Genomic DNA, 274265 nt, shown 5'->3' on the forward strand with positions numbered 1-274265 from the left:
TGAGGCTGGGGAGACAGACGGAGACCAAGTTTAGGTGGTCGCTGTCTTTGCCCTTTGGCTGGTTGTAGATAGAGCAGCCTGCCCCCCCCTCTGCCCGCTCTGACAGAATTAGATCGGCCGCGGGGACTGACGGACGATGGAAGGCAAAGAGAGGAGAGAGTTTCACGGTAACTTTATCCCACCGGCCAATGTTGCTGCTGGAGTCACGTGCTCACAGTGTGGACGGTGATTTCACACTAGAAATAAGTTAAATCTTAATCTATTATCTATTAATCTATTGATCAGTCTTATTTGTTCAAACTGTCTTTGGATTAGCGTGAATAAAACTCTGAAACTAATTAGGCACTGTTACATTCATGCCATGTTTCTGAGCCTCAGGCCCTGAGTTATTCTTAGACCGGCTCGCTGCTGCTGGTATTCTGCTTCGCCTTTTTAGGCTAGAGGCGTGACCTTAACACCCCATCCCCCCCAGCCCATGTTAACTAATCCCCCTCCTGCAGACCTCCACTGCTCAGTGCAGAGCTGTCATCAAGTAAAGAGAGAGAGGGAACATCAGAATGGTGTCAGCAATTTGCTCTGATAACCGTTCACACTGGACAAGAAGCCAAACATCTGGCTTTTGTCTTGTCCAATCAGCATTCACACCTGAGTCACATGACCCTGCAGCAGTCAATCTGCCCATCCGCAGCGACGACAACGTGACTCCCACATGGACATGCTACATGTCCGGCGGGATGGCGACGTTGGCGCGTAAAAAGCCACTAACATTATTTAATGTTCTTCGTGTCATGAAAGATGGAACGCAGGGAAGATAATGAGGCGAGAGCGCTTCTTCTGATTGGAGGGGAATTGTTCAGTTGGCGACGATTTCGAAAGAGAGACTGAAGTTAAAGACGTGAAAAGTCACCACCGTGATGTTGTCACTGGCCTCCGCGCTGCTTCCTACTGCTTCCCTGTTTTCCAGCAGTAAAAGTTAAAGTTGTCATGGCTACAAGTAAACAGCGGGACTCCAGATCTGTTTGTCTAAAGATGCAAAGTCCGATCAGAACACAGAGTTAAGATCTGGAACAAGCTCGGCCGTGTAATATTTCATCGAACCACGTCTGAAGGTAAACGTGTTTCTGCTTGTTCCAGAAGGTCCAAGAAATCCGCCCTCTCTGTTCGTCCACACAGTGGACGGTTCAGAGGGGGACGGCAGCACACTCCTGTGAACAGCATGTTTTTTCCTGAATCTGAATCTTCATATGAATCACTCTGGAGCATCTTTGTTTGAGTCATTCAGCATCCCTGATCAATCCTGGCTGGACTCCCAGCCTCATGCCGTCATTGTACCACCACTGCCGTGTAACCCCCCAGCTCTGGATCATAAAATTCAACTTTTTTACATTCAAATCAAAAAGTTGAGCCAAAATGGCAACTGAAGCTTTGATCTTCCTTTGTTATCAGACCTTAACCTCATTTTTGACAGAAATCCTTCACATTTGTTTATCTGTGATGCGACAAATTTACAGACAAACTATGATAGAATCACTTCAACTGATTCATTTTTGTTTATTCTTTATGAAGGACAACGAGCACAAAGCAGAAACTCTCATCATTTAGCACATACATTTTTGATAGATGGGATCACACATTTTGACATGTACAGCAGTTTCATGCCACAAAACATGTATAACAAAAGCACAATTGCTGTGGTTGTGAAGTAACTTTGCTAACGCCGGCTTTGAATTCTCATTTAATGACCACAATCCACATTTTTTCAAGTCTATCTTAGAACAGCGCTGACATGCCCATTTGCACACTGAAGACATTAATGGTTTCTGTCCATAGAGAACCAAGAGATGCCTTTTAAAGCAATTTCAGTCTTACTTTCTGTGTCAAGTCATGGGGACAAATTACAGCCCCGGCTCTGTGTAAAAGTTTAGCTGAAGATAATTTGAGCGTCGGTGTGGGTGAGCTAAATCATGTGGATTTGCTGCAGAGTTTTTGGAGCCAGTTTCCCTCCAAATGTGTTGCTGCAACACTGTAAGGTTGGAATATGTGCACATTATTTGTCTAAATCTGACAAACAGAAGGATCAACTACAGCAACCAAAACCCTTTTCAGTGCTCATTCATTCCTGTGTCCTTTACAGTAGCTTGTGTTTCAATCTGGCTTGTATCTGCAGATCTGTTTTTCTTCCATCACTTCATTGTGTTTCAGATAAAATATTAATAATCATAAGCTCCATGAACATCTATATCAGCCTTCACAACTACCACAGTAACAACAATAATATTCCTCCTGTTATTACTTTTGTGCAAATGAGAGAACATTTAGTTTTCAGTCACTTCAAGCAGCATTTATTGTGAAAACGCTGTCAACTGCTGCTATATTCCTTTGTGTTTCATCCTTCTGTTGTGTTAGTGACAGCCCTCTCAGATCTGCTTATCAAGACGATCACCATGACAGCGACACCGACGCCAACCAGCCTCCGATAGTCGCACAGCCCTAAAAGAAGGGAAAACAGATTTTGTTGATTGGTTGCTATCTGCTGCAGCTCATCAAGAAAATATTAATTATTGTGTCGACCTCTAAGTCTTTTATTGCACACATGGTCATGTGAGTGACAAGACTGACTTAAAAAGCTAATCTGAAGGTGACGCACTTACAGTTCCACAAATTCTTCCAGGTTTGCCAAAAATAGAACTGAAAGAAAGAAAGAAAGAAACCGCATGTGCATCATTTCACAGGTGGATCACAGCAATGATCCTTGATCCATTAAAATCACAATATGAGTGCACTCCACACTGACTGTGTGATCGTAGTAGATCAGTAAATCTAGTCATTACCTGGGAAGCAGAAACTCCAAGAAACTTCTTGATGTCAAACAACACAATATCATTGCGTTTGCACGCCAGGAGTTTGCCCTCGTGGAACAGACAGTCCACAGTGAGGCGGACGTTCTGGTTGTTCACCTGTCTTCGGCTTTCGGCTACAATGTGCTCAGGATTAAAGGTGTGATGCATCACCACCAGGATTATTGGTTTTGCACCTGCAAGCAAAGACAAGATGAAACCACAGAGCGGAGATGGCACATGGTGGACCAAGCTGTGGCTCTTTTCTGTATATATTTTTCCAGCTGCATCTGGAAGCAAGGCTTCTTCCTGGTAATGAATGAAATTAAATTTGTGGCGCTCTCACTGCAGAAAAATCACCCTTTCATGTGATTGGTCAAATTTCTTTGCATACTCAGTATGAAATTGGCCAAACAAAGGTCGAAGGTGTTTCCCACCTGGAACGCTCTCCAGCGCCTCGCTGATGTCCGTTCCAACTCGTGAAGCGATGGGACAGAAAACCAGAAGGTAGTCACTTTCTTCGGGGGTATTTACCATAGTTTGCCCAGCCGACTGAAGCTTTGTAACAATGGCGAGATGAGCCCCGTTTGTTTTTCCCGCCAAGATGACGAAGAACCTTTTCCATGACGCTAAAGACAGAGAAGAGTGTTGGGGTCACTGGTGACAGGAGCACTAACGAACCAGGTGGTTTCCATGACCTTTATAACGACCCCACAGAGTTTAGATTCCCCCCTTTAGATGCCCCTTGGATGACTTTCTACAACCAAGTCCAGCTGCCCTTGATTCAACCTTCCTCGTATGACATGACCTGGTTTCAGTTCTTTTTAGTGTTTTTTGTAATGTTATATCCTGTTTTAATTTTCTGGTTTTTCTTCAGTGTTTGAATGGCACAGCATTTTTTAACTCTGCTTTATAAATGACTTTTACTTAATTACTTATCTGGATGACAGAGAATCATCACAGTCAGGTTTTTAAAGGTTAAAAGCTAACATTTACGACGAAAAGCTACAGAAACAATCGTGAGGCACTGACTCTGCTCACATGTTCACCGGCTCCTGGATTCAGCATAAAGTGGACGAAGTTACATCCAGACTTTCTACTTTTATAAATAAATTTAACTCAAAATCAGTACGTGTTGAAATTTCAGATGATTATAGTTCATTAAAAATGACTGATGGTGTAATTAATGACACATAGTTCCAGTCACAGTCACAACAGGCGCCCAATATTAATTATTACTTCATGAGCTAATTGTGGCACCAGACAGGATTTAATAAAGAAACTACTTAACGTCACTCACCTAAATTTAATTTCCTGTACGTGGTGCCACGCAGCGCTGATACTGCAAAACTGTCCAGTGTCAATTTTTTTCTTTCCCCCCTCGTGGGCCAGTTTTTGAAAAATGCTTGCTAAAGTGCCCTCCTGGACTCCAAAACGAGTGCTAAAGTGCCCCCTTGGAGCCAAAACGCGCACTAAAGTGCCCTCTTGGACTCCAAAACGTGTGGTAAAGTGCCCTCTTGGGAGCCAAAACACGCGCTAAAGTGCCCCCTGGGAGCCAAACACGCTCTAAAGTGCCCTCTTGGACTCCAAAACGCGTGCTAAAGTGCCCTCTTGGAAGCCAAAACGCGTGCTAAAGTGCCCCCTGGGAGCCAAAACACGCGCTAAAGTGCCCTCTTGGATGCCAAAACGCGTGCTTAAGTGCCCCATGAGAGCCAAAACGCGTGGTAAAGTGCCCTCTTGGGAGCCGAAGCGTGTGTTAAAGTGCCCTCTTGGGAGCCGAAACGTGTGCTAAAGTGCCCTCTTGGAAGCCAAAACGCGTGTTAAAGTGCCCTCTTGGGAGCTGAAACGTGTGTTAAAGTGCCCTCTAGGATGCCAAAACGCACTCTAAAGTGCCCCCTGGGAGCCAAAACGCGTGCTAAAGTGCCCTCTTCAGTGGCGAGGATGCGCTATATGTGCCCTTTTTTTCCTTTTCGCCCCTGCCCTTCAAAAAGTCTGTGCACGCCACTGCTGAGGAGTGAACTGAAGATGCTCAGAAGCAGCGTCCTAAAGTCGCAGTGTAATGAATGATGCACGTCCTGGTGTTCGAGCAGCCAGCTGATTATGCCACAGATCTAGTCTTTAGTTATTTTGTTCTCATAACATTGTGGTAGTTACAATTATATCCACATTAGCAGCTTTAAATGTTGCCCGTTGTGATGACTTAATGTAATTTATTGTCTTGTCATGACAGAGCAACACGTCTTAAACTTATGAAATAAGTAGATTTGTTTTCTCACCCGCTGACACCTGGTCCAGATCTCTGCAGAGGAGATAAAGAAACACAGATGAACCTTTGCTCTTTTACTTTCAGCATCGCTTCACAAAAGCAAATAAGCCAAACCAGGAAATGCTGCTTTGTCTCAGCTGCTCTGACACAGTTAAAGATACCTCAGAGGCCTGTAGTCCCCAGTACCCCGATGCATGGTGGCGAGGCAGCAGCTCACAGCCTCACAGGGATTATTCCAGACGGCTGAATGCACAGATCGAAACGGATCAGTAGATTCTTTGTATTGTCTCTGGTGTTTCTGTCCCCCATTCGACTGGAAACTAACTGTAGCTCCTCCCTGTGAGGTTTGCTTAAAGCAAAAGTGAAAGTGTGGAGGAGCTGCAGAGCACAGTGGTGCAGAACTCTGGCACTGGCAGTTACTGCAAAAATAGCCTCCAATTAGAAACCCCTCTCATGAAGGATGGGGGGAGTCTGAGCACCAGGTGAGAACAGGTTCAGCAGACCTGGACCGGCCGTCAGGAGCGCCGGGAGAATGGCCGGTGTGCTGGCGGCTGATTGGCTGGAGTGTCAGGCCACAAGTTAAAATCAGAGGAAACAACACAGGACACAGGACTGACTGAAGATTATTTCATACTTAACTGATTTATACATGACTCCCAACATATTTGTGATGTGTTAACATGCCACTTATTAATCATTGACAAGCAACCTTTGTTGATGAGTTCTTTATTAACTCAAGGCTTATATGACTGATCATTATCGTAACGTGTTGCACATTTTCTTGGTTGCAGGCTTCATCGTTGTCTTCTCTTGAATGTGAATCCTCATCCGAGTCACTCTGCAGCAGTTCTTTAAAGCATATTTCTTGATTTGATTCCGTTCACCGTCCCTTCAGTCCTTCACATTTGTTTAGCAGCAATGTAACAGAGACAAGCCACAAATATGATATAATCAACTTTGATTCATTCATTTTTGTTTATTCTTCATTCATTAAAACACAAATAAAAGCCAAAGCAGCAGCAATCGTTACCTCAGACACATGTTTTGTCTTCGCTTAAAACTCAACAGGATTGAACTATACGCACTTTATATTTAAACATGTGAACATGCCACAAAAAGCGCAATCACTGGGGTTGTGAAGATAAAATAAAGGTTGAATAAATGAATGAATATAATTACACATGTCCTCTAAAGTGGTCCACTTTTTAACTCATGTAGTTTTCAGTCTCATTGTTGACTTTGAAGAATGGACGAACTGTTCACAGTCAATATCGAATATTATTTTTCTTGAAATACCCATTAATCAAACGCTCCACAAACATCTGTATCATCCTTCACAATGATGCTACAACAACAATGATCCTTCAGTTATTACATGTTTGCAGGATTGTTACACATGCGTTACATCACATAATTATTCTGCCCCTTCAGGAACCATTTATTGTGTTAATACTGTAAATCATGACTTCGGGGTTTGTGACAGTCCTCACTCATCTTTTTTCTTTGACTTTAAAGAAGCAACGACGGCCACAATGATCACCAACCCCACCACTATGCAAACTACAACAGCAACCAAACGCTTCCTCGAACCTGAGCCAAAGACAAACACAGAAATCAGTCATCAGGTATCATTTACAACTCAAACCACTAACATTAGCATGAGTTTGCACAAACACGAAATAAGACAACATTTTCTATAAATGTAAAAGTTTGCAATGTCCACTTGTATTTTCAAAGTAAAGTGTCTTATGACCATGAAACCACAGGTACACTCCATCTGCTGCTCAGCTTCAACCTTCAAGTCTCATGATTTGTGTTAGAATCCAATCAAAAAGACACAAATTGGGGGTTTTATTCTAGAAAGAGTGTAACTTTGTGCAGTATCCTCTTGATTTGGCTAAATCAGACCATTGAAGCCTCAAACTAACTTCAGCTGAACTCATCAGTGGATTTTTCACAGATTGATCGATCTGGTAGGAATCGCTTCACAGCCAGTACGAACAGAGCAGCAACTCTGATAAGGAACATGTGGTAATGTGAGTGTAGTTTAAAGATAGACCTGAAAAATCTGATCTGAATTTTACTGTCACACTTACAATTGCAGATGTCATTGCCGATAATGTCCTGAAAGAAAGAAACAACAGTTTATAATAATGTAACTGACATCATTTCAATGATCCTTGATCCATTAAAATCACAATATGAGTGCACTCCACACTGACTGTGTGATCGTAGTAGATCAGTAAATCTAGTCATTACCTGGGAAGCAGAAACTCCAAGAAACTTCTTGATGTCAAACAACACAATATCATTGCGTTTGCATGCCAGGAACTTGCCCTCGTGGAACAGACAGTCCACAGTGAGGCGGACGTTCTGGTTGTTCACCTGTCTTCGGCTTTCGGCTACAATGTGCTCAGGGTTAAAGGTGTGATGCATCACCACCAGGATTATTGGTTTTGCACCTGCAAGCAAAGACAAGATGAAACCACAGAGCGGAGATGGTTTTGGTTTTTAGGATTAGAGGAGGCAGCCAGGAGACCCGGCTTTTATTTGAGTACCGGTTTTCATTTGAAGAAACACTGTACAGGGAATATTTCCTGGTTAGAAAGTTTGTTCGAGCCAGTCACCAAACATCAATGCTAATTCCTGCCTTCAGAGCAGTATTCATCCTCATTGGGGCTTGGCCACACCAGCATTCATAACATCTTAATTTTAGACAAATTTAAACAACGGCTGAAGGTGTTTCCCACCTGGAACGCTCTCCAGCGCCTCGCTGATGTCCGTTCCAACTCGTGAAGCGATGGGACAGAAAACCAGAAGGTAGTCACTTTCTTCGGGGGTATTTACCATAGTTTGCCCAGCCGACTGAAGCTTTGTAACAATGGCGAGATGAGCCCCGTTTGTTTTTCCCGCCAAGATGACGAAGAACTTTTTCAATGACGCTAAAGACAGAGAAGAGTGTTTGAGCCTGTAACCCACAGAACTGTGGTGTAGCCACAGCAAGAGATCCAGGTGAAGGAAAATAATGAAAAAAAGGTTGAGCTGGATAACAATCGTTAACAAGGTGATTAATACCACTGACTGTTCGTGTTCCTGCCAGTCATCAGTCAAAACTGTCACCTGAGTGCCTCCAACAACTGCTGTTCCAACAGTCGGGAGCACTAACGAACCAGGTGGTTTCAATGACCTTCATAACGACCCCACAGAGTTTAGATACCCCCCTTTAGATGCCCCTTGGATGAGTTTCTACAACCAAGTCCAGCTGCCCTTGATTCAACCTTCCTTGTATGACATGACCTAGTTTCAGTTGTTTTTAGTGGTTTTTCTAATGTTATTTCCCGTTTTAATTTTCTAGTTACAGAAACAATCGTGAAGCGCTGACTCTGCTCACATGTTGACTCGAGTCACATTAGTGCGTCTGTCTAGCGTGTTAAGGCGTTATGGTGTGAAAGCTGTTGGTCAAACTCTGATGTGATTTTAGCATGAAATCAAAGAAAAAAAAGTCCGACATTCGTCTGCTGATCCTGGACTTGAGCAATTTATATTTTAATATATATACTGTATTTTATAATATATATAATTACACAAGAACATTTAAATCTTGTTGTGTTCACCAGCTGTGTGTCTGTTGTTTGGTGGACATGCAGTACAGAGAGCAAAGCGTCAGCTGATAAGCCTCTGTAGCTTCACGACCAAGAGAAACCCCTCCCACATTACATGCCGTCAGGCGATCTCATTAAGGCACAAAACATGTTTTGACAGTCATCTAATGTAATTACTGAACGTAGTTAACTTGTATTGCACGCTTGGTAGAGTAACACGTGTTGTCAATTTATGAAACATTTGTTTTCTCACCAGTTTCCACTTCCTGATTCATGTCTCTGAGGAGGAGAAAAAGAAACAGAGATGATCCGTTAGTCTCCATCAAAAAGAAATCAAGCTAAACAAGAAGCAGCTCTACAGAACTCACAAACTGCTTTGTCACAGCTGGTACTCGACCCACAAAACACAGTTAGAAATACCTCAGAGGTCTATAACCTACAACACTCTGATGCATGGCAGACAGGCAGCAGTTCACAGCCTCACAGGGATCATTTCAAACTGTTTTCACATGCATACTCACGGAACAGATTGGTAGTTTGTTTGTAGAGTCTCTGACATAGCTGTTCCTCGGTCTACAAAATAACTGCAGCTCCTCCCTGGTAGTGACACACTTTCACTTTTGCTTTGACAAGCCGCATGTTCTCGAGTCCACCACTAGAGAGAGAATGCCGAGCTGAGACACATGAGTGTGTCAGTGTGACGATGTGAACACGGCTGGAGGAAGCAGGGACTGTTTGTGCTGGGGGGGCAGATTCAGAACTGCCAGGTTAGCTGTTAACCTGTTGCATATTATTCAAATACATGTCGTTTTAGCAGAAAGCTGCAGAGAACAACATCTGCTCACGGTGCCAGAAATTCTACCGCTATGAAGTTTAAAGTTGTAAATAACTGAACATGTGTAAACTCACCTGTTTGTGTCACTGTTCTGCAGGAGTGCATTATACTGAGAGGTGTGTCTCGTTTTTTCATCTTTCCTAATGTTGTCCAGTGTCACTCTCTCAGTAACTATAACCTCAGTGCTAATACATATAGTTGTATTAACAAATCTTTGACAGTGTCGAATATAAAAGTCAGAATAAAAGCAGACTGTAGCAGAACAAGTGTATTGGATTGCATTGTATCACACGTGTGTACCTAATAAAGTGGCCAATGAGTATATATACTACATACTGTGAATAAATATTGCATTTCTGTCACATTTTCACTCAGGAGACTAGAGTCCAAAACTACATAGACTACATGCATAAAGATAATGATGGAAACAATTCATCTCATCAGTGACCCTTTTGACAAATGGCCATCAATCAGCATTAAATACTGTGAACCTGCTGCATATACAGACGCTGCTCATGATGAGGCAATACTATATTTATGTTTCTCAGCTTGTTGTGAAGCTCTTCTGCTCCCAAGTGACCAAAATAATTCAATGAATGCAACTTGAAAATAAGCCGTCTTACGTACTGCACGTGGATTCAGCTGCAAACTTGGATGTTTTTGAAAAAAACGTTAATATCACCAAATATTCTGCCTGCCTACTCCCATCCCACTCACCTCCTCACACAGGCAGGCTGCTGGCAGGAGGACCCACCCCCCTGCTGACTGCTGCTGCCTTCACTGACCGCTCGTAAGCTGCTACGACTGAGTGACGACTGAAATACATCCTGTTGATGCATTCCCTTTCCTGCTATGATAGAAATCCAGCAGCCAAAAACAAATGCACATCACACATGAAATGGATGTGTTAAAGTATTATGTGACAGCTGGAAGTAAAAAAAAAAATATGTGGAATGAACGCATACAAGAATCCTTGTTATGTTTAGCAAATTACATAAATAAATGAATGTCATTTGCGGTCACAGCTGCGACTGGTCCCTAAACGCTACACCGAGCACTGTACGAGCGGTCTAGGTTTCTGGAATGGTCAATAGCTGTCTTCTTATTCCAAACAAACACCACAGCAGCTCTTTTCTCCTCCCCCTCCTGTGTATCTGAGTGTTTGTGTTACTCAGTCGGATCCTGCTGTGTTCAGTGTGTTGGAACTAAATGCTGTGCACTCAGAGTTCATGATGACTCATAACCAAGAAGCAGTGAGAGAAAATTCATATTTTCCATGCGGCAATTAGCACATTGTGAGGTCTAATTTGTCTGAGCTGCAGCCTTCTCTGCTGGGTATTATTCAGTAACTATAGCTTGTTAAAGCATGAAGGACATTTCCTGATGGTTAGGAAAAGGTTCCTTGTGTCCAAATCTAGGTGACACTGAAACTGCAAATTCCTGAATTAATTTCTATTTAAATTGAATTAATATAAATTCAACCCACATAGTCAATTCTAATCTAGTCATGTTTTCTCTGTTTGTTTGCAATAAATCAGCTCATAAACTGTAAATTTTAACTTCACATGAAGTATTAAAGTATTAAATTCTTTCCCATGTTAAAATGATGAATTAATAACAAGTGACAGCTCCGACAGAACAACAGCACACAATGCACAGTCTCTCCTTTTCGCCCAGGGCCCATCCAGCAGTGGATCTGACCATGCAAAAGGGTCTCATGAAGGCAGGAAATTTACCTGCGATCACATTTAGTTCATAAATTAAGATTTTTTTTTTGTCAAAATGAAGATAAAAAAAGCTGCATATGCATTTGTTGAGTATACAATTGTATACGTTTACACACATGTTGTGTCAAGTGAGTGGCAATAACCTGATTTTGATTGCACATGAATGCATCAGTACTAATAATACATCTGTATAATTGTAAAATGTTTCAGCATTAGCACTTAATATCTTTAGTTATATCTTTAATGCAGGATTTTTAAATGTAATGGAGTATTTTCACAGTTTGGTATTGCCAAGTTTACTTCAGTAAAGTATCTGAATACTTCTTCACCACTGTTTATATACTGTTGTAGTACCTGTAAAAACCCTTCATATTTTAGAAGAAGTTTTGTTTGTAACATCTTAATCTGCTTTGTAATGTAATGACTGTCAGATAAATGCGGATGAGTAAAAAGCATATTTTTCACTCTAATATGTAGAAGTATGAAGTATCTTAAAAAGTTAAGTACAAATACCTCAAAACTGAACTTAAGCACAGTACGAGGGTGCAGTGATGGACAAAGAATTCAGATCTTTGACTTCAGTATAAGTAGAAATACCACAATTTAATATACTGAATAATACTGTAAAAAGTAAAAGTCTTGCAATCAAAATTTCAATTAAGTAAAAGTAGAGGAGCATTATCAAGGACATCTACAAAAGCAAAAGTACTCGTTACATTCATACTATTAGATTATTATTATTGATGCAGTAACATGTAAGATGCATTTTAGTATTGAAGCTGAACGTAGAAGAGCTAATTTATTATTTTCATCCTGTTGTGTTGTTTAATTTATCAGACTGTTTAACAATGGATTGTGTTAAATGTTCATCATAGATTTTTAAAATCTTCATCAGCGGAGGAACAAGTAACTACAGGTACTTAATAACTGCAGTTAAGTAGAAAGTACAATAACCCCCTCTGAAATGTTGTTTTCACATTACTGGATTATAATTAGTGTTGTTGTTTAAATGGGGAGGACCTGATTTTTATCGTTTTATTTACTGCTGGGGCTGCATAACTCAACTTTTCTTAATATATCATAATTCATCAGCTGATTTCTGTTTTGCAATAATAATCTAAATCTGGAAATCAACCAATGCCTCCTAAATGTGGCGCAGTAGAAGTATAAACTATCATAACATTAAAACACTCTCAGAATTGTAGTGAGTACAGTATTTTAGTACATGTACTTAATTACTTTACTGCTGAGGCATTAGTGAATGAACTTCTTATTACAAAGTGGTACCCAGATGTGTGCACTTTTCCTAAATGGCGGTGTTCCCGACAGGCCGTGAAGGCAGCAGCAGATGCGGGTCTTATTTGTTCTCTCCAGCAGGAGGGCGTTCCGCCGGAGAAGACCCCCATCCACTGCGCTCAAATATGCCGGTGTTCGTGCGTACGGGTCCCTATTAACAGGCCGCCACAGTTTGGCTTGTGTCTCAGAGTTTTTTTTTTAAACCCGGATCGGGCCTTCCTTGATGTTAGCCCTCCTGGTGGTATCACGGCCGGGGGAAAGGCGACAGAGGAGGCCGGGCTCGCAGACATGGAGGCTCGCCGTCCTTGCGGAGGGAGTGAGCTGTAGGACGGTAGGCTCGCTGTGTCTCTCTCCGTCTCTCGCATTTCTTCCTCCGTAGAGAAACAATGAAAGGTAGCCCGGACAGGTTAGCTAGCTAACACCGGTTCTGCTGTAGCCGCAGTTTTCACGCGTTTTCTCGCCCGTCGTCGTCAAAAGGAAAATTTAATGTTTTTTTTATGCACACAGACAATGATGGTGGAGGTTTGAAGTCTGTGCTTCAGTCCTGGAATGGCTGAATTTACCGACTAAACGCAAACAAACGTCAAACACTTTAACTGCATTTTTCACTGCTGGCGTTATTTGGTGGCTCGGTTCAGTTTTTTTGGACCGTTAAACGAGCGGGCAGTGGCCTTGAACGTGACATGCGAGGAACACATCTAACACACACACACACGCACGCACACACACACACCGTCCAAATGTCAAGCATGATGGAAACACACAGTGTAAACATGACAGCCGAGGCTCGCAGCTCTGCAGGATGCTTCACAGAAGTCTTCCTCAGCTGCCGGAAGGTTTTACTCAGATGACAGCAGCGGTACCACAGTGTAAAAATACTCTGTTACAAGCAAAAGTCCTGCTGTGAAACTCCTACTTCAGTAAAACTATAAAAGTAGTAGATCAAAAAGTGTTTACTTCAAAAAAAAAAGTACGCATGGCTGTGTTATAATTATTGATGCGTTCACGTGTACGTCCCTTTAATGCTGCAGAAGTGGAGCTAATTCTCATTATTTTCTACACTGGTGGATAAACTGAGCTTGTAACACATCACCACTTATTAGCTCATTCATATTTTCTATTAGTTATCTAGATCTGCAAAGCAGCTAATAATTAAAGGTTACTGGCTGAATTCATCTCTTATTGAATTAAGTATATAAACAAACGATGAGGAGGTTAATTATTTTCTCAGACGTGTTGTTTTGGATCAAAATGAACACCCAAGACAAACACAGCATAATTTAAAACTGGATCTGATACTGTTTCATTATCTTGGTCAAATATTATGGATATTTTAACTTCAAAGGAACCTTAATATACATTTAAATCCAGTTTACAATGACAAAACAAGGGAAGACATTTTTTTAAACTATGTAAGTAAGACACAGGAGTTATGGAGAGATTAAAAATCTTAAAGGGAAATTAGTAAAAATGAGTAACTGTAAGTAAACAAACTTTGTCTTAAGGAATAGTTAGTTAGAAGTTACAGACGAAGCAAAACTTCTCTCTGTTGTATAGAATCAACCAAATGTGTAAATTCAGAATTATTGTCAGTGACTAGAAGAAACATACTAATACTGATGATACTTTTCAGTATTTCAAGAAACATAAATAATTGAGAAAAATGTATCACAAACACAGACGTGCAGATAATTATGAATTATGTACCCGAGTGGAAGCATTACATAACATTTATGATACATTTATGACATTTTAAATCAGGGCCCAGAATGGATCTTTGATGTTTTCCCGCCACCAGCGCTCAGTTTGACCCTGTCTCCTCTCTCCTCTCTGCTTCCAGCGCTGATTTCTGCAGAGTGTCGGCACTCCTAGCATGGACCCTGCACACAGTGGAGGGGATATGTCACCTTTGTATGTGCCAAGAAAGAGAAGGTCCGTCCAGTCACAACCTCGAAGCGGCGTGCCATGTCCAGGTGACGAAAAGCCCTTCATTCAGTCGTTATGAGCCGGTGCAGCTGACTTAAGAAAATCATTTCACCTCTCTGATTCTCAAAGTTTATTTCCTCCAACAGTCGTGCAGCGAATGCCAGAAAGAACCTGTGAATCAAACTCAGCCGGATACCCGAAGGTGAGAACGAACCGACGCTAAGCACACAACATCCTGATGCTGCTCTGTGCTGTTTGAAGCTAATTATCCAGATGTTATGGGACAAAAGCTGCTGTTGGTCCATTTCTGCCGTCTAATTATCACGATTTCTTAACTTTCTGCACAGCTCTCACGGTTCTGCACTTGAATGTTTCAGAATGAAGAGTCTCAAGCCCAGGATGCTGTAAAGATGAAGAGAACTTATGGCAGAAAAAGGTGAGAAACACCTGTTGATTTGTGGATGTGCGTGACACTGCAGCTGCTGCCTTAACTGTGTGAAAATATACTCATCACTGTTAGTGGAAGCTGAAGCAGTTATTACACACCAGCACATTCAGCATGATGGAGACAGTGTGTCTGTGAAGCACTTAGAATAAAAGTGACATGATGTCCAGGATTTTACATTTTCGGATTAACAGTGTCTAATCCAGCAAGCTGACACTGCAGCGATGACGATATGATGACGACGAAAAGTCAGTTATTTGGCTCAGATATGAAGAGGAGGCAAACAGAAAGAGGTCAAAGTGCCAAAAAGCCGAGCTGTGTACTCTGGTTCATGTGTGAATCTTCTGCTGCACACATATTGACAACTCATTCAAGATTCAAGATTGCTTTATTGTCATTGAGCATGACATGTCAATGAAATTTTCATTGCAACCCCCATGTTAGAAACAAGATAATAAAAAAAGCATTAAAATAAACCAACGTGCAATAAAAATATTCATAAATGCAATTAAAAATATACCAGAATGAAAATATACACAGTGAAATGTGCCAACAGAATAAAATATACCAGTGGAGTGTGCAAACAGCAGCTGAAATATACTAAAATGTGTATATTAAAGGAGCACAGTCTAATACTGGCTACTGAGGGGGTTTGAACCCAAGTTAGACTTGGCTGACGCGCTCTTTACCTGTTGTGCCTCCTGTCAACACTTCCGTCGTCTTGTAAAGTTAAAAATGTCCATATACCCGTTCCTCTTATTGCAAAAAGTACTTTATTAATTCTACAGTGAAAAATACAGCGGCTTGATTTACCCGAGTCCAAAACACACATTCAAATTTCGTGGCACAGCGGCAAAGAAAGCGGTCAAAAACCTGTTTGCCCTTCCGGGTCGAACCCTTTCTGTCGATGACAGGAAATGTCCCCTTAAATAGCCATAGCGCCACCCCGTGGTCAAATAAGCAATCTCACCATACCCCATTTGGCTCCTACAGTGTATAAACAGTAAACAATAAAATATACCAATGAAAATGAAATGTGCCAATATACTAAAATGCATATAATTTAGTTAAGTATGTGTGTGTACTTAAAAGTTAAGTACACAGAAGGTGCAGGTGGAGGTGGAGGTGTAAATGTGCAGTGGTTCACAGTTCTCACAGTCTCCAGTGAGGGGCTGCTCATAGAGCATCATATGTGACTGTTGCATTAGTTTGTGATTAAACAGCATAAATAGACATTTGAGAACATCATCTAAACAAGTAATCGATTAAACAAGAAGATAATCAACATATTAATTGACCATAAAGTAATCGCCAGGTGCAACCCCTAGTAAAAAAAAAACCTGTGGTACCTCACGTTTAGATCCTGTTGCTTCATTCACACGATTAACAAACCGGAGTGAAATCAGTTCAGTCGGAACGAGACGAATCGCTGCTTGATGAGACATGAGATCAAACAGGATCAAACCAGACGCAGTCTGTCAGCTGTTCATCTTCCTGCCTTTGATTCAGCCGCGGCGCAGTCCAGCTCCTACGCGTTGTCTTTGCTTTGTGCCGAGCAGGGAGATCTGCTGCAGACTTTATTTGCCATGTGGTTTTTCAGATGCTGGTAATAAACATGTCTCTCAGGAAACACCCCCCCTCAGTGTTGTTACAGCTGACTTCTATCATTCATACAGTAAATATGTATCAGGCGGCATCTGATCTGTGACGTCAGAGGCACACAGACAATAAGACGGACAATAACTTTCATTTCTCAAATATTTAGTGTGGAATGTTGTTTTTTTATCAGGTACGAGGACCTTCAGAGTGTTTCCATAGGAACAGTAGATTACCCAACCACCAGCTGCTCAGTGATGTCATCAGGCGGGCTGGCCAATGGGGCGGATCCAGGGGGCATGGCTCCGCCCACTGCAAGGCTGCCTCCGAGACTGGTTGCGAAGGACGTGTGGCCTCAGGGCCCAGAGACCAGCAGGGAGCAGTCCCAGCCTCAGGACCAGAGCTGGACCTCTGGCAGGGACAGAGACCCCGACGTCTGGGCCCCGGGTAGAGACCGACCGCAGGAGCAGGTCTGGAGCTCTGGCAGAGACCGAGCGGGACACTCCAGTCAAGACCAGACGTGGATTCCAGGCCGGGACAGGACCCATGCCGGACCGGACCAGGGCTGGATGACGGGTCGGGACCGAGGTCCGGAGCAGGGCTGGGCGGCCGGCAGAGACCGAGGCCAGGATCAGGCCTGGAACGCAGGCAGGGATCCAGGAAGAGACCGAGCCCCCTCGGGGCCGGAGCAGGCGTGGGGAACCGGCCGAAGCCAAGACCAAACCTGGAGCAACGCGAGCAGAGACAGAGGCCACGTCTGGAGACCTGGTGGGTGCTCGTACTCGTGGGTCAAGGACTGAGTTTCCATCAGCTTCTTAAAGATTCCTCTCTCACACTTTTGATGTAAAGTATTTTGCAGTTTGTGGTGGAAACAATAGTTTTTCATGGTGATTTGTAAGTAAACACCAAATTATAAAATCAAATGCATTTAAAGAACAGAGTCCTGATAAAACTGGATCCTGGCTGGCTCAATGTAACCTCCACTTTTCCTACTTTACTTTACGATACCATATGTTTGCAGTAAGTAACTGCATTTAAATCCCTAAATATATGCGTGTGAGTGTTCTGGTGTGTGTCAGACTCTTGGATGTTTTCTGGTTTTGGATACTGAATTTGTTCTGCTTGTGTTTCTCTGAAGACCTGAACATGAAGAAAGTCCAGAGAGTTGAGATGGAGCGAAGCCCGGCTGTTAACAGCTTCCCTCAGCCACCAGAGGGCAGAGACTCGTGTAAGCTACCATCCAGTCTGAGCCACCGGGGTTCCTTAAAACAGGCTTTTTCCCCACACACACACACATACTTCAAAACGTCTATGAAATATGAAAATGCTAAAACACAACTGAAGGACGGTCAAGACCAAAATGGATCTGGATGAAAATAAAATCTAGTTATTTGATGTTAATATTTCAGGTTCAGATGGAGCCAGTGTTGGTGAGGCGTCTACAGTCCAACCCAGCGAGGAGCAGAAACCCCCCGTCCCCTCCACCAAGAAGGAGCCTCCCACCTACCCTCCAGGTGAGACAGGCTTTTATATGAGTAGGAAGACCTGTTCACTTTCTGTCCTCCACCCCCGCTGTCTCACTGAAATGGTTCCTCCCAGGTTAAAAAAAAAAGGGAATAAAGGCGCTTTTGGTTTTGTGTTTAATTGATTAAAACTTTTTGCACCAGCATAGAAACTCTAATTGACTGAAATAGTTGTCAGCGGGTGAGAAAATATATAAAAAATAATTTTAATTCTAAAAATAAAGAAAATAAATAATCACAGTCAATTCAACATCAAATTAAATGGAACTAGACATAATCTCAGCAGGCTGGTTAAAATTCTGCAGTAATGTGAGGACTTTATGTGTTTCTGTGCGCTGGAACACGACGTCAGATGGGCTTCTCCTCCGTCTGAAACATTTCTGGTGTTGTGAAATAAAATAACATCTTCATCTTCGTCGGTTGACATCCACCAGGAAGTCAAGAGGAGCGTTGGCAGCTGCAGATTGTGGCCAAAGGCAGAGTCACCTGTCCGAAGTGTAAAAGTGTGAGCAGGAAGACTGTGGAGGGGCTGAAGAAACACATGGAGAACTGCAGACTGGTGAGCACTTAGTGTTCAAACCATGGTGTCCGTTATCCGGGAAAGCTGTTAAAGTCCGACATATTTAAATCTCTCCGCTCGTGATATGATGGTGAAAATAATTCCAGAGTTAAATGTGCAGCTGTATTGCCTCGACATGTTGTTTCACTAGCTCCTCTCTGATATTTTCACATCTAACTCTGTGAATTACGTGTTTTAGTGAGTTTTATTTAGTTTCTGACGAGTTTGAATAAAGCGTGTCTTACTATGATAAAATTACTGGTTTTGTAAATGGAGTCTGGTGGCTTTGACAAGAGCGATGCAGCTGCTGTTTCTGGTTGAACAAAAAGGATCTGACTCAAAAAGGTAAATCTCTGTCGGGATCCTTTCCATAATGTTGTCAAGACACTTAGAGTAACAATCTGAGCATTTCAGTGGCAAAATCAAACACTTCTGGGGACGAACATCGACGACAGCAGGGATTACACTGCAGCCCGTTCATTGCAGGACAGTCACTCAAACCTGGACCAATCTCAAAAACTGTTGTTTCCATCAGTCATAGATAATAAACAAGAATATATATAGTCTGATACTTGAATCTGTTGTGTGCAGCAACCCTTTACCTGTCAGCACTGTGGGAAGCAGCTGAAGTCTTCCACAGGGATGAAGTATCACATCATGGCCGACCACAGCTATCTGGTAAGACTGTGCATACCTTCCTCCATTTTTAAACTTTGAATTATTTCCTCTGCACAGTTGGCAGCAATTTCAGATTTTTCATCGAAGCGTTTCATTACTGCGTGTCTCACGTGACGTGTGTTTTTAGCCCTCAGCCGACGATGCCAAGGACCTGGACGATCGCGTCATCAAAGACAAGCTGCGTAAAATCCTGAAGAGGCTGGGCAAATTAAAATGCTCTAAAGAGGTCGGTCATATTAATCTGAGAGCTGAGATTTGTTCAAATAAGATGAAAAAGGATGAAAGTGATGATCCTGTGGTGAAATGTTTCCGTCTTTGCCTCTCAGGGCTGTAGTGCTGCCTTCACCAGCATCATGGGCTACGTGTACCACATGAAGAAGTGTGGGAAGGAGGAGTCTGAGCTGGAGAAGATGCTGCTCAATTGTTCCCACTGTGGGAAAACCTACAAGTCCAAGGCCGGTCTGGAGTACCACCTGAAATCAGAGCATGCTCCTGTGAGTCAGGCCAAAGAGACTCTTTAGTTTGCAAATGACTAAACTACACAGACACACTCAAAAATTTAACTATGTTGACTGAGTTTCTCTGGATTGAATCGCCCTGTCGCCCAGATGCCCCAGAAAAACGAGGAAGACGAGGCACTGAAGGCCCAGAGGGAGGCCAACCCGGAGAGGACGGCCAGCGGCAGGGTGCAGCGAGCGTCGGCCCAGGTGGCAAACTTCCACCTGGCTGAGATTGCCAACAACGAGCTGCCCAAAGACTGGCCCAAGAGGAAGTTTCAGTCAGACCTGGTGCCTGATGACAAAAAGGCAAGAGGAGGTGCAGTCAGTCCTTAATGTTGATGTTGAGATGCTGAACGTTCATTGACCTCGTCTCCTTCGTGCTGTTCTCCCCAGCTGAAATACGCCCGACCGGGTCTGCCGGCCTTCAGCCAAGAGGTGCTGAGGAAGTGGAAGAATGAGGTGAAGCTGCAGAGGAAAGTCCAGTGTCCCAACCAGGTAGGAACCAACACGACACTCACAGTACCAGCTGTACTTCCCGCCTGGTGACAGGACTGCATGTAGAGTAAGGTATAAAATATGAGTGAAGCCATGAGTTCCTGTAGTAATAAGTGGAGTTTGTCTCGTCAAAATGCATCTTTGTATCACAGGTTGAGTTCTTCGTAGCAGAGTTTTGTCTGTGACGTGCAGAACCTGTGCTGTAGCGTGATTTGTGTCCTCAGGGTTGTGGCTGCACCTACACCAGCGTGTCCGGACTGAAAGCTCACCTGGGACTCTGCACAAGAGTACGTCAGCTTCTGTCTTTGTCCATTGAGCATACAGGATTGTCCTTATTGGAATTAGTGGCAGAATAAAAGTATTTATACTAAAATAGAAATTGATAAATTCTGAAATGTACTAGATTAGATCAAAAAATGAACTAGATATACACACTCACAAGTTTTTATACATTTTTTTTTTTGTGAATGAATCCTTCATTAATCCTTCAGTCACATTGTCTGCAGATGCAGTGAATATTTTTTTCCAGACTGGATAATCATTTCATGTCTCTTTTGTTTCCTCTGAACTCATTTCAGGGCGACTTTGAGGCTGGAAAATACAGATGTCTGATCTGCAATAAAGAGTTTAACTCTGAAAGTGGAGTGAAATACCACATCAACTCGGTCCATTCACAGGTAACAAGTATCTTTAACCCTGCTTCCTGATTACCTGTGTCTGTTACACCCCATTTACAGCTGGCATTAATGTGGGATCTGTATTCAGATACATTATCCAGATAATAAAAGATCTGATCTCGCCTTTGTGTTTACAGCTGGTATTTTTGTTGTGTTCTCATCATCCTCATTGAGATCAGATTTCTTTCCTTCAAACCTGCATGTGAGGTGGCAGCAAATCAGCCCCAGACTCCCTTAAAAAATCAGAGTTTTGTGAGTTTTTGAGTCACGAGAAACTTAATAAACTTTGTTTAAAACGCTGTCTACGACAAATTCTTAACTATTTGTCCCTTCTTATAAATTCTGCAAACATAATACATCCAGTTTTTCCTTCCTTTGTGTAAAAATGTGTCAGATTGTCCCAGCCTGTAGGCTGCTCTGTGACTTTATCAAATCCAGCTTGTATTAGCATGCGTTAATGCGTCTTTGTCCAGATAACGTGTCAGGTTAGAGCTTGCATTTTAATAGCAGGTGTAAATGGGGTCTTAATGTTACTGTATGCAGACAACATTTTATTATTGAACCACAACTGAAGAGTTCCTCTCCTAACTCCTCCTCCTCTTCCTCCTCCTCCTCCAACAGGACTGGTTTGTGACAAACAAAAAGGCCTCCAAGAAGTTTGAGAAGTTCCTCAAGAACCAGCCTAAGGAGTTTGTCCATAATGTGGACAAACAGATCGTGGATCAGTACCACCATAATCACCTCCAGCAGCATCACCACCACCACCACCACCACCACCATCACCATCAGCAGCAGCAGCAGCAGCACCATCAGCTCCAGCACCAACCCCTGCAGCACCCTCTGCAACCACTGCATCACCTCCAGCACCAAGTCCAGTTCCTCCACCCAGAGCACCAGAGCCTCCCTCCACAGGCGGACGCCCAGCTCCAGCAGCCGATGCTCCACTACACCCCGTTAGAGCCTCCCCCGGGGCCGTTGTGGGTGGATATGGACCGGAGGGGAGCTGTGCCGGGGCCAGAGCAGACCCCCATCGAGATGGAGATGGCTGATGTGGACAGACCTGGAGAGGACAACAGCGGGATGGTGGAGGATAAAAGGAGAGAGAAGGGGGAGAGAGGAGCGGAGAGGGGGAAGGCTGATGGGAAGCGGAAGGATTGCTTTGCTTTCGGTGGCGGCGGCGGCGGGGGCAGCAGCAGCAGCAGCAGTAGCAGTAGCAGCAGCAATACTGGCAGCTCGTCCAGCGAATCAGAGGTGGAGCAGCAGGACAGGCAGAGACACATCGACCAGTGGAATCTGAAGCGTCCGGGCGTCATGGAGCCCCACGCCGATGCTGGAAAGCGACAGAGGAACGCTTAAAAAGACGAAAAATTACACTTTGCTCAGCACTCGTCACGCACCGGAGCTGATTTTAACAGGCAGAAAAAGACGACATCGGCCGTCCGTCCCTACTTTGTTAGCTGTGACAGTGTGACCTAGAGGACGAGCCTGTGTCTGGTGAGAGGGCAGCTGACGATGACGATGGATTCACTGTGAGACCACACTCACTCCTGGGTCAGAGGCTGCTCTCTGTCTTGAGATGGTTGTCATTGTATAGCCTTGAGAAATGTAGTATACCGTTTATCTGTGTGATTATCTGTAACAGATTCTTTTCACCAACTTCAAACGTGTCTTATTCCTTTACGCCGTTTGATAAACCTTCTGTCTGTCATGTTTACCTTAAAGGGAAATGTTACGTTGAGAGCGGATGCTGCAGTGTCGTATTTTGTTAGACTTGTGTAGTCTCCCTCTCTCTCTGAAAAGACTTTGTGCCTCTTAAGTATGATCTGTATAACTTCATACTACTTATCATCACTTTTCCTTTCAGCTGAGGGGCCTTTTCTGGACTAAATAACGTTGGAAGTGTCACTTTTCTGGTAAAATGCGATAGAAAAGAGGATCAGTTCTCTCTGGCTTGGACTCCCCTCACCCTGTCCCGTCCTGCACCGCATTTACATCAGTGAGTTTTTTGCTAAATTTTAGTTTTTCCACCTTTCGTCACAGTGACTACAGCTTGGTTCAAATCCCATTTGAAGAGCAGAAGCATATTACATATTGAAGTAATAGTTGTTATTTTGGGAAGACTCGCTGATGCTTTCTTTCTGAAAGCAAAGTGAGAAGATTAATATCACTCTTGTGGAGTACAGAGCAGTTTGTCCATCCACCCAGAGCATCAGCGCAGAGCGTCTCCAGCTGTGGCGCAGCTGCCTGCCAGCAGCATAAAGTCTGAACTGGTCAAGATGTGGGAATCTTTTTATTATTGTTCAGCAAACTTTCACTAACTTTTTCCGAGACATGTATCATCTCCCAGTCTTCCTCAGCGGATGGAGGCTGATCAGTTGATGTCCAATGAGTGTTCTCCATCTGCTGAGGAATCCTGCGAGATACATTTGAGAGCTCTGCGTGTCAGTGGACCTTTAACACGTTAACGTTAAACTTTAATGCTTCATTTTTTTAAACATTCCACGCAGGACTTCTGTTCATGAAACAAAGTAAGCACAGACACGTGATCGGCTCTTCGTGGCTGATCGCAGATCAGCAGCCTGTAAATGTGACCTTCAGCACGCTGCAGAGGAAGTGAATCACGATGGAGTGGATGAGCTTTGATGGCTAAGACACAGGTGAAGTTAACCGATGGAGGAAAGCTAACATACCAGGCATTGAAGGTGGAGGGTGGGTGACCTGTTTCCGCCTCTCTCACAGAATATTTAACCGATAGCATGTAGCCTAACGTTTATGTATCTGCATTTTGTATCTACTGTAGTGGTGTGTGGTCATGGATGGTCGTCAGTCATTTGTTTGTGATGTTTTAACACTATTTTGTATTTTTTTTTTTTAACTCTTTTGCATTTATGAATGTATTTGGTTATCGGTCCCCCCTCTGTCGTGCACTTCTGTTAAGCCAGTTTTCCTCTAAGAAAGGAAAATGAATTTATCTTTGGTCTTGATTTGACACTTTCAAAGAGGAGTTCCCTTTAATCTGTTAATCTGTCTTTAACAAACTATATAAAAATATTCTGTCAACAAATATTTCCTGTATCTGACTCAGTTTGAAGTGCTTTACCCTTCACGGCCCTCCATCAGATGCCTTTTGGAAGAGCAGCCTGTGTTGTTTCAGCGTGAAATAGAAAACCTCCCCGTACATGGGAAGTATTTCAGAGAGCCTGGCGTGATGCGACGAGTGATGGAGAACATGCAATGACCTCTTTTTTATGTTCACTTCAACCTTTTGTTGAACGCAGGTGGACTCGAAATGATTGAGATTTCGATGAAGTTTAAATGCGTCTGTTCTTTTTTCTCTGTTCAACAACTGTGGATATTTCTGCTCGTGCTAAATATCCAGGATGTCTCAATAATCATTGCAATAAGATCATTCTTATAATTAGCATTCATCACCTTGGTCACTCATTTTAAATCTGTATTGGTTTATGATCCCTTGACGTGAAATAATACCTCGCTGTGACTCATTGTCAGTGTGTCTGTGGGTTATTACCAGTTCAACCAGAGGTATTCATGTATCCTGTAATGCACAAGAAGCAAAGCAAATGTCTCAAAAGTGAATCTGAATGTGTAGCAAATGTTTATTTTGTTTGTTTTCCTGTTGATTCAGTTTTTGTTTCCTTGCTGTTGAAATACTTCCCATGTCCTCTAATGCTTGTGACCAAATCTTAATCGCCATGCATGCACTTTGAACTGTTTGATGGCACAAAAGAAAGCATCGCTCAGTGTTTTCACAGTGTTTTATAAAGCAGTCTGCTCCCTGACTACCTGCTTTTTATCCCCTGCAGACCGCCTTTAGGTGAAACTTTGTTCAGAATCGTACCATTACTTCAAGAACTTTGTGTTTCATAGGATCATTTGCACCTCTTCTCCCTGCAGTAGCATCTGTTTGTCTTAATGCTGGCTTTTACTTTAGTGCCAACAAACACGTTTTCACCGACTGTACCCAACAGAACCACAACAGCTACATTATGTGACTGAAGTTTAGTAATGGTGACCAGCAGGAAGTCCAGCTTCATATCAGAGAGGAGGAGTGAGCGGCTTCTGAACGTTTAAAAGACACAAATCTAAGTTATCTTTGACTGATTGGTTTTGATGGACAAACCCATCGCCCCCTGCAGATCTATATCAAAACCTTTGCTTTGGTCCTGAAGTTAAGGGATTTCTTTTGGAACAGGTTTCCTGCAGCGGCCGTAGAGTCATGAACCGCACAGTAAAGAAGCTCTAGAATGAAAATGACGAAACACTGTTCTTGTGTCTAACCATAACCCTCACCGTCACCATCCATACAGGAAATATACAGTAATATAATCTAGGCCGGATTTGAATGAAGGTTCAGTTAGTAGTCTTGTATCATTTGTAAACATGAAGAAAGCACTTAAATTTTCCATTTTGTGGGACCTCATTTCTATTCTACGTGAAAATAATCAGCCAGTCCTTCATTAAAAATCTGTGCATTTAATATGTTATTACTTGTTTTTTAGACGTTTTGTGCTGCTATTTCATAGTACCAGCAGTGTAATAACTACAGATAATTAAAAGTTTAATTCATGGTCATCTTGGTCTCTGTGTCTTCATGATGTGTGGACTGACAGCTTTATGGTGTCCATCCACAGGTTCATCAGAGGGGTCAGACCTGCTTCTGATATAGTCGTCCTCACCTGTCCTGCCTGCTCAATACAAGAGCTCCAGATGTGCTGGTGCAGGCCTGTTAGCCTGGTCCCACAGTGGTGGACTCAGGCTGTCTGGGGGTGTGAGCTGCATGCTGCAGAGGAAAGTAGTGATGCATTAATCATGAAAAATCCACGCCCAGGTTAGGATTAATATGGTTTTATTTCGTGACTGAGATTTAAAGTATTACTACAAACATCAGTAATAAAAACATAATGAACTATTAGAGGGATGTGGAGTCCAATTTATTTCTCGGGCAACTTAGAAAACTGGTTGCCCTCACGTTGGGCAGCCTGTATAGTACTTAATAACATTGTCTCCACTGGAGAGGGCACTTTATCAGGTTTCACTACAACAGAATGTAAATCTTGTGTGTTTGACCTGCTATTAAAATTTTAGAAAAGGGCTGTACAAACAGAAAATAAAAGCCTAGTAATTCTATTCCAACACATCTAAATTGAATGAATGAAACAAATCACTCAGCATTTTGTGCATTTTTTCTCAGGCCTTAGCTTTAAAAACTGCCATATTGACTGAAAAACTAAGATAAGATAAGATAAGATGGACTTTATTGATCCCCAGCCAGGGAAATGTGGGTATTGCATCAGCAGGTAATAGCAGTTGGAAAAGAAAATAGCAACAGAAATAGAGAAATTCAAAAAACAAAATAAAAATAAAAGCTGACTATATATATGTACATATTATACAAGGGACTATATAAAAGAAAAATATATAGGACAAATATATATAAAAAAAAATCCATATTGCCGCAAGAACTACGGAAAAATTGCCATAAAAACATGTGTTGTATATGTTATACAACATAGAAACTTTATCCAAATTGTCCAAAAGGTTTTTGAGTAATGACATCAAAGCTATAAATAGTTCTAATTGTTCCTGGTCTCGCCTACAAACACAGCACACAAAACAGCACAAAAACATAAACATACAGTAGTATATAGCATACATTATACAATAGTGCAAATGGGCAGGTAGCAGCAAATAAATCATACAAATAACAGAAGAGAGCAAATCTTTATAACAAGAGTTATTTTTGTTCTCCAGGTTTTAAAGTGCTGTTAAATGAACTTGATGACTTCACCTGACGTTTGCTGATGCTGAGGCTTGAACTCATGCCTGCTGCAGGACTTAATCGGTGTCGTTCCGCGTTCTGCTGATAGGGGGCGGTGTGACCACTGAGCCTGTACAGTAACATGGCGGTCCGGTGTAAGAAGAATGTGGTTTCAGCAACCTGAGTCAGTGGAAACACCGCGGGTCATGTTTAGATTTTACCACCCGAGAAAGAATAACGGCGGGTTATATATGTCGGGTTTGTCTGGTGATCTTTGACAGCGTCCTTCCCGGTAGCACAGATTGGGATTCGATCCCGAGTGGCGAGACTTTAGCTTCCCGGGTTCGGTGCGAGGCGTTTCAGCCGTCGCCACTGAGGAAGAAGCCACAGTTCCGTGCAGGGTGAGTTTTTAACGGTGTTGGTAGGATTCCTGATAACGTGTGTCGGTTACAGGCCGATTTAAAAAGTACTCCAGTTACCTAACGTCAGTGTAAGAAGCGCTACGTTCACGGCCACTTCAGCCAGTTAGCGTTAGCTTTGTGGTGTTAGCTCAATAGCGTGGCTAGAAGACGTGAGTCACTGGGAAAACAAACGAGTAAGCAAAGTTTATAACTTAAATAACTTGTTACTTGGGATGTTTGGTATTTCAAAGGTGTGCCGAATGGATGAGTGGCTCAAAACTATTAGGAATATTAAGTCATCATTTGTCTTTTACCCATATATACTTGCCAGCACCCAAGAGAATGTTAAACTGTCAGTTTACTGGACGAGGTTTGGCTTGTCAGTCTCAGACAACGAGATATCGAGGTTATATCGGTATTATACTTGGCTCTCTGACACTGCATTTCTACAGTAAGTAACTATCCAACACAACGCGTCGAGCTATGTGAAACACAGTAAACACGTTTCCAGTCATGTTACTCACTGTCACTGCAGGCTGTTGAATCACTGAGCTATTATGATGAAATATTACACTGTGTGTGCTGTCAGTGTATATGTCTTCAGAAATTGTTTGTTTGTACCATATTTTCAGAAGTAATATTGTATAAATATTGTGATGTGGTTCATAAAGATCTTAATTTCTCTGTATTGTCTGAGGAGCAGCAGGACCACAGTGGGAAGCAACCTGCTCCACACATGAGGAGGCTCCTGACCGGACAACCACAGCACGAGAATGCCAGGGCCGATGGATCCCATTGACTCCGGACAAGGTTTCCAGCACCAGCTTGTTTGACTAGCTGTTACATTTAAATGCATTAGGTTGCTATCTGTCATAAAGAGAAAAAAATAATGGGACTACTGTTTAACATTATGTTGATTTCTTTACTCACAGTGTGTGATTTAAGACCATGAATTAATTTATGCACATGAATAATTAATTTGAGTGTATTCATTTGCACCAACTACAAATTCAAGAGCATAAATTTCTCATTTCATTTGAGTTTCCTTCATTCTCAGTGAATTGCCATATGAAATATTACTGTTTTTCAAATCAAAGGGCTTCTATTTGTTAGGATGTAGCCTGAAAGAGTTACTGAGACCTCAGGATAGATGGGAAAAATATTTGCACACATCTGTTAATTGCTTTTCAATACATTGTTTTCTAATTTAATTCTGTTTATACTATGTAAAGTGTATACTGTACACCTGTGGAGTAATGCCGTCACTCTCCTCGTAGGGCAGGAGAAGCCGTCAGAGCAGTTTTGCGATTTGTCACCGAACTCCAAAGGGCGACAGCGGAAGAAAAATCCCAAATATTTTGATTATGAAACTGAGGGCTCGTTCAGTGTGCAAAGTGCACAGCAAGAACCACGTAGACGGCGCTCGCGAGGTGGAGCAGCTTCTAAAAAGTCTCCCGCAGAGCGTGGAAAGGCTAAGAATGACACACAGCAGGCTGCAGGTGAGGACATAGAAGCACCTGATGAAATCCCTCAAGAGTCTGATGGAAAAATCTCAAAGGAAACCCCGAAAAAAGCAGTTAGAGGCAAGAAGACTCCCACCAAAAAGACTCCTGCCCAAAAAACTCCTGCCAAAAAAACTCCTGCCAAAAAAACTCCCGCCAAAAAAACTCCCGCCAAAAAAACTGATGGGCCCCTCCCGTCTGTGGAGGGTGGAGTTGTTGATACTGTGCAGCAGGAAAATGGGACGCCAAAGAGGAAGTATGTGAAGAAGAGGCCTGCACAGGAAGTGGAACCAGTTGCAGAACCAGCATGTAAGGAGGCTGAAGGAGAACCTGAGGAGGAGACCCAACCAGGTGGTCGCCGCAGGAGAGGTGCAGCTAAAGCGTAAGTAACGAGCAGTCTGTCATCATATTTATGTGCTCTCCATGCAAACAGCTGTTGTATAATGTTGTCAAATTGCCTCCAGGGCGTTGAAGTACCTCCACATTTTGGCAAAAGAAATTTTCAGTCATCCAGGCAATGAGTCCGTCTCCCAGCCGGAGGCCAGAGGTGATATCGCAGAACCAGTGACAAAGAGCAGAAATCTCAAAGGACGCAAAGGTACAGTGGACGCCTTTCACCGCTCACCACCACCATGCACCGCCTCTTCGTCTCAATGCACCAATAACAGCTCAGCGCAACATTTAGCTGCACTACATTTATAATATATGTCACACAGGCGTTTTGAAAATGAGGGGTAGTACAGTAATGATGGAGAGGGACAGGCTAGCTGTTTGCCCCTGCTTCCAGTCTTTATGCTAAGCTAAGCTAATCACCTCCTGGCTGTAGTTCAACACTCCACTCACAGACATTAAAACGGTACCAATTTTCTCATCAAACTCTCAGAAAAAGAGCAAGTAAGCACACTTGAAATGCTGAACAGTTCCCATGTTTCTGTGTCATCATGTGCCATTCAGGAGAATTTTTGTTCCCGCAGAGGAATTAATGGAGTTTTTTCACAGCTTCCTCAAACTTTTCTCTTTTAAATCCTGATTCCTGACTGAAGGTGCAGTGTCAGCATGCTCATGACAGTTGGTAAGATAAGAAGCTAGCATGCACATGCTTGACTCAGCATTTACCATCACGGTGGTTGTGGGTCAGGGGTCAGGGGTCAGGGGTCAGGGGCAGACTGGAGGCAGAGATCACATACATAAAGCAGCACAGTAGGCTCTGGAGTTTAGTGTCCCAGTCTGGCTTTCTACTGGTTTGGGTCTTTGGGAAATTCTTACTAGAGAGGGTTTGCCAATTAGACCATCATTAGAGATTTTCCTCTCCCATTTAAACCAAAGTGATCATTTCTTTAATATCTGTCATTATTTTGGGCCAATTTTGAGCATTATTGCAACTCAATGAGTAGAATCAATGTGATGCATCACTTTTTTCTTTTTTTTCCGCAGGGTGTAAAGGCCAAAAGAGGAAACGTGGTAGCTATGACAGCGATCCTGAAGAAGATAAGGACTTTGTTCCAGATGTTGAAGAAGAGGAGGTTGAGGAGATGGAAGATGAGGAGGAAGCAGAGGACTCAGACTTTGACTCAGACTTGGGGACAGGTGGAAGAAGTCCAGCAGCTTTTCGCGCCAACAGGACAAGTGTTAGTAGTTTTCTTACCTCTGCTGAGTCTCTTTTGAAATTGCTCTTTAAGACAAAATTTAGATCTGAATCTTGATTGATAAGTGAGCAAGAAAAACACGCCCAGTGAAACTCATCCAGTCCCCTTCTCTCCTGCAGACAGGCTCGAATTTCAAAACCCCCAACGGCCTCGGCGTCAACATCATGAGAACTGTTTGTGAAGCGACTGAGGCCACCAAGAAATTGTAAGCAGTCGTCGATGTTTCACCCACAGAGAATATTACTGGAGGCTTTTTAGGATTGAAAACACCGATAGAAAACATTTATTTTAATTTTGAGGAGCCAGTGCAGATGGAAGTATGAGCGATGTCATTTTTGTTGCTAGGCAACCTCAAAAAGATACAATACAATAAAAACACCGCATTAAAGAGAAAAACTAGCTCACCCCTGACATTAAAACAAACTATGTGTGTGTGCGCGTGCGTGCGTGCATGCGTGCGTGTGTGTGTGTGTGTGTGTGTTCCAGCCGGGAGGAGCACTACAGCAGCTGGGTGTTCCCAGAGTGGGTCCCCTCCACCAGCGACTGGCAGCCTGTGCCACAAAGGTAGTTGACCTTTAACTTCTGTTTGTAATTAGCAAGAAAAATCAGTTTTTTTATTTGTCAGGAGCTGGGAGCCATATTTTTAAGCTTATTTTTTTATTGTGAAACACTTGACTTTCAGCACTTGAAAGGTGTTATGAATATGTATAAATATGAGCTTAATTAGATTCAAGATTGCCTTTATTGTCATTGAGCATGGACATGTCAATGAAGTTTGCATTGCAACCCCCGTGTTAGAAACAAGATAATAAGAAAGATAATAAAATAAACTAATTACTACTTACTAATATTACTAATTACTTTCTGTGTTGACAAGCTTCCATCACTTTGACTGCTTTTTGTGGTTTTACGCACTGAGGTATCCAACCTCAGGAAGAAAGGCTGGACGCTATCAGCTCCTAGACAACAACAGCTGTCAACAGCTGCTAATGTTTCAAAGCTGACACTGGAGCATCACTGAAATGTGACATCTTCAGCAGTGTAACCTGCACAGCACAGTGTGTTTAACACATCTAATACACACACCTGGTGGTAGAGTTTTCATGTAACAGCCCTGCCAGGGGTTGTGGAGTATCTGCTGTATGTGCTGGCTGTGGTGGGAATTCTGATACAGCATCTTCTCTTATGTAAGTTAATTAAATCAAAGCTTTGTGTGCTTTATGCAGTGATGTGGAGAAATACCTGCCTCAGGAGCTTCAGTCGGCTGCTTTCAGAGTGTCCAGAGAGGGACTCAGTAAGGAGGAGACGCCTCTGCAGAGACTCAGCAGGTTCGACTGAGCATCATCCAATCATCATCCTTCACTAGACTAATGTGTGACTCCAGCTGAAGATGCCTTGAAGATTTTGTTTCACACTTAATGACTCCGTAATGTCACATGTGTTTAAATTTCCTCTCCAGGTGTTAATGAAACCCTTAAAAACTCACCAGAATTACTTATTTAGAAGTTTTCCGTGTAACTACACCCTTGCCTTCAAGCAGTGTGCACAGATCTAAGCAGCCCTCCCCTCCATCTCCACCTGTGGCATCACTTATTTCACTCATGATATGTTTAGTAGCATATAAAAATCCACCCACCATCCAGATCCACCATACGGAAATGTTTCCTAGGTTAAAAACGTGATTTTCATTGCACTTTAAGTGTTATTTCATCATTTATCACTTGAAATACGAGTGTTTTAGTTGCCTGTCATTGTGGATGTTCTTTTGATGTTACTTCAGTGATGTTTTAAAACTCACATCTGGTCTTTTTGAAGTAAAATCCTCCCTGTGTGCACCTGACCAGGTTCGCCGCGGTGCCCGCGCACCAGGATCGCTGGGACATGTTGCTGTTCGCAGGTGGGCCAGTCTGGGCCATGGAGTGGTGTCCTACACCTGATGGTGCTCCGGCGTCCCAGTACATAGCTCTGGCCTGCCATGGAGGGATGGACGACCAGCACTATGTCAACAAGACGTACGCTGGACCTGGACTCGTCCAGCTGTGGGACGTGGGCAGGCTGGAGTACAACAGCAGGTGCAGCTGAAGGGGGCGTGCTGGGATTGATTGAGGGTCGATGGTGATATTTTCCAGATTTGACTCTCAGTTACACACTCGACTGCAGAGCTATTAATTAACTCACCATTTTTGTATTTGTCACCATTATTGTTTATCTGTGTGTTGCTTTTTTAAACATTTTGTTTCCCCCTCCTTTGTTTTTATGACACATCTCATGCTGGCCCCTTCATCCACGTGTCTCTGCAGACCGGAGTCCCAGCCAGCCTTGGTCTGTGGCTTGGCCCAGGACAAGGGCTTCATCTGGAGTCTGAAGTGGTGTCCTGCAGGAGGCTGGGAGCCCCCCAGCTGTGGCAGAAAGGTGAGGTGTTTTCAAAGCAGGCTTTTGAAAGCCACTGCTAGCATATTTGGTCTGAAATAACCTTTTGCTAATACTTTTGGACAGTATTAAAAAATGTAAATTCTCTACCCCCAAAGCCTCCTTTCCTGCCCAGACTGGGTCTTCTGGCAGTTGCCACCTCCACCAGTGTGGTCACCATTTACAGCCTGCCCCACCCTGATGCTCTGCACTCCAACAAGATGCAAGCTAACTCTGGTAAGAATAAACACACAGGCTGCAACTTTCCCTGCTGTTTTTATAACCACTGTATTACAAGTATTGCAGTAATGAGAGCAGTTTTACACTTTGTATTAACCGCACACAGACCTGATACGATCTGAATATCTGAAGGCACATAGAAAATGAAGTGTGGCCGGTGTCCAGCAGAGGGCAGTGTTGCCTTTCTGAAGCCTGAAGTCGGTGCTGTATGTTTGCTGGTTCCTGCTGAAGCCTGAGAGGACGAGACTGCAGTAAACAGCCACACTGTGGGTTTGGTCACATTTCGCTAAAACCCAGCCTCACTGCTGATTTTGACATTAGCTTTGCTGCAGTTTGTAATAAACAAATAAAGACGTGTTCTCACAACCTTCTGTCCCGTCTTAGAAGAGGCTCACTCGTAGCTCCTGTCCATATTCTGAGCACTGGAAGGTGAGAATAGAGATCAGGTGCTTTTATCTGACACCACGGTCACTTTGAAGCACCATGAACCCCTGTGAGTGATTCAGTGTAATGTGGATCCACTTGGTGACTCAGACATTTGGAGCTGCCCTGAAACACATTGAATATTCAGTCAAATTTGACCAGTTAGAGGTGAAGGCGAAATAAGAGCCAATACCAGCAGGAAATAATGGCTTAGTTTGGTCTTTAAAATGTCTGAAAATAGTGAAAAATGGCAAAAACCTTTATCAATTAACCTGATCAATTAATATTTCCCATTATTGATTAACAAAAAAAAACTTTTTTTGATTTCCAAAATAGTTTCTGATTGACCAATCGCGTAATTGTTGTAGCTCTAATCTCTTTAGGCTGATTTCAGGTTACGGGTGTTAAAGCACAACCTGATTGACTCAGCAGCAAAGAAGAATGTAATCAATCAGACGGCACCTTATCAATCATATCAGACATCATTAACTGGACCAGATCTCTGGACAGTCTCCATTCAGCCCCTCAGTGTGAATGTGTAGCGCCTGCGGGTCAATCAGACTGTTAATGCAGCTTTAACAGCAGCAGTATTTAACTGTTCCTCTGATAGACTGAAAACACACACACACACACACACACACACAATGTTGTCCAGGAGTGTGAGTGTATGCTAACATTATAAATGCTGGAGCCTGTGGTCCGGTCTGTTCAGATCACTGCGTCAGCTGCCTCTGGGCCTCTGCTGATAGAAGACTGTATGAAGGAGATTAATGGCAAGCTAATCTGCCACATCCATCATACACAGAAACCTGGTTATGTGTGTTTGTGTGTGTTTGTGTGTGTTTGTGTGTGTTTGTGTGTGTGTGTGTGTGTGTGTGTGTGTGTGTGTGTGTGTGTGTGTGTGTGTTTATCTGTCTGGGTCGGCCCAGTAGGCGTTACTCTGATTGAACACCACACGGTCTAAGATCGTAGCATCTCAGCGCAGCACCCACCTCGAAAACGAACGCTCACACTCTTTGCATTACATCACAGTCGACTCAACCTTTCTGACATCCCATTAAGCCTTGTGTGAAGGAGCGTATCTTCTCTGTAGCACAATGCATCATGCGGTCTGGCTGATATTCGTGTTTGTAGGGTGATAATGAGGTGTTTTCAGCAGAGAATGCTGATATTCAGCGTTTTGCGTGGATACGTAGCAGCTTAAAATAACTCGGGCGTCTTGCTGAATGTTATTCTCCTCACAGCCTTAAACCACAGCTTATCTCCTCTGAATAGTTTCGATTCTTCTGCATGAACTTGCCCAAATTAGCATTTAATTTTGATCAAGCAGGAACATCAGCTCCATTATTCGCATGTATCACGCTAGCAAGAGCTGGAATAGGCAAACGCACAGCTGCCTTTACCGATTTAAGGGCGTCATTACAGAGGGACTCATGCATCGTCATTCATGTGTTAATATTTAAATGGAAGACAGTATATTACAACAGACTGTATTCCACTTGGCTTGGTTTTACAATTAAGAAAAATTTGCAGAGCAGTTTGGACATAAAAAGCCATATAAAACCTGACATTTCCATTCTTTTTTTCCCCTTTTCCCCACTGCTTCATGGCCCCTGGTTTCCATTTTATTTTGCTGCTTCGGGTCATTGGGTCCCATTTCCAAAGAGCTGCTCCATCAGCCCCCTGCTTCAACCAGGGGTTGCAGTTATTGGATGGAAAGGTTGCAGAGCACTCACATTTGAAGATGCCGTCTCCTAAACATGCACACAAATGACTGCAGAGAGAAAGTCTGACTAATACTGAGCATTCGAACGGGGGGAAGCCATGATTGTAGAAAAACTGAGGGCTCAAAAAGCCTCTAGAATATTTCTAATTATTATTTTTGTTATATTATATTGTTCAGTTAACTGTCAAATTAAGTTTTTTTGTGTTTTTCTCCAAACATTTAGGTCTGCTTCAGAGCCAGGGTATATAGTGTTTGTTGGGAAATCCTACTTTTTAGTTGTAATGTTGAGCCTAAAATCACTGAAATTAGCCTTTAATATATGCAAGAAACAGAACAGTTGAGGACCTCTCAGTGTCCTCTGTAGTGGCCACTGTTTTCTAGAACAACACCCCTTGACAAGGAGTGACAGTGGCTACATTACAGTCCCATAAGACTCTAATGGTTTTGAGGACCCCTGACCTTTCCTTAAGCAACCTTTCCTTAACTGAAATCAGTTATACGGAGAAATATCTTTACATGTACGAGCTGGACCAACACGAACTTTGTACCTGACATTGATGTTCCTCAGAGGATGAATCTTACCAACTTCATGATCCCCTGATTTTTCATCTAGCGCCACCAGCATGTCAAAATTTTAATTTTCCAAGAGTTTTAAGACCACGTGCCGTTAAAACTAATGACATCCCCAACAACTGTAACTTGTGTTTAATGCTAATTAGCATGTCAGCAAATGCTGCCATGAAGTGAAATGCTGAATTTAATAATTCAGCAATTCAAACCAAACACTTTATTTTAAGGTTTAAAAAAAAATGCTGTAAGTTTGAAGCTTTATTCAACAGTAGAAGGACAGGATGTGAACATTTCCAGCAAAGTGTTATTGTGCCATTATTGGTGTTTGATTATTACATTTACTCAACTTTCCCCCTCTGTTGGGTTTCTTTACAATGACCTTTGCAGCCTCAGACAGCTGCTGACGTGCCTGTAGACTCTTCGTCTTCTACCCTCACATTCACTTCGATCCACCAACGTAAAGCAACTAAAATATTCACATAAACTAATTATTCAGTGATTTCAGGTAGGGATTGGACATTTCTGTTGACTGTTTTAAGGAGGGAAAATGTATTTTGAGGTGGTCCTGGAGTGGCGGGGGTGGGGTGGAGATGATGAAGGTTAATTTTTTTGTAGCTTCTCACGTCTTTTAGCCAGGCAGGATGAGCATTAATTGAATGTAGATCAGCTACCTTACGTGAGCGCGGGTGGAAGTGATTTCCATGAGATTCAGCATCAGCTGAAGGGGTCAGAGGTGAAATTGGCTTGGGCAGGGTTACGTGCTGTTTGCCACAGATAATTTTAAATGGCTTTTGTCCGTCCCGTCGGCAGAATGAATGAGCAATGAACGAGAGGAGGAGGCTGGTCGAGCTGCAGGCTCGGAGGGCAGGGGGGGCGTCGGAGGTGTAGAGGCGACGCGTGGAGAGGGAAAAAAGACAAAAGGGAAAGTCGTGAACAGACATAATTTACAGCGCCGTTCTCCATCAGACAAGGATCTGTAATTGAAATGACAAAGAAGATGCATCACTGAGCCAGTTGTTAGTGTTGGAAGCTATGAATTTTAGCCGGAGCAGCTGACACTTCTTGTATCCCGACTCTGTCAGTCATCAAGGACTCACTTGGGATTGGGCGGGGAAGGAGGCGGCGTGGTCACAGGACGCCAGAGTTAATGTGCTTCAGTGTGTTGTTCTTTTCTCACAAAAACCCTGTGTACAGGCTAATTACCACCATCAGTTATACCAGCAAGTACTGTTTATTACACCTCATACGGCCCAGTTCTGCAGCTTTAGTAAGGCACGTGTCTTTGCTAAACTGCAGAATTATAGTAGTTGTCTAAATCTAATGGGGTTGTCAGGTTTCAGGTCATAAAATGTGACTGCTGTAATGATAGAATAATGGAAAACTGTGTTGTCAGAATAGTTTTATTTGGCAGAGTTGCAAAATTAAAAAAATAAATGCATGTGTCTTTGTATAAAAGAAGAGTTTATCATGTCTTTGATGGAAAGAGCTTGTCAACTATATATCACTAGAATAAAGCTGTAATAAAATCTCAATTCTGCAGTCAGTATAGTGACTCGTATCAAAGACTCAGCTCAGGGTTGTGAAGCCATGTTGGAAAATGTTAGCTTGACCGCGGGTCTGGGTTCACCCTGGGTCTGAACGTTGGTCTGGACTTGATTTCAGACCTAAGAGGCTCATATAAGAGTGTGAGTGTGCGTTTTTCTGAGGCCGAGCTGAGTTGATGGAAGGTGTGGAGGAGTGAGTAGGACACTGTATTGATCTGAACTCTCAGTAATCTAAACCGAAGGAGGAGAGGAAGCCAATGATGGGGAACAGTCTGACACCTTTTTTGGTTGTTATTGGATTTAACATCTATTAAACACAACAGTGATGGTGAAGGCAGGCGCAGCAGAATTACTTCTAAAGTGGTGCTTAACATCCAGTCAGGGAGGGGGTCTAGAGACGACGGTATCAGCATCATCATCATCATCATCATCATAAAGCATCCCTGCTTCATTGTGCTATAGTGCGATGCTACACCACAGCTGGTTTATGTAGTTAGCACTGCAGACAACCTAAACCTTTCAGCCCACAGACATCAGAGCAGCTGAGGTTCTCGTTCATGTGAGATTACGTGTTGAGTTGTTCTGTCTTATGCTAAATACTGCATGCGGAACATAGGCAAGTTAAGGCGGCAACAAAAGCGTGCTAACATGCTAAACTTTTCATAGCCTGTTGTGATAAAACGGATGATTCAGACTAGATTCTAGCTTTTTGTCCTCTGAAAATGCTCATTTGTATGCTATTTGTATTGATTCCAGTGCTAATGTTGGAATTATTACCAATAAACACTTACCAAGTGTGATTTATGTTTCTCTCTGCAGGAAAACCCAGCAAACAGTTGCCAATATACCAGGTAGGTTCCTATTAAAATTTCTATCCTGGGTAAATTCTGCACACCTACACATGAAAGCATCTGTTGGATGAATGACAGCGAACAGCAGGGACATCTCGTGTCCATCCCTGCTCTGCTTGCATGCCATGACTTTGTTTTCTGCAGGCTAAAGGAGTGTTGACGCTGAAGCTGGGCTCCTTCAAAGCTCCTCGTCTGGAAAGAAGTGGACAGGTCCTGTCCATGGATTGGCTGCCTGGAAAACCACACAACATAATGGCTATTGGATTCTATGATGGTATGAATTGATTTCTCTGGATTTCTCGGTTCAGTGTTTTGAAGAACAAACAAATTAAATCGCCGCAGGTTCATCTGTATGCGTATCGTGACACTGAGGAAAAAATGTTCTTATTCTTAGAAATATCACTTGACCTGATGTCTTTTGGAGTTTGAGCCAGTATTTTGTGTTTTTGTGTGATCGTGTGTGTTTCGCTCGCGCTCTCCGCAGGTGTAGTCGGTCTGTGGGATCTGTCCACCAAGTCTGCGCTGTTGCGAGTGCGAGAGCCCGACAAGTCACTCAGCCTGCTGCCCTATCGATGCCTCCTGGCTCACGACCACGCTGTCCGAGCTCTGGCCTTCTGTCCCGCCTCCAGGTAGACACTTTCACTGTGATCTCACCTGTAGGCTGACGCTGCCTCTACATTATGTCACATTTGTCATCATTAGTCATCTGTGAAGGGGAAACTTTTCAGATTTTCACCTTGATCTCTATGTATTTTATCATGGTTTAGGTCCCCTGTATAGACAAATGTATTTTCTATTTCTATCTGTCGTGGGAAAGCTTTCATCATTCTTACAAACTACCAGCAGCAACACAGACTCTTTTATCCACTGCTCGCTCTGATGAGTCTGCGGATGAAATATTGTGACTGCAGAATCAGGAAATCAGAATAATTTATCTTGCAGCTTCTCAGTTTGTCACTGTATGATACAGAAGTTGGATTGATGAGCAGGTCATGCTTATGAGAGTAATAACAAGTGTAAATGTTGTATGACCGTGTCTGTCTATTACAAACGCACCGGGATAATGTTGTAAATCAGTGGAGTGAAAAGGTGCATCAAGAGCCTCCACTGCAAGCAGCTTACAACAGCTTCAAATGCATTCAGGGCAAATCAGGTTTGTTTGTATAAGCTCTGATCATACAAACATTTTAAAACAGACATCCCCATGCAGGCAGAGAGAAACTCTGTTATGGCAAAGATTGTGGACGAGCTTGGGAAGCATCACAGAAGAGGCAATGAATTGCATTGAATCTGGATGCTGGTTGCTCCACCGTATTCAAAATGTAGGGTACAAGGCCGGGCGTGCAGCCACATCCTCTCTGAGCTGTCACCATTCAGATGAGGTGACTGCACTTATCTCCCTGCAAGCCAGCTGACCTTCAGGCTGCAGCCTTTCACATGACCTCGAGTAAGATCTTCCTGAAGTTACTAAAGTCCAGAGCTATCAGGTTTAAGACCTTCAGAGAATACAACCCAGGAATATTAACAGAGGAAAAAAACACAGAAGTTTATTTATACGGCAGCTTTCAGTCTCTGTAGGTGATATTAATTTCTGTACTTGGTCAGGAATAAAGATGCGCGATTGCTTTTTGTGGGAGAAACCTGTAAAGACACATTTGAGCCCAGGTTAGTTTAACAAATGCACACACAAGAGGCCATCGGCTTACTCACAGAATTAGCACTGATTAGCATTTGTGTAAGTGACGGTCTGCAGCAAGAAGCTGCTTCTCGAATGTTTTAGCACTTAGCTTTCCTAATAAAGAACAGGGAGAAGAGAAAATATTTCTGTTACCATCAGAGCTTAGCGAACTTTTCTATCCCCAAGTGACACAGTTAGATCAGAAACTTTACAGTTACAGTCTCCATGCAGTTTTTTGGAGAGTGCATCCCGAATTCTAACGCATACTGTGCACATGTATGATATGTGATGAAAGGCTGCAGCTCATCGCTTGACTTTAATCCTCGTAGAGACGGTTTCGTCCCTCTCAAACGTCTCTCTGCTCCATTACTCAGCTGATGTATGTAGATGAAAAGACGGAGGGCTCATTCACGTCACGGATGTCTGCTGTGAGGATTCACGGCACAAGGACTAAAGCGATGTCCTGGTTTTTATAAAAAAATCTGATACTGGCCCGTCACAGTGTTATCCACCTCTCATTATAGAGAGTTTCCCTGTTTTTGCCCCTAAACAGTGATGGAAGTCTGTAACAGCCACAGTAAGAAAAAAATCATTTTTAAGGTGCCGACAACCCACCTACGAAATGTCTAATCTGGTTTTTAAAGTCGCTTGATGCAAACGTTGTCGCAGAGGCTTTTCTTTGGAGAAATGCTGAGTTTACAGTTCTGGGAGAAATGCCGAAGAACATTTTTTTGAGAACTTTTTTAAAATGCGTATTGACCATCAGGTAAAAGATATCAGCATCGGCTGGAAAAGTCCACCGATGCCCTCCAGCTTCAGTTTGATCTCAGTCACACGCTAACTGGGGTTTGAGCACCATGTGTGCAACAATGAACCATTTTAAAATGGGAGCGTCTCTGCACCCAGGCGTCCCCCATAAAATCAAGGGCAGGATCAAAGCTGTTAGCAGGCTTACATTTTTACATTTCATCAGCTCCACCGCCATTTATTGTACCATATATTTATCATATATTGTGAGTCAGCAGACAGCAGACTGACCCTGCTGGCTGGGACCTTCTGCATTGGAAAGTGAGGATTACATATAATAACCCTCAGTTATACGTTGAGTACATGTCAGTAATATTTAATCATCTCTGGACGTGCAGAGCTGAGCAGCTCATTCACAAGTCAGTGAAACTAAAACGTTGGCTAACATTAGCTTAGCTTCTGATAAAAATATTTGTCATGTTAAAATCCTGATGAAACCTGTTTTTCATCCAGATGATTTTAGATTTATTTTATTCATGCAGATTCTGTTTAGGACTTTCTCTCAGTAATTAATGCCATTAACATCACTGCAGCATCATTCGTCTCTGGGCAGATCTGACACTAATCTGAACACGCTCTTCTCTTCTCGCCATAATTCATCATTTACTGTGTTCGTGCTTCACACGTTTGAGTTGCTTCTCTATAAGGGAAGGAATAAAAGGTACGAAGCTGAACTTAAACCGGATGTGAATAATCCTCCAGAGAGAGTCGCCGTCCTGGAAGCAGAGAGGACACGTGTCCTCTCTGGATCACTGCTTTTTAATTACGGCCATGTTGAAAGAGATAAAACTACACTTCTCTCTGTTCTACGTCAACCTTTCTGATCTTTTTTCACTCCTGAACAGTTTGTCATCTTTTCTCTCCACATTCACACACACCACTGTTTTTGTCACAGTGAAATCTGCTAGTATTGATTTCTGCCTCTTCATTTGTTTCATGGCAGACACAACTGTCAGAGCTGATCAATGTGAGTTCGTGTCAAAAATGGCAATTTTTCGATAGTTTACTGAATATTTGAAGCACTTTTAATGATACCAGCTTCGCTTTCTCGCTCTCTTTTTGCCATCACTGTGCTCTGGTTAGCTCACAGTGCTAGCTCACAGTGCTAGCTCACAGTGTTAGCTCACAGGGCTAGCTCACAGTGCTAGCTCAAAGTGTTAGCTCACAGTGTTAGCTCACAGGGCTAGCTCACAGTGTTAGCTCAAAGTGTTAGATCACAGTGCTAGCTCACAGCGTTAGCTCACAGTGCAAGCTCACAGCGTTAGCTCACAGCGTTAGCTCACAGTGCTAGCTCACAGTGCTAGCACATTAAAGATATAAAGCGGCTCAATGGGTTCAGGCTGACAAACAGAACAGCAGAGTGCTGTTTGGAAAAGCTTCACATTTAAAGCAAACGGACGAGGAAAGTCAAAGCTAGCGAGCCAACGAAAGGTGCTAACACAACACATTCAGCAAAGCACCTGAAGATCTGAATCTGTAAAGAATGAGGTTGATGACAGCTCAGCATCACCGCAGCGTTAAACCTGAGGCTCCAGTGAGCTGCTGCTGATAAGTGTGTAGTCTAAAACTTTATGCCTTCAATGTGTTGCATCAGTTTTTCCCCGCGGTATCAAAAATGGGATTGAATATTGATGTTTTTCAAGGTATTACAAGTAAATCTCATCACAATTATATTGGTGTCAGTGTATATGTCGGCAGATAATTAACAAGAAATTGAAGCCCAAAGACACTAAAGATATGTTTTGAAACAGCATGTATCATCAGCATCATCAGCATGTCTTAAATCAATTTTATCTGTTGAGTTAAATCTCTCTCTCTCTCTCTCTTTCTGTCAGACACCTGTTGGTGACGGCAGGAGAAGACCGCTATGTGAAGACCTGGGACCTGAGGAGGCTCTACGATCCCGTCAACGTCTTCAAACGCAATCTGACCAATGAAATCTACTGGCCGTTGAATGCGCCTGGCGTCCTGTTGGCCCAGGAGAACGCCTATGCAGCGTGAGACAGCCTCTCTGTTTTTTACCCGTCGTAACGTCCAGAAATGTCCGTAAAGTAGCTGCGACGACAGGACGTCTGTAATGTGAAGCTACAGTTCACACAGGATGAGGCGTCTCTGTTACTTGTCTCTGAGGGTGCAGAGAGATAGATAGATAGATAGACAGATAGATAGATAGACTTTATTTATCCCAAGCTGGGAAATTGCAGTGCAGCTGCAGCATTACACACAGTGAAATAAGTGAAAATAAGACTAGAAAGAACAAACTATACATAAGAAAATAGAAAAATAGCGAGCAGTAAAAAGATTATATACATAATAATAAAATAGCCAAATAGTAAACAGTAGTAAAAGTATTGCACAAAAAAGAATATCAAATGCAAAATGAATATCAAAATAAGAATATCAGAGCAAATGGCAGTGAAAATAAAGTGTACCGTGACTCTAAGGACTATATATAATAAAATATCGAAATAGCAAGCAGTAAAAAATTCTATACATAATAGTAAAATATCAAAATGTATATGGTTGGATTTATTTGCAAGGCTGTTGCAATGGATTTCACCTACGTATTAACAGGTGACTGAGTGTGCGTGACATGGGTCCAGATTTTGGATCGCACTTCCATGAAGGAAGAAAACTTTCAAAATAAAAAGGAAATGAACCAAATCGAATATTTTTGGCTTCATGATTCGGCTGGATTGTGTCTTTCTACAGACGTTTGTAGCACAGACTGTCTGTAATAAATCTGCAGTCTTCACCTCAGAAATCAGCCACCTGAGACTTGATAAATGTTGTCCACAGCCACAGAAGACATTAAACACGTCTTCACAGCACTTCTCTCCATGAACAGAAAATTTACTTTGACATTGAAAGTTTGGGTTTCCCCTTGAAGTGCTCTGAAAGAGTACACGAGGCTCATTCAACATGTTTATTATTCTTTTTTCCTACCGCTCACCTTTATTTCTGTCTGTTTTTATTTAGGACTGGTTCACATGGAGTCCATTACTTTGACCATACCGTGGCCCCCTTCTTCGCAATTCCTCGGACGGGCACTGTGTGGGTGAGTGCGGCTTTGTTTTAATCCTCCATCCTTCAGACATCCTCTAAATCAGCCAGGAGGCACAAAGTAGACGAGCTTTGCTCTTTAGGACGCCCTTGAACCGGCGGCTGACGCTCATGTTGGCGAGGACGAAGAAACAGGAGTGGATGCCTGATCTAAACTGGAGCATAATCATAATGAACACTTTCCTGTATCATTTATAAATATAAGTGGTAGCAGAACAAATTAGCCAGTTGCTAAGTTTGACACAGACGACAAAAGCATAAGAAAGGCTTATTTTATAGTTTTGTTATTGTCAGAAAATCCCATAAAAAGACCAAAACCAGCGGTGCATTAGTTCTCTCAGCACTTCCTGACTTCCCTCCTTATCTGTGGCAGCTTGAAGCCCACTGACTCCTCCTGAAGACATAAATCTCAAAAAAATCTTACAAAGTTATGATTTAATTTTTAACAAAGGCTAAAAAAATGTCCTAAAACAGCTGGGAACTGTAGTTTTTAGCAAACATTACTCAAACAGGAGTAAATTGCATTTTAAGGGGACTATTTTCAGCGGCGGATTAACCCTCTGGACCCCGAGCAGTTTCTGGGTGTTTTTATTTGCTCCTGGAACATTTTTACTCACTGTGGCCTCATTTTCACTGTAATATCAGAGTCCTGCACCTTTATGGAAACAGCACAATCATAGCTGGAAGTAGGAAGAACTTTTGTGCAGTATAACACAATTATAATGCAATTAATCATAACAAAGAGAAAAAAATGCTGTATTTAATAAAATTGGTATAAAACGTGGCCTCCATATGCTGAAGTATTTAAATTTGTCACATGGCTGCGTCTCAGTGTTGTCATTTAAGGCTTCCCAGCTGCACTGAGGAGTGCAGAATTTTCTGTTTTTCTCAGGATCTGGTTGGTGCAAATGGTTCATATTTGGTAAAATTTTAAACAAGACATGAAGAATAGAGTGATCTTTATTTAAGGTTAGATTTGGTTGTTTTTCCTGACGAAAGAGTTCGTAGCACGTGATTCGTTCACAGCCCGTCGGAAATTTATTAATTCAATTGTAATTTCTGTTTTTACATTTTCTGGCTATGATAAATGCTGTCATTTTAGCATTTGGGGGGTTTTGTTTGTTTGTTTTTAAGTGTCTTTCAAACCAGGCAGCAGGTTTTGGGGTCCAGAGGGTTGATCCACATTTGGTGCTTTAGTGCGTATTTACAGGCAGCAGGACGGTGTATGTGTGTGTGTGTGTGTGTGTGTGTGTGTGGGGGGGGGGGGGGGGGGGGGGGGGTGTTCGTGGTAATGAAGGAACATGTCAGCCGGAGCAACAGTGAGGCTCACTGATGGGTTTTTAATGGTTTTTGGACAATGATGGATACTGAAGAAGACCCATCAGGCTTTCATACACAGGCAGCAGTTGTTCGTAGGATCGTTTCATTGTTGGTGTTGGACTTGTCCTTTATGGGCTGGAAAACCTTTCTTTTGCTGCACCTTTTGTGTTGTTTGTCGTGTGGGGAGAAAACTGCAGCTGCTGTTATCGAGCAGCAAATTAAGCTGAAATTAGTCTCATAACTCAAACTTCCTTTAAATGTCTTAAATTCACTGTAAGTCTAGAAACCAGTTTTCTCCACTGAGAGTTTCACTCAGTCGACTGGACGTCGTTGCCACGGTAATGAAATGAGACCTGAATTTTCCCACATTACAGTTTAATTTTTAGAAAAACTATAGAATTAAACTGCATCATGAGTCAGTAAATGCTGATTTGTCTTTCTCTGTTTCATTGCAGTCCATATCCTACACTGATTGGCTGAACAGTGTGGTGACATCAGACAGCCTCGGTGAGGTGATCCTCGCCTTGTTACCTCAGATATGCTTCAGTCCTCAATACGTCAAACGCACACTGGAGAGGCGTTTTGTAAGTTTTACTGTACTCACCTTTAAGATTATCATTTGATGTTGTTTTACAGCCAAAACGCACATTTTACAGTTTAAACGCACAATATTTGGTTTCTGCCTCTCGCGGTCACAACCACCAGCAGTGAAAATGTATCTGACAGAAATGTGCACAGACGAGGTGTCGTTTTAAAGTTTTATTCCTCGTCACTCTCTGACGCATCAGCGGGTGTTTGCTTCGTCGCCTCTGGAGGCGATCGAATGAAACGCACCATTACCTAATGTAAGTACATGACTCAACAAAATATATATAACACAGGTGGAGTCATGTTTAGACATTTTAATGTTGTCACATATTCTGCGTTTAAATAGTCGAGTTTTCAGTTGCAGTAATAGAAGCAAACACAGATCTGAAGACAGTTTCTCTCACCGTGTCTTTAGCCCATCTACCTCACATCTCTGGTGCCTTATGATACAACTAAAGAAGAAAATGAAGCGATGGGAGGAGCGGAGGATGAGGAGGGAGGTGCTGTTGAAGAGCAGGAAGGAGGAGAGACAGAAGGACCGGATCCTGGATCTGAAGGAGGGAATGAGAACAGTAATGGAAACCGGCGGGATGGAGGACGGGGTAGAAAGGGTTCACGTCCTCCTCTGCGGTTCCAGACATACAGAGAGGCTGTGAAGAAATACTGCCTCCACCATACAGACAACAACATGGTGGGTGGACTCGCATACAGGGCAGTATCTTCAAAAACAGTCAAATAAATAAAACCCGCAGGTACAAAAAACTTCACTGGCTTATTAATAACTGCACCTCAAAATGTTCTGAACATGCACTGATCACACTGTCTCAACACATGAGGGACATATACACCTCCCATCCTGTGTTCACCCTTCACAGAACATCTGTTTCTCATCTGGAGCCTCTTTTCCAGCCACACACATACATGACATGAGTACAACGACAAGTAATAATGTTACCTCCACTTGTTATCCAGCTGAAAAAGCATTCAGAGTGTCCCAAGAGATCAAATCTGTACAGAGAGAACATGAAGACTTTGTGTAATCTGATCAAATGTCACATTATAATGAGTTCACAGTGAGGAGTTGCTGCAGACAGCAGTGTCGTGCTGATCAGACCGTTTGATGGACGGCACACTTATGTGAGCTCCATAAAAACAGAGAATTAATCAGCTTTCTTGTCCACGCAGGGAAATCACAGACTTAACAGAAGAGATTTAAAACATAATAAGCATGAAATATAATCCATCAGCAGTCATCAGTGAGCAGTTGATGAGTATATTAGTTGTATAATAATTGTCTAAGTAACAAATAACATGTAAACCTAATTACCAGTTTAATATCATTGTTTCAAACAATCAAATCATGAATAAATAATTTGTGTAATCCAATTTAATCCATTCAGCCAAAAACCTTTAAATCTAGACTTAAAGCATTTTCCTTTCATTGATTGATGATGATTAAAATGTTTTAATGTGACTGTTTCCTGTTAACCCAACAACTTAACAAGCGTCTCCTCTGACTTCCAGAGAACCTTTGCAGGAAGTGAGCAGCGAGCTGTGTGGAAACGCATGAAAGACACGGAGCTGAAGACGAAGATAAACACGGATGATATGCAGCTGGCTGCGCTGCACAAGGTACACACACACACACACACACACACACACACACAGGTATCATCAGACTCCCGCTGCAGCTCGACATGAAGATAAACACAACAATGGAAAGAATAGAAGCAGAGGTGAGCGATGGAAGAAGAGCCTCCTCCTCCTCCTCCTCCTCCTCTGATGGGCCGCTATAAAGACGGGCTGAATGTAATGATGTGTAAAATGAGAAAAATGTCACCCTCGGTGGACGGAGGGAGGGGGAGATGGAAAGCAGCCATTTGAGGACTTGATGTGTTTAATTTTAAGGGGGGGCAGAGTGGAGGGTGTCGCGATGCCCTCTGGGATGAGATGATGGACGGACACTTCATGGGACAATCTCAAAAACAAAGCGCCGCTGGGTCTTTGACTGGCTTTTTGTCTGAAGGGGATAAATGGATTAGAAAGAGGAAGAGACTGACTGGAGAAGAGGAGGTAAAAGAGGGAAGAGGAGGCACGGCAGGAGGATTTATAGTGATGAAGAGAGGGATTAATGAGCGTCGGTAAAGAATGGACGGAGGAGGTGATGGTATTGACTCACTGAGAGCTACAGCTGAGTCATTCAGAGGAATGAAGAGTGGACAAAAACTAACAAAAATGGAAAAAACATATATCTTTTGTTCATAATAACAATAAGTCAAGTAGACGTGAAAGTAGTCATCACGATAAACAGAGTCTAGCAAGGTTGACATGATGTGTGGAGTCCCTCAGGGATCAATACTCGATCCATTGTTATTCAGCATGTACACGTCGCCTTAGTGCGATATCTGCAGACACGTTACACTGAAGACACACGGTTCGACCTGTCCTCAAGTACTTAAGTATTTTGGGCCATAAATTTAAGATATTTAGTGTTTTCTGGGTGGAGAAGCCGTCGAAACTGTTTATTATTGTAGCCCAGGAACGTAAAGCAGTGCAGCTTAAAGACAAATTCTGGCATTTACCATCTTATCCTCATCGTTATGTCTGACTGTGGATCATGCTGACTTTGGGAAATGTGGCCCGTTGATGAGTTTGTTGGGGCAAGCAGAGCGAGCTTCCTACAGCTACTTACTGAGCAACTAGCTGGCTAACAGAGCAGCTGTTTATTCATTATCTGTTCATGTAGAATGATTCTCTTTCACCAGATGTAAACAGGTGTTTCCACTGTCCTGAAGTGTGTTGATTGATGAGCTCTGTGGTATCTTTTTGTACCGTAGGGAGAGCTTTTGTTCATTTGTTGTAGACGCAGCTCGGACTTCCTCTCCTCTCAGGAACTGCAGGTTTTTGAGCCACAAAGCTGCAAAGATTGTTGCTTGATATTTTGAGCAGAGACATGAAACCTTTTCCGTCGTCTTCCTCCTCCCCTCAGGTGCGTTTCAACCCAAACATGTGCTGCCATACCTGGGTGGTGTCGGGGGGCCAGGCTGGCCTGGTCAGACTGAACTGTTTAAGGAGCATGATCAGCTCCCAGGCCAAGGACATGATCCTTGAGAACCAGGCCCAGTTCAACACACTGTACCCACCAAAAGACCCGGAGGAGGCCGTCCAAACTGTGCCAGAAGACCTATAGCAGGAGATCAACTGACTGCAGAACCAGGAGGTGGATCACGCCGGGTGTATGACTGCAAATAACACAAACCTGCAAAAAATGTATTTTTAATAATGAGAAGAATATATATTAATATTGCATTAGCACATACAGGACAGTGCATACAGCTGCTGTTTATCAACTTGGTTTAATGTAGTTTAACGACCAACAGTGACATAAATCAACTGACCGAACGATCCGACTTTAAATTTAAACACGATGGAGGTTTTCAGCAGCACCTCATTGGAAAACCTGTTCCTGTGGTTTGAGGTCTGTCTGAAAGTGTTGCAGGTTAGTGGAGAAGCATTAGTAAGAGTTCCCTCCTGTAACCTCACCTGGGCAGGTGGCAGTTAAGTGCCTTGCTTGAAATGTATGACTCACTCAGAATCAAAAGCCATTACAGAAGTTATGAGCAGAAATAGAATTTAATATTAATAATTATGTTTTCATTAGTGTGTATTGCAGTAAGAATCGCTGTGTTTCTGTTAGAGTCCACTATGTTGCACCGCCATGTGTGTAGTTTTGCAGCCACCGTAGGTTTTCCTCCACACTTGGAAAGGAAGGGTGGGCTGAGAGATGTTCAGTTGGTTGTGGTTATTGATTCTAAGTGAGTCAGGGAGGGTTTTCAGTTACTCCAGCGTCTCTTATTTGGAAAACATATTGCAGATGGCAAACACAGCAGTGACACCATCGTTGACAGCAGTCCAGGGAAATAAAAATGTGAGTTATCAGCTTCTTCCACTCTTATAAAATCACATATGCTCAGGAAGAGTAATTCACATTTGATGATGAAAACAACTGAAGTTGTCTACAGTGATGTAGAATGTACTTCAGGGTGTCGGTGCACCACGACGTCGCTGCTGGGTGCGGTTACATTCAAAATGCATCTTGTTTTTTTCACGTCTGTCGATATAATGCGAAGCAGATGTTTGTCATTATTTTTCTACGTGTCACAAGTCTAAGAAAGGTGTTTCTGGACAAACGCTGGAAGATTTGACGGACTGCAACATGAAAGAAACCTTCAGGCTTTTCCTACATCACTTTGACTGACCTTTTGATTTTGACATTCCCCTGCAGGTGTAATCCCCCCAAAATCTCACGTCACTGTTGATGAACAGCAGGCTGGTTTATCTTTAAGGTCATTTTTGCTGCTGTATTTTTATAATTGACATTTTTTCTCTTTTACCATGTTGAGAATAACTCAGGCTGCATCTGAGAGGAAATACTTGAATTTTTTTTATTGTAACACTGCTGGATGTACCGTTTATAGATAACAACTTTTAGCTCTGTTTTTCATTGTTCCTTTCTTTAGATGTTGAACCTGCTGTTATTCTGATGATTGAAAGGTTTTGATTCATTTTTTAAATTTAAACAGCGGCAGCATTGTGACATGACCGAGCTTATTTTTTAGTATCTGCAGAGATGTCTCTTTTTTAAAATGGGGGTTTGATCTGTTTTGTTTTTCAGATTAGTTTAAAATCTCATCGACAGTTTCAGAATGATGTTCAGTGAACACCATGATAATGTTGTCGTTCACTGGTCATATTATTAACTTGGAAATCATGAAGATGACGATAAAAACATCAAAGTGTTTTGCTTTTTTGTTGTTCTGCTCTGTCGTTGTTTTGTTCTGCTATTTTTTAATGTCACATAGAATAAATGTTTTGTAATAAAAAATATTTGAGGAAATATCAAAGTTGTGATTGAACGTTCATCAGTAGCTGTCCATTAGTAGCTGTTCTGGAGCTTTCGATCATTGTGTTGCATGTTCTTCATCAGCAGATGGAGGCTGACCACGTGAAATATTAGATGTTGAGAATTGTAGATGTTTTGTAAACTGCTGTTCCCCTAAAGCACTGAGAAAAATGCAATTCTGAATATGTGATTGACAACTGGGCAAACTGAAACTCCATCTGCTGATGAAGATCAGGCAATACGATCAAAAGCCCCACAAGAGCCACTGTTGGACCTCGTGGTGTCTGATGGCCGGTTGGAACTGGATTAGTGACATAAACAGTGACTCGGCCGCAGATCTGCAGTCTTTTATTTCACTTTACAAAAAACTTGCCACACATAAAAATGAAATATCAAACATCACAGATGTGACATGTGGATTTATGCAACATCACCAGAACACTCAGACAAATAGGACCGATTGTACAAGGGAGATAAATGTATGTACACATGTTTACACAAAGTCATACACAGAAAATACACAATATTTGACATATTTACAACAGTCACACAAAGACGGCTACAGCACAATACAGAGCATTCTCAACATTAGACTTCCATAGTGAACAAACAGGAACAGTAATGAACTTTATCAGACTGTAAAGACTCAACACCACAGCCTGCAGAGGAAAACTTCAGTATGCATGTATATCAAAACTAATGCAGTGAAATGCATTAGTCTTTCTTACATTCACTTTGTTTAAGCTTAGTCTTCATAGCTGTTAGGTCCATATAGTGTATATTCTCATTTTGCAATATTTCAAAGGGAAAGATGTATTTAAATATACAGGATCTCCTTAAAAATTGGTGAAAATATAGAATTTTAAAGAAGATATTTTTTTCTTTGATTTATCCTTCGCATGGTATATCAACATGTTCTGATTGGCAGTTGGGCGAGAAACTTCTTACTGTACATGATATCGAATAACAGCTAACAACCATGCAAGTATGTGGGTCGGAATGGATGTCAACTAGGCGTTTACAATGTACAGTTGTCCTCTCTCTGAGAGCAACTAACGACATCAACACTTTATAGTAGCTGTGAAACATTACAGGCGTGTCAGCTGGCTTGTTGGCTTTTCACTTGGTGCAAAATAATCTCAAAAATATTGTCTGAAGTCCAAAGCATGAAGCAAAACTCGGTGAAGCACCACGAAACATGCTGTGGATATCTGCGGCCCCCAGCAATGACGTTAATGAAACCACAGTCGCCCCTGGAGTGTCTCCATCTAAAAACAAAGCACGTTCCAGCTCCCCAGAGGACGAACTCCTTCCCATTTTGTTCCTAATACAACCTTTCCTCCAGAGCAATTCTCTAGAATCTGAAGAAAACGCGGCGGGCTGCAGAAAGGCTGACGCTGAGCTGCACTGCTTCATTTTAGCCAGGGGCTGAATAACAGTGAATATAGTTGGAATAATAGAAGGGGGATGAATGAGGCAAAATATGGTGTTGAGCAATGACAGGTGTTGAAATGACAGCTGTAGTGTGACTGGTGTGATCTTAAGTGTACAGAGGAGTTGAGGTGCCATTCAAGCGTAGCATACTGTTTGGAGCTGAGGTGTCTCTGGGTGTGTGTGTGTGTTTCTGACTCTGCCTACTTTTGCACCTTCAGACTAAAGACCAGTTAATTTTGGATGGCAAGTCCTCATTTGGGGAAAAGCTGATTTTTGGGTCAGTGGTTCAGGTGAGTCTCCAGGAATGTGTAATGAGCCCAAAAGAGACCCAAGTCAACGTGTTCTTGTACTTGCTACATGGTTAAGATTCATGATTCAAGATTGCCTTTATTGTCATTGAGCATGAAATGTCAACGAAATTTGCATTGCAACCCCCGTGTTAGAAACAAGATAATAAGAAAGATAATAAAATAGAGATAATAGAATAAAATAAACTAACATGCAGTAAAAATATGCATAAATGCAATAAAAATAAGACAAGACTAAGACAATAAAATATACCAAGAACACACTTTAACACACTTTGACCTACAAAGTGAGGACATTTTGGCAAATTCTCACAACTTCAAAGGGCTGTTTGAAGGTTAAGACATAGAATTAGATTAAGGACTGGGGTTTGGCATTTAGTTGTGATGGTTAAGGTTAGGGTAAGGGGCCAGGGAATGCATTAGCTTAATGAGGGGCTTCATGAGGAAAATACAATGGATGGATAAATGGGTGGATGATGGATGGATGGATGGATGGATGGATGGATAAATGAATGGATGGATAAATGAATGGATAAATGGATGGATGGATGGATGGATGGATAAATGGATAAATGGATGGATGGATAAATGGATGGATAGGCAGACGGACAGATGAAAGCTCAGGGAACAGAGAGCCATATAGTAGCTGGAGAACACTGAAGCTACAGGAGGAACGACAGATGAATGAGACGGATGACGGCGTGAAGCTGAAACTAATCGTCCGGCTGCAGGACTAAACCATTTCTGCCCTCAGACCTGAACGTCTGCTCAGAGCCGACACTGGAAGCAGCCGAATGCTTTTTCAGTCGGACACTCATTCATTTAGCATCTGCTCGATCAATACTGTGCTCACTGTTCAGTAAACTCCTCTAGCTCTTTGTGTGAGAAGCTGTCAGGAACTACCATCAGAAATAGCCCTTAATGAGTCCACTTTGAATGACATGTCAGCAATCCTCATTGTTCCAGTTTAAACTTCACTCCACTCCAGATGTCTGATAATCAAAAGGATCTTCCAAGCACCTCTGGAAAGAAGACTAGAGATGACTCCTCATCTTTGGCTTGATGTGATAACAATGAAACAAAGTACAGTACAGTAGAGAGTTTGGTCAAGTCCAGATTTAGCCGAATTATTACATATAAGACAGACAGTCGAGCCAGCATGGTGTGCACGATGAGGTACAGTACAGACTCATGTTTAAAGGGAGCACTAGAACAGTTTAGACCAGGATTTAGACCAGGATACTGTCAGCTTTAAGACCAGCACCGACGAGGTCTTCCCCAAACCAAACAGTCTGTGCCTCCATAAGATTGGAAATATCTTCTGTGACATATTCTGTGAGGATTGCCTGAAAAGCTCCAAGACACCTTCAGATAGTTAATCATCGCCATATGTTCTCATTTGTTTGTCACAGCTCTAACCAGTTAGCAGGTTTAGAGTCTTCTCAGCTTTTGTCAGTGTGGTAGATATGATTATATATGTCAAGAAAGACCTTTCCAGCAAATAAAACTCTGAAAACATGTCACTGGTGACGAGCTGGCATTGCAGGTTCATGTCTGACCTTTCGTGGAAAGCAAGTAAACGGCTGCGAGCTGTGAAGTGAGCGTCTGGCAGATGAGCCGTTTGGTAAAGCTAGTGCTGAAACAACAGACGTCAAAGTCATCCATGTGTGCTGTTGGACATTACGTCAGGTGCTCCATGCTAACAGCTCAGCACACACACTCTGCTAACAGCCATGTGCGGGATGCATGATCCGGGAAGTCATTGTAGAAAATAAGTAGTAGACCCAAAGTTGTAGAGTAATTGTGAACAATATGTGGTCGCGTATCTGGCAGTTTTCCTTCACTGACATGAAACAGTAGAAGTAAGGCAGTGTTTTCAACCAGCAGCAGCTGCTCTCGTACAGCGTCACCAGCTGGAAGAGACTGAACAACTCAAACCAGTTTTCTCCTGAAATATTTGCATAAATAGAATCTGTTGCATTGCTTGAATTTACTCTCGATATCTATTTTAAAAGTTTAGTGATGTAGAAATCAAACAGAAATTCAGAAACATTCGGTTCTGTGGTGCTTCTATCATCCGACACACAGCACACAATGCACTCGTGACCTCGTCCTGTTTCTACTTTTATGCTGACGATGCTGCTGCTGTTCGTCAAGATCATATTAATACAAACTTTATGGCAGCTTATTTCCCAGGACGTCTTGCACGTAACAACCCTGAAGGACACATACGCAGGTAAAATGCTTCTTGTCAATCAGCTTTGATTTGAGCTAGCTGCTAGCCGGCTAACAAGTCTAGTGAGCACATCTCGCTTTTATAGATATTTTTTACATTTATCAGTGAGTGTCATTTCATGTGGAGTCCTGCAATGTGGTCTTTGTGTTTAGTGGTTTTGGTGACGGGGGCTCAGAATTTCAGATGACAAGAAAGAAATAAGTTGGAAGAGGTTTCGTGGCTCTGTTGCACATTTTTAGGACGGGACCTACATTTTAGTCTTGACAGATTTCTTTACAGTCCAGCACCTCATCAAGCCTCGAGAAATTGTCCCAGTATTTCTTAAAAACTGTGCAACCTTGAGGACTGGAGTCCCCTTTTAAAGAGCGACTAGGGTTTAGTTGGTCTGTTCCATGTTAGCATGGAGCTTCAGCACACATGGGTGATTTCGTTGTCTAATTTCTTGTGACTCAATGGCAAACACAACCAAAAACTCTTTCTACTCCGTCAACAGGAGGCTGGTCCAGCTCACCCAGAGGGGATGGAAATGAGCCCCGGTCCGTGTCCTGTAGGGTCCAGTCTTGTCCGGTCCAGTGTCAGTGTCAGTCACTGGGGTCCTGGCAGTGGGAGCAGTGGCTCATGTCTTCAGAGTAGAGCTCCACCTGGATGGTGATGCTGTGGAAACCGAACTTGGTGTGGAGCAGATCGGTGGCTTCCTGCAGCACAGACTGAGCGTCGGCTCCCTCGTCTGCCGCGACAGGAGAAAGTGGAAAACAGTTTAGGAGATGTTGTTCTGCCACTTTAATCTCTCTATTCTTCTTTTTGGTTTCACACATGTTTAAAGGACGAGATGAACCTTGTGCTGATAGAGATCAGGTTTGAAATCTGCATGAAATGAGCGATCAGACTGGAGAACATGTAGTTCTTCTCCACAGTCACATTAATTTCACCCAGATGCACGTTTAGATTAAAGGATAACTTACGATTTTTACAACCTGGACCTTATTTGTAGCATTAAATACGACCATTCACCCAGACAACTTTGGTGGCATTTGGAGTCGTTTTGAAGAAATTAGCCCCAGAGGAGCGGCGCGTATATCTGTATAATGCGAGTACTCGGGGCATCCATGCGCAGCCTCTATATAACGCATAATCTGCAGCGAAACTCGTTCATATTCCAATATTTTGTTCTGATATGCTGGTGCTATTCCCCTCTGAGCCCGTGGTGGCATGTTATCAACATCCGGCGTCTCTAGGCAACTACCTCTGACGTGGATGATGTCATTACCGAACGCCGCGCGCTGCGAGCATCCAGCCACAACACGGCTGACTCTGCGGTGGTCGGCTACGAATACGCAATAACGAACCACAGCTGTGCCAAACTACAGCTAAACTAGCCGACCGCCGGCTCAGAGGGGAATAGCACCAGCATATCATAACTAAATATTGGAATATGAACGAGTTTCAGCAGATTATGCGTTATATAGAGGCTGCGCATGGATGCCCCGAGTACTCGCATTATACGGATATACGCGCCGCTCCTCTGGGGCTAATTTCTTCAAAATAACTCCAAATGCCACCAAAGTTGTCTGGGTGAGTAAATGGTCGTATTTAATGCTACAAATAAGGTCCAGGTTGTAAAAAACGAAAGTTATCCTTTAATGATGTTTTTATACAATACAGGTCAGCTGAAGGTGAAATCTGTTTTTCCACCACTGGACTGAATGTGGTGAAGTCATTGACCAGTAAAAACAAGGCAAAATAACATCATTTCAGTGCTGACTTTACCATCAAGTCAACTTTATTAAAAAGCACAAATTTCTATTGCACAAAATCACAAACTTCTATTCTACTCTCAGTCCTCAGTATTGGTGTAGGTCATAGATGTAGGTGTGTTACGTTACCTATGGCCAGGTGAACAGAGACCAGTGCCTGGCCCAGAGTCAGAGCCCAGAGGTGCAGACAGTGCATAGACTTCACAGCCTTCACAGACAGCAGGACCTCCTTCACTGAGTTGAACTCAATTCCTTTAGGAGACCCTGAAAAACAGCAGGCCACAAATTAAAGCACAGCAGCTCCAATCACACGTCTGCTAACGTGCTCGTGTGCATGGCTGCAGACACCGACCTCACATTTCTGAGGATAATTGAAGCCTGTTTGTCTTGTTTTTATTCGTGTTCATGTTCACCAAACGTTTCATTAGCTACGTAGGTTTGTAGAGCCGTACAGCACAGTTCACTGCTTTCCAAGTGGCCTGTAGTTATTTTATAGAGACACTGATTGTAGACACCAGAGGCCTGTTTCTGGCTCTGCCCTCTTGGGAGGGTCGACTTCAGGAAGTTCAGTGATGTGAAAAGAGAATTTCAAAATGTCCCAAACAGTGTTGAGTCATCCCCAGGATGTGGCCATCTGTGATGCTGCTCTTTGTTCGACAGAAACCAAAAAGCTGAAACGGCCAACTGAGGTTTTTGTACTTACTCATCAAAATCCTGGTGCTAATCACTGCAGAACATGTGTGTGTGATCTGACATCAGTCCAGCCATCTACAGACATCTACAGAGACCTAGTCAACCTGGACATGACAGCCCACAGCATCACGTGACGCTGACCTCAGATGAGGTCAAACTTTAGCAGCTTAATCTCTGCTGCAGGGGGGGTGAAACATCTGTGTGTTAGTCATAAATGCCTCTTCATCCTGAGCCTCCTGGAGGAATACTTCTACATTTTGGTTAATGTGTGTATTTGCTTTCCTGCCAAGAGTTAATGGGAAGATCGATGCCACCCTTAGCTTAGCATAAAGACTGGAAGCAGGGGTAAAGAGCTAGCCTGGCTCTTTTCAAAGGCTAAGAAAATTACCTACCAGCACCTCAAATGCTAACAATTAAAATCAACATGTTTGATTACTGAGGTTTCAGCCATCTCCATTAACGAGTCATGTTTCTACACCAGATTTCTACAGGTGTGGTGGAGTATCCCCTTGAGCAAGGCACTTAACCCCCCATATATGCTCCCTGGGCGCCTGATGCGGCAGCCCACTGCTCCTGTGTGTTCCACTGCATGTTGCATGTGCATGTGTGTGTTTCAAAAACAGTGATGGGTGAAATGCAGATAATAATTTCCCAGTTTGGGATCAATAAAGTGAATAAAATAAAAAAATAATAAATAATATTAAAAAAAACATATATCGTGGCAATTAGTGAGCTTTTGTTGGAGGGATTTGTTACCTTTGGACGGGGTTGGGCAAGCTGTTTTCCCCTGTTTCCAGTATTTATGCTAAGCTAAGCTAACCTGCAGCAGGCTAGTTTCATATGTAGCAGACAAGTATGAGAGTGGTATCGATCTTCTCATCTAACTCTCAGAAAGAAAGTGAATAAGTCTGTTTCCCAAATGTCAAACTTCACTAACTACTACACTGTGTGTTTTTGTTATAACAGATTCATTTTTAAGTATCAGAGAAAAATCAGTTCATTGATCTCCAAGTGAGGCACCTTCCATGAGTATCCTGAAGACGTCTCTGAGGATGGTGACGGTGGTGCAGAGGACAAAGACGGAGAACAGGAACGTACAGATGGGATCTGCAACTTTATACTCAGGCTGAAAGAGAGAAAGTAGGTTATGGAGACTTGAAGGAGATTAAAGGGACATCAGATGGTGTTTTTTCCACAGTCACAAACCGCTAAAGTGCTCGGGGGCAAAACACAAAAAGGGGAACATCTTGCACGATGATGGAAATATTTAACCCTTTCATCCATAATAAACAGGATGCAGAGTGAACGAAAGCATTCATGCTTTTTTCCCCCACTTCATTAAAATATGTCTTTAAATTACATTTGAGATTACTGTGATGCTTTTACAGTAAAATAACCCTTTAAAGTGAGTTTTTTGGAATTATGTATTTTAGAAAATACTTAATAAAATGTAGTAAATTGACTATTTTGATCCTGAAAAATGAAAAATCAATTCAGTGCACATGAATGTTATAGAAAAGCTCCTGAAACAGGATTGAGACCATTAACTAGTTGAAACCAGAATAATAACAGGAGCTCATACTTGTAATTCCAGTCAAACTGCATTAAACAGGGCGGAAGGATCGTATTTGACTTTTATTAAAGCGCCAACATCAGCGAACTGACATTTCAGTCTCACCCTAACATGAACGTGATCTATATCTGACCCGAAAGTAGATGATGGTCGCCGCCACCATGACACCGACACTCTGCAGCAGGTCCCCGACCACGTGGATGAAGGCGGCGCGGACGCTCGTGTTGCCGTGGCCACTGAGGAGCGAGTGGGAGTGGCCGACGGGACTCCGCCCGTCCTCGTCGATCTGGTGATAACCGCTGCCGTGGGCGTGGAAGGTGGTGGAATGATGGAGGATGTAGGCCATGCTGCAGAAACAAAGAGGTACTTTAACGTAGTATCTTATTAGCATTTAGCCATATAGTTTTTGTGATCTTCTGCACATCTTGAATGCAGCTCTGGAATTAGCATTCACATTAACACACCTGCCATTCTGACACGCATGCATGGATGCATTAATGACGTTTAAAGAAGCGTCTTTGTTGCACACAACAAAAAATCACAGAAGTGTGCAGCTTTAAATTGAATTTTTGCCTTGTCGTAGTGATGTCATGTACCACATTAACATCCATTCTGCTGAGAACCACTCACATTATGTTGACGATGACAGCACACCCGGAGGTGACTAACATGACGTGGCCATCTATCTCATAGTCGTTGCGTACAATCCTCTCGATGGCTAAATAGACCAGAGCCCCCGTGACGATCCAGATGGAAATGACTGAGATGAACGCTCCGAGGATCTCTGCGGAGAGAGGAGAGGCCTGAGTCCTGATCACTTCAACGCAGTGAAACAGTTCATCACGCTCAGTGCAGGAGAATCACAGGTCTGTCTGAACACCACAGTAACACATGAAGTCCCTCAAAGGGGGAGCGTCACTGTCAAACCACTGACAGACACAAAACATACGCTCACAACAGAGACCCAGGCACAGGTAGCACAGGTGTAACGTCGTATTCATCCTCACACTCAGCAACTTAGAAATATAATTGAAGTGTAGAAAAGTCAATACAAATGCACTTTCACTGTTTGTACTTAATCCAGAGTATGCTTCACATATACTTTTAAAAAGTTTACTTCTAAACAGATGTCATTAAGTTATTTAATTGTATTGAAATAAATATGCTAATTCTGCAATACTTAAAGTGGTATTTCAAATAGTGCTTAGGTGTACTTTTAAAAAGTGTACTAAATTACAAAGTATACTTATTTTAGGTCCTTTGTAGTACTGTAGTTAAGTGTTCTTTAGTTTCACTCCATTATATTTCCAACACATTTCACTGGTGGACTTCAGGACACTGACAGTTTGTAAAATGTGCCAATTTAGCATTTATTTACACTTCAAGTATATTCAAGTATTACTCAAGTGGTACTCAGGGACTACTTGAATACACTGAAGGCAACAAAAATAGCACAAAGTGTACTTGGCACATTCTGCAGAAAGTATACTTTAAGTATAATATGATTTCACCTGGGCAACAACATACAGAAACACTGCAAGTAGCACAGACAAGAAGAAACTGTTTCCAGGGGACAGTAAAAAGTGCCGAACGCAGCTGAGACTAGTTTAGGTCTATGACTGATGCTACTGAAGTCGGCTCTCTGTGGTGTTGGGAAATGAGCTAAAATGTAGGTTTTTTGGTTTTGTCTTTGTGTTTTCTCAGTTTTGTTGTCCAGTTGGTGAAGAGGTTTTCTTAATTTGCTCATGTTTGGTTTATTTGCATGTGTTTTCTTAAGGTAAAGTGTGTTTAGCTCTCATAGCCACATTTGGGAGTCAGGTACGATGCAGTTTTTGTGCTCAGATGTTACGAACTTAAGAATTAAATGATTACTCTGAAATATTAGACGGGCAGAAAATCTGAATGGAAAAAACTGAAAATGAACTGAATGCAGCTTCTCCACAAAGAGCAGTTCTAAACCTGCCAACAGGCACCACCTGAAGGAAGGGAAAGGGACTGGACTGGACTAAAACGGCAAGATTTTAACCAAGAACTGTTTCCTGTTAGTCAGTGATTCTTTAATATATATATCAATCAATAAATACTAATCTTCCATCCGTCCAAACATCCGTCTTTCCTCACTCCATCCATCCGCTCAGAGGTATCCGATCCCTCGTCCTCACCTGATCTGTGCCAGCCAAAGTTCATGGTTTTGGTGGGCGGTCTGGAGGAGATCCACAGGGAGAACAGGCTCACCATCATACTGCCAAAATCTGTCAGGAGGTGGGCCGCATCCGTCATGATGGCCAGGCTGTGGGCCAGGTAGCCCCCTGTGGGAAACCGCGACAGGTTGGCTTCACGTCTCTGAGCTAATGCTTTACAGCTGTTGCACTTCTAGCCGAGTCTTTGCATTAAAGGTTTTAACATCGCTGTTGTTTTATCAAGAATGTGACTTTAAAAACTTGCTGATAAGGACTCTGTCCTCTGACCAATAACACCTTCAACCTCTAATAACACCTATCTCAGCCATTTAAAGGTTTGTTAAACCTGTAATTTAATGCAGCTACAAACTGTGATATATATTAATACTCAGATGCAGAGTAATGCCTCAGGTAAAAGAGACGCGATATTATTTTATGTCATCATAAACATCTGGGCAATCAGCCAGTGAATTTAAAACACCATTTTATACTGTTGGCCATAAAAAGTTTGAAGCTTTGTTCTTTGCAGTTTCTTTGTTTGAGAGAGAAACATGAGCAGTATTTCCATTATCATGACATCACATCAGTGTGAGAGGGTTTTGTTTCCCTTCAGAAGCAGTGACTTTGTGATATGAACACTGTTACCTATGACTTCGCCAATCATGAAGACGAGGCAGACGGCTGAAGCGATGTACAGTTTCTTCTTGGCCAGCAGCTTGTCCACGCTGTCCTCGCACGCCAAGGCTTTGGTCCCGTGGCAGTGGGCGCCGACGGGCCGCTTCAGCTCGATGGCGCCGGCCATGCCTCCATTCTTAAAAGGGAAGTCGGGATATTGCTCTTTGGAGTCTGGAAAGGAGCTGCGGGGATACAGAAGGTGTGTGTTCATGAAGAGCCTCTGTGAGTAGCACACTTCTGGGGACTTATATTGGCATTGGGATTTGTTCAGTATACTGAGCATCGAGTGAACTGATTTTTTGAGTAACTGTTGCTGCAGAGCACAGTATTGTTTAGAAGAGCCACAATAAGTGGAAACAGATCTTATCCTGATTAAGTGTGTTACAATCAATGTTCGCTATAGTGGAAGAGTGGCGAGACTGGTCAACCACTGAAGAGCGAGGTGGAATCGATGAGTGAGGTGGGCTGAAAACAGACTCCTCCTTTTAAGCTGAGTTGGCTTTTTATCTGGTAAGCACAGATCTGGTGATCTGCAGGTCCAAAACGATTCAGACATTTAGGTTATTTCTGGGATAAATCTTTTAGAAATGTAATTTTTTGATGACAAGGCTGCAATTAAAGTTTTTAAATTCATATCATGACTGGGTGGGTCAACGACTCACATGTGACCTCAACAACACCTGAGGTGTGAACGATCCTGCAAGAGGATAGAGGCCTGGGACTGAGAACTGAAGGAGCCTCTGGAATCAGAGGTCTTCTAGAACCTCAAACAAGTCCAGTCGGCTTTATACAGCACTTAGATGCACCAGGACCTGGATGAAGGAGAATCTTCACAGATAGGTTGAGGCCAGTTGGACCTTAGATGCCTTTTGACCTAAAACTCATCAATTTAATGCTTGTCTGACATTTTGATGTCACAGCCATAAAATGAAAATCTCTTCGGTTGACAAAGAGCATCAAAGAAGACTAATAGTCTACAGCAGGCATGTCAAACTTATTCCATAAAGGGCCGTGTGGCTGCAGGTTTTCATTCCAACCAAGAAGGAGCACACCAGGCTGGAATCAATTAATCAGCTGATCTCAGTGTTCAGCTGCTAACTAATTGATTTCTTGATGTTGATTGGTTGGCCTGCTATGCTCCTCCTTGGTTCGAACTAAAACCTGCAGCCACACGGCCCTTTATGGAATCAGTTTGACATATGTGGTCTACAGCCACGCTAGTTGCTCTGTGAGGCTGCACTTAGGCACAGTGGTGCTTTGTGCTAAATGCTAACATCAGCATGCTAGCATGCTCACCCCCACGTCACATGATGGTGGTCAGATCGCCAAAGTCTGCAGGATTCGTTGTCTGGGCACCATGAATGTCTCCTGGCGATCCATCCAAAGGTTGTTAACATATTTCAGTCTGGACTGGAGCGACTGACGGATGGACATCCATCCATTGAGCTGTTTAGATCAAGGCCTTCCCAATTACAGTTACAGTATTATTGATCTGTATGGTTTCAATCAAACAGCATCACATCTGTCTATGGAGCTTTTTTAACGTTGGTTACAGTGATTTCCAAAGCATTTACAGTTCGGCCTGGGAATGACGCATGTTTGCTTCACCTCTGGCAACAAAGTAACCTGGATTTCATCATGAGAACAAAACAAAACGCTGACTTCTCCATTTTCCTCACACACACACACACACACACACACACACACACACACACTCAGGTTGCAGTTCTTGCCATGTGCAGTGAGGGAGAGCTGTGATGATGCGGGTAATGAGGTGGAAAAAAACTAATTTGGGCTCACTTGAGATAACCACACACACACTTAATGTCACACACTTCACATGGGAGATTGCCAGTGTTTCATGATTAGCCTTTATCTCACACACACACACACACACACACGTCTTAGGGGATGTCCGAGCTGAAAAGAAGCAGCCAAGTGGAAAACAGATTCTGTTCAATTATACCACTGGGACATGAGAGCAAACGCCCCCCAAACACATGTACATTAGCACAGCACACACGTAGCCTCCGCACATATACACAGTGGAGCTCTGAAACCTGAGGGCGGCATTGTGTTCAAACATGAGCATGTTGTTATTACGATAAAACAGACTCACTGTCTTTAAAACATTTATCCACGGCTGAATATGGATAATACAAACCACAGAACACCCACAAAAACAGTGACAAAACATGGAGGCTTTGCACATTATCAAGGCAGGAGAAGTGGATGCTAGCTTAGACAGAACTCTCCTAGCTAGCATCTGTAGGTTTTCTCATAAAGGGTTTTTTTCACTAGTTTGTCTTTTTTTTCTGTTCATTTTCTGAAATAAATGAACATTTATACAGAACTGGAAAGTGGATTTAATCACTTCCATTATTATTTTAACAAGATGATTGTTTTGTTAGCATTTAGCTGCAAGGTTCGCGCTGTGTGAGTTGGCTTTGTGCTTTTTGAGCTAAAACTCATCAGCTGACCCTTCAAAGTCCTCTTGAAGTCTAGTAAACAAAAGCAGGCTTCTCATTTCTGCTGGCAATTGTGATTATTTTTAATTTTTTTATTTTTTTGCTAAAATGATGACTCACGCTAACAGATTTTATAAGTGTAGTCAGCTAATGTAAGATAATGCTAATGCTTAGCCTCATATACTCTTCAGATGAGTCAGATTTCAGCCGATGGAGCTCACTGATGTTTTCTTGTATGCAGTCGGTACTCTTTGGAAAACAAATCTGTTATAATGCCGGTGGACAAAATGTTTTATATCTGATATTTACTTTCCAACCAAAATATCACAACATGAGGTGAACATTTAGCTGTTTTTGACCGCCGTCTTTTCCCCGACTTGTTCTGGGAAATAAAGACGGACTGTTTGAACACATTAACTTGTTTTCACATGTGGTGCTGCTCTTTGTTTCTCACAGCTCTTAAGCTTCATATTATTTCGCTCAGATGGAAGAACAGGTGTGTTAGCTCATCGCCATCTCCTCGTGTCCAAATGTCAAAGTGTTTTTTAGCGAGACCGAACCCTGAGTTACTCCCCTTCCTTCACATTTGGCACCTGTCTTCACGGGTTAGCTCTTGTTTAAGCGTTAGCGTGAACTGCTGAATGAACCACTCCAAAGGCAATAAAGAGCTTTACAGTTATTGCCGTTGCCTTACGGCTCATATTTAATCTCACATGTCTGACGAAGTGGTTTGAGCCTTCCTGCAGCGATCATCCTGCCCACAGCAGCGTGTTAGCATGTAGCTGTATATGAGGCACTGAATCAAGCTCGTTGTAGATGCTGCGTTAAGTTCTTGTTTGGCAGCAATAAGCGCGTGTTGTGTCGTCTAAATATTAGAGATCATCTGTTAGTGAATATCCTGCAGGGCAGGTGTGTTGTGTCTGTTGGCTCACCAACAGTCAGTGTCAGCAGTGCAGGGACCTGAGGGAATATTCAGTCATCTGTGAAATGATATGAGCCCTCAGACGAGCTGTCCACTGAAAAAAATAACCATCAAGCATTTAAATATCGCTGCAGTCTGCCATATCAACAATATTTTATATATTGATCACTATGGGTCTCTAGCAACCTGTTCAGCTGCCTTCATATCAGCTATTTTTCTGACTCTGGCACAGGAGCATGTCGTCCACTTCTTAGTCTCTCCAACACAACCTTGTAACCAAGGCAACAGCCATCAGCGATATAGCGACCAGAGCAGATGTTTTTGAAATGCTGAAAAGATCTGAGATTCAGAGGTCTGGAACCAGCCTCATGGTTGTGGTCGGTCCACCACTTTGATCCAGACTGAAATATCTCAGCAGCTATCAGACGGACTGGCATCAGGTTTTGTGCAGACATTCAGGTTCCCAGAGGGTGCATCCTAATGACTTTGGTGATCCCCTTTCATCTAGCGCCATCATCTGGTCAGTATTTCAGGTTGACTAACACTTTGTCGTACGTCGAAATACCTGAAAAACGAATGGCACTCCCATCAACCTGCGCTACTTTATGTTCCTAATCAGTAAATGTTAGCATGACAGCATGCTAAGCTATAATGGCAAACATTATATGTGCTTTTATCAGAAGTTAGTAAGTCTTTAAGTAAGTCTTTTATTTAGTTAGTAAGTCTTTGAGTCAAACCAGTGGTTTGTTTGTCTTGTCAAAGTCAACACTTTCCAATAAATGTTTTCTGTGATAACTTATAGAGTATCAATAACTTGTGACTCTTGAAATTGACAGTATTTTAACAATGATTTAACTGTTTATTCAATTTAATGATTTGTTTTAGGCAGACCATCTTTATAGCTGCATCTGTTTGAACAGTTCGTTGCACTCATCTTTGGTACATTAGGGTGCAAGTTATGAGGCTGGGGACCAAAGCCATGAAAAGTCTGCTGGCCTCACTGGTCATTACGGGGAGGGGGGGCAGACCCAGCATCTCCTGCCAGACACCCATTAGCCCTTAGCCCATTATGCTGCCAGAAAAATCACAATTATCAGTGAGGAAACGATCCAACAAATAGGCTTTGGTAAATACAGCTGGGTAACATCATGAGGACGCAGTAATACGACAGTAAGTGATGTAATGAGGGGAGGGTCTGTGATCTGAGTCAGCTGAATGATGGGCTTTACACACTCTGTCCAGTCTAAATGTTTTCTCTGGTTTTCTATGTTTTTGGAGTTTTCTGCTTGTTTGTACCATAAGTTGTCATGACTTCAGATTTTTTCTGACTTCAGATTTGTATTTTTTATGTAACTGGTACAAAAATCTGTCCACATCTGTTATCTCAGCTTTAACTGTTTCTAAACTGATCATACTGAGTTTGTTGACTGTTGGTCAGTCAGGGAGAACGTGTGAGGTTTTGGAAAGTTGGTGAAACAAAGGTGCAGGCCCAGAACCGGGATCAGAACCAGAACCAGGACTGCGACCGAGACTAGGGACGTTACGCTTGCAGTATGTGATGTACGTCTCAACCTCTACTTCACCAGTCGTCAAATTATCATCATTTTCTGTATATATTGTGTATACTGTTGGGTAGTTTGATACATATCATGTACAAAAGGTGATGAACTTAAAAAACAAGATAATAATGCATCATATTTATCGGTTATTCATATGTTTAGTAAATCAAATCATCTGAAAAGTGACCAGTAGCTAATGCTGTCAGATAAATGTCGTAAATGTCTGAATTGTACTGCAGCAGAAGTATAAAGTAGCATAAAATGGGAATACTCAAGAAAAGTATCAGTTATTGGCCATTAATAAGAGATTTTGGGTTGACTGAATATCTTTATTTTTTTGGACGACACTTTGGTCTCTGAGGACTTGTGATTGGTGTTTTGGGGATTTTTTTGATCAAAAGATTAATCATTTAATCAAGAGAAAAATTATAGATAAATGATAAATGAAAAATAATCATTGATTCCAGCTCTGGTCGTTTTTGCTCTTTAGATCATCATGAAGCATCTGGACCAACTCATCAACGAGAACAGAAGCTGGTCTGATCAATTAATAACAGCCTGTTATTGATGACTTACAAACTGTTACTGATGGCCTGACAGAAACTCCTGAAATTCTTTTATTAATTATTAATTATGTGAGTCTGACTGCAACTAACACTAAAGACTATTTTCATTATCAATTAATCCACCAATTATTTACTTGATTAATCAATTCATCATTTCCCCTGTAAGATGTGAAAAAGTGAAATGTAATAAAGACCAACATGGCGTCTTGTCTGCTGTCTGAATCCTCACAGTAACGAAGCTCAAACCAAAGAATCTTTTGATTTTTGCTTGGAAAATAAACAGCGATTGACAATTAATTTTCTGTGGATTATTTGGTTAATTGGTTAATAATTGTTATTAACTGCTTATAACTGAATGATTTATTAACCATTTATAAACATACATGTTAGAAACCAAAGGGGGTCTCATCAGAAATGGTACCAAAAGTTAAATTGTTTTTTAATTCTGCAGATTATATTATTTAGATTATTCTGTGGAATGTAAAGAAGTACATTTACTCAAGTACTGTACTTAAGTACAGTTTTGATGCAGGCTTACTTGTACTTTTTTAAGCATTTGTAGTTTATACTACTTCATACTTCTATATTTTGAAAACACATCATACATTTTACTCCATTATGTTTAATTTATAAAACAGCTAGTCATTACTTTGCAGAATCACGTTGTTGATATAAAGTATAAATCAATAAATTAAGATTTCAGTTAGTAGTTGAAATTAGCTCCACTGCAACATCAAATGAATGCATCAGTAATGAGAATCCACTGAGATGTATTATTCAGATATTAGTGCTTTTAATTTTTAAACTTGTGCACTTTGATTATAATACTTTTACTTCAGTAATATTTCTGTGTAATATTGTAATGTTTCCACACTGGCATCAGTATTTCTACTGAAGTTAAAGGCCTGAGTTCTTCCTCCGGCTCTGACAATAACCCGCTCTGCTGCCAGCTGGGAAAAAAGCGCTAAAGATGAGTAAATAAACACACGCACGCGCGCACACACACACATGCAATCACGCACACACACGGTGCAAATGGTGCATGAAATCTGCCATATGTACACCCCTCTCTCATTCTCTCTTTCTGTCACGCGCGCGCGCGCACGCACGCGCTGGAGTAAACACGCTCCACCTCTCTGAACTTTAATCATTTCTCTCATTCCGGAAGATATTTTGTTATTTTTCAGAGGCCTAAATGTCCGCAGCTGCACGAGCACGCGCTGTCAGATGAATCACCTCACATGTTTTAAACGTGGTGGATTGATGGACTCTGGAAGGTGAGAAGCAGCTGAGGTGGGGGCATTAAAGAGTTTATCAGAGGGATCAGTTCACTTCCTGCCACCTTCAGTGTGCAGCCTGGACCAGGTGTCGATCAGGTGGGTAAAACCAGGCGCGTCGGGAGGCCTGCGGACGACCCGGTTTCATGCTGTGAGACATGACGACGGGAAATACTTGACCTGGATTAGACTTCACTCGTCCGCATGTCGGCCCATATTTCTGGGGTTAAAGCGGCTGTTGAGAAGGACGCAGAGAGCCAGCAGGTGTTTGTGCAGCAGCTGGCCTGATGTTGAACAGCTGCAGAGGATCTGGTGCAGCAGCTAAAACAGGCCGACAGACGAGCCCGAGCTCATAGAATTTAAATCTTCATTTTTTATCTCATATGTTTTTATGATTTTATAATCATAGCTCGAAAAAGAAGAGGCATCATTTATTTCATATTAAAAACCTTTAAGATTTATGTGTATCAGATGAATGAGACTGATTCAGTGGCTTTGCTGTCAAATCTTCCTCCTTTTTTATTATTTTATAATTTTGACTCCATCTCTTAGATATTTTTTTTTCTAAATGCCTTTAAATATGTATATTTATATACATTAAAGATAATAACCCTCTCTGGATTTATTTGTCTGCCTCCACCTGCAGGTGTATTTTGCTGTTATTCATCGGTGATTTCCGTTCCTTTCCGTCCCATGCAGACTGGACGTGCAGGGAGCTGCTTCATGCCTCCCTAATGACAGATGATGAGTTTTTAGCATTGCTCAGTGAACTGGCCCCGGGGCCATTTGTCACAGGCTGTCCAGAAACAAGCCAAGCATGGAAATGAATTTGTTCATTCACATAAAACAGCCCGCAAGAGCGGCAGCCTGCTTAACATGCACCACAGTAACAACTGCTCCCATCACAGGTTACACACGAGCTTCACAGCAGCGACCTGCGCTCATCCTGCAGAGATCAGGATGTGCTGCTGCAAAATATCCACTTTTCTAACTCAAGCTGCTCAATTTCCTCCAAAATAAAGAAAATCAAATCAATGAAATAAAATAAACTAAATGACAATAATGTTTTTTTTTATTTCCGTTTCTTTAAACTTGACATATTTTCATACTTTTTTCTTCTCTATCCTGCACATTTAAAAAAAATCATATGTCATATTTAACACGCACAGGTAACTTGGCAGGCTCGCCTGTTCCCACATGCATTATTCTCCATGCAGCTGCAATATGAAACATGACATGTTCCCACCTTTGGAGTTTTAAAGAATACGTTTTCGCATTCTTCTCGTGAATCAGCTGAGATTTCTCCGAATTCGCAGCGTTATTATCCATTTATTCCGCCTGGCGCCGGCCGGTGTCCCGTCTGAGAAAAGGAAGAGGTAAAGGTCATTTGTTGTCTTCTGTGGAGGATGCTGCAGGAGTTGCCGGTGAGAGTCGACAGGTCCGGTTCCCTGATCTTCACTCGACGCGGGGAAAAGTCAGCCGAGACCTCATTTCTGTGAGCAGTGACACCTCAGAACAAACCGAGGAATTCCTTCATTGCGGCTCCGAGAGGCAGGAGGAGGAAACCACATGCGGGCTTTTCTGAGGGAGGTTTTAATTAGGCTGGAGTTGTAGCCTCGAACATGGAGAGCAGCGACAGTAATAAGGCACACTGCAGCTGTTATTAATGGACAGGACCGACAGGCTGCCCACAGCGAAGCGTGACTGATCCTCCGGTGTGAGCGGGACCTGCGGTGGGTCAATCCTCCTGGACCAAACATTCACCCACAGAAACACATCAGCTTACGTGTCTTTAAGCTTTGAAGGATTTTTTTTCTCACATAAACTATAAGTGAAATAATTTATTAAAATGTCGCCACTGTAAATGAACATATTTTACATTCATTTTCCTGTACGATTTTAGGCTCACGTGTTTTTCAGGTGTGTCAGTTGCACTTCAGGAAGTGTGAGGGTGTGTTGCAGATATTCACCTCCATCAGTGCAGATCCCGAATTATGTCTTAAAATCAATCTTCTTCACACACGGTAATGTAAAAGCAGATTTATGCCATGTTGAAAATAAATGAAAAATGTATCAGAGCAAAACGTTGTTGATTGTCACAGGTTCAGTCTTAAAAGAAAAAATATACCTGATATTGAAAAATACACATTTCTCTGCGTCTAAAAAGATTTTTGTTTAATTCTGCCAGTCTAAAATATATAGGCCTAATCTTCAAACTGAAATCATGAACTAAACCAGGGCTGTTAAAGTGTTATTGTTTATGTGCAAACACGTCAGGTTAAAGGATGTGGCTGAAGAGATTCATGATCTTCTCAAAAGATTTAAAAATTAATCAGATTTTTACAGGACACAGTACAAAACATATAAAGCAAAATTCATGCAATCGAAATAACACAAATCCATTGTGTCTTATAAGATATAAGAGATACATTTATATTTACATCAATTTATTGCTGTCAAGAAGAGACCTGCTTAAAAATGAAGCTCTTTTAGTTTCACTGAGAACAAAAAAATGATGGCTGGCTGTAACTTGAATTATGGCTGTAAACGACCAAAGACGGAGATGCAAACCCTTTAACTATTCGCCGTGTAAAGTCCAGGTCCCTGTGGACTAAATCTTTAACATGTTGTAGCTATTACAGGATACAAAATGCAACATGGTGCTGGTGTGCATTTGCGTCGCTGGTCCGCATGACTACAGCGCCAATGCTGCGTTCAGCGGTCGATGGGACAAATGTCAATTTGATCAATCTCAACCAGCTGTCGTTTGTTACGCTGGTCTGTGAAATAAAGGTGTTTGTCATTGTTTTAACTCAGGCATGTCCAAACTATTCCATAAAGGGCCGTGTGGCTGCAGGTTTTCGTTCCAACCAAGGAGGAGCACACCAGCTTAATTAGCTGAGCTCAGTCTTCAGCTGATAACTCAGTGATCCCTTGATGTTGATTGGCTGGCCTGGTGTGCTCCTCCTTGGTTGGAACGAAAACCTGCAGCCACACGGCCCTTTATGGAATAGTTTGGACATGCCTGTTTTAACTGAATAGGTATCATGTTAAAACTGACACCAACAGTGTTTTTGATGGAGTTTCTTTCGGCTAATAACACGCAAAAGGGTGATCTGAAGTTATTTAAATCTCATTTTAATGCAACACATCCTTTATTATCCTCTATACTCTTGTCAAAATTGTGAATTATGAACAAGAAAATGGTTATTGATTTAGCGCCATTTTTTTCCGATTACAATAAATAGAGCATCGGTTTACGTCTCCTGACGTCATGACGCTTCCAGTGTTTGGTTTCCGCGCCGCGCAGAGAATCGACATGGAAACAGCAAGCATCGATAGTCAACCGGACGAACAGCAGACAGATGAAAGTATGGAAGCGGACAGGTCTATGTCCAGGTCCGACAGGTAAAAAATATCAGAATAATCTCTGTGGCACGAGACGGAACGCTGTAGTGGAGCAACGCAGTGAAACCGGCTCTTGTTAGCTAGCTAACGCAGCTAGCTGGCTAGCTTCCACAGTCACACTCACGCATTATGTTCGCGTGGCTGTAGTGCACAAAAGCGGAGGACAAAGAGACGAGCAAATTTCAGATAACACTATAACATCAGGGTCGTTGTGGCCAAATCATGAACTATTTGCCAGAGCGTCGGGTGCAATGTTAAATTTAGCTCCAGTTAATGTTAACACTAGCTACCTTCCTCTGCCTTCACTGACGCTTATAACGGTCTGTTTTGTGGAGGGCGTCACGCCAGACTTCTGAGAAAATTTCACGAATTATACACGTTATCTTGTTTGCCAACGCTTATGATTGACATAACGCTATTTTACAGCGTTTTAGTGTGGCCTGGTAAATTCGGGATAATCAACCACTAACTATAAATTAAAACTACCTTCAATCTGCTTTGTACGAATACAGTTCTAATGAAAAGGGACTAATGATAGCAAGTGAACCATGTCAGTTGTTTCTGTTGAAAACTGAATGTATTGTTGGCCTTCTTATCTCAACGCAAGCTAATGCTACTTCATGGCTAACACTCGCTTATTCGTAACACGTAGCACTGAGGATGTGCAGGTGTCTGGCAGCCATGCAAACCTGGTTGTGTGAATCAGGATATCCTGTAGCTACGTGTACAAACACAAGTCCAGTCAGCTCATCTATGATTATTACTGTATTACACTTCCCCCAAGGATTACTGTGAAATGGGAGGAAAATAAGTGGAATCCAGGTGGTTATATGAGTGAGACTACATCTAACCTTAACTCATTTTCTCTCATCACCAAATCTTATTATAGATATATCAGGTTTAATATTTGCTTGACTGATCATACATACATACTCATACAAATATCTGTTCCTTTGCAGCTTTTCATTACCATTATCATTATTAGCTAATAAAGGCACACCTTTTTTCTAGGGGAGACCCTCTGCTCCATTCATAGACATACATGTAATATTTAGAGGTTCAAAAGTAGCAGTTTATTTTTAATACAATCAAGAAGCGGAAGCATTATTGCAGGGACTTTTTTTTAGCATCAGACACATAATTTAAGTTTAAGAAGGTAGAAACGTTGATAATCATTGCTTTAGGAACTCATACAAATCAGCCAGAGACAAGCTTATATTGCATTACATTCATCCAGAGCCACCTTCACACAACAGGAGAAATTTTGTTGGGGTTCAGGCCAGGGTGGGGTTGTTCGAGGACACTTTGACACGAAGACAGGATGACCGGGGATTGAACCATCAGCCATATATAACGGCTTCTCCGCTCTATGACCTGAGCTACTGCAGCTGCACACACGACCACCATGCAGCACTTTTAGAATTAAAATAGTTTTATTACAAGACAACAAAACTACACACTGCTGGGAAGAAGGATGTGTTTCAAACTGTTCATGAAAGCTTAAATCTTGACTAGCAGACATTTATGGTTTGTGTATGCAAGATGTTTTTGTGTATTGATGAGCAAGGCAAGACTAAGCTGCCATATTTAAAGATACCGCTCAACCTGTTTTCCTCACAGTGAACAGGAGTATGAGACACAGACAGTCAGGATGGTGAGATAGTTGGATTCCGGCCAAGTGATGACAGCCTTACTCATGTGAATGCTGGCCCCATCCTGTGCCATGCTGTGTCCAGGGCAGCGATGTGATTTCCTGGGGAGCGTTGGCAAGTTCCCCCTTCCTCCCCCTCAACCACACCGACAGCAGAGACCTCACAGTGGAGAGAAGAGCTCAGAGAGAGAAGTTAGAGTACAGCGATTCCCTCTCATCTCACTGAGGCACAGACCATCTGCAGGGCCACATATGTCTAAAAATGAACGCCTAAAATGATCACATTTTTTGGCAAGTTTTTAAAACGTTAGAAGTGTTGCTGAAGTCATTTTTGAGGTCTTACAGTAAAAAGTAGCCGTTTGATTGTAAAAACAGTCTAACTTTGTGGAACCTGCAGATAATACAGAATTAAATGCCTTTATTGGAGCAGCAGCATGGGGCCAGCTATGAGCTTACAAGGCATCTCTGATGGCAACCAGCATGTGCAGTGAATATAATAAACTGGCAAACATGCCAGTCACAGGTACTCAGTCACATCCATTCTGCAGTAAAGCCACAAAATGAGTTTCTCTTATTGAAGCTGATATTTGTTCCGTATCATCTTTGCAGTTTAGCTTTTCATTTAAAAGCTTGTGTGTGAGTCGAGGTAGATGGTGGCGGCTGCGTATTTATAGAATTTCCAAACTGTATATTTCAATTAGGGCTCCATTTGTTTGGTGTATTTCAGTCACTGTTTTGGCTTCTACAGTTAAATTTGATCAGGCACGATGCTCACTCATTTTGTTCACAGCGCCCACTCTGGTTCCTCAGATCAAGCCCTGCCTGTTATAAACGTCCTGACCAATCAAAGCTGTTCTGTCTTAGAACATCGGACTCAGTTTATACGTTTTATAATGCGAGAAAAGAGACCAGTGAGCTGAACCTGTAGAAAGGGTCAGTGTGCTGCTTCCTGATCTTAACATGTGTCGTCTTCCCGTCTTTAACTCCAGCGGGAGTGGAGATGATTCTTTGGATGGCCTCCGAAACCGGATCCCCCGATGCCCTTTGACCCCGTCTTTATCGCCACAAAAGCGGACCACAAGCCAGTCTAAGACCGAGCCCCCTCTGCTGAGGACCAACAAACGGACCATCTACACCGCCGGCAGACCACCTTGGTACAACGTCACAGGGACCACCTTCAAAGAGGCTTTTGTTATCGGTGAGCGATCAGGCTGCCGCCATCTACGTCTGTCCTGCTGTATCACTTATTGATTATCAGTGTATCAGCTAATCCTAGTCGTCCATGAAAGAATAAGAATTTTCACCTGTGATTATAGAGGTCTACTCCCACTACTCCAGAGCCAGGACTTTTCAGATTCTACATATAGTGACTTTGACAAACAGCCGAGTCTTAAATCATAAACACAATGAGGCAGTTCCTCAGAAATTTAAGGCTTTAGAAAAAAAATTAATCGACTTATCGGTTTTTGGCAGCTGACATTTTTGAGTAAAACACCTCCAGCTGTGTGTGTCTGCCCAGTCAGCTGTCTTGAGTGTTCATGATGCTCTGGCCACCATCTTGCTGATCAGCACTGTAAAATATCTGCCTCAGGACGAGTCCCATGAGCTGTAAAATGAACCGTGACAGACTGTGCGTGTGTGTGTGCACACGTGAGTGTGTGTGTGCGTGTGCGTGTGTGTGTGTGACATCCGCGGAGCCGATGTTCCGTGGTTAAACACATCAGATTGGCATGAGTGGGAATACGTGCAGGGAGAGCTGGACATTATCTTTAGTAGGCAATCGGTTATTGTCAATGTGCCACAGTGACTGGTTACAATTTCACACTCGGCTCTACTGTAGCTGATGTGGCCCCCGGTTAAAAAGGACCAGACTGTGTAACTGCAGGAAACTGGACCGAGCATGGCCTGAGAGGAACCCCCAACCTGCGCTAAAGGTCAATTAGAGACTGAGAAAAGGAAAACGATTAGGGATGCAATGCGTAAAGGAGAAGCTTGGAGGGGATATAAGATGAAGGGATGGCGAGAAAAGATGGATGAATGAACAAAAACAGGAGGGACAAAGAGTTGAGGACAGAAAGACACTGAAGCGTCACAGATAGCAGAGGCTCTCTTCAGCCTGCTTTTACTGCTAATAGAAAAGGGAGTTTTATCTGCTGCAACAAGCCGTTTCAGTGGCCGGGCTTCACTGCAAATCCGTCATAGATGCTGAATCTGTAGGAACGCAATAAATGGATTTAATTTCTTTGTAACACATCGTTTTGCAAGTCAGAGCCAGTATTTCTCACCTCTCTGAAGCTGTAATCATACACAGAAATGAGGAGCGCTGCAGTGTGTTTGCCGGAGTCAGCAGTTTTGACCTTGATGGGTCTCACTTGAGCAAAAAACAGTCCAACACTTCATTGAGAGTTGTTTATACCGCAGAAGTAGCTCTGTAGGCTATTTCAGCTCCTGCACACACACACACACGTGCACACACCAGCAAACACACAGCTGTTTGCATCCTGTTTTTCACCTCCCTGCCTGTCAGCCAGCACCGAGCTCTGGCCGACTTCCCAGGGTTGTTGCGCTGAAGGATTACTGTTATGGTCTTTAACCCAGGGGGGAAAACTTTTTTTACCCAAACTTTTTTACGTTGGTGGTACCGATGCCAGTATTTTTATTTAGAAGTCAGTGACTCCACAACCAGAAACATCTGCAGTACCAAGCAAAGGAGTTCTACGCCTCCATTGTTTTTGTGCTATTTAGTTACAGAGAGAAATTTTATCTGTAATATAACATACATTTGATTTGTCTCATTGTGTTTTATCTTATTTTTATTTTCTATTTATTTTAATTTAATTATTTTTATTCACTGCTGAAAGGATTTGTCAATTAGTAGATCAACAACAAAATACATGTCTAACAAATGTGAGAAATACTGTACCATCCATTCTCTGGTTCCAGCTTCTTCAGTGTGTGAGGATTAACTGTTTTATAATGAAGTAAGCTGAGTATCTTTGGAGTTTGGACTTTTTAAGACATTATTTTGGGTTTTGAGGAATGATGTCACTATTTTTGACATCCTATATTGACCAAAAGATCAATGACTTAATCAAAAATGCAATTAGTCGATTAATAGCTTGTTTTTGTTTCTGTGCGTGTGTGTTAAGGTGGCAGGACTTAATGAATGAGTGATTGCAGTGCTGCTGCAGATATGATGAGACTGGCAGCTGCAGGTATACGGTGCTATATGCACTGTGTATATACGTGGATGCACTGTCATCTAACAGAGCAGTCAGTCACCTGAGCGTCGCACAGGGTCAGTCACCATCAGCCTGCAGCAGTAATCTGGACTGTCTCTATGTCAGCCTTTGTGAATGCTGGCAGTGTGATGCAGGAAACTCTGCAGCTTGAATCCAGTCACACTGTGATCGACTTAAATATTTAGGAGGTTTTGTTCGCACTCTGTGTCCTATAAAGGACACAATTAATCAACTAACCGTCTGGTCGAGACACTGAGGTGTTTTCAGGTAACACCCTTGGTCTAAAAAAACACTCCACACCCCCTTTATTTTCAGTTTACTGTCATATTAGACAATGGAAAGCAGCAAATCCTCACATTTGAGAAGCTGCAACAAGGTAAAGTTTGGCATCTTTGTGCTTTAAAAATGTTTTTTGCTCTCAGTGTTCGACAGATATATGGGGATAATATCATCATTTTGATTTAAAAAGAAGTGTTGAACCTGCAGATTTCCCGTTATTGCTAATGATGTTAAGGTTCTTCCTGTTTTCCTCCTGAAGGTCTGTGTGGTGGAAGTGCTTCTGGTAAAACCACAGTAGCCAATAAGATCATTGAAGCGCTGGACGTTCCCTGGGTGGTCCTGCTCTCCATGGACTCTTTCTACAAGGTACAAGTGTGTCATTTAGTGTCATTTAAAATATAAACAGGGTCTTGATTAAAGGTACAGTGTGTAAAACATGACCACCTGTCAGAGGTCATCCAAACAAATAGGGGGCAGCATATCACCGTAGCTGTGTTTGAGATACCATCAGATCTTCTTCACATTCTGTTGATAATGTTAATTCATTTTTCAACGTTTTAAACTGAAACTCTGGCTACATTTTACTTATTGTACCTTTTTATAATATTCAACAGTAGTGATTATTGTACATAAGCAGCTACCTACTACAGTTGTAAGTTGTGTTTATCGAATCAGCTCAGTAATATTTCGGATGACCTGTTTAGCATTTTAAGCCCAGTGCTCCATAATAATTCAGCAGTTTTTATTCTAAAACAATACCCAGTCAGTGGAAATTAATCATTAAACTGATTGAAAATCAAACCTCCTCATTGGTCATTAGTGTTGAGATCAGCACAATAAGTAAAAGCTGATGATTGATAAGCGATCGAGCACAATAGTTCATATCAGTTATACCGTTCTCTCCTCTGAGAGCTGAGGTCGATTGTTTTTCACTCTGCTTTACTCACAGAATCCTACAGAAGCCGTTAATGTCTGCATGTCTCTATGGATTGAACCAAGCTGTTGTTGTTGTTATCAGTTGAACACTAATGAGTGAAATAAATGGAGACGCTTCGTTCTTAAAGGAAAACTCAACTCTGATTCTTTACAGTGTTGGATTAAGCATTTCTAATATTATTTACTTTAAAATAACCAGTTTTCACCACTAACAGAGGATTTAATCAAAGATGCATGTACTGAGTGTACGTGTAGTCCTGCAGGACAAGAAGCAGATATTTAGTGATGTGGTGAAGGTGAATGGAAAAGGACATTTTTGGTAGCAGCACTTTCATTCAGAATGAAGTACTTTTCATTCTGGTCTGTTGAGCCACCTTTGAATTCAATTTAACACATGAGGAGCTGCATGTTTTTTTTCTTATGAAGATTAAGGAAACTTTTTGGGAAATGGATGTTAAAAAGAAAAAGTTAAAACATCTGCACACTCCTCTCGATAGGAAACACTTTGTTGTCTCAGCTTTCGGTGACATAGACCTTCGACAAAACATGAGACATGACAGCTTTTCTAATTGCCCATTGAACTTTTAAAGATATTTTCTTTTCATTGTGTCCAAACAAGCCTTTTTCTTTTCGTTTTTTTCTTCTAAGCATCAGAGCTCGCTTTCAGAATTCATGTTGATTGATCATTGATCCTCAAACAGCATCTGTCCGCCATCAAACAAATTATTAGTACCAGCACCCTTATATTTATTATTATATAACTAAAAATTTGTTTGATTCAATGAAAAGATGAATGACTTCAGTCCTGAACCTCCCGATCGTACCTTGTGTTTGTGCGTCAGGTGTTGAATAAAGAAGAGCAGGAGCTCGCCGCCAAGAATGAGTATAACTTTGACCACCCCGATGCCTTCGACTTCGAGCTGCTGGTCACCGTCCTCAGGAAGCTGAAGAAAGGAAAAAGCATCAAAGTCCCGGTTTACGACTTCACATCTCACTGCAGACGCAAAGAATGGGTGAGACCTTCTCTCCGGCTCTGTGCTCACTTACTGTATTACTCCACTAAAGACGGGATTTGTCTCTCCAGAACTGTTTTACCTGATACTGTGTAAGCTGTGAGTACACCTGGACGAATGTGGCACGACAGTTTCTGGCTGATTGTAACTGCAGTTTGGGCGTCGCGTCTGATCAGACAGAAGCTGCGTTTCCATTGCCCCTAGAAATGCGCAAATCCTAAATATCTCAATAAAAAAACGGTAATGGAAACACCTACATTTTGAAAATCCTCTCAAATATCGCAAAAACATTTTTACGCTCTCATGAGGTGGTTCTTCAGACGTGTCGATATTCAGGTGTATCGCAAAAGTGTAATGGAAACACTTTTTTCGCATTTACACGTCTCCGAGGTCAGCGGACTCCCCGTTTCGGGCCGCATGCAGTCAGATATAACAGACAAAAACACTCCAGCTGTTCCAGCTGTCACGCTGGCTGATCTGTTAAAGACAATCTGACAGCTGTGATCTCGTCCTGTGTCACTTTGTTAAATCTAATCATTCCGTTTTCATTAATCGTGAGATGAACTTGTGATGAGTGTGTGCACCTCAGCTGTGTGGGAGACACGCGTGCACGCCATTAACTTTAATATTTACACATAATTGCTGATAGAAAATATGTTCAAAGGACACTTCAGTAATTCACAGTCCTGTATCTGCTGCTGCTCCGCCGGCACGAGCTGACGCTGTCGGAGCGAGCCGACGCTGTCAGAGCGAGCCGACGCTGTCAGAGCGAGCCGACGCTGTCAGAGCGAGCCGACGCTGTCAGAGGAGCCTCGCGTATAACAAAGTGATCAATAATAGGCCATTAAAATCAGTGATCACTCTAAGTCAACAGATCATTTCTTTATTTCACCTTCAGCATGTGCTTTTTAATTATAAGGCTTTGTGTTAAGTTTTAGCGACGCTCAGCACGCACACACATCTCGCGAGAATTTCGGCTGGTTCGCAAAACACTGTTGGAAACACCTGCAAGTCGCATTCGAACTTTGCCGAAATTTCAGAAATATCGCTTTTAATTTGCGAACAACTGTAATGGAAACACAGCTAGACAGAGTCTCTGCTGCTGTTCACCGTCAGGAGATTAACATCACATATTGTGGTGAAGTATTAATAACATCAAAGACGATTGTAAACATGCTGTGACCAGGAGGAACATTATAGAGCGATAAAAGCAATACGACCAACAAGCAGGCAAAGTGCTGCGAATGAGACATTATTATTTTATAAACCTGTTCATCCAGAGTTCGACTCACCCTCATGAGTTTCACTCACCTTCAGCTCTTTCAGCACAGTTGACAGTATGTGTTTGCTTAAGTTTCACTGCAAACGTCTGCATGAGCTTATTGATAGAGTTGCTTTTCTGATTTGGTCACACATGAGATTTTTTGTTCATACAGGATTTGAAGGTTTCGAAGGTACAAATATTCAGCTTTCTAACTGTGAAGACAAAAAAAATCTAAATGAACATATAAATGAAGTCTTCCTGCACTCAAATGTGTTTTCCTTTTTGTTAAATCACAGGGATGTTTGAGCTTCACCGTGCAGAATAATCTCTTGACTCTAGCTCTCAGATTCATCGTTTCTCTGGGCTCACGTTAATTCTCGCTGGAAGACGCGTGTGTACGAGCAGGGTATCGTGACATCACAACCAGTTCTCAGCCAATCACGGTCAAAGATGCAGCTTAGACAGCTGTGATGTGGAGAGGAGTCGAGGTGAAAAAAGTTTAAAAAACATAGACACAAATTATTATTGTATGTATTTTAAAACATGTCTGGAGGGGATCTTTATGAAAAATAACAGCATTGTTGCAGATTCTTTATCAGTTGGGGCATCTGATCATCTGTATTGATGAAATATTTCTACTGCAGTTAAAGCTCTGGGACCAAACTCTTCACTAAAATAAAAGCACTTAACTACATTTTCTCTCCTTTTTTTTGCCATTTACAGGATAAAGTTATAATTGCGGCTGCAAATCACTGAACCCCTCCAGGGATGTGTTCCTCATTCGAGCCGATGCCAATTGAGACGCAGCTAATTTGCTAATTATTAAGGATTAAGTGTGTACAGGACATTAACCGAAGCAAAGAGCACAAATCCCCCCCAAAAAAGCATTGTGAGGAATCAATCCGGCTGTGCAACACTCTGACAACCCCTCTCTCTTTCTTTGCGATGTAATTTCATGGCTGAAAGGCGCAACACCACGCGGGAAATCGCCTATCACGACTTCTGACTCTGAAATCATTTTATGGGCTTTTGTACGGGGGTGAATGTAATTAAGCCTCAGGCCCCGAGGGTGCCGAGGACTGCGAGGGCCAAGCAGCTGCAGGCTGTGCACGGTGTGTGTGTGTTTATGTGTGTGTTTCTCCATCAGTCCTATGGATGAAGGAGAGGCCACAGTTGAGTTTTCCTCTTCTTGTAGAGGTCACCTTCTCTCTATCTTGCAGGCAGCCGCTCTTAAACATGTTAAAGACCCACTAAATCATCTCTTAGCGAAGAAGAGGGAAATGAACAAATCGATAAACACTCATCTGTTTCCTCAGAATTCAGTTTCTGCTGTTCACACACAACCTCGCGTGGACACTCTCTGTCTCTGTGTCTTCACGCTCGTTCTCTCTCTCTCTCTTTCTCCAAATCAATACCAAAGTGTCCAGCCCATTGGCTTCAGCATGAAGCTGGTCAGAGGAAGGTCATGGGATTGTGATGTACTCAGCAGTATTTTGTCTTTGATTGTGACAGTGATTAATCTCTGTGTCAGACACACACACACACACACACACACACACACACACACACACACACTCTCACTCTCCCCGGTTGTAAAGTGGGCTCACAATCATGTGTATCAGATAAAAGTGAGGAACCTGAACGTGTGCTGAGGTTGTGTGTGCGCGCCCTGATGTTTAACTGATATATCTGTAATGTATTTGTGTGCTGATTTAGAAAAGCTACACGTCAGCCTGATTTGATTTAAAGCAATTTTATAGGAAATCTGAACATCATCACTTCAGCAGGTGTAATGTGCTTTTCATTGTTTAGCTTTAGCAGCTTTAACATGTAGGTTTTTATTGTGTTTAATGTGATTTTCTTCTTATTATTGTATTAGAATATTTTATCCTTTATTGCCACTTAGACGCTTTATTACCTCTCATGACAGAGTTTACCTAAAGAAAGAATTTCACACTAAAAACCTGCTTGACGTGTATTTGCATGGAAGTTGACCCCCATCTTTTATATTGGAGTTGCATCAGGAAGCAACCTCTTCTTGGACAGGAGGAATAATTACAGCAGTCATCAACACCTTCAGCACACATCAGGGCCTCTGAGCTTTAAGATGGACTTGAAGAAATGTGAGTCAATCCTTTTTAATTTGTTCCTCTTAACAGAAAACGGTGTACGGGGCAAATGTTGTCATTTTTGAAGGCATCCTGGCCTTTGCCAACAAGGAGCTGCTGAAGGTAAGAAGGTCTTATTGTTTTTAACTCCTACATGTCTGAACTTTTTCACACACCAAGTGCTCCATTAAAACGAACAGTAGGCAGTGAATGCAGCACTGACTGGCAGCTGGCTGACACTAAAGCCTGGGATTTTTTTTTTTTTAATACTTTTAAACCTTTATTGCACAGACTCCTCAAATCTGTGCTATAGAAAGTTTTTTTTATACTCTTATGTATAATGTACACATCCTTCTACCATCTATTTGTTCTACTTTGTTTTCCTACCTTCCCTTTTTATTCTTTGTTCTCTGTGCCACACCTGAGTATAAACTTATGTTTATCCATTTAGTTTTTTATTCAGTATTATTATAAAACACAATCTCTGTTTAATACTAATACTGTTGCCCTTAGATGATTACATTATATGCGTATTTATATGGGTTTATGGGTAATTACATTTTTGGAGATCCACTGAATAGTTATATGCTTTTTAAATATTTTTGCACGTAAAAGATGCCAAAGCTAAAAACTAGGTTTAAAGAAATATATTCAGCTGGTATTTACACTACTCATGTTTGTGTGCATGTGAGGAGGAGAACTGGTTTACGAGGGGAAATTAATGCAGAGCGGTCGTACTGCTGCTACACATCGTCTCTTCAACCTGTGTGTGTGTGTGTGTGTGTGTGTGTGAGCTGGACCATGGCGATAAGGCCTGCAGCCTCCCCTGAGACCCGCCTGTGTAGTTGATTACCCTCTGATTCAGTTAATAACAGCCATTGTCCGCAGTGATTAATTGTGTTTTGTGTCCGTTCTTGTAATTGAAATCAATTATAGCTGCAGATCTGATATGCTAATGGAGACGTTGGGTTTGAGAAACCGAGATGCTGCACATAGACGTGATGCTAGAGCTCTGTGATACGACCATATACATGTACTGTGAGAAGATTATTGTGACCCATTGCAGATTTTATTATACTTTCCCTTTAATATTGACCGTTATGGACAGTCTTGCGTGTAAGTAGCGCTGCTTCGTGGCAGAATTGGATTTCAGTGTAATGAAGTAGCTTGATTCATTTCAGGTATCTGAAGGGGCACTCGGGGGGGATTTAGTATTGTACTTCCATAAATCTGGGGGACTCACCAGAGACAGGTTTAAAAACAATAAAAGAAAAGAAATAGATTCAAAAAAAGTCTAAATTTAAGCAACAGAGGCCCAGATATCCTCACTTTTGTACCTTTGTGCTAGTCAAGAACCAAAACCATTGGATCCTACGTTTCCCATAATGCAACTAAATAGCATCTTTTTTTTTAAATTGACCCTTCCTGCCTGCAAAACAGCCACATCTTCCACACTCATCTTTTTCACATCCTCAGTTTATAACGCGGGCCTCTGTTCATTATTTGGTCTGTCTCCAAGACCAAGCCGACGTAAATGATGACCTTCTGGGTTATTTTCTCAAAGAAAGCTCGCTCCAGAGCCACAGAAGATGTTGTGAGACTGTTTTCTGCTGTGTAATACTCTCTGATGTTTTGACTAACCTTTAATGTTAAAAATCTGCAGCATTACCCTTTAAATTCTCTGGACAAGCCAAAAAGAAGGCATTCCCATCTGTTCATGATGCAGACATGAATAACATTGGTTTGATGAAAAAAACTCCATTAAAATGACTCTATTCATGCACATTGATTCTTCCCAATGCTGCATCCTCCAAGACCTGCATTTCAAATATCATGTATTCACCCTCAGTTTGTGTGTCGGTGGATCTGTCTGAAGTAAATACATTACTTGAACTGGACCAATGGAAAAAAAACATTTCAGCACATTGTAGTTTCTGGAAAGAAATGTATAATGTGATGTTAAAATAAACAGTAATTTCCCAGAAAGAAAAGCTCAATTTAAGCTCAATTTAATATTATTTCTTGCATTGAACATTTGTCCATTTACAAATATCACATTTCATGTTTATCTGACCTTTTCAAGAAATTACTTTGGCAGACACTCACTGGTATATATCACATATTGTATTTTATGGTTGCCAGAGGCTCGCACAGGTTTGTAGAGGCTGATAAGGGATTTTATATATATATATAATTTCTATAGGAGGGATCAGTTTTGTCTTCCTATGATATGATATAAGGTTTGTTTATCTGCATATGACTTGGTAAATACAGCCTGAGCAAATAACCCCTGTGTTTCTATTTTATTCCTGTTATTTCCCATAAATTCATGTTAATTTCCATGGATTTCCTGTGTTAAACAGAGCTTCAACTAGAACTGTCAAAGGCTTAATTTTAGTTTTTTGGTCAAAAGAAAGCGAGCTCTGCAGCCCCAGCCTTGCTCTCTGACCTTTGGGGACAATCTGCTCCTCGTTCAGGACCTGCAGGCTGACAGCCGTGCTTATCCAGCCGCATGTCGTCTTTGGGTTGGTCAGATTTACAGCAGACACAATCCACTGGCTGGTTGTCCATCTGAGTTATACCTGCAGCCCCCCCGTCATCCTCGTCTAAATCACTCACAAACTTCTTCTTCTTTCAGTAGTCATCAATAGTTCTTCTGTTGAGCCTCTTTGTTGTTCCTGCTCTGTTGTGAAGCTGCCACATTGATTTTTCCTGGTTTTGCTGAGTTGAGGTTCAGTTTAATGGAGCTTACTGGACAGATCATGGCAGAATTACTCACAGCCACGATAACTGGTGTGTCCTCGACATGTCCTGACCCCGGCGTCACAATTCAGCTGTCGAAATGACGAATCATAGAAGCAGCCCAAAAGGACTTTTTCCACTGTCTGTTAACGTGCAGCAAAGCGACACCGTCCATCTTTGTCTCGTTTGACAATACGGAGACGTGAAGCCTGCAGTTTGTCTTTGTTTCTGTCTGCCATTTGTTCCAGTTTTTATTGTTGCCGTTTTTTACCGTACACATAATTCATGTTCCGGGGTTCAGAGCTCAAACAGTCAATCAGCAGAAAATTAATCACCAAAAGTTGTTTTGATTAGATTGCAGCTTCTGCAATAATAATTAAAAAAAAAAGCTTTTTCCCCTGAAAGCTAAATATCTGGAATTTGGACAGTTGGTAGCACAAAACAGTTTGAATAATTAATCTCCAACTGTGGGAAATTATGAATATCATTAATAGACATGGGACTTTTTATTGGCTGAACAATCATAAACTCATTGGCAGATAGTTTGATAATAATCATGAAACAATCACTTCCTGCAGCCGTAGTAGAATTAAACCAACGTGTTTAAATCAGTGATCACAGCTGCTTCATGGCGTTCTGGATTTTTAGATGTTTTTTGCTTCGTGTGTACACTTCGTGTGTAAAGAGAAGAAAATCACAGATTAATTATTCTCACCTTCCTGGCTGCCAGCTGCTGGACATGAAGGTGTTCGTGGACACAGATTCTGACATCCGCCTGATACGGAGGCTGAAGAGGGACATCTCGCAGCGAGGACGGGACATCAGCGGTATCATCAAACAGTACAATAAGTTCGTGAAGCCGGCGTTTGAGCAGTACATCGAGCCCACGGTGCAGTCTGCTGACATCGTGGTGCCCAGAGGTCAGTGGAGATGCGCTTTATTAAAGTAACTATACCAGTATGGCTACGCTTTCCATGCTGCTTCATACTGGTGCTACTGGGCTTCTACCAGTGTGCTGTAGTTGGAGCTTCTTTGCATCCTTAATTCTGCTGTTCAGGCCAAGATGTGTGAAAAAATGTTTAGATTTAAAAGTAAAGGTGGCAGCTTCAGTTAAAGATCAGCAGTAAATTCTTCTCGTTTGGGTCTTAAACTTTTTTTACAGGTGGAGAAAACTTTGTAGCTCTGGATCTGATCGTGCAGCACGTTCACAGTCAGCTGGAGAAGGTGAGGATTCCTCCGCTTCTTACTGCTTGTGAACAGATTTGACTGCTTCAGCTTCACGTTTAGCTTCGTTATGTACCCGAGTATTTATCTGTAGTTATTACCTTTGCAGCTTGTCACCTCCTCTCTCTTTCCTGTCTCTCTCCAGCTGTCATTGTCATAAAACAGCAGAAAAGTGCTTCCTCAGCTGCATGTTCTGAAAATAACTGTATATTTTCTAGACCAGTATGACCTCCATAACAGCCAGTGGGCTTCATAGCAGTCAAAATAATCACCACTGCTACACGCTTGGCTGCTAAATCTGCTGATGTCATAATAACCTGTTGCACCATTACAACTTGGAACATGTGCTCTTCTAAGAGTTTCCAAAAGTTCAAAAGTCTTCCTGGCAGCTCTCCTCTATTAACTTCAAGCTAGAAAAGGCACCGGCTGTTTGGAGGTGTGAGAAAGTGTGAATACGACCTGTGGTGCTTTGTAGACGAACCTCTTCCGAGGGTCAGTCTGTTGGTTTGCATGTGTTGCCTGTAGATGTAAAGCTCATATAGGAATATGTAATACAAACACAAGACTGAGCTCTAACATGCACCAGAAAACCGGTCGGTGTTTCACCTCAGTATTTGATTTTCTAACTGAAAACCATTCTCATCACATCATGAGTCGTTTGCATCCCTCTATCAGTCCTATTAGGAAAATGTGTAGTTTTATTTCAGTGTTTGACTGGCAGTGTATCAATTAAATCCACTTAAATGTCTGTGATGACACTTACCGCTGCTGTTAGTCTCTGCAGAGCTGGTGGAGAGAGCAGGTCCAACATTAAAGCAACCAGTTACTTCTTCTGTCATTACAAAGTAGTTACATTAACCAGGGTTTTGGATAAGGCTTCGAAACGTCGGTGATCCTGTGCTCTCGGCTAGTTTTTACCTTTAAAGCTGGGCTAACTGGTATTTTCTAGTATTAGACAGAGTCTTAAACACTGCACGAGATGAATGCAGCCTCCGTTGAGCACTTTGTTAAACCTCATGTTTTCTCTTCCCCCCTCTGCTGGTTCAACAAGCTAATTGAAGCTCAGCCTTTCCTGCTGTTTTCTGCAGGTGAAAAACTGGATGAAACCATTTGTCTTTTACTGTCTGCTGAACTTCCTGTCCTATTAGGTTCACGATTCAGGAGGAAGTCGAGCACAGTGAGCTATAGTTATCCTTCAAAATGATAAAATGACACTGAAAACCAACTAAAGATTTAATTCTCAGTCAATCAAAAAGACTTCCCTGGTACCGGCATCCCCTTATTTCCCCTCTATACCCCGCTGAACCTGAGGCAGAGGTTTAGGTACCTGAGGTTAATGACCCCCTGAAGCCAGCAGAGGCGTCCATCTTTCCTCACCTCACTGTACCGTCAGCCGCTTTATGACCTGCACCAAACTATGATCTGTTCCGCCCTCAACATTTCCATTCATGACCACCAGAAGAACACACAGAACATAGAGATCAGTGGACACACACACACAGGTTAGCATGATCCTGTCCTGTTTTGGCCGTATTTTCATCCACACGGTGATGAGGAAGTGGTAATAATCTCCTCTCACTCACCAGCAGGTCAAAGTTTTCACCTGTCCAGTACACATCAACATCTGCTTCATAGATGAGCGAGTACAGTCTCACAGAGCACAGCAGCAAACTGTTGGTCCAAACCATAAACAAGGCACAGATATTTAAACAGAAGATCAGTTCAAGCTAACATTGCTCAGCTCTACATTCATATTTCAAAGGTGTGATGTCCTTAATCCTACATTTTAGCAAACATTTATTTTGCTTTAAATGTTTGTCTTTGTGTCAGAGGTTTTATGTTGCAGGTTGGCTTATCTCATGTTTTCTCCTTATGTGTCTCACTGTCTGCACACACACACATACACGTGTGTGTGCGTGCACGGCTCTCCTTGCCTGGCTGAATTCTGTGTAACCATTCCAGCGTGAGATCACTGTGAGGTATGACTGTTGCTTTTTTTTTATTATTATTATTACATCCTCTCTCTCCTCCTCTTCCTCCCCCTTCCTGCTTTCACACTGTTTTCAACCAAACTTCATTTGAAAACAAGGACAAAATGAATATTTGTCTTGTTTGTTTTACAGATGAACAAATCAGTCATTCAGTCTCTCTGGCTGGATGGGCTCTGCAGGCACTTTGCTTTTTGCTCAGGATGTCTTTCATTCTGATGTGATTTCATTCTGTCTCTTCTGCAGTGGAAATGCTGGATGTCACTGTGAAAACACAGTTCACCTTCAGACTTTTACTCATTAAAAAAAAGCCTCATCATCCTTACTGAGAGCAGCTTGCAGCAGTTTTCTGATAAACTGACGTACACCTCCTGCCCAGCACCAAACTGCTAACAGTTAGCAACTAGCAGCTAAAGAGCTAGATACCTCCCTCAGGCCATGATCATTTGATCACACCAGCCTACAGCCAGAACAAAAGCTAATGCTAATTCACTCGTGTTTTGTCCTCAGGTCAAGAAGAGATACTTTTAAGCACATTTAGACATCATTTACTTTTTAAAAATGACCTCTTGAAGCAAAGGTCAGCTGCTGCGGCAGTGTGTCATTCTCCTGCAGAGCAGTAACAGCGCGCTCAGCAAAGCTACAAACACCTGAGGTAAACACTCACATGTGCTGACAGGTGAAACGTGCAGCGTGGGACTTGGGAAAAAAGCTGCTGATGCCTACCGGACACGCACCTCAGCACGAGCAGTTTAGAAATACCTGAGTCCACATGAAGAAATCAATACTCTGGTGGGCTTGTTAAATGTACAGTAATAGCGGCCGCTCTCAGTTCGCTCTCTGTTCGCCTCTGCAGTGAACCCACCTGGGCTGTAACGACTGATGGAAACAGGCCTGCTTGGAGCGTGAATGAATTGAGTCACAGAACAGGAACCCACTTTAAGTCAAACTGAATCGATCTCGCTGCTCTTCGGCTCTAACTAAGAAGTATTTGTTCAGTGTTGCACAGCAGTGATGTCGTGTTTTCCACTGCACTAATACTCTTCTTTCTCTTCTTTCCTCCTTTCTATTTCTTTCTCCTCTTGTCCTTTGTGTCTTTTTCTTCCTGTATTTTTGTTCCTTCCTCGTCACGTTTTATCGCTTAATCTCAACAAATGAAAACCCGTCACCTTCTTCAGAGGAAGCTCCGCTGGGATATGTGAGCTCACGTGTGCATCCTCGTTCAGTGTTTTTGTAAAACGACTTGTTTTAACTTGTTTAAAACAGGCTGTGCTTATTTAACTGAGTGACTAGTTTGGTCTCACTGATGCTTTTCATGGCCAGAATTTGATTAGTTTCGGCAGAAAAGCATCAAACTCATCAGTTCAAAGCAAGCAAAGCATGCTGTATTTGTGTTAGGTGGGGGGGCAGAGCATGGAGCAAACGCTTTCATCGCTCATTATATGCAGGTGTATTCGCTACATGTGCTAATTTTCTGAATTGCATTTCTTGTTTGGCATTTTATTGGCTTAAGCCTGGCAACAACAGCACAGAACGCCCAGTAATGCCCCCCCCATAAGGAGTGACAGTGACAGAAAAGTAACCTCGCAGGTGAAGCCTTGCTTGTGTTGGACGTTACCTCAAAAATCAAACAGTTCATTCCGTCGTTCATCTTGCTTTTAGATCGCAGCAGCTTGTCTAACCTACAGTCTGGGGGCAGTTGCACAAAGATGCTGACTTAATTGTAACGCAGTGAGCGCCACCTGCTGGTAAATAAGAAAACAATTCAAATCAATTTATAGTTTAACTACAACGTTGTCCGATGTTGTCTATCTTTGTGAAACCAGCCCCTTTGTAAACACCTGCTTCATGTAGCAAGCAGCCAGCATGTCTGTCAGGAGAAACGTGCTGGACGCAGTGAGCACCAGCCATTTAAATATCTGCAGTTTGATGAATGGTGGCTGGTGGCTGGTTGCTTCCTGCGTCGTAGCTCCCTGGTGCTTTCCATGCAGGTCCCCAGAAGTGGGACACCAGCCGTCTTCCTGCTCTCGTGTATTTATAAGCTTTGTGAAAAAATGAATGGACACATCAGAACAGAGCAGCTGAATCAGGAGGAAGAGGTGGTTTATTTAGTGATGAAGGCTCTCTGTACACTGCAGGCCAGTTCAGCTCACCTGTCAGCTGATTGGGTCACGTTTTAGGATGATTATCATTTGATTAATATACACGCGACAGATGTCAGCTTTCATTTGATTACTCGGTAGCATTTCGAAGAATTGAAACTTGAATGGCGGCAGGCTGTACCTGCTCCTGCACAGGTGTGGTTGGACTTTATGTCTTAAAAAGTTGCTGAATCTAAACTAAACCTAAATCTAAACATTTTTTATTAGCTGTAGCTTCAGGGATGCACGATGATATGAGCACGTCATCGTATTGGCTGGTAAAGGCTTTAAAATGAAATAATACCCATAATGAACATTACTATGTTATGTTTTATTTCTATGTTATGTGCGGCGGGGAGGTTTTCTGAAGTGTCCAGAATGGAGAACAAAGCTGCTTTTTGCTTTGATTGGTCAGTGTCGGTCATGTGAGGAGGAGTACAAATTTAACTGAGCATCTAAACAGCCGTCGTCTCGATCATTACGACAGAGCTACGAAGAACAAAGAGAAACAGGCAGCAGCGAAACGAACCCGTCAGCTGCAGTTTTCTTATTCTGCCCAGTGAATGAAACACATCGTCTTTTATTTTCCAGTCGGCCGTCACTATAAGAGGAGCATAATAATGTGTTCATTCCACCACAGGAGAGACTTTATGTTCTCTGCAACTGCATGAAACAACATACGAGCATGTATCTGCATCAGCCTTCAGCCAGAATGACAAAGATCCAGGATCGTGCATCCCTGCTGTCAGTAGGTCGCTTGATCACCTAAATGCTTTTTCAGCAGCTTTACCACCCTGATGAATATAAAATTGGATTTCACCCCCCAAAAATCCTAAAAGGTCTAATTTAAAGAAGCATATAGGCAGCTTTATCGATCAAACTATAACACTGATCTTCAGAAACTCAAGATGAGGCGATTATTTAACCCACAGAACGAGGATAACATTCACTCATAGGAACGTGCTGCAGCAGTCTGTTACTTCATCGTTCCAGATCCTGCATGTCACTCCGCTGACTCCGCGTGTTTGTGTATGTTTGACTTTCACAGATCGGCTCTGGCCTCGGCCCACCAGGGGCAACCTTTACCCAAAACCCTCAGCGTGATGGAGAGCACGCCGCAGGTCCGCGGCATGCACACCATCATCAGGTCAGAACATTGGCGCTCAAAGGTCCGGGGACGTCCAGGGGTGGACAGACATTAAATATCAAAGGGATCCTGCCTCTGTGGGTCAAACCAGGATTTTCTGTCTGTTTCACCCTCTTTGCTTCTGACCTCTGTGTGTTCGTGTAGGAACAAGGAGACCAACAGAGATGAGTTTATCTTCTACTCCAAGAGATTAATGAGGCTTCTGATCGAGCACGCTCTCTCCTTCCTGCCTCTCAAGGTGAGTTTTGTGTTGGCGTTGGTGTGATTATTATTAACTGACCCGCTGCTTCATCTTTTAAAGTTGAATCTCATTGGAGTGACCGGTGTGTTATACAGAATATTCTCCATGATTTAGTGTTCCGCTGTATGATTGTTGAAGGGGCGAGCTGACGATTCTTTGTTTCCTCTTCGTCCTCTGCAGCCGGTGTCCGTGGAAACACCTCAGGGTGGCGTCTACGACGGCAAGAGGCTGAGCGGGAAAAGAGTAAGTCTGCCTTCGTGCTTCTGTTCCGTTAAATTGTCTTTGTGGTCACCGAGCTCAAGTCCATGTTTAGTATTTATTAATGTACACTCACTGGCCACTTTATTAGGCACACCTTGCTAGTACCGGGTTGGACCCCCTTTTGCCTTCAGAACTGCCTTAATCCTTTGTGGCAACAAGGTACTGGAAACATTCCTCAGAGAGTTCGGTCCATATTGACATGATAGCATCACGCAGTTGCTGGCGATTTGTCGGCTGCACGTCCATGATGCGAATCTCCCGTCCCACCACATCCCAAAGGTGCTCTGTTGGATTGATATCTGGTTAATGTGGAGGCCGTTTGAGTACAGTTTCAAGAAACCAGTCTGAGATGATTCCAGCTTTATGACATGGTGCATTATCCTGCTGGAAGCAGCCATCAGAAGATGGGTACACTGTGGTCATAAAGGGATGGACACAGTCAGCAACAACACTCAGGTAGGCTGTGGCATTGAAACGATGCTCAATTGGTACTAAGGGGCCCAAAGTGTGCCAAGAAAATATCCCCCACACCATTACACCACCACCACCAGTCTGAACCGTTGATACAAGGCAGGATGGATCCATGCTTTCATGTTGTTGACGCCAAATTCTGACCCTACCATCTGAATGTCGCAGCAGAAATCGAGACTCATCAGACCAGGCAACGTTTTTCCAATCTTTTATTGTCCAATTTTGGTGAGCCTGTGAGAATTGTAGCCTCAGTTTCCTGTTCTTAGCTGACAGGAGGGGCACGCGGTGTGGTAAATAATGTGCTAATAAAGTGGCCGGTGAGTGTATGTTGTATGTAGGATGTTCATCAGTTCTCTCAGATCCGGGTAAGTGAAACCACGGTGTGTGTTTCTGCAGATCACAGGTGTTTCCATCCTGAGAGCCGGAGAGACCATGGAGCAGGCTCTGATGGCCGTGTGCAAAGACATCAGACTGGGAAAGATCCTCATCCAGACCAACCACGACACAGGTGAACCAGAGGTACGAGGGTGTCGAACATCACAGCTTTTTCTTCTTCCAGCATAAAATAGCTTTGACACAACTGACAGAACGTAGCTTTGTCAGTATAATCTTTTGTATGTTATAGTATCGTTTGATCTTTCTTGCAGCGTTTTAATGATTGAGGCTCATAATATCGTGAAAATATAATGTTGTGCGCTGTTTCGTCTCTTTCCTTTAGCTCCACTACCTCCGTCTGCCCAAAGACATCAGTGAGGACTACGTCATCCTGATGGACAGCACCGTGTCCACCGGCGCTGCTGCTCTCATGGCTGTCAGAGTGCTGCTGGTAGGTCTGCTCCCTGTGAAGATGATTGGAGGGAGACCGGCGCATGACGTCGTTAAAGAGCGTTTTGTCCCCTTTCTCCTCTGAAGGACCACGACGTAGCAGAGGATAAGATCTTCCTGTTGTCGCTGCTCATGGCGGAGATGGGCGTGCACTCAGTGGCGTACGCCTTCCCTAAAGTCCGCATCATCACCACGGCCGTGGACAAGGAGGTCAACGACCAGTTCCACATCATACCAGGCATCGGTGAGGAGCTTTCTTCCCCTCCTCACCTGCATTTGTAGTGTTGCAGTGTGCAAGAACAGTAAACGCACCATCACCTCAGAGTCCTTAATAAGAGGACCTAACTGACCTCGCAATGCTGTTAGAGCTCAGGGGCTCGATTTCATATGCGAGAGCCAAAACTTTATGAATCCTAAACTTTTATTGGCAGGCAGTGGAAGACAAGGAGATGTGATTTATGGATCCGGCAGTAGACGTATTAAATAAGGCAACACTGAATCACAGGAAAGAAGGATGAAGGAAATAGAAACCGCTGCTGCGCTTCCAGAAATGTGATGACGTCGCAGCTGAGCGGAAACGCCTGCTTCGACCTCAGTGGTGGAAAATGTGGCCGCAGGTGCAGCTTCTGATGTAGTTTAATTCGGTGACAATAAGCCGTTAACACAGAGACGTTTCGACAGCTCAGCGGAGGAAAAGCACAGATGAGATTAATCATGGCTGAGTTCCATTCAGCTGCTTCAGTTTCAGGGTCCTGTGCGTCGGTTCTGCACATGCTGGGACACTCGAACGTCACACAGTAACGGATGTTTCCTTACTATGAAAACTCACAAAGAAACAAACACTATTTTTGTACTAGAGCTGCACCGATTCATTGATTAGTTGCTATTAATCACCAACTATTTTGATAATCGATTAATCAGGGTTTGTTTTGCTTTGTTTTTTGAGAACAAAATGTCAAAAATGTAAATATTTTCTACTTTTCTCTGTGACAGTAAACTGAATAGCTTTGACTTGTGGACAAAACAAGACACTGATCAACATTTTTCACCATGTTATGATATTTTACAGACCAAACAACTGATCGATCAATCAAGAAAATAATGAACGGATGAATCGACAGTGAAAATAATCATTAATTGCACTCAGCGGGTTTCATCTTCAAAGGCGTTGTCATGATCTCACAGATGTTTGCATTCTGTCCAGAATGATTAATAGCGTGTCTGATGTGAAACAAAAGTCCAGATATAATATTTCCACACTCTCTGAGTATTCCAGTAGCATAATTACACACACACTGACGTTTCCTCGTCAATAAATGATGCATCAGCTGCTCTGGCCTGATATTAACGAGGGCAGCACCCTGAACAGAAAGCCGTCGGCGAGCTGGTGCAGCGGTTCGTTCCTGATCCTTGTGGGTTTAAAGTCGCAGCACAGGTGTGATCCAGGTGTGGAACGAGCCACATCTGGTTTCAAATCTTACCAATTAATTAGAATTAAAGTCACGTTAGAACACTGATGACTTCCTCCTGTCTTATTCTCATTCGTCTTTTTGTTTGTTTCTAAAGGTAATTTTGGGGATCGTTACTTCGGCACCGACGCTCCGTCAGACTGGTGTGAAAGTGATGAAGGGATGGACTTCTGAGGAGAGAATCGGGGATGTGGGGGGTCGTTACAGAAGCACTTAGAGCCACCGTGGGAAGAGCCTCTATCATCCTCCGCTGCTCTGACCTGCTGGTCGACGTCCTCCTGACGTGAGGCGATGCTGTACAAACTGCTTCCTGTTCAGACGAGTAGAGCAGAGTTCACTGTTCGGTTGGTGTGATCACTGATCTGAGGCCGGATTCGGTCCATTCTCCATTCACGTTTACAGCACAGTTAATGAAAGGGGCCAAAGTGTCGCCTCTCCTGCAGGATGTGGGACGTTCGTTGGAGCTGACATCTTTTCACCCAGCTGAAATTATTCCGCTGCAGCCTCTAAAGGACGTGTTGCAGTTGCTGCCAGCTTAAGCTACTTATAGAAAAAAGCTTGAAAATGATGTAAATACTGTTGCCAGTGATGTGTTTTTGTTGCTGCAGCTGCAGGCTGTGAAGCTTCATGCTGCAAATGTTTAAATTCACGTTCTGTCCGTTGACTGGAAGAGCCTCAAATCTGTGAGTTTCATACAGGATTTGCACAGTGAGTCTTTTTGCCTTCATGAAGCAGACAGTGTGAATAAGTTCACGGTGTTGAATCGATCTCCTGCTCTCTGTCTAATCAGTAATAATCTCATTTGTTTTGCACAAAGACATGACATACACAGAAAAGACCAGATGGTCTTTGAACACAGATCAGAAGTGTTGGACGTTTATGAGCTGAAATCTCTCAGTTTGAGATCATTCATCTTGTCTCGTTAGCAGTGTGCTGTCGTTTAGTTTTCTGTTTTAAGCCTTCAGCTTTTCGTAAGAATTCTGAGTGTATTAGCTTTGTTCTGCTGACGAAGCTGCAGCTGTCTGTCCTGTCAAATAATATTATCTCAGGCTACTTTCACTGAGGAGAACAACAAGGATTCATACTTGAACAAGAAGACTGATGATGGAAACGGTCAAATGTCGTTGGTTATATTAGTTTTATCTCTTTAATTGATCTTGTTGCTTAGTTTTACCAATTTAAACCTGAAGTGTGGAACCTTTGTCTCCCCCTTCTGGCAGTGGGAGTAATTACACAAACACTGTCAACATGCTTTGTGCCATAGCTCTAGTTGTTGTAGTCTATTCTGTCACTGTGGTTGGTCTCCTGCGCCCCTGGTAAACCAATCAGTGGTGGTTGATGTAAAACATCACTACCGATGCCACGGCGTGGGAACGTCACCACAGACACCAGATTTAAAACCTCAGGTGTGCTGTGAAACACAGATTTACCTGGTGGTCCCACACTCCCGGTTTAACACAGCAATAACACAGAGCCAAGTGCTCCACTCCTTAAACGTTCCGCTCAGAAAAACTGTTGTTCTTTTAAGTTAAACACATCTTTCATAAGTTAAAAAAAATCAACATTTCACTTAGCTTTAGCTGCTAATTAAGTGAACGTATCGTTAACAAATGCTTTGTATTGCATTGCTTGTAGAAACATGAGGCCTTTAATCACTCGTTACCATCACTGTTCACATCTGAGCTTTGTGAGCGGCCAAAAGTAAAAGTATGATAATCTTTTAGACCAGGTGACCAAATGACACCAGGTGTTCGTGTTCCGGTCAGAAATCACCATTTCAATCAAACTACAGCACTTGTGTTAGCATAAGACCGGTGTATTCATACACTTTGTCACAGGCTTAGAGTTGAGTAGCGTTTCATGTGGAGCTGCTCATTGTTTTCCTGGATGTGATTCAGAAACTGATCCGTATGAAGCGCTAACGTGTTGTTGTTGCGCCGTTTTCTGCTGCTTGTGGCCATTTTTTAATGTTTTTATTTATTTATTGTTTGCAGGGATTCTGCATCTTCATATATTTGTTTTACATCACATTACAGGTATTTATCCAAGTTACACAACCAATATATGATTGTTTTAATGTTGTTACACTGAAGTGCAGCAGACTCATTCACTGTCCAGATCATGCCAGTCAGTCAGCAGGTTCGTCTTAAAACACAGGTTTAACCATCATTAACAATGGCCGAGTCCTTTCAGGTGCTATTATGTGATGGATATTAGTTACACCTGTGCTCTGGTCAAATGTCCAAAATGAGGAAGCACTCCTGCATTACGTCCAGCCATTTAGCCAACTTTATGCAAGTTAGTTACACATGCAATTTAAAAAAAAAAACATTACGACAACAACTTGAACACAAAGTGAACTGCTGTCACTTTCCATCAGTACTGTATGACACAAATTCCCTTTTTTTAAGTGGAAGCTGATTACCTCCATTGATTTACAGGAAACTGTTTTGTGAACGTGTTGCTAATGCATTCATTTTCAGAAGTAAACTGCAGCGTGAGCTGTGTCACAGTGAGTAAAACACAGGTGTAACGAATAACACTAATAATGGCTCGGTTCTGTTCAGGTGCTTTTGTTGAGTCCGCATGCCCCGGTGCACCTGAATGGAATGCAGCCATGATAAATGTTATGGGTTACACCTGCGTTTGGAAGTCAACGTGTCCTTTGTGAGGAAGATCTGTTGCTTTCGCTTCATCTGGTTTTTGTAAGTCCCACTTCACTTGAACAGAATAAAAATATTAACTTTAAATACCTAAAGTAGCTTGATTCTGTCACTGTGTTTCTGGAGTTGGCCGCAGGGGGCAGCACACCTTAGTGTCTTGTTTACAACGGATGTGACGCACATAGCTTTAATTATGCTGCCTTCCAAGGCTATAGGAAATAATTGTTTTTGCCTTGTGCTGTACATTTAGCGGCCAGAAAAGAGACAAGGTAAGAAGAATGTTTTCGGTGTTTTACAAGACACACGACAGCATACAGTCAGCACGAAATAATTATGACGGTATCATTGGAGGACAATTTATTTTTTTTCGCACTGATTGTGTCAAAGTGTTATTGATGGCCGACAAAGAAACTTGTGTTTTTGTTCTTTTCTTTCTTACTGCATCAATTGTTTTTAACTAATTCAAATATATTACTGACACTACCTGACCGAGCAGTAACACTTGATGCAACATCTTTAATTTCTTGCCATTTAATATAAAGGGAAATTGACAAGTTATAGGTCTTCAGTTATTTTATGATTATTAGTATTATTGTTGTAGTTGTTGCTTGGACTAATAGGTTTTGAAAATTTCACCAGAAGGTTTTATATTTTGCTTCACGACAAAGGTCTCTTGACTTCTTAACTTGCATAACAGCACCCCAAAACTTCGTGTTATTTACATGACCTGAACGCCCCTTAATGAAATGTGAGACCTTTTACTACTGTGGAGGGCAAATGTCGGAGCTGATGCGGATCCGTGAAGGCATCAGCACTCTGTAGCCGGGCTCAGGTAGGCACACATGTAAGTTACATTGATTTGCAATATAACGAGTATTATTAGACGTTACAGTTTCATACGGTGATGTTCGCGTCTGTGAGTAACATCTCAGTCGTCTTCCGGTTACAGCACTCAGGATAATAACATTAGAGGTTGTTTTGATGCTGTTACAGACTTCAGCTGTTAGCTCGAAACGAGGAGCTTTAAAACGCAATTAACCTTAGTTCAAATTCAATACTGGAAACTTAATCCAAGATTTACTTTTAACGTTAGCGTAGCCACAATGATGCCGAACTGCATTCAAAAATTTGGCAGTTTAAGGTTTCCTCGGCTGTTTATAAATGTACATATCTGTCAAAACCTGATTTTTGTGTTTCGCCAAATACTTTGAAGCCACTCTCAAATTCGGTGTTGACAGATTTCACTCAGAAAGACATACTAAAGTATAAAACTAACTTTATTTTATAACCATTCTGCCGTGTCTTCAGTCGGCGGTGTTAGCTAGCATGTAATGTCGATGAAAAATGTTTGAAAATAGACTCGACGTGTTGCTGAATGATCAACTATTTCCTGCCAAATTGATCAGAAAACGTGATGTTTAAAATGTGTTTGTTAACCCGGGTTTTGTAGGTTGAACTGACATAAAATATGTTTTTAACAAAGTGCTAACTTCGCTACCTCCTGGTTAAACTAACCGACAAGCCGAAATTGACACTATAACGGCATTCATTAGCGGGGTCGCTTGATTTGGGTCACGTTGCCTTCCGGTGGGCGGGGTGGGTGAATGGGAATATCCTGGTCCCTATGTGATTTGTGGGTTTTTTTCTTCCCAGGCGGGAGAATGGCAGGCCTGTGGAAATCCTACCAAGTCCTGATGACCAGATACCCGCTGACTGTGCAGATAGTGACTGCTGGTAGGAACGACTCTGTCTCACACTCCTCATGTATATCCAACAGCTATTTCCTGAAGACAGCTGACCGACCTCTTCCTCCAAACTAGCCATTGTGAATGTGCAGTAAATGGTGCAGAAACACACTTCAACTCACTTTTCTGCAAGATAAAGTTTGAGTTACGACAAAAAAAGGCTCTGAAAATGTTGAACTGCTGGTCACATTTCATGACCTCTGCTCCAGTTTACCTTCGGTGTGCACCTCAGTTTCAGAATCAACAAAGAGGAAAGACCTTTGACCAGAGGGACCGAGATTCTTCTCCCATCTGTTCCTAATAATCGCTGCCAGCCTGGCCACAGAAACACGAAACCCTCTCTGATTACTGTTTATCAAATTCCAGAACATCGTAGCTTTCCTCCTCTTCGTCGTGTAAATGGGCATTACTATAAAACCTTTTGAATCTTTAGACAGCAGCTATGAGACGCTTGTTTCAGCCTCTGGTAACTTGTGAGCTTTTGTCAATAAAGTCACCACATGTTGGATTTGTTTCCTGCAGGTAAAAGACATGATTTGAAAAGATGCTCTCTCAGTCCTACAAAGTGACTTTTAAGTTTTCACGTCTGAAGAGTAAAAGAACATAATCAATAGATTCATCAGCAATAAAAATGTTTGTTGCACCATTAATGATCAATAGATGCTCTTGCAGCACAGAACACGTCGGGACACTTTCAGAAATAAGAACCTTTGACCCTTTAAATCCACAAAATCCCTAAAGCTTCTCCCTCCTGAGAGTCAGCGGCATGCTGGGAAATATTTTCAGGTGTGGAAGCATGTTAGAGCTGTAACCACGGATACATCTGAACATGCTGTTACTGCAGAGTCTAACTCTCCATATGTCCAAATATCTGAGCAGTTCCCTCATGTTCATGCTTCTACAACACATGTGCAGCACTTCTGGGTCCGCCAGTGTAGTAACGTTTAGCCACCACCAGGTGGAGCCAGCTGTTTGAAGCAGCATCATCAGCTGCAGTGGAGCAGAACAAAGTGCTTTTACTCATATCGTTACGTACATGAGTATTTCCATTTATGCAACTTTATAATTGTACTCCATTACCAGAGGAAGATACTGTACTTTTTACTCCACTACATTTATTTGACACATATAGCTACTTTTCATATAAAATAACATGATATGATTATGATCATGATGTGATGCTGTGCTCTATTGCTAATCTATCCAGAAGTGTACAAAACATCTAAAACTGGCTCCACATTCATAAACTACAGCAGTAAAATGCTCCTACATGTATTTGTTAACATTGAAAACAGAATGAAAGTAGAACTATGAAAATGGGCAGAATTAATACTTTTACTTTTGATACTTTAAGTACATTTTGCTGATAATACTTCTGTGCTTTTAATAAGATTTATCATTCATGACCTTGTAGTGGAGTATTTTTAGACTGTAGTATTTCTACTTTTACTCGAGTGAAGGACCTGAGTACTTCTTCCACCACAGCTTATTAGACCTTACATGTTATATTTAAATTCATTTCAGAACCAAATGTTTGAATATAGTTTCATTTAAATGGGCAGCGTTCAAATATGGCTTCAGTTTTCTGACCAGTTGGACAATTTTCTTGCTGTTCAATACAATCAGCAAAACCAAATCACATTACATATTGACATGTTATGATTATTATTGTTATTATTGTTGTTATTATTATTATATTTATTATTATTGTTGTGAATGTGCACTTACGTTAAAAACTGGAGCGATTGTGTGATGCTGCTTGAGCTTTGACCGGGTCACTCGTCACTGATTTGGGATCAGATTTGAGGCGTCTGATGTGAGGATGCTTCTTCGTCCTCTGCTTCCTCTCTCCACCAGCCCTCGGTGACCTCGCCGTGTGTTTGTAACAGAAGTCATAAAGTGAAGCGCTGAGCGCCTGAAGCTCCTGAGCTTTATCGAGGCGTCTGAGTCGAAGTGACGGGAAATGCTCGTATTTATTGCTGTCAAGGTGAACAGCTGACATTTTCTGTGGGGCGAGTGTGTGAGTCTGCTGCGTCCACCTTGTCACTCTAACTACCTTTATTAGTTCCCTCTTGACATTTTAAGGAAAGGTTCTAACACTGCTGTTGATTTTAACTGGGGGGCAGAATGTGGGCTGCAGTGACATTATGTCAGTGCAGTTTGGAGCTTTTTCCACCTGCTGAACAGGTGTTTTATGTCTTCATGAGTCACGACGGAAAGAGTCTATGATAATATCATCCTGAGAGGAGTTAACTGGCAGCTGTGCTTTTGTTTCGTGCCCCATGTAGCTTTGAGTCTGGCTTTCAGAAAACAAGCAAAACATGACTGCAAACTGCAGGCAGACACAGTTAGCATAGCAGCTAGCTGGCGAACACAGATATTTCCCTCCGGAGCTGGTGGAGACCAAACCAGAGCTAAAAGGAGACAGATGCTAATGCTGCTGCATGTCTGCTGGATTCATACACAGATGCCTGCTAACACGTTCAGTGACATTATGTAAGCGTTGTGTGGCCGTCAGGTTTAAAAGTGTAGTCGGTGAAATGCCAGCTGATTGGCCGGTCTTCTTTAAGTCGCAGATTATGTGCTGGAATGCCACTAAATGTGAATGAGCTGAACGGAGATCGTCTAAATTCCACAATTTTTCGATGGAATGAAGCTTTTATCACAGCGGATGTTTTGACTTGTCAAAGCAGGTGAAGCACAGGTGAAACACGTCATTAATGGTGGCTCAGTTCCATCAAGTATCCCAGTAAGACGTGACAGCAGGTGCAGGACCAGGTCGCTGGAACGAGCTCCCCTAAATGAAGGCAGTCGTTTGTAATGGGATCACCTCCACCTGTGCTGTTACCGCTCCGAGCTGCCAGAACGTCTGCACACTGTTTCTAATCCTCTGCCTCTTCTTATCGCTGCAGTGAAAGTGTCATATCTGTGAACACCTGTACCGCCATGCCCACTGGTCTGAGACACTGCACCTGTCTCCTGTTTGTCCTCCAGGGTCTTTAGTGGGCGTCGGCGATGTCATCTCCCAACAGGTGATTGAGAGAAGAGGACTGGCTCATCACAACATGTGGCGGACGGCCAGGATGATGAGCATCGGCTTCTTCTTCGTGGTAAGTTGTGTCCCCTTCACTCTTGTCGTTCAACTCTCGATCTGCTGGTTTGCCTTATAAATAAAGTTTATTTTTATTGTATTGTGGGTGCATGCATGCGTGCATGATGTACTTTCATCTGCGTGTTCTGTGTGCATGCTGGTGTGTTGCTTCATGCCTTTGTATGTTTGTGAATTCTCTCGTTTCACCCGTCGAGCTTCAACTCAAGTTTATTTAAGCTTCCGTAAACTCCTCCAATCGGCCGCCTCGTCATTATGAATTATAGAGGGACGATGTGTGGACACGCAGGAGTCGTGTTGCACTGAGACGTGTTTGCTCGCTCATCTAGAAAGACAGGACATCGTCCTTGCATCAATAAAATATGAACTGTGGTAGTTTAACAGAGTGAATCTGCAGTCGGAGTGCACAGACTAATGTTGCTGAAAACCACTGAAGAAGAATTAATTGTGATTTTTGCTTTGTTCTGCCACAAAGGGTCCAGTAATCAGCAGCTGGTACAAAGTGTTGGACAAGCTGGTGGTTGGAGGAACTAAAAGTGCTGCCATGAAGAAAATGCTGGTTGACCAGGTGAGAGAAGCACCTGTGATAGTTTTCCTCTCTTCCTCTTCCTCGTCTTCTTCTTCTGCTGCTGCTGCAGTACCTGTTGTTTGTCAGAGACGAGGAAGCGGAGACGAGCTCAGTGATGCACTCGTTCTGTCGTGAGTGTTTCAAGCTCGCTCGCTAATTGTGGCTAACAGGGTGCACGGAGAAACAATTCCCTCAGATCAGGCTGACAGGCGCCTCGGTGTCGGGCTGACGGGACAAAACTGTCAAATTTTGTCAGGAGTTTGGAACAAAGAGGCCTGAACAGTCTTCTGTGACCCCCCCCTCTCTCCCTGACCCTCCTGTCCTAAATTCATTCATTGCATCTGATCGACTGTGATCTTTTTTAAGCATAAATGATGTAAATGAAGTGCAGAAAATCTTAATTATGACGAATTAAAGGAATGAGAGTGTCGGGCTGCACAAATTCACAAATTGTCCTTTACAACAACCAAACCTCGAGAAGCTGGAAGTTTAGTTTGAGGTTCTGGTTCTAGTTCCACACGTGATCGTGTTTTCTTACTTTTAGACTAGTCGGCTGTTCTGAGTTGACAGACAGACAGACAGACAGATTCCCTAATATTGAGAGAACACAATCAGTTAAAAGTTTTCTCATTAAATGCATGAACAGTAAAATGCAGCTTATTTTAGCCAAATTCTTCATCAGAGCACATAAAAAGCAAAGAAGAAGAGTTTTCTGGTCAGACCTGAATCACAGATTCTCCTCTGTACCATGAATGTCTGGAAACATGTCAGTCGCTCCGAGCCTCGACGTTCAGGCAGGTTTCTGTTATATTCGATCAGATATTCGTCAGTTTTCAGGACCTGTCACACGTCAGGTCGCAGATATTTCAGGGATTAAACAAAGTCTATTAAAAATGTATTTCCTTTTACCAGGCAGTTCTTAATGTATAATAAAATTAACTTAAAATGCACTTACGTGGACAAGAGTAGCTTTGTTTATTTTCTTAATTCTGAAGATAAAAATCACTTCAATTTCACTTCATCAAAATCAATTTAGTGTTATAATATATAATTAACATGTACAAAAATCATCTTCCCATCAAACTTCAAGTGGAAGACGCTTTAGTGAAACTGTACCATCGTCTTTATGTTGAAAACTGAGGTTTCACATTTTAACATGAAAGCTGAGTTTCTGCAGAACGAGCAGTTAGCAGAGAAAACCTCTTTAATTCACTTTGTTTTCTCTGTCGGCCTGAAATCACTCCTTCCCTCTGTGTGCGTTCGTAGTTGTGCTTCGCTCCGGGTTTCCTGGGAGCGTTTCTCGGCATCTCCGGCGCTCTGAACGGACTGACGGTGGAGGAGAACGTCAGCAAGCTCAAGAGGGTGAGTTGGCTTTGTTTCACCGCCGCATCACGGCGGCGCAGCGAGAGCAGCAGGAGAGGAAGGTTATCATCCCCCTCTCTTCTTCAGGGAGTTTGTATTTTCTCCCCATGACTGGACACTCTTAATTAGTTCCACCAGTGCATGCTGGGAAAGCTTCCAGTCCCCCTACACCCTGAAAAATAGTCTGACTCCATTCGATTGTCATAAAGTTGGTAATTAACTCTTCGTTAGTGATGTGACTCGCCTGGTCTTCTATACTTATACTTGAGAGTTGACACCGACTGGCTGGAGATCAGTGTTTTGTCTGTATGAAGCCGGTCCAGGTAAGTGAGCACACAGAGGAAGTTTGGTTTTCATCGTAGGTGCAGCATCTGACCTCCAACACTCACCTCTCATTATTATTATTAGAAGCTATTTCCTGAGATGGAGGAAGAGACGAGGGGGGCGGGGGGGCTGTGGAAATAGCTGGAGTGACTCATACCTTCATATATACGTGTGTGTGTGTGTGTGTGTGTGTGTCATCTTGTGCCAGCTGCTCAAACGCCACCTTGCTTACCCAACGTGCGGCTGGTCACTATCAATTATTTACCAAAGGAGGCGCGTGGAGCTGAAAGGCCAACCTGGTAAATGCCAGAAAGGACAGAAAATAAATGACAAATGGGCTCATTACAGCCGAGTGTGGTGCTGAGGAAATGCGACACGAAAATTAATGGAGCCGTCGAACAAACCGTGTTGAAGCCTGACACAGGTGCAGGCAGACTGTTATTGTTATTATTGTTGTTAACCTGTTGCTTACCTGTTCTTTGTCTTAAGTTTTTACCTGGGACAGCAAAAAAACCTGAACTCCACCTACTGATTGTTGCTTACTGATCAGTCTCAGTGTGTTTGTTGAGTTCAGTGTTGTGCAATTAACTAAAAATAAGAAATTAATTGCACTTAGTAGCTACTTCTCTCAAAAGTAATAGCAGTACTTTACCAATCACTGTATCTCTTATTGTACCAGGTATCACTGTAATGATAGGAGTTACTAACACTCCCGACCACCAGAGGGCAGCACTGACTAGCATTCCCACCTGTAAGCTATCTTGTCTTGGTTAGACAGCAGGATTTGGTAGAAGGTGATGTAGTTATTAATTATATTTAATGATTTCAACAGTTTATGTGAGAAACATCACAATCACTACGATGAAATGCAAGCTAACACTGCCTGAGCTGTCCTGCGCCACCGTGAGGTCGGGTGACGATACGTCATAAAATGTTAAATCTGGGGCTGCGTTTGTCTGATATCGTATTCATTTGAAAAAGTATTTAGTTACATTTCCGGCCACCCCTAGCAGTCGTGGATTAACAAGATTATATTCCAACACTGGTTGAGATATTTTACCATGAACCACAAATGTCAACCTCATGGTGGCGCCAGAGGAAAAGTCATCAGGATGCATCATCTGGGGACCATGAGCATCGACTAAATGTGATGACAAGCCACCCAGTCGTTGTTGAGATATTTCTGGACTGTTTTTATTTATTTTATTTTTTGTAGGCCCTACTGAACATACGAATGTGGTGATGTTGAACAGCACCAAGAAATAGTCAGTTAATTAAGACGACAAACAGCTGATTAAGTGACTGAAATGAACTGTTTGTGAGCTCTAGAACAGGAAGTCTGATTAGAGTTAGGATGTAGAATCATAACAGGAAACAGCAAAACAGAATAAATCATTAAAACTGTGGAAAAACATTCGACTTCCTCTTCATGTTGTCTGTCTGGTGTCACATGACTTGCATCACTTCCTGTTACTGCAGTAAAGACGCTGAAGTGCTTTCAGTTTAGCAGAGCCGAGAAAGGTCCCGTCTTCTCCCGAGTGCGTGAGGAAACATGTCAGACGTGTCTCTGACGCAGTCATCGGGTCATTTCACCTCAGGTGCTGAAACACCTTGTTCGGCCTTAATTAGAAAACAAAAAACGAGAAACAGACTGTAACTGGAACATTGCCTTGTTGTTTTTATACATCGAGACACGTTGAGGTGACCTTTCAGGAGATGACATAGGGGTGTGTGTGTGTGTGTGTGTGTGTGTGTGTGTGTGTGTGTGTGTGTGTGTGTGAGAGAGATATTTACTGTGAAGTGAAAGTCTGCATCTTCCACCTGCTGTTTCATCATTTAGCAAAAACTAGCACACGTTTTTAAGTTAAAGGCACAGAATGAAGCAGTTTACATGAATTAAACTCTGTGACGTTTATGCTAATTTTAAAGTGCCTCTCTTCTGCTGTCCTGCAGTGCCAACGATGTGCAACACTAGCTAACATTAGCTTCAAAACTAGAGTCCGCCAACGTCAACAAATGACGGCCTAATGTTAGCTAACTTTAGCTGAGAAATTCAGTTCGCTAATGTCAAGAAATGACCAGCTAATGTTAGCTAACGTTAGTTTAGAAATTGAGCCTTCCGACACAAAGTCAAAAGTCAACATTACTGCAAACTGTGTGAAATACATTGTCATATCGTGGTTGTAGCTAACTAATGCTAGCTAGCGTTAGCTTGCTTGCTAACGCAGATGAATTGCCAGCCAGTGTAGCAAAATACTGTCTTAACATCAGCTAATTCACCCAGATGACTGCGGCTAATCTGGCTGGTAGATGATTAGTTGCTGTTTGGAATTTACTATCAGTTACAAAAAAACCAACACCACATCCATGCAGCGTAGCTGAGTTAAAGCTAACTGGCTAACATTTGCTGGTTTGCTTGCTAGCATTATCGCCAGCAAAAATACGACTGTGTGGATAGGTTATAGTTGGCTAGCTCACAAGCTAACGTGGTCCGTGATTCTAACTCATGTATTAATGGTGTCACAGTGCTGATTTTAGCCAACAATAATGATGTAACGCTTTACAAAATTATTGCTCATCTATTTATTGATTAAAGATAAAAAGCCCAGTGAACAGAGACTGAAGCTTACATCAGTATCCTTTCGGAAATGCAGCAGGTAGTCATTGTTTCACAGCTAGCCTCCGTTACATAAAGTTTCTTAATTAAATCCTGCTTTTAAATGCAGTCACATATCTTTGGCCTGAATAGTCAACATTAAAGGAAAACAGATTTTTGCTGTGTCAGACTACAAGCTGATTAGAATATAGTGGATCTGTCGGGGGTTGATAGAGATGTCCATCATTAGCAGTTACTCAACAGTTACTTGGCCTGCTGCTGATGTTTCTGGCTATAAAACGTCCATCCTGCATTGTTTTGGAATGAAACCCCGCATCACCTGCAGCTTCATCGCATCACCATTCCTCACATCGTCCCCCACTGGCACTTTCACCTGTTCGCTGATGGAAAATGTTGGAGGGCTGAACCTGATGCCTGCGTTTGGAGGCCAGAAGGTTTCAGGTGTCTTTACGGATGTTCAACATCCAAACAAACTCAACCATCAGCAACTTCTTCAAAAACTCATTTCAGTGCAGAGACAGTTTGAGCCGTTTGATTCTTGAATTAATGCTAAACTGAGACTTTTTCTAAATAAATTCACTGACTACGCCTTTGTTACTCTTAGATTAAACACTTTTCTTAGCTAGTTAAAAGCTACTTTTAGCCCCCGTGATTAAAAGTGACTCGTTATGATGTCGATTTAATTAATAAGTGTTTTTTAACTTGTTCTCAGGACTACACAGATGCTCTGATCTCCAATTATTACGTAAGTCTATCCTGTATAATTCACCGCTTTATTGACATCTGCTTGTGAAGTAAAATATCTGGTTGATTAAAATCTGTTGATTGAAATAAATTTTCACTTGAGCTCATAAATCGTCTGAATGTTGACTGTTTGTGTTTCAGCTGTGGCCCCCAGTCCAGATTGCCAACTTCTACTTCATTCCACTACACCACAGGTAAGAGTTATGGCTTCATTAACATACAATCAGCTCACCTGACCACACGTAAAGTTCAAAGAATCTAAATATTCAGTGTCTGTTTCGCCTGAAGAAGTTTTAAAAAGTCTAATTTTGGCTTTTCTTGCTCCCTGTTTGTTGCAAAGCTGAAAGTCATTCATAGTTTTCATGAACTCGTAATCATCAATGATGAAAACCTCTGAAATGTCACAATCTCTCTCGATGAAACTCATCCGACGCTGCTCGCAGGTTGGCCGTCGTCCAGATTGTTGCTGTTGGTTGGAACTCCTACCTGACCTGGAAGGCCAATAAGATGTGAACGCTGATCGCAAGTCCGGCCTGTGTTGCTGTTGATGATGATGAGGATGATGATTTACACTCATTTGTAGTGTGTGTGACATGGGCCGTTCTGGTCTAACTTACTTCATGCTACTTAGTCTTCTGATATTTCCAATGTGTAAAACTGTGACTGAGTCAGTGATGAAGGTCGGGAGAAAGTGCTCGTCTACTCTGAATGACACATTCACACTTGAAAGTCAAACTTGCATTTGCAGAAATGTCTGTGAAAGTTTGTTATTTATGGAAATGGGATTTGGCAGTGGTGCTGCAGTGTAGCCACACATACGCACACATACACACACACTCATACATTTACACCTACTGGCTGCAGAGGAAACTTTTGTAATGCGGTTAATGTATTGTTAATCACTTGAAATCACTGTGGTACAGAATAGTTTTTTTACACATTAATATTACCATGTTCTGTCTTATAATGAAGGAACTTGAACCTCAGAATTGTAATTTGTTCCACATTTTATAATGATGTCATTTCCATATTTGGTTTAATCACTTTGTCTTTTCCTGCCTCGTCTCTGTCCTTCAGCAAAATGCCTTTTTAACAGCCCTCAACCTGTTTTTACATTTCTGTTATAAATGTACACGTCTCGTCAGATGCAGGATGCAAAGCATTCTGGTCTATTGAGGCTTCTGTGGGTGAAGTAACTTGCGTCATTTGTCTGGTTAAAAAAAAAAAACCTCACGGCTCTGGGAAGCAGCTGTTCTCTGACGCTGAACGACTGACAACAACACCTGGTGGACAAAGAATAGTCTGACTGGAAATACGCTTATTTGCTAGTTATTAGTTAATGTAGGGCTACAGCTCTGCAGCCAATTAGCCTAGCTTAGCAAAGTCTGGAAACAGCTAGCTCTGTCTGAAGGAGGCAAAATCACTGACCTGCACCTGTATCGGGTGGCGTGTCCACACTGCAAGAAGTACACACACACACACACACACGTCAGGATAGCATTAATTTATCATTTCTCACAACTAATTACAAATTATCTTAGAATTTCTTAAATTCCTGTGTTTGTTTTTTAATTGAAAAGATAAATAGTTAATTAGGTTCAACGCCACACAAACATTATGTTTAGCCTCTATACTCATACTAAGTCCTCAAAAAGAAATTGAACTTCCAAAAGTAAACTGATAACAAAAAGAAACAAAAACACACATTTAAAAGTACTCAAAATCAAACAGGTGCTTTAAACTGAGGCCCCGCCTCCTGCTGGGCAGACAGCCAATCAAACTTTGGGATAATGGCACTGGCTTAATTTATGCCACTGATTAGCATGTCTGTTTGTTTAAGATGTACTCCAGGCTGTTTCCTGATGACTGTCAGCGTCCTTGTGTGTTTGCTGGTTGCCTGGCAACTGTCCAAATAGACGGTAACACCTGTAATTCTGCAACTTGTCATTTTAACACTTTGTTTTTATGTACAGATTTTAATCATCGTACTGTTTGGTGGACTTGTTACCTTTGCACTGCAGCTACACTAGCAGTTTCTAGTCTTTATGCTAAGCTAAGCTAACTGGCTGTTGTGTCTATTCTGTCAAGCTGCATCACATAGCTGCTGAAAATTCACCACTAAACAACAAAAAAGACCCAGAAATCCATCAGTGCACCGACAATCACTGCTGACGTCTGGGTGTCATCTTTATTTTTCAAAGTAAATGCAATCTTTATACTCACAATGTGCACATTTGTAAAAACAGGCCGTCTCTGGCAGATGAGTGAATAAAGTTTTGTCAATGGTGCGTTTGACCTCGCTAACTTTTGTGGCCGACTCCGCTTTGGTTTGTTTGGAGGCAGCCGTGGAGGCTGCTGAGCTGGGCTGTCAACCAAATTAACTGCACACTTTTTTTTTCCCTCCACACAAACACTCGGGCTAAATCAGGGAAAAGCAAGCGGAAAACGTCTGACGAATCCATTGAAAATCCGCCAAATAGCCTCTTTCCCCGACGCGTATGAGCCTCTCCCCAGAAATCTGGAATCCTTTTTTGATTCAGCACCAAGGCCTGCTGTGTTATTCCATTTAAATCAAGGTAATTAAATTAAGATACCGTGCGTAGTCTTATTAGCGCTCTAACGTGTACATGATGGAGCTGACATCTGTATCGAAAACGTTCAGCCTGAAGCCGTCACAGGCAGAGACTGAATGTAGGCTGTAAAAGGCTTTTTGAGCACCACTAATGATGCTCGTTTTTTTTTTCAGAGGAACTACCGATGCCAGTTATTTGTGTTGATCTACACATTTGATGATTTGTGACAGTCTTTCAATTTCAGAGTCATAAATTAAATGTGTATTTGCATTAAAAAAAACACTTATTGACTCTGTCTGATACAAACAAATGACAGAATCATTTTCACCAACTGCATCTGGTCTTAAATATGTAAATGCACCTGAAGGGCTTTAAGCTTCTCCTTTAAAGACCCCGAAAAACTCGTTCGTGACTCAATATGCAGCAGTTTCAGTTCCTTTAACACCTCTCATGGCTTCAATGTGGCCTTGAAAAATAAGTAAGTGAGCCCACAACTGTCACCCAGTTTAGATTTAAACACCAACTTCAAGCTATCAGAAGGAAAACAGAGAAAAGCAGAAATACAGAAAACCAAAGAGGATCTAAACTTGGCAGAAAATGTTAATAAACAGCTAATTTAAATAACAGGTTTCAGGAGCATTTAACTAAAATAGTAAGTTTGCCAAGTGGCTGAGTTAAGGTTTAAGGCACCAACCATTTCCCAGTTAGAGACTTGAATAATTGTATTATATTAGCAACGTGCTGCCTTCGAGGCCTCCTGGGACGTTTGTAAACTGCAGTTACCTGGCCCTCAGCTGTATGTAAACACCTCAGAAACTCTGGTTTCATTTCCATGTAATTCTGGATGTGACTTCTCATCATGTGAGTGAGGAGCGGAGCTTCAGCACCGCGGACAGATCCCACATTCACTCCCCTTTTTCTTCTTTTAGCTCACAGCAAACAGTCCAGTGTCTAAAACAAGTCATCTGGCTGGACGGAAGGAAGTGACAACGTTTCTTTATAAGGCAGCTGGTCAAAAACGAAGAGTTGAATTAACTCACTGATGTGAGAAGAATATTAACAGTGTTTGATTGTGTTTTTTCTCTTGTTGCATCACTCTGGCTTTTGATCCACAGGCGCTCACCTCCATCCTTCATGTAAAACCTGCATTAGGTTGACTGTGATAACAGGTGTTATTAAATCTCCAAACTCAGAATTCAGTTCAGATTCAGAATGACTTTAAGTCCTTGAAGGGAAATTTGGTGCAAGTTTCCAAACACAAATTGCACCAATTCATTCACATTTCTAAAAACAATCAGGGAATATGATCAAGGAGAGAAGAGTTGATCATTTTATTCATGATCCCTTCGAACCTGAAGGGAACTTTCTGAATGACTCACCAACCTCAGAGACCCCCTGGAGCCCCCTCTGGGACGACCCTCACCTCAACCCGCATAGCAAATAAAGCCGAATGATTATTTTCTGTCGATGGCAGCATCCCCAGCTGTCCCTCGGGACTGCACTGCCTTGTGGTCTCGATACTTGTCCACTTTCCAAGCCGCTCTCTGTGCTCGCATTGACGTCAAAGCGGCAGGCTGGATGTATAAAACCCTCCGTCCTCACAGGGGCTCTTCAGACTCGGCTCCGACCTGAGATCCCAGCGGCCGACCGCAAAGTTCAGCTGAAGCATCTGGACGGAATAACGTGAGTACCTGCCTCCTTTACTTCCATTTGCAGTGTGAAGGTGATGAGTTGGATATTTGTGGTGGCCAGAACACGACAGGTGGAAAGAGACGGTGCAGGCAGATCAGCATCATCTCGACACGTTTAGAAATCCGAGTTTTTATTCTGTTTTCTGTTAAATTCAGCTGATGTCGATGAGAACTTCTCATTTTTGAACTTTTTAATCAAGTTGAATCTGCTTAAAAGTTCAAAAATCTTCTTATCTGCTTTTCTTGCAGGAGATGGATGTAAATTTTAAGATGATTCACACAAACAGGCAGCTCTTCGTTACAAAGGCCTGTTTTAAGTTTACTGGAATTAGAGACAGATTGCATGGTGAAGATCTGCAGAAATTAAATGAACTTTGACTCTCAGCATAAAGCTGATTGACTTCATTAACGATCATTAATGTCTGACTGAAAAAAAAAACTGCAAATGGCGCAACAAACAGTGTTTAACGTGACTGACTGTTCACATTTTCCTGATGATTTTGTGATGAACTGTCTGCATCTCCTCTCACTAAATACTTGTGCTTGCAGGACATGAAGCCAGTCCCCCTGCTCCTGCTCCTCTGCTCGGTCCTCCTCTCATCGCACCTCCGCCCCGCCGCCGGCAGACCGCGCATCCCTCCCGGCTGGCTGGATGGCAGCGGCCGCCTCCAGACGCAGCAACTGAACGAGGTGCTTCTGAGAGCGGCCGCCGCCGGGGACAGCACCGCCTCGGATCTGCTGGGCGACAACATCCTGAGGTTCCTCCAAAGCAGGAACCCGGACCCCCTGCGGCTGCTCCCACCTGAGGAGGAGAGCCAGGAGGAGGAGGAGGAGGCGGTGAGGACGGCGGCGCAGCTGCTGAAGCGGAGCGAAGAGCCGCCGCTGTCCATCGACCTGACCTTCCACCTGCTGAGGAATATGATCCAGATGGCCAAGATGGAGAGCCAGAGGGAGCAGGCTCAGCTCAACCGCAAAGTCCTCGACGAGGTCGGGAAGTAAAGCTCCATTTTTTAAAATGCCTCATTAATATTCCAGACCTCTGACGTTAGTTGTTGTTTGCGCGCCTGCCTTCTTCTCCACAGCATTTTACGCACAAATGGTGCCAATTTACGCGTCACAGCATCCACGAGTAAAATGTAAACTAAGTGTTGTTTAAAGACTTTGTTGGAAAATATGGAACCGGACTTCTCAGACCCCCTGTCCCCCCGGCTTCACCCCACCCTCACCTCCACCCTCACCCTGCTCGCACACACTCCCCCCGCTCTGGACTTTTGGAAACTGTCGGGTCTGACTGGATTTCACTTTGACATTTGGACAGATTTAATCTGGATACGAGCAGCGCTGTAAATGTTTTGATGCTTGAAGTGAAAATGACACGTTACTAAACTAAAAACACGACCTGCACTAAATATTTAATTTGTTAAATTACAGTTTGGCCAAATGATTAATTCTCAAGCTGCGTCTTGATATTTGATGATGCTTTGTCTCTATAGGCTCCTTGTTCGCTCCCACATTGTCGGTGGGTCAGTTAAAGTGATGACTTGTGCCACAATTCATGAGGAACATTAAAAAGGTTATTATGACTCTGCAGGATGTATAATCAACTCTGATCAAACTTGATGGAGCTGGTGGGATTTGTGTGAAAACGGATCTGAGGTGGAGGGAAAGTTCTGTTTTCCATCTGAGGCGTCAGCTCTCATCTCTTTTTCATCCCTTTAGTTTCAGGGGGAGCACTAACACCTGTACTGTATCACCTGTAGCATGCTAATCTACAAAAAAAAAGAAAAAAAGCTTTATTTTACTGTAAACATTAATGTCTGACACCGATCACATGTCTTTGTTTTAGCTAAAGAATAAAAAAGCTTTTTTTGCCATTTATATTTTGTAATAAAAAAGTTTGAAGTAAAAATCACTGCTTTTGATTCTGTTACTGTGCTGATTATTGTATGATGATGATGAAGATGAACAACTTTTTCTCTTTCGCTGAGTAATAAAAAGACCTCGTGGGTGCAAATTTGGACGATTTTGGAGTCAAGTTCTGGCCTCAAACACACACAGGCAGCAGTGTGTATTGGTCATTTCTGAGAGCTTAAAGATGAGGGTAATCACACGTCTTCATCGTTCTGTGTTATTGATGCTGGACGTTGACGCTGTGCCTCTCTCAGGCTCACTGATCATCGCTCCCAGTTTGATATCCTTCCAGCTTTTCTTGCTACATTATTTGCTGCCTCGGTGTGAGGCACTGCACTTCTTCAGGCTTATTGATTATCATTGCAGATTTTGGTCTCCTGTAGCCGTTGACCGTTCCTGTCTGGACCCGCGTCACCGCAACCAGACCGAGTGTCATCGACCTGTGAGTTGCCCAATCGTTTGTTTGTTGATGACCTGCTGTTGTGATTGAATCTTTCTAATCAGGTATTATTAAGGGCAATGTTAGGGAATCCTGTTCTGAGCTGATGTTTCTGGTCACTGCATCCATTGACTTCCTGTAACAATCCTCACTTCATGTGGCCTTTTGGTTACTGTGAGATACAGAATAGAAATTAAATAAAACCCACCTGCTCAAGCAGACCCACTGCCGGGCTGCAGAACTTTGATAAAACACAGTAACTGCAGCCACATCTGAGTTGTCGTCACTCTCGTCTGTCGGCTGAAACTTATCATCGCAACAGAGAAAGAAAGAAAGAAAGTCTGAAGAGAGAAAACAAGCAGCAGTCAAAATGGCCACCTTCGTTTCTGACTCAGTCCAAACTGTGGGTGTGTTGGTGATTCTTCTGCCAGATCACCGTGTGTGTGTGTGTGTGTGTGTGTGTGTGTGTGTGTGTGTGTGTGTGTGTGTGTGTGTGTGTGTGTGTGTGTGTGTGTGTGTGTGTGTGTGTGTGTGTGTGTCCTTGGAGCAACAGTGGAAGTTTTTAACCAACAGACTGGGGACATTTTTGGAGTGTGAGGACATTTTGTCAGAAGGTTCAGACCTGGTTTTAAGGGTTATCTTAGAATGAGGGTGTAGCTCTGATTGTTGGAGTTATGGTACGGGGGGGTTGGAGAATGCATTGTGTCAGATGTCAGGGTCCTCACTTGTATAGCAGAACAGGAGCATGTGTTGGCATGTGCTCTGTCTCATTGTGCTTCACCGGCACTGCTACACATCACTCTGCAGATCAAAGAAATGACAAACCTGCGTGTCACCGTGCTTTTAACTCTGTTAATCTGCAGAACTCAGAAACAGGAGGGGGGGGGTTAGGGTTAGGCGCAGACATTCTCAGTGCAGCGATTTACTTCAAAAGATTTCCAACGTAACATGACGCAAACTCGGCGACTGAAACGGCTCGTGGCTGAGATTACTGAGGTTACGCTGCTGTTGAAAACCTTTAAAGTTGCAATTTTTCATGCATAAAGGAAAAACACATAATTTATAGATTGACATTCCCGTCATTTCTCTACATCCTAGACTTCGTTTTGAATCCCACTTTTCCAAAATCCCAGAATGCAAAAGAAGAAGACCGTGTTGTATCTCAGCATTACAATGTTTCCATTGTGAAATAATGAAGATAACATTTAAAATTAATATATTTGAATTTAGTCAACAAAAATGTAACAGTGGCTTTAACACACAGTATAATTGATTTATTTTTTTTTTTAAATATACAATCTGAAAAGTCTCCTGGAACATAAAGTTTCAGACTTCACAAGCCAATCAGACGTGGCTGCTCACATTTTTCACCAAAATACGCCGACAGGTGACGCGCTGGTGTATTCACAAAACCCACAAACTGTAAGAAACTATCAAATTACACAATGAAACAAAGACATAATAATTATATTCTAATCACAACTGCGATTTCAGAAAGTAAAAAAAAGTTATTTCACAGGAAGGAAAACATGCAATCAGAAGGAATAAAAGCACAATTATGAAGAATAAAAAAATAGACATATGTGTAATACCTCTAATACAACTTTTCTTACCTGTCCACCACACCCCAAGCCCTGATGTCCTCCACCCTCCTCTTCACACGGTTCAGACAGGATATTTTATTATTGATAACAAACGTCACGAAAAGACCAAAAGCTCGTCTCTGAGCTCCAAACCCACCGGTTCATCGGCCCGTCGTGCTAACACCAACATCAACATGCTAGCAGGTATAATGTTCGCCATCTTGGCTTAGCATGTTAGCATGCTAACATTTGGTACTCAGCAGCAAGGTAAATTTCACTCAGAACCAGGACAGATTTATCATCTGGGCTCCATGAACGTCTGAGCCGAAGCTCAGGGCGATCCGTCGAATAGTTGTTAAGATATTTCATTCTGGAGCAAAGTGGTGGACGGAGCAACATCCAAACATGACTCACGTGGGAGGAAGCATTTTGCGTTTTTTTGGGACTATTTTCAGCCGCGGATTAACACACATTTGGTGCTGTAGTGGGTATTTACAGGATCGTTGCTCATTGGTGTGTTTTTAGTAGTTTTTGCAGAACAGTGGAGGTCTGTGACACGCAGGAATCAGATGTATCAGGCTTTGGATGCACAGACGATGCTTGTTCGAATGTTTTTTTGATGGGATTGTTGAAGTAGTGTCAGGAAGCCAAACCGTAACGAGTAACTGTCCATATGGATCCGTTTATTTCCTGGTCATGCATGCACAACATCACAAAATCCACCTAGTGGTGTTTGGGAAGCCCCACTCTTTCAGTTTGACTTACTGCTCACTTCTCCTGCATTAAAAACACGATTCACTCGTTCACGACACAGTTTGAGCATGAATTGACAAAATAACGTACGTCCAGTTAAAAATGAGTCGACTCTCAAAGCTTCTATTTTATGGACTTTAATCCTCACATTGTTTTTTTTTTTAATTCATGTGAAAAGATTTATAAAACTGTCAAAATGCAGAAACTGTAGTCTCCTTCAGAAGCTGTATGAGGGCTTTAAATCCTGAAGAAAGAGGCACACATGAACAAAATCTTCTACTTTCCTCCCACAACACACAACACGGAGCTAAATCCACTGCATACGTTTCCTGTGAGCTTTACATGGAGAGATATATTTACACACAATACGGCGGCTTTTTCACTGAACAATGGCAACAATGTGGGAGGCAAAAATCCAGCCAAGTCAGTGTTCCTGCATCGGGCTGCTGCTGCTGATGGATAACGTATATGAAGGTACGATTTCGATCATTTCTGCTGTTATTTTCCTCATGTTGTCTTTGTCGTTTCACTCTGTGTGGATTTCTTCCAGAGGATTATGGTAAACCTCTATTTCCGTCCCCGTGTTGGATTTCCTCCGGACTGCAGCAGGGACCTGGAGTAAAGAACAAAAGATGAAATATCATGAGATCGGTGTCATCATCCCACGTCTAAACAACCACCAGCGACTCGCGGGCCGCTCGGCCTGATGTACCCACGCCGCGCAAACGCAGCACGGAGGAGGAGGATGCTGCTGTTGCCTTTGAGTCAGCGTGGATGCACCGATGCTGTCCCCCTCCTGAGAGGATGAGGGGAATCCTTCGCTCTCTGCAGCTCTCTTTACGTAAGTGCTCTCGTTAGGGATGATTTCACACGTCTCTGTACGATACACAGTGAGCTGCTGCTGCTGCTGCTGACTTCAGACTCTGCACATTTCCAAATATTACAATTAATCAGCAGAGCAACAAGAACATCTATGAACAGGCTCTGACACGTTGGCACTGCTTCACTTTGACAGCTTTAGAACTGAGTGTCTGCACTGAGCCGAGCGTCACTTTTTTGACCACTTGGGGGCATCAGAAACAAGTTATGAACACAACGCTGACAGGTCAGCTTTCACGTTGATGTGACGAACTTGTTGGAGCTGGAGTTGTGTTTCTGGCAACACGATGAATAGACATCCAGTGTTCTCTCTCTTTTAGCTCTGTTTTTGGTCTCCACCAAGTCCTGAGGGAAATATCTGGCTCTTTAGCTTCAGAGGCTGCACCATGTTCAGCAGCTAGCGGCTAACATGCAGCATGCAGAGACGTTTATAAAGACATTACAGAGCAGTGAGGGTGAATCAGTGCAGGTCAGACAGCAGAACACCTGGATGAGTCAGTTTCAGGCACTATTTCTATTATTGATTCATCCGCTGATTATTTTCATGATTAATATTCATCATTTTGTGAAAAAAATGTCAAAAAATTGTGAGAAAATGTTAATCACAACTGACCAGAACCCAAACTGAGCTTTCTCATGTTCAACCAACAGTCCAGAACCCAAAGACTCTTCAGGTACTCTCGTTAACGACAAAGACGAGCAGCCAGTTCTTTTTAATGTCAGCAGCTGGAACCAGCAGCATCTGATAAAACAACTGGAACAATGAATCCACTAATGTTTGCAGCTCAGACTGGAAAACCTTTTAACATCAGGACATTTCAGCATGTCAGAATGTCATTTTGTGAATTCTGTAAAACAGTTCTGAGATGTTAGAAATCTGTTTTCTGTTTTCACACGTAAAATTTGCATGTTAATTTATTTTAATAGTGACAGATATCAGTACTCGTTTTCCATGAGTAAAAATAACAATTACAGATATTTACAGTTGAATTTCTACGTTTCCACATTTCAGATATGTGGGCATCCCATCATTAAAGTAGCACAGTGTTTGACTTTTGAAAGGCCACCTCATGAATATTCCTCAAATTACTACATTAATTTAAGTTTTGTCATTGAAAACATCTATAATGACATTTGGACTAGTGGAAATTCATGTTTTGATAATTCTGAGTAGCTTTAAACAGAACTGAAGATATCTCAAAAATAATTTTCCATTAGTTTTAGTCGTATTTCAGTTATCTGCGGTTCTTCATATCTGAAATTACATTCTTAATACTTTACAGTTTAAAGTTCCAAGATGACATATTAATAATTTAATTGGATGACAGATGTGTCCACTTGGGAATAATAGCGTGTCAAAATTGAATATAATATATTATTATACAATTATATAACCCTAACCCTAGATATTTGAAATTGAGTTTGAATAGAAGTCAATGGTAAACACTGACTAGTTGAAATGAAGTTACAGAAGTCTATGATGAAGATTTGTTTGAGTTGTTGACCTGATACTGATGAGATGTTAAAATGATTCACAGCAATCAGGCTATTAGGAAATAAGTGAATTATAATTATTATATAAAGAACTGCTATATGTTTACAGCCAATGTTAAAATATATTTTTATTTATGTTCTGTTGGACACATGTTTAGCTATTATTATTATTATTATTATTTTATGACACAAAGTGCTCAAAATAAGTTTGCAGGTTTGAGAATGTCCAAAATAATTTACCCAGTTTGATTTGAACTGTTTGAAACCTGTCTGTGGTCACAGGTGCTCTGTGTGATGTGGACGGCCTCCATTAAACTCCACCTGCTGATGAAGACCATGGGGTGCACTCGAAATCTCCAGGAAAAAAGCCAGTAAGTGAGATTTAAACCTTTTCTGTTTGGTCTGAGTTGTAGTGGAGGGGAGACATTTCTCTGATTCAGGACTAAACGATCAAATTAAATCTAATGTCATTAATATTTATTCGTCCCTCAAACTAAACATCATGAGGAGGAGACGAGGCCGCAGGGACGGCCCTCCTAACCTCGAGCCCCGGAAGCTGAATAACTAATGTGAGGCGTCTGACACGTCCTAAACCAAAATCAAACACGCCGCAAAGCCTCGGAGAAGCGAAAGCCGATCGATTCGTCAATAAAGGTCGACGGGGGGGTTCAGAGCACAAACAAACGTCTTCTGTCGAATCAGTGCTGAAAACAACAGGTACCTCTGGTTTAGACTCAGAATCTGGAGCAGAAGTCTGACTCTTCACCTTCCTCAGGATCTTCTTCTCCATCATCTCCCTCACCTGAAGACACACAGACACACACAGCAAACAGAGCTATTTAAACGTGCGTGTGATGGGGGAGTGGAGGCCTCAGCTGTGGGCTGTTCACTGACACATTCAGGGTTTGTTCGTAGATTCAACACCTCAGATTTAAACATGTTTTTTACTTTTAGGAGTCAGTTTTACTTCTACATTTTAGTTTTTGTTTAATTCAAATTCAATTAATTCAAAAAAGAGGGGAAAAAAAAAGACAAAATCGATCCAGAGAGGAAACATCAGCATGAGCATGTATGTTACTCTAAAAATGGCTTCAAATAATAATCAATTATGATCAACAGATCCGTCCATCACCTTTAGATCTGATCGATTAATCAAGAGCAGCCATCAGAGGCCGTGAAAACACCCCACTTACGTTTTTTGACGCTAAATGTCTGAAAAGCAGTCAATGATCTTATTGATTGATCGACTGATTTCAACCAGTCCAGTGTCCGTGTGACACGTGAGGAACTGTTGATCGGCGCGTTGCCGACGAGCTGAAATAAAACTCGTCACGTCGTCACGAAAGCAGTCGTACCGCAGCAGAAGTCCATGTTCATCAGCATGACGGCGAGCTCGTCCGTGTCGAGGACCAAGTGACTCATCCTCTCATAAGCGAGCTGTGGACGCTGCGTGTTCGAGGCCCTGGCTGCGGCCGCCATTCTGTGACACACACACACACACACACACACACAGATTAGTTTTGGAATTTTGGAAATTTGTGTTTGCTTATTCAAATTTTTAAAAAGCCTGCTCAAAGTGCAGTTTTTGAAAACCTGCATTTCAAATAGGCAGCTCGGTTTAACTGTATTTTCCTGAATGCAACATGTTTTCTGGCTCTGCAGCGTTTGAATAAAATCAGACACAAACGCCATCAGGCATCGTTTGATTCGGTCTGACTGACAGCTGAAGGTTTGCTCTCAAAGTTTGTAATACAACACACACTCACACACCTTACAGCCTTTCTAGTATTGATAACTTCTACAGTAAATGTTTAATGAGGCAAAGTTGCTTTTCAGAGCTTATTGATCTTAAATCAAAGGCCATATTGGCTCCATCCCTCCACGAAGCGAACACACACTCAGAGATCTGCGTCTCATGTGGCCGATGGGTTTTGCTGTTTGCATCTCCGGGCAGCAGGTTGATCATCTGCTGCAAAATGTAAACGAAATGACTAAACGTCTGAGTCAGAGCTCAGGACTGTTCAGAGGAGGCGGCGCCGATCCATAAACCGCACTCCCCTCGACACAGATGCCGGTCTGAAGATCAGGACTCGACGCGTTTTCAGTTTTCTGTTTGGAACACAAAACCAGTTCAGCTGATCTCATTAACGTCAGTCAGCTTCCACTCGTTTCTAAAACATTTTAATTGACATATTTGCATAAGCGATGCATAACTGATCAGTTTGCAGAATGTCTCCTGTGCACATCTTTAACAGAAAGCAAGCTGGGTGCATGAGGTCTGAAGAGACATATTGCATTATGGGAAATGCAGGATGGGAGTTTAACTCATGATCATCGCTAGCTCTGGTTCTTTACTTTCTACCCCCTACCCCAGGCATGTCCAAACTATTCCATAAAGGGCCGTGTGGCTGCAGGTTTTTGTTCCAACCAAGGAGGAGCACACCAGGCCAACCAATCAACATCAAGGGATCATTAGTTATCAGCTGAAGACTGAGATCAGCTGATTAATTGATTCCAGCCTGGTGTGCTCCTCCTTGGTTGGAACGAAAACCTGCAGCCACACGGCCCTTTATGGAATAGTTTGGACATGGCTGCCCTACCCGAACCAGGGTTTGTATTCCCACCCCGCTTTTATTGGTGCAGTTGGTGAGAGGCAGGTGCAGATGATGGTAGTGTGGCAATCGGCAGTTACATGTGGCATCTAGGCCTGTGGTAGCATTGTAGCAGCTAACAATAGCTAAAGCGGTGGTAGTATGATAGTATCTTAGCAGTTAGCATTGGCATCTAGCAGTTAACATTAACAGTATAGGTGAATCTAGCTGTATTGTCTTCTTCTGTTCCTCTTAGCAGGTAGCGGTTAGCATTTAGCAGTAGCATTAGCTAAATGGTAGCATCGGAACTGTATTGTCTTCTTCTGTTCTTCTTAGCGGTTAGCATTAGCAATAGCTAAATGGTAGCATCGGTACTGGCCACTACCTGGAGCATCTCTGGGTCAGTTGAACGTGGCGGTGCTGTTTGGATTGTGTAGGAGCAGTGTGAACTGGCACTAGGGGGGGTGACTCTGGGACGCCGGAGTTCACCGCCTAACCTCCCGGAGGTGTAGTGGGACTAAGTAGGCGAAACACTGTTGAAGGGAGGTTTCCACCTGATGACCCCCAGAGACGTGTTAGGAATCACTGCTCTTTGGCAGGTATAGAGGCAGATTAGAGCTCCAAGGTTCTTCACTGAGAATGAATCCTCTTTTTGAGCACAAGTATCTTGTGTTTAAATTAACAGATGATTAAGACTGAAAAATCTGTGATGTGAAATTGTGAAAAATGTACTAACTCACAGGAGAACTCTCGTCACGATGCTGCATCACTGGATTATTATCACTTCATGTTTAAGCAGCATTTTAATGTTGACGAGGAGCTAATTTCAACGACTTTATTCACTCTTCTGTAGTTTAACTTGCTGTATGAAAACGCTTTGTATTTTAGATTGTAGTTACAATTTAAAGGGTTGTACTTTGCAGGTTAGAAGTAAATAAAGTCAGTAATCGGTCGGTTAGTGGAGACAGTCAGCAGCTTCAGCACAAACACTCCACTTACTTCTCCAGTAAGACGTTGGCGCTCTGTGAGAGTGAAGAGGACAGACAGGAAGGAGGAAACAGACAGAATTAATCACATTGTGCTTCGATTCTCTGAGCCAACGACATCTGTCAGAAGTGTTTGTCACAAACGGTGGCGTGCAGAATAAAAACATGATTTGAAGGAACGCTGCCAGCTGCCAGGTCGACCTCGCGGTGTTTACTACCTGCTTCCACTCGCTCTATCTTCTCCAGCAGCTGCTTTGGCAGAGGATGAACATAAAACAGCAACACCTGAGGCGCGCGCGCACACACACACACACACACACACACACACACACACACACACACACACACACACACACACACACACACACCTTCCTGTGACGCAGAGTCGTTGCATCAGCGGTAACGATGCTGAACTTACTAACAACCTGTTTGTGTCTTCAGGGCTGAGAGGGACTGATCTGAGGTCAGACCATCCAGCTGTCTGCCGCCTCGTTTAACTTTTATCACGCCTCACTAAACCCCAGAAAAGGTAAGAATGTAGTTTTTAATAAACTGGTACCTGTTAGTGTGCTGCTAGCGCTGCTTCCTGAAAATGCAAATTAGGGCTGTGATTAATGATTATTTTTCCATTAATTGTTTGGTCGATTAAACGTCACAAATCAGCTGGAATCAGGACGTGGAGCTTGAACCAAAGGTTGATAAATCACTTAAATTACAAATCAAATATCACAGTTGTTGAGATTTAGTAATTAATTGACTATTTAACCAATAATATAAGCACAACACCAACATGTGACATGCCTGACTGACACTTTTATCAAAATGTCATGAACGAAGTTAAACAGCAGCCAAAAGGCTTAAAGTCACATATAAACGGTTTGTTGAGCCCTTTTTTTTTATCCCTAATTCTGTCGTTTCCTGTTTTACTTTGAACAAATTCTTCAAAGTTAATGAATCCCCTCTAAGCGAGTGCTGCAACCCTCCGGTTTGTTCCATCATCACACCATGAATTTTGTGGGAATGAATCCAGTGCAGTGAAAAGTACAACATGCTGCTTTCCAGGCAGCATTACTCTTAATAACTGCGTAGCAACGTGGAAATGGGAGAAATTTTGTGCATTTTTTTTTGTGCAGGTGTTGAAATTAAAGTTTATCTCACTGTGGTTTCAGATATGCTTCTATTTGTGGCACATAAACACATAAAGTTCAGTGTTTCATGCAAAGATTTCCTGTTTTACTGGAAGTAAACGTCTAAAACAACATTTCTGTGTGGAAACTGCTGGTGTACACTGCAGAGACCGACCAGCTCTGCATTAATGCTGCAGGTGTGTGTGTGTGTGTGTGTGTGTGTGTGTGTGTGTGTGTGTGTGTGTGTGTGTGTGTTCAGGTGTGCGGCAGCAGAGATCCAGCTGTTCTCAGGGGGTTTGTGGACGCAGATCTTTCATGGTGGATCATGAAACCTGCGGCTCAGGAAATCTCCACGGACAGAGAAAAGAGGTGAGTTTGATCCAATAAAAACTGCTGCTGCTCTGGTGTCACCTGCACGTTTAGCATGAATTAAACGTTTAGTGCATGAGAGCGTCAGACTGTATTGATCTTATAATGGGAAGCCTGAAATTTACAAAGCCGTGGTTCCCAAACTGAGGTTCGGGAGCCCTAAAAGGGCCTGCGAGGTAAATCTGAGCGGTCTCATGATGATTAGCTGGATAGAAAAGCAGAAAATTATATCTGCACTTTTTCCACAATTTTCTGCCTTAAATGATCATTTGACCTCATTGTGATCAGAAAAATACATATTTTATAAGCCTGATCATGAAATAATCAGCTGTGATTTACCTCAATGGAAGCTCAAACTGAATATCCAAACTAAAATCTAACGCACGATTAAAAGGAGGCTCGTCTGCCCGTCTGTCCAATCACATAGCTCCACCTGCGGCAGCCAGCTGATCTAACCGTCACCCACCTGTATAAACAGCGGCATGTGCTGCTCCTCCATCGTCTGAATGGCCGACTCCACCAGCGTCACGGCGGCCTCCAGGTCGTCGCCGTGCCGACGAATGAGAGCTCGGACGCGTTTGAGTTTCTCGTCCTGCTGTTTGGTGATCAGCCCCACCAGCTCCCGCTTCCGCTCCTCCAAGATGGCCACCAGGGCGTCAACGTGGTTGGCCAGCTGCTCTCGCTGTCGCCTCCCGTTCTCCTGAGGTCAGAGAGGGCGGAACGCGTCACGAGAAACGCCGACTCATCGACATGCAGGATGTTAGGCTGAGGTGTAGAGAAATATCACATCAGCACTCACACAACAAACGCTATGACACAGCAAGGTGTGTGTGTGCGTGTGTGTGACCTCTGTAATGCTGCAGACTTCCTCCAACTGAGAGATGACCGCCTGGATGTGGTCGTTACTGGCGACCAGGATGGCGATGCCGTCGCTCAGCTCAGCCTGCAAACGTTCACAACACGAGGTGTGTTTTCTGTCGCACTCAGTCACAACCCTCAGAGAGCAGCTACAGGTTCTCCTTGATCAGCCTTTTAGAAACGCTAAATGCTTCACACGACAATTATCACAACATTTTAAGCGATGGTCAAATAATAATGAGACGATAAGAAATCTCTGCAACACCCTAAAATAATAAAGTGCAACTAGACAATTCCGGCGCCGCCGAAATTTTGACAGTGGCACGAGGGGGCTGCTGGTGTTAACTATACCACTGTTTCTCAAGCCTGGTCCTGGAGTACCACTGCCCTGCATGTTTTAGATGTATCCCTGCTCCAGCACACCTGATTCAAATGAATGGCTCGTTATCAGGAGAGCAGAGCCCAGTAACGAGCTGAGCATTTGAATCTGGTGTGTTGGAGCAAACCTTACATGGAGCAGCAGAGCAGGGCAGCTGGTGCAAGATCCGTCTTTATTTAAATTTGGTGGGGGCTAACCCTTTAAAATTGAACTTTGACGAGAGAAGAAAGGTTTGTCTACAAAAAGATCCAAAAATTATGTGTCTCCTATTCACCGTTTGGATTTTACGGCAATTTTAGAAAAAAATTTCAGGCGATTTCTCACTGGCTCTTTCACTCTAACTGATGAGGTCATCCACTCTAGGGGGAGAAATTCTGACTCTATCGCTCTTTGAGCTATAGAGGCTGAAAACATAAAATTTAATACAGTGTTTCATACAGATTAGTGAATTGGTTACATAAAGAAAAAGTTAATTAAACCAGCGTGAAACATGAACATTAATTACTGCTACACAGCTAAATTATTCGTGAATGTATTTCACATCTGCAAGCAAATGTGCACATATCAACTCACCTATAGATGGCGCTACAGACACAAGGTGGGTTTCAACCACAGGTTAGTGGTCGTAAGTCTTCATATTACCAGGAAATGAATTCGTGTGTGTCAGTAAACGAGTGTCTCTGCAGAAGCAGATTAAACGCTGGGTTGAGGCATGCACTCTGAGCTCAGTAATTCTGTCACCACCTAAAGCTCAACAACATGAGTCACCGGCGTGCATCTGCTTCCAGTATCAGATGACATCACGCTCATTTTTAGAGGCCGTTACAGCGTCTGTGCCGTTTGAGCGCCGTTTAAAGCGTTATCAGTGTAACGAATGTTCTCACGGGCCGAATTAAGTCGGCCGCTTTTGTCTTTCAGATTAACCTTTGGGCGAAGATGGAGGATCAACAACTTTCCTGAACCTCATCTAAATTTCAGATGAGTGAATCAGAGACAGAGTGAGAGATGGAGAGGCCGGCGCTGAAATGTCAACAAAGCCAACTGCTCGATAACATGCCGGACGCCGTCGCTGCCATCTGCATGACAACACTGCTGCACTTTGTGTGACTCTGTGTGAACAAATGACTTAATAAAGTTTTTTTTTTTCCATGTGATGTGTTTGATGTCACATGTCTGCTATCACAGCGACTACAATATTTCCCTCTCTCACTCTAGTGGAGTTGAAAACACAAGTACAAATACTGCATGGCTCTACATACTTGGCTGCACAGAGAGTACTATACTTTCAGTACATACTTTGGCCTAAGTAAGATTTTCTACTTAAGTAAAAGATGTTGATCCTCCTTCCAGGTGTGTGTAGGTGTGTCCTTGCTTCTGTGGTTACATACAGCATGTATCTGTGCAGCAGGGCTGGGGTTAGGCGTTGGCACTGAGCGGTAGGTGGTTTGTGTCGGTGTTCTGCTGTGGTGCAAAAAGATACGAGAACAAAAGCTAGAAGAAGAAAGACTTAAAAATAGAGAGAGAAAAAGCGTGTAAGATAAAGGCCATCATCCCTTATGAGAAGTCCGCCCACATGCACTTTCTGGAGAAATGTTCCAGTTCAGACGATTGATTGTCAAGTGGAGGGAAGTGAGGTGGAGAGCAGCAGTGTGGAGCGGGGTGAAGTAAAGTGAGGTGGAGTCAAATGGAATGAAGCGAAGATGAGCAGAGAGTGAAGTCGACTGAGTTATGTGGTGTGAAGTGGGAATGGATGGCATGAAGTGAAGCTGAGTAAAGTGATTTGAACCAGAGTGAAGTTAATTGAAGTGACGATGAGCAGAGAGTGAAGTCAACTGAGTTATGTGGAAGAAAGTGAAGTGGGGTGGATGGTATGAAGTGAAGATGAATAGAGAGTAAAGTTGACTGAGCTATATTGAAGGAAGTGAAGTGGAGGTGGATGGCAGGAAGTGAAGCTGAGCAGACTGATTTGAACCAGAGTGAAGTTAATTGAAGTGAAGATGAGCAGAGAGTAAGGTCAACTGAGTTATGTGGAAGGAGGTGACGTGAAGTGAAGTGGGGGTGGATGGCATGAAGTGAAGCTGAGTAAAGTTAAATGAAGCCGAATAAAGTAAAGATGAAAAGAGAGTGAAGTTGACTGAGTTATATTCAAGGAAGTGAAGCTGAGTGAAGTAAATTGAACCAGAGTGAAGTTAAATGCAGTGAAGATGAGCAGAGAGTGAAGTCAACTGAGTTATGTGGAAGAAAGTGGTGTAAAGTGAAGTGGGGGTGGATGGCATGAAGTGAAGCTGAGTAAAGCTAAATGAAGTGAAAATGAATAGAGAGTGAAGTTGACTGAGCTATATTGAAGGAAGTGAAGTGGGGGTGGATGACTGGAAGCGAAGCTGAGTAAAGTGAATTGAACCAGAGTGAAGTTAAATGAAGTGAAGATGAGCAGAGAGTAAGGTCAACTGAGTTATGTGGAAGGAGGTGGCATGAAGTGAAGCTGAGTAAAGTTAAATGAAGCAGAATAAAGTAAAGATGAAAAGAGAGTGAAGTTGACTGAGTTATATTCAAGGAAGTGAAGCTGAGTAAAGTGAATTGAACCAGAGTGAAGTTAAATAAAGTGAAGATGAGCAGAGAGTGAAGTCAACTGAGTTATGTGGAAGAAAGTGGAGTGAAGTGAAGTGAAGTGGGGTGGATGGCATGAAGTGAAGCTGGGTAAAGTTAAATGAAGTGGAATAAAGTGAAGATGAATAGAGAGTAAAGTTGACTGAGCTATATTGAAGGAAGTGAAGTGGAGGTGGATGGCATGAAGTGAGGCTGAGTAGAGTGAATTAAACCAAAGTGAAGTTAGTTGAAGTGAAGATGAGCAGAGAGTAAGGTCAACTGAATTATGTGGAAGGAGGTGGCGTGAAGTGAAGCTGAGTAAAGTTAAATGAAGTGGAATAAAGTGAAGATGAAAAGAGAGTGAAGTTGACTGAGTTATATTCAAGGAAGTGAAGCTGAGTAAAGTGAATTGAACCAGAGTGAAGTTAAATAAAGTGAAGATGAGCAGAGAGTGAAGTTGACTGAGTTATCTTGAAGGAAGCGAAGTGGGGGTGGATGACTGGAAGGGAAGCTGAGTACAGTGAATTGAATCAGAGTGAAGTTAAATAAAGTGGAGTGAACTAAAATGGAATGCAGTAGAATAAAGAAAAGTTAAATGAAATAAAGGGGAGGGGAGTGATGTGGTGTGGAGAATAAAGTGAAGTGGATTAGAGTTGAGTGATATCACATGAAGAGGAGTTGAGGGAATTGAATTGGAGTAAAGTGATGTGAGGTGGTGGGGTGTGAAGCAGTGGCATGAAGTGGAGTGCAGCGATGTAAGTGGGAGTGAGTTGAACTAGAGGTGAAATGAAGTAATGTGGAGTGTTCTGAAGTGAAGTGAGGTGGGCAGTTAGAAAACATCACCTTGATATTATTACTTGATTCTTTACCTTCTGTGTCATATAGACGCTGCTGAGCGGCGCGACGTCGCACTCTTTGTGTTTTCCGAACACTTTGCACATGGAGCAGGTCGGCGTCTGACAGGACAGGCAGTAGATGTTGATCTTCTCCTCTTCGTGTTCTTCACACATCAGCCGCTGCTGCTGCTGCTCTGGCTTCACGTCCACAAGCCTGGAAGTAGTTTAAATGTATGAAGTGTAAATGGATCATCGAAGGTTCATAAACACCTTTTGGTTCAAGATTTTTTATATTCTCAACTTCTTCAGGCTCATTCCATAAATCAACACATATGGTGCTGCAGTACAGCTGGCTTTCAACTTCTCACCAATATTTTACACAGATAATGAAGTGAAATAAAGTGGAGCGGAAGGAAGTAAACTGGAATGAAGTGAGCTGGACTGAAAAGATGTAGAGTCAAGCACGAAGGAAAGCGGAGCGGCTTGAAGCAGAGTGAAGACGAGTGAACTGGAGTGAAGGCAGATTAAAGTGACAGGAAGTAAACTGGAGTGGTGTAAAGTGAAATGCAGTGGAGTGAAGCAGTGTGGAGCCATGTGACATTTGATCATTGCAATGCCAAACATTTAAGCCCTTAACGCCTATTGTCGCGAATTCACATCACACTGTTTTAATCCACATTGCAGCTGAATCGCGCTGCATTCCTCTAATGCTGGTTTGTGCATCTTCAACACACACCTAGGAACCTTTGCAAGCACTGGTTTCTCGTCGGACCGGTCAAAGTGAAAGAACCCCTGTTCTAATTGTTGTTACAATGTGATGGTTGTGAGCCCATTTTGAATACACAAAAAAGATGTTTTTACTGCATTTAAGCATTGAAAAAAGTGGACATACACTGTTTGTTTAACCCTGTTCTAGTTGGTGAACCTACCTAAATTTATATCAACTGTATGTGCTCCAGAAAAATTAACAAACTCCTCTTAATTTAGGATCAATTTGAAAGCAAAAACACAAAGTTGTTTTTTTTTTTATATCATTCTAAATAAATTCAGGCATCAAGGGGTTAATTATCATACATAAACACACCACTGTCCCACCAGCTTTTCCCTTAAGGACCTCACATGTCACAGTGATACATGGAGGCAGGCGGGACAGGTGTGGTGCTGGTGCTGGTACTGGTACTGGTACTGGTACTGGTACTGGTACTATGAAGCATCCTACAAAGAAAAGCTTATTTAACGGAAGCAAACATTTATGCAATACATGGTCCTTTGTCCTCTGACGTAGGTGTCTCTGACAGAAATGATGATTAAGTAATGATAATTTTTCCACACATCAAAAAATGATGAGACACTACAAGTTACAAAACATTTGTGAACCTCACAGTGAACAATCACATCTATTTTAGCCCACACAGATAATGAGGGGAGTCCTGTCCTTCTGCCTCTAATGAATGCCAACGTGTCTCTTCTTCACCGGTGACTCACTCAGCTTCTATTTTGGAGTGAAAGTGACAAATCGACACCGAGGACGACTTAAATATCACCGTGCAGTTGTAGTAAGTGTGTACATGAAGCGGCTTCTACTTCATTTTTATACACATTTGTGAGTCGCAGTAAACCTCACACAACACAACATATTTTAAATCATGGGCTGGCTGATATCTCATAAACAAAGTAACAAAGCTATGACCAAATTCAGGCCAATAGTGAAAGTGCTGCATATCATCAGCCTGAATTTGGTTGGTTTAGATGCATTGTTGAAGGTATTAATGATGAAAAAGTAAAACTACAACCCTCCTGAATCTCTGCAGCTCCCTGCAGTCACAACTCGGCAGAACACCACAAAGGTCACAGAAGGTAAATAATCATCCAGAGATATTCTGAGCTGAGACTGACGTTATTTTATGACACCTGTCGTGTCTTCTACCTGTTATTAAAAGTCCATTTTGTTTTTTTATTCGGCATTTTAGAAAATCTAACACCAAAAACACGACTTTTTTCATGTGTGTGTCACCTGTGACCACAGTGAAAGCATCAGTCGTTACCTGCCGTGTCATCACTGCACTTCTTCCACCTTTGAATGACATCTATAAAAACTCATTCATTATGTATTTTCATCTGCACCTGTCTAGCAGTTTTCCATACATACACACACTATGCTGAGATACATTTGCTGCAGTTTTTTTTAGGTCTTGTGTTTTACAATAAATAGAAATCTATCGTAGTGAATAAAAATGAGGGAAAACTGAGGAGAAGTTAACCAGTGTGGCATCGTTCAAAGGCAAACAACCATGAATTTGAAAAGAAAATGACCTGTTCATGCTGTTTTCTCTCTTTAAAACTACTGTACATATATATTTAGCGTCAGTTTTAAGTATTGGCTGCTGTGACTTCTTTTTTTAATCAGCCTCAAAATGTTTAACTGCTGTTTGCTCTCAGCTCTGCATAACCATCAAAGAAACGCTGCAGTCAGAAACCTGCAGACGGTAATGGAATACAATACTGCCCTCTATTGGTAGTCACTCATATTACAATAACATGCAGACAGCTCAGACTATACATAAAGGCTTGTCCTGCTAAACCTGTTAGATGCAGCATGTATTTCATGAGCACATAATGTCCTTATATCTATACCTTACAACTACATTATACTGTGTTATAAACCATGTATTGAATTTTATTATAAATCCTAAATGGGGGGATTTAAGTAACGTGCTGCTCCTTTTTCTTCATATTGATTTCTTACCTCATACCCCCCTCCCTCCTGCACACACATACGTTTGGGACTCCACTGACATGATGCACTCTCTAATCCCAACTTTAACCTTAACCTAATTTAAACCCAAACCCTAAAACCATGTCTTAACCCTCAAAAAGCAATCTGGACCCGTGGGGACCTGCCATTGTCCCCACAATGACAGGAAGTCCCCACAGGTTGGTGTGCAGTCATGTTAAAGTCCTCACAAAACCACACCCACTCACCTGGAGGACTCCTGTCGTCTGTAGAGGTCTATAATGTTCTCCACCAGCAGGTTCCTCTGCAGACCAAAGACTCCATGGCGGTCCAGGACCACCTCATGGCGGCACGACGGACAGCGAAACCGACTGCCACTGACCGCCACGCTGGAGGAGCCGCGGGACTGCCACAGGGGGTTAGCTGACTGGATGAAGACAAGAGCAAAGTTTAAAGGCGCTAACTGAGTTCAGGTTCCATAACCAATGAAGAAAAAGATGCGAAGAGTCATCATTTCTTCCTGTCACTGTTTCACCTGACAGCCTCAACGTCATTACTCGTCTCTTTGCGCCACGTTCGTAGCTGCTGATAGCTGATATCTGTAGTCTAATCCCAGCCTGAGCTGACATTTTGTGACAAGCAGTTTCTTCTCTTTGCTGAGTGTGAACGAGTTGATGCTGAAAACCAGTAAGCATCGATCATGACATGCAAATTAAAAAATACAATCACCTTAATGTCAAACTGAAGCCAAACAGATCTTAATTTGTCTTAATTTGCTCCATCGTGTTTCTCGTGGTGTGTTTTTAGCCATATTTTGACAGAAACGTCAGTCTGGAACACACTGATCACGTGGCCGGACAGCGTGGAATTGGATTATGTGGCTAAAGAGGATTGAGAAGTTTCTAAAGGCATTTTGATCCTTTGCAGTGAAATTAAGTCCATTCATCCATTATAACGTGTGTTTAGCTTGGATTACCGTATCCTGAACTATCCTGTTCATTTGAGGTAATGGAGGATGCTTGAAATGGTCAAACGAACAATCCTGTAACAGCGTCTCACCTGGAAGATGTCGTTGGCACACTTGCGGCACAGGTTGTGCTGGCAGGGCAGGATGACCACGGGTTTGGAGAACATCTCCAGGCACACCGGGCAGATCAGCTGCTTCTCCAGGTTCTCCATGGCGGCTCCTCGGCCGGCGCCGGGCCCAGAACTGCCTGCTGATGGAGGCTTGAAGCCCAGCGTGAAGCTCATCACCTCCCGGGGCGGCGAGTGAAAGGTCAGAGGAGACAGAACAGGCGGGGAAACACAAGCTGGAGGATATTCAGGCTATTTCTTCAATTCAACATCCACACATTCAGTCTGGACTTTTTCTACTCTCAAAAAAAAAGTTGCTGCAGTTTTTAGTCGTATTTTCTCTCCGTCTTCTGTTCCGGCTCTTACAAAGTCTCCTACCCCAGCTGTCCATCCCTTTACCCTCTGCCAGCTTGTCTAACCCCCATGTAAAGACCCTCCCATGCCCCTGTCTCAGTCCCACAGCAGCCCCGCTGTTGACTGTTGATATTTTTAGCTGCTCAGTTTGTTCTGGCTTGGGTTACTGTCTAAACTGCGTTCCACAGCCGGAGCATCGGAAAGTCCGGGCGCGGCGCAGGATCACGGCAGGAGTCAGTACCAGGGTTTGTACGAAGTCTGATACTTCAGAGAGGATCCCGGTGGCATAATGCAACCTCTGGCCGCCATGTTTGAGGTCATTAGCACTTCAGCATAAACAGCTCGCTCTATTTCAGACGTCTGTTTGTCACAGCAGCTTTCAGAACACGGAGCTGTTGATGAGAAACGTTTGGTTTGGTTTTGTTTAGCTAATTAGAGCTGATCTTCTCCTGGTCCAGTTAGTGCATCCTTTAGTCTTTGAGATCGGTCAAAGTCAATCACCTGCTGGTCCTTTTCGACCTAAACTCAACTAAAAACAGCACAAAGTCAACATATTTAATGTTTGAGCTCATCAGCTTCATTGATTTTTGTAAATTTCTGCTGATTCTGAATCTGATGCAGCAACATGTTTCAAACAAGTTGTGACAGGAGCAACTAAAGACTGAGAAAGATGTGGAACGCTCCAGAAACACCTGTTTGGATCATTCCACAGGTAAACAGGTTGATTGGTAACAGGTGATAGCATCATGATTGAAAGGCTCAGTGGTTCACAGCGAGGATGGAGCGAGGGTCAACACTTTGTCAACACGTGATTGGATAAAGAGATTAATACCTGGAAACTGTTGTCAGGAAACAGTTTGACTGGAAATGATTGATTCTGGTTTATTTCTGTTTTATTTACAGAGTCCAGACTGTTTTGGAGTCAGGGTTGTATTTGCTTGTCTGCTAAATTTGCTTGATTTGTTAAATTAGTTTACTGGTTTGTCTTGAAGGGCTGACAAAGTAAAAAAAAAAATCACTTGTTTAGGTAAACTGAGATTAAGCTAATGTTCAGTAAAAGACATTAAAGACACGATGTTCTTAAAGAAACTGGAAGCATCAAAACCAACAAAGAGTGATGACTCTGGATTAAATTTTATTACGAAAAATTAGTGTAAACTGGAGTTGAGTGGACTGTTTTCTACTGTCAGACTGCATTTAATGCAGAATTTCTGTGGAGTTTTTTTAAATAAAAAACTAATAAATCTGATTGTTTCGCTCGCTGTCGTAGCTCTGGTCAATTGTGATTGATGAAACTTTTAACTGTAGGCTCAGTATTTGGCTTGTCAACCAAGAGCCAATAAATAAATCATATCTCGTTTATTCATTATTGAACTTACTCCAATCATTAGAGTATTTATTCTAGAACACAATAAAGTCTAATGTGTTCTAGAATAAAAATAGAGTTTTGTTTCAAGAATGATGAAGAGACTTTGTTTAATTACTAACTTGCATTTCGAGTCATCAGCATCAAACCCACAGGTTTTTCTTCTTCTTTAGATTTTCAGATTTATTTTTGTTTTTGGGGTGTTAGTTTCAATCAGGGCTGAAGGATATGGATGAAATCAATATTATCAAGTCTAATTAACAATCAATGACTTCTTCCTATTAGACAAAACATCACCTGGCTGAAACTTCAGTGACTCTGATAGTGTTTAATTACAGTTACTCAGTTCAGACATCAAAACTGAACGAAACGATGACACGATACGATTTCACTGAGTCAGATTACTGCAAATTTACTTTTAAGGTTTAAGTACTTTGGTTACTGTTAGAATAACAACTTCGAGTTCATGCACTCAGTTTTGTATCGGCCGGATAAACATTTTAAAGACAGCAGACAAATAAACAAGTATTCAGTAGTTTAAGTAGAGTATATATTAAAAGTTATTAATGGAGATTGGGGCTCGATTCATGAAATCTATACGTCTGTTTTTAATATTTAATACCCACTGGGGTTGGCTAAATATAAAACGTGACGTGTGTTCGAGTCTCCGAGCCAGAAGAAGCAGCGTGACAATAAAACAGAGACAGGAAACATTCAGTACAGATTCATACTGAGAATATTTCTCTGAATCCAGCGTCGACTGCTGGTTTCACCTCCAGGCAGCTTCTATATTTCACGGGATTAGGAGACAGATTGAATTTACTGAATGTCTCTGTGTCAAATGTGCAGCAGGATCAAACATTTCAAAGCGCAGACCTGCAATTAAAAACCATCACCGGTCAGCTGCAGCCACCACTGAGGCCATGTGCTCTGTGCTGTTTGGGGGAAATTATAATGATCAGAGGAGGATTTTTCTGCTCTCCAATTACAGACAAAGTACAAATGTTGGGTTATTCTGTAAATGAGTGGCTGTGTCTTTGTACTAAATGTCCTTAAAATCTGTTTTTGCAGAAGAAACAAACTAATGGGACCAAATGAACCTCAATAAATGAGCTCATGAAGGAACGAACGAATGAATGGATTATTAGCTAATGCATTTTTTTCAGAGATTAAGGCCAGTCAGCAATGGAAACAATGAAATGTACTCTTACTAAAACATCTCACTGTATTAAACAGTCAGATTGAGGTCAAACTAGTAAAGCAGCAATCACACAATAACATGGATTACATCCACCCTGTAAAACTAAACCAGATCCCATGTGGAATAAAACATATGGATGCGTCTTCCACAGGGACTCTCTCTTCCTCTTCCTGCCCTCTGACCTTTGGCAGCTCTCTGATAAGCAAGATGTAGCGCTGAGGTCAGCTGCTAGCGACCGAGCACACGAGCTACATGCTAATCAACAGAATGGAGTCGGCTAAGTAGACTAAGCTATTAATGGGATTACTAGACTATTTATAGGCTGGGGAGGGGAGGGCTGCTGCACAGTAAGCTAAACATACCAGCACGCAGCTGTATTCATGCCTCTCTACGACCAGCTACTCTTCCGGGTCGTTGTGCATCAAAAGCTTCACCTGCAGCAGCTCTGAAGGACTTAAAGGCGATGTTATATTCCTCTTATGGTCCACAGTGAATAAATCCTACTAACAACACAGCCTGATATCTTATTCTTCCTCTTCCTCGGTGCCAAAGAGCTCCATTGTCCTGCTGCCACAAATACTCACTAAAGCACCAAATGTGGATTAATCCGCCGCTGAAAATAGTCCCCAATAAAAGCAGCATTTCTGACTGTTTGATTAAAAACTACAAGTACAGACTGTTTAAATAAATTACTGAGGCTTTCTGAAAGCTTGCAGCTAAGTGCCACATTCCCGGTTTTATTCTTTTCCATGGATTAGTTGACAATAAAATTATGTTTTATTAAAATGTTATTAAATATTAATATCCTTAAAATTTTGTAAAGTAAATGCAGTAAAATGTTATTGATTAATAAAGTGCAAATGCAAAACAATCTAACAGACAGGAAGTTATAAAATCCCCATTTTTTATTTGTTTTAATTTCATAATAACTCATTTACAGATCGTCCACAGGGAACCACAACAGTGAGAAAAAAAACCTTCATCTACATTAATAAAATGTCTTCGTCACGTTCCTCTATTCTTCTCGTCACCTTAACATTTCGCGTCACTCTCAAGAGAAATACAGCAGTTTTGGTAGATTGTCCCACCGGTCAACTGAGCGTAACGGGAACACAGACAAAGTCATCCACCTGTCCTTCGAAGAATGTTAGCTGCATGCTAACTGTTTTAGCATACATTAGCATTAGGCTAACAGGATAGCAGAGAGCATTCAAGCCAGTATTTTAAAGTAGACACACAAATGATTTTAGTGTCTGCATTCATCGTTTAAACCCAAACTGACCACCAGCTGTTCTAGTCTTCAAATTCAAATTATGGTATTTCTATGTGGACAAATAAAAAAAATAACAAAAATGTATGTACACTGTTAAAAGAGACATTAATTCATAAAACATGTCCATTAACAATAAGGAATTTTGTCAGTTGTTTTTCTGTTTTATGAGTTATTTACAACAATTACAAAAATAATAAATAACGTCTTCTTTCTGTGCTCCATGGCCTCACTGCGTTTACGCTGATTTGATTTGAGAAGATCTGAAGAAAGACGAAAAGAATTATTCCTGAAACGTTATGGGACGCTTTTGAGACTGCAGGTTTTGGCTGCTGACGGTTTAAAAACTCGAGATGATGCGACGACCTTGAAGCTTGCAGGAATACAAGCTGAAAGCATGAAATCCATCAAAGCCAGAGCCAAAGTGAAGCGATGGAGATGTTTGTCTGAGCTGGTTTGTAAATCACGAAACGACACAAAGAGCTGGCTTGCTGGTCCGACATGGAGGTCGACATTAGTGTATTGCAGTTCACGGGGTAATATCGAGGACTTTTAGCAGCTGAGAGGTGAGTTTAACTGTGTGTGTGTTGCTTCTCGACAGCGTATTTTAAGCCTCAGCTCCACACACAGACACTATGGCCTTTATTTATAGTGAGAGGAAGAACAAATTTCAGGCTGCCACCAGAAAGGGAGAACATTTCATTTAAATTTTAACAATTTACCAACAAGTACTCCACACTGGACGATAATTCTCCACAGCACATCGACATGACTGAAGTAAACAATCAAAAAGGTTTGTTTTACAGAGCATTTAAGCTCTGTTCTGTCCAAATAAGTCTGTTTTTAAGGAACAGGTCATCATTGTGGGAAATACTTCTCTGATCTCTTGCTGAGACTTATATGAGAAGATGTAAATTATGAAGCTAGAGCCAGCAGACGCTTAGCTTAGCACAAAGACTGGAAACAGGGGGAAACAGCTAGCCTGGCTCTGCATGAAGGTAACAAAATCCACCTACCGAAACCTCTAAAGCTGACTTTCTGACGTCTCGTTTAAATAAAAAAACAAAACAAAGCTGTGAGCTGTTGTTATTGATTATCTGCTGGAATATTTCTTAGCCAGGAACTGTGTCGCGGTAACTCTCTTATATTTCCCACAATGTCAAACTGTTCCTTTAGTAGTGTTTAATAACCCTGGGATGCACAGATTTGGCTTCATCATATCAAACTGTAGTTAACTAGACATGAGCATGTTTCAGGGTCCATCCCATCATGTCTGAGGACTCGCAGGTTGCGGATTTATGGTGCGTTTCAGGCAAGACAACAAATTAGAAATGCTGATGAAGACATTAATCAGGAATTAATAACGAAGGTGAGCTGATGTTAAAGTGGCACAAATGCTCGCCAAAATTATGTCACAAAATTAATAATCGTCATGTTAAAGAAGTAAAGTGCGTTAAACCTATCAAAGCACCTGTGTAGTAAGTCATGAAACATGAAAATGTGAGAGGAAAGTTAGCTTTGCTATTACAGCATGTACCCACTAGAGTAAACATTACGTAACACTGTTCATAGATACTGACTGCTGGTGAACAGTTTATTCCTTTGAGCTGGACCACACAAGGTCGACTTCTGACTCGAACTACAGCAGCAAACTCATTAGATTTAATTCAAACTGAGGAGAAAACACATCTCGCTGCCTCGTTTGCAGCTGTCACAATCTGAGGCAGCAACTCAGCAAGAGACGCCTGGTGTCCCAGCGTAACAGTCAACAACAAGTCATCAGTTAATGGATTAACAGAAACTTAATCGATCAATCAAATGAGTCAATTAATTTAGCAAAAATGCCAAACATTCTCCAGTTCCTGTTTCTCCACTTTGCATTTGAGGACATCGCCTTGGACTCTGGGAAACCCTGGTGGCCATTTTTCATTGTTTTCTGGCATGAAGACGAAGCGATGAATCAAGAAAATAACCGTTAGCTGCAGCCCTGACGTCGACCGTGCAGACAACACTGCTTTGATGGGCGACTGCTCCTTTGTAACAACACCAAGATCCAAATGGGAAATGTCAAATAAGAGTGGCCTTGAGTACATGCATGGAAAATTAGAGTGTTTTAGACCAAGTGTCCAAAACTTTCTGCTAAAGTTGGGATCATCTCAACAGATCTCTGGCGGCCGTGGTCAGCATGCACAACACTGCTGATCCAGATTCACTAAAGGTTTGCACAGGAAAAGCAACAATGAACGACCCAACCAGCGAATGAGAGAGCAGAACTGATGAATGAAGCCTCTTTTCACCAGCAATGGTCATGAACTTGTACGTATATCTGGTTCTTGGTTTCTATTTATAGGTGAGACCATGCTAAACAAGACACCAACAGCTACAAAATACACATGCACACGTACATGTGGCATCGAAACGCTGCGTCGAGAGTGGTTTGCTCAGTCGCTGCTGCAATCGTTGGTCAAGGCACATCACTGTCACCATCAGGTCAGGGAGCACTGAAAAGATGCAGGACTTAGCAGATTAGTCCTCCAACTGAAATAAGAGTGCAAGAAATGTGCAGTAAAGAGGGTGGACTGCCTGCTCAGTGCTCCTTTAAAGAGACACAAATTAATCAACATAACATTACGTGGCTTCGGTGCAAACTGAAAACGTAACTGAGGTGCAACAAAGTCAGCAGATTGCCCACGCGGTGCAGTCTTAGTGAATCTGGACCTGAGCTCATCAAGTAACTTTAACGTTGGTGGTTTCTGTAGTTCTGGAAGTAAGAGGTACGATTAAAGTTTTACAACCTGAACAGAGGCTTAAGGAAACAAACGAAGAACCATATGAAATGGTAACAGACCCGCTTCACAAGGTGCATAGACCCAAATGCATATTATACGAACGACTTTGACGAGCTGAACTGTGGCCTCCAGAGCAAACGGCCTCGACCGGAGTCATCGTGGGTCAGGCTACATGGAGCTGTCGCCTTTGGTCTACCAAACAGTCTGACTGCAACACAAGAGGGATCCCAATGATGCAGATCCCATAAAACACAACTAAACAATTATTTTCTGGTTTACACTTAAGCGTTGTGTTTCTTTTCCTAGTATGGCATCCATCATTGTCCATTTTAGTCAGGAGGTTATGCTGCGGGTTGTATTTTCTAGCAGAGGGTGGCGCGCGATGACATACGGGCTGGTGCGAGTGTGTGTTCGTATATACGGCAGCTTGTGTGTCTGTGGAACCAGAGTCTGTACAGGCAGGTCTGTCATGTTTTGTGGTTTGGGGTGTTTACTGTATTCCAGTGCTGTACAGTGGGGGGGTGGGGGCATGCATCTGAAAAAAAACAAACAAACAATGCATGCACGTTGGGGCGGGAAGCCTCGACTCTACTCCGGATCCATGCTCCAAATCTTCAGCTCCAGGTTTTGGCTCAGACGCCACCTCTGCTGAGTCACATCTCTTCTGTTCGCGCTCCCGCCTTCACATTTATGTCTTCATGTGAAGAGCAGGAATGTCCGGATCGAAAGCTTTGCTCTGTGAAGTGACTCTTAGTCCTCAAGACCGAAGGAGGATGAGGAGGGAGGAAGAAGGTCCTCCACACCCACATCCTCGTGCTGCTGGCATCCAAGTTATTTTACCAGAAACCCTCGTTGGGTTTCTCTCCAGAACAAGTTAACGTGGAAGAAACGTAACAAAAACAGTGCTTCCGTTGGTGACCAGCGGAGTCCAAAATGGAGGGAGACGGGGGGGTTGGGACAGAGAGAGAATAGAAAAGATCATTCCAGTCCTGCTCTGGAAAGCAGATTAATGATGACGATCACCTTCCCAGGTCGTTTTTGCCCTCATATCACTCAGTTTTTGCCATCCTCCTGCCCAGTGTCACAGTCTTACTGGTTGTGATGGTATGATGAGAACAGATTAGTAAGAAGTCCCAGCATGTTGGAGCCATTGATGACTGAACTGCTAACAAGATCACATCTAGCCCAGGCTAGGCTAAAGTGTGTGGCAAGCTGGAAGGAGAGGGGGGACCTTTATTTTCAGTGAGGTGTCTTAGTGTTTTCAGAGCTTAAGTTGAGTTCCATGGAGGGGGCCGAGAGCCTTTATGTGCCCACCTTGCAGGTGTCGTCCAGTGGGCGGATCGGGTAGGTCGAGGGGTCAGGATTGAGGTGTGGGCCCGGGCTGGCTGGTGGCTTTGGGCTGGTTGATCTCTGCGCCGCAGGTAGCAGTCGAATGTGGCTGGATCGTAACAGGGGCTGGAAAGGCTGGGGAGGGAGAAAGGTGAAGATAAACCGACAGATTCAACAGCAGCTGTATCCAGTAATCAGCACGAAACGAACAGCCCACTCAGATTAAAGTGGGACCTGTATCCAGACACGTTAATAAACGACCTGATCTCGCCTTTGTGTTCACACCTGGTGTTTCTAATGTGTTCTCTTTATCCTCATTGAGATCATCTCTGTCCTCCAGAGTAAAACATGCATGTGAGGTGGCAGCAAATCAGCCCCCGACTCCCTTAAAAAAAAGTTTTGTGTGTTGCTGAGTTGAAGGAAGTCTGTAAATGTAATTCATGAAGTTATTCCTCTGTGTAAAAACACTGTCAGATTGTCCTGGTGTGTTGCATTACAGGCCTGCAGGCTACTCTGTGACTACATAAACGGTCTTGTTAATAACAGATCAGCTGCACAGATCAGTGCAGTCATTTCTTACTGCATATAATTGATTAACCACCTGTATTGGTTTCATTTTTCACAGTTCTGTTGAATAAAGCATCTTTTGGCGCTTTCATGGCAAAGAACAGACATATAATCAGTAATTAGAGGACTGCCGCTTTCAGCCGTCTTGCCTGCTTGCTCTCAATATTTTAACAAAAACTTTATGTTAGCTAAAAACAAATATCTGTATGTTGTGTGCAGATGACTGCACGTTGTACGGATTGCATTCACCCAAGAACAAATGACAGTGTGAGCCAGACTGCCTCCAGATGTGGTCCAGCAGATTGGATCACACTCTGATCAGTTACACCTGCATTAATATGCGTTAATAGTCACGTTATCCGGATAATGTGTTCAGTGTAAATGGGGTCAAAAAGGCTGACACTGACTCCTAACATCTTTAATTAGAACTGTTCTTTATAGAGCTTCTTCTGTCTATTTGATGCTTTACCCTGCAGACAAAAAAAGTGAATAATAATAAAAACATAACATGCACAGTGTCTGTCCTACCTGCTTCTGCTAGTCGAGGCTCATCCATGCTGTCACTTTCCTGAATTGGCAGGAGAAAGAGTAACATCAGTCAATGAATTAAATCATTAAATCACATGAGGTCTTGTGTTTGGCTGTATGTTAGTGGACATGCAGTGAAAGAACTTTAAACACAAATCTGATGAATATGACAATGATCTGATCACTGATAGAACGTCAAATGTTCCATCCTTCAGTTTTCTGTCTCTACATGATGACAGGTAAGATTTCCTGTCTGTTATCAACACAAGGTTAAGTACAAGCTGACGCCTTCACATATACAGAACAGTCATACAACAGGTCGAAGCTACAGTCATCGATTCTGCCATGCTTATTTTCTGATGGTTTCAAGCACTACGGTGCAGTGACTAAATGGACCACTGACGACAGGCATATGGACAGCATGACACAACGTGCACGTGCAAGATGATGAATGGGGGCGGGAAACATGTGACGGTGGTCACTGGACAGCACGGGCGGTTTGTTATGGATGAGTGAAGAAGCGGCGATGAGCGGCGCGTACAGCCAGGCGGGCAGCTGACGAGCACGAACGAGCAACAGCCAAGGACGAAGACAACGTCCCGCACAAGACAAAACGGACGCACGCACGACGAGACACAGAAATCAGACGAGGCGGCTCTTACGAGTCATTTCGACTCTGGTAAGGTCTCTCCGGGGTTTTCTTCCCCTGCTGGACTGCTCGGCGACTGGGGCTCAGCTGGAGGCATCGGCATCGGCATCGGCAGGGGGATGGGCTGACTCTGGCCTTCTGGGCTTTCTGGACCCACATTAGATGTGGGCTGGCCTATGATAACTGTGTAACCTGTTGGGTTGGAGCATGAAAACACGAATCCTACAGCATGAGAGATGTTTAGCCCTGGGTTGATCGACTTTTACTTTCTATATATAATAATTTTCCTACAGATGCTGTTTGCACATTAATAGGCTTGAAGTTTTAGTTAAAGGTAGAATTCATAAGCAATGAAATGCAACAGCATGTGGAGCAACTGGCACAGATAAAAACTGTTTTTCTATTTCAGAATAAAGCACATGTCTGTCTTGAGGACAGGAAAATGATCGCACAGTCAGCCATCGTGTCTGCGCTTGACTGTCCTTCAATCTCATGCTGCTCACTCTACCTTAAAATAACTCAGCATGCAGCTCATTAATATTTCTTAGCATCGCTTCAACATTGTCCTCCTTGCTTTGTACTATATGACAAAGCAGGCTGGTCCTCCCTAGCTACACTTAAAAACCATACCATAAAAGTCTCCTGTACAAACTGCGTATCACTTCTCTAACTCACAGCAGGTGTCAGGACTCTTTAGTTACCTGTCAGGTAACGACTGAATTTGGGGAGACTGCCTTCCATGAGACTGTGGAAGGAATTTTGGGGGCATTATGTTATAATAAAAAATATAACTTCAGATAAGAAGTTATCACAAATGTCTGTGTGGAAATAAGAAATATTTTAGTTCCCAAGGCGGCTGAGTTACAATAACAAGCTAAACAGTGAGCCATCAGTTCATAGGAAAAGGCTCCAGAAGTTGTTCTGCTGAAGTTGTTGAGGCACAAACAGGTTATTTTAATGTCACTCCACCAAGTAGAAACACCACAAAAAAAAACTGTGACCGATGTGCAGGAATCCTGCTGTGAGTCTGAAACGCTGCTGTGGACACAGTTACTGAAATCTCCAGTAACAAACAGAAGAGTGGAAGAACAGGCCCAACAACAACAGATCTAACACTATGCACCGCTTCACTGCAGACTCCATTAGTGCCTGGAGGAGGAAGAACCAGAGTTACGAGACACTTTGGAACAGAAGCCTAACGTGTCCTTTTTAATTAGAGATAATGTGTGTAAATATCGAGGATCTCCAGGACTGAAACGCTAAACTTTCTGTGCACTGCGCTCCCTTCAAACTGCATGTTGTCACACTTCTGGTTAGTCTCTTGTAAAAAGAGGAACATTAAATGTCAAGTGTGACCCTAACTCTGTGAAACAGCCTCTCACCTCCGTCCTGCTCTGCTTTGATTTGGGCCTCCAGGTCTTCAGGGTTGACGTACTGGTAGTTTTCATCATCGTCTGGTGGTTTACATTTCCCGCAGCAGAAACAGCAGCAGCAGCAACAGCAGCAGCAGGTGAACAACGTACAGCACAGGACCAGACCCTGCAGGAAGGAGCGAGCAAACAACATGTTCAGCCGTATGACAGCAAACAGGGGGGCTCTGACTGTCTTCACCTCCTAACTGGGACAAGTTACACTGACAACCCTTCACAAAAGAAAAAACTCCACACAGACCGAAAGTAAACCAAAGCACCAACCTTAAACCACCATTTGGACATGAGGAAGTAATATTTGACGCTCTCTTCTCCGAACTGTTCGGACACGTAAAGGCCCATGGAGCCATACTCGTCATAGATCTTCCTCTTGGTCTCATCATTTAAAATGGAGTTGGCGTTGTTGATCTCCTTAAACTTCTCCGCTGCCTCCGGGTTGTCTGGGTTCTTATCTGGGTGGTACTTCAATGCTAGCTTCCTGACGGGAGACAAGAGCACACAGGAAATCCAATAATGCAAAGTGAAGAAGAGGAAAGTGTGGAGAAAGATTAAGTGAAGGAAGGAGTGGTCCGGTTGATCAAAGTCCTTCTCATCTCTATTAAAAGGAGAGTATTTGAGTAAGAGCTTGGATCGACTATCCACACTCTAATGGACACTCATAAAACTCCAGCTCCCATGACAGACTCACCTTTTTTATAATATATTGGCACATGGCCTGACAGTGCTAAACAAATGTAAACTAACCAGCAGTCCACCATTAGTTGTAGTTATAGACACATGCTCATGACATTAAACAACACCGAGAATGTGGTGATGAATGTATTGTTTACATACAGACACACAGAGCTTCACAAATCTGCACTTTAAAGGGCGTTTTAAAAGTGTCTGTGTTAGGGAGCTAAAACGCTGAGCATGTAAAAAAGACTGAAAATAATCAGTAGTTACAGCCTTAATTTATAATACTGATAAGGGATGAATGAGTTAATAACTTAAATCAAGGAAAAATGTCAAACATTTGCTCAGTGCAGCTTCTCTGTGTCATATCATTTTAATTCTCTTGCCATTAGGGTCTGGACTGTTGGCTGAAGGCATTTTTAACCACTTTTTGACACTTTATAAACTGTTTGATTAATTTCTTAAAGGCACGAGTATCTACCTTGATAGATAATCTGAAAGAATAATTCAACAATGAAAGTAATCATTAGTTGCTTATTAGCATATGCTTTCAGATCAGATCGTCTCTGCTTGCACGGACAGAAATCCGCTCTTTAGCAACACGACTGGTGGAGGAATGTCTTTGAATGGCACGAGTATAAGTCAGTAATCTGACCACTTATGAGGGCGAATTTGCCAACACAACCAGGAACAGGATTACACAAATTAAAGCTAAGGATTTAGGAAATACCTAAAGTAATAAGTACAACACGGGTAGCCTGGCTGCTCCGGAGAATCTAATCCTTTCTGCAGTGACAGTTAAAACAGCTTAATTGGAGTAATAATTCAGATTACTGCATGTTCAGACTTCTTACCTGTACGCTTTCTTGATGTCCTCAGGTGATGCTCCTTTCTCCAGGCCTAGCACCTTGTACACACTCTCCCCAGCGGTGGACATCTTCCTTTGGGGACGGGAGGGGTTCGGTTCAGCCATGGCTCACCTCTGTTACAAAGAGAAAATGTATAGAGTCAAAAATTATTCAAAGCTGATGAATGTCGTTGAGGGCTCAGCACAGGTGACCGGCCAACCTGAAAAACTCTGTTTCAAGCTCACAGCGCTTTTGTTTACCAAAGGAGCGGCCTAGCTTGTGTACAGTGTGTACAGTCACTCGTCAGAAATGTACACAGTGCTGCAGGGCTAAATGGTGCATAAGAACTCACGCTTTAAGCTTGAATATATTCAGAAGACCAAAGACATCAATCAACACCTGGTGGAAATTTAATTATCTGGAATAAGAAGCAAAGAGCCAGAGACGTCGCTGCAAAATATGAGGAAGACTTCTTCCTATTTCCTCCTCCTGCTAACAAAGACCAGGATTACGATGTTAATTCCCATATAAACCAATCACTCTGGATTTGTAGAGGGGGGCTTCTCATGAGCTTACAGTATTGAGTGAACAGCATCATGTGCAAGATTTAAATCAGCACATATATATTCTCCAACCTACCAACCCTATGAAATGATGTGCTTCATCAAAAAAAAACTACAGATGAAATCATCTCTTCATGTAGCGTAAGAGACGTTATCTCTGCAACTGAAAGATAAAATATTAAATTATTGCAATTAATTATGTTGTTGCTATTTTACAGGAACAGTCATTAAGTCTGAAACAGGGACGGTCAGCACTGATTTCTCCTGCTTCTCACACTTTAAGTCAGTTTTTAAATAAAATCCAGAGCAGGGTCTGACACTAAGCTGATTAATCAATACATTGTGTTACTAACATTGATTTATTAATAATTTAGTCTGAAGTCCTAACCCTATTAAACAGGTAAAAAGTTCAGAAAGCCATGAAAGGCAAACGTCTTGCTTCCTGACCATCAATCCAAAACTCAAACTTATTTAATTTAAATGATTCAAAAGAGAGAAAAGCTGCAAATATTTAAGTCTTAAGCAGTTAATCAATATATAATTGTTGTTGATTGATTTTCTGTCATCAACAAATGTTCTAACATACATGATGCGGCACAAAACTTCCATCATCCAAAGACGACAGCCAAAGACTTTAATTAGTGGAGGTTTAAACTGTTGTGGAGACGAAGAGAAACACGTCAGAGGAAGGATGTGAGAAAACGAATGCTTTTAGTCTGTGAGGACGTGTTGTGTTCGCTCCTGATCTGCAAGCTAATAAGAAGAGTTCATGTTTCCAAGCAGTGAGGTGCATCATCTCGACCCCCTATATTTACCAAGACCTGATTACCAGATTTGCTGGACTTCTTGGGTTTATTGGTACTTAATTATTGAAAGTGTTATTTCATCTTATCTTTAGAAGCACAAATAAAACACTTTTTAAAAAGTCAGGTGTGGGATTTAGTGGCTACAAGAGGTGAAGTTGCAGACTGCAACCAAGTGAACACCCCTTGAATCACCCTCCCCTTCCAAGCGTGTAGAAGACGGCCACTAAAAATGTGAAAGAAAGGCCCTCTCTGGAGGCAGTGTTTGGTCTGTCTATTCTGGGCTACTGTAGAAACATGACAGTGCAACATGTCGGACCTGATGGAAGAGAACCCGGAAGAACCAGAAACAAATACACAAAGACTCCTGTTTTCAGGTGTTTGTTCGCTAATGAAAACAGAACTATGAATATTATATTACATTTCTGACGATAGATCCACCTAAATCTTGCACACTGGATCTTTAATTATACCTATAACCACCACTGTTTCATAACTGAAGGCAATGATTTTAGTGCTGTTCAATAGCTTGGAATTAGTGTTTTGCAATTACAATATACAGAGGGATTTCTATTGAACTGCACGCACACATACACGGACGCGCGCACACGCACACACAAACACACACACAGTTGTGCGGGTCGTTGACTAAAGAAGATTACAGTTTGCTGATCTCACAGATTACTTGTCCGAGTCCATGTCAGAGAGGGCCAATGTCCTGGTCAGACTCTGGCTAGACAGCCAACACACACACACACACACACCATGACAAAGTAAAGTGAAAGTGTCCACAGGTCTATATTTCTGTGTCTGACGCAGCATGGGATGGACAGAGCATACACAGAGAGAGTTACAGTGTGCAGGCTGCCGATACTGTGCTGCAGCCTTAAAGCAGGCTGAGCTGCTGCCTCATTAGGAAAAAAAAAGCACAGGAAATCAAGGGAATCCAAGAAAGTGAAGAAATATTAACATAACATCAGACTTATTTTCTGGCATATGGTAGGCAGTTTGCTTTGGATTTGTTTGCTTATTGCAAAGTGAGCAGATTTGCACAGGATTAACAACTCAGACGACCTCTGCAATTATTACAAATCACACAGTGACCCCAGCTAATGCTCGAGCTGTGTGAACGGGGCTTCTGTTATCTGAGCTAACCATTATAAAGTCATCTGCTCTGTCATCCGAACAGTTAGCTCAGATATTCACAATAAGAGAGAAGAACTAGTAGAATAAGAGCGTCGATCCATGCTGTTCCCCTTATTTCATGTTGCTGTTGCTTCTATGTACCGATACCTTTTGTGCTGTTCTTAGTTCATGTTCTCGTTCTCAACACAGGAGAATGCATTTGGATCTAAAGGGGATGACATGGGTTTAGGGCTGAAGCAAACGGCTATTTTTCTGAGATGAATCAGTTGATTATCAACTAAAAGATTGATCGTCTGCAAATGCTGGAAAATTGGGAAACAACTTCACAATCGCTACGTCTACATCTTGTGGGATAAGAATAACTCATTTAGAAGAAGTTATCTATAAAACCAGATTCATTGATTCATCGACTAACTGTTCAGTTGCATGAAGCCACTAACATCACTTATGCGGGTATCATTAACTTAAAGGTCTGTCTGTGAAGATTACATTCATCCAGGTCATGGTACTTCTAAGGGCTTCCAAAGGCAACTGGACTTGCTTGTGGTTCTAGAAGAGGTTTCGCCCCTCATCCAAGAGGCTTCTTCAGTTCTAACTGTCTGGTGGGAGGTCTCAGGTATTTATCCTCATGCAGGATGGAGAGGAAAGCGTCTTCTAGAACCACAAGCAAGTCCAGCTGCCTCTGGAAGTACTTAACTTGAAGGGCTGTCAGGGTGTACAGGAAAGTCAAAAGAAAGAATATAGTTTCATTACGGTACAGACCGTCAGCCCGATAACTTATTAACTTATAAAGTGAGTTACAGCTTGTTCAATGACAGCATGCAAAGAACCACCCACAGACAATACTTCACTTTGTTCATATCTGGATTATTCCAGTTCACTATAATAGGATCGCCATCCTGAGGGCATGTTTACGAAGAAACTTTGCTGCATGCAGTGAATGTCATGCTTGGTTGCTCAGTATCTCTCTAAGATGGGCGACACGTTAGCTATGTAATCACGACAGCTGCGGCCAAGCAGCCCGACGTTCGGACAAAACAGTTTCTTAATATTCAGATATACTCTGTAGATAATATATCCAAACAAAACCGTGTCATTACAGGACAAATTGTCCAATAGGACAGGAATCACGGCAGGTCCTAAGAGAGTCGAGTAATAGTAGTGTAGTAAATATACACGTTTCCATGCGTAAAATCCTCCTTTAATGCTTCTTACAAAAGTGGGAATAGCTAAGTGAGGTAAGATCAACATGAGTCAAATTTACAAGACTGAAATAAGCCGGTCACCAGAGCGAGAATATATATGAGAATAAAGGCACGTAGAGCTTGACAGGTAATTATTACAAATATAGACATTAACAACACCAAAGCATTGCATGAAGTTCACGCAACATACCAAAAATCTGGTCAGGATATTGATTAGAATAAACCCTGCAAAGATGACATCACAAAGACCTTTATTTCTCTGGATGATGGAAACACTGCAGGCCCAGATGGCACGCATGCTGAAGCCAAGAAAGCTGATGTAAATACTCTGAATTCTCCAAACATGCTGCACAAACCATCGGGCAGTCTGGCAGGAGAAGCAGGTCCATAGAAGAGGCCTTAACACACTTGTTTTCTACATAAACCTTCAAGACCACCAGGCTCCTGCCAACAGAGGTCTGCACTGATCAAACTGCCACCCTGCAGCTCACACTGGAGCCATCGATCGAGTATCAGCTGGTCTATTGGGTTAATTAGCTAACTGCAGTCGCTGTGGTGCAGACTATAAAAACAGCCCTGCCTGTCTGCGTGCATGCAAATGGTTCTCATTTATCACGCTAACAAGGCCGGCGGTATGAAAATGAACCATAACACAACACCAGATCCAGTACAGCCACTAAAACTAGACACAGAGAGAAAGAGAGACACACTGAGTCTTTTGTCTTCCTTTCCAAACAGCTGACTGGGGCTCTTTTGTGCTCCAAGTTTTATGAAGTGCAGATATTAATCTAACTTTAGCCACCATGCAGCACGCTTTTTCAGCTGAAGGGCTGTCAGCTGACAGACAAAAGCAGAAGATGAGGGAATCAAAGCATCTGTTTGCATGTATTTAAGGTTAGATTGATAAACGGAGACAGTGCTGGTCCTTTCTAAAAAACAGAGGTACGCAGCAGTAAAGCTGATACAGAAACTGAATTGTTTTGTATATTCTTACTTAATCATTATTTCTATATAATTGTTTTGTAGTTTGATACATTGAAAATGTAAATGTATGTCACTTAAATATCTAGCTTGCTCAATCACTCATAAAGCAAATGGAAAAATATCTCAACAATCCCACTGAAAGCACATAAAAAAGCAGAAGCCATAAGGAACATTAGTCACAAACAGACCCTCAGCAATACTGACTGAAACACACTTTACAAAGATAATGTTCAGCATCTCTCTAGTCTTACGCTGAATGGCTGTGACAGCTGGAAAAACCATCTAAAAAAACTGCACAGAAGAAGAGATGTTTAGTCAGTTTATCATAATCTGTTAAAGACCCCTGTTTAAGACTGTAGACAAACACATCAGATATATTACAACAAACCTTTATGCATTGATGCAAAACGACTTAATCTACTGGTCTGGTCCATATTTAGAAACTTAAATGATCATTTTCAAAAGGCTATTATTAGAACAGACCACTAAACTCTAAAGATGCTAAAATACTGTTTTGTGCTGGTTCAAGACATTTTTATTGGTCCAGACAGGGGTGCTTGTCAAAAATACACAAATTAGAAAAATCATGCCATGACAAAGGGCGACAACTCCCGTGAAAACTCTTCCTCAGTGACGACTCTGAAGATAGACTGTAACGCTGCTAATCTTAAAATAGCTCTCTCCTTTATTGTTAAAAATAACAATGCCTTTCTAAGGTGGGCGACATGTTAACTATGTAATCACAACGACCAAGGCCAAGAAGCCCAAAGTTCCTACAAAATAGATCAGCCAGACAGCTTAACAATATAAACAATATAAATGCCTATTAAATATACAGGTTTTCATGGGCAAAGCCCTCCTTTAATGTGTCTTACAAAGGTGGGAACAGCTCTGTGAGACTAGAGCAGCACAAATTAAATTTAGAAGTGCAACTAGGCATCAAAAAATAAGTAAGAAGTAATCGCAGTACAGTAATGCAAAATGTTTGAAGTCATTTACAGTCTCATTTATATCATCATCATTTTCCCAACTCCAAAATATTAATATCAGTATATCAGCTTTAAAAAATCTGGAGAAAGTGGTCAACACCTTTTCATAATAGGATTAAGAAGTTGCACAGGTTAATCCCGCCTAATTCTTTGCTGCTTGTTTAGAAACTGTACATTAATATTGTTATGTACAGGTATGTATAACATAGTGTGAGGAAAAAATCCCAGGCAGACTTCACTCTCAGGATGTGTACAAATCCTGCCTCACCATCACCAGGACTGGCAGACTCTGACCACAACCAAGGCTCTAACTGCAATGCTGCACTTGTTTATGGTCAAAGGTGGTCAGTAAAAAGCCAGAAATGCACCATCAAATAAAATGTGAAGCTGTTGACTGTGTGGGCAAATCATGAAACTGTTATAACTTTATGGGTCAGGCAGGTTCATTTGATGTCATGTCAGAAGCTAGAGTTTGCAAAGGTTGTGACTTACAGCAGTGTAACAGTGCCATTTATAACCAAACTGTCTGACTGACAGAAATGGAGGCAGCACAGACTGAGAGGAAAGAGCGTCCTGGGAGACCTGATTCAGGGCAAAAAAAACCCGTTTCCATAATTAGGTCATTACACCCAGGGTGAATGTACACATACTACAGACACTGGTCAGACAGTCACTGCTGGACATTGCTGTGGTTTTTAATCAAGGTGAAGCCTGTGTCTCCGTGTTAAATAAACACACATTTAACAGACAGGTAATTTGATGATGTTCTGATCAAACAGACACGTTGGTCTGAAAAAAAGCGGCTGGTTTTGGAATAACGGTCCGGTATGACGGAAGAAGGAATGCCGCGTGATTGTCGTCTGTTTGTCCTTGTGGAGCCCTAATCCTTTGCTAATCTCCCTGCACATGGAGAAATACTTTCTATTTTACAGACCACCATTCATAAATACTGTTACAGGGAACAATTTATTAGTTTCACTTAACGACTCCTGTTTCATCTGGCTCTGTCAAGTTACGTCTCTCCGGCTTTCTTACTGTAATTAACCAAAGAAACAGTCATGCTGGCCCCGGTGTTGACAGGTAACGTTACCTAGCTGTTAGCTAGCCTAGCTGCTAGACGATACAGGTGGTACCTCACCACTAAACGTGTTTTATCTAAGTCACGACTTCATGTATGGATAAAAATATCACACACAGCACTCGTGGCCCGTTTCATTCAGCTACCTGCTAGCCAGTAGTAGCCCCGACGCCGCTGTAGCGTTAAGACAAAGATAAACCAAACTGCATTTGAAATTCTAGCAATTTAAGACATCCTTACCTGTATGTGCAACATACAAATTGTTAAATTTGGCTTAAAGTTTCCCGTGAATAATGCACGATTCAGCGCACACCAACCACATGCGTGCATCTTATATTCCCACAGAAGTACAAATTCTCTCAAGCAGTCGTCCATAACGGTTTGCTGCCACCGCCCTCCAATTTTGTACAGTTAAACTGGTGAAAAATACGCTTTGTGCGGTATTTCATCATATGCCCCATATTTAAATGCAGCTTCACGTTTTATAAAATGTTTGGAATAATGTTTAAGATTCGCGGTGATAAAGTTATGCTACCTTTGTTGAGAAGTAAGTCATCCTTAAACTGACAGGTTTTTGAATGGAGTTCGGCGTACGTGACCGTGACAGCTATGCCCGGTTAGCTAACGTCATGCTAGCTGATTTGGTACTGCGGAATTGTCTTACCTTGTGCAAACTGAACACTGTATATCTCGCTGTAAGGTTTGGTGGATCATAGAGGCATCCGGTTTAATGTCTTAACTCTCAACTTACGGGCTCATATTAGTCCGGTAGCAGAGAACTAAAAACCAGCCCGCCTGCTGTGGCCGCCGGGTCGCTTCTTCGTGTATAGCGCTAACTGCCAGAGGAGGACGTGCGCTGTGATTGGCTGATTCCTCCTTCCAGGAAATGAAGAAGGAGGGGATGTTGCTTTCAAGGTTTCGTCTAAAAGCCACCTTTTAAGCTCATAAGCTAATATTAAAGGCAGATGATTATTAATTAAAAAAAATAATCATCACAGAGCTGATATGCAGCAGCTGAAGAATACAGAGAAACAAAAGAACACCCAGAACGTTTTAATAACAGTTTTAAGTGAATTATTCACCAAAACCTGTATCTCTCAGTACTTTCAAGAGGAAATTAGCCTCTACAGAAATCCAAGATTAAACACAGAATAAAAACAGTTCCTCACATTATTTCCTTTGGATGTCAGACAATAACATGAAAGAACAGGGAATTAAGAGCCATGAGGCATGTCCAGTCTGGACTTCTCAGCATCTCTGGTGTCATACAGCAGCCCAACTTTATCATATATTCACCTGTTCTTGTAATTTCAGCTCATTTTGCCTCAATATTTAAAACCTTGCTGAGTCATTCACCGTTCTGAAATCATTTAAATGTGGATTTTTCTGACAGCTAGTGAATGCAGCATTTAGTGTAACCCCACTTCTTTATTTTTATTTTTTATAAATCATCACATGCTTTGGCTGACCCTTACACTATTTATTTCTGCATGATACCTGAGCAACCTGGACCTCCAATCCAGATGCAAGAATGGGAGGCTACATTTTTCATGTCGCGTTGCTTCATGTGCATTAATGAGAAATGGCATTTTTTTTATTATTATTTATTTCTCCTTATAATACAAAGTCATTCACCAACACTTAAATGACATTAATTCCCATTTGGTTAAAAAAGAAAGTTTTCTTCTAAACAGCTACAGCATAAGAAATCACAGATAGTTCCAGCAATTACCCCTAAACCATCAAAGACCATGAAAATATTCATCTGTTTTCAGTTAATGTTACATGTAACTTAACCAGTGTTATAGAAGACAGAGGGGTTTTTATACAGTAAATGTAATTGCCCCTATTATTGTGAGAATAGTGAGAATAGATCACTTAATCTGCTGGCACTCATTTTCTCCCTTTTAATATCCTAACTGGTCCCTTTAAATTCACCTCCAGTTGAGTAGATGAGGAAACAGCTGTGCAGCAGCTGCACATTCCACCCAGCTCCCAAAACATTTCTTTCATTAACATCCCACATCACAGTACCATCATTGATTTTAATGCCCACATCCCTGTTTTTTTCTTCCACAGAGTCTTGCCCAGCTCCTCCACTTCGCTCACTGATACACAAATACTGATGGTCGGTCCATCACAGTCAAACAAACACAAAATCTCATTGGTCCAAGTACAGCTAAATCTAAATCTATGTTAAGTTAAGAAGCAGCTTTATGGAAAATTGTTCATTTAAGACAAAAAGCAATCCAGTTTCTGTAATGAAACGTGGTAATTAAACAAGTAATGGTTTGTCAAACTGAACAAAAGCAGCATCGTGTTACAGCATGATAGAACTAAAACTATGAATCTTATTGTAGTAGTTAACTCGACTAACACCCCTTAAAGGACTGGAAATAAGGAATCCACAGATTTCAGGAAAGAAAACGCCGGTGGCTAACACAGCTCTAAAGGTTTGACAATCTGTGCTACAAATAGGCAGCACGTGATCTATCTGCCCAGTACGGTGGCCAGCAGGGCCATTCGGATGTACATGCCGTTCTCTGCCTGACGGAAATATGCTGCCCTTGGGTCGGTGTCCACCTCCACGCTGAGGAAAATACAAAGGAAACACAGGAGAAAGTGAAGTAAGTAAAAAAAAAAAAAAAAAAAAAAAAGACCAAAAATAATCTTAGAGGAACAAAAAACAGAGGCGCATTTGTGGTGCATTCAAGTACTCACAGCAAGGCAGGATAAACAACAAGATATGATTTGGACACTTCTGAGACGGTGACAGTTCCGGAGGTTTCAGGTAATTCTGTGTGAATGTATAATGGTGCTGATGGGATCTTACCTGATTTCATTGACTCGGGGCAGTGGATGCATCACTACCATCTTCTTTTTGGCTACGGTCATGATGTGTGGGGTGAGGATGAACTGGCCGAAACACTGAGAAAGAAAAAAAAGCAGATTCATATGCACAAGTCTCTGCTTCTACAATCAGAAAACACACAACTTTTGAGCCCATGTTGGAAAAAATAAACTCAAAGAGCAAGATAATTTGTTTCCAAAGATCACAGAATTCCTGGATTTTGTCTGAGAAAAGGAAAATAACTTGTAAAAAATAACTTGAGTTTACTCACAGCCGTGTACTCGTCCTCAGATGCAAACCTCTCCTTCTGGATCCTCGTCATGTAGAGGACGTCGGTCTCGGGCAGAGCCTCCTCGATGCTGTCAAACTCCTCCTGCAAACACAGAAAAACCTTATTTAGTCTGAGTGCACTACCTTTTAAGCCCACATCTTTTGGGTTTGTTGTCACATTGCTGAGCACCTGTTTGATGCCCTTTGAGGCCACGTAGCTGATGATCTCTGCTGGCATGTGGAGGTTCTTGGGAGCCACGTAGCGCAGCGTGATGCGGTACTGGGTCAGCAGTTTGGCGAGGGAATGCACCGTACGGCCGTGTTTCAGATCCCCAACCATGGTTATCTGACAGAAAACACGCATGAAAACATGAGACATGAGAAGTTTTAAGGAAAGGAGAGCTCGTTTTGGTCTGAAATGGTCCGACTATCCCTCACCGTCATGCCGTTGACCGTCCCCAGCTCCTCTCTGATGGTGAAGACGTCCAGCAGGGCCTGGGTAGGATGCTCCCCCACGCCGTCTCCAGCATTGATCACAGGCTTACGACAATGACGTGAAGCACTCTGAATGCCACAGAGGGAGACATGGAGTCACATGAAGACAAAAACATCAAAAATCCTCCCAACATGGTTTGAACATAAGAACGTCAGTGAAGCTATGTGATGAAAGACAACAGCATAATATTACACAGTATTCATCAGTTTGGTTAAATTACTGTAACTTACATTAAAAAAGAAAATACTTAAAAAAAAAAGTATACCAGTATTTATATTTCATAGAGCCACCAGGTCTGCAGCACATGTAGTTTTTGATACTATCACTAGGGGGCGCCAAAGATGCTTTCAAATACTACACATGGTGGCTCTGAATTAAACTACATTTTAAACGGAGCTAAAAAGGTATTTGTTGATTAAACTTTACGGTTTTCAGATTCGAATGGACAATTGTGTGTCATTGTAAGTCTTTAGAGTGTTTGGATCAGTCAGTCTGTGGATCTCTGATCTGGATTTGAGCGCTGCGCCAGGGTCAGATCTTGGGAGCATATCGGTGATAGAACCAGATCAGAGTACATGAATAGATTTGTAGAGATAGAGAACTTCCGTTTCCTGTTTCCCACCTCTACGGCTCCAGGTGTCGGGTGTCGCAGCACCAGCACGTCGGCGTAGCAGCTCATGGTCTGGACCGAGTCGGCCAGAGATTCTCCTTTTTGTGTCGACGAGGTGGATTCACTGAAGTGCACCACTGAGCCACCCAGACGCTGCATGGCCGCCGTGAAGGAGCTACTGGTGCGAGTGCTGACCTCGTAGAACATGGACGCCATCACTTTACCCTGGACGGTAGAGAACACGGGATTAGTTTCTGAGCTACATTCTAAACTACTAACAGACAGGAAACATCAACACCGTGGTGGTACGTGTTCCTTAAACCAAACCTGTGTGAACTGCCTGAACATGATTATGTTTAGGGCCACGAACACGATGACTACAGAGTTTTCACTCCGTTTGATCGTGCAGTGTGTGTGTGCAGCCTGGCATACATTCGCAGGAATACACTGACTTAAAATTACCTCTCAATAAAAGCAGATGCTGGTGGTAATAATGTGCAGTAAATACTCTGGTAATGAGATGATAACATCCGTGTCGAGGACCTACCTTCAGGATGTCCACGCTTCGTTCCTTCTGAACCATCAAACGCAAAGTGTGGGCAACGTTAAAAAGGTGTGAGATCTGAAACCAACCAGAAATATACAAACTGAGAAAAAAAGCCAAAAAAAAGCAAATGATGTGCATCAAATGACATTCGAGTGGTATTTTATTAGCTAACACAAGGTGGCAGCTCATCAGGTGTGTGTGGCGTACCTGCTCTTTGCTGAACTGCCTGACAGACAGGATGTGCTGGCCCACCAGCGGGTGCAGCAGAGGCGAGGTCTGGAAGTGGGACACCTGTCCAACAGGTATGGCTCCTGGTCCCGACTGAGGGGACAGCAGCCTGGACAGAGGAGGGGGGTGGCTGTAACCGTCACCGGCACCGGCACCAGCACCGGCTGGAGGGAGCATAACCATCTCTGCAGACATCACAGTGACACGATGCACAACTTCAGTCAGTGCATCTCAATAAACGATATGAATGAGTAGATGTCCCACAGCATGATGGGATGTCGTACCTGGCGGTAGTCCGGGATCGGAGGAGCGGTGGATGCGAGGTGGCAGCAGGTAGCGGCTGTCTCCTGCCGATCGTCGCGGGCTGGGAGCTCGGGTTCGGACCGAGCCTTCGCGGGGAGGAGTCGGACGCGGGTGCTCTGGAGTCTAAACCAAAAGGAAATAAATTACAATATATGCATAATTACATGAAACCTGTGAAACTGTGGTCATATTTTGTTATTACCTGCTGAGATTAATCAGTAAACTGGATATTTAGCTAACAAATAAATAACAAGTACAACAGATCCAAGACTATATGTCCCCCAAACTAGCAGCCATCTTTTGTTTGCTCTGAATTCTTCAGTATTAGTTGTATTAGTATCCACTTTGAATACCCTGGGACTTTCTTTAACAGGCTCAGGAGGAAGGATCGAAGCAGTGGGCCAGGACTTCACATCTTCACCATAACCTGGAGGTACCAACACCTGAGAGAGAGACAAAGAGCTACAGCTTTAAACACATCAAATCATATTTATGTGTCTCAGTTGTTATTGAGTGCAGTGCTGAATGTTCATAATAATCCATGAAGCAGGAGTTTAATGCAGCTCCTTTGGTCTGTGAACACAAGGGGGACACAGGTGTGTGTCTGCTCACCTGGCCGTCGATGTAGGCCACCTCTCCACGCAGAACCACGCGGCGGACTTTTCCTTTCACCTTCATGCCCTGGAAAGGTGTCCACTTTGACTTAGTGAACTGCATGGCCTGAGGAATAACCCACTCCTGTTCCAAGTCCACCTGGAAGGCGCAGACAGGTGATTAAGTCAGTAAAATAGCGTGTGATTCTGAGAGATGAGGCTTTAGCACAAAATGCAGCACAAAAATCAAGACGTAACCAAGCACATAAGAATCTGGCTCTATCGTCACGTGTTTGTGTGTTTACCTCCACGTAAGTGTTGTCCTGGACGGGCAGGTTGAAGATCCTGCGTGGGTTGTCGTAGAGACGCCTGATGATATCATCCAGAGTAAGAAGCCCGTCGCTGACGGCGGTCAGCAGCAGCGGCAGCATCGTTTCCAGGCCGGGGTAACCGGGAGGAGGATGATCGCCGTTCTTCTCCTCCACAGAGTGAGGAGCTAACGACACAACGCAAAACATGTCAGGGGTGAGACGCTTCAACCAACAGACGACCAATCAGAGAGTGTCTGTGCGGCTGCTGACCGTGGTCCGTGGCGAAGCAGTCAATGATGTCCAGGTTCTCCCAGAGAGCCTCCATGTCCTCGTGTGTTCCCAGCATGGGTCGGACCTGCGCCCGCCCACCGCCGATCTCCGGCACGTTGTCCTCGCACAGGAAGAGGTGATGAGGCGCCACCTCGCACGTGACCTGGATGCCCTTCTGCTTCGCCGCTCGGATGATGAGGATCTGAAACAGAAGAGGTCGGACGTTTTATAATATTGAGCCAGAGGAGCGGCAAAGTGTCATCACGAGCGTTCATGCAAACATTGCATTTGATTTCTATAACAGAGATAATATAGAATAGAAAACGTGTTCTACCTCCTCCTTCTTGGCCACGTGGCAGATGTGGACCGGCCGCTGGTAGAGCTGGGCCACCATGAGGATCGCCGCCACCGTCTGCTTCTCAGCGTGAGCGACGATGGGCATCTGCTTGGGCCACTTCTCAAAGTGCTTCACACAGAAACAGAGTTCAGTTTAGAAAGGGAGATAACTCAGAATCTGTCCCAGTCACTGCTTCATTTGACTGAAAACTAATTTCCTTTCCTCATAATCAATTTTAAGTGTCCCACTACAATGACAGCTCTAATAAAATCAGCTGGAGGAATTAAGAGTAAAAAAAAAAGCTGTGACTCAGCTCACCTCCATCCAGAGAGAGACGTTGTCCATCTTGAGGGTGGAGTACGTGTCGTTCAGGTACATCTTCAGGCCGGCAGCCTGGCTAGCGATGGACGGCAGGACGGCGGCGTTGTCTGAAGCAGCGCCCACGTACAGGGCGTAGTCGCAGCGGCAGCCCGCTTTGGCCAGCTGATGATGCAGATGTTAGAGGTTGTGATGAAGCAACTCAACAGTCACAAGCTCGACGTATCGTCATATAAGCCTGTAAACACCCTGCCGCCTGCAGCCCTGAACCAACAGTACTTACCTTCTGTACCAGGGCCAGAGTGCTGGGGTCAGTGATGGCCGGGGAGGTGTTGGGCATCGCACACACCATGGTCACACCTCCCGCCAGAGCAGCCGCTGTGCCGGAGGAGAAGTCCTCCTTATGGGTGGCTCCGGGCTCCCGCAGGTGGACGTGAACATCAATCAGACCTGAGAATCAGTCACAGAAACAACAATTTCACCACAAGTGCAATTAACAAGCACATAAATATTCTATTTCTAAGCCTCGTCCTGGTTTGGATCACATGTGGGATAAAAGCTTTACGTAGCCTGGTTATTCACATCCTTCTAACAATATCCAGGTTTGTGAAGAGTTTACAGTCACATCTGTCTCTGCCACTATTAAGAAATATAGATATTTGTTGACCTACCAGCATTTCTACTATTAATGGTATTTCTCAGCACTGTTCAAAGCACTGGAGAGAGAAACTAACAGAAATAAATCCAGTTCTGGGTTTTAAGATGAATTAATTATTGCTTTGGCACTTATATACTGTATTTAAGTGAATATTTAAAGGATAACTTTGGTTTTTTACAACCTGGACCTTATTTCTAGCATTAAATACGCCCATTTACCCACCCAGACAACTTTGGTGGCATTTGGAGTCGTTTTGAAGAAATTAGCCCCAGAGGAGCGGCGCGTATATCCGTATAATGCGAGTACTCGGGGCATCCATGCGCAGCCTCTATATAACGCATAATCTGCAGAAACTCGTTCATATTCCAATATTTAGTTATGATATGCTGGTGCTATTCCCCTCTGAGCCCGTGGTGGCATGCTATCAACATCCGGCGTCTCTAGGCAACTACCTCTGACGTGGATGATGTCATTACCGAACGCCGGGCGCCACGAGCAGCCGGCCACAACACGGCTGACTCTGCGGCGGTCGGCTACGAATACGCAATAACGAACCATAGCTGTGCCAAACTACAGCTAAACTGGCCGACCACCGGCTCAGAGGGGAATAGCACCAGCATATCATAACTAAATATTGGAATATGAACGAGTTTTGCCGCAGATTATGCGTTATATAGAGGCTGCGCATGGATGCCCCGAGTACCTGCATTATACGGATATACGCGCCGCTCCTCTGGGGCTAATTTCTTCAAAACGACTCCAAATGCCACCAAAGTTGTCTGGGTGAGTAAATGGGCGTATTTAATGCTACAAATAAGGTCCAGGTTGTAAAAAACCAAAGTTATCCTTTAGAAGAACAGAAGTTCCTTCTTAAAGTATGACTTGTAGCTGGTAAACGAAACAGGAAGTGAGAAGTGGCTAAACAAGGAAGCACCAACAACAGAAGAGAGGAGGCGACGGTAAAGGTAAAGGAAACGTACAAGACGGAGCAACTGACCTTTGTATTGATACATTTTGTAGGTATTGATCAACGTGTTTGTTACATATGAATATGGATATTACGTAGAACACTTTTTCTTGTCCCCCGCTTAACTTCATGAATGTGGTTCACCAGTATCACGACTTTACACTCTGATTTATTTGCTCTGGGTTTGCATGTGTATTTGCTAGATTAATACAGGTCAACAGTCATTTTAACCTCGTCGGAGGACTCGACGGATTTGGACTTGTGTCACTTTATGTGTTTCTTTTTTGTCCTGGGACTATTTGGGAAAGTAGCTGTGAACATGAAGCTCATGACTGGCCTTCAAAGTTTCTCGACTTTGTTCACTTTAAAAGACTTTTTTTTTAAAGGTTTTCTGTTTGCCCTCTAATTACTGTCCTCCTACAAATGAGCGGATATTATAAAAGTCAAAGCGTCCACAACGAGCCAGAACGGAGCGACACGTCAGCCAGTGACTCACCAGGCAGACGGACCAGAGTCTGGGACGTCATGCTGTCAATGTGAGTCTTCACCGGCGGAGTCCTGCCGATCTGATGAAGAGCCTGAAAACACCCATTCATGTTATTTATGCTGCCAAGTGGAGGCAAAGATTTCAAGCGCAAGAAAAAAAGCTTCGGCAGCGGAGAGAGTTAAAAACAAGTCAGACACCTGGACAAAGAGTTTGGTGCACTTGATATCGATGATGAGCGGGACCGAGTAGTCGACCGCCATGCGCCTCGTCCTGTAGCCTTTGGTGACAAAGGAGGAGAGCCTGCGACCTCCGCTGTTCCTCATGGAGAGGTTGATGACCAGATCGAAGTGGTTTTCCTCCAGGTAGTTCATGATGCTGCGCTGCTTCTCTTTAGTGGGACACTCGCTGTCGTCCTCCTCGAACGGCCAGTCCACCGCCGTCACCTGTCACACGACGCGTTAGAAGAGATCAGCTGATATTTCTGATGCTTTATGATCATTTATCTTCATGCTACTGTTTAACTTTAAGGCTGGTATGTGTATAATTACTCAGTTTATAGGTAACGTTACCAATCAATACTCTGAGTACATCCTTTGTTTTAAATGAAATAATGTTCCACCTCTGATAAGACGCCGTTTCACTTCTTCTCTGACTTCAGTGATAAATTTTAAACCTGACTGGATCAGAGGTTCAGCTGCAATCATCTATTATTTAATGTCATATTTTGGATTGTGGAGAATAAATCCTTTCAGATTCTTTAACACCAACTAGCAGCAAGTTCGCTTCTTGCTGTTTGTCACACGTGTGCAATCTTGACTTTCTGACCGACTCACACACTTGGACGCGGCTGTTGGTGTGATGAAATAAATGAACATGTAAAATGTATTTTCAGTTACCTTGACTCCATGTTCTGTGTAGAAGTCTGCAGTCCCCAGGCTGGCGTACAGGTCGTAACCCAGAGACTCCAGAGCCTGCACGGTGGGCAGCAGCTCACTCTTGTTCTGTAAAAATAGTGATCAAAAGGATGGTTTCCAATGAAAGGGCTGGATTAACATGATTGACTGACCACCGATCAGCCAACAACAATTAATTATTCAGCAGTGATCGGCAGCAGAAATGTCTTAACTGGCCTTAATTCATTATGGTTGGTCCAATTTAAGTCTCTGCTTTCTCAACTATTTATGTTTTGTGCTCGATATTATACCCGTTTCCTCTACTGCATGTAGTAAATAACACTATGACGTGTGCTGTATGAAGTAGATATGGATCCCAGGAAGTAGGTGATACCAAGGCAAAAACTAATTCATCTGGATTCAAATAAATTATTAATTAATTAAAGTTCCAAGCAGATATTTCCATAAACACTCATTTAGCTCCAGCCGACTACTTTATAATGTTCATTTTTGGTTTTTGGTGCATTTTCCACCAAGATGCCGAATTCCAACTGCCAGCTGGATCAGTGGAACACAACATTCATATCTGCCAAACTAACAACTGTTGGCTCTGAGAAATTCATCAGTAAATGTCTGATTTAATGTTGATGTGTGAGTCACGTCCTGCAGGTACCTTATAGCTGCCAATGGAGAGCAGGATGTTCTTTCTGGGGATCTTGAAGCCCGTGGAGAGCATGGCTTTGAGGTAAGCCTCGTATCTGTTCTCCCCAAAACAGGCCACCTCACCAGTGCTGGTCATCTCCACCCCGAGCACCACGTCAGCTCCGGCCAGCCGAGAGAAAGAGAACTGAGGAACCTGAGGACAGGTGAGACACGGTGAGGGAGGTGGAATGATAACTGATGGGTAACATAGAGGCTGCTGCAGCCCTAACTAGCGAAAAAAAGACTTTAGCTACCTTGACTCCCACAATCCCTTTTCCTCTCATCAGGCCCACGGGCTCCACATCCTCCCCCATGATGGCCTGCGTTGCCAGGGCAACGAGGTCCACACCGAGCGTCTTGGATATGAACGGGAAGGAGCGGGAGACTCTGACGTTGCACTCAATCACCTTCAGTTGGTCGTCCTGGCAGGAAAAAGCACAGGATTAGATCACCAGCACGGCTTGTTTCAATAATTAGCAGAATTGTGCTAATTTTTGCACAGTTAGCTGTCCTGCCTGTAGCCGCTAGCGCCGCTAACAAACACAAGACACTCACTGTTTTCACGTTTTTACAATCTAGCAAGGTTGCAAACACAAATAATGTTAAAGCTAAAATGAAAACAACTGAAATTATGTTTAATTTAGTGGTTAAAACTCCAAACATTTTCTAGCAGGCGTCTGAGCCGTTTCAACAGGGCACAGCTTCCAGTGTGATTCCCACCTTGGCGATCAGCTGCAGGTTGAAAGGTCCGGTGACCTGCAGCTCCTGGCCGATGGCGTGGACGATCATCTTGATCCTCTCCATCGTCTTCTGATTGAGATCTTGTGGCGGCGTCACCAGCGTGGCGTCACCAGAGTGAACACCGGCGTTCTCCACGTGTTCGGAGACTGCGATGGCCATCACTACGCCGTCGCAGGCTACAGCGTCCACGTCTATCTCCTGGAAAATTGAGAAACTGAACTCTGAGAACAACTCGATGGCTTGGTTTTATGGAGTTTATATTGAGCGGTGCTGATTTTTAAGTACAACAGATTCTCATTTAATTAAATTAACTTTAATGAATTAACCTTGGCCTCCTGTATGAATTTGGAGATGACAACAGGGTGTTCCTTGGACACAGCTACAGCGCTGCTCAGGTACTTCTCGAGGTCACTGTCGCTGTAGGCGACGTTCATGGCCGCCCCGCTGAGAACGTAGGAAGGACGAACCAGGCAGGGATAACCCACAGTCTCACAAAACTTCACAGCAGACTGCAGAGAGATGGGAAGAAACAGAGAAACAGATGTCAACACTTATCTTCTTAAATCTAAGTATAGAGCTCAAACAATACAAAAACCATAAACTCTATTAGAAAACAAATGTGCCACACATGCACTGATGATCCTTTCAACCCCAAACTAGACGCAGTCGGCTGTACCTCAGTGTCAGAGAGCTCCTTCCACTGTGGCTGGCTGATCCCGATGGTGTCCAGCATCCGGGAGAACTTGAACCTGTTCTCGGCACAGTCGATGAACTCGGGCGACGTTCCCAGGATGCGGCACTGTTGACGGTGGAGGGACATGGCAATGTTGTTGGGCAGCTGGCCTCCCATAGAGAGGATCACTCCCTCTGGGTTTTCCCTCTCGTAGATATCCATCACCACCTGAGAAACGTCCAGGACATTTTTTAACCTCAAAACTGTTATTGGTCCGACGTTTATAGAGCTCGTAACGGGCTCATTTCCACAAGCTGATCATTCAGCTCTATGGCTGCAGGCTATAATGTATGAAACTGTACAGATAAATTTATCCACTCTAACAACCACAAACTCTGTCCCAAACTACTTCTATCAAGTTCAAACATCAACACTGTGACAGAAAATCTCAGTTTCTGTTTCTCGTGGACTGAAGTCAAAGCTTCTGATCAGCTGCAAAAGTCAAAGATAGCTATCAGTGTTATTGATTAGCGGGAAAATCTTACCTCAAAGGAGATCTCATCAAAGTAGAGGCGGTCACACATGTCGTAGTCTGTGCTGACCGTCTCTGGGTTGTAGTTCACCATGATGGTCTTATAGCCCATCTGCAACATGTGACAACACAAATAAATATTGTTTTTAAAAAATCCAGACTGGTGAACATTAGTAGAGCTGTAGAGCAGAAGAGTCTCTCTCATCTTCTTCCATTAGAGAGCAGAGGTCAAGAGCTGGCCACTGGGAGTCACTGTTACACTGTCTTCATGATTGATAAATAGAATTAGCAGCTCATTCAATCAGCATTTTATTTCAGATAACCTTTTTTTTAAATTACTTAATTCAAAAATCAAATTAATCTACATCTTGTTTTTTCCTGTTGACAACTTGTTCGGTTATTTCAGTGGCAAACACACTGATAAAAAACAACATGATGCAGCTGATATAAAAGCAGAAAACAGAACAAAAACAAATATAAAACTACCCTCACCTCACGTAACGTGCAAAGACATCAACCTTAAATGCAAACCAACAACCTGCAGCATCGCGGGATCACACGGGACTCACCTTCCTGAGCTCTGTGATGCAGCCGACTGCGCACCAATCAAATTCCACGCTACTGCCGATGCGGTACACCCCTGAGCCGATCACCATGACGTGCTGATCGTTGAAGTGCAGGTCGTTCTCTGTGCCGTGATACGTCAAGTACAGGTAGTTCGTGTGGGCGGGCCATTCGGCCGCCACTGTGTCGATCTGCTTCACTACGGGGAGGATGGACCAATCGTGTCGCAGCTTCCTCACTGCGAGCTCTGTGCTGTAGGAGGAAAAACACAAAACACAAACTTTTACCACCATCATCTCCACACCCTCCACACATGTATTTTCTTACTCTGGTGCTGAAATTAGTTTGTGCCAACTCACTGCAACAACTAGCCTAAAAATATTCAGGTGCAGCGTCCTCAGGCCCTGACTGTCTTTCCACTCACCTCTGCACAGCCAGTGCTATCTGCTTGTCTGAGAAGCCCAGCTGCTTGGCCTTCCGCATCACCTCTGGAGGCATGGCACTCCCATCCTGGTGGAGAACAACGTAAATGAGAAATATCAAGAATCAAGAGAAGACGACAGCCGCTAACGTTCCCACGTCGGTTACCTCTTCATCCGCCTCACCTGGCTGTACGTCTCCAGCAGCCCCTCGTGGTCGGTGATGTTCTTCATCTTGTGCAGGAACCAGCGGTCGATCTTGGTGAGCTCGTACAGCTGGTCCACCGTGTAGCCGGCTCTGAATGCCGCCGCCAAGACAAAGATGCGCTTATCTGTAGGAGTCTGCAGCTCCTGGTGGGCAAGAACAAGGCATGATAACAGAGATACTGAGCTGTCGTGCAGCTGACATCAGCCACGTGCACAGGAACAGCAGATGAGGGTTATTTTAACACACAATGAAAGTATCATTAAAGACCCAGCAAGGCTTCCCTTAACAGCATCATCAGAAGGCATTATCCACCTGACAGCATGCAGAACGCTGGCTCAGCAGCCCGTTAGCTCCACCTGTTGGCCCAGCTGAACCGTGTCAATTGACTGACCAGCAAACGGCGATATGACGACAATTCACCCACATAAATGTGGGATTTGAGGCAAAACGTCTTTCTTTTTGTAATGAAAGTTTAAAGAATTGAGCTCAACAAGTCAGAGAGGAAACAGTTGAAGGCAGGATGCATTTTCCTCTCATAATGTGGGCTCAGGCTGTTCAGCATGCGTTTTAGAGAGCACATGTGGGGAAAAACTCTTAAATAATGCTTTTCACAGACAATTCCCAACCTACAGGTATGACACACTGGTGACGACTGAGCAGGTGATTTGATCTGATATAATATAATAATGGATCCTGAATGACTCACAACAGGTTCAAGGATGTGAGAATTACAGATTTCATCTAAAGTGACTCATGATGCTCTGGTTGTTTCTTATAAACAGAAAAAACAATGAAAAAAAACAGAGAAGAGGAAGAAACTTTTTACCTTTTCAGAGACAGGCTTGATGGTGTGGTCAAAGCCAACACAGTTCTCATCCACCATCCGCAGAGCTTTCTGGAAGGCCTCCTCAAAGCTGCGGCCAATAGCCATCACCTCACCTGTCGAGCAAAGCACAGGTGAAGATCTGCTGCTGTTCTGTGCGGTTTTATAAACAGCACACTCTTCATGAATGCATTTGGTCGCTGCCGCTTACCAACACTCTTCATGGAGCTGCCGATCTTAGTGGAAACCCTGAGGAACTTGCTGAGATCCCAGCGAGGCACCTTCACCACACAGTAATCCAAACTGGGCTCAAAGTTGGCTGTTGTGGAGTTAGTCACAGAGTTCCTGCAGGAAATACATTTACAGACTTCTATCAGTGAATCACACGATTGTAAGACCTAACGAGGAATTTCAATGAGATCCAGAAACAAACTAGGTCAACCCTCAGCCCTGATCAGAGACCACCTCTGTTTACTGACTGATCTGTTTATTCTTAAAGTGAGACACGTACACGAGTCGCGGCAGCGGGATCCCCAGCCCAAGTTTAGCCGCTACATAGGCCAGAGGATAACCTGTCGCCTTGCTGGCCAGGGCCGAGCTCCGCGACAGACGGGCGTTCACCTCGATGATGTAGTACTGAAAAGCATCGACACATACAGGTTACAGCAGGATCTGGAGAACATGACTTTGTGCTTTTAAAATACCCCGGTCGTACCTGTTCGGACTCCGGGTTCAGAGCGTACTGAATGTTACACTCTCCCACAATGCCGAGGTGCCTGATGACTTTGATGGCCGTGTTCCTCAGCATGTTGTATTCACGGTCGTTCAGCGTCTGACTGGGCGCCACCACGATGGATTCTCCGGTGTGGATGCCCAGAGGGTCAATATTCTCCATGTTACACACCTGAACAAGAAGAAGGAATCAAGTCTCACGCATATTGTCAATATCATAAGATATCTATGCTACAAAAACGCAATTACTTTCAACAGAATAGTGACGATAGGTAGTTCAGTAATAAGACACTTAACCTTTAAAACGTGCTGTTGTCTTTTTGCTACTTTTATCAGCAGGTCTTGTTTGGGGCAAACTTACTTTGATTGATCCAAAACCTAGCATCATTTTGCTTAGATGTACAATTAAATATGCAGGTTAATTACAAATGTTAATCAAACAACAACCTGGTCGAAACACCACCGTCTCATCATTTATTCGTCAAATGAGTGCTTTTAATTAGCTTATGCTAGATGCTAACGCCAAACCTCAGAAAGAATTTACTTTCCCCATTAACATGATTTAACTGCACACCTTTAAACATAAACCCGTAAAACTCATCCCTCTATGCCACTCGTTGCCATGGCATCAAACGTAATATGCCTGAACCACGTGGACACGTTCACATGAGTTTGTATTATACGTCATTCTAGGCAAAGGAGGTCTATTCATCAGAGGTTGCAGGATTTGCTGCCACTGAATCAGACTTTCATCATGTGAAGGGACATGCACGCCCATCAGCCAATAGGAACACCCTCTCTCTAAAATGACCTGTGATTGGCCAAAGTTTCCCGTCACGAGCTAAATTTTCTAAAGCCTGGAAACGGAGCCAAGCAGAGTCTAGTTTTCTCTCAGAGCACTTGAATTACAATAAGCTGAAAGTATGGTATCGATTTTTTGCCCCCCACCAGGTTTAAGTATCTCTTAATCCAGTCCAGGCTAACAGACTGAGCACTAACTGTAAAAAGCCTTCATCAAAACTCTTCTTTACTCACGGTGACACAGTTGTCATAGGCATCACGGACCACCTCGTACTCGATCTCCTTCCAGCCTTTCAGGGATTTGTCCACCAGTACCTGGGAGGTGTGGGCGAAGGCCGAGGTCACCAGAGAGGTTAGCTCCTCTCTATTGTTGGCAAAGCCCGAGCCCAGACCACCGAGGGCGAATGCCGATCGAACCAGAACAGGGTAGCCCAGACGTTCTGCAGCTGCCACTGCCTAGAGCAAAGTTAAGAAGACACATTCAGAGAAAACAGAAACGAAGACATGCTTTGAAGGAACGGAGGGAAATCATTACGTCCCCTCACCTGCTCCACAGACAGCGCCGCTTCACTGGGAGCCACATGTTCGTTGATCTCCTCCATTTTCTCCACAAAGATCTTCCTGTCTTCAGTCATCTCGATGGAGGCCACCGGTGTTCCCAGAACCTTGACTTTGTACTTCTCCAGGGTGCCCATCTTGGTCAGCTCCACGCCACAGTTCAGAGCCGTCTGACCGCCGAAGGTGAGCAGCACGCCGTCCGGACGTTCGTTCTTAATCACCTGAGAGTGAAAAGAAGGGGAACATATGCAGCATTTAATGAAAGAAGTACAAGACTCTTATCAGTTACCAAATTAAGTCAAGAGAGTTCATCCGCACCTGAGTGACGTACTCCGGTGTGATGGGCAGGAAGTAGACTTTATCAGCCAGGCCCTTGGAGGTCTGGACAGTGGCGATGTTGGGGTTGATGAGCACAGTCTGGATATTCTCTTCCTTGAGAGCCTTAATGGCCTGGAAAACAAAAGAAAATAACACCAGCTGGAATAAGAAACAGGTCAACACTTGTGATCAGCTTTAAAACCTTAAAGGAAGAGCAGAAGACACGATGAAAAGTGGACAGACGCTTGTTGTTTGCAGCAGCTTTGAGTAAATATGTCGCTCTTTTTGCAGCCTTTAACAACAACACCTGACCTCCAGAAGTTTAACTCCGACCTGACTGTCATAGACTCATAATTTATCTTCATTACTCCTATCAGAAGGATGTCCTGACAGACCTGAGAGCCGGAGTAGTCGAACTCCCCAGCCTGGCCGATGGACAGTCCTCCAGAGCCCAGGATGAGGACCTTCCTGGGTCGGAACACCTCTTCCGGTTTTGGGGAACGCGGGTAGGTGAGTTGGTCCATTAGACGCTGCTTCACTGGGGGGAAAGAAAAAGGAAAAATTGCACACAAGCTTTTTTCATGTTGTTGCTCCTTTTTCAGAGAATCGTGCATTTCTTATTTTCTTTTTTTAATAAACTAGTGGTGCTGAAGAAAGTCCTGAATGGATTCTGACAACATAGTGAGGTTAAACTCAAGCCGGATATACATAAAACTCTTATAAGGAAGCCCCAAAACATTCACGCCATATTTTAACAAACAGATGTAACAGTCTGGATTCTAAATGATGCTATTAAACATTATTTGGTCTCAGCACTAATAAGAAGGTGAAGGGAGAGAAAGTTCTTTAAAAACAGCGAAATTATTACCAGATTTGGTCGCGTTGCCCTCCTTGTGCTCTTTCACGGCGTCCAGGAAGACGTCAAACAGGCTGACCAGGTCTGTGGGACCGGCCATGTGCTCTGGGTGGAACTGAACACTGGAAAACACATCACAGCAGATTTCATCACATATGAGTCACCTGCCCGGCTAAACCCCGACATTTCTGGAGTATGACCTGTTACCTGAACAGGGGTTTCGTGTTGTGCACGATGCCCTCGTTGGTATGATCATTGGCGTTGGTAAAGAGGACGTCCCAGTCTTGCGGCAGGGTGTCGGGGTCGACGGCGAAGCCGTGGTTTTGACTGGTGATGAAGCAGCGATCTGTTCCCTTGTGGATGCACGGCTGGTTGTGGCCACGGTTACCGTACCTGAGAGACGAGAGAGAGGAAGATCATACCTGAGGGTCATTCTGAGGACTAGACAGACACATTTGTTTGTTTGATTGGGTTAACAAGTTGCAAACTGGACAGATTATAATGAGACAATATTCGTGATAGTAGCTGTTGTGCAAATGCAACCTAAAGCTTAAGGAGTTCTGTGCAACTGCTGCTTTCACCTGTGCAAATATTACAAGTATTACAAGAAATGCATTATTATCGTATTAGAGATAGGAAAATTCAACGTTTCTCAGATCCATTTTAGAAAACACATTTTAGTCTCCTGACTTTTAGCAGCAAACAACCGAAATAACATGAATAACAAAGTGTGTTTCAGCAAAAGAAAGATGCATGTTTAGCACACCGAAACCTAAATTTAGAGGTTAATATAATGCAGCTACTTTTAGATTTGGACTTCCAGGTAGAGAAAAATACGTGCAGTTTCTTCAGTTTCTTTCAAGGAATCCTGTGAATCTGATCTGAATTTCACTCTGCGTCCCGTGTCTGTCGAGATGCCAGCTACATTCCAGCGGGGTAACAGAAACATTGGCAGCCCGCTGTGACCTTCACGCCGAGCCTGATAGAGCTCCCGTCAGCGGAGTCTCAGGAGAAAGAAAACCTCTCCAACCCCGCCGATGTGGCTGTGGCGCTCAGCACAGCGAGGAGCAGACCGCCTCGTCTTGTGTGGCGGCTTGTTTGTTTAGTCTTTTTCATAACAAGGGCGATCAGGCCAACACTCCGCTGCTCATGCAGGAGAGGCCAGACTGCTGAGAACAGCAAAAATCTGCAGTTCACATCAGAACGCTCCCAACGAAAGTGTATGTGCACGAATGTTCAGAAGAGGGTCCCTGGCTCAGGTCACTGAGGGCACATTACTGTCTGTCCTGCTCCAAAAATCTTTTTTAAACTTGGCAAGAGACTCGCTGACCTCCAGACATGAGTGCATAACAGCAGTTTGCTAGAAATTACATCAAATTTAATACTTTGCTTGTTTTTTAAAAGGCATCAATTTTATCTATCTGCTTCAGTTTTGTCTGAGAGCTTTTTTATGGCTTCCCAATAAACTGCAGCAAAAATAACAGATAAAAATAAAGCAACCTAGAATTGGAATGATTAGTCAATTAATCGCCATTAAAATTTTGATCAATTAAGAATACATTGCAAAAATGAATTTTAATGTTTTGGTAAATGCAAGTGTTCAGTCTGAGGTACTAACTTCATCTTGTAGGTCTTTGATCCGATGACTAAAGAGAGCAGCTGGTGTCCGAGGCAAATACCGAAAACCGGCTTGGGATGTTCCACACAGACCACCTTCCTCAAGCTGTTGATGGTGGCCTGACAGAGCTGAGGATCCCCGGGACCGTTACTGATGAACAAACCATCAAAATCTACAAAAGACAAGAAAAAAACAGTGACTGTGGTGCCACATCCATCTCTGACTATCCTGCCAGCAGTCACTTCACTTAACACTGATGAGAAAACAACAGGCGGGTCATTGGTGGAGGTTTTGAACTAGAGGTCTTCAAACCCTCGGACCTGAGGCACAACCTGGGACCTGGATGGGTTTGCATTTGTGGGTAGAGCATTCACGTGGGTTTTTGGGTTTGGGCACGCATTTTGGACCAATGGAAACCTTTTTTTTTTTTTTACTTTTCTGCTGCTGGTCCCATATCTCATAAGAAAACTGTGTTAATGAATCTGTCTGCCAGCTGCCAGACTCAACATAACCTCGTGTGGGAGGTTAGCCCCATGTTTTACTATGTTCTCCAAAATGTGTGGAGAAAACTTGCCATAATGACATGTTGCAAACCACCTCAACCCCAACTAAGTTTAACGTCCCGGTCGACGGGTTTGCTGCTGTATGCCTGGCAGCAGGAGTGTGTGACAGACCTGCGCTGTCCAGCGGGTGGTCCCAGGGTACGACGGTAACACAGGCTCCTCTCTGAGCCAGGCAGCGGATCTGGTTGTACTTGATGCCGCAGTCGACCACTGTGATTCGCAGACTACCGCTGGGGTTGAATACTCTGGACTCCTGGAGACAGACAAAGGAGAAATAACCAGAAATTTAACAAATAAACAGGTTAAACAAATGCTACTGGGCTTGGAATGTGGACTATTTGCTGTATTATTTACATATATTATGACGAGCAATCAACCATTTTCTTTTCTTTACTTCAAATCTGTGTGCTCTATTTCCTAGTTCACTAATATTGAGAAATGATAATAAATTAGAGATCATTGCCTCTCTGCCTCAGTCTTTGCACACGCTGATTTAACTTTATGTAACAAATCGGTTCAGGGTTTTGGATTTCAAAAAGAGTCATGAAGCCTCTGGGTGGATTACCTTCATGGAGACCTCCTGGACCAGGTTCCTCTGGTCCGGGTTATCAAAGGGAATACTGTCTTCAGGAGTCCCGTCCACGACCAGCTTCCCCAACATGGTGCCCTTCTCTCTGATCTTTTTGGTCAGACGGCGGGTGTCAATGCCTGGAGTTCATGCAATCGGTAGATTAAAACTTGCAGTGAAGGTCTTTGTGTTTTTAAACTGAAAAGCTTGTGAGTATCTGATTTAGATTTTCTGACCTTGTAACCCAGGAACACCTTGTTCTTTGAGCCACTGGTCCAGCGACTTGACTGAACTCCAGTGGCTGGGACTCTCCGACAGCTCTCCAATAATCAGAGCTGCAGCGTGAATCTTTGATGATTCAAACCACTGAGTAAGACAACAAAATACAAAATTACTATGCCATGCTGGTATGAGGAATTATCTTTAAGTAGTCTCAATTCAAGGCTTCTGCAGCTCTTTGAGAAGTTTTAAAGGAAATGAATGATACCGCATGGTGTCCCTGAAAAAGTACTGTGATCATAGATTAAAGGTTAGACCTTTTTTCATGTTTTTTTTTTCCTCATTTTCCAACACCCTCTACCACACTCGAGTGGCCCTAAAAAAACTGCCCACCTTGCTCAGTCCAAACTCCCCCTCTTCGTCCTTCGGTACGCCATAGTTGCCGATTAGAGGGTAAGTGAGTGTCAGCAGCTGGCAGCGGTAGGATGGGTCAGTCAGCGCCTCAGGGTAGCCCACCATGCCTGTCTGAAACACTGAACACACAAAATATTCATCAGGACCAGCTCCAGCCATGCCTGTCTTATTCATGCATGTCATACCTGCACAATAGCCTGCATGCTATTGCAACAGTTCCATTTGAGTGGTACAAACACTAACACAAACAGTATATAAAAGTCACTGATAGCAGGATTCAGCAAATGTTCATGTGCTGGAATAAAACCTAAATATTTTGCTAGATTCAAACTGAAGTAAAAGCCGTAATTGTCTGCCTATGTTGAATTCTTGTTGAGACAGGCACACAAGTGTTCATTCAGATTTGTGGTCATTTTTAAAGCCTAACACCAGTAACAACTAGAAAACTGGGCCAAAGTTACGGCATCCAGGTGGAAGGGACTCTACTGAACCACCAGCAGAGATACATCCCATTCTATTGTGTGCAGTTGGTCAGGCCAGACTACGCTGGAAATTCCATCACTTTTAATGCTGCCTTGCTCAACGGCAAAAGTACACGGATGTTAGAGCTAAATTTGGCCTTTCGTAAACTCAGTATTGCCCTACTTTAATTCGGCACACCTGCTACCTTGCTGAGCCGCAGGTATTAAAGAGAAGCGTTAGTTCTTCCTCATACCTGGCAAAACACACCGGAGATGGTTAAGCAGGAGGCAGAGTTGTAAAGATACTGAACTAAAATACTGCTGTTTATCTGTTAGTGGCATTTAGAAGGGGACGAGTACTGTCATGTGTACGCGCATGCCCAAATGACACCGGCAGCTACACCAACCTTTAATTGACAGATGTTTAAATGGAGTTTGGCAACACGTTCCTATGGGGGAGAGGGGAGCGCTGAGTTGTCGCGGTTTGGCGCTTTACAACTCTGATCCAAGACCATCGTGGTACATCAGGACAAGCGACACCAAACGTCCAAAACACCAAAGCACACAGAAGTAGAAGTCTAACCTAAAGTTAGCTCCTGACGCAGGAGGATTTTGTATGAGCTAGCTAAATGTGTAGGAGTGACAAATTGAAGTTAACGTTAGAAATTAGCCTGTACTTCAAAGGACTTACCAACTTCTCCCGACACTGACACATTAGCACCAAAAAGGAGGCCTTTGAACGTCGTCCCGTCCTCTAGAATCAAGGTTGCCATCTTTGTCATCTTTACTCAAACTGCTAACGCTACCCACTGTAACCGGAAAACTGATGGATGATTCAGGGTAGTGATGAGCCCCGGTCTCCACGTGAAGCTCACGCCGCGCGAGGAGGCAGGGGATGCAGAAGAGACTCCGCCAAAACTACCGATGAACACCAGGTTTGACCGCCGAGCCGATCTCTGTCAGCGTCTCAGTGAATCCGGAGGAAATGAGGGAACAGTGAGACAAAAACGCGAGTTTAGTTATATTATTTCCCGGTTAGTCGGACGGGACGATGAGTGCCAAGTGTTCCACACGCGCCACCAGCAGTGTGGAAGTCGGCCCGCAGCATGTACCGCTAAGTTTAACACAGTGGCACGCTACATTTCCGTTAAGAAATTTCAAAACAAAAGCACGCTGCTAAACTACTGTAGTCATTGGTTCGATACTGTGAATTACTCCATTACAAATTTAAGGCAAGGAATAGACTGATGACAGCGAGAATACGTATTTCCAAGAAAGCAGGCCAAAGGTTGCAGAGAACAATAAATCTGAAAAAACAAACCTTTATTTTAATTTTAAGAAGCTTGATAACATTTAAGAATAGAATATGTGTATGATTATTCTTACAGGCATTTTCTGCAACAGCTACGAGCACTTTTGTAGGTCTTTTGCCTGGTGACTGCGTTTGCTGATTTGTGCTCATCAGAACTTTTAATGAAGCAAGGTACTCAAACTGTCTTTATAATTTCAACATCTGTGAGTAATAACTGTGATGCCATGTGCTTGTCGGGAATTCTACTAAAAAAGGCAATTGCAAAATCTCATTTCAAGACATTTTTTTTACATTACAGGTTATTCAGTTTGACATATGTAATTCAAAGTTTGTAGATTTCTTTTGTATATAAGATAGAATAGGATGCTTTATTAATCCTCAGCTTGGGGTATTTGGTTCTTACAAGCAGCAGGTAATGGCAGATGCAAAAAAAATAGCAAAAGAAATAGAGAAATACAAGATACAAAATACAAAATAAAAGCGGACTATAAATATGTACAATTATACTTATTGTGAACTCACATTCAAAGAGCTTTTCCAGTACGTCTTGATCTGTGCAGTATCACATGTAGTTCATAGTATGATCAGTTCAGCGAATTTAAACTGTTCTGACAAGTCTTAGAGTATTTCCAAATTGGGCACGATAAGCACGTTCAACAGCTGCTGCAGCCACTTTTTTGTGTCTTTTGCTTTGTGTCCCCTTCTGCTGATTTATGTGCATCATAAGTATTAATGAATATTTTCATTCTGCAAGTAGCCTCCAAGTGTTTTTTTTTTGATGTGAAATGAAAAAAAACTATCAACACCATGGTGTTATACATGTTGTGCTTTAATTTGAAGTTGAAATCGCTCATTTCCGGTATAATAACAACACAGTTAGCATCACATTGACGTCATCACGCTAGCGGGAAAGGGGCGGGAGGCGGGGGGAGCCGTACCTGCTGCAGCAGTTTTTCCACAGCTGGAATTCTTTTTGCACCAAGATATTTAAACAAGTGCTGTCAGGAGGATCTGGACGTTTAGTTTGTGTGTTTACGATCAACAGAGAAAAGCTCCTAACGACTCTGATGGACAAAATTAAATGTTTGTCCAAAAATAAAAGGATGGATGTTCAATGTGGAGGAGGAAACTTAATGTTTTTATTGTTTCACCTGATCTTCTTCACTCTTCACCATCAGGCAAAAATCTTCACTTTTGCACAAAATTATGTATGTAAAAGTACTCATCATGCATAATGGCCCATTTCAGGATTATCAATACATAACTGGATTCATCAGTGATGCATTGATGTGTAAGGATCAACAGTATTGCAGCTGGTAAAGGTTCAGCTATTTCAACTGTTTCACTTTCTGCCAGGTGGTATCATACATCATAATCCATCATAATTTCTTAGTCGATGCATATTTTCTATTTATAATCTGAATCAAAAGTAGTATGTAGAAGTACAGTTATGTTATGTCAAATGTAACAATGTAGAAGTTTAAAGTAGCAGAAAATAGAAATACTCAAGTAACTCAAAATTTTATTAAAGTACAGTACTTGAGAAAATGCATAGCAGTTGTATGTCAACACAGTGTGACTAAGTATACGAAGTGTCCCTCAGTGATTAATGAAGTCTCAGGTCTGAAGGACTGTTCAGCTGTGTTTTGACCCATCACCTGGTTCAAAGATGGGGTTAATGTGCAGCCTGGCTGTCCGAATTATCAGATGTTTTCATTGCCCAAGGACAGCAGTAAATGTGACCTGCATTGATGAGTTTAAGATGACGATGATGAAGGATGTGGTTCAGCCAGGATACGTTATCCAACACCTGAGGCCAGGTCAAATATATCTCCTAACCTGCCCTATACATCTTATAGCCACAAGCTATATAAATACATCATGGGAATATGGCCAAATTTAATATATAAAAACTCTATTTCCGGCTGGCCAAAAAACGGAAGGGGATGTAGCTCAGTGGTAGAGCGCATGCTTTGCATGTATGAGGCCCCGGGTTCAATCCCCGGCATCTCCAGTGGCTTCCCTTTTGAAGCTAGGATTTTCTTTCCCGTAGATGGTGGAAAAGTACTTGCTCGTGGTTGCTCCTACGGCTGCGACTTTTCTAAACTAATAAGTTTAAAATTTCGCGAATCTACCCTAGAATAGTCATGCTTATAACACCAATCGTTGGATATCGTCCCTTTATGTCTGTTATTATACAGATCGCTATATATTTATGACGGAGAACATCGCTTTGGAAACACGAAATTACGGAAAGCTGTATAAAAACTGCGTTTGCTAACGCACAGATTTTAGTCTTGAATATACACACATATGTTGATGTATTGTCTATGCCAGCCTATACATTGCGATAATATTCCTGGCTTTAAGCGTTACTGCTCTTAACTTTTTCTTTTGTTTTCTCGAGATAAAATTGCACTCTTTGGTCAGAGTTTCTGACTTCCCATAGTCATAAATGCACCACGAGTCCCCGCCTCAGCGGTAACTAAGGAGATCACAGTTCTGTTTACCACAAAGATGTCCTCCCTGCTAGCTGCTACCATGGAGCTGGTCAACAAAATATCCATAATATAAAAAATACCACTTCATCTAAGATCTAATAACACTCTTCACTATATGAGCTTCCTACAGACTCCCGAAAATGCAACTGAAGCATCTTAAGACACTATTAACACCCCAGGTAAGTTCAGTGACATGTTAGCTAATGCTAGCTGATGCTGGAGAGCAACATCAGTTAAAAGTGTGACTATGCAACGTTAATAATCAAATAACAAGACTGGAAAGCTGTAAGGAAACCCTAACTTCTTTTTGTCTGTTTGGCATTTAAGTGACACTTACCCAGGATTAATTGGTGTTAAATACAGATTTTTATCTGCTATCATACTTTGCTAGCTAGCAACAGCGATGCGTTACTTGGTTGAAAAAGTAATGCTAATACGCCACAAATTACTCTAAGACTGTGTATCAAAAATGATTTGGCCATAGTAGAAACCTAAGCCCTAGCAGTTGTTGTCATTAGACAATTGACATCAATTTTAACGGTTTAAGACAGTCAAATTTTCCATGGAGTTTGGCGAACAATTAGAACATAATGGGAAGTATCCGTGTTAGCTAAAATTAGCCAAAAAGATGTACGGCTAAAGCGTCTTCTAGTCGTTATTTCTTACTGTTTGCTTTCTGCCTTCACAGGAGGGGGCTGCCAAAGTGACATGCATGGCCTGGGCACCAAATAACACCAAGTTCGCTGTTTGCACTGTTGACAGAGTGGTGCTGCTGTATGATGAGCAGGGAGAGAGGAGAGACAAGTTCTCCACCAAACCCCTGGACTCCAAGGTGAGACAGGAGGGCACTTAGCCTAATACTGTCTCAGACATGAAGTCGCATTTATTATTTATTAAATAAACAATACAAAACACAAGGCACAACTCATTACACAGCAATGCAAGTAAAAAAATAAGGCACACCATAGGATAAACACTTTCATAGTAAAAAAGACCAAACTACAGAGTGATGGTCAGTGATGGCATTATTAAAATGATGCATCACATGAAGTTATGAATAATTATAGAACTGATCAGCACTGTAGTTATCTATAGGAAGTGTTTCATCTGAACTGATTCTAATGAGACCTTTCAAAGTCTCTTTCAGTGTTTTATAGCAGAGACAGGACACATAAAATAAAGATAACCTCGATTAATATTATAAAATGGAATTTAAGTTATTCGAAACATGTATATTCTATGATACAGCAACAATATGTGCAGAACAAAAACATGTTTTCCTTCTTTTTTTTCCACACATTCGCTTGGAACAACTGGACACCATCAACAGCAAACTTATACACTTATGAAATAAAGCATGAACCTCCAACAAATGTCACTTTAATGACAGCTGCTACTGTTTACAACTTTTCTACTGACTAGATGAGCATGCAGCTCTGGCTCAGTGATGAACTTTAGTGCCCCATGTTATGATGTTAAGTTTGAAGCAGCTTTTTTGTTGCAACCATGATGTGTTTTTGCATCACATTTTAAGAGGATTGATTGAAGATGAGGATTGTTGGAGGAATATACAGATCATGTGTTTAATAATCCAGTGTAATCTTTTGTCAGTATGGAAAACAGAGCTACGTTGTCAACGACATGGCGTTCTCGCCAGACTCCACCAAAATTGCCATTGGCCAGTCCGACAACATCATCTTTGTCTACAGAATTGGAGAGGATTGGTAATGTCCTTCGGCCGGTCTCATCTCATAAATTAAACTGTATTTTGTTATCTATGTTGATGCATGCGAGCAGATTTTTATCAGTGTTATCTTCTCTCCTAGGGGGGACAAGAAAGCCATTTGCAACAAATTTGTTCAGACAGTAAGTAAATCCGAGTGTTTATAATGTTGTTTAAAAGATATGGCAATCTTGGCTGGTAAATTAGCACATTCTGCAGATTGTTTAGTAGATTTGAGGGCTGAAAAGCAATCATAAGTGCTTCAAAGAGAGTATAAACATGTGCAAATAATGCTGCATAGATTGTCTTGCTCTAGTGTTTATTTTATGTGATGTGATATGTGTACTTTGGAACTCATGAGTTGGGACATTTTGCCTTTTGTGATTCCTACTTAGTTTTCAGACTTAAATGGATTTTGTGTCTCAGAAAATAAAAAATTCCTCCTAAGAAGTTTAAATTTCCAACTCTCTGACATCTCTGTAATGCAGCATTTTATTCACTGTATTGCAGAGTGCAGTGACCTGCTTGCTTTGGCCTGCAGAGCATGCGATTGTTTATGGGTTAGTGGATGGCAAGGTAAGTCAGCAACATGTTCTCACCTCTTATCATTAAGCAAGTGTAACAGTTTATTTAGCTTTTGTTCATGCATTATAATTGGCAGGAGTATTATAGAAGTAGGAGCAAGACATATTTCTATTCTGGGTGAATACTACAAAAAGTTTTCATGCATTAAATGCTCAAAAAGCACGTTATTTTTCTCATACTGTCCATTACTGCAGCACCTCTATTCACCCTCTCTCTGAAACACTGTTTTACTGCCTGTCTCTTTAAAGCCCCCCTGCAAAAAACCCAGTCTGCTCTGATTGGCCAGCTCTCACAGGCCTGAGCAAGCATCGCCCCCCGTGTTTCTGCATCAGCTCTGCTGTGTTTTTGTAACCATGGCCGCGCTGGGGGCGTGGCTTAGGGTGGCGACTATTTTGTTGTGTCATCACAACCTCTCTGAAGTCCTGACGGCTCATTTAAATGTAGTTTCTGAATGCCAGCTGTGTGCATTTCTCAGTGGATTGACTGTTCGATATTGAGACCTTATTTATTCATCATCTTGATCTGCGTTATAATCCCAAAACATATGGAGATCTGTTTTTATAAATTTTTTTGGTCAAATGATGATGAAATTTTGTATGTTTAAATGCATTTTGTTTTCTTTTTTTCATAGGTTCGCCTTGCCAACACTCAGACAAACAAGTCATCAACCATCTACGGCACCGAGTCCTGTGTCGTCTCGCTGGCATCCAAGTAAATGCATATTCATATGTAATCATGAGCAACAGTTCGTATAAGATGCACAAATGTCAAGCGCCAAATGGTATACTTGTTTATTTGCTTCTTCTGTGGTATGCTCAGTTAGCATTATTTGTCTGTTCTGCGTCAGTGTTTCTGGTAAAGGCATCCTGTCTGGTCACGCCGATGGGACGGTTGTACGTTACTTCTTTGATGACGAAGGTTTAGGGGAGTCTCAGGTACCATCATCATGTACACTGATGTGTTACTTCACCTTTTAAGTCGCTACATTTTACACTTATCATGGCACAGATTGCCTAATATAACACACACACTGACTCACTCACAGGGTAAGCTGTTGATGCACCCGTGCCCACCCTACGCTCTGGCCTGGGGTGCAAACAGCATCATGGTGGGCGGCTGCGACAAGAAGGTGGTGGCCTACAGCAGAGAGGGTCACATTCTGCAGACCTTCGACTACACCCGTGACCGGACAGAGAGGGAGTTGACCGTGGCCGCCACCAGCCCCAGCGGGCAGTCAGTTGTGTTTGGCAGCTACGACCGGTCAGTATGTGGTCCCTCTGTTGATTTCCAGACAGCACTGTGATAGCTGTCAGCTCAGATGGACACCTCCTTACCTGTTTACAATAATGTTAATGTTAGAAAATCCAATGTAAGCAAGTGGATTTTAGTGTGTCAGCAAGTTGTTTGTCCTGATGTTTCACTTAGGCTCCGGGTGTTTAACTGGGCTCCCAGGAGGGGCGTGTGGGATGAAGCCAAACCCAAAGAGATTCTCAACCTCTACACCATCACCAGCTTGGCCTGGAAGAAAGACGGATCACGCCTCTGTGCTGTAAATACTTTTCCTATCGCAGTATTTTGATCCAGAGTGTGACTTTAATGCCAGCCTACTGTTGGTTTGCCTTTTGCTCTCTACCTCTTCAGTGGAGATTTGCAGCAGTGGGTCTAGTACACGTGCATGCATGCAGAGTTGTCTCTCTGGTCCTTTATGTAACCTGGTTTTAGACTGATATTACTCTCATATTAAACAGCTTACTGTTGCAGTGGAGTCCTGCATCTTTAATTCTGCTGCTTCTACCATCATGTTATTAAAAACAAACCTAAAACACGAATCTGTAATAAACCAGATGGAGTTTTATGTGTTTATTTGTTGTGTGTGTCCTGACAGGGAACACTGTGTGGGGGAGTGGAGCTGTTTGACTGCTGCTTGCGGAGAACCATCTACAAGAACAAATTTGAGATGACCTACGTCGGCCTGAGCCAGGTACAGACAGAGACAGCCAGAATGAAACGAAGATAAATGATTTGTATTAACATTAAAACTGCAGTATCTTTCATTTATAAACAATAGCAAAACAATCAGTAAAACTCTGGAACAGAGAAGCGATTCCAGCCCTTACACACCTGTTTTAAATCTTAGAGCTACAACAGCTGTGTCTTTCCTTGTTGTGATCTGATCCAGCTAAAGTTTTATAGAAGAGTGTTAGGACACAATTTCTGTACATGAATTTAAGATTTCTTCTTAATACAATGTACGTCTGAATGATTCTGATATATAGGACAATGAAGCTGATACATTTATATATAATATGTACATTTGACATTTTGAAGTGTGAGTTTTGTATTTCTGTTTTTCTCTACATACTTTTTTCTGCGTGCTTTATTGAATTTTTAATCGTTTTTGGATGTTTGTTTCAAACATTCAAGAAGATCCAAGTAGGATTGAAACGCTCTCATTATTAAACTTTTGTGGCAAGTGTGCAATAATACGTGTACCTCACATTTAATTAATTCCGGTGCAGGAAAACAGTCCAGCATCTCCATGTCATAGTGAAGAAATGAACAGCAGATGTTCAGGTTTTGAAACACGTTCTGGTTTTTGTTGAAAACATTTTGCATTTGATTGTTTCAAAGTTGACATCCACACACAAACAACCTGAAAGAAAATGTTCTTTACTTCTCACAGAGATATTTTGTCTTGTTTTGGTTTGAAGGTTCATCTGACTAAATCGACAGACTTTACCTTACCTGCTGGAAATGCACATGTTTTCTATTCTGCATTATTTGTAAGATAGTTCTTTGAACAAAATGTAAATGCAGGCTTCGTGTAATTCCCGAGAACAAACACCACATTTTCTTTTTTAAACCATAAACATTAGAAACTTGGAGAAAAATAACTCCAGAACTGTGATAATAACTAGTTTTTGGTATAAATGAAGACGGAATAATAACGTCTGGAACACAACCGATAGAAATATGACCTTTGAACTCAATCTAGGATTTCTTGATTAGAAAAAAAACATCCTGAGTTAATTAAAGCTTGAATCTATTTTGTTACTGGTTTGAAAACATAAAGACACTAAATTAGAATTGATGAGATTATGATTGAGAAATTAATTGTAGCTGCGCAGGAGACAGCTGATGAGTAATTATATTTTCCAGTCAGGAGTTCATCAGAAACTTTTCCTGCTGTGAGTGAGTCTGCCTGCTGTTACAGCTGATAGTCCCTGATTTCCCTCTGACTCCACCAGAGTTCACTGACTGCTGCTTTCCATGTGTGTATTTGAGTGTAAATAAACCTTTAAGATTTGGGTCAATATGATTTTATTCTGCTGAAGCAGCAAGTCGTTGAATTTCACGCCTGTTATCAATAAAACACAAATGATAATATGGAGAAATGTGTGTTAATCTTCTGTGCCTTCTCTTCCAGGTGATAGTCAGGAACCTCTCCACAGGAACACGTGTGGTCCTGAAGTCCTACTATGGCTACGAGATAGAAGAAGTCAAAATCATGGGCAAAGATCGCTACCTGGTGGCTCACACCTCCGATACTCTGCTGCTGGGAGACCTGCTGACAAATAAACTGAGCGAGGTAGGACTTAAAGGGTCACTTCACCTGAGTCAGTTCCACTGACAACAAGTTTATGTCATATCATACATAGATGGTTCCTTGTTTCCTACTCACAATAAGTGGAGGTGGACTGGTCATCTCGTATAGTTTCATAATACAGTGCCTCGATTCTGCTGCCTGTTTTTCAGGTGCCGTGGCCCGGTTCTGGTGGGAATGAAAAGTTCTTCTTTGAAAATGAAGCAGTAAGTACACACAGTGTGTTTCTGGCAACGTGAATTATAATTATATAAAACCCTGATTCCAAAAACGTCGTGTAAAACAAATAAAAAACAGAATGTGATCATTTGTTAATCCTTTTTAGCATAAACTCGACTCAAAACAGCACAAAGTCAATAGATTTAATATTTGACAGGAGCAAGAAAAGACTGAGAAAGTTGTGTTTGGAACAACTGACGTTACATGTGAGGATGGCCGAGTGGTCTAAGGTCGCAGTCTCCCTTGGAGGCGTGGGTTTCGAATCCCACTACTAACAATTATCCTACAGAAGGGGATGTAGCTCAGTGGTAGAGCGTGTGCTTTGCATGTATGAGGCCCCGGGTTCAATCCCCGGCATCTCCAGTGGCTTCTTTAGTGAATTTCTCCATTGTGAGATCAATAAAGTCTGATCTAATTCCACAGGCTGATTGGTAACAGGTGATAGTATCATGATGAAAGGCTCAGTGGTTCACAGCAAGGATGGAGCGAGGTTCAACACATGATTGGATAAAGGAGTTCAGACTCTTCAGAAAACAGTTGTCAGTAAACGCAGTTTGATTGTTAATGATTAATCTGTTTTATTTACCTCATGCACAGAGTCCGAACTTTTTGGAAATCAAGGTTGTACCTGTTAAAACACTATTTTCTGAGTAGCAAGAACGTTTATATAGTTACAGAATGGTTGGAGCTAATGTTTCAGGTCCTGTCATGTCTTGCTTCTCTATAGATTTCGCTGTTGGCTCTTAACCAGCTCCTGGCGTGTTTTTATTTGACGGTATTTTCTGTTCCAGGTGTGTATGATTTTTAATGCTGGGGAGCTGAGCCTGGTGGAATACAGTAACAATGAGATCCTGGGATCTGTCAGGACAGAATTTATGAACCCTCACCTCATCAGGTTGGTCCAGTTACGCAACACAAACACACCTTATTAATGTGGTTTAGCATCAACACAAACAGGTTTGTCTGGTTCCCGATAAGTCAGAGAGATATTACTGATCCACAGCTGGTTTTCTTAAATATATTTAGTAAGTATCTGTTTTCAGCTCCAGAATATTTGAAGGAAATTGTGTTAAATGGGGTATAAACATGTAAAACTGACAGTTTAAATAGATGCAGTTCAAACACAGACTGTGCTAACGCTAATCTCTGTGAATGAGTGTGTGTTTCCAGCTCCGTCCATTAGATGGGTGTATTGAGCTGTGCGGAAATCCAGTATTGTGCCATTAACGCTGCAGGAGAGTCGGTGAGACTCGGCCTGCCAGTCAGCACTCGTCCATGTTAAAATATTCAGCCCTGTCAAAAGTGTCAGGACTCAGAGTCCCTGGGTGACTGACTAATGGCCGGCTGCTGTTGAGGCCAGCAGGCCTCAGGATGCCCTGACTGCTCCTCGCCTCTGGCTGGACACTGCAGCACGACAACATTGTGATCAGGGGCGTCCTGGGATTCAAACTACGATGAACAGCAGCTGAAGCCAATTACGCCGAGCTGACACTAGCTTTGGTGCTTAAATGAATGTAAATTCAGTCATGTTCCACTGACCAATGCTTTTTATTAAAGGTGTGTTTGTGTGTGTGTGTGTGTGTGTGTGTGTGCAGCGTCCGACTAAACGAGAGGAAGCAGAGAGGAGTCGAAGACAACAAGAAGCTGGCATATCTGATTGATATAAAGACCATTGCTATTGGTAAGAATGTGTGTTTGTGAAATGAGATTCTGTGGATGTGCATGTAAACACCGTTTGTGTTAGAGGTGTTATCTGACACCTGGATTAAAGTTTAACCACCTGTAGTTCTAAACTAAAACTGCTGATTTGATGATCTGATGATGTTCAGTGTCTTGAAACTGGGGTAGAAAACTAGACTAAGTTTTCAGGTTCTAGGCTTCTAACCCTTGACAGGAGGCTTTAGCCAATCACAGGTCATCTCAGAGAGAGAGGGTTCCTATTGGCTGTTTTACAAATGCACATCCACGTTCCTTTAAATGGTGGAAGTCTGATACAATGGGCAGAAAATCCTCCGTCTTATGATGACGAGTGGCAGAGATAGTGTGTGTGCCTGGGGCGTTCTGCCCAGAGGCCTCGATCCCTGGAGGGGCATTTTTGAGAAGATGGGTCTCGGTGAGAGGGGCCGGGTCTCGGCGAGGCTTGACCTTTTGTGTTCAGTGGGAGGGGCTTAGCAGAATAATGCGAGGCAGCAGAGAGAGTGGTGAAAGGTTTGCACAGGTTTACTGTCACTACTCTAAAGAAATCTATGTAAATCTTTGAAAACAGTCACAAATATACTGTATAGCTTCTTGTTTTTGTTTTTTTTTTTAAAGGCCAAGTATTTCCATAAAACAGCTGGACGCTGTAGTTTTTATCAAAAGTTCCTCAAACAGGAGTAAATAGTGCTGTGGCTGGGGACTGTTTCAGATGTGTATTAATACACGTTAGTGAGTATTTACAGTAGCAGGACGGTGTGTGTGTTCATGGTAATGAAGAACATGTCAGCCGGTCCATCAGTGAGGCTCAATGATGTGTTTTTAATAGTTTTAGGACAACAGTGGAGCTCTATGGCTCAGAGATAGGCTCTGGATACACAGACAATAATTGTTATCTGGATCAGTTGATTGTTGGTTTTGGTCTTTTCGTGGGATTTGTAAACAATAAGACAAATGCAGAATATTGCCAGCCTCATCCTTAAATGCCAACTGTGGATTTAAAATCTTAAGTGGGTGACAGGTTTTTGTTCCAAAGCAAGGACAGCTTGGTTTGTGAATTTCCAGAACAATGGCTCTCAGTACCTGAACAAGTAACAGTGAGTCATCAACAACTCTGTCAACTCCTGCAAATTAACAGAATCGCTTTGCGCTGTGGGATTGTGAGATGGCTTTTGATTGGAGAACATCTTCAAATCTGCAGCTTTTTAACACTGTAGGATGCTGATGATGCTGCTATTATTATATTATAGGCACATAGTTTCACACATGATCACTCACCATGATAGTATTAAACTTCTGAACTGCTACAGCTACAATAATTGCAGTATATCATCAGCTGAACTCTGTCTTTTCCATTGACTGGACCACAATGACTGGACCGTGCTCCATTTTAATTAAAAAGTTGATGTGGGCTGATATATTAGCTGACTGATAATATCAACTTGATCCCAGAGCAGGTAAGTTTTTGGAGGAGAGAAACTGCTCACTCTGCCTGATAGAATCATTAATAATTACAAAATGACTGACTGATTTCTAATCTCGAATAAAAGACTTTAGTCAGATACATCATTACACTGGAAGTCTGACCGTCGCTCAGTCGTCCTGTTTTTTTCCTCCCCTCAGTGGACTTGGCCGGAGGCTACAATCTGGGAACCATCAGCCACGACTCCAAGGTTGACTGGCTGGAGCTCAATGAAACCGGACGCAAGCTGCTGTTCAGGGACAAGAAGCTGCGGGTGAGGATGAAACCTCGGCACCCCGAGGGATTGAAAGAGAGGGAACGACAGGAGGGAAGCCTAAAGGCAGACACAGTGATGATTAAAGTAACAAGTAAAGGAGGAATATCTGCACTTTGGTTGGTACATGTCTAAAGTTACAGCCACGTCCATCACCCAAACCGTGTCATGTGACCACTTTACTCAGCCAGCTAGCGATGTGTAGCCGTGGTGCCACATGTAGCATTAACGCAGTGCAGGTGAGGCCGATGACTTGAGGTGAAAAGACAAACAAAAAAAGGTGCAACAAAGTCATGCATGAAATCTTGTTTATTTCCACCTTTTTTTGACTCGCTGCCTCTTTAAACAAAGCAATGTCCACTCTCCATGTTTTATTAGTATATTAGTATAAGTCCTGCAGAGGTAATACTACCCAACGATCACCAATCACCAAAAAATTTCTATTTAATTTTGTCGAACATGAATGTCTTTGCTGCTTTCTTATACCATTTATTTTGTTATGGCTCCTCTAGGGTTCAAATGGAAGATTCTTTCTACAGAATAGTTTTATTTTTTATTGCTTTCAGTGAAATCATTCGTATTGCATTCAAACATTTGGGAAAAAAAGAAATCTGAATTAATCTAATTTCTCCTTATTTCTAAAAGTACTCTTCATTATAACTGATACAAATCTCGTTTGTTATTGGCCGTACTATAATTTGATTGGCATGTGCTCTGTTGAATAATTATAAAAGCTCCCTGAATTTATTCTTCTGCATTTTAAAATGACCAAATCCAGTAAGAACATTCTTTCTAATGATGAAGAAATTTCCAGCAGCTCGAACCTTTCACTCACTGGTTGAAGCAGCACAGAAACCTTTCAGGTATTTCATTGAAAAAGTAACGAGTGAAAAGCACGGCGTTGTGATTCTGTCGTCTTCTCGTCGTTTGTTCTTCGCTTCCTTGGGTCGCTTGGTTTAAGTGGAGAAAGCTGTCAGTTTGGTTGAGTTCTGCGTTCGGCAGTGCTGAGATTCACGTCTGAGAAGCTGTGTGCAGGATGACAGTGGCAGGGAGCTGCTGTCAGTTGTTGCCCCGGGGTAATCAAACAGTTTGATGTTCCAGCCCTGGGGCAAAGACATGCAGAACTCTGGTAATTGGGAATCCCTCAGTGGCCTCAAACTTTTTTGCTGCACTTTTATGTCACATAATGACGCTTAAAGTTTTTTTTAATATAAATTTGATTTTTTTCTAGTGTGGAATTATTTCAGTTTGTACAAAATGAACTTTTAATGGGACAGATTGTGAAATCATGTGAAATATTTATGTATAAGCACAAAGGATGAGCTGTTTGAGGGTAATCAGAACCAGAGAGATCTCTAATGTTTCTCTGTTTTTATGATGTAAAGTTCTGTGGTTCTTCTGCAGATAGAAATCCTTAATTTTAACGGTTTCTGGCCAGAATTTTGTATATAAGTGTGTTGTTTCCTCTGCACATGTACATTTTAAGTCTTAGCTTCCAGAGTAGCAAATGCTCCTCTTCATGTCACTGCTAGGGAACTGTCTTAAAGTACCTTCCACCTTGAACCCAGTGCTGACGGTGCGTAATGATAAGCTGCCGTCTGTCTATTAAGCAGATAAAAATTCAAACCGGGCAGACTGACAAGATTTATACTATTTCAGGTTTTCAGAAATCGACATTCATAGCACATATTCATTGCACTTCCCATCAGTAAGAAATCATGAGAAGTCAAGTTGTATAATAAATGTCTCTTTAATTGAAACTTGCTTTCAAGTGAGCTTATCAACAGGCTGCGCTTCCTCATTGCATTAAAACTTGGCCAGCTGAGCTCCAGGGTGAAACTATAGACAGAGCATTATTAAAAATGGTGGGGGGGAAGATATTAAGGTAGCTGATTACAGCAGCGGGCGGCCTCTCATACACTCACATACATATTAAGTGCTTGGGGAGCCACTGTAGTTTATAGAATGTATAGATCCTCAGCTCGTCAGGGTGGAATAGATTGCAGTGTGTGAGTGTTCATATGGAGTCTGGTGGAAATTACTTTGTTCAAGCCAGATGAAAACTATGATATGTAAACTTTAACTAACTCTTTGAGCGACAGTCCCAGCACATCAAGCATCCTTTAGACACAGAGGATGTATGTTAATCTACAGGGACGCAACATGTTGCAGTGTAAAGGAGGGATGCCTTCCAAAGTGAATCATTAACTAGTTATCTCGCAACCTAGTTATCTTTCAGTGACTTCCAAAGGCTCTATAATATCCGGAGGGCTCGTAGTTAAAGAATACACCATTTTTCCTCTTAAATCCCTTTAGATGTTGATTTTGTTTTCCAGTCCAGAAAAGCTAACTGACCCTCAAACATTACTGAACCGCATCAGTGCCTCTGCAGCCTCCTCGTGGTTCGATTTAATAGGTTTACGCTGTTATTTGTCAGTTCATAGTACACATTATTGTGCACTTGACATTGAAGCAGGAACCAGTTTCTGTTTGAATCTGCACAGATTGCTAAGATGCTAAGCTTCAAGTGTCTTTTATCAATCATGTCTTCTATTCTTATCCAGCTGTTGCTCAGAGGTTCTTCCTTTCCGTTGTCTGTCTCTCTGGTTGAACAGTTGAGCAGCGTTTTGCTCTCCATGTACAAAACGTTACTTCAAACCCTTCATACAAAACAACATCTATCTGTAAAGATGACTTTCTACAACCTGAAAGCATGAAAGACCATGAAAGAAGCATAGAGCAGTCCTCTCAGCCATCTGATTGTACTGAATCAAGCTTTTGTGGCAGGCAGTTCCAAACTTTTAATATTCTTGCTAAGAGTTAGATAAGATCAATTCTATCTGTTAAGTCAACATGAGGCTAGCTAAAAAGCTCATCAGCTCATAGTGGCCAAGTTTCAATTAGCAGAAACTTCAACTGATCAAACATTTTTAATTGGTTAATCCATCCATGAGTTTTATGCCACTTATCTGGGTCCAAGTCGCATAAATTGTATCATTGGGAATTATTGTTTTATAATGCTGGTAAGTAGTGTCCAAACTGTGATATAACAGGATACAACATGTTGTTATTATTGAGCTGTAGAGGTGGAGGCAGTCGGGTGGATAAATGGGAAGCTTCGCGTCAGGCAGGTGGCGACCCCTAAAGATTTCTTTTGGACACAGTCAGGCTAGCTGTTTCCCCCCATTCTCTGTCTTTGTGCTAAGCTAAGCTAGCTGTCTCCTGACTTCAGCTTCATATAGAATGCACAGATGCTGCATGAGAGATATAAATCTGAACATGTATATCAGTAATGAAAGAACTCTTTCTGTATCTCCCTCTTCTTCCTCCTCAGCTGCATCTGTATGACATAGAGACCAGCGTGAAGGCCACGGTGCTGAGTTTCTGCTCCTACGTCCAGTGGGTGCCCGGCAGCGATGTGGTGGTTGCCCAGAACAGAGGAAACCTCTGCATCTGGTACAGCATCGACAGCCCAGAGAGCATCACCATGTTCCCAATCAAGGTGAGACTTTGCTCTCTTTGTATGTTGGAGAGAACGGTTGTAGCGAAAAGAAACATCTCCATCAGGTTCCTTAATTACTGTACTTGACTGGACGGGTTGTGCCGTTTATGCGTCCTCAATAAAACAGGACCCATGTTGGCCTCTTTTCTTCTGTTTAACGCGCCTCAAGACTTATATATACATATATATATATATATTATACAGTTGTTTTCCACAAGCTGAATAGCTGTGATGAGTAAACTGACTGTATGTATGACATCGGTGGCATTTCTCTATAAATAAAAGCAAAATCCCATTAATGTAAGAGTTTGTGAAACCAAGTTTGCAATTGATATTTTTTAAGAAGTTTCCTGTTTTTATACCAAAACCCCTTGTTTTACTTTTACTTTCCTCGAGCTTTGTGTCTCTGTGCTTCGAGTGCTGCTGTCCCGGAGCAGCTACTCGCCCTCGGCAGGCACAAGTTTTTAAAACTCGCTTGTGGAACATTCACTGATGTTCCGATGAATAATGAAAACCAGGCAGAGCGAGACAGACGCTGTGTGTTGCAGGCAGATAACAGATAGCTAATGGACAACTGTTCATGGTGTGTGTGTCGCATCATTTTCAGAAATGTTTCGCAGTGACTTCTTCCTGTTTGGTGGGAGTTTACTGACTAGTGCTTTAAGTAACATTAGCAAAATGTACTTAAAGTGCCAATGGTAAAAGAAAATAATGTCTCCTGTAAGTCTTATATTAATATATATCATGTGCTCTGAGTGTAAGCAGCATCTTACTGCTGTAGCTGGTTGAAGAGGAACTAATTTTAACTGTCTCATATTCTGTTGGGTAGTTTAATCTCCAACTGTTTTATGAGATGATTCTCAGCTTTTCTATTTAAAGTCTAACTGAAGCAACTGTAGCTGTTATAGCAGAGTAAAAAAATGCAATATTTCCCTCTGACATGTAGCATAAGGAGACATGCAGTGGAAATAGGACCTGAATAAATGTGCCAGGTTACGTCCCAGCATTGCGACACCCCCCTCTGTTATTTAAATTGCTTTCCCTTCTCTTTGTTAGGGAGATATTGTGGATCTGGAAAGAGCCGACGGGAAGACAGATGTGATCGTGACGGAGGGTGTCAACACTGTGTCGTACACACTGGACGAAGGCCTCATTGAGTTTGGCACCGCTGTTGATGACGGGGACTATGACAGGTGAGTCGCTGTGATTACTGTCCATCCGGCCTTCCGACTCCTCGCCGCGTTTCTGGGTCAGAGTCCCAGCGACAGCCGGGCGAGCAGAACAGGCCAGATGTCCTTTTATCCGGCAGCTTCCTCGAGCTCTTCTTGAGGGTCTCCTCAGAGCTCCCAGGCCAGCTGGGACGTATAATCTCTTCAGCATGGTTGATTTGAACACCTCCAAAATGATGCTTCCTCTTTGGATGCCGTGACTGACCCCCCTCAGTCTGGAGGAGCAGCAGCTGAACTCTTCAGTGTAACATCGAACTGACATGAAGTCAGGCCAGCCACCTTTCAGAGGTGTTAAAAGGTCTTAACTCTGATAATAATCTTAAATATTCTCTCTTACTTGCAATAGGCAGCCATGTTATTTCATGTTCGTCAAATGTTTTGTATTTGAGTGCAGGCTGTCAGGAGTTTCTAACTGAAAGCGGGATTGTTGTGGCAGTGGATTGTTCTTCAGGAGGCCCTTCAGTCCTTTTTTGTGGAGCTTCAGTCAGAACTATCAGACCTGTAGCAAACACTGTCACTACTGCAGCTACAGGAGCTGCTGTAGGAAGCCCATCAGCAAGCTTTGGTTCAGTTTCAGTAAAAACTCTTAATTAATCATATTCACCTGATTCATCCTTACATTCATTTCTTCTGCTTATCTCGGTCCAGATGTCAGTGATTTAATGAATTGTATTATTAGGAATTATTATTATATACTGCTGGAAAGCATTTAAAATATATTAATTCTGGCCCATAGTGTCTCCAGTGGTTTTTATCACACTTTAGCCAGTATGGCTGTGAAACAGGAATTAGATCGAGGTATTAAAAAGTGTTGAATTTAGCCTGATGAATCCATAAACCCCGCAAGAGAACAAAGACTGAATGTAAAAATGTCTCTCCGCCGCCACAGGTGGTGGCTTCTTAAAAATCAGAAGCATGTCCATGCTACAAAAACTGTGACCTCCAGGACACTGAGCCAACCCTGCCACTGCCTTCTGAATAACCCAAGTCCCTCCAATATTTACACGATTCTGCTGCAGTGCTGCATTTTAATATGTGTGGTCGGTGCACTACTGCTCTCAGACTGCATGTCACACTGAGTCTGCAGCACAGAACGCTGCTGAAACTGTCTGTTCTGTCATGTCTTACTTTATAGCCCGTCTCGCTGCCTGACTCAGCAGTGTGTGTGTGCGTGTGTGTGTGTGTGCGCTAACAGAGCCACAGCATTCCTGGAGACTCTAGAGATGTCACCAGAGACTGAAGCCATGTGGAAGACGCTCAGCAAGCTGGCTCTAGAGACTCACCAGCTGCACATCGCAGAAAGGTCAGTGAAACACACACACACACACACACACACACACACACACACACACAAAACCTTGCGAGCTAATATTTGCATCTCTGAGCTAATCACATTCTGCATCAGTCTTCATTGTAACTGACACTTATCTTTGTGACTGAGGAGGAAGGAGACAACAAGGTCACCGAGGTCACCTGGAATGAAAAAAAAAAACAGTTTTGAACACATACATATGAGCACACACACACACACACACACACACACATCAGATGACTGTGTCCCTGCATAACTTCCCTCTCTAACTTCATTAATCATCAAAGACATTTTTTTTTAATTTCCTATCATAAGCATCCTCTCTCTCTCTGTCTCTCTCTCTCTCTCTCTCTCTCTCTCTCTCTCTCTCTCTCTTTATTTCTCTGTGTTTTGAGAAACTTTTCGAATTTGAATTCTCTGTCATTAATAATGCATATGCTGTTCGTTAGGCATGGGCTTGATTTGCATAAATCATGAAATCAGGGAAAGAAACGGTTTTGTCTGGAGTGGGTAATGTTAATGAGGGAGGGAAGAGAGAAAGAGTCAGACAGAGGGAGGCTTTTTTTCTTACTTTTTTTCTTTCATGACTTGTTCATTAATCTGATGCAACTGTTCAGAGAGAGTTGGTAATAAAGTGGCCAAATGCAAAGATGTGCCTTTTCATTTCTCAGCCTCTCAGACTGCACCGGATCTAAAAGCTAATTAGACAATAGCTCTAATTTATCTGAGTTCATTAAGCTTTGTCTGGTTAGTCGTAGCTCCTAACTTTCTTTTTGTGTTCCTCTTTTTGTTCACTTGCTCGCTCGCGCTTTGTTTTCTGTCTCTCTTCTTTTCCAGGTGTCTCGCCGCGTTGGGGGACGTCTCAGTTGTGCGTTTCCTCCACCAAACAAACCAGATTGCAGACAAAGTTTCTCATGAAATGGTGTGTTAGACACAAGACACAACAATACATCTCCACACCCACCTTACAGCTGTGTATACAACAGATAGAAGAGTTTTGAGGGTGGGGCTAATACTTTGGATTCAGTGGTTAACTACCAGTATGATCCAAGAATAAAACCCTGATTCAAAACAGTCTGGACTCTGTGTGGTGACACATGATGCTATCACCTGCTACCAATCAACCTGTTTACCTGTGGAATGATCCAAACAGGTGTTTCTGGAGCGTTCCACATCTTTCCCAGTCTTTAGTTGCTCCTGTCTCGACTTGTTTGAAACGTGTTGCTGCATCAGATTCAGAATCAGCAGATAATTACAGAAATCAATGAAGCTGACGAGGTCAAACATTAAATATATTGACTTTGTGCTGTTTTTTTATTGAGTTTATGTCAGAAAGGATTAATAAGTTATCACATTCTGTGTTATTTTATGTTTAAACCAGCTTTTTTGAAATCAGGGTTGTATTTGCTTTAAAGATTTTATTCCTCTAATGGTGGAAATGCAAAACCAGCATTTGGAGCACAGAAGACCAGAACTCTGTGGAATCAATACTGATGCAAATCACTCTTGTTGAAGATCAATGATTGCTTTAAAATTTACAGAAGGAAATTAGTCATTTGTGTTGATTCTTGTATAAAAATGCACTATTGCATTTCTTGAAATGTCACACTAATTAAGTGTTCTCGGCACAAACTGAGTCATCACTGGAGTGTGCATGTGCGTGTGCGTGTGTGTGTGTCTTTTGACCAGGGAGGAGACGGAACAGCGTTTTTCCAGGTCCAAGCCCACATGGCCATGCTGGATAAGAACTTTAAACTGGCTGAACTTCACTACATGGAGCAGGTTGGTGACACACCTGCGTACAGGAGCTTGATGTTGTTTGTTTACCTCTTCACACTGTAATGTGTAGAATTAATGTCCAGTGTGTTTCAGTTCAGATTCTTCAACAAACCAAACACTCCCAAAATTCAACAAGTCCTATTAGTCTGTCTGTAAATCTCTCACCTGTTATTCTAGCATGTTTGCACCAACCACCTGTGATTGGTTAGACTGTTTACCTACAACTTCACCCAATCAGGAACTCTTAACATACATCAATGTCACACCTCTACAAGCTTCATCGAATCTTGTTTCTGCAGAATGCCATCGATGAAGCTTTAGAGATGTACCAGGAGCTCCACATGTGGGACGACTGCATCGCTGTAGCTGAAGACAAGGTAGTAATGAACTGACTGCATTCACACTTAACAACTTTGCATTTTGCCTGAGGGAGATTGTGTCCTCGCTGTGTGTTGTTGCAGACTGTAACCTTTTCTGTGGCGCAGTCATTCAGCCAGTGTTTTCAGGGTCCTCTCACAGTCAGATGAGTCCTGAATAGAAGCGTGTCTCGCCACACAAAGAGCACATGCTGCATCATTAGTCAGGGAAATTACTGACTCGAAGGTGGGAACTGTAAGATGTCCTTTTGTGAATCCTCCTTTGGACAGACGTCTTTCTTTGTGCAAGGGATGAGACCACGGAGGTCGAAATGGATCATGAATGGGACCATGAATCAGTCGTGTGGTCGTGAATGATCTAGTCCTTGTTTTATGTTAATTTTATTGTGTTGTTGTTCTGTTCTGTACTGTTTTGTGTGTGTTCTCTGGTTGTGTTTTGTGTACTTTATTAAACGCTCATCTAGAAACGGGCATTGCAAGTTAGCGTAAGCTAAATAAATGCTGTAGTATGCGGCGTTGGTCTATACCGGCACCTAAAATTAATTTTAAAAAAATGAATAAACATTCATCAGTTTGACTAAAATTAAAGGTGCCCTGTGGAGCTTTCTCGTAAACAAACGAAAGTTATTTTTACATTCATACACCAAAACACTGTGTGTCCCCATAAAACACTTGCAAAACCATTTTTTAATAGTATTTCAAATCGTCCATTGTTTACATTCATCTACGTTCATTTTCAACAGTGAAAAGCAGCAAATCAGCATAAAAATGCAACGTTCTTGCTTGATAAATGCCTTAAAGGTTAATTGTTCTGTAACTCTTTCAATGCTAGATTTGAGCCTACGTCTAACTTGGAAACAAGCCCACTCTCAACCCCGTAGACTAGCAAAGCTCTTTATAAACACAGTCCATTCACCTCAGGGCCACCCGGAGCTGGACAGCCTGCGCGGGAACTATTACCAGTGGTTAACAGAGACGGGCCAGGAGGAGAAGGCCGGGGAGGTGAAGGAGAGCGAGGGAGACTTCCAGGGTGCCATCAACCTCTACCTGAAGGCCGGACTGCCAGCTAAAGCCGCCCGACTGGCCATCAGCCGGCCGGAGATCACCGGCAACAGTGACACTGTCAGCCGCATCGCCGCCAGCCTCATCAAGGGAGAGTTTTATGAGAGGGTGAGCAGACTCTCTCTGTCTCTACCTGACTATCTCTGTCTTTGTTCGGGCTCTTGTTTATTGTGGAATTGATCGCAGCTGGTGCTGGTAGCCTATGCTGGTAAATCTCCTCCTCCGTTCCTCCTCTTCTTTAACTCTCGTCTTCATTTCAGACACCTCGTCTTCCTCTCCTCTCCTAACAGATGCCAGGAGAGGAGAGGTATCAACAGGGGAACAACATTTTTCTTTGTTTATTCAGTTTTACACTCTGTCTCCCTCCATCTGTCTGTTATTTCTCTGTGTCTCTTTGTTCAGCTCTTTGTCTGAGAACTCAATTCTTCTCCTGTAGCCATCTGTGTGTATGTAACAGGTGGCAAACAGAGAACGAAACCTCAGAACAAATTTTGTTGCTGCATCCCGATGGTGGTTTTCAGGTGTTTGAAGGTTGATATCGACGCTGGAAATGTGTGATTTTAACTTGCGGAAACCAATATGCGCTGCTGACATTCAGTGTATTTTGCGTATGCAGCAAAGAGAGCACTTTGTTGCTGACAGGTTAGAAAAGCCACTGAATTAACTCTCAAACCATTGGACAAGAAAACTGAAACTAGTTTTAATGAAGCTGGGAGTTCTTTAGGACATCTAATCTATCTTATCTAATACAGGATTTGTGCTTTTAGGTAGGTTTTTCGTTCATTAGTTGAAATATCAAACGTTTACAGGAATAAAATTGCAAACCGTTACCAATCAAAGCACCATTAACAGCACAGTCATAAGGCAGACTGAGTTGGCTGCTAGCCACTGTCACAGCCTTGGCTAAGATCCTCACAGCTCCTGTATAGCTGATGGTACTACAACATGACAAAAGTATGTGGACACCTGATACATTGTGTTTTAATTCAAGTAGTTCAAAAGCAATAAATAAGTCTTCATGTTTTCTAAATAAAGATAAACTATGTGACCAAAAGCATGTGGACAGCTGGACGTTACACCCATATGTGATAGCTGAAGTTCTTTCCAAAGCCATACACATTCATTTATGACCATAACAACCTCCACTCTGCTGTGAAGGCTTTCTACAACACTGTGCTTCTATGTGTCCACACACTTTTGGCCTATAAACCATGAACAACCCTGACTCGGCATATTGGATTTTCCTCATGTGTAAATTTGTCTTTATAAATTGACATTGTGTGTGTTTTCTGTTTAGGCCGGAGATCTGTACGAAAAGATCAGAAACAACCAGAGAGCGCTGGAGTGCTACTGCAAAGGAGGCGCCTTCAGGAAAGGTAAATCAGTCCCGTTTAGGTGGCATCAATACTCTTAACCCACAGTTTAATGTAAATAAAGCAGTGATTGATCATTCACTGTGGGTCCGAGTGAATGTCGATTGCAATAACATTTGCTGCGCACATTGAAGTCCACCTCAGGATAAATTGTAATCACTTTGCTGAGCCTCTGACTTTTGATCCAGCGCCACCATCAGTCTAATATATGATTTGTGACCAAATACCAGTGAAATGAATGACTTTCTGGGTCAGCCTCAACTGTACTTAGCTAGTTAGCAAATGTTAGCATGCTAACTCGCTAAACAAAGTTGGTAAACATAGTAAACATTATACCCATTGCATTATACCCCATAGCATTGTCATTACTAGCACGTTAGTGTGCTGATGGTAGCATTTAGCTCAAAGCACAGCCTCACAGTGCAGCTAGCATGGCTGCACACTCTTTGTCTAGTTTTACGTTTGATCACAAACGGTACACATAATCTAATGGTGGATGTGTGTAGGCATACAGTAGATGATGTACAGTACGTATATGAAGCTTGTCCTTCCTGCTTCCTGTAGCGGTGGAGCTGGCTCGCGTTGCCTTCCCCGCCGAGGTGGTGAAACTGGAGGAGTCCTGGGGAGACTACCTCGTCCAGCAGAAACAGATGGACGCTGCCATCAACCACTTCATTGAAGCGGGGTACGTAGAGCAGAGGAGTGAGGAGACAAAGACTTGGGCAGATGGAGAGGAGGACAGATTACACATGAAAAACAATCCAACAGAGATGGCCAATGGTTCTTTAAATCATCACCAGGACCATAAGAGAGAGATGAGAAGAGATATCTTTAAACAATATATTCATTTCCCAAAAATACCAAATAAAGACATGCAATCAGTGCCCAGATTTTTATTCTTTCCAGGTTGAAAAGGCATCTGAAACTGAATTTTGACCATGGGAAGCTAAACTGGGAAGCACAAAAACAAATGTTTAAAAAAAAACAACTTCCGCTGGATATTTCTTCTGCCAGTAAAGTTTCAATCTGTACCTCAGTTTTAACAAAATAGATCCTAAACAGAGTTTATTTTCTTCTGCTGTCTCAACCAAATGTTGGTGGAGCAGCACACACACATCATCTACATTTCAGAGTTGATGCTTATTCTCATGAAATGTTACGGATAAACTCTACGCTCACGTACAACCACACTAAAGTTGGTCTGTCTTTCTCCGGTCTCCTCTCAGCTGCTCACTTAAAGCCATCGAGGCGGCCATCGCGGCCCGTCAGTGGAAGAAAGCCGTCCACATCCTGGAGTTACAGGAGGATTCATCGGCAGGGAAGTACTACATGAAGATAGCTCAGTACTACGCCTCCATGCAGGACTATGAGGTGAGAGAGGAGGGCCGAGCTAAAGGTGGATAATGATGATAGCTAAACATGACAAACTGCAATTTTCTGCTCACCATTAGGGCCGATCTCTTCATGCACTGTTTATAATGAGAAGTTGAGCTGAAACAGTGGTAAAACATCACTGGGAGGCGCCAGATATTTTTAGTGTTACAGTTGTCGTAGTTTAACAGTTGTTCACAATGCCTAAATCACCTGCATGTATGTGAAAGCTGTTGCTCATAGAGAATTATCGTCACTGTCATCCAACTCTGCAGGTCTAAGCTTTACGGAGAGATTTAGCCTCTTTCAGCTCACTGTTTTGGTTTTATGGCCCAGCAGGTTTCACTGAAGAGCTCCGATTACCGACTGTGCACCACCTGCAGACAGACACAGTTAGCAACTAGCTGGTGAACATAGTGGAGCACTTAGCAGCGAAAGAGCCAGATATCTCACTGAGGTGTAGGTTGAGACCAAAAATTGAGCTAAACTGGGAGGGAAAAGTGGATGTTTGTCAGGTGGCCAGAAACACAGCTCCAAATGAGTGGATGTGTAAACAGTGGCGGTAACCTAATTTGGCTTTTCTTAATAGACCCCTCTGTTGTTCATGATGAATTTTGTTATATACTTTCCTCATAGAAATGCTGTCTGTCAGCCTAAATGCTGGCACATTAGGATTTGTGGTTAGGTGAGCACCTGAGGTTAGTTTTGCACACCGGACAGTTAGACGGAGGCAGCCAGAGGGGTAAAGTGACATTTTGCCACCGGCAATTAATTTCTGCACATCGCTGTGGGATATATACAGTCACTCATAACACACATACACACACACAGCCTTGTGCACATACGCACACTTTAGTTCAGTCTCCTTGGAGCAGTGTGGGCTGCGTGTGCTCGAGGGTGCTTTGGCAGTGATGACAAGTTGGACGGCTGTAACAATAGTTGCCTAAATACCAGAAATACAGGACTGTTGAAGAGAAGAGAAAGAGAAATCTGGTATAAATACAAAGAGAAAAGGAGGAGAGATGAGGATGGTGAAGCGCAGCGTGTTCTGCTTATTCTGATGAGCTCAGCTGAGCCAAACAGCCTCCACAGACTGCCAGCCTCTGAAAATAGCAGACCATTTCGGTCTGTTTGCTCTATGGGCATATTCACAGAAAGTAATTAAGATAACAAGCTCTTTGCTTTCCAACTTGTGGAAGTTGCAGGAAAGTATAATTCAGTGCAAACTCAAACAATGACGGAAGCTCACACCTGTGATTTCAATGCAGAAATTATCAGGAAGAAACAATGACTCGACGTTTTTTAATCAGGACGGACGAACAGCCGGCACATACGTCCGCCGCATTGATGCCTGTGTTAGCACAGGTTCAATGGAATATAACTTTGCCTTTATGCAGCAAAAATCTGTTCACGTTGACGTGATGGATGCTTCCATTTCCCTTCTCTCCAACCTCTGCTGAACAGTCACACACTCCAGCAACAAATCACACCAGTCTTCATGTCGTTATGAGCGCAGATAGCTGTTCCTGATTTAGTTTTATAAATGCTTTTTGTGTTTTGTTTGCCCTGCAGGAACATCATTTTAATGCATTCATGTGCTGCGGATATGTCAGGAGGTTTTATGGCGTCAAAAATAATGTCAAATATGAGCCTCTATACTGATTGCTCATGATATTCAGATCCTGTGTGTTATTTGATTTGTGGGCTTTGTGTGTTAATGGCCTGCAGGTGGCAGAGCAGCTGTTTGTGAAAGGAGGTCACATCAAAGATGCTATAGACATGTACACTGCAGCAGGACGCTGGGAGGAGGCTCATAAGGTTAGTCTGGAGACAAACTACACACAGAAGTATGGAGAATAAAGAGAGACCAGTTTGCATTTTTGTGGCAAATTAATACATTTAAATCAAACTCAAATACAAAATATTACATTTATCTCCTTTTCCTCATCTGGTCAAAGTGGAACAACACACTTAACCATCACAGTCTCATTGTAATCGTATTCTAGCTAAGAAACAGAGAAATTCAACGAAGCCATTGTCATTGTTTGGTGTATTTTCTGTGCAGTTGGCGGTGAAGTGTATGACAGAGGAGGAAGTGATGGCTCTGTACGTCAGCAGAGCTCAGGAGCTGGAGAGAGACGGGAAATTCAAGGAGGCTGAGAGGTAAATGAAGATCTCTTTATTTATAGTCATTTGTTGCCTCGCTGGCTGCTGGAAGCGCAGAGAATCGAGTGAGCAAACTAACATGGCTGCGTCTGAAGTCATCTCTCACTTCAATTACAGAGAGAAAGACTAAAAACAGTGTTTGAGTGTTGACGGGCGGTAATTTCAGACCCTGTTCAGACTTTGTTGTCTTTTTAAAAGTCTTCTCTCACTTTTTGACAGTTGAGCATTAGAAAATAAAAAAAGTTCAATCACTAATGGTTTCCTGTGTGTGTGTGCGTGTGTGCGTGTGTGCACGTGTGTGTGTGTGTGTGTGTGTGTGTGTGTGTGTGTGTGTGCGCGCGCAGGCTGTTTGCCGCAGTGAAGCAGCCTGACCTCGCCATAACCATGTACAAGAAGAACCAGATGTTTGATGATGTCATTCGCCTGGTGGACAAACATCACCCCGACCTGCTGACGGAGACTCACCTGCACCTGGCCAAGGTAAACAGCACACTGCGATCCAGACTGCACGAGGAACAGGCAGATAGTGGAGAGTCAACACCAGTCTTTATACGGAAGCTGAAGTCCCAAAAAATCAAGAATTAATGATCCCGACCAATCTGTAACTTGCCCAAGGATACTGAAACATATAGACTTCAGAGCAATCTTCTCTTAAGTGGACGATCGCTCCTCCTGAGCCACAGCCGCCCTCTGTCACTCCGAAAAGTCATTTTGATTGACACACAGCTGCAGTGGTGATTAATAGCATGTTTTTTTTCGCCACAGTGCCAGAAATCCTCTGATTTAAGAGTCGATATTTCTGTAAACTTGAGCCAACATGGCTAAACACGACCCAAAATAGAATGTGATCAACTGAAAACAGCACAAAGCCAATATATTTAATGTCTGAGCTCATCAGACTGCTTAAATATCTGCTCTTTCTGGTTAAAACAAGTTGTGACAGGAGCAACTAAAGACTGGGAAAGATGTGGAACGCTCCAAAAACACCTGTTTGGATCATTCCACAGGTAAACAAGTTGATTGGTAACAGGTGATAGCATCATGATTGATGAGGATGGAGCGAGGTTCAACACTTTGTCAGGACGTGATTGGATGAAGCAGGTTGCTGCATGGACTCAGGAACAGTAAACACAGTTTATTTGGAAATGACTGATTCTGATTTTATTTACGTTTCACACAGAGTCCAGACTGTTCTGGAATCAGGGTTTTTAGCTATGAAGGAAGATGATCTCCTCATTCTTCATCCTGCCCACAAAGCTTTGATTGGCTGTCAGTGGGCACAGCAGCAGTGATTCAGAGACTGTGAATTATAGGAAAGCTGAAATGCAATAGCACTGTTCATAAAGTAAAAGCTCATTACAGCGGCCATTTGCATATTTAGATTGCTTCTGATTATTTTGCCTGTTCAATTTTACGTAAGTGAGGCAAAGAGAAGATTTTCTACACTTCACCTACAGACATCAACATCCTAAAACTCCTGTAGCAAGTCAGCATCTTCATCAGCAACATTCAGACGGCGACGGATGAGGTTTCCCATTTGAGAACACTCCAGTTCTGGCAGCCTCACAGCTACATCATGATTTTGTTATGAGGGCTGCGAGCGAGACCGTGCCCTGCTTCTTATGTAACAGCAGACAAATCAGTGTGTTCACGGTTTTGCGGTCGTCTAATTATCTTGTGAGAATTGCCCTGCAGTGCTTTAAACTCTAGCAATAATTAAGAAAGTCCCTGATGAAGAATCTGGTCTAAATTCTGAGGTTTTAAAGCCCGCGCTCATGAATTAGTTGTGTCGAGATGTGGTCGCTCTGAGACTTGGAGCTCCGAATAGTTGCAGTACAGAAGTCTTTCATCATTACGTGGTTTTATTTGCTTTTGTCAGCAGTTTTCTTTTTTTGCTGTGTCACAAACTGAAAGAGAGGATCGCTGAAGGGACACAAATTGTACTTTATCGTACTCTGACAGTAATTAGTACTTACATTCATGTACTTTAACCTGTTGTCTTCGTAGATAATCGTGCTGTTTCGTGTGACCAGACTGTACTTTGTACGTTACGTTGATATGTGTGATATAAATGTTTTCTTGTAGGAGTTGGAGGCTGAATCCAGGTTCTCGGAGGCAGAGTACCACTTCATGGAGGCTGAAGAGTGGAAAGCTGCAGTCCACATGTACAGAGTCAATGATATGTGGGAGGATGCATACAGGGTAGATACACTCTCACTTTTTTTGTTGGCTTGCTGGCTGTTATTCCCATTAAATCTCCAACATATGTAGAGTTCTTTACCCCAAATGTCTGAACTGTAACTGAATATTTTAAAGCCTTAAACCTCCTTCACAGCAGCCTGACAGTCCACCTAAATCCACCTTAGACCCTCGCACCTTATTACAAATAAAGACACTAAACATACATGAAGTGAGGTTAGACACACAGGTTCATGTTAAATAGGGTTGAAAGTGTGTAATAGTGGTGGTATCAGAAATGTGATATTGCTATGCTACAGTATGTTAATTGTCCTTTAATGTGCATAAATTGTATTGAACTTGTCTTATAATTTTCAACAGTGTAGAAACATTTAATAAATGGTTCGTAACACACTGCAGGTGGAAGCAGATATAAGTGCATCTGTAACTCCTCCTGTGGGGTCTTATGAGTGGAGGTAACAGACAATGAATGACTACATAGTAAAACAGTTATTTATAATGTTCTTGTATCTGTGTGTAACTACGTGAAGGCTCTCTATTAAATGTTTAAATACTGCTGCTTAATGTGAAAGAGGACTTAAAGTTGAATGTTAGAGTTGACTGAGAGATGAGCATTATTATGAGAGTGCTTCCCTGTTGATAGTGTTGATTGCTGCTGTTGTGTTGGGACCACAGAGCAGCTTTATGGCCGCTATCAAATGTTTTTCTCTGGGATTACGTTATGATTATGGGAAACCTCTGCAGGACTCCTATAGAGATGTATGTTTACACGTATATGTGTGTGTGTGTGTGCGTCAGGTGGCTAAGAGCCATGGAGGTGCCGGGGCCCAGAAGCAGGTGGCCTACCTGTGGGCCAGGAGCCTGGGAGGAGAGGCGGCCGTCAAGCTGCTCAACAAGTTCGGCCTCCTGGAATACGCCATCGAATCTGCGTCAAATAACTTGTGAGCTGCAGCACGACACACTGACCCATCCTCATCCGGTCACATGTTGAATCAGACCTGTTTGAGCTCACCTGGAGGTTTGTTACTCCTACTCGTCATAAAGCCTGACTTGACTTCCGCGCTCTTTCTTTGCTCCCCAGATCTTTTGACTTTGCCTTTGATTTGGCTCGTCTTTCATGTAAGGAAAAGATTCCTGAAATCCACCTCAAACACGCCATATACCTGGAGGATGAGGTAAACCCGTCACAGTCCTGCCGCTCACTGTAACCGTCCATACTGTCTCAGACCACATCGTCTCATTAAGCACATTAAAACCTGCTAAAATCTGCCCCGTAGACTTGATCATATAATTACTGTAAGAAGTCTTGAGTTTCAGCTTTTCAGCTTTCAGCTCCCGGTCACTGACACCGGTCGAGACTACATGGAAAGTACAGTCAGTGCTGCTTATGATGGGATATACTGACACTGTTTCATCTTCCAGGGCAAGTTTCCTGAAGCTGAGGTCGAGTTCATCAGAGCAGGGAAACCCAAAGAAGCCGTGTTGATGTGAGTGGAGATGATGAGGTGCTGACGATGCTCAGAGGCAAAATTAATCAGATCAGAGGTGTAAGATGAAGTACATTTACTCAACCACTGTATTTAAATACAGATTTGAGGCAGTTTTCCTTTACTTTTTTCCATTTTATGTTACTTTGTACTACATTTTAGAGGGAAATACTGAACTTTTTAATCCACATCTATTATATACTTATAATACTTAAAAACGAGCTCCACCTCAACCAACTACAGCAATGAAATCCTGCTTTTACATGAATGACTGACGATCTAATGAGATCATATATAATAGCAGAACAGTCACAGGGGACAGTTTTGTTAATTAAGTAATATTTAACTGTAGTAATAATTTAAATAAAGGACATTATCCTATACTCTCAATAGAGTATTTTTATAATCTGGTATTAGTACTTTTACTTCAGTAAAGGATCTGAATACTTCCTCTACCATTGTTCAGTCTGATATTGATCACTGATGGAGGTTTACTTGTAGTGTTGGAGGATTTAACTCAACAGTCTGTAAAAGCTTTACTATCCTTTAAGGGCCACACTGGTGCTCATTTTTACTCATTTACTGCACAATTAATGTCATTAATGACCATTTCTCAAAGCCTACAATAAGTGTTTAAATTGCCTTCAGTTAATTTTAGCAAGATATGAAACTCACAGCAACTGTTCACATTTCATATCTATGCAGAAGATTTACACTCTGTCTAAAAAAAGGTGTTTTTTATATTGTTAAGGTGTGTTATGTTGTGTGTGTGTGTCCAGGTTTGTCCACAACAAGGACTGGGCCAATGCTCAGCGGGTGGCGGAGGGCCACGATCCAGAGAGCGTGTCGGAGGTTCTGGTCAGCCAAGCCAAGTTCTGCTTTGAACAGAAAGATTTCCAGAAGACTGAAGCCTTCCTGCTCCGAGCCCAGAGACCCGAACTCGCTGTTAAATATTACAAGGTAACTCTGAGAGCCGCACTCCCTTTAGAAAAATAAGTCCTCAACAGATAGAACGTTCATTTTACTGCAGATTTGTCTTAAATGACTGATGAAACATTTTAGATTCAAATCAGAGACTTTGACCATCGTCCTTATGGTCACTTGTTCTTTCATTTCTTCCTAATTGTTGCTTGCTCGTGTTTATCAGGATGCAGACATGTGGAGCGACGCCATGCGGATCTGTAAGGAGTATCTCCCCAACAAGCTCTCCATGCTCCAGGAGGAGTACGAGAAGGAGGCCTCCAAGAAGGGAACCCGGTGAGATTGAGACGTCCATCACGAGTCTCATTTAGAGTTTCATTTACCAGTTTTTACCCACATCACACAGTAAAAACTGTCAGGAGTCTGTCAAACCTTCCTGCCTAAATAAAAACAAGAACAGCCACTGATGCGTGTCCTGTTATAGTTGCAGCAGTAGCTGCAGCATATGCCAGAAGCCTTGTAAACTTGTACAGTAATTATAGATCAGAGTTTTGGTATTTGTGGGACATTACTTTGAGGGTCTTCTATTCCATTTTGTTGACCTGTTATGTTGTTATTTTATCAAGAAAGCCCTTAAAAGGCCAGAGGGAAGCTGCAGAACTCCACTCTGAACATTTCACAGGCTCCCCCTGCTCACCCAGCAGTATAATCTATGCACAGAGAGTCAGTTTGATGCTTTATTAAAACACAGCTCATGTGTTATCCCAAATTGAAACTACCAACAAGGAATAGCTCATTAGCTAGCCAGCAGACCAGCGGCGTGCAGCTCTTATCCTCCTCGCTTCCATCGCTTCTCCCTCTTTAATGACTTGTGGGAGAAAACATCAAAAGTTGCCAGTGGAAACGAACGAGGGAGAGGTTTAAAGAGAGAAAACACTGAATTATTCCTGCAGAGTTTACAGCTCGGGCTCCAGATAACTGCAAGGCTTCCTGTTTCTTACAGGCATCTGCAAACCACGATCAGATTTCAGTTTGCTAACAGACGCGCTTGAATTTTAAAAGACGAAGAAGAAGAGAGAGGAGGAGAAATAAATGGCCTCTGTGATTAAAAGGGTGAACTGAGGACGTGAGTCCTGCTGGTCGGATGCGGTGATCATCTGAGAATATGCAGTGCAAACCAGGCAGAACACTGAATGTCCTGATGTGACTGATTGATCTGAGTGGTGCTGAATGTCTCTGCAAACCACAGTGTTATTCATTATTATCTCCTATTTTCTTCAGTTTCTTAAGTTGCACTCTTCGATCCTGGAATGAAGACTGTGTTTCGCCGTACGCGAGTTTAATAACAGTAAAATTATTCTGATTGAAATCTGAAGCCAAAGCGAGATGACTCTTTGTTGCTAATTGGCCCAGATATCCAGAGTCTATCACTCAGGCTCTCCAGCATGTTGAACAGTGCCCGTTTTATATTTGATGGCATGCTGATTAAGCCTCCACATGAAACGAGTTTATTTTGTGTCTCCTTGTGTGACTCTGTGTGTGTCTGGTTGGTGTTTCAGGGGGGCGGAGGGCCTGCTGGATCAGGCCAGGGAGTGGGAGCAGTCAGGTGAATACTCCCGGGCCGTGGAGTGTTACCTGAAGGTGAAGGATGACTCCAACGCTGCCCTGATGGAGAAGTGCTGGATGAAGGTAAAAGATTTACAGTCAGCACAGGTGTAGTTCGCTTTAACGCCACATGGGGCTGAAAATTAATCCCTAAATTAATTTGGTAGTTGATGAACGGAGACAATGATATATATCCTTGTTAACTGCATATGTTTGAGTTTTGATGTTATTTTAGAACGTCACATGTGCTATGGAACGTTGTTTTGGGCATTTTTCTCAATTTTGGAGTCTCAATTATTAATTTATTGATCAAAAACTATTGTTAGACTTATTGAAAAAGAAAATACTTGTTAGTTGCAACCCTGTTTGACAATATTAGAAAACAAACAGTTAGAAAAGAGTAGAGGTCGTAAGTCTTAAAGGTCCAGTGTGATGTAATATAATATTCATGAGTATGTCTGCCATGAGGCCGCCATGTTGCACCGCCATGTTTCTACAACAGCCCAGGACGGATGCCTTTTGCGTTTTTCGCGACCACCGCAGGGGACAGTGAGACCAGGGGTGCTCAGCTGGTTGCATCTACTCACTCACCACTAGATGTCACTAAATCCTCCACTCTGGACCTTTAATTAAAACAGGAGGTCTCACTGTTTCTTATGTTTTAGTAAACGAGGAGATTAAGATTTTGCCCAGAAAACGTATGAAGATCTTATAAAATGTGACATGTAGTTATAGATTAAACCACCATCAGTATATATGAACAGAGCTGAAACGATTAGCTGATTTATCGACTGGTTATTGACAGAAAATCTGTGATGAAGCTATGTTGATAATCCTTTAAGTGGTTTTTGTAAAATGTAAAAAATGGCTTTTTATTTTTGAATTATTTATCTTCAGTTGGACACAACAGGCACTGAGTTTAGAAATGGATTTAACATGAGAATAATCTGGATCAGCCTCCTGCAGCGTGACTATTTGCTGCTTTTCTCTGTTTTCTGTCACTGTTAACTGCAGATCTTTGAGTTTTGAACCTATGGGAAATTGTTTTTGGCATTTATAATCTGAATGATTAATGATCGCGTTCAACACAGCGAAACCCTGATGGAAGACAGTGGAGCTGATAGGAAGAGAGACGCAGTGTTAGTCGCAGCTCAACGGCGGCGCTGAACTCGTTCTAATGTTTGCTGTAAACCGCTTTCTGCTGATGTATTATGACATGAGCGTTGGAAAATCTAATTTATCTTGTATAATTAGTTTTTTGTTGCCTCGCCAAACAAACAAAACACGAAACAAACACAGGCTGAAACAGAAAGATAAGATGACATCAATTAGCTGCAGGATGAGAGAATAACCTGCTAGCCAACATTTTTCTGTTGGGAAAGGTCACAGTGTCACCAGCATTAATAGATCTCATTCTGGGGGTCCACAGCAAATATTGTGTGTTATTGATCGAAGTGCTATGGAGATCGGATCATTTGAAATTTGAATGATTGGTCTGATGCTGTCGCTGAAAGAGAAAGGTCACAGGGTCTCAGAGATCAATAGTTTTTTTTTTTCCTGTCGGGCATTTGATTAACCAGCGTGAGAAGCAGAGGGACGTTCGGTCTCCTGGTGGTGTTCGAGCAAAGGTCAGAGGGTGAGCAGAATCAATATGTGGCTTCATGCGGAAAGCCTGAATGTGCACATTAGATTTCTTTTTCCAGTCACTTGTTTTCAAAGAAACATTCTGCTGGTGGACAGAGACGATCACTAAACTTATGGAAGCATATCAACACACAGGAGTTCTGCAGTAGCTATGCTAATTACACCTAGTCGTGAGTATCAACCGATTAAAGCCAGCGTCGATGCACATTAGAAAGTAGAGCTGAAACAATTAGTCGATTTCATGATTAGTGGATCGACAGAAAATCTCCAACACTTTTGATGATCAGATGTCAAATTTCAGCTTTTTAAACAAACAAAAATGACAAAGTTCTCCAGTTTCAGCTTCTCAAGTGAGAACATTTGCTTTTTTTGATATTTTAAATTGAAATCTTTGGGTTGGTTGGACAAAAACAACATCTCAGAACCTTCTCACTCTTACAGGAAAGATAAATGATGTGAAGTGATTAATCGTTAATGGACACAGCCATTAGTAGCAAAAAAACAGACTGACTGTTCAGCTCACCTGCAACCATGGTCTGATATAATCCAGGGTCCTACTGTCAGGTATCAGTGACTTACTGCTGTGTGTGTGCGTGCGTGCGTGCGTGCGTGCGTGCGTGCGTGCGTGCGTGCGTGCGTGCGTGCGTGCGTGTGTGTGTGTGTGTGCGTGCGTGCATGCATGCGTGCGTGTGTGTGCGTGTGTGTGTTTCCAGGCAGCAGAGTTGTCCATCAAGTTCCTCAGTGGAGATCGAGCGGTGGAGGTGGTCCAGGTGGTCGGACCACGACTCACACAGCTGAGGAAGTACAAAGCTGTGGGTGAACACACACACACACACACACACACACACACACACACACACACAGGCCTTGTTTTGACCTCTTGGTGGAGGACCACGTCGTATGTTTTCTTCATAGTTGGTTTGTTGTGTTGGTGCTCACGTGTTTCAGGCCGCTGAGCTCTACCTGAACGTGGACCTCGTCAAAGAGGCGATCGATGTCTTCATCGAGGGGGAGGAGTGGAACAAAGCCAAGCGAGTCGCCAAGGAGCTGCAGCCAAGGTTTACAGACACACACACACACACACACACACACACACACACACACACACACAAACTGGTAATCAGTTGTTACTATAGGCCAAACAGCAGCAAAGTGAAAGATTGATGCTACAAGCCACCGCACTGAAAATACACTCATGTGTAAAAGAACAGGAGTTATTGCAGTTATCTTAAACGTCTTTTCCCTGTTTGTCATCACTCTGATCTTTGGCAGGTACGAGGACTACGTGGACCAGAAATACAAAGAGCACCTTAAGAATCAAGGCAAAGTGGACTCTGTACGTACGATTACACAAAGACATACTCTGCTGCCAGACTGTTAATCTAACACTAATCTAACAAAATACACCGTATCAGCACAATATGAGACATCCTTTATGCGCTCAGATCCGCAGCTGAGAAATCATCACATGATGATCACATCAACACAGGAAACAAACCAATCTGAAACTTTCATCGTTCATCCGTGAAGTAAAATTCAGTTTAAGCCAATCACAGAAGAAGACAGATTACTTTACATGATTTCTGGAAGTTACAAAAATTAACAAATCAAGACAGAGAACATTATTTAAATACTTTAAATGGAGTAATTCCAGCTTGTTGTTGTTGTTTTTTATGACTGTCTGGTCAGCTGGTGGGTGTGGATGTCATGGCAGCTCTGGACATGTATGCAGAAAGAGGCCAGTGGGACAAATGTCTGGATACAGCAGCTAAACAGGTACTGAGGACACAATCAGCCTTACGCTTATTGACAAGGAGCAAATAAACAAGTAGGTGCAAGTAAAGCTGCACGCATGTGACGTTTCATTGACGTTTCATTTTCGTTGAAAAGTTGGCCTAAAACCAGCGTAGGTCTGTCAGCGCTCCTCATCAGCCGCGTTGTGTTTTGTCAGAACTTTAAGATCCTCCATAAGTACGTCGCTCTGTACGCTACACACCTCATCAAGGAGGAAGAGGCCCTGAAGGCGCTGCAGCTCTACGTACAGCACGGGGCACCGCCCAACCCTCAGGTACTGAATCCACACTTCCTCGTTCATGGAAAGCTGCTCACGTTCATTCGTTATCCGTCTCACTCAGTGGACGCTTCGTTAGGCCTTTCTGTTCTTGGACACTCATCAAGGTGTGTTTCAGTGCATGTTAGCCTACCTCCATCCATGAGACTGGAAACTGTCTCTATTCTTCTACAGAGATCCACAGAGATGTTTCCTCCTAATAACTGAGTGTCAGACATCTCGTTTGCCTCTGTGTGTTTATTTTATGATACAAGCATGAAGCATCTCTGAAAGCTCCAACGAATAACAATCACATGTTGCTCTCAGAACTTTAACATCTACAAGCGCCTGTTCCGGGACCTGATCAGCCTCCCCGACACTGATGGACCGGAGTCTTACCGGATGTGGGCCGACCTCCGCAGTTTCCTGCTGCAGCTGGTAAATCACAGCAGCGGCGGAGCAACACGAGCTCCTCCGTGTGAATTTCCTGACGATTTTACACAACTGTTCTCATGAAATCCATCCTCTCCTGATGTGTGCGTGGTTTTTGAATGATTTCAGTGCGAGAACATGTCCAGGTCGGCCGAGGCCAACTCTCCATCTCATGAGGACTTTGAACAGATGCTGCTGATTGCTCAGTACTACGCCACGCGGTCCGCCGCCAGAGGAGTCGAGCAGCTGGTACCCAAAGCTAACCTGAACCTCTGATAGATTATTTATGTGTTTAATGTCGGAGCTGGTGACGGGTTGGCTTGTTTTGTTGCTAAATTTTTTTCTTCTTGCTGTTTATTTTCAGATGAGCGTAGCGGCCAAGCTGTCGGTGTCTCTGCTGCGTCACACTGAGCTCATTCCTGCAGACAAAGCGTTCTACGAGGCCGGTCTGGCCTGCAGGGTGGGTCCACCTGTGAGACAGGAAGACAGCAGTTCCTCTTCTTCTTTAGATCACATTTCTGGAGCTTCTGTACACATTAACGCCCCGTCAGCTACCAGGAAAAGCTCCTTTTTGTGAAAGAAATTTGAAAGTTGGTAGCAGATGTTCTGCAAATTCCCTAAAAAACAAACCTGACAGTCCTCGACTGAAGTACACCTCAGAGTTTCATGATATTTTCCAGGACTTTCAGGACTGGAAGAAAGCTAGAATTACATTTTTCCACCAACTGGTCAGTTTTTTAAATCCCAGAATGATATGAAATACGTTCTCTGTCTCTTCGTGGTCCATTAATTTGCCTCTGGAAGCAGTCTCTGACTGTGTGGGACCTTCTGGAGTAAAACTTGAATGTACATGTGAAGAAACATTTGTTCTAGAAGACAACCCCTGCTCCTCTGACTGATGCGTGAGCTGTGCACCAGATTAACTGTACATGTTCTTTAAACCTGGCAGGCTGTTGGCTGGGAGAACATGGCCTTCATCTTCCTCAATCACTTCCTGGATCTGTGTGATGTGAGTCAACTATGAGTCAGCTGTAGGACTGAACATGATGAAGTCAGAGATATATAATATCAGAAATCCTTCCCTTTGGCCATGAATCAGGTTTTCTCTTTGAGTTTGATCTTTTATGAACAGGTTATATACGTATACGATCATTTATAAATGCCAAGCAATCTGCCTTCATTTCTGATTGGTTGATTTCTGCGTCCAGGCGATCGACGAGGGGACCCTGGACGCTCTGGACCACTCTGACTTCCTGGACACCGACATCCCCTTTGAGGTTCCAGTTCCCACCAAACTCTGCGTCACCGTAAGACTTCATCCACCAAACACGTGTTCAAACGTCCAGCCGGACGCACGCCGGTCAGGCGGATGAATGGAGCCAATAACACAGATCTTTGGTCCCTGATGAAAGCCCAGATTTTCACGTTCATAGTTCATATCAAAACTTTTATCTGACTTTTAGATAACAGCACAAACAATATGAATATAAGGATCCTGTTAATTGAAGCAGGCCACTATTTATTTTGCATGGATAATAATCAGTTACATCGATTATATATACATCCTATTGATCAATGATGAGAAAAACTGCTGGGAAATAGACTAAAATTACAGAAAATTGAGTTCTGAAAACTCAGTTTATACTAATTTTATCAATCTAACTTTTTGTCATATTGTTATTATTATTATTCATGTCTATCTAGTTTTGATAACCCTTCGTGATAAGTGCCATCAAGGGTTTCATTTGCTAAGTTCAGTTAGCTAATCTTGATCTTGATCTTTGTTTTTTATATAGTACTGACACGCTCGTCAATTAATAAATTAATCAACTGACAAAGTTGACGACTTGAAGCTAAAACGCCACGTTTTTTGGTTACAGCTTTTTAGATATGAGGACTTGCAGCATTTTTGATATTGTTTCATATATTCAGCTTTTTGGACTTTCAGCTGAACAAATTGGAAACATTAGAAAATCAACAGATTAATCAATATTTAAATCAGTTGTTGTTGCTATAGTTCTAAATTGGTATCAAATCCAATTTCAGAAGATTCTCAGACTGTTCTTGTGTGTGCGTGTGTGTGTGATACAGGACGCCCAGCGAGAGCAGATCCGTGATTGGGTGCTGATGGTGTCCATGGACAACCGGCTGGAGCAGGTTCTGCCGCGTGACGAGAGGAACACGTATGAAGCCTCGCTGGTGGCCACCAACACCGGCCTTCGCTCGCTGCCCTGTATCCTCACCGGTAACACACACACACACACACACACACACACACACACACACACAACTGTCCTGTTCACTCCTCAAATCTGGAGAATTCAGTGAGATCAGAGTTTAAATATCAAGTTTTTCTGAGGAAATTTGTTGTAAAAACTTCAAAAGAGAAAAAATATGACTCAATGTACAAAAATACCTGTTGAGATAATACATTTACTTCATTATCCACAGGCTCCATTGGCTTAAAATGAATGTATTCATTAAATTTCTGGCTCCAGCTCTAGCGAGTTTTTGTCAGGATATAAAATGAAATGTACCTGATCGTACCTTCACTCGGCTGCTGGTGTGGACTCAGTATACGAGCGAGCGCAGCCCTCACTCTGTGCTGTTGCTGCCTGCAGGCTACCCTGTGCTGAGGAACAAGGTCGAGTTCCCACCTGTCGGGAAAGCAGCCAACAAGGAAGACTGGAACAAATTCCTCATGGCCACGAAGGTGAGAGGAGGCAGAGAGGCAGGCGGGTTTCTGCCTGGAACGTCTCAGTGTCAGTTATATATAACGTAAATGATGACATCAGCACAACAAACGCGCTGCAGTAAGTTACTGCTGATGCAGACTGAACATTTCCTGCTGCTGCAGCTTCACATTAAAAGCTGCTGAAACACAAGTGACTTAAAGACAGCAGATCACCTGGATGGACTTTAATTTGTGTTTTAGATTTAATTTAGATCTCAATATGAAGGTTGACATTTACCATCATTAAAAATCATCATTAAATCATCTTTAAACTAACAGACATTATTGATTCTTAATACAGCCAGACCTTTGATGACACCGTGACACACACACACACACACACACACACACACACACACACACACACACACACACATACACACACACACCCCTTCACACACTCTGCAGGTAGCAGTGACAGCGTTATGTCACATCTGTTTTGTGATTGGTTGTTGTTTGTGTCCGTTTTCCCCCGCAGACCACTCACAGTCCAGAGTGTCAGGACGTCCTCAATTTCATCAGCCAATGGTGTGGCAGCCTGCCAACATCTGGATTCTCCTTCCACTGACACACACACACACACACACACACACACACACACACACTAACTCTCACTTTGTTACACTCTTCCATCTCTTCTTCTTCCTCTTTGTTACTCGTCATTTGTTTCACGTGTCCAAAAACTCAACACTTGTTAAAAAAATGCGACCAGCCGCAATTTATTTATTTATTCAGCTTCTCGTTTATATGTTCTGTCATTTTTTTTACCTCCTTTCACGTTGGTTTAAGTCGTGTTTTCAAAGCCGATTTCCAGGAATATGATCCTGTGAATACTTAACTCCTTCATTTTATTTTGAATCAGTTATTTTTTATTAGTGTCTTACTGAAAATCCAAAATCTGATCTAAATATCGAAGATAAATCTAATTCAATAATATAAACACGATATTTACTGTTAAGGGCTTTCTGTTAGCTCTTAAAGTTAGCAGTGTCGTAGATTTTCATTGCTGTCACTGCTGAAGACAGCAGCTCACACATGTATGGTTTCATTTTTTAAGGTTCAGTGATTTCCTGAAGCAGCTGGTAATTCTAGTTTTTAACGTTACTCAAACAGGAAGAAAAAGTGCATTTGTGGGACTATTTTCAGCGGTGGATTAATCCACATTCAGTGCTCTGAGTGTTTGTGGCAGCAGGACGGTGTGTGTGGGACCGAGTCAGAATAAACCAGAGTGTGTGTGTGTGTCGATGGTGATGAAGGAACGTGTGTCCACTGCATCACCGATGTGTTTTTAATGGAGCTCAGCGGCTCAGAGGAAGAAGATATATCAGGTTTTTGCGTCACCGCCGTTAAGACGACAGGACACACAAACCTCCCACTGACTTCCTGCGCTTACACTTTATTTTTGTTCACCGACCGGTCAGTTTATCCTGAGCGGTCGCCATGGAAACACATTCCTCCACTCTGCTGCATCACCATCCCTCCTTCGATCGTCTCCTGTCTGTCTCATCAGAAGGACTTTCTCTGGCATCGCTGAGGAAACGCTGAAGGTTTCTGTCAGATTTTCAGCATTCATCAGTTTCTACTCCAGCAGACACGATGATGCTTTAATGGGTTCCACTGGTTCTCTGCAGAGGAATATTTAATGCTCTGCCAATGCCTTTATTGTGTGTTTGATATGGAATGTATTTTGTTTAATAAAGTTAAAATAAAAGATGGTTTTCAAGCATTTTTTGTTGTGTCACTTTTGTTCATTTTGTAGTGTTTGTTCAGATGTTAACAGGCGAAACACCTTCATTCAGTGTGTTAGGAAGCTTATTTCAGTCTGTTTTCTGTGTATGAAGGCCACAAACATTTTAATAAAATATTTTATTTTTTCAAGGTCACGAAATCATCGTTAACATCACACTTAGACTCAAACTGTCCTCTGATGACGGCAGCTTTTAAAGGACTTCAAGGTCTGCAGCCATGCTAACTGCTAACATCAGCATGCTCAAAATAACAATGCTAACGTACTGATAATGGTGAACGTGCTACATTTTTAGCAGCTTAGTTTAGTGTGCCAGTATGCTAAGAGTTGCTAATTAGCACCAACCACAAAGTACAGCTGCAGTCGTTAGCTTTGCAGATATTTGGTTAAATTTAAGCTTCTAAGCTGATGTTGAAGCTGCATGAGAGGTCGGGGCATCAGAATGATTCATCCATAAGGAGGCCTGGAGTATCTGTCCCAGATATCTCTACAATTCATCAGCGCAAAAACAAATGTGTCGGCCTGATGGTGGCGCTACGTCTCAGACTAGATCATTTATGAACAATGAATGCAAATTTTAGGGAAGACATTTAAAATTTTTCTTGAGGAGATCTTAAATATCTGTAGCACCTTTCATGACAATCCATCCATCAGTCGTCAATATATTTTCCTCTGAACCACTAACGTCGGCCAACAGACCGACATCACCAGAACACCAGAACACCAGCAGGGTGAAACTGGTAAACTGGTTTCATGACAGAAGAAAAACATTTTTAACAAATGAAAACCGCCTGCATGAAGAAGATCATCATCTCATGTCACATCCTCAGCTTAATCTTCGTTTTCCTCAATAACTAAAACCAAAGAAGATCAAAAGCATCATCGCACTGACGATGACTTTCATCACTGCCGCCAGAGTCTTCATCATTAGCTGATATCAGCTGATGCTGTCAGTTCTTCTCTCTGCATGGAATCAGCTTCTCACTGTGTGTGTGTGTGTGTGTGTGTGTGTGTGTGTCAGGATCAGACACTGAGAGCGCTCCTCCTGTTTCAGTCCAGATCAACTCTGATCCTCCGGAGCTGCTTCTTCTCTGGACCGGGTCTGGACTTGGGAATGTGGTTTGTTCAGCTTCAGCTTCAGCTTCAGAAAACGCTGTTTCTCAGTGTAACAGAGCGAGTGTGACGCTGGTTAAGCCTGGGATGAACGTGGCCTGTCTGAGGTTAGTCTGCAGAGATCAGTTTCCATGGTAACTTAGGTCAGGCCTATTGAAACCGCCTCGATTAATCAGAATTTCCTGATAATAAACCTGGTTTAACAGCGTCAGTGATCTGGATTCATGAAACCTCCTCAGGTCTTGGGACTCGTTGGGATTCAGTGAATGAACGCATGAAATCAGTTCAGTGGATTATTGAATGGAAACCTTCACACACTGGTGAATATTGGTTGATTTGATGTTGTGTAAATTCTGAATATGATGAAAAGCAGCTGTAGTTGAGACTCAGTGCAGTTATGGAGGTTCAGGTTCTCCAGCTTCAGCTGTAGAAACGGGAAGATTTCATTTAGAAAGTAGTTTTTATTGTGAGACTGAAGAAAACGTCCATGCTTCATTTCTTCAAGTTCTTCTGGACGGACGAATGTTTTAGAGGTTTTGTGGCTTTTTGGGGCAGATTTCATTTGTTCGCTGTTTGAAACGTTTGTGTGTTTGTTAAGTTTTGTTCACGTCAGACGATGTTTCACCACCTGAACGACACAATAACAACACACTGTTCACCCGAGTTCAACAAAAGCTTTATTTTCACGAGCCTTGAAGAGAAAGTTTCCACACAATTAATGCGTTTTAATACATCATTAATAACAAAAGACCAAACCCAGCAAGGTTATTCACATCAATATTCAACAACTTTCCCCTAAACGTAAATTTAATACACGTAGAATAAAACAAGAAGAAGAAAAAAGCAACACAGCAAATAATCTGATTTGTTTATTTCATTGTTCTGGATTCTTCTGAGACCCAGAGAGAAAACACACATCCAGACATGATCAATTCAAACCTCCGGATCACTTTAGTTTTCCTAATCAATACTTCATGATAGCAGAAAAAATGAGTGCAGGAATAGAGAAGTTGTAAATAACCGCACATTGATCTGCTTACTTGCATTCAATTCAATAAAATGTGTCTTTGTGTTTGTAAAAGTGACTAAAAAAAACAAAAATCATATTTTTCATGTGTCAGTTCGACATCTTCTAGAAAAGTGACAGTTAAAACATTAAATATTCCCAATATTCAAGACAATTACCAATAAATAGAATTCATTCTCATTCATTCTTTAAAGCTGCGGTAAAATACGTTTTTGATCACAAATACAGGTTTTATCTTGATTTAGTTCGGTTTGATGTTCCTGCTCTGACATGCCGACATGCTGTGTGTGTGTGTGTGTGTGTGTGTGTGTGTGTGTGTGTGTGTGTGTGTGTGTGTGTGTGTGTTTGGGGAAACGCTTCAGTAAGTGATAACTCAGGAGATTTCCTGCTCTGCTGCTGAGTCCACGTCCCCTGAACCTGAACACACTGCTCGGCCTGGAATAGACGCTTTAATGAATTCAGCCCACGTACGAGTGTTTCATCCTCACGTTCGCTCTGTGAGACATCTGCCACAGGAGGACGTGACTGGAGGACAGACGTCAGACTGAAATACAGCTGTTTTATTAGGAGCAAAGTGATAAATATCACGTCAGATTAGATTAGAGTCTAAAAATGTGCATTTTACTAACAAGTACGGGTAGAAATGATCCCACAGAGTCCCATTTGGTTTGTAATTCACTGAGAGTTTATCGGCTCTCTCTGCATTTCAAAACCATAATGATTCATCTGGTGGAGATGAACTGAAGCGAAGCGGACCAATGTGGACCCATGCAGGCCGACAGGAAATGAAGAGAAAACACAAGAAGAAGAAGAAGAAGAAGCTGTTGCGTCTCATTTCTTTCATGTGAAGTGAAACATCTGAGACCTTCAGTCGATCTGTTTCTGTGAATTTTATTGAACGTCCTTTAATATTTCCAGGATCGTCTTCAATCAGACTCCGTTTGCTGCTGTGGATTTTGATTTTCTTCTTCATAATCTTCACTTTGTTTTTCAAGAAATTCATATTTTCTAAATGTGATTTTGAACATTTTATCAGTATGACTGAAGCTCTGACGATGTTCACACTCCTCTGCTGTACTTCATGACGCTCATCTGAAAGCTAAACTCATCAGACAGTGTTTACTGTCCGTCAGCCTCGCAGAGAGGCTCGACTTCTTCAAGAAGCATGAAGACAATGGTGGTGATGGAGCAGAGAGGTGAAAGCAGCGATAATCAAGCCAGATTTGAAGCTTTTACAGATCATGAGAGATACTTTTTAAACGTTTTGTTCTTTGTTCTTCGGTGAGAACAGAGAAGCTTTATTAGCTTCACTGCATTAAGATGATTTAACACTTCAGATGAACTTCACATCATGAAGTAATAGTTCATAATGTTATTGGAAGTATTAGATATTATCATGCTAAACTATGTGGAGCTGTTTATCTATCAGCCAGCGAGGAGGACAGTATGTCGACTGTTTCTATTCCAAAATTCTGCATTTTGTGATTACTGCACCGAGAAAACCCATATTTTGGTGGGAGTAACCAAAGAGAAAACATCTCAGCTGACTACAGGCTGAGATGTCAATCAAGCAAATGTCCCGTAACAATATCTCCTAATCTCTTCTTAATGGTTTTCTAATTCTCAAAATCACCAAGATACATGTAAAAGGCTTCAAATTAACTGTGAAAACCCAGATTTCTTGTGTTTTAAGAGAGCAGTTGGACTTTAGTAACGAGGGATTTTTGGAGAACCATCTGGTGGCCCCTAGTGGTCATTAGTGGTACTGCGCCAAGCTCTTCCATCAGCTTCAGTGTTCAGCCGTGATGAAACGTGCCTCTCCAGTCACTTTCAGCTGAGAGTTGTGAGTCTGTCCGCCATCAGCTGGTTTTCAGCCGCTCTCTTGGCATTCACCGCGTGCCTTAATTGTATGGACATTTAAATCAAGGTCCGCTGTGAACACGAGGAGAGTCGAGCCTTCTTCTGCTGTTTCTGCCGTTTTGGTTCAGTTTCTTGCAGCTCTGCTCCACTCTGCCTCATTATTTGCCTCCACTCAGTCCTCCAGCTATCATTCCTTCATATCTCTGTGTTCAGCTTCACTGGCCTTCGTCCACTTTATCCCTCACAATAGCTTTCTCAGCCATCGAGCTGCTGTGGGTATGACCTTATTTTTTGTGTTCAAGACCAAAAGCATTGAGGGACACTGACGATGTGAAAAGGAAAAATTGTTCCAAAGCTTTAATTCATTAGAATCAATACAACTTTCACTATGTTGTGCTTGGAACGCTCTCTTGATGCTGTCTATCGACTGCTGGTGATGCTAATGTATGAACGCGGTCTGCTGGTCAAATGCACACAAACTATCCTAATACAGCAAAAAACACACAGCGCGAGCGTCCTGACTATACTGCTGCATTACATGATGACTCTGATGCCGACTACGCTGGATATTGTGATCAATCTGACGACAGTGACGTGTGGTACATCGTGTATTTTGTGCACTGAGGCAGAACAGTGGCTGAACGCCGTCACATCACCACAGCTCTCTCTGCCTCGCTGTGTTTTTCTGCAGCGCTCTGTCTCTTCCTGCAGCCTGAAGACAGACAAGAAGCTCAGGAGAGTTTAAGATGCCACGGCGGCCCATGAGTGTGTGTGTGAGTGCTGGCCTTGTGATAAACTGTCAAGGATGTCCCGCTGACCTCTACACAATATGCTGAGGCAGCTTCTAGCACGGACATAATTGACCAGCTGTACGTCTCATCTGCTCATTTTGAGCATTTAAAGATTAACGACAGAGTCGACTGAACCTTCCACTCTGAAAACAACACTGGCATTTTGCATGTTTCAGCCCCGTTATACGCCATGAATGGCGTTTTTGCACCATCCATGCAACCTCTGCTTTCCATTGGTTTCCACTCTTGTATCACTTTGGTGTGAAAATCAATGCAAGGCCACAGTTTTCACTTATATTTTTGCTTTTTAAACCCTTTAAACTAAATAATATCTACTTGCACCTCATTTCACAGGTTAAATTGTACAGATTTAATCAAATTGTGCTTTTTTTCTTATTTGGATGCATCATTTTAAGCACCTGACGAGGTTAAAGTTTCCAATATTTCACAAGAAATCATTCTAGTATTGTTTTGTGTGCCAGAAATGTATTATTCTCTATATCACCCCTTTAATCACGTGACCCCCTTCAGATTGATTTCAGTCATGATGTTCACTGAGGCTGACTGAAGCAACTGTGAAGTCTCTGCAAAGTGATTTTCATACCTCAGTGAAATGAATGGAAATCAATAATGGCTTCCTGGAAGATGTGAAAACACATTTAAAAAATCTGCAGCATGAAGAGGAAAATGATGAAAAGTGATGCACAGATGCAGTTTTTAAGCATGGAGAAGACACCGGCAGGGTCCTTTAAGCAGCACTGCGGACCATTAAAGCATTATCCTCCATTATCCAGCAGCAGCAGCCATAATGCACGTTCTTATACACCACTGCATTAACGACACAGCTGCAGGGGAGGAAGCTGCTGCTGCTGCTGCGATTTTACTCCTCATCCCAAACGAGCACACCATCCTGTCAGCTCCACGGACATCAGCTCATGCTGCATTGTTTTCTCTCTTCTTCTCAGTTCGACCTGCTGCAGATGGAGCAGCAGCATCCGCGCTGCTCAGCGGCTCCCCGGCAGAGGAGAGGAGGAGGACCCATCTGCAGCCTCATTAACCGCCGAAATGCTAATGACCCAGATAGCTCATGTAGGCTAAACTGCAGAGGGGAGGAGGGGACGGCTGCCTTTGTGGGGGTCGGGCGTGCGTGTGATGAAAAAATCTACAACACTGGAGTAGATACACCTCCATAGAATACATGAAATGAGTCTATTTATAACATGATAAATGGTTTATCACATAATCAATAATGATGATAAATAATAAGTTGCAGTGTTTTATATAGCTGCCATAATACACCTGTAATCCAGTGGAGTGAACCGCTACAGATGCATGTCATGAAGTGTTTGTGCTGTGATCTGGGTGTGTATCCTCAGTGTGTGTGTGTGTGTGTGTGTGTGTGTGTGTGTGTGTGTGTGCAGCCTTTGCGCTCATGTTTCAGAAAGCGGCAGAAATCAGAAGTTCCGCAGAGCACGACAGCACACTGCGGCTGATGCAGGAGCGGATTCAGCGCAGATGGAAGGATGCAAGAGCTGGTGGAGGTTTAAAAAAAGCCCGAGGCCGAAAAAATGACGGGATTAGAAAGAATAAATGTTGAACATATGAGTGGAAAAACCGAACAACAATACCTTTCAGCGGCGGGGTGCAGGATAAATGGCGCAGCTTTCTTTTTTTATCATCAGCGGAAATTTACTGAGATTTGATGCAGCCATAATAAGCAGCTCAGACCTTTAAACACACCGGGGCAGGAGCTCCTGCTTGTCCGGTGACAGAGCGCTTCAAACCGGCTTCATTCGCGTGCGGCGCCCGGTCCGCGGTCCTCTCCTCTGGAGGTCCGTGCAGGGATGCTAAAGATGCGGAGGGATGCTGCGGGGGATGCGGAGGTCGGATCGTCCTTTTCTGGAGCAGAATTGAAGGAAAAGGCGTTTTTTTCTCTCCAGACGAACTCTTCAATCATAAATAGTCCAAACCCACAAGAGTAGCGGAGCCAAGCAGAATCCTAAACCCTCAAAATGAGGTTTTGTGTGCGCTGGGTGCAGTCAGGAGGTGGATACAGTGGCTGAATGGATGGAGGGAGAGAAGTTGGGCGCAGTCAGAGGGAGAGAGGAGAGGGGAGGGGGTGGTCCTCTGAAAGAGAGGGAGTCAGATGGTTTTTACATCCTCAGCAGCTTCCAGCTCCGTCCTCTCTCGGCTTTTCATCCTCTTCTGATGGAGACTGAGAGCATCTGCCTCACCAAACAAACCAGTGGAACAATCACCTGACTCTGAGCTGTCATCGGTACATTGGTCACGGCTTCAAGACTGAACACAGACTCATAACACATGTGTGAACAGGAACATGTCAGGCCTACATGACGAAAAGCAGCCTCTGAGCATCCCCGAACATTATGTGACTGAGCCGGTCTCTGATGAGGGTGATCAGGTCTGGCTCTCAGTCAGTGTTCCAGTGCATCCTAAAGCTGTTGGATGGGGTTCATGCACACCAAAGTGGGAAAACGGTTTCATGGACCTGGATTCGTGCACGTGCACGCTGTCATGTTGACACAGGAAAAGGTCCATATTTTTGTAGTAGCCTACAAAATGTGGACAGGAGTGTCCACACACTTTTGGCCACATTGTCCATATAGCCAAGGCCTTCTCGTTTATTGTATGATAGATTTAATGCTTTGTGTTCTTCCTTGGAGGTCTGAGAAGATGATTTCAATTTAAACTCTGTCTATTCACTACAGAGGCTAAAATAAGCTAAGCTATCTGAGCACAGACACTGAAAGCAGAAGAGTATGGCTAACCTCACTTTAGCGTCAATAAAAGTGCTTTCAAATAATTCAAAGCATTTTATGTACATCTTGTATCTTGTGTCATTAACAAAAAGAAATCATGACATTTCTTTTTGTGGAGTCCAATCTTCCATTTTTAGTTTGCTAAGTTATGCTAAGCTAGCTCAGCACATGCACTGAACACTGAAAGCAGAAGAATATGGCTAACCTCACCTTAGCGTCAATAAAAGTGCTTTTAAATAAAAAGCTGTCTTCCGTACATGTTCTACCTTTTGTGTTTAACAAACAGATATCAATACATTTCTCTTTCGGTGGAGTCTGACTTTGCCCTGTTGCCAGTCTGCTAAGCGAGGCTAAGCTAGCTCAGCATGTGAACTCTGGAAGCAGAAGAACATGGCTAACCTCACCTGAGCTTCATTAAAAGTGCTTTCAGACAACTCAAAGCATCTTATTTACATGTTGTGTCTTGTGTCATTAACAAAAGGAAATCATGGGGGGGTCTACCACTCTAATTTCAGTTTGCTAAGCTAGGCTATGCTAACTCAGCGCTTAAACACTGAATACAGAAGAATATGGCTAGCCTCACCTTAGCTTTATCAACAGCTAAAAACTGTCTTATTTACATGTTGTAGCCTAAATTGTGTATTCAACAAACAAGACATTGTGATGCCATTAGCCTTAGCATTACAGCTAGGCTATCTTTTCCTTTGGTGGAGGCTAACGTCCCCCTGTTTTCAGTCTGCTAAACTAGGCTAACATCCTGGAACAAATAAGAGTATTTTCACAAAAACAGAGAAGCAAAAAATCCATGTGGAACTAGCATAATGAAAAGACATTTAAATGCCTCCACTCGAGTGATTTTAGGTTTATTTCTGTCTGTTTCACAAAGCTATAAATTGTGTAGCCATTAAAAAAACAACCCATAAAGCAAATTATTAATCAGTCGAGGAGATATCAGAAGATGGGATAAAAACCACTGAACCCCGGTTCAGCCAGTTTCGGCTGGTATAAATCTTAATTAGCCACTCATAATATCCAGCCAATGAGAATGAGGCGTATAGAGGTGAAAACGAGCTGTGAGTAGATTTAAATGTGACAAATGTTGTTTTAAAGCATAATTGTTTTTTTGCTTCTGCAGATGGTTGTTTGCATTGTGATGTCCACCAACTGCTACACATTTAACATCTTCCCTGGATAAATTTCACCCGCTGAGGTAACCAGAGACAAGCGGTACCCCCTAAAACCTTCCTGAGGTAACAGACATTAAACTGCATGTATCTCCATCCGCTCTCCAACTCCCTTCCTCCTTGGTGGCATGTGAAATTATGCACAAGCCTGCTGAATTATTGATGATTCTCACCTTCATACAGGGATAATCAGACACTGAAATTAATATTTTTCCAACACGAGCAGCGTTCCTCCCGGGTTCTTCCATATGGCTCGTCATCTGTGCCCCTCCATCCCTCCCCCCACCCAGCGTACTGGGAACCAGTAGACTGATGGGGGCTGTTGTGCACTCGTTTGACTGCACATTACAGCCACAAACCATGAAATAATCAGTGGCTTCCATCTTATGGAACCTCATTTTCTTCAGCCGACCACTCATAAGCTGTGTTAGTTAAACTGGGTAATTTGACTGTTTTTTTCCCCCCTTTTTACGGTAAATGTGATGCACATTTACACACAAAACACACATGCTGCATATATATAAGATTCCTATTTTTCATAATTTCTCCTCACCTATATTTATTTTGCATATTGTTAGTTTATGTGTATGTTCTGCTGTTTGGATATTTTATCAACAGTCTATGCTTATACATGTCATCAGTTCACACTGGTAAATTTTATAACTGTACTCATCTGTACACATTTTCCTGATGTAAAGGTGAGTTGCATTATATTTGATTACTGTTATGTTCCAATGTACATTTATTTTTGCTATCATCCACTCTATTTTACAGTTATACAATTTTTACCATAAGATGCATGTACATTATATACACTGATAATTTATGCACTGTGAATAAGCACATTAAAATTACAAATATGCAACCTGAGTTTAGTTTATTCATATCTAGAAGGATGAGTGGTTGTTAACAGGAAAGATCACAAAAAGAAGAAGGAAACAGGAGGAACTTGGTGTTAATTGCCTCAAACATGTTGGTAAAATCACAAGTTAGGACATGACAACCCAAAGATCTGGTTTTTCCATCCGGTCCGACTCATCTTGCTCTGTGTATACACTTCACACCACTGTATTTCATAACCTGTCCATGACCTATTTTAAATAGAGTGAGTGTTTGATGTTTCACAAATGCATGAAAATACTGGACACTTTTGCTCTCTAAATAAATGACATGGGAAATGATTTAGGAGTCTTAATAAAGTATGCCTGATTAAGGGGCCTAATTAAATCAAAATAATGAGACTAAATACATTTACATAGGTGACATAATAAAGATTGTAGGTCGAACTAACATCTGTGAGACACTGGGGAGAGTAGCTTTTCAAATTCAATAGCCCAACCTGTATTACACATTAAAAAAGGGAAATGTGCAGTTTTGGTTGTAGGGCCTATTATCAATATGTGTCCCACATACACAACAGTCCATAGAGCACAAACATACACAACAGCTTCTTCAATATAGAACTGGAATTTATTGACTTTTAAAGGAAATTAACAGAATTTGTATGTATGTTTGACAGCTGGCTTGGAATCACAGATATCAGACTTTTCGACCCGAACTTGAACCTTGATTTGTAACTATTCAGGTCAGAGTGGAGGTGTAAACAGCCACAGGTGAGATCAATGTAACAACAGTGTCATCTTTACAGAAATTAAGCTCACGTTTTCTGTCGTGAAAATTTATTTTGCAGCTGTCAAAACGGGTTGCAATCATACCAAACTCCATTCATAAATCTAACAAATTTGTATTTTTTTTACTCACTGCTGATGGTACACTTCTTCAAAGTGTACCATCAACAAACAGAAGAAATAACTAAGGCGTCTGGTCAATTCCGCGCACATGTGATGTCACTTTAATTGTGAAAAGAACAAGTAAAATAGTAAGATGTTAAACATTTCTCTCCAAAATTACAGTTCAGGCATCGTTCGTGCAGGAATTCTGCTCTATTCTTGAGTGTCAAATGGCTTTTATCGTGTGTGTGTAAGTGTGTGTGTGTGAGTGTGTATTCAGGCAGGACGCTTTGTTTATGGTCCCGGTCAGTAACACGTGAGAACTTTGACATTACACAAGCCCCCGTTAGGTAAGATAGCTGCTATGTAGCCAAGCTAACTGAGCTAGCTGTCAGTGCGCCGCAGGTGTGTCAGTGCTGCTGTCCTTCAATGGTCTCCTCCTCCAGGCTCAGTCTAATTTGGCGGCACTTTGTCAACAGCAGGATGGGAGAAATGGCCTCCAAAGCCCAGATGCCGACTCCAGAGACAGCGCTGCCCGGCCGGACTGCCAGCATTAAAGTCTCCGGTAAGACTGATGCCGGCTAGCTTTAGCATGCTACCGTTAGCTTCTTTAGCAAAACATGTAACTTCATGATGCAACCGCGTTAGATAACGAACCAGTATGGACAGTTGGCCGGTTTATGTGGTCTCCTGGTTACCTCGGGCTAACTGTGCCTTCCTCACACGACGGAACAGGTTTAGTTATACAGACGGAAACTAGTTATAAGGTTTCTTTTAGAGGAGTCGTGGCTTTCCTCGGAAATAGACGAGAGTAGCCGAGTGCAGACGGGGGGCGTTTGGAAAGTGGTCCCGGTGTCGGACAGCTCGAAGTTGGCTGGACTAAACCGCGTTGCTGAGGAAGTGGATGCAATAAAATCCAGTGTTATTGTCTGGAGACGGACATGATGAACAGAATCAGTATAAAAACCGTTTCCTGATCGATTACATCAGTGTGCAGGTCACTTAAATTGTGCAAGAAACGTGACACTGTGACGCTTATTATTCTAACAAGTCCATTTAAATTCTCAGATCATCGATCCCTGTAGTTTAAATAACAGTTAGCACACAGTCCTGTCTATCAGCTCTCTACACCAACTATCATATCAGCTTTCACACCACCTCCACAACTCAGTCCAGCCCCACCCATCAGGACCCGTTTTAAAACCATTCATATCAACAACTGTAAAGTTTCTACAATTCTGATTAAGTGCTAATGGTCAATTTAGCTGTTAGCATCTGCTGGTTATATCAATGGGAATTAGCTGCTGCTGTGCATGCATCTTGAACATTGTAGGAACATTGACATTAAGTATATTTAAAACATCATTAAAAAAAAAGCTGCATAAGCATCCCAAAGCAGATATTTACAAATCTGAACAATCAGCTGTTTGGTTGTTCTCTGTGACTGCAAGACAACATTCATTACCGTAGTCAACTACTACAGACAGTCATGAAGCTTGTAAAGTGAATATATTGAACAATTAAAGGCTAATTAGTAAAGGGGGAGACTTTGGTCTGATGTCGACAAGAATGAATGTTTCATTGCTGTTGTAGCAGACATATCCAGAGTTTCAGCTTCCTGTCAATAAAAATTATCTAAATGTTGCTGATCATATTGGAGGTTTAACAATTCCTGACATGTAAACAAGTTGACTTTCAAGTCTTAATTATGATTTTGAAACCAGGATATAGCCGACTTATTAACTCAGAAGTGCTGAAATGCAGGAATATATTGATGATTGATGTCAGCCAAAGTCCACTATTCAGTATAATTAAAGCCGAATGAAATGCTCACAGTGGATATCGTCAGTGAACAGTTTTTTTAAACCTCATAGTCTGACTCTGAAATGATTCAGCTGTCCTCAGTCCGTCTCAAGTCTTAAATATGGAAATCCTTCACATCTCTGCCATTAGTCAATTATGACATTAATCTGGCATAAAATCACAATATGGAAAATGAGTGTGCATAAAATGATCAAAATCAATACTCATGGCCTATTCTGCATTACATCAGAAACCACTTAACACGTTTAAATAACGTCTTTAATTAGAAGTTGCTCAGAATCAATAATTCACACAGATTCATACTTTAGAATAATGTATGTATATATAAAAACATTTTCCCTCAAAGTCTATAAAGACGATGTTGAATCGCTGCTTGGCCCTAATTTGCAAAATAAGAACATTGGCATTTAATATTAGATATTAGCAGCTTCAGTTCATAAATACCAGTGTCGACTTTTAATAATCAGCACATGTTGGTTTGTTTACTCGTTCTAAAGGATAATTGTGGGTCTAACATGTAAACGGCTTAAACAAAAGTGTGTGTTTGTGAGACGGAGAGTTTTCAGTGTGTATAAACAGACCGACAGCGGCAGTAAGTTGGCAGCCGGGGCAGTTGGCACCAATCTGCCCCCTCTTCACTACAAGTGAGGGCGCTGAGCGTTGGCACATGATGAATAGATCTGCACTGGCACCGAACAAAAGACACAACACACACACACACACTCAGACACACACAGTCAGTCACTAGCCTTTAACATTAAACCGAGTGCGATGGCAGGAAGAAGCAGGGAGTGTAAAGGTGGTGGGGAAGTTGCTGCATATTGACTCTGTTGTTTTTGGGTTCAGTGTTAAAGAGGCAGAGAGGAGCAGTGAGGGTGGGGGGGGGGAGTGAGGAGTCAAATGTTTGCGTTTGAGTGATTTTAAATGAGCCTTTCAGATTTTTTTTTTGTTGTTGATTTACCGGAAGTGTGCTCAGAGTTTTTTTGTGGGCTGGAGGGGATTGGACGGGGGAAGGAGGATGTCGGAGCGGAGGGGTTAGGAGGGCGGGGGTCCACCGCGAAAGGACGACTGGGATGGATGGATGGATGGATGGATGGAAGGGTTCAGACGGAGTGGCAGACATGCTGGAGCATCGCCAAAGCTTCTCGGGAACGCTGCCACAATCGAGAGAGACGAAGAAAGAGCGAGGGAGCGGGGAGGAAAGGAAGAGCCATGCCTGCAGTGGAGAGACTTGGCAGGGCTTCCCCTCCTTTGTCTGCCTGGCTCAGGGCTGCAGCGCCAGAGGAAATCAAGAAATGTCCAGGCGTGGTGGTGCTGCTGGTGGACGGGGACGAGCTCTGCCTTGGCTCCGAAAAGACGAGAGAGAAAAAGAACTTCGAAACGGCTGCAGAGACCAAAAAACAAAACAGGCGCTTTTCTCTTTCTGAACGATATTCAGCATCGAAGACGTTCGGACACAAAGTGAAACTCGATCTCAGTGTCCGATGAGCCGACCTGCAGTCTCTGACCTGGACGAGGACTTCAGAGAGTCGACCAGCAGCCGGCGGAAGGCCGACGCTTCACCAAGCAGGAGGTTTGTGTGCGACTGATTGTTTGTCTTTGAAGCATCTTGAAATCAGTTGGATTATTGTTTCAGTTTCTGGTGAAAACGGCGTCGCGTCAGTTTAAGAGCTAAATTTTAACACGCGTGCTGAAACGCAGAGAGATAGATGTCTGCTATGTTTTTCTCTTAGTGTGGCGACTTGTCTTGTCCTGAAACTGACCCAGAGGACATGAAGCAGGCCGAGTCGGGCCAGAAGCCTGAACTGGAGACCACCAACATGTTGTTCCACCTCTTTAATATCGTCGCTCAGCTGACTTGGTTGATGCGGAATTGAAGCATTCGGGTTTATGGTGGGAGTGAAAGTTCATTCTTGACCTTGGAAACAGTAAAATCTGATCTCAGGCTCCATTTAGTAGATGTTCTGGAGCTTTTAATCACATCACATGATCTTCATCAGCAGATGGAGTTCGTCCAGGTGTCTGAAAAGCAGCATTGTAAGTTTCCAGCCTGATTCACCTCCTGTGGTCGGAAATGATCTCAGTTGCACCTGTAGCCACACCCAGCAGTGATGTCATGGGCTCCTGAAGTACACCTGTGCGTCACTGCAGCGAGGTGAGGCGTTAAACCACTGGAGGGCAGCAAAAACGAGGTTTTCAGGGGACTAGAAGGTCGTCTTTAAGAAGTTCTCTTCCACGATGGCTAACAGTTGAGTTTGACAGTTCATTCAGAAGTTGTTCAGATAATCTCACCACAGTCTGTTAAGAGATCATAGATCATAGATCATAGATCGATCACAGATCATAAATCATCTATTAATCTTTATCTGATATCCAATGAGGTAGAAACTAACAAAACAGTTTGCTCCTTCAAAATACTTCAGTCATGTAACTTGTCTGGAAATTGGACACGGGCATTTTTTGGAAATTAATTATCTTATTATTGATTATTTTATCAGTTAATGGATGAATCATTTTGTTTATAAAATGTCAGGAAATGGTGAAAAACGTCCCAGAGTCCAACGTGCTTTCTTCAGATTGCTTGTTTTATCTGGCCAGCAGTCCAAAACACAAACATAATCTGTTTGTTATCATAAATGACAAAGAACAAGCATCAAGTCCTCATATTTGACCATTTGGAGATGGATTAATCGATTAATAATAGATCAGAAATTGAAATAATTCCACTGTTTTTGTCACTAAATCAGTGTCATTTATGTTCACTTGAGGTGTTTAAAATCTCTCTTGGCCTCTTCTTCTCCTTATCATAACGTCAGCCTGTACGATGAACATAATGTACAGAGCTCATTACTTACAGTGGGACTCGTGTTTGGGGTCAGAGGTCAGCGGCTGAAAATGATTCTCTTACCCGGGTCTTACTTCACTCCCCCTCCACACCCACACGCAGATGGACAAAAGTGAACACTGAAGCCTGATGAAGAAGTCAGTGTCGTCTTCATCGCAGCTGAAGGCAGATGTGTTCAGACATCCAGCAGCCGCTTTTTTAATTAGCAGCTATAAATCATCATTATAGCGGCTTGCTCTGGTGGAACGTGCAGTTTGTTCCGTGTTTTTCTGCAGAGATTCTTCGAGGTCGATGTAAATATCAGGAGTGATATGGTGCTAATGAGTTCAGGGTATCATAAGTTTACGTTAAAGGGAGAGTTGTGTCGCCAGAAAGCTGTGCGAGCGGCTGATTGATGAGCAGCAGAGCTCACTGAGCTTCAGCTGCTGCAGATAAAGTCACTGCATTCGTGTTTCATGGAGCAGAGAACAAGCAGGAGTGAGCTGCGACGAACGAACGGCCTCCTGTTGAAATGAAAGAAAACTGATGTGATAATTAACCAACACTTTATTGAAACTTGCTCGTTACAGCTTTCTTAAATGTGGCCGTTTTCTGCTTTTTCTGACGATTTAAAGACGTCGCTTTGATTCTGTGAACAGCCGTTTGTTCTTGTTTGTGACACACTAAAAGCTAAAGGATTTATCAAAAATAAAAATTAATTCATGCATTAAATACCCACGGTTTCAGCCCTAAACTTACTTTTGCCTTTCAGTCCCAGTTCAGGTTGGCTGGGAAACCTCTTTCAAATATTTGACATACTTGTACTTCAGTACTTTCATGCCACTTCCTGCTTCTACTCAACTACATCTGACAGATAAACATACAAACACACAAGTATTAGTAGTGAAGTATGTTGTGTTATAATTCAAACTAAACTACTGTTAAACCACAGTGTGTAGAAATACACACATAGTCACAGTAATCTGATGAGATCAGATAGAACAGCAGAACAGGAGAACAGATAGAACAGGAGAACAGTCACAGGGACGTTTTACTGCACTCAGTACTTTTACTTTAATACTTGAAGTACATTTTCCTGATCATACTTAAATACTTGAAAGCTGGAGTTTGTAACGTTCGAGAAACCAGCAAGACTAAACTAAAAGCTAGTTTAAGTGTACAACTGCTGTTGGAAGAGAATTTCAGCAATTATTATTATTATATACAGAAAAATTGCTTCTAAAATACTGAAACCTTCTCTCGCTTGAAGACGCAGGACTTTTACTTGTAACAGAGTGTATTTACAGTGCAGTATTAGTACTTAAATAAATACTTCCAATAAAATACTTCCTCCGCCACCCCTCAGCAGTCACATACGGGTGTAATGTTCTGGTGTCCACATACTTGTGGCCACGTCGTTTGTCGGACAGATCAGGTGAATCCAGGTGAAGCTGGTGTGTAAACCGGTATCAGTGTCTCCATCTCATCTCTTGTACCTGTTAAACGTCTGTGCGGCGTTATCAGGCTCACGCTCCTCAGTCCGTCTACCTTTGTCACAGCCATTACCACGACGACACAGAGGGATTCCAGCGAACGGACGCGTGTTTGCGCGTGATCCCATCAGCGGAGCTCTTTGTTGTTTACACAGTGGCCCGATGACCTTGACGGGCGAGATGACGGACGTTTCAGGGAGAACGTGACAGACATAACGGATGAGACACGCAGACAGAGGGGGAGAGAGGCGGAGATGAAAAGATGGAGGCACAGAGACGCCGAGGCCGAGAGGCTAACTGTGTGTCGCCCAGATGTCGATAACGTTTCATCTAAAAACACAAAATAATTCATGATCATCAGATCCTTTATTTCAGATACCGTCGTCTGAAAACAGAGAAGAAACAGAAGTATTATCAGCAAAAGTCTAATCAGATCAAAGTAAAAATACATGTAGGAGCCTGATTTAGATACTTTATATACTACTGGGTAGATACAGTACTGCATCATACAGTATTATATAAGTATATTGTGTTTTTTTTAATGTAAAAAGTAATTATAAGCTCAGATAAGTGCAGATGAGTAAAAAGTGCAACATTTCCCTCTGAAATGTGTGGAGAACGGAAGTTAAGTACACGTATGTTGAAAAGCACAGCTCGTGTGTTGATGATCAAACTGTCATTGATCCTTTAAAGTTGGTTTTTGATCAGTCGAACTCGTCGTCGGATCAGTTGAGGCCCATTGGGACGGGATTAACGTCACAGCAGGCGGGAAGGTGGAGAATAAAATATTCACTGTGTTCGTCACTTATTTAGCTCATAGTTTTAAGCATCAGGATATATGGTCTGGTGATATATTATGGTCTGTAATAGACGTGCAGACGAGGAAAGTGTCCGCAGAGAGACGCAGGATCTGAGAAAGAGACGTGAGGCAAAGACGCTTCATGAGGTTAATTTCAGTCAAAACTGAGTCAAACCTCAACACACAGACATGAAACACACTGATATCATTCAGTGCGAGTTACACTTCCAGAGGACGAAAAGAAATATTCAGAAATCCACTTAGAAATCACAGAAGTCCCCTGAGAATCATCACATTTTAAAGTTTTCTTCAGTCTCAGAGTAAACCAGTGACAGCTGTTTGTACGTCAGTGGCTTCACTGCAGGAACAGTGACTACTAATTAATTCACCATTTTTCTAACGGTGCCAATTTGCAAAAATGTAAACAAAAAACAAAAGAGTGGCTCCAGCCCCCCCGCCTGTACTGCAGCTGACGTTCCAGCTGCCCACCTGATGAGCTTTAACGGGGTCTCGCTCTCATGGTGGTGTAAAATCTTTCTGTTTCTGATGTGAGAGGAGAAGGACAAGCAGCTCTACTCTGAAACACGAGAACAAAGCTCTGGATGAGATGCGAATGTGCTCATCGTGGCTGTGATTATAAGCTAACTCATAGTTTTGGTTTTATAGCGCCTTTAATGCAGGAGCTGATGTTGCTTGAATTCATCAGGTGGACAGACTGAAAATACATGTTTCTCTGTTTCTGACGGGTGTAAAAAGACATGTCAGCCGTTTCCTGCCCAAAGATGGATTTATCAGACTCATGCAGCATTAAACATATTTGAAATCTGCACAAAATGACGTTTATTTGATCGTTTTAGTACAAAACTGGCTTCAGGTTTGGCGATCAGCAGTCATTGGTGAAGGTAAATGACACTAACTGGACTTTTCTAATTAACGTCCGTCTGTCTGATCGACTGAATTAACTCTGCAGCTGCTTTAGATCCAGATCACGCCTGCTTTTCTCTCACACCTGCTGTAGTTAAACATGTAGTTGTAGTTTAAACACAGGAACCGTTTCTTTTTATTTTACAAAGAGGTGATGTGATTCACATCTATCCTCTCAACACATTGTTAATGCACTGATGCTCATAAAAGCCTGTAAACATGTTGCAGTGAACCGCTTCTCCCTTCATGTTTTAAATATAAGTAACCTCCTGTACCAAATATTTCATGAGTCTGTCGGTCAGCGTCAGCATTTCCTCCAGACTTCAGTTCCTTCAGTGTGTGAACGCTCAGAGCCGGTACAGTAATCTATAGATGAAGCCAGCAGTCGAACATTTATACATCTGAAAGGCTCCAATCAGCCCGAGTTAGAAGTGCAAAGTGCTCTAAGTACTGCTTGTCACACCCCACCATCCTGCACCACACACACCCACTACTAATGGCTCTGAGTGATGGATCGAGCTCACACACACACACACACAGCCTGTGGTGACCTATTAACCCCAACCACTGCTCTAATTACATACAAACATAGCTGTCAATCAAGTGTCTCAAAGTTTTAGAGGAGATGAAGCAAAGGTGGAAAAAAGCAGGAAATGAAGTGTAGAAGGTGCAGAAGGTGTAGAAGGTGTAGAAGGTGCAGAAGGTGCAGAAGGTGTAGCAGGTGTAGAAGGTGTGGTGCAGGCGATGATTTAGTAATAGTGCAAATATGCTTTGTGAGCAGAACAACAGAAACCTTGTATCACAGGTTACACTCTGTGTTTTCCAGCAGCTGCTTCGTGTTCGCTAACATTAAACTTCAGGGAAAGAGGAAAACACTTTAATTGGCTCGTAGCTTCCAAACGATTCCCAAATTTCCTGCGAACACCCCGGAAACTTTGCGCTGATTGAAGAGAACATATGTGCACTTCTTAATAATTCATTCCAATTAATTTCTGGCATAATGAGTCTCAGTCCACAGCGACAAAAATCTGACTTTTTTGTACAGGCAAGAATATAATTTAACATAAATTGATTTAATTAGTGGCAAATTTCTTTTTAAAAAATACACACATATTCAGATACAAATGTGGGATCATTAATGAGAAAGGCTGATGACTCAGGATCTGTTATTTTTAATCTTAATATCTAGTGGTGAGGCTGCAGTCGCCTCCCCTCCCCCACGGAGGCCACTAAAATCATGAAAGTCTCTTTCTACAGTCGGTGCTGGGTTTGTCCTTTATGGGCTACTGTAGCATCATGGCTACACACAGAGCTCATGCTAAGCTAACGAAAACACGAGAAGGATTCTTGTTTTCAGGTGATTTTTAATGTGCTGCATTTCTGCCAATAGATCAGCGTAAATCCTCCACACCGGACCTTTAATCTGGTGGAAAACCTGCTCAATCCAGACCCAAAAGACCCGACCCAGACAGACCCGAGTAGAGAAAGACCACCGACATCGTCGCCTCTCAGGTTTTAGAATCAGCAGCTGGACACGTGATTCCCGTAAAACTTTTAGCTGAAGACAAACACTTGTTCAGATAAAGAGCAGCTAAACTACCTGCCTCTTCAACATAAAGCAGTCCAGGACAACACGCAGCCCTCGTCCTCTTTGAGGCTGCAGCTGAGTGTCTCTAACGTTTATCTAAGGGGGCAAACATCTCCTCGGTAACAACCTTGGCTATTGTGTCTGAAGCCCATCGAAGCCCACGAAGCAGCTTGCTTTTCTAACAAACACTCACTCTATTCATAAAAATGAATAATTTAAACAAGCGCGCGGCTTCCTGGAGATGCTGTGAGGCGGGCGCAGAAGGCTGTCAGCAGCAGAACAATGAGGATAACGCTGATGGCCGTAATGATGGGCAGTAATAAAAACGATGATGGCAATCAGAGGGGCTGATTGAGAGGCTCAGATGGAGGGAGACGGAAACGCTGCAGCACGGAGAAACAAATGGAAAGAGAGACATGGGTGGAGGAGGGATGATGAGGGGAGGGGAGAGCAGGAGGAAGATGAAGAAACCAGGCAATCAGAGAGAGACGCAGGAGGACGAGAGGGTGGGGGGAGGTTACTTTGTAGATTTAATTGCAGAGCAGTTGAGGCAATCTTTTCTGTGTGTGTGTGTGTGTGTGTGTGTGTGTGTGTGTGTGTAGACCCTCCAATATCCCCCAGCCAGACATTAGCTGCAGTCCTTCATTTATCACTGTCAGGTCTGCAGCTCCAGGGGAAGCAGAAGGGGGAGTCCTGGACGTCCAGGCCAGGTTGTAGCTCCACTCGGGGGCAGCGAGCGAGGCCGGGTGGAGCAGAGCTACAGAGTCTCTGTGCTGATTAATCTGTTGGGTTTGCAGCTGACGACTGTTTTCGCTGTCGACTAGACTAGAATTTAAATTTCTTATTTTTTTTTTAATTATTCAGATCGACTAATTGACTATCGAAGTGGTTGGCGATTGATTTAATTATTGACTTATCGATGAATCGTTTAATTTTGCTGATATGCGATTGGTTCAGACTGAACAATCTTATGCTGATCTCCTGACTTTTCCAGTAGCGCCACCATCAGGCCAGTTTGTCCAGGCCTTTGGTTTCCCTGCAGCTCCTGGTTTGTGGCCCTCTCGGTTGCCGTAGGCTGCTGTGTTTTTGGGTCGCGGTCCGCAGACGTTCAGTGGAAGGAAACTGATTTCCAGTTTGTTGCTCACAGCGAGCCTTTTTGACCATTTCCTGTCAGTTTACAGGCCAAACGGGGGGTTCAGGGGATTAACGGCGTGCCTACAGGAGGCGTTTCAGCCGCGTTTTGCTGGTGTTATACGTGCGTAAACCTGTGTTATGTAACTGGCCGTGCAACAACCCTGTTTCCAGTCCAGCCAGAACCCTCTGCTGTCGGCTGTCTGAGTGAAGGCAAAAGCAAAGCGAGCGTTAGCTGCAGTCATGACATACTTCAGGTCGTTAGCAGAACTACAGAAGGAGTGTGACGCTGCAGTTTGTTCTCAGTCAGTGACGTAACGACACTGAATGTGCTGAAACTCACCCTTAGAGAGTGATTGATCCGCCATCAATAAGCTGAGGTAAAACCTGCGGTCCTTGTAGTGATTCACTTTATTCTCATCGTACAACAATAACTTCAGCGCCGAGCTGTTTGTTTTAGCTTCGCGTCGTGCGTTCTGTCAGCCTCTGCTTCGTTATCTGTGGTCTCACTCCAGAAAATGAAAAAGTGGTGAAGGACGTGATGAAAGGACACGAAGATAAAACAGAGTCTGTCGAGTGCTGATTGGCTGATTCTGGAGCAGCGCTGCCTGCCTTCACACACATGTAGGCCTGAGCTGAAATAGAGCAGCACTAATGGAGAAAGAGTGTGTGTGTGTGTGTGTGTGTGTGTGTGTGCCACAGATGTCGCCATGGATAAAGGCCTGTTCTGTGATCAGGCTTATTATTGTGACAGGATTTAGGGAGCTGTAGAAGAGACTGGGAGGCAGGCTGGTTACTCACACACACACACACACACATACACACACACACACACACACACACACACACACACACACACACACACACACACACACGCTCCTGTACCTAAAATGAAGTGGCTGGCTGTTTGATGTGAAGTGTCCTGAAGTGCTTTCTAACCTCTTTCACTGCTCTGCACCACCAAATAAAATAAAATTAGCTGCCAGTGCAAACAGCCAGAAACTGGCTCTTTATGTAGTTGAGGTAAAAATCGTTCTGCTCGTGGAAACACGACGAAAAACTACCTGCAGCCTCTCTTCATCTATTGAAACGACAACGCAGGCGTCGGCTGTGCAGTGTAAGAAACGTACGTTGTGTATTTTTAGATGCACATCCTGAGTATCTTTGTCTTCGGCCTGCTCAGAGCGCTCCTGCAAGGTTAAGCAATGCTGTGAGAATACATAGAAATCCACACACATGCACACACACACACACACACACAACAAGAATTTGAATTCAGTTCATCAACAAGAAGCGTTGTTATCATTCCCAGAGAGATAAAGACGACCAGGAGAACAACGTTTCAAAGGAGGCACGCCTGGAATAATTATTCAGGAAAATGTGTGTGTGTGTGATTGTGTGTGTGTGTGTGTGTGTGTGTGACAGAAAAAGAAAAGATAACTGTAGAATATTAATGAATCTCTTTCCTGTGTTTGGGAAATTATTTATCCGTCGTCTGAACCTTTCGGTTATTTTGCTCTTTTTATTTAATAGTCTGTTTCGTATATTCACTGATTGCTGCTCCGGCAGCTTGAAAGCTTGAAAGCAAAATGCACGAACAGAAGCTGCAGAGGCAAAATTCACGCCCACCACCTCAAAGACCAGATCGTGGTCCCCAAAGAGGTTTTTGATTCACTGGCGGAGAGTTCGGCACTTCAGGCTGCGTTTGCTGGTGAAATCCAGTGAAACATCTGGTTCTTGTCACTGGGTGGTGTAAGTGGAGGAGATGAGGTGAACCTCCTGCATGTAGCCTCCACCTGCTGCAGGTGGTGACGCAGCCCGTGACGCTGTGCAGAAGAGCTGGGTGGAGAGATTCATTTTACATTTCTGCGTACGGATTAAACAAATGAGATCCGACGTGTTAATTACTGGACTTTAGATGTTTTAATGAAGTGGATTTTTGACAGAGCCAGGCTAGCTGTTTCCCTCTGCTTCCAGTCTTTATGCTAAGCTAAGCTAATCACTTTCCAACACTACACAGACACGAGGGTGGTGTCGATCTTCTCTCATTTATCTCTCAGAAAGAAAGCAAATAAATCTGTTTGCAATTCTTGTATGAAAGGTGTTATACAAATAAAGTTTATTATTATTATTATTATTATTAGCATTAACTATTCCTTTAGCATCGTACGTTTAAGCTGAGCTGAATCAAAATGTGGACTATGTGTTTTCAAGCTCAAAATGTTGAGCGTTTTTTGTCCTCGCTCTGAAAACGAAGCTCTATTTCCTGCTAAGCAGTTTACGTGGCTAATGAAAATTAATATTCCTATTTGCATGCAGCCGTGCGTCCTCAGTTTAATGAACACAGCCTCCCTCTTTCATTCGTTCAACCACCTTCTTGAAAAGGTCGCCGCTGTGATGTTTGTGTTTCATAATGTCGGACCTGAAATGTGTGGTCGGTGGAATATCTCTGACTTGACATGAACGCTTCCTCCAGGTCTGTGTCTCGGTCAGATCCCGAGCCTGCATGTTTGACTTAAAAGCGCAGTGAGATTCAGATACTGACCACAAATAGAGCGAGCATCAGGAGCAGTCGAACCTGCACAGGAAATCAGAAAATACGAAACAAATCCAGGCGATCCAAAACCAAACATCAAGTCAAGTGAGAGAGAAATAACGTTTTCTAATTATCTGTGATCAAATGAGTACAAGTGCAAAAAATCATGAGTAAATATCTATCAAAAGATTGTTTCATCTGCGTCTTCTGGTATTTTCAGAAATACCTGTAAAGGTGTGTGTGTGTGTGTGTGTGCGCGCGGTGATATCGACAGTTATTATCAAAGGTGTGAAGGTGTGTACATTTCAGAGCATATATGCGATTAGAGGTACAGTAGGAAGAGGGTGACAGCTGATCTGCATCTTCTGCTTCCAGCTTTTGTTTTATTTTTAATCATGCTCTCTCCATGCACACACACACACACACGCACACACACACACACGCGCACACACACACACACACACACACAGAGCTGTTAGACTCATTAGTATTCTGTCTGGACTTATTGTCTTTCCCCACTGACATTTACATTTAAATTGTTTATCTCTCAGTGTGTGTGTGTGTGTGTGTGTGTGTGTGTGTGTGTGTGTGCGCGCAGCCAGTAATGAACATGCCTTCACTGGTCCCTGAAGGCAGCCATTACTAACACACACAGAGGATAATGTGGGAGGAGGAAGAGTACGTGTGGCTGTATTAAGATGCAGGATCTTAGATTTTCACTTTGCGGCCGCGGAGATGAACGAGTTGTTGAAGGCTGACGCTTTTTTGGAGCGAAGCCCAGTTTGTGCTGATGTTCAGGAGCTTCGCATTTGATCAGATTCACGCAGAATACCATCTCCAGGTCAATTTTAACGTCTTTCCTCGTCTGTCCTCGGTTGAACAGGCAATGTTTCGATCCGACAGGGCTTCGTATCAAGCTACTGGCCAACATGTTTGGACATGTGATGAGCTCATTCTGATGTTTACAGTCAGCCAATCAGGCAAAAAAAAAAAAAAATTAGATAAACATTTTCAATAAGACACAAAATATATGGTCAAGAATCAAATTGTTGATCTCAGATTTATTCTAAAAATTGCACAAAATAACAACAAAATATTGGGAATAAACAGCATAATTTAGCAGTGCTGTTGCTGTGATGTTGCTATTAGCATCTTATTATTTCTGCATTTTTATTCTTATCTATTTCATCGTTATTCATTTCTATGTTTTAATTTCACTTTATCATTCTCCTTTGTTTCTAATATATCTGCTTTTCATTTATTAATGTATTTTCTTTGTTGTTATGGACATGGCCTAGAGGTTGGAGAAGCGGCTTGTGACCGGAGGGTCGCCGGTTCGATCCACTGGACTGGCAGAGAAACTGGGGTGTGGTGGAGTATCCCCCCCCCCCCCCCCCCCCGATGTGCCCTTGCCATTAAGAGCAAGGCACTTAATGCTCCCCGGGCGCCTGATGCGGCAGCCCACTGCTCCTGTGTGTTCACTGCATGTTCCGTGTGCATGTGTGTGTTTACAGTGATGGGTGAAATGCAGAGAATAATAATTTCCCAGTTTGGGATCAATAAAGTGAATAAAATTTAAAATTAAATTTATAAAAATTTGGCTCATATTTGAATCTCTTGTGAGGCTCCATAGATTAAAAATTAGACACATCTAAGGAACATACTGCTGAATAAAGGTTTATTTCATGACCTTTACCTGTAGCGTTAGGCTAGCTTCATATTTCTTTAGCTCCCAGCTGAGACGAGCAGGATTCACTGTGGAAACCTTGTGTTCAGCCTGACGGTGCGAACAGGATCTGCGTCTGATGTGAAGCCGATTAGCAGGAGGACTGTAAAGAGACTGGAGCCCTTTACCCCCCAACGCCTAATCAGGACGGGAAATGGCTGCAGCGGCTCCGGCCCTTCGTCCCTCAGAGTACAGAGGAAGATGAGAAGGTGTCTGACGGAAACCTTCAGACAGTCGTTCTGATGCTCGCTGTCTCGCAGCAGGACGAAAGGCCGCTCGCGTAACCTGACAGACAAGGACGACTCGCAGGGATTCAGTGTGTGTGTGTGTGTGTGTGTGTGTGTGTGTGTGTGTGTGTGTGTGTGTGTTTGGAGGGCTGCTGATTGGTTGGCAGTATCCATCTGGCTGCTTTTGTCTATAGGCATGCTGCCCCACACAACAATTAGGCTTCCATGCATGAAGACTGTGTGTGTGTGTGTGTGTGTGTGTGTGTGTGTGTGTGTGTGTGTGTGTGTGTGTGTGTGTGAAGAAGGGGGGTGGTGAATGGGGGGGGGGATCCAGATGTTGGGTTCATTCTCATTCTACCCCATCCCATTTATTTTAATCCATCTCCCTCCCCCACAGTGTTGTACAACAAGCCATCTGTACACACACACACACACACACACACACACACACACACACACACACACACAGACAGCCTCCAGCTCAGCCAGGTGGTTGGGTGGCCTCAAATGGGTCCTCATGCACCTCTGGCTCTGTGCTGATTGGAGTGAATGCAGCTCGTATGAAATTAAGCAGAGCTGCTCGCCACTGTTAAAGTGGGTCACTGTGTGTGTGTGTGTGTGTGTGTGTGTGTGTGTGTGTGTGTGTGTGTGTGTGCGCGCATCTCAGGGGAATTCAGCACTTTCATTTTTGGTTCTCGGTGGTGGAGTCTTATGAAAATTTCATTGAAAATATATATATAAAATATATTGTGCATACGGCGAGCTGTTGGGCAGTCGTCTCAGTCTGCCGCCGTTTGAGTCCGCAGGAAGTGAAACGAAGCTCGTGTGGTAACATTTGCCCGTGCACGCCATTTATGTTGGATCTTCCCTTTTACTTTAATGCTCCTAGCCTCATTCTGTCTCTGTCTCACTCTCTCATGCAGCCAAACACGATGTGAATGGCAACAAGACCGTTGCACCGTTTCCAGAGGGGACCGAGATGGTCATGTTTGGTGAGTCCAATCAGAAAACAGCAGAAATAATGCATTTCCCAGTTTCTCTGAGGCCACAGTGATGCCTTCAGTTTGCTTTTCCAATCTAAAACCTGAACACATTCAATTTGCTGTTAAAACCTCATATTTTAGTAGCTGGATCCAGAGAATTTTTTGCTATTTTTGCTTGAAAAACGACTGAAATGATCGACTTGTTGTTGCAGCTGAAGTGAATACTCTCATGTCTGTGGCCTTTCCCGTGTCGTGTCTGTTGTTTGCTGTCTGTTCTTGAAGGTATGGGCTGTTTCTGGGGAGCAGAGAGGAAGTTCTGGAGACAAAAAGGAGTTTATTCCACCCAGGTGGGCTATGCAGGAGGGTACACATCCAACCCCACCTACAGGGAAGTCTGCACAGGTAGCTCCTGCATACACATACACACACACACACACACACACACACACACAGACACTGTGTTGTCAACAGAGAGTCAATAGATTGTGGAAAACAAGGCACACATAAACAGAAGAGTGAATAATTTCCCTCAGGCCCTGTTATGCTGGGGCATGGAAAAGGCTGCTATTGATGCCTGACCACTCTGAGCAACTGTGTGTGTGTGTGCGCGTGTGTGTGTGTGTTTCTGTGTGATGGGTGTCCAGACCTCCCAGTGATCCCTGCAGTCAGCCAGTACAGAGTGAATCCATCATTAGACCTGCATCGCCACCTGTCTCTTTTTCTTTCCAGCTTAGTTTTATTCTTCCAGACACATAAACAAATAACTGTCAAACAGTCTGAACAGATTAGCTGATCAATTGACATCCTCTGCCCTCACTATGCACAGCAAGATAACCCCCAGTAAAGGTGGAAGATAATAGATCTATTTTTTACTGGCAGCCTTTGTTTTATTGGATAAAAGCAATGATAGCGGCAAAAATTCAGAAAAGATGAGAAAGACTGAGAGTCTCCAGCGACGCTAGCTGCCTCCTGAAGCTCCTCCAGTTGCTGCAGCGCTGTTAGCTTAATGCTAACATCAGCATGCTCATGACAGAGCTGGTGTGATGTTCGGCAGGTACGCTGTTACGTTCACCATCTGCATTCAGTATGTGAGCCAACATTTTTCACTGAGCGCAAACAGAAAGTGCAGCTTATAGTTTCAGGTATTGTTCGTCATTAAAGGTTTTTGATTTGCTCGTCAGTTTTGTTCCCACGTATGAACACATTTCATGCAGGAAGCACGTTCCTCTCGCATGCAGGTTTGTCAAATCTGGGTAAAATCACACGTGAATACGGTGAAATGCTTGAGAGCACAGGCTGAGTGTGTGATTATTATTATTCACGCTTTCCGACCTCCATCTAATTTTCTGCACTTGTGATTTCTTCACCTTTAACTGTAATAAGACCAAATGTATTTTATTTTATACTTTTGTTCTTTTTCTACATGTTTTTTGTGTTTTTCCTCTTTTTATTCTTGCTGTCTGGAACACTTAAATTTCCCCAGCATGGGATCAGTCATCTTATCTTATCTTATCTTAGGTCTACATTTTCTTTACAAACATATGTGCAAACAGCTCACATGTTTTACTTTCTGACACGTGTTCATTCTGAACATCCTGTGAATGGGAACTGTGGTAACACTCGTCTGTTTTTCACCACATTCCTGCATTCCTGTATCCTGTTTTTGCACATCCTAGTCAGGCTTCATCCTAAGCCAGCCTGCCGATGAAGAGGAGGTGTCTTTAAACTTCTCACTGTTTCTAAAGCAGCTATGTTTGAACAACAGTAACAGCCAGGTTTGAACCCGGTTTGACCTGCCGGATGTGTTTTTTTTGATTCGCAGTGGAGGATGACGCTTGGCTAAACGCACATCTCCACCTCCAGGAGAAACAGCAATAACAAAGCTGACCCGCAGGTTCATCGCTGCTTAAATATTTACCGTCAGCTCAGTGCAGCTTCACATCGCAGATTAAATTAGCATGGTTTGTCTTTTTGTACAAAAACACAGGTCGTATCATCAGAATTAAAATGACTCCCACTCTTTTATTATTCTTCTCATTCTCAGTTCTGGTCTCTCTCTCTCACTTTGTTCGTCTTTATTTGTTTTCAAAGCCGGAACAGTAGCTTGTGACCAAAGGATTGTTCTTATAAAGTAAATCAGTGAATCCTTCTTTCATCAAACATAATAATGTAATATAAATGCAAAGCAGAACAACCCATTAGACACTCCGACAGCTCCATGAAAACTAAGCAAACAGAATGAGACGAGGACGAGAAGTCGTCGTTTTGAGTTCATCGTGTCGAGTTTTGGTGCAGCTCTCCGCAGAGGTGTGGAGGGACGAGTGTCCAGTTAATAGTGGCGGTCTGCAGGAAGTCGGGTGTGGTGGTTGAAGGAAAAATTAAGGGCGTGATTTGATAATAGCAATGTGCTAAAATGTTCTACTGCTAGCCTGAGGGCTGGGTGTTGAGCCTCAGTGCTTGCAGTTTATTGCTAACGTTTAAGGTCTTGCTCCTGGATGCATTTCTGACCTGTTGACCTGGTCTTTGCCCTCTGGACCATTAAAATCTGTGGATGGAGCCCTGCTGGTTTTACTATTAGAGCCCCAAAAGTCTTTTAAAACTCCTCTTAAAACTTTTCTTTTTGTGAAATCTTTTGAAAATAGTTGCTAAATGTTTTATTTATACTGTTTGATCGTATTCAGCTCATTTTACTGTCTTTACTTCCTCTGTGCTCACGTCCTTTGGCCTTTTTCTCATTTTATCCACCTTCTAGTTTTATTTCTCTTTTGTAAAGCACTTTGTATCCTTGCTAAGAACAGGGCTATATGACTCAAGTTTATTATTATATTTTCATATATCAATGCTGTGTTTTTTTAAACAATATATTTATTGAAGTTTTGTGCAGACATATCAAGGTTACACACACGTATTTAACGGTAAACAAACTAATTAACAGACATTAGGTACATTCAGAATCAGCGTTTGAGTCCATGAGGTGAAAGAAGAAATAGAAAAGAAAAATAAAGTGCAGCTCCTGATTGTGGTCCTCGACTGGGAGAAGTTATGTTGTCCCAGTTTCGCTCAGCAAGTTAGACAAATCTTTGTTCTTGATATACCAAATATAACCCCCCCACACTTTCTGAAACATTTCTTGCTTATCTTTTAAAGTATACGTTATTTTTTCCAATGGCAAACATAAAGACATTGTTGACGTGTTGCTCTGAGCTGCTCGTGTTGAAGTGGCGACATAACGAGGACGTGAGATAACGCTACAGTTAAACGAGCGTCATGTGGACAACATCTGTCTGCAGCTTCCGAGCACCGCTTCATTTCTCATCTTGTCCGAGATGAATTTATTCCTGCGAGGTGGGTTCGGTGGTTAATTTAATATCGACCGCCGCTTTGTCTCTGTTCGCCAATATCTACGGTAGGAATCCATAACTCCTGATATTAAAAAAGTAATAAGAGAGAGAGAGAGGAGGAAGATGAGGTGCAGCCTATTGGGTCACACTCATTACCGACACCAGCTGCTATCTGTCTGTCTGCAGGACTGATCGTTTGTTGTGGTTCAGCATCGACTTTGGGCTTTTCAAGGACACCAACTGTATTTTGGATTTTTAGGTGTGAATCTGATGAAGTTTGAGAACATTTTTAAAATCTAGTAAAAGTACTGAAAGTTTTTGCAGGTGAGTTTTCACAGCTGGCAGACAAACAGTCTTCATCAGCAGTTGTCATGGATCTGTGGTTCTTCACGCTTCCCATCATTCAGAGCACCTACAGGACGTCCTGTTCTTGACCCTGCAGACAGCAGTTTGACAGAACAGTCTCAAATTTAGGTCCATTTATTTGCTTGTTCTGGAGCTTTCGACCAGGACTTCAGGACTCGTGTAGGACAACCAAGAATTCCTAAAATGGAAAAGTTTGAAGACCACATGATAGGTGGAAGTTCTGGAAGAAGTGAGTGAGTTTAGCTTTAGTTCAGACTGGAAGATGATTCTCCACAACTTCTTAAAGGGATGACCATCAGCTCCTTCAAATTCAACCAATAGAAATGTTCTTTAGTCATTTTCATTTAAAGGAATTAAAATATTTGTCATGTTTAGAAGCTGTGATCCTCAAACACCTGTGACAAAAGCCACATTTCTATGACTTCGCTCAAACACACATGCTCTCACAGGTGTTGTATTTTGCAGGTATGACCGGCCACACCGAGGTGGTGAGAGTCGTCTTCTATCCAGAGAAGATCAGCTTAGCCAAGCTGCTCCAGGTTTTCTGGGAAAGTCACGACCCGACTCAAGGTACAACGTCAGCCAACACACACTCATCACCGAACCTGTCGACTGATGAACAGGATGAAAACGCTTTGATAGAAGGAAAACTGTGTGAACTATAAAATAAGACATACTGAATTATGTAGTAAGCAAAAAACAGCGTAAACAAGGCTAAATGTGTTTTCTATTTTAGATTATTTAACATTTGCACCGTGTTGGCTTCCTCTCAGGTGGCCTCATGAGGTCTTGAAGTGGTTCTCTTATATCCTGAGACCTTGTTGGCTGATTTTCTTTCACTCTGCAGCCCAAAAAATGTATTTTAGGTCATCGTGCTGTTGAAAACAAATGATGGTCCCATGAGGTGAAACCAGATGGGATGGCGTGTCGCTGCAGACTGCTGTGCTAGCATCTAGGATTAGCATAAAAATATGTTTGCTAACATTGCCGTGATAATGCAGCAGCTAATGGACGTTAGCATGCGCTAAGTGAAGGGCAACTGGACAACCTTTAATATATAAAGAAGCTAAGAATAGCATTTCAACAGGACACAGCATGTTAACAGGATGTACCAACATTTAGCATGTTGGATTGACATTAGCATGATGTTTATCATGCAACTTGTAGCATGTTCACATTTTAACATTCTAATTAGGGTGCAGCAACATGTTAGCATTCTAGCGTCAGGAAGAACAGGTGAGGCTGGTGAGAATTCATCAGTTTCAGTCGGATCCTGTCGTGAAGTTTTGACCTGCAGTTCACAAAAGATTAAAAGTCAAGAGGTCACCAGAGTCATCAGGATTTAAGCTCTGTTACAAAAATACTTCACTTTTGACCAAAGCGTGGCATCTTCGGAGCCACGGCGCTCGAGTGGCTCAACCCTCTGAGCTAACCGGACGTCGTGGATGGCTGGCTGACAGGCCGACAGTGAAGTGATGAAAGGATACGTGATGAAATGATCAGCACACCGTCCAAATCAGCATTCGCTCCTGCCAACACAGACAAGAGATATTTTTGGAAATGCTGTCAGCTGTTGTTTTCAGATGATGTGATGCTGCTTCTGCCAAGAGCTGAGGACGAAGGCTCCTCGCGTCAGCTGAAATCTTCATATTCGCGTTTTGTGTGTGTGTGGGTGTGTGTGTGTGTGTGTGTGTTTTCAGGGATGCGACAGGGGAACGACGTTGGGACGACATACCGCTCTGCCATCTACACCTACACAACGCAGCATCTCGAGGAAGCTTTGGCCTCCAGAGATCAATACCAGAAGGTATTGATCCATCCTCTCCTCTCTTCACTCCTCTTCCTCCGTCATCTCATTCTTCTGTCCTTACCTTCTTCCTCATCAGCCTGTTCTTTCTCCTCTGACTTCATTTCCCATCATCCCCCTCTGCTGCCCAGCCGTCTTTCTTTCGGCCTGTCTCAAAGATGCTTTTGGTGTCGGCAGCTGAATACTGAAATATAATGGATCTGTGTGTGTGTGTGTGTGTGTCCATATGCTTTGTTTAAAGTCAACACACACACACACACACACACACACACACACACACACACACACACACAAAAGAGGTTCACACACTCCCTCTGTTGAACTCTCTCCTGCTGAGACTTCTGCACCACTATCCCACCAACAGGGCTTGTTGCCATGGAAACTGACAAGGAGGAGGTTACTCTATTCTATTCTTTTCTATTCTATTCTAGTGTAGTCTGGTCTTCATCGGAGTCCCTTCTCTCTCTTGTTCTCGCCTCGTTCTCCCCTCCTTTTCTTTTGAAACGTTGGATTTGTCTCTTTGCTCTTTGTTTCACTCTTTCTGCCTCCATCGCCGCTGAACACTGTATTTATTTATGATCTGACGGAAACACCAGCCGGTGTGGTTCCTGGTTCCGGGGTGCTGGAAAGAATTACTTCAGTTTCCTGTAGACAAACAAGGCTCATTGATACTTTTCATTTATAGGCTACAGGCTGCAGTGTGTTAAAGATTAACACACTTTATTTATTCATTCATTCATTATTTTTCTGTCTGAAGTCTTAATTAATAACATTTCCACATCAGTTTATTCTTTCAACGTTATTAGTCAGAGAATTCTGCCGCCTGTTGCTGCTGTTCAGCATTATTCATATTGATGTATTCAACATTTAGCATGACGGTAACACATAGAGAAGACGTGCTGCTTTGATTATTACTGTTAGCAGTCATACAGTGTCACCCCTCTGACATCCACTGACTGGCCATTCATTATCCGTTATGTATATATTGTTTGATTGATTTTTGCACAACTTAACCTATTGTTCAGTCTTGCATGACCTTTTCTATTAGGTACATTGAGTGCAATGTTTAAACCAGAGTCAAACTCCTTGTACAGTATGTGCACACACACACTTGGCCGATAAAGCCAACCTGATTCTAATTCTTTCTATGAAAAGTCAGGTTAGTGCAGATGAGGATTGGGATGTGAGAAGTGTCCATTTTTCTCTCTCTCTCTGTGTTATGTCACATTAGCTGTTTAAACAGGACGTTATTGAGAAACAAAAGTGCAACACAGCAAAGCACAATGCAGAAGAAGAAGGACCAGAATGAGCTTGAGCAACAAGACAGATGATTATAACATCCGGCACAAAGAATTTCAAAACTTTTTCAAGAAATTTCTGACCTTTACGAGCACAAACAGACATCGTGGAGTTTGCATCAGACCAACATTTTCCAACAACAACACACATCAGATTGTGTCAGGCGGATCGCTGCAAACTGGCTGCAGATACTCGTGGCCTCCAGGCAATCTTTGCTCTTTCTAATGATACACTTCACTGTGTGCTCAGACAGAACGGTGCGATCACATTCAAAGTAGATGTAAAGATGCAATTAGGTGCAAATTTGTGGCGCGGATTGGCGTGAAGATGTATAAGTTGAGCCATGAATGTGTGCTTATCCCCAGCTTTCATCAAACTGATTCACAGACGAACAGAGACGAGAGGAGACTGGAGGGAAATGAGAGAAAGAACCAGAGTTTCTGCATCACAGACTGAGCTGAACGCAAACGCAGACATACGCCGACCCGGTCGGCTGATTCGCTGCCTGCGAGCTAACAGCTAACAGCTAACGTACATTTGGTATAGCAAAGGGGCCTTCCTCTTCCTCTCTCACCTCCTACCCATCGCTAGCATGTGCACAGCAGCTGTCATGGCGGGTTGTTTGTCCTGCTCCTCAGAGGATTAACCTTTTTAGATCTGTTGACACAGTGAGAATGTACACCACCATCCAGTTTTTAGCTGCAGGAAAGCTTCTGAATAGCACTGTTTTCCCCTGGTTGTATTGAATATTGTGTGGGGTAATGACAATTCTAGTCTCTGTATAAATCTTTAGACTTTTGTTCTTGTTAGCAGCAGGACTTCATACCTGGTAAACCCGTGTGTGTGTGTGTGTGTGTGTGTGTGTGTGTGTGTGTGTGTGTCCAGGTCTGGCAGGCAGTTATAGCACAAAGCTTGTATCTATAATGATCATGATGTATAGAGATATAGACGGATACAGTTGATGGATCATCTTTGTCTAACCGCCGCATCTCTCTGTCATCTTTCTAGGTTTTGTTTCCTCTCTCATTTTTTTCTCACCAGATTGTCTCCCCCACCCTCTCCCATCTGTGTGTGTGTGTGTGTGTGTGTGTGTGTGTGTGTGTGTGTGCTTGTGTGTGTGTGTGTGTGTGTGTGTGTGTGTGTGTGTGTGTAGCAGTTGGCCTATAGCAAACACATTCCATGCCAAACCATCTGGGCCTTAAATCTGTCCTCCACCAAAATCGCTTTAGTTGCAAAACTAACGCACACACATATGCAGACATTGACTGTCAGGGTTTGTTCAGATTATGTTTTGACTCAGTTTTTTTTTTTTTTTAAATGTCCGTAACCATATATTTGGTCCGAAGTGTCACATGAAGCTTCGTGTCTTTAAAATCTGAACATTTTCGAGCCTAAAAAGAAGAGGGATTGTCAATAATTCAGAGAGCAGATGCATCTTTCCCTGCATTCACCTCACTGGCTTTACATGCATTTGCACAGCGCCACCTGTAAAATATTAATGAATCTGCGCTCCCAAAAACCTTTGGTGGAGTCGTCCCTGTTGATGAAGTCTTTGTCGGTGGCTTTCGTCTTTGTCCCTGCAGCCCTGCGTGCTCACTCTGCGTCTCAGCACGGAGGATTTTCCCAGGAAACGCCGACCACACGCTTCCTGAATCTGTATTAATATCCACTCAAAGAAGTCTTCTCGTTTACATGCAAACGTAAAAGATGGAGGAGGGAAAGCGGTGATGCACAGATGGAGGAGGAGAGCAGTTTTAGGCCAGGAGTGGTGATACAGGCAGAGAGCAGTCTGGTTAATTTGGTGTCAGGGTATTGACTGTGTTCGCTGCGCTGCCTGCCTTGATTGTATTGTTCACACAGAGAGTGATTGGGGAATTTGGTGTGTGTGTGTGTGTGTGTGTGTGTTGCTGTTTGTGTGTGTGTAAGGTACAACAGCACTGCAGAAAATTACCTTGCAGGCGGCTGGCAGTTGTCTGAAGCATGAAAGGAGCCTCCCTTTTCTTCTCTTGCCTCCTACCCATCATTAGGGTGTGCACTGGGTCTAAAATGGCAGGTGGAAGTGGTGACTGTGTGTGTGTGAGCGTGTGTGTGTGTGTGTGTGTACTTGCATGCTTGCTTTATGTAATAATGTGTGCTCACTCGGTGGGTGCAGGCATGGCTGCTGAAGCAGTGTGTACTCATTGTTCTGGCATCTCTCTCGCTCTTGATAAAGCTCTCCGGCTGTATTTCCTCCTCATGAACATCCACATATCTACGTCTTAAACACAGAACAGCTGCTTTTCTTTCCTCTCTCTCTGCCTTCTCTTTTTTCTTTGTCTCTGAAATCCCTCTCTCGCGTTTTTAACATGCCAGCTTCACCTTTTTTTCCATTCCAGCTTTTTCATTCCTCTCTGTCTCGTGGGTGCTTATCAGCATTGTTCACATTTCCCTGCTTTAGCAGAGCAGTCAAGGTATTTGCATTTCAAATGAGAAATCTACTTCTCTGACATGCAAATTAATGGATGTGAATTATGCATTTATAGCAGGCTGCTAACACGGCAGCAGGACCAGCCCAAACAAACACACTGAGGATGGTTGAGGATGCTGCTAGACCAGCGGAATGGAAAATGTGGCCATTTTGGGTTTGACAGGTAGCGGTGGAGTAATGTCACTGCCTGTATTTTTAGCTTAAAGCTATCTATAGCCGTTATATTGTACTGATCTCCATCATCTTAAAGGAATAGCGTACCAAAATCAGCTTGGTATCATATACTCCGACGTCTGGGAGAAATGAAATGTTTCAGACCTCTGCTGCTGCATCATTTAATTCTCTGACATTCATCTTTATGTTGTTTTGCAGTATTAAACTGTATACTACAGTGTGAGAATACTCTGCTACAAATACAAGTACTCAAAGTACTTCCAGTCAGAGTGTTGGTGTAGCAGTAAAACGTTCCTGTCAGTGTTTTTCTATCATATCTGATCCGTTTACTGCTGTAGATGTTTCAGGTTGAGCTCATTTGAACTACTTTATATCCTGTTGGCTGGTTTAATCTGCAGCGATGCATCATATTCTATAAGATCATCACATGTTTGTCCTGTGAGAACCTCGTATCTCAGAAAAACAGCCTGTTTTCAGCTTTGTGACGATGCATTTTCAGCTGATCCAAGAGGCTTTTTAAACAGTTTATTTAGCTGAAGAAGACATGAAGGAAAACTTCATCCTTCAGTTTATCACAAATGTTCAACAGCAGCACATCTGGAGATACCAGCTTTTCACTGGACAGGAAGGAATCTAAATAATAACCAGTAACTAAAGCTGTCAGGCAAATGTAGTGGAGTAAAAAGTACAATATTTGCCTCTGAGATTTATTGCAGCAGAAGTATAAAGTTGCATAAAATGGAAATAATCAAAGTACAAGTACCTCAAATGTGTACTTACACTCCACCACTGATTACCCTGCAGGAGCAGTTGTTTCCATGGACACGTTGGTGTCTTCATGTTGGAACGTTCTTCCTCAGCCTCATAACGGTCCTTGCTGTTTCTCTGATCTCTGATTTGTGACCCACCAGTTAATTAAGACCTGCACAGATCTTAAAGTGGATCTTCAGGGAACCTTAATTCCAGCTTTACTCTGACAAACCTGACATGTAGACCTTCACGGCTAAAACTCATTGCAGACCACAAGTCACAGCCTCAGCCATCGCTGACTCCTACTAAAAACAAACCGCGCTTTGCCTGGTGCAGCTCAGATGCTTTGACTTGCATTGTTTCGTTAATCTGTAAATCACAGCAGAGTCTGAAAGAAACCGGCACGCTGATTTTAATATTCAAGTCAAATTCAGTGAGTGTTGAATGCTTTAACATGCAGTTTGCAGAGTGTTTTAGCTGCAGATGTCTGCACATCAGCAGGAAGTGAAGGATGAAACGGCAGGAAGTGATGACTCAAACAGGAGGAATTGATGAGTCAAACAGCAGGAAGTGATGAGTCAAACGGCAGGAAGTGATGAGTCAAATGGCAGGAAGTGATGACTCAAACAGGAGGAAGTGATGAGTCAAACAGCAGGAAGTGATGAGTGAAACGGCAGGAAGTGATGAGTGAAACGGCAGGAAGTGATGACTCAAACAGCAGGAAGTGATGAGTTAGACAGCAGGAAGTGATGACTCAAAAAGGAGGAAGTGATGAGTCAAACAGCAGGAAGTGATGAGTCAGATGGCAGGAAGTGATGAGTCAAACACCAGGAAGTTATGACTCAAACGGCAGGAAGTGATGAGTCAATCAGCCGGAAGTGATGAGTCGAACGGGAGGAAGTGATGAGTCAAACAGCAGGAAGTGATGAGTCAAACAGCAGGAAACACTGTCCATTAAAAGCTGAACTTTCCAATGTGTCTCTCGTCTCTTCGGTAGTTTCTGGTAGAAAAGCGTTGCAGACCGTCTGCCTTTGTTTGCTGACATTTTCTTCAACTTCTGAGCGCTGACGTCAATAAGTAAAAATGGTGTTCAAACAATTACCTCTGACTAACCATTAGAGGCACCAGTGTGTGAAATTACCCAGCAGCGCTTTAAGTCTGATTGTTTTCTGTCCTATAAATAAACAGAGAACTTTTTAGTATTTCCCAGAGGAGATCTGCGTTCTCAACCTGGAAGTCAGTCAAAACAGGAACCGTACAACCGAACATGAAACCGGTCAGCTACGAGACGCCATCACAGTTTTTGTTTTTACCGTAGTCGCAGCTACTGTTAGGTCTTTGCACTTCATCTGTAGCTCTGTGTAGTTGTTGACAGCCGTGCAGTCTGAACCTCCACCGTCACTACAGTGCAGCCATGTTTGCAGATAGTGGACACTGTTTCACTTTGCTTAAACTTGCTGTTGTTGCGTCTTTAATGCCTCTCAGTTTGATTCTCTCTGGGATATTTCTGATGAATATATAGATATAGATATAGCATATATATAAATAAGATACATGAGAGTAAAATGGTACAAACATTTTTATTCAACAATTATTGTGAGATCATTTCAATCATCTTATCTTGACCTTTTAGATGATTCCTCACTTTGAGGAATCTGAGGATGAATTAAGATGCTTAAAGCCTGTTTTGTGATTTTTGTCAGTCGTGATTGTGTAAACTATCATGAATAGTTGAAATATCTGCACAATTACAGGGGCTTAAACATACAAATAAGCTTTACCTGAATGCTGGGCCAGTAAATGAAGCATTCACATGAAACTTAAACTGGATATAAACACATTGAGAACAGAAGTATAGTTTCGAAGGGCCATTCATGTGTCCATGTATGTTATATATAGTCAGATCTCTGACGTTACTGAGAGTTTCCGGGTTTCTAAAATCACCAGAAAACTTGAGAAGCTTTGGGTTTGTGTCCTGCTGTCATGTGGAGGAAGAACAGCAGCTGTTTAGATAAAAGGCAAAACATGTGAACGTCACACCCAGTTTGGCACATCCATCACATGATGCTGTAAACATACATGCACACATGCTAAAAAACACAGCAACACCCCTCCATTAGTGTTTCATAAGTGTGTGTGTGTGTGTTTGTGTGTGTGTGTCTTTTCATGCTCGCCGTGTGTCTTTCTCTTTTAATTTACCCACACGCCATCTGGTTGAGTAATTTTTATCACGAGGAGGAGAAGGTGTCATCACCAACTGATTCTACTGTGTGTGTGTGTGTGTGTGTGTGTGTGTGTGTGTGTGTGTGTGTGTGTGTGTGTGTGTGTGTGTGTGTGTGTGTCCAGTACCTGGAGCTACACATGAAACACTTTTTTTTCCAGGAATAGTGCTAATAAGCACTTTGCAGTACGAGGCCGACGACGAGAAATGATTCTTTTGGTGAAGTCGGCTCAATGCAGACAAACAGCAGGAAAGGAAATAATAGAACGTGATGATACAACATAAACATGTGCCTAAAAATGTCATTTAAAGAAGCAGCACCAGGGCAACTGCATGTGCTTTCACTTTAAATCCAAAGTTTAGGGGGCACATCAAATAGAAACACACAGTTCTAAGGTTTTCAGCATTGTAGAGATCAAATAGAGATTTATTTCCCATCATGCACTCTGTTCTTGTTCTGTTTTCTTTGACACATTCCTGCTGCGTTCTTTGTTGTTGCTTCAAAAATGATTCCCACAGAGCTCACTGAAGGTTCTGTCTTATTATGTTGTTTCCACACAGTAACTCGTCCTTGTGAATCCGTAAACTTTGAGTCTTTCTTGCTGCATGTTTCAGGTGCTGACAGAAGAAGGTTTTGGCCTGATTACAACTGAAATAGCCGAATCCAAGCCGTTCTACTACGCAGAGGATTACCACCAACAGTACCTGAGTAAAAACCCTGATGGATACTGTGGTCTGAGGGGCACAGGAGTCTCCTGTCCGATAGCAACCAAGACCTAGACGGCCAAAGACAGCCAAGAAGCACCTCCAGTCCATTCAGTGAGGATGCAGCGATGGAGTGGTCAGTCAGTTTTAAAATGGGGACTGTGGGAATGCTTCATTTATTCACACACATTGACTACGTTTACCGGCACACAAATTTTCCTCTGTTATTCCAAATATGACAATATTCTGAATCTGATTTGGATCATGTAAACAGCATATTCTGTTTGGATATTCCAGATTAGGCCGTCTTTAGAACGGAGCATTTTCTTGGCACGTTCTTCAGGTTTTAGGTGCATTCTCTCAACGTGTGCACAGCACATCAAGAATATCCGTCTCAGTTTGTGACACACAGCCTTTTACCTGTTCAAGCACAGCTTGGTGCGTTGGCTAGGCAACAGTTTGCAAGGCAGCGATAGACATGCGTGTACAAAAGAAAAGCCCACATTTCCAGTGGGAAGCAAAGACACCGGCTTTTTTCAAATGCCAACCTTGTTTCAACCGGAGTCACAGTCCTCGTATGTGCACACATCCTTGGCCGATAAGTCAGATTCTGACTGTGATTCTGATTGAAGAAGCCGGTTGAATTGTGTGCGTGTAAACGCAGCCGCTGTCTGCCTCCTGACCGCAGCTGTGATGATGCTGAGTGGAGAAGGATGTACAGTGTGGAGCTGAGCCGATGTAACGTTACTCTCAGTTTTTGGTAAGACTGTGTCCGTGCACACATCATGAACCAGTTGCAATAAACTTATGGACAACTTGAGCTGAACCAGTTTTTATTCTTCTGTTCATCAAAGTGAAGATCGACCAGAAGTTTTTCAATGTCACTTCCAGGAAAACAGAGAGGAAAACTGCAGCTCAGTTTGTGCTCAAAGAATTCTCATGTGGTTTGTGCCCTATGTCACACGAAGCAGAAACTGCAGCACAGAGGCTGATAGAGGCTCGTAGAGGCTGATGGAGGCTGATGGAGGCTGATGGAGGCTCATAGGGGCTGATGGAGGCTTATAGAGGCTCGTAGAGGCTGATGGAGGCCCATAGAGGCTGAAAGAGGCTCATAGAGGCTGAAAGAGGCTGATGGAGGCTCATAGGGGCTGATGGAGGCTTATAGAGGCTCGTAGAGGCTGATGGAGGCTCATAGAGGCTGATGGAGGCCCATAGAGGCTGAAAGAGGCTTATAGAGGCTGATGGAGGCTCATAGAGGCTGAAAGAGGCTCATAGAGGCTGGTGGAGGCTGAAAGAGGCTAATGGAGGTTCATAGAGGGTTATAAAGGGTGATGGAGGCTGATATAGACTGATGGAGGCTGATAGCAGCTGGTGGAAGCTCAAATAGGCTGATAGAAACTGGTGGAGGCTCATAGAGACTGATGGAGGCTCATAGAGGCCGGTGGAGGCTGAAAGGGGCTGATAGAGGCTAATGGAGGCTCGTAGAGGCTCATAGAGGGTTATATAGACTGATGGAGGCTGATAGCAGCTGGTGGAAGCTCAAAGAGGCAGATAGAAACTGGTGGAGGCTCATAGAGACTGATGGAGGCTGATAGAGACTGATGTAAGCTGATGGAGGCTGATGGAGACTGTCAGTCTTCTCAGCTCTTTAGACACGTTCGATATCTGAAGGTGTTTCTAGCGTAATGCACTCCTGAAGAGGTGGTGCGTCGAATGACCAGTTCCCATCAGCCAATGAACTCGAGACGACACAGATGACAGCAGAAGAAGAAGAAAAGCGGCTCAGTGTCTGTTCAGTCTGACTTTCAGTGCTCACTTTTTTGGTCACGTTTTCGCTGCTGGGCCGTTCTCGCAGCCTCGCTCTTGCGGTGTGTTTGAAGGTGTGTGTGTGTAGATTAGAGGTGTTGCCTCCAGAAGCTGCCGCCTTCATCAGATAAAGTTTACAAAATGCCTCATTAACGTTATCAGGTTCCCTGTTAGCAGCGCGCTTAAATCCAAAATGTTGGCTAATGAACTCTTTTGCTTTTGACACCAAATCCTCCGCCATCGTCTCATCGATCAGCTCTCCTAATCTGATCATGTGATGAGTGAAATCTGTACACTTTCAGTTTCTAACTAAGAGCCGTCCTCCAACTAACACGCTTAGTATTTTACAAATTAGAGTGTTTTATTTGACGAACATCGGTGCTGATACGCAGCAATTAACTAAACGTGATGTAATCGCTGTTCGGACACCACCTCTGCACCATGAAATCCAGTGACACTCCACACAGTCTCAGCACAGAATTCATTAAGAATTTACATTTAATCCTGATTTTACAAGTGTTCATACGTGAGGATTCTTGTAATTTAAGCAAAATCTGATTTTTGACTTTTGAAGTGTGACTTCAGATAAAAATGTTGTTGCTCAGGTTGCTTTTACATGTGATGATTCTTTAAGAGGGTTTGCTTTTTAAAAGTCTGTAGAGAAATAAAACATTAAAAGCTTCTGAAGTCTTTTCAGTTTCTTGACTTGTGAGTGCTGATTGAAACTACACACACTGAACTATACATACGAGTTTTGAACAGATTACTTCATGAAATTTGCAATCGCAGATCTAAACCTTCTCTCTTCGCTGCTTTGTCTTATTTCCTCTGACTGGATTTGCAGCAGATGAGTTGAACGGGAGATTTTTTGATTAAAAATGTATTTGTATGTTTGTGTTTGCTGTTTTGCGGCGTGGTGTGTGTGTTGTGTTTCGGGGGAGGATTTTGGATGACCTCCTTCCTCTGATTTTGGCCTGGAGTAATGTTCCAGTCCGTGACTCATCTGTCATCGCTATTAATATGCATGCATGTGTGTTTGTACAGTATATGTGTGTTTTGATGGTACAGCATGCAAACACACACCAGGAGGAGGAGAGTGTGTGCGGTGCCAGGCCCTCCAAAGCTTGGCATCACCATCACAGAGTTGAAAAAGCCAAGAGAGAGAAGAGATCAGTCTCTTTGGAGATGGCAGAGCGCCATGTTGGATCTGCGCTGCGTTGGATCACCTCCATGATTCAGGCTGCAGGACCGCGGCTCGGCCGGCTTTTCAAAGCCAAACCTGACCGCTATTTTTGGAATGAAGCTGACGAAGGCAGAGATTTGGTGCAAATATTAAACGCATTACAATTTTTCCATTTTCGTTTTCAGTAAAATGCAAAACAAATGTTCACATTTGCTCCTTTAATCTTGCTTGTTTTTTAGTAACAATGATCTTTCAGTAAACTATCAATAATAAATGTTTGGTCAGAGAAATTTTAATATGCAGCATATCCATGATATGAATGAGGATGACACCAGCTGGACTGGATCCCATTTTTAATAAAAGGGCAATATTGACTCCATATATATCAGTGTGACCCCCGCCACACACACAGTAAAGAACCCTTTGTTGTACTCAGAACAATAACTCAAAGAGCCCTGTGATTGGTCAGAATTTAAGTTTTCAACAACTCAATATGGTTTCACAATACTTTTCCTTTAAAACTTGCAGACTTTCTCTTCGGAAACTGAGATTCTGAGAAATGACTGAATAATTTTGATGTAATTATTGGACAATGTTTAGATGACGATCTGTAGGATGTGATGAATGATAATAAACCTGAGATGTGACGATGATGCGTGACGGTAGAGAGTAATTTCATAGAAGGTTTCACACAGTTCTCTGCGCTTATTTAAAGACAGTTTAGTCCCTGTGCTGACTTTGTACTTTGTCTGGTCAGTTTGGCTGCTGAAAGCGGGGCCTGTGGGCCAAAGTTGGCCGGCCACAAGGTTCAGTTTAACGAAAAAGAAAAAAAGATATAAATTGCTGTTTATGCAGTTTTATTTTTCTGAGGTAAAAAAAGCTCTTTAAATATGTAGAATCCTTAATTATTAATTGTGTTTCATAGCCTGAGCATGTAGGGCAGTGTGACACTTTGCACAGGAAGTCAGTCAATTAAGGCAGCTAAATATAATAGTTAAAAGTTTGGGGACCCCTGATATAGCTGCTTATATCGCCAATAAATATTTGAGTACAATCACGACTGATTGTCAATAGTCTTTGGAACAGACCTAAATGTGTTGAACATTGGGTTTTGAGAACTGTTGAGCAGTGAAACTTGGCACTAATATCTAATTAATTCATTAAGAATCTCATCAGTTCTTCGTTCCAGTTGTGGCAATTTGAAGCTGTTTTATTTAGGCACAGTTTTCATAGTTTGCTAACACTTTAGCCTGGAGAAGCTTAGCTTCTTTCGTTAAATTAAAAGAGGGCTTATGTAGTAAACTGTGTTCATGCCACCTTCTTCAAAGTGAGGCATCACAGTATTGTTGTGGTCTCTGAGTGAGGACATGTTCAAACAGCACTCAGTTCTGGTCCAGACCAGAGACGAAGAGACGAGGCTACTGGCAGAATCCAGCAAGGCGAGGACACAGAAACCTGCTGCGTGTCCTTAAAAGATCTGAAGGATCTGGTTCACCTCTGGCCAACAAGAGACTCTGATCGCGTTCGTCAACCTGTGAGACAGAAACCTGGGCAGAATCTGTGGCTGGTGAACACAACTGTGCAGGAAACAGTTGTTTTGGCGGAAACACTTTATGAGGAAAAAAATATACTAATAATATCCTCTATAATCATGGTGTACATATAGAACAGACAGCCAGCATCACTGCTGCCTTTCATTTTACACAAACACCATTACTTGTTTAATTTGTCTTCCATGTACCTCAAGGCCTGATTCTGAATAAAACACGTGATCATGCTGCCATCATGTGGTTTGTCGAGGTATGAGCTCGTGGTTCAAGCCTACTGAGGTGACATGAACCAACACACATAATCTGAGGCTTCTCCTTTGAGCTACAAGGTCAGAATTCAGACAACAGACAGTTCAGATGTCACAGAATGATGTACCGTGAATGCATCAGACATGCTCTGTGCTGCCTTCTGTAAATCCATCCAGACCTAAAATTCATAACATGCACTAAAATGCATGCAGACTGTTTTTTTTTTTAAATCCATTCTACTCTTTTCTTCTGGCCGAATTATTCTTTGATGGTTTTTATACATGTAACAGAAAACATATATTATTTGAGTGTACTTAAACTCAGAGTTGTCAATGTTTTACACAGCACTGAGGGAAACAGGCCAATATACAATACCTGCAGGTCTTCTGACTTTAATAACTTTATTCCTTGCCTCCCCAAGAAGGAAACTGCAGAATTTCTGTGATTAATTATTTTATTTTATCTGTTAGAAAATAATATAAAAACCTTAACCTCAGTTTTCTTCATTAAATTAAGGAATCGGTTCATTTTGAAGGGCATTACCGGAAGTTTGTTGAACCGCTGCCTTCACACCTGCTGTGCTGCGAACAAACAGTTTTCAATCTCAGGTAAAATCTGTGTTTTGAGGGACGTGTACGTAACGTCAGTAGTTTCACTGTGACGCAAACACGTGCCTTAACGGACGTGATGACGCCCAGTAACTACAGCAACCGCAAACTTCCCTCAACGGTAACGCAAGTGAACTTGACCCAAATAAGGTGAGTTAGCTGACTTAATGTTTAATAAAATGACAGCAAAACATGTCGTCTGCCACCGCCTCTTCAGATCTTAACTGTCCTGGTGGGAGACATTGCATGTTTGTCCGTCATCCATTTGAAACTGTCAATTGAAAGTTTTAGGATTCATTAATTGTCAATAAAACTTCAACTTTATTCCGGTCATGTGTCAAAGTGTGTAAGAATAGCGTTAGGGCGCAAGCTAGGTGCTGTAGTTGGCTAATTTTAACGTGATGCAAAGTTTAGCATTGAGACTGAATCGTTTTGAGTCGTAAAAGGACTGCGTCAGTTTCTACAGTAAATTAGTAGCTTTTTAAATGCAGTTTGGTGACACCGCAGGCAGAAAGCCCTAATGCTAACTTACTCTACTTAGTCATCACGTTTACATGTCAAACCTTTGAATCAATGATTGATGCTAATATAAACAAGTCACAATACTCATCTTTTTTTTCCTGCCTCCTGTATTCAGCTGGAACAAATAGATTCTGTGTTTATTGTTATCATTAATGAAGTTTTTTGTTCTTAAACTTGCTGTTACCCATTTGTTCAGCTAAGTGGCTAACATTAATAATAGGTAAATATCATGCCAGCTAGCTTTCCAAAGCTGACAACGTGTCACTGCAACTAAGATGTTTTAGTTTCACCTTCCAGTATGTCCCTTTTTCAAATAAAAAAACATGTATTTAATTTTTTGTATGACATACAAGCAGGAGAAAAGGAGATGTCTGCAGGAAGGAAACATTTCTGGCAGCCATCTTTCTTTGTTTTGTTTATCAAAAGAATGCCACTTGGAAAACAAATTTAAAATCTTTGCAGCTGATCTGAAAACTGTTGGACAGAAAGTCTTGGAAAAAATCTGGTAATGTCTTTTAAACGGCAGTGAGTGTTGTCAAACTACCTGGATGTTTCAAGTTTTAACTATTTACCTTTCAAAAGACATGTCTATGCTAGGTTAGCTGTTAGCTTTGTCACTCAAATGTCATCATTTGGGAAGAGGTAAGGATAACACATATGGCTCAAATGGCATAATCACTAGCCAGGGTTTCACATGTAAAAATTAATAATTCATGAGATGCAAAATGCTTGAACATTGATCGTTCTTCATATTATTCCAGCTAGCATTTATTCCGTTTCTGTGTCATAGCAATTGGTGTTCATATTTGAGGTTTATTGCTCTTTCTGGAGGCTTTTGTTCATGTTCTATAAGGTAAACAACCACACCACCGTTAACCAGCAGACTGTCATTTTAACATAAAATGAGTCATTTGTTAGCGTTCAACAGCATTCCACAATTTTAGCCACTCACACTTGTTAAGGCACTGATTTAACTGTCCATTTGATTGCAGCTTAGCTCATATATTGAATATTGACCAAAAACCCTGTTTCAGCTTTTCAGAAAGGCTAAAGAAAGAACCTCATTCGAGAAAAATCAGTGAGTTAGAGAAAAGGCAAGCGAGGAGAGGAAGTACATCTCTCTCCATACACATATACACACAGACAGATTGGCTTTTCAATGTCAGACGCATTAAGGTATCAGTTAGGCCAGAATGTGTCTGTATTGCGTTTCAGCCAATATTTTCCCAGTTCCACTGGCTTTGTCCCACTTTTAAGAGTCTCATATGCAAAGATAGATCATTTCAGTAAGTCGTTCTTTTCAGTAAAGTTAAAGCCTTTTAGTTAATTCTCATTTGACTGTGAATAATTCATCCACTTCTTATACATTTTGCAGCTTCAGATGAAGAACAGCTCAGTTTGAAGGAGCTGTCAACAAGCTGAGCGATTGACGATGATGTCTGCTAAAATACCCATGGAGAGCGCGTACCTGAGGACATGCATGGACTCGGTTCAGTCAGTTCAGTCTCCTGCACCTATCCCAACCACTTCTGGGATCAGTGGAGAGGAGCACCAGGGGGACAGACTGGGCCTGCTGGCCTTACAGAGTGAGATACAGGTGGGCAAGACTCACCCTGACCTCTCCTCTGTCACAAGCCCTGATGATGCTGCTATCCCCGTTTTACAACCCCCGCCAGCTGCTGAAGCCGCGAAGACCGTAAATCAGACTTTGCAACAAGTAAGTATTACTCTTCTGTATTACATAAAATCTCAATGATTAAAGGAAAAGTCCACCACAAAATACTTTCATACTGTAAAAAACGCCATTAATGATGTACCTTGCACTCCTTATTTAGTTTTTTTGACATACTGATTTTCTTTTTTCTCTCCACATTTGCAGTGGACTTTGAAAATAGAAAAGGCAGTATTAAACACTAAAACAAAGTGCAGCAGCTCCTCCATGGAGCTGCTATTTTGCACCACTCTTCAATACTCATACAGGAGAAATCTTTAGCGGAAGAAGCAGACAATTATTTCTTAACATTAGCTTCAGTAAACTAGAATGCAATTCAGCCAACCAAGTGTTTTCTGTTAGGTTGCTGGAAAGTTAATCGGTCGTGTCCACTTTTAGTTCAGTTCCTCTTCTTGCCACCAGACAGCAGTAGAATATCAGGTTATTGTTTCTCCTGTAAAGTGTCTGAAGCTGCCACACACAGTCATTGGAACATACCCTGTTCTCTTTCTCTGTTGGCAGCCTCCAGGTCATCCATATGAGGTGGTCCAGCAGCAAATTGAGCAGATCCACAAGGTTCTGCAGGGGCAGAGTAGACTGTTGACTCTACTGGAAACAGGTCAGTGTTGAACAGTCCACACTCCTGTTACTACACCCACTGCTAACAGTTTTTCAGCATTTCCAACAACTCACCTCCAACCAATTTGAACCTGAACAGATTCAGTTTAGACAGAGAAGATAACAATCATGAAACTGTTGCTCTTTGTCTTCTTTCTCTACATTTGTCAAGTTTCCAACTCACAGCACTTTAAAACTGCTTTCAATCTGTGTAAGAATGTTGTTAGGGTGTAAGCTAAGTGCTGTAGCAGGCTAACTGTTAGATGATGCAAAGTTTAACATAAGACTGAATCGTTTTGATTCATAAAATGACTGCCTCAGTTTATACAGTAAATTTATAGATTTTTAAATGAGGTTTGGTGCTCAGTTGAGCTTGCAGCGGTTTGTAATGCTAACTTGCTGTAGTTAGTCATCATGTTTTCCTTCCAGACCTTTGAATCAATGATTGACGCTCATATATTCAAGTCACAATGCTAACCTTAAAGCCAATCTTAGAAAACGCAGCAGGTCAGTCATTGATATGTACTGCACCAATGCTTTGAAGACATTTCCTGCCTCCCGTATTCAGAACAAATAAATTCTGTGTGTATTGTAATCAATAATGAAGTTTTTTGTTTTCCATGTTGCTAACTGTTACCCATTCGTTCACTTATCAGCACCAGCATAGATAAGCTAAGTGGCTCAGGTGAATAGTAGGTAAACGTCATGCCAGCTGCATGCCACTCAGATGCATCACTTTCACTGTCCTGTGTCCAGCTCTGCAGGGTCAAAGTAGACTCTTGACTCTGCAGGGAGCAACTCTCCTGTTCAGGACTGTGGAGCAAATCGATTGTGAAATGAACTGTGCTAAACGTAACGTGTAGTTTTACATTCCAGGAAACAAGAGAGTTGCTCGCTTATTGGATCGAATAAATTTAAGTTCCCAGGAAAAAATCTGAGAAGTGCTTGCAACATCGGTCTTTATCCCATGTAACTGAATCACCAAGAATCCAATCGGGAGATCAGTGCCAACATTTAACCCCACTCCTGTTACTACACCCAGTGCAAACAGTTTTTCAGCTCTGGAATTAGGCATTTTCAACAACGCACGTCCAACAAAGCTGAACCTGAACAACACAGAGCAGATTCAGGTTAGGAGATACCGATCATGAAGATTACGACTGTTTCTCTCGTTTCCATCTCAGCTCTTGTCACTTATCTTTTCAGCTGAATTCCTTAAAGCTGCTCTCAGTCTGTGGCTGAGACATTAAGCCATTACAGGCTTTTAAAAAGCAGACAGGGCATGGAGCCAGTCTGCAAAGAAGGCAGCAACAAAAACACTGATGTCCAGTGTTTTTCTGTGTTTAGGTTTTGTTGTCATACTTCTGTGATCTGTCGTTGTTGTTGCTGCGGCAGCTGCTGTGATATTCCTGCTAGCCTCAACCTGACAGCCACCACCAGCTCTCCTGTTGCAACACCTACACAGCCTGCCCATAGCAACTGCAACACACCTCAAAATATTCCAAACATACTAAGAGAAAAAGTGTCTGAGGGGGCTAATGTGTCCATACGCTGGTGTCAGAAAGACACAAACAAGTAAGTAAGAGATCTGTAGACGGCAATACGTGAGAATGTTTGCGGTGTTCGACTTGGTTCAGATGACTACATGTTCTCTGTGGGAGTGGAGTGCACACACACAACCTTAACAAACTGTAGCACCTTCCTGCAAAGGGGTGGAAAACGGAGCCTGAAGAGACCGATCAGCAGCATCAGCGCTGTAGGACAGTAGGACCCAGCAGGGAGACAGAGGTGCTGCTTTCTGTACCTGTTTGGGATAACGTTGCACCATTAGAAAAAGAGGAAGGTGGCGTCACAGTAAAAGCTTTGCATGTTGCACTGCTCAGTGTGTATGTGTCAGTGGTCTCCGTGTTGTCATAATGTTTGGTGAGAAAGGACAACACTCTTAACTGTATCACCTGTGTTCTGTGGATTCACAGCAGCAGTATATACAAAGGTCTTCAGTCAGTATCTTAATCTTATACAAATAGTTCAGTTTTATTCATCAACATCTCCAAATTGTATACAGTGTGAAGGAGGAGAGTTTGGAACAGCCTTCCAGGTTTGTGTAGTCCACTTGGATTTGGCCTTTTTGTAGTGGTTGTGGAACAACATTTTTACCCTCCTTTAAACACCGGAATGTAGGCAGGCTGGTTCACTGTGCTTATAAAAGAGGCATGAATAATTAGTTTCACATCACTGTGAGACGGCAAGTGTAAACGCAACCTAAAATTAACTCCAAAGGCTTCAACGAGCTATTGTGAGGTGTACAAATTAGTTCACAATAAGTTGCGCTGAGGGTTTAACACCAGTAAGAACAGATAGAACCGGTCCGAGGTCCTGATGGCGAACCCAGAGATATAGTTTCCTGAGTGATGAATGACAGCTATGCAAACGGTGTAAGGGTGAAGGTGTCGCCTAACAAGCTTCGATACATTATGCTGCCTTTCTGTACTGTGCTGCTGAGACCTTTGTGGTCATTGCAGTCATTGCTCAACATATTGAGCAAATGCAGTCACAAGGGAACAAAATATCACCTCAGCTCCTGAACACCTGGTTTTAAATCAGTCTATTAATGAAGATGCAAAAATGGAACATATAAAACTATATATACTATTACACTTAATATTAAGGTACACATATTCACTATTTACTCGTTGTATTGCATATTAGTAGCATTTTGGCTCATTAGAAAACACTTATGCTCTATAACTACGAGCCCATTAACACAGCGTTAACCTCTGTAACCTCTAAATTACAGCTTATTGATAGGACGTGAGGAAGTTGTTGCACATGACTTGCGATCTTGATAACCTAAACCTTAATAACCGCACCCCCTGGATTAAGGCATTGAGTGCTTTATAATGACTAATAAAGAGCCAGCATGCCACCAATATGTATGTTAATAAGCACGTGGTTATTGGTGAATATGTGTACCTTAATATAAAGAGTGACCAAGTACATATCTAAACTGTACTATTTAAGCATGCAGCTGAAAAGAACATTTACCTTTAAGCCATTGTCTTTTATCATTATAAATGATTGCAGCAGCCACATAATAAAAGCACACACACATTTTCTACACAGCCCTGCACACCCACACTGGTGTTTGCAGTTATTTTGGCTGAACAGCCCTCTTCACAGGACTGCATGTACATGTACAGACTGTGTTTGACTGACACCTCCCTGACTTCTTCTTCTCTGACTACTGTCTTTTGCTTCACCTGTTTTTGGTGATTGACTTGCGTCAGCACGTAACATTTGAAAGCAGTAAACTTTAACTTGCAAGTTTTCTATGAGACATTTTTGAGTGTGCATTTCACATTGACGTAGTTCTTGAAAGGTTCAAAGGATCGTCTCTTTAGCACCAATACAAGGTGTTAAAACTCTGATCTGTCCTTTAATACGGGATTATATTGAGAAATATTTCATGAAATAACACGCAAAGAAGTGACGTGACTGGACCTTTGCCGGCAAATTATGTTAGAAAAAAAACTGCATTTGAATCATAGTTTGAATGTATCGATACTGTTATTTTATTTATAAAAATACAACTAAATACAAAATACCACTGATTTGGGCACCGGACGGTCGAGTGTGCATTTACATCTGGACCCAAACAGGGCGAACCTGGCTGCAGATAAACCCTGAGCACGTTCTGCTTTTACACTGATGATGGTTTGACCAGGTGACGTGAAGGTTATGCCCACAAATGACTAACTCGCATCTGGTGTGTTCATCCTTTGAGTAAATGGCATTTGCCAGCATTGCACCACCCACCATTTTCAGAGAATCTAATCTGCCGGAGAAGCTGAAAACAACAGTGTGGGTGGAGCAGTGGTGATGCTACTGTATCTGTTTGGTAAATAAATGGCCCGCGCTCCGTCGGAGACACTCTTGATTACAATCTAAGAGGAAAACAAATCATTTGTCTATTATCGGCAAAGAAATGGTTCGTGTTGCAGACGTCGTAGTTGTCGTTGTTCCCAGGCCAAAGTCAGAGTTCAGAAGTCTGTTCCGTAGAAACGCTGGACAGAAGGTGGATATGTAAGCATCTTTAAACCCTGAGTTACAGAAGCAGTACACCAGCGGGTCCAGCAGGCAGTCCATGTAAGACAAAACCATGAGGCCGTCGTAGACCTGAACCACCACGTCCTCTGCGATCTGCCAGTTTTTCAGCCGGACGCTCAGCAGCACCGCTCGGGCTATAGCGCAGGGCAGGAAGCAGACGGAGAAGACGACGACCACAGACATGACCACGCACACGGCTCTCCTCAGTTTGGTCTTTTCCCCCACCGTTTTCTTCCTCAGGCGGTTGACGATGCGCACTGTGCAGTAGACAAGGATGACGAAGGGGATGATGATCTGGGTGAAGAAGACGACCTTAAAAAAATGAAAGGAAGGTGACTGTGAGGATGATGGCCAGCAAAATAACCCTCATGTATCTACAGACAGTCGACGGAGGTCTTTATCTAACAGCCTCGCTCTCAGACTCATTTCCAACCCCTGTGGTTGGCGTTAAACAGTTATCTCAAAGTGTGACTTAAACTGTAAACTTTTACCAAAAGCAAGAACAGCTCTTCACTTCATGATTTACAAGAACTCAGATGACCTTTCTGCAGAACATAAACACACACAAACTGTTGCTGTAGCAACCTGTAAAACATGTAACCTTTCATTTCATTTTTAACGTGGCGTGCTGCATTTGCTGGGAATTCAAAATTTCAGTTTGCTGTATTCTTAAGATGCTCATATTCGCTATTAATCACAGAAATTTCTCAAGCAGTTGGAACTTAATAATTTAACGTACTGTGTTTAACAGCATGAAATATCACAGCTGCAGCCAGTCAATTAGTTCGAACTAGTTTTATGTGACCAAAACAAAACCCAAAGATAGAAAACCTGTACGTATTCACTCTTGAGAATGAAATTTTGGCAATTTTGCTTTAAAAAAAAGAGTAAATGATTCATTGATAGTCAAAATAGTCGCAAATTACTTTTTTGACGATTGACAAATTAATTGATGAACTAATCACATAGAACATAATGTGTCCGGAGGTGAAGATGCTGTGATGCCTGGACATGTTTGTTTACGCTGCCTGTAGCGAGCTGTTAGTCAGGAAACCAGAGAAATCAGATGAAGCACTAAAGCTAATAAACTGTAATGACTGTGGGCAGGAAGTCTGTGTGCAGACACGAGGCTCTGTAAATCACTCTAGTTCCCATTAAGAGGTAATTGTTAGTTTTGGGTTGGCTCTCTGATGCCAGAGTTAACATTGGGCTGTAATGAAGCTGATTAAAGCCTTTTTAGTTTCCATGTCATAGGTAAATATTTTAAAGCTATACAAATACAAACTGAAGAAAATCTAAAACAGAGCAATGAATCATACCTCTCTGAAGGTGTCTGTCACATCGTGGTAATAAGTCTCGACTGCACGGCCGTGACTGTTGCAGCACTCAAAGGTCTTCACCATGGTGGGGATGGTGAGGGGCAACAAGAGAAGCCAGATCAGGATGGAGATTTGAGGAGTTTTCTTCAGCATTTTGACAAAGTTCCTCCTTCCGAGATGCACCACGTTGAAGTAGCGATCGATAGACAGCGTGATGAGGAAGGCGATGCTGGCCCCCCGGTTGAGAAACAGCATGAAGAGCATCGTCTTACACACCACGCCATCCTGGCTGCGCCTCAGGTGGTGGCGGTAATGGTAGGCTTTGGCAGGAAGACAGACCACCAGCAAGAAATCAGCAACCACAATGTTGAACAGGAAGATACTTTTGTTCTTCCAGAACTTGAACCTGAAGAGGAAGTAATCGACAAAGCAGTCACTTGTTTGACTCTTTTAAAGTTTATTCTGCGTGAAGAGTAAACAGAAATGCAGGAAAGCAGTCTCTGACGCTGATCGTTTCCCTTCATCCTAAACATTTACAGACTCTCTGCTGTGACAGTTCACTCATCAAACTGCTGAATGGTTAAGAAAGGATGTAAATATCTAATGTGCCAAAGAAAACGCTGACTCTGCACGCTGGTTAGAGTTTTCCTGCTGGAAGCCTTTTCAGTCCTGTCAGAGTCCACAGCTCCGTGTGTTGCACATTAACCTGTTTGAATGTTTTTATGTGCACTCTGTGAAATGACGAGACTACACATGGTGCTGAAGGGATGTGACTTTTTGAAGAAGTAAAATGTTTTCCATTTTTAAAGAAGCTTCCAAAAGTTGCAGTGGAGTTTTGAATCTGCATTTCAGGTCGTCTTATTACAGCAATTTAAAATCAGGTTACGAGTATTTAAGATTAGTTCAGCGTTGTTTTCCACATTATCAGTATATGATTGTGTTATTGCAGATGTACACTGTCAGACAGATGAATTTGGAATCGACTTTGTTGTGATATCTAGGGTTTAATCACTCCTTGTGTCTAAATGCTAAGTAATTCCCACCAGCTGATGAGTCGTGCAAACATCAGTTGTCAAGTTCAAGTTCAAGTCTTCAGCTCGGCGTGACTCGACACACTGCAGAGTGAGAGCTTTCCCTCCTCTGAAAGCTGTCCCTGACTTCTTACATTATACGTTTGAGCGCTTTTGAAAAACAGGTAAAAGTAACCGACGGAGAGGTTGTTTCCTCATACCTGAAGATGAAGATGTAGAGGACCGACAGGTTGAGAGGCAGACCCAGCACAAACTGCACAACCATCAGCCAGGAGAGGATTTCATACGTGACAGGATTTGGTGTTTTGCAGTGGTCAACTGATGAATTCGTAGACATGTTTTGATGGCTGGACATTACAGTGATGGAAGTAGTGAATGAGAAGTTGCAGTCAAAGTTGTAGAATCCTGTTGCATGTAATGCCGAAGCAACAGGAAGGATGAGGCTTAAAGGTGTTTCAGTAAAATCCTGGTGGTAGCTTCCTCTGACCCAGAATCTCCAGGCACTGATCCCTCTTCTCACTGCAATCCGTCAAATTCAACAGTCCCCTCCCGAGAGCTTTACTGTGATTCTGGAGCTCCGTCAAGACTCGGCCGGCCGTGCCAAAACATGCTGAGGAAGCATGCACTGAAAACACGGCGCGGGGTGAAAAAAGAGCTGAAAATAGAGAAGCGAAAAGCCTCCGTGTCAGTGAGGCTGTTAGTCCTTTCCGAGTGGGGCTGAGCCCGATCCTTCAGACGGGGAGCATTTATAGTCAGCTGGAGGTGTGGTTTAGAGAGGGGGCTGAGGAGCACAGCATGAATGATCTCCACCTTAAAACGCCTTGATGCAACAAACTCATGCCACTTTTATTTTGCAGATAATAAGAAAGGAACACGTCCCACATGGTTTCTGTTTTACACAGACGGTGGTAACTGGAAACTGGCAGTTCACGGTGTTTTCCAGCAGAATGGTAGAAACGCTTGTGAAATTCCTCAGGTGGTTGTCTCCATTTGAAACCATCACACCTGCAGATGCCTGTCTTTATGTGTGTATATGATGATGACGCGAGTGGGAAAACATTTCCTTCAAGAAAAATGACATCGAGATTCTCGAGGAATTATGTTATCCCTGTGTTGTATGCATGGAATATACTTTCTGCTGCTACATTTTCTTTTTTCTTGTTTATTATGATTAGAAAACCTATATTACATGCATAAGAATTTAAATTAAGGTTAATGTCCATATTAATATACAAACCAGATTCCAAAAGAGTTGGAACCGTGTGCAGACCGTAAATGAAACAGACTGAGATCACCTGCTGATCCTTTTTGACAGGAACTCAACTAAAAACAGCTCAGAGTCAATTTATTTAATGTTCGAGCTCATCAGCTTCATTGATTTTTGTAAATATCTGCTTATTCTGAATCTGAAAGGTTTCATCATGTGTTATTGTTCTGAGGAACAGCACTATTTGTACCAGTTTAGTGGAAGTATTTATCACCTCATGAGCATGAACAGCGGTGGAATGACATAATGACTGAGGTCCTCGTTGTCCGTCACGTCCTCTTTCAAACATCCTCTTTCAAACGTCCTCTTCAGCATTAGAAATACTCGGAGCAGAATTGCAAACCGCAGACAAGTGATTTCTAAACCCTCCTTCATGTTGCATGTCTCTAGTTTGACATGAGCAGCTTTTTGCACCTTTTGTCAAACCACCTGTGATCAACAGCGAGACATCATTAAGGAAAGCTGCAGTCCAGGATTTGGATTCGGCTTCTGTCACAGATCATGTGATGCGTGTAGAAGAAGCTCGTGGCGGGGTTGGATTAGCTTCTGAACACGTTGTTCCGTTGAAGCCAAACATCGACCGGCCTGCTTCCTAATCTCTGCCGCTCAGTCACTGACAAACAACAACACCTAACAAGCTGCACACCGACGGTTCAACACTTCAAAACTAAACTCGATGGCTTGTTCGGAGACTTCCTTCCAAGTGAAGTGCTGTCTGGACAAAGTTTTACCACTTTGACACGCTTCTGTTCCAGGCGTGACGGCTCATTGCACAACAAAGCAATGCCACAACATTTCTGCAACAGAACATGTCCAAACACAGCGAGTGCATTTAGACAGGTGGCCTGTTGCACCTCTGACCGCAGTCCTGCACCTAATAATCCAACACAGCGATTGCAACATTACTTTTCCACCACAGATGTGTTGGTGTTGTGTTCCTCTTTAAAATGACTGAATGTTTCCAGGTCACATCATCATCCTGAAACCTTGTTTAAGGTAGAAATTACACAATGTATTGGCTATAGAATAATGACGCCATTGCCTTGTTCCTTATAAGCTTTGCTTTCACTATGCAATTCTGTCTGTCTGTAAGTATTCACGGAAATTTTGCCAAAATCTGCCAACAGTAATAACATGTGGAAACACTGGGAAGGTTAACAAGTTGTCTATTTCCACTTTAAGATAACAAGGGATGAATTTTATTCTTTCTCAGCAGCAAGAGGAAGTATGAAACAGATGCGCAGTAAAGATAGGTAACCTAAAAATAATGTGGTAGAAGGCCTTTGTCTTGCAGGAAATCAAAAAAACACCACTTTGATCTGAGAATTAAGGAGTTGTGCTCTTTGGTGGAAAAACACACCAATAGTGTTGAGTGTTTCCTGTTCTTGTAGTCTCGAGTGTATTAATCTGTAAGAGAACTGAGGTACTCTGTGAAAAAATATAAAAAACACGGCTGTTTAGTAAATAGTTTTGTGGTTGTGGTGCAAAATAACATGAACAATTTTCAAGATAATACAATTGAGTTGAACAACACCTCAAACTGTGGCCTTTAAAATACCCAAAAGTGAAGTCAGGACTTGGTGAATTGAATAATTCATAACAGCACGCAAATAAAAGCAATGTTGAGGTCTTTGTTTCATACACACGATGTGAGTTTGAGGTCATTGCTTTTAAGAGATGTTTCATTATTTTACATACGTTTACATTTATACATTTGCCATATTGTGATGTATATTAGTGTTGTGAAATGATCGATTCAAACATGTCATCCAACCTTAACGATGAAAACTCCAGTCTCCATGTGTTCATCTTTACTCAATCAGCACCTGAAGCGTTTTCGTCAGTGCAGATCCACTGATGTCATGCACAGCATTACTCGTCTATATGGTCATTTCTAATTTGGGTCATGTAAGTGGTCTGAGTCTCCTTCCTCTGCTGTCACACCAGAGTCCATTTCATCACTCTCAGTGGAGAACGTGGCTGCGCTGTCCTGAGCAGCTGCACGAGCCGTCCGAGTGTGCACAGCATTTCTGTTCAGCTTTGTGGTCGACCCACATTTGGAAAGTCAAAAGCTATAATGGCGCCAATATCAGGAGAAGTTCATCCTGCACCTT

The 274265-nt window shown here is 42.6% G+C and overlaps 12 protein-coding genes and 2 non-coding genes across 15 annotated transcripts; 9 read left to right on the plus strand and 5 right to left on the minus strand.

Annotated features, from left to right (window-relative positions):
* The first annotated feature begins 12757 nt into the window (after positions 1–12757).
* Positions 12758–22318, plus strand: znf512 (zinc finger protein 512). Its single transcript, XM_041959407.1, has 17 exons — positions 12758–12894; positions 14404–14536; positions 14636–14691; positions 14867–14925; positions 16724–17298; positions 17669–17758; positions 17940–18044; positions 18488–18612; positions 19204–19290; positions 19418–19516; positions 19617–19784; positions 19899–20096; positions 20184–20285; positions 20510–20572; positions 20864–20962; positions 21584–22130; positions 22212–22318. The coding sequence occupies exons 2-17, from the start codon at positions 14437–14439 to the stop codon at positions 22316–22318; spliced, it is 2580 nt and encodes an 859-aa protein (XP_041815341.1). The 5' UTR covers positions 12758–12894; positions 14404–14436.
* A 4547-nt stretch (positions 22319–26865) lies between these two features.
* On the plus strand, positions 26866–50400 carry gtf3c2 (general transcription factor IIIC, polypeptide 2, beta). The gene is made up of 20 exons (XM_041959203.1): positions 26866–27142; positions 27846–27952; positions 28420–29026; positions 29109–29242; positions 30079–30272; positions 30410–30495; positions 30777–30854; positions 31517–31618; positions 32135–32362; positions 32591–32702; positions 32819–32936; positions 38022–38053; positions 38198–38327; positions 38538–38682; positions 42374–42535; positions 43518–43596; positions 45377–45505; positions 45925–46200; positions 47034–47141; positions 48499–50400. The coding sequence occupies exons 2-20, from the start codon at positions 27916–27918 to the stop codon at positions 48697–48699; spliced, it is 2958 nt and encodes a 985-aa protein (XP_041815137.1). The 5' UTR covers positions 26866–27142; positions 27846–27915; the 3' UTR covers positions 48700–50400.
* Positions 50401–54971: 4571 nt separating this feature from the next.
* Positions 54972–69386, minus strand: slc30a2 (solute carrier family 30 member 2). The gene is made up of 8 exons (XM_041959058.1): positions 69304–69386; positions 61236–61447; positions 60573–60719; positions 59041–59194; positions 58544–58757; positions 57858–57963; positions 56274–56408; positions 54972–55117 (listed from the first exon to the last, which is right to left on the minus strand). The coding sequence occupies exons 1-8, from the start codon at positions 69384–69386 to the stop codon at positions 54972–54974; spliced, it is 1197 nt and encodes a 398-aa protein (XP_041814992.1).
* A 1982-nt stretch (positions 69387–71368) lies between these two features.
* Positions 71369–97205, plus strand: si:ch211-243j20.2 (uridine-cytidine kinase-like 1). Its single transcript, XM_041958181.1, has 15 exons — positions 71369–71465; positions 74106–74314; positions 76897–77003; positions 78416–78586; positions 82010–82081; positions 85431–85620; positions 85863–85924; positions 87887–87903; positions 91102–91200; positions 91345–91438; positions 91622–91684; positions 92570–92692; positions 92892–92999; positions 93086–93242; positions 94565–97205. The coding sequence occupies exons 1-15, from the start codon at positions 71377–71379 to the stop codon at positions 94639–94641; spliced, it is 1638 nt and encodes a 545-aa protein (XP_041814115.1). The 5' UTR covers positions 71369–71376; the 3' UTR covers positions 94642–97205.
* A 739-nt stretch (positions 97206–97944) lies between these two features.
* Positions 97945–109886, plus strand: mpv17 (mitochondrial inner membrane protein MPV17). The gene is made up of 8 exons (XM_041959000.1): positions 97945–97962; positions 98784–98864; positions 101870–101985; positions 102460–102552; positions 103819–103914; positions 107568–107600; positions 107741–107793; positions 108043–109886. The coding sequence occupies exons 2-8, from the start codon at positions 98792–98794 to the stop codon at positions 108110–108112; spliced, it is 534 nt and encodes a 177-aa protein (XP_041814934.1). The 5' UTR covers positions 97945–97962; positions 98784–98791; the 3' UTR covers positions 108113–109886.
* Positions 109887–112415: 2529 nt separating this feature from the next.
* On the plus strand, positions 112416–112862 carry uts1 (urotensin 1). The gene has a single exon (XM_041959190.1). It carries the CDS (start codon positions 112416–112418, stop codon positions 112860–112862), a length of 447 nt encoding a protein of 148 aa, XP_041815124.1.
* Positions 112863–116676: 3814 nt separating this feature from the next.
* trim54 (tripartite motif containing 54) lies at positions 116677–132698 on the minus strand. The gene is made up of 9 exons (XM_041958605.1): positions 132448–132698; positions 131637–131815; positions 128688–128868; positions 124843–124938; positions 124462–124695; positions 122513–122535; positions 120278–120402; positions 119644–119724; positions 116677–117162 (listed from the first exon to the last, which is right to left on the minus strand). The coding sequence occupies exons 1-8, from the start codon at positions 132637–132639 to the stop codon at positions 119657–119659; spliced, it is 1098 nt and encodes a 365-aa protein (XP_041814539.1). The 5' UTR covers positions 132640–132698; the 3' UTR covers positions 116677–117162; positions 119644–119656.
* Positions 132699–136286: 3588 nt separating this feature from the next.
* On the minus strand, positions 136287–153039 carry dnajc5ga (DnaJ (Hsp40) homolog, subfamily C, member 5 gamma a). 2 transcript variants are annotated; one of them, XM_041959072.1, is made up of 7 exons: positions 152901–153039; positions 145475–145602; positions 144210–144423; positions 143898–144054; positions 142529–142707; positions 141867–141906; positions 136287–140906 (listed from the first exon to the last, which is right to left on the minus strand). In XM_041959072.1, exons 2-5 carry the CDS (start codon positions 145591–145593, stop codon positions 142532–142534), a joined length of 666 nt encoding a protein of 221 aa, XP_041815006.1. In that variant the 5' UTR covers positions 145594–145602; positions 152901–153039; the 3' UTR covers positions 136287–140906; positions 141867–141906; positions 142529–142531. The 2 variants fall into 2 exon arrangements, with proteins under 2 accessions (XP_041815006.1, XP_041815007.1); XM_041959073.1 differs by lacking the exon at positions 142529–142707.
* A 792-nt stretch (positions 153040–153831) lies between these two features.
* On the minus strand, positions 153832–175172 carry cad (carbamoyl-phosphate synthetase 2, aspartate transcarbamylase, and dihydroorotase). Its single transcript, XM_041958074.1, has 44 exons — positions 174837–175172; positions 173664–173803; positions 173288–173417; positions 173049–173191; positions 172595–172736; positions 171921–172092; positions 170510–170695; positions 170315–170424; positions 169842–169984; positions 169447–169578; positions 169116–169349; positions 168805–169026; positions 167753–167941; positions 167549–167673; positions 167249–167382; positions 167041–167153; positions 166193–166357; positions 166012–166097; positions 165593–165839; positions 165037–165135; positions 164495–164719; positions 164145–164327; positions 163798–164016; positions 163332–163499; positions 163049–163231; positions 162379–162483; positions 161680–161925; positions 161492–161573; positions 159654–159820; positions 159371–159535; positions 159050–159181; positions 158716–158917; positions 158440–158630; positions 158154–158294; positions 157895–157984; positions 157523–157664; positions 157218–157423; positions 157011–157085; positions 156476–156688; positions 155796–155921; positions 155548–155703; positions 155359–155460; positions 155070–155164; positions 153832–154826 (listed from the first exon to the last, which is right to left on the minus strand). Exons 1-44 carry the CDS (start codon positions 174925–174927, stop codon positions 154727–154729), a joined length of 6717 nt encoding a protein of 2238 aa, XP_041814008.1. The 5' UTR covers positions 174928–175172; the 3' UTR covers positions 153832–154726.
* Positions 175173–177399: 2227 nt separating this feature from the next.
* On the plus strand, positions 177400–177471 carry trnaa-ugc. The gene has a single exon. It is a non-coding gene; the product is annotated as a tRNA-Ala (tRNA).
* A 516-nt stretch (positions 177472–177987) lies between these two features.
* Positions 177988–216486, plus strand: ift172 (intraflagellar transport 172). Its single transcript, XM_041958273.1, has 48 exons — positions 177988–178137; positions 178647–178790; positions 179570–179682; positions 179785–179824; positions 180192–180257; positions 180898–180977; positions 181114–181201; positions 181312–181526; positions 181692–181815; positions 182152–182247; positions 183694–183855; positions 184023–184076; positions 184881–184984; positions 185685–185770; positions 187408–187520; positions 190855–191022; positions 192079–192215; positions 193447–193554; positions 194401–194485; positions 195253–195345; positions 195642–195719; positions 196641–196889; positions 198079–198157; positions 198719–198839; positions 199381–199525; positions 201254–201343; positions 201591–201688; positions 202036–202171; positions 203777–203893; positions 204689–204831; positions 204972–205065; positions 205313–205377; positions 206157–206337; positions 206525–206634; positions 207858–207987; positions 210261–210359; positions 210496–210605; positions 210820–210883; positions 211237–211323; positions 211499–211615; positions 211925–212035; positions 212159–212278; positions 212394–212489; positions 212979–213038; positions 213238–213336; positions 214121–214274; positions 214651–214742; positions 215242–216486. Exons 1-48 carry the CDS (start codon positions 178099–178101, stop codon positions 215329–215331), a joined length of 5250 nt encoding a protein of 1749 aa, XP_041814207.1. The 5' UTR covers positions 177988–178098; the 3' UTR covers positions 215332–216486.
* On the plus strand, positions 184381–184452 carry trnaa-ugc. The gene has a single exon. It is a non-coding gene; the product is annotated as a tRNA-Ala (tRNA).
* Positions 216487–227361: 10875 nt separating the features above from the next.
* On the plus strand, positions 227362–258668 carry msra (methionine sulfoxide reductase A). Its single transcript, XM_041959182.1, has 6 exons — positions 227362–227560; positions 242991–243059; positions 243333–243452; positions 247223–247327; positions 248458–248564; positions 256091–258668. Exons 1-6 carry the CDS (start codon positions 227425–227427, stop codon positions 256253–256255), a joined length of 702 nt encoding a protein of 233 aa, XP_041815116.1. The 5' UTR covers positions 227362–227424; the 3' UTR covers positions 256256–258668.
* A 7791-nt stretch (positions 258669–266459) lies between these two features.
* Positions 266460–271589, minus strand: LOC121621999 (hydroxycarboxylic acid receptor 2-like). The gene is made up of 3 exons (XM_041958765.1): positions 271085–271589; positions 269854–270259; positions 266460–268846 (listed from the first exon to the last, which is right to left on the minus strand). Exons 1-3 carry the CDS (start codon positions 271237–271239, stop codon positions 268388–268390), a joined length of 1020 nt encoding a protein of 339 aa, XP_041814699.1. The 5' UTR covers positions 271240–271589; the 3' UTR covers positions 266460–268387.
* Between the last annotated feature and the right edge of the window lie 2676 nt (positions 271590–274265).

This window comes from Chelmon rostratus, chromosome 18, assembly GCF_017976325.1.
Source record: "Chelmon rostratus isolate fCheRos1 chromosome 18, fCheRos1.pri, whole genome shotgun sequence".
Classification (NCBI taxonomy): domain Eukaryota; kingdom Metazoa; phylum Chordata; class Actinopteri; order Chaetodontiformes; family Chaetodontidae; genus Chelmon; species Chelmon rostratus.

Coding starts and splice junctions, on each gene's coding strand:
- LOC121621999 (XM_041958765.1), bottom strand. CDS start 271,239: ATGTCCAGCCATCAAAACATGTCTACGAATTCATCAGTTGACCACTGC. Junction 270,260..271,084: donor CTCTACATCTTCATCTTCAG/GTATGAGGAAAC, acceptor CTTCCTCTTCAG/GTTCAAGTTCTGGAAGAACA. Junction 268,847..269,853: donor TGACAGACACCTTCAGAGAG/GTATGATTCATT, acceptor CATTTTTTTAAG/GTCGTCTTCTTCACCCAGAT.
- si:ch211-243j20.2 (XM_041958181.1), top strand. CDS start 71,377: ATGGAAACAGCAAGCATCGATAGTCAACCGGACGAACAGCAGACAGAT. Junction 78,587..82,009: donor ACTGCAGACGCAAAGAATGG/GTGAGACCTTCT, acceptor TCCTCTTAACAG/AAAACGGTGTACGGGGCAAA. Junction 91,439..91,621: donor TCTCCTTCCTGCCTCTCAAG/GTGAGTTTTGTG, acceptor CGTCCTCTGCAG/CCGGTGTCCGTGGAAACACC.
- uts1 (XM_041959190.1), top strand. CDS start 112,416: ATGAAGCCAGTCCCCCTGCTCCTGCTCCTCTGCTCGGTCCTCCTCTCA.
- ift172 (XM_041958273.1), top strand. CDS start 178,099: ATGCAACTGAAGCATCTTAAGACACTATTAACACCCCAG. Junction 198,158..198,718: donor AGGAGGCGCCTTCAGGAAAG/GTAAATCAGTCC, acceptor TGCTTCCTGTAG/CGGTGGAGCTGGCTCGCGTT. Junction 205,378..206,156: donor CCCAAAGAAGCCGTGTTGAT/GTGAGTGGAGAT, acceptor GTGTGTGTCCAG/GTTTGTCCACAACAAGGACT.
- mpv17 (XM_041959000.1), top strand. CDS start 98,792: ATGGCAGGCCTGTGGAAATCCTACCAAGTCCTGATGACCAGATACCCG. Junction 102,553..103,818: donor AGAAAATGCTGGTTGACCAG/GTGAGAGAAGCA, acceptor GTGCGTTCGTAG/TTGTGCTTCGCTCCGGGTTT. Junction 107,601..107,740: donor CTCTGATCTCCAATTATTAC/GTAAGTCTATCC, acceptor TTTGTGTTTCAG/CTGTGGCCCCCAGTCCAGAT.
- cad (XM_041958074.1), bottom strand. CDS start 174,927: ATGACAAAGATGGCAACCTTGATTCTAGAGGACGGGACGACGTTCAAA. Junction 167,154..167,248: donor CAGCTCCATGAAGAGTGTTG/GTAAGCGGCAGC, acceptor TTTGCTCGACAG/GTGAGGTGATGGCTATTGGC. Junction 163,232..163,331: donor AAGGGATTGTGGGAGTCAAG/GTAGCTAAAGTC, acceptor ACCTGTCCTCAG/GTTCCTCAGTTCTCTTTCTC.
- znf512 (XM_041959407.1), top strand. CDS start 14,437: ATGGACCCTGCACACAGTGGAGGGGATATGTCACCTTTGTATGTGCCA. Junction 14,692..14,866: donor ACTCAGCCGGATACCCGAAG/GTGAGAACGAAC, acceptor TGAATGTTTCAG/AATGAAGAGTCTCAAGCCCA. Junction 19,517..19,616: donor AATTAAAATGCTCTAAAGAG/GTCGGTCATATT, acceptor TTTGCCTCTCAG/GGCTGTAGTGCTGCCTTCAC.
- trim54 (XM_041958605.1), bottom strand. CDS start 132,639: ATGAGCTTCACGCTGGGCTTCAAGCCTCCATCAGCAGGCAGTTCTGGG. Junction 131,816..132,447: donor GTGCCAACGACATCTTCCAG/GTGAGACGCTGT, acceptor GTCTTCATCCAG/TCAGCTAACCCCCTGTGGCA. Junction 119,725..120,277: donor GAACATGGACTTCTGCTGCG/GTACGACTGCTT, acceptor GTGTGTCTTCAG/GTGAGGGAGATGATGGAGAA.
- slc30a2 (XM_041959058.1), bottom strand. CDS start 69,386: ATGGATAATAACGCTGCGAATTCGGAGAAATCTCAGCTGATTCACGAG. Junction 59,195..60,572: donor CTTTGGCTGGCACAGATCAG/GTGAGGACGAGG, acceptor CTCTCTCCGCAG/AGATCCTCGGAGCGTTCATC. Junction 58,758..59,040: donor GCTGTCATCGTCAACATAAT/GTGAGTGGTTCT, acceptor TTGTTTCTGCAG/CATGGCCTACATCCTCCATC.
- dnajc5ga (XM_041959072.1), bottom strand. CDS start 145,593: ATGGCTGAACCGAACCCCTCCCGTCCCCAAAGGAAGATGTCCACCGCT. Junction 144,424..145,474: donor GACATCAAGAAAGCGTACAG/GTAAGAAGTCTG, acceptor GTCTCCCGTCAG/GAAGCTAGCATTGAAGTACC. Junction 142,708..143,897: donor CAAAGCAGAGCAGGACGGAG/GTGAGAGGCTGT, acceptor CCAACCCAACAG/GTTACACAGTTATCATAGGC.
- gtf3c2 (XM_041959203.1), top strand. CDS start 27,916: ATGCCAGGGCCGATGGATCCCATTGACTCCGGACAAG. Junction 29,243..30,078: donor AAATCTCAAAGGACGCAAAG/GTACAGTGGACG, acceptor TTTTTTCCGCAG/GGTGTAAAGGCCAAAAGAGG. Junction 30,855..31,516: donor TGGCAGCCTGTGCCACAAAG/GTAGTTGACCTT, acceptor TGCTTTATGCAG/TGATGTGGAGAAATACCTGC.
- msra (XM_041959182.1), top strand. CDS start 227,425: ATGGTCTCCTCCTCCAGGCTCAGTCTAATTTGGCGGCACTTTGTCAAC. Junction 227,561..242,990: donor TGCCAGCATTAAAGTCTCCG/GTAAGACTGATG, acceptor TCTCTCATGCAG/CCAAACACGATGTGAATGGC. Junction 248,565..256,090: donor CCAGAGATCAATACCAGAAG/GTATTGATCCAT, acceptor TGCATGTTTCAG/GTGCTGACAGAAGAAGGTTT.